Source organism: Mytilus galloprovincialis, chromosome 7 (genome assembly GCF_965363235.1).
Source record: "Mytilus galloprovincialis chromosome 7, xbMytGall1.hap1.1, whole genome shotgun sequence".
Lineage (NCBI taxonomy): Eukaryota > Metazoa > Mollusca > Bivalvia > Mytilida > Mytilidae > Mytilus > Mytilus galloprovincialis.
This window is the reverse complement of record NC_134844.1, coordinates 41,353,792-41,565,415: the sequence shown is the minus strand read 5'-3', so window position 1 is coordinate 41,565,415 and position 211,624 is coordinate 41,353,792. Positions and strand designations below refer to the sequence as shown.

Sequence of the window (211,624 nt, the reverse complement as noted above, 5' to 3'; positions counted from 1 at the left end):
ACCCCGGACTCTAAAATATTGGATTCGAGTAACCTGCATGGTAAAGATAAATCCAAAAAAATGTAAAGCCTTTCTCACACACACAATTCATAATTCGTTATTTTTATGCCCCACCTACGATAGTAGAGGTGCATTATGTTTTCTGGTCTGTGCCTCCGTTCGTCCGTCCGTCCGTCTGTGACTCCGTTCGTCCGTCCGGTTAAAGTTTTTGGTCGAGGTAGTTTTTGATGAAACTGAAGTCCAATCAACTTGAAACTTAATACACATGTTCCCCATGATATGATCTTTCTAATTTTAATGCCAAATTATAGTTTTGACCCCAATTTCATGGTCCACTGAACATAGAAAATGATAGTGCAAAGTTCAGGTTAAAGTTTTTGATCAAGGTAGTTTTTGATGAAGTTAAAGTTACATCAACTTGAAACTTAGTACACATGTTCCCTATGATATGATCTTTCTAATTTTAATTCCAAATTAAAGTTTTGACCCCAATTTCACGGTCCACTGAACATAGAAAATGATAGTGGGAGTGGGGCATCCGTGTACTATGGACACATTCTTGTTTATTTTAGTATAGTACTGGATATACCCTGCATGCTTGTGTACTGATTGTCCCGGAAAAGTTATCCTTAGATTGAATAAACTTCGCTTGAAAAAAAAATATTTGAATAGCTTCAAGTACTCACATATACATTACCTATTGGCTTTACAATCATTTGGGTTCTGGCATTCCTTTTGATATCGACGGTTATTCTGAAAAGCGCTTTGGACGTAGCACCAAATCAATAAAGTGTTGTTTTTATATCGTACGAAGTAGCTGGCCGCGAAAGTTAACAAGATACATGAATATTTTTAACAAACTTTTTTTCTTTTAGTCTGTTATTCAAAGGCCGTGTAGTATGACGTATTTGGATCATAGAAAAAAGAAGACCGGCGGTGTATCAGTTTCGCAATTTCTATATTCGGATGAATAGCGGCAACTGTGTTTTTATATCTATTATACTAATGTTGCCGCTTCTATTGTATATCTATGTACTTATAGTCGCCAGACTGATTTTTCAGATAACATACACAAATGTAAAAAAAAGTATATACAAACTGAATGCCAAACGGTAAATTAAAAAAAAATCGATATTTTAATTATATGCTGGTGCCTTCGGAGAAACCAACTTTAAATTAACATTAAAACTTCATTGGATTCATTCCAGCTAATAGAAAAAGAAAAAGAAGAGGTAACGCTAGGGTCAATACCCCTAAAGCTTTTTATCTCTTTTTGATATTTCGAAATCTCGTTAATCCGACATACATACCTCTTCCCGTTAATCTGACACTTTATTTTGTTCTTGTTGATATTCGCCCTTTCAAAATATTCTTATAACACATACATTAATACAAATTCTTATCAATGACTATACGGATATAAGAAGATGTGGTATGAGTGCCAATGAGACAACTCTCCATCCAAGTCACAATTTATAGAAGTAAACTATACATGATTATGCATTTTTCTCCATTTGTTTCTTCACGTCTGTGAGTAGAATTATTTATATTTACCTTCATTTCAATAGGCCTGTAAAAATTCAAAGTGCCTATGCGCACTACATAAAAAGTTTAGATGGCTTTTTTTACATCGAACTTAAAATCAAGCATTTAGTGAATTGAAGTTACCTCCATTTGTTCATAATTGTAACATTGTAGTTTAACCAATGAACCATACAAAACTTTTTTTCTAATAAAACTGTTTTCTTGACTGGTTGTTCAAATACATATCATTTTGCAAACTTTCATATCTGAGTATAACATATCAATAAATTGCCAGTGGCGGATCCAGAAATTTTCATAAGTGGGGGCCCACTGACTGACCTAAGAGGGGGCCCGCTCCAGTCACGCTTCAGTGATTCCCTATATAAGCAACCAAATTTTTCCCCAAAAAGGGGAGGGGGGGCAGGGCCCCCTGCCCCCCCTAAATCCGCCTCTGATTGCATGAAATCATATCATTATTGCTTGGATATTTTTGAAGAATGGACGGTCACTTTACTGCTCTATATATATTACTCTAACTATATATCAAATGAAGTATAATAAACCCTGCAAGAAATCAAAATTTTGCAAGCCACATACGGGTTTAAATTGTAAACATACATGCGATCTTTACCCAAAACAAAATACAGAAACGAATTTACAACGTATGACCGAAACGACTATGTCCGAACTGGAAGTGTGGTTGAAACGTCTTGAATCAGGTTCATGTAGTGACCCCTAGCACTTGGCATATGTCTTGCAATTTATTTCCTTAAAACGTCATTCCCTTTTAAGTCATCAAAGATCAATTTGTTGTCATAGAAATATACATAAATATTCATAAGAAATGTGGGTACTTTAAATTTACAAAAATCTCTAGTCACAACTACTTGGAGCGCTCAGAGCTCTTTCATATTTCATTTCAAAATTTCTGCCTATAGATTTATTCTTATTCTTTTTCTTTTTTTTTCATTTCTCGTATGTCATTGAAATATTTGCAAATTGACTTTAAATTATCATGCGTTTAAAGTATCAATTACTCATCCCTTAAACTTAGTATACTTGTAGATGTGGTATCATTGCCACAAGGTTAGATATCCACCAAAGTTCAAACGAAGTGGCCGGTGCAAGTCATTATAAGTAATTACTTTGGCTGAGGTATAGGGGGAGGGTTGAGATCCGGGCTCAAAAACCTGTTTAACCCCGTCGTTTTTATGCACCTGTCTCAAGTCAGGAGCATCTGGCTTTTGTTAGTCTTGTATGATTTTTAATTTTAGTTTCTTGTGTATAATTCGGAGTTAAGTATGACGTCCATTGTCACTGAACTCGCATACATATTTGTTTAACTGGGGCCAGTTGCTCTATGGTCGGGTTGTCGTCTCTAAGACAAATTCCCCATTTCCATTCTCAATTTTATTAATTCGGTCTTCAACATTGAGAAAACTCGTAAACCCATAAAGTTTCACTTGGGATATGATTCAGTTATAGCTTTTTAAAAAATATATATGTTAGTGCGTCTCTTGTAACACTATGTATTTGGTAGTGTGAGTGTTTATTTTCAGTCACCTAAGCCGATCTCATTCATTAGTTCGTTCGTTCGTTCGTTCGTTCGTTCGTTCGTTTAGTCATTCATTCATTCATTCATTCATTCTTTCACGTTTAATTGATTGACTGATTGATTGGTTGACTAATTGATTGATTGATTAATTAATCAATTAATTGACTGATTGGCGATGATTCACCCTGTGGATAAGAAATTCGTTCATTCACTGAACTGTCTTTTACATATTTTTTTAATCATCGTGTTTCTATTTTACTGTAACATATTTTATTTCATCAATTTCGTTATTCATCTTTTCCGGATTTATATTGTTATACTCTATTGACTCTAAACTTAGTAACATCAACAACTGGTTCCTTGTCTCAAATCGCAGTTTGTCTCGTAGTAATAAAACTTAAAAAACCAGACACCGCAATGCATAAAAAAACCCAATATTCCTGCTAAAAGCAGAGCTTGAAGTCATACAGTTGGATTTACATTATATATACCGTTTCAAACAGTGATTTATTCATTTTTTTACCCGCAACTTTTGACAAATATAACAGTTTTGAAAAAACAGAAAAACAAAACAAACTCGGCTCTCTCTAGATCTTCTCAGTTTATAAAGTGAAAACCTTCGGAAGTTTGTTTATTCTGGAAGCATATTGCATGAATCACCAAAAATAGATTTCACATCAAAAGACAACAATAATATACACACAATAGCCACGCCTAATTTTCAGATCAAATGGAAAAGATGTATTATTTTTATTCAGGTATATGTAATGTCTGTTATTAATATTATTGTTTAAAAGTTGCTGTAATTATATATTAAAATGCAGACTGTCTGAATAGAAATTTATTCCAATTGGTACATGTTCAGTGGCGGATCGAGAGGAGGGTTCCGAGGAATCCCCCCTTTTTTGGACAATCAATGCATTTGAATGGGGACATATACTATAGTTGGAACCCCCCTTTATCCTGGGTTGGGAACCCCCCTTTTTAAAATGGCTGGATCCGCCCCTGATCAGTGATGTTCTTTTATATGATTGATTCTGCTTGTTTAACGTCCAGTAACAAATGACAATTCAAATCAAACAATGCATTGCCATGAACATGAGTTTATTGCAGATCATTACACAACTCCAAACTAATTTGCTAGTCTGGATCCCTGGAACGTACACATGCAACCATTGAAACATCGAATGTGCCAGGTTGTGAGAATGGTTTAGCACTCACAGACATGTTTTACCCAAACATGCTTTTAATATGCCTGTATGCACCCAGGAGTCTGTGATCTACTGGGTTTCGTCGGTTGCTGTATGAAGGTAGTTGTTCTTCTTAAATCTATTACTCATTTGAGTCATTTTTAGAATGGATGTTGAGTTTTGCTTTTGGATTGTTTCACATTCTTCCATTGGGAGGCCTTTCTTTAGTTTGCCATATGGTATGAGTGTTCCAAAAAGAACTATAAGGAATGTGAGAAATAAGAATTTGTAACACTTGAACTACAGTTTTTATTCAGGCCAACCTTAAAAATATGTTTGTTTGCAGTTTTCCGACTGTACCTTCAGACTGAAGGGTCGGTAGGTAGGAAAAATATTTTATTTTATCAGCCAAAATACAGTTTAAACAAGCAGCTACACTAAACCAAAATTCTTGTGAAGAAAAAAAAAAAAAATTTTAAAACAACAAACACTGGACATGCTGAAAACCAACATCAAATGAACAGGCATTTTCAGATAAAAAACTTTTTAACCAAAACTGAAACTTTAACATAGAGTCATTATCCAATTTATGACATAAAATATGGTATAATTATTAAATACTGGAACACTTATAAACAAGGAATGTCATTATGACTAGAACTGTTTTAAAGAAATATATTCAGACATGTATGCTTCTTGACTAGACTGTTTTCATGAGTAGAGTATTTTCATCAGAAAAATGTAGATATTAAAGATTTATAAGACAATGTATTAAAGAGTGTATTTTTAATAAAAAAAAAATAACCATTGAATCTTCCTCAATTGAAAAAAAGGCAACTTGAAAAACAGTATTAAGACATTCGACTGTTTTCATATTTCTAACAATATTTAATTATATGTGATAAGGTTATATTTTTGCCAGGCTTTAATGAAAACCAAAGAAATCTAAAGTTTGGGGTGAAATCCATAGCACCCCATTAAAAGTAAATGGTCTGTACTGAAATGTTTTTAATGCATAAAAAAAATTGGCAGCATAGCTCCTAAGGACATGTTTTAATTGAATCACACAGGCCACACAGTTTGGGTATATTTAATATTGTAAGAAAGAGAATAATTGCAATGAGTGTGGCAGCCCCCTTATCCTAAAGGAGCATACTCATTGCAATCGAAGATAGATTTAATATAGAGAGAGTATATTTATTTTTCAAGCTAACCATTCATTTTCTCTACATCTTTGTGTAGTTAGGGTTGCTTCTTATTGATTTGGCATGATCTATATCCATTAACATTTCAAATGAGCCCTTCCTCCGTACAGGCGTGTTTACAGATATCCATGAAGATTTAAGTCACGGAGGAGTGGTTTCATCTTTGTCGTCTTCACAACGATTTGTAGAAAATATGCCATACTTCAAGCTGCTGTCGAATTATTTAACCACTGAAATTGGTTCCATAAAGTCAGGCTCCACAGATTCTGTACCCGATTTATTTGAGACAGAATGGTTATCGTGTCAGTTATGAATATCCGCTGCATCATCGTCAATGATATCATCACACATCATTACATGTGCCTGAATCTGTATAAACAGTTTACTAACTTTTTTGTTTGTTATTTGTCTTAAAATTGACACGAGACGACAGCGTAAAGTACTCCTCCGTGACTTCATAGATACCTGTAAACAATTTCCATGTGCTTTATCATTAAATGGTCACATGAACGCTTGACGGGAAGCTAAGAAAAACCGAACTTGAAATGCGTAATTGACCCAGACTTTAAATCATTTCCGGAAAGGACACAAAGTTCCGGATCGCATCAATAGAAGTATTAAAAAAAATTTCTTCAAATTTAAAGCAATAAAATTTTCACAGTCGGGAGGATTTTCAAGGGTCGGTCGGTAAACTGCAAACAAACAATATTTTAATTTAAGCCTCATTTTTATGCCACCACAACTAAAAGTTGGGGGCATATTGTTTTACCCCTGTCCCTTCTTCTGTCCTTCCATCCATTAGTCTGTCCTTTCCATCCATCTGTTTGTCCTTCCGTTCATCCATCTGTCCCATTATAGGTATACAGTTTTCACTTTGATGGCTGTTTGTACATATTTTGAAGGTGTGCATGTGGTCAGGGTTTTGATTTTTATCAATATTTGATCTTTTGGGAGATACTCACTGTAGATCTTTGTCATTTATGGAGTATATACTTGAGTAAGAGGTCCTCCTACAGTGAAACATAATCCTATGTGCTCCCATGTTAAACTTTGTGTATTTTAAAATTAATCTTTGGATCTGTCAGAGCATCATTTGGGACTCCTGAGCGTTGGCTTTGTAAAATAGTTATCCAGTGAGTGTGGAGTCTATTCTCTTAAAATGTATATATGACATGAAATTTTACTATAAAGTCTAATGTCCAGTAATGGCAGACCAATATAAGATATGGTTTGTTTCAATGTAGTAGTTCACATTTTGTCATGTTGAAGTCTGTTATAGCTTGCTTGCTAGTCTATTAGTTTTGCTCATTGTCTAAATGTATTATGGTGATCAATATCATGATGTTTCAAATCAGTCCCTCTGATAATATTTTATACTACAAAATGTAATCATTTGCAGCTTATAATGATTACTGAATAGGATAATCATGATATTCCCATGCCAATCTTGGCCATCTATTTAATTTCGCATCCTCATGATCTTAAAATTCGTCAAAAGGATATATATTTTTTTTGGTTTGCAGTCATCTATTTCTCACCATCATTTTTTTCTCAATGAAAATTTAAATTTGATAAATCATAAATGCATTCTATTTATGATTAAGAATTAAAATTCAAAACTTCTTTGAAATCCATAATTGATCGACTTTTTTGTTTGCCTTATAGTAGTGTCAATAAAGGATACATGGTACTGTTTAAGACATGTTCTCATTTAAAATGTTTAATGCATGTTGCTAAATTTCACTAAAGAAAACATTTAAAATACATGAAATAAAAAAGAAGATGTGTTATGATTGCCAATGAGACAACTCCACAAGAGATCAAATAACACAGAAGTTTTAAACCGCTATAGGTCACCATACAGACTTCAACAATGAGCAAAGCCCATACAGCATAGTCAGATATAAAAGGCCCTGAAATCACAAATGTAAAACAATTCCAATGAGAAAACTAACAGCTTAATTAAATATTAATTTTCCGAAAAAATGAACAAAAAATAAATACATGCATGTACATGTATGTAACACAGCAAAAAACAACAACCACTAAATTACAGGCTCCTGACTAAAGACAGACACATACAAACAAAATGTGACAGGGTTAAACATGTTAGCAGGATCCAAACCCTCTAGATCTCCTAACCTGGGATAGTGGTGTAACCATAGAACATAATAATTAACTATAAAAATCAGTTAAAAAGGCTTAAATCATCTGATGGATACAAATAGAAATGCATATATTGTATAACAGAAACATGTGGATGTGACTGGGTTTATGATGTATATTTAACCATCTATTTCATATATATTTTTAATGATGTATAGCTATTTCTCAAGTTTATTGTAATTTATATATATGACCAAAAAAGTTCATAAAAAAGAATAATCATACATTTTCTCTGAATGAAAATATATTTATATTAGACTTGGAATGTGGTAAAAATGTGAAGATTGTTAATTTATGCTACATGTATATACATTTTACATGTACACAAACAGGTTATATTTGAGTGGTTGGTCATGCTCAGAACTATGTATATTGGGAGATAACAGTGAATTTTGGACTTTACCATCTTATAAATCAATTCTATTAGAACATGTTGTTTATATATAAAAAGTAAAAACACAAAAATACTGATCTCCGAGGAAAATTCAAAAAGGAAAGTCCCAAATCAAATGGCAAAATCAAAAGTTCAAACACATCAAACGAATGAATAACAACTGTCATATTCCTGACTTGGTACAGGCATTTTCTTATGTAGAAAATGGTGAATTGAACCTGGTTTTATAGCTAGCTAAACCTCTCACTTGTATGACAGTCACATCAAATTCCATTATAAATGTCTTTAAGTCTTTATACCATTAATGATTGATAAGTGTTGCTTACTAAACGTATAGTGGCAATTATTGCATGAATTTTCAGGACACTACAGTCAATGAATGGCAGCTGAGTATTTAACAAATGTTTGTACAACAATACCATTTTACTGTGCCAATAGCACTGAATAAATAGATCACTGAATAAATAGATGGGCAAAAGTTACTTCCCTTTGACCATTCTTTTTAAAAATTTGTAACTGTTAATCATGTGTTAATGTGGGCAATGAGTTTAAAAGTTGTTTAAAACATTCTGAATGGGCAACCCCATTCCTGAAAATATTAAGTTTTTTTAACAGATTAGAAAATTGTGGCATTATTGATTTGTGAAGGTCATTGTCTGTTATGTATTAATGATTTTAGTAACATCTCATTTTCAAATTAATACTTTTTGTGATCATAAAATATATCAGAATTTCATGCTCTGAATAACTATAATTAAAGCAGGCCAGACATTTCAGTACTAGAAGTCTTGTTATTTGCACAGTTTTATTCCAAATTATTTTTTTGATCATACAGTTTGAATATATATCCACTTATGCTTTGTATGTAAATATTAAAAGAATTTGAAAGTTTGATGGAAGTTTCAGTTGATATATACTTTTAAGTAACACATGTCCTACTGTTTTTCAGAAAGAAGAATGAGCTGACAAACTGAGAGGAGTGTAGTAGTATGGCCCTATCATATCATGACTATGAAAATGATTCTGCTTTGACCTTGACAGTCAGCCAATTCAGAAATCAAGGACAAACTGTGTGTCCCAACTGTGGGCAGTTCCATGAAGGGGATGGAAACCATTTATTTGACTACTATCAAGCTGTTGATGAAGATTTGATGTGTCACATCTGTCTTCAACCTCTTGTTAATCCTGTGGACACTAAATGTAGTCATACATTTTGCACAAGATGCCTAGAGAATTACCTGTGTATACAAAACCAGTGTCCAGTAGACAGACAGCTATTGACCAGAAATGATTATCAACAGTCCAGTGTACTAGTCAGAAGGTAGGTCCATTTATTTATCCACTGACCTATGAAAATGTTGATTCCTATTAGGATATATAGCCACTGACCAGATATGATTATCAACAGTCCAGTGTACTAGTCAGAAGGTAGGTCCATTTATTTGTCCACTGTACAGTAAAAAGTTCGATTCCTATCAGACAGTGACCGGTTATGATTACCAAAAGTACAGTGTGTTAAGATGTACTGGTCAAAAACATAAGGTATGTATACGGTCCTTGTAGACTGCCTCCATAGACATGATAGAGTTAACAAAATGTACAAAAGGAAAAATCTTGGAACAGCCAAGCACAATACATAATTTCAGATTTAAGACATCTAATAACTTCATGATTTACTTGTTATGAACAGTTCTATCAACGTCTTTCAAATTTTGTTGTTATTGAATTACAAAATTGAGGTCAAGATCAATTTTGACTATTTTTACTGTTCAGGAGTTATGGTCCTTGATAGATTTAAAAATTGCACTTTAAGGATGTACTTAGGTGAGGTAAGGTAAAAATTAAGAAATAAAGAAATTAAAATTGATACTTTAAGCTGGTAGAGCATCAATTAAGGATAAAGATAAGCTAAAAATATTGATAGGTCATGGACCTCCTTTTCGAGATATTTGAGATTTTAAATATGGCGGGAAAAGGCTGACTATTTGCATTAGTATTATTTGGGTCTCAAAACAAAAGAAAGAAAATCAAGACTATTTGGGTCTCAAAAGAAAAAAAATCAAAAATCTGCTTACAATTTTTGGTAAATGACCTTTCATGAGCTATTAAGTCTTATATGAAAAAATAAATGGGTGTTATGGGGCAAAATATTTTACATTGTATTGTATGGAAAAACACCAAGGAGTCCGAACATTTGTTACAAATTCCAAAACCTCACCTAAGTACATCCTTAAGTCTTTTCCATCTTATAATCTGTGAACTATTCAAATTCAAATTGATAATTTTGCTTGTGCCGTTCAGGATTTATATGGGCCTTGATAGATTGTAAAATAGCCACAAAGACTTTCAAAATGAAAAAAATAATTTGGTTTGCTCTCAACTTGACAGCTCATTTCTTTTCCCCCCATGAAAATTGGAAAAAATTGGGTCAGCTTGATCCATTAACCAACACATAAAACCATATTCATTGAAAGTACAAAAGTAGTCATATCCAGATTTAAGACATATATATGGGTCTTTGATATCTGAAAACATAAAACAATTATTTAGTGAAACCCCAGTAAAGTGTATCTTATTATGCAATGATTGAATGTCAGAAACTAATGAAATTTTATAACGTGATCCAATTTTTATAATTGATGCTTAATTGGAAATGGGAATCTGCAAGACTCTTATTCACTTTAGAGAACCTAGGATGTATCTGTTCTCTAATCTAATTTCTGTTCCTTAATATAATTAGATGTTTTCTTATAATCATACAATACACATGAAGTGCATTTCCTCAATTCTTCCAATTCTTAAAATATAAATTCCATTGAATGATAAAAACTACATTTTAGATGGAGTTCAGATATCAGTATAATTTTTCAAAAGATCAATTTTCAGACATCTACTTAGTGATTTTCTCTGAGATATATGTGATTAGGTAGATTGATACAGACTTCTAGATACAGTGAATAAATTATTATTACATGTAGTAGGATACAAATTTTAGTGAATTTCTTGGATTAAGATTAACCATTACTTTGAAAATATTCAGAGGTACACATTGTCAATAAGCTTGTATGCAGACTCTGATAAACAATGAAAACCCCCTAATCATTTCATGAGGTGTACTTTGTTTTTGCCATCTTTAGGCAATTAAAACTTGGTCTGACATAAGAACAGATATAGGCTAAATGTCTTGTAAACTATAAAGTTCACATATATTTTATCATGCTGTGAATAATTTTTAATAAAGATTGAAGATCTTTTAGAAATTTTATCTAGTGTGAAATAAATTTAGGTGTAATTGACCCTTCCTTGTTTTTTTAAACACTTGATTAATGCTTATGTGCTAGTCCAAATAATTATGACATCTTGAAAGGCTATTTTAATTATTTTCTATGATGCCTTCCTACAGTGTCACAGATTTTTTTTTTAAATAGCCTTTCAAGACGTCATAAATTAATTATTTGAACTACTTATTTGCTAACAAGTAACTGATATATCACTCAGTGCATCACCTTATGATACATGAATACATACCAGAGTTTCAGGATAGTTTTAGTTTCAATGTGGAGATTGAAAAACTTGTACCATGTGACAGTTTTCTATGCATCTGCCTACTGCTTTCGCTAGATAAAAAACTAAATTTGATAAATAAAAAAAATCAATATTAAAATTCAACCAATCTTATCTTTTTTTACCTCTATATCTATACCCTGGTGAAAACCTAACATAAGATGACTTAACCTATCATTTGCTGTTTTTGTTCAGATGATGTTGTATTGAATTGATTCCAACACCGCAAAGATTTCAGACAAAATCACATAACTTTTGTTTGTAAAATGAAACAGGACACCAAAAGCAGACTAAAATGAGCCATCTTATATTTGGTTTTCTAGCATATTGAGAAAATTCTATTAACTTCAATGATATTGGTCTTAAAAAAGACAGGTTTAATAGTTTGTTGAACGACCAGTTATAAATGTTACAAAAAATATCAATGTTGATAAAAATATTTTGGTGACAAACGTTATAAAACACCATATGAACACACATTGGCTTTGTCAATGTGTGCTAGTATATAATAATCAAATTATATATACAAACCATGATACGTTTGCTACTACTCACTGGTAGTTTTGTGTTGACTAGTTACCAAGAGTTATGTCCCTTACTACATATGCATATTCTTATATATATTTGATATTTGCTAATGGGCATTTAGTGACCATCAGTCTATCAATCTATTTCATATACATGTATAGCATACAAGAAATGTTATGTAATATTTTCAATGAGTTCAAAATTATAAAGCAATGCATATGTCTTCTTGATAAGAAATGAAATTTTGTAATCTATTCCAACATATCAACATGAAAAAAATAATAGTTAAATAGAAAAAGTTGAAAAAAGAATATAGAAACTTATCATTAACAGAACTTAGAATGTCAAACATATCTCAAATTTAAGACACATGCTCATCTATAAGCAGTTGATGGATGTGATTATTTCATGACATGCTAAAAATAGAATTTAATAAAATAAAACTGCTGCATGATAAAAAAACCTGTCTAATGATGGAATTAAAAGGATTTTCATGTAAATTGCACCTTAAAGCTATGTTTTTATTTCAGTTGCATGTAACAAGTTTTCTTGTCTGATAATATCCTAAAACAGGATATGATATTTACATAAAAAATTTGTGTCTCTTATAGCATGGTATCAATATATAACTAGTATTGTTGGTTTGAAAAAAAAAAATTTAGAGTAATGATGATGAGGTTTTGAAGATCAACTTAGCAGAAAATTGTTAATCAGTAATTGCAGTATAATTGCAGAAATTTCAGTGCAATACATGCATGCAGCCAATAACTGCATTAATAACAGACCATGTTCATGTCATGCATGTAATGCAAGATAAAACGTATGGCTTTGATAGGTTTCATAATTCTAATTCATCAAGATTGTTCTTCTATTACAGACATCTTGGATTGACAATAAAATATCAATCTTACAATTCTGTACTAAATCTATTAGCATGATAAATTCGGTTGCATTGCAATGGGAAATACTAATTTAATATATAAACCTTAAAAGTCATATCTTATAAATGTGTATGTCTTCATTAACAAGATCATACTACTCAATTTTACTTAAAACATGTATAAAATAACTTCAGACAGCTAATCTTACAAGGAGAAACAACATTAAAAATCAGCAGTACATTTATTCCTTTTGAACTGCAGAACAAAATAAGCAACATTTTATGGGGTGGAACAAACATTAAGCTAATAATTAACAATAAATACATACATTAATATAAATTAAGTACATATTTTGTCTTATAATTATTCTGACTTTAGTAGTTTAGTTTATAAAACACAAAGTCAAATAGGGATTCGATTGTATGATTGTTATGAATATTTAATGAAAATGTGCACATTTAATTCTTTTCCTAATATAAAAATATATATATATACTCTATAAATGTCATCCGGCAAAGTCATTTGGATTCAAAGAACACACAGAGCAGCCAGATAATGTACACTGTCACAGAAAACATAAAGTGTAGCAATCTAATAGATTTACACTGGTACAAATCAACTTTGAGACAGTCCTTTGGGATATAAACATTGTAATTACAAATGTCACTTAATGAATTGGACTTTTGACTTCATTTATTGTAAGTCTTCTGATTGTCCAGCTAACCTTATTAAGCTGGTGTATTGAACTCATAGCTGTCAAACTGAAGGCTGTGTGATCAATGGTCTAGTTTTAAGGCAAAAAAATATTTTTTGATGCTGTGAAAAATTATGCATATTTTCATACGACTCGTATATTGGTATGATGTTGGCGTCGTCGTTGTTGTCGTCGTCCGAAGACACATTGGTTTTCGCACTTTAACTTTAGTTTACATGGTTTAAGTAAATCGAAATCTATGAAATTTAAACACAAGGTTTATGACCACAAAAGGAAGGTTGGGATTGATTTTGGGAGTTTTGGTTCCAACAGTTTAGGAATTAGGGGCCAAAAAAGGGCCCAAATAAGCCTTTTTCTTGGTTTTCGCACAATAACTTTAGTATAAGTAAATAGAAATCTATGCAATTTAAACAAAAGGTTTATGAACACCAAAGGAAGGTTGGGATTGATTTTGAGAGGTTTGGTCCCAGCAGTTTAGGAATTAGGGACCAAAAAGGGGCCCAAATAAGCATTTTTCTTGGTTTTCGCACCATATTAAACTGTAGTATAAGTGAATAGAAATCTATGAAATTTAAACACAAGGTTTATGACCATAAAAGGAAGGTTGGGATTGATTTTGGGAGTTTTGGTCTCGACAGTTTAGGAATTAGGGGCACAAAGGGTCCAAAATTAAACTTTGTTTGATTTCATCAAAAATTGAATATATACCGAATCTAACTGTATATATGTAGATTCTTAATTTTTGGTCCCGTTTTCAAATTGGTCTACATTAAGGTCCAAAGGGTCCAAAATTAAACTTAGTTTGATTTTAAAAAAAAATTAAATCCTTGGGGTTCTTTGATATGCTGAATCTAAAAATGTACTTAGATTTTTTATTATTGGCCCAGTTTTCAAGTTGGTCCAAATCAGGGTCCAAAATTAAACTTTGTTTGATTTCATTAAAAATTGAATAATTGGGGTTCTTTGATATGCCAAATCTAACTGTGTATGTATAGATTCTTAATTTTTAGTCCCATTTTCAAATTTGTCTACATTAAATACCAAAGGGTCCAAAATATTAAACTAAGTTTGATTTTAATAAAAATTGAATTCTTTGGCTTTTTTGATATGCTGAATTTAATCATGTACTTAGATTTTTGATTATGGGCCCAGTTTTCGAGTTGGTTCAAATCAGGATCCAAAATTATTATATTAAGTATTGTGCAATAGCAAGAAATTTTCAATTGCACAGTATTCAGCAATAGCAAGAAATCTTCAATTGCACAGTATTGTGCAATAACAAGAAATTTTCAATTGCACAGTATTGCGCAATAGCAAGAAATATCTAATTGCACAATATTGTGCAATAGCAAGAAATTTTCAATTGATTGGAGTTATCTTTCTTTGTCCAGAATAGTAGTTGAATCAACTTAAATCATTGTTTTATACAATACACAATGTATATTCACTTTTACTACCAACTGATAAATTAAAACAATCTTTACCATTCAGTGATAACAAGCACTTTTTGTTACATTTTAATATTTTATTATGTATTTAAATGAGTAGTTATTGTTGCAAACTCCATTAGAAATTTGAATTGAGATCAGTTTTGAAAAAAGGGAAAGGGGGATGAGAAAAAATAATGGTGGGGGGGGGGTTAAATTTTTCTCCTTTCAGATTTCATAAATAAAAAGAAAATTCTTCAAACATTTTTTTGAGAGGATTAATATTCAACAGCATAGTGATTGCTCAAAGACAAAAAAATTATTTTAAGTTCATTAGACCACATTCATTCTGTGTCCAAAACCTATGCTGTGTCAACTATTTAATCACAATCCAAATTTAGAGCTGAATCCAGCTTGAATGTTGTGTCCATACTTGCCCCAACCGTTCAGGGTTCAACCTCTGCGGTCGTATAAAGCTGCGCCCTGTGGAGCATCTGGTTTTTTTTCATACCACAGAAATTCTATGATTGATAACAAAATGAAAGAAATGCTATTTCCCAAGCACTTTCTATTGAAGAGCTGTCGTAACGTTTTATGACATTCAAAGAAAAAAGAGAATAAAATCAGTTTTGTTAGATTAATTCTTGATTTTTTATCTGTATTCATATTACTTAATAAATATGAAAGTTGAAATTGGATTCATTTCTCTTCTGTACTGGTAATTGATTAACCTGATCCTTTGATCTACAAGTAAATAGATGACAAAAATTGATTCTATTTAGGGTTGCATTTCATTTGCAAAATAGTTTGTTCAGATTTGAAGAGTTTTATATCTGTAAAATTTTTGGAATGTTTTGTAATATTTTTCTTTGAAAATTTAGCTTATCAGATCAGAGTGTTGATTTACAGAAAGACTATCATAGTTTGTATAAATAGTCCATTCCTAGTGCAAACATGTACAGATTATTGTTTTATTGGCTACATTTTGATTGGAAACATGTTAATATTTATGTTTAATAATGAACAGACTTCAAAGTAAAATCAGAAGTCAAAAAGTGAAATACTAAACTTGCCATTTGTGACCAAGATCAAGTATTTATAAGCCCTACTTTCTTTTGGTGATCATGATGGTCATACACTGCATCATGAATTTCAACAGCTTTTTTTTTGTCTGAGTAGGTTTAGATTTCATAAATTTCTAGTTGTTTATTTTTAGTAAAAACACCTAGATTACATTTGTCAGTGGCAGATCTACAACTTTTTATAAGGGGGTCCACTGACTGCTATAAGAGGATTCCTGATACAGTCATGCTCCAGTGATTCCCTTTATAATCAGCATGTTTTTCCCCTTGATCTGCCTAAAAACCAATTGTCTAATTAAAACAGACAACACCTAGGAATCTGTCAAAGAGACACATTCAACAAAACACTACACAGAAAACTAAAGATTAAAGGGGCACTAGCTGTCAAATTCATGTTCACCGATTTGACTCAAATTCTCATATTTTATTTATAACAATGTAAAACATCTTCCCAAACTATCAAAAGTATAAAATAAACAATTTACAAGACATGGTCTCAATAAGATGTAGCTACGTTTCATGTGAATTTTAGCCAAGATGCCATCTAATTGACTATCGAGTTGACCTTCTATGACCATATAAGAGATGTAAACATAAACATAGATATAAATAGATAAAGCAACTCGTGCAATTGTATTATCATAGGTCTGTTAAATTTTGTATTAAAGATTAAAAATTTATGTTTATTGTCGTTTTTATACGACCGCAAAATTTGAAAATTTTTTGGTCGTATATTGGTATCACGTTGGCGTCGTCGTCTGCGTCGTCGTTGTTGTCGTCGTCGTCCGAATACTTTTAGTTTTCGCACTCTAACTTTAGTGAAAGTGAATGGAAATCTATGAAATTTTAACACAAGGTTTATGACCACAAAAGGAAGGTTGGGATTGATTTTGGGAGTTTTGGTCCCAAAATTTTAGGAATTAGGGGCCAAAAAGGGCCCAAATAAGCATTTTCTTGGTTTTCGCAATATAACTTTAGTTTAAGTAAATAGAAATCTATGAAATTTTGACACAAGGTTTATAACCACAAAAGGAAGGTTGGGATTGATTTTGGGAGTATTGGTTCCAACAGTTTAGGAATTAGGGGCCAAAAAAGGGCCAAAATAAGCATAATTCTTGGTTTTTCGCACAATAACTTTAGTTTAAGTAAATAGAAAAATAGAAATCAATGAAATTTAAACACAAGGTTTATGACCACATAAGGAAGGTTGGGATTGATTTTGGGAGTTGAGGTCGGAACAGTTTAGGAATTAGGGGCCAAAAAGGGCCCAAATAAGCATTTTTCTTGGTTTTCGCACCGTAACTTTAGTATAAGTAAATAGAAATCTATGAAATTTAAACACAAGGTTTATGACCATAAAAGGAAGGTTGGGATTGATTTTGGGAGTTTTGGTCCCAACAGTTTAGGAATAAGGGCCCAAAGGGTCCAAAATTAAACTTTGTTTGATTTCATCAAAAATTGAATAATTGGGGTTCTTTAATATGCCGAATTTAAAAATGTACTTAATTTTTTGATTTTTGGCCCAGTTTTCAAGTGGGTCCAAATCGGGGTCCAAAATTAAACTTTGTTTGATTTCATCAAAAATTGAATATGGGGTTCTTTCAACAGATATGCCAAATCTAACTGTGTATGTAGATTCTTAATTTTTGGTCCCGTTTTCAAATTGGTCTACATTAAGGTTCAAAGGGTCCAAAATTAAACTTAGTTCGATTTTAACAAAAATTGAATCTTTGGGGTTCATTGATATGCTGAATCTAAAAATGAACTTAGATTTTTGATTATTGGCCCAGTTTTCAAGTTGGTCCAAATCGGGGTCCAAAATTATTATATTAAGTATTGTGCAATAGCAAGAAATTTTCAATTGCACAGTTTTCAGCAATAGCAAGAAATCTTCAATTGCACAGTATTGCGCAATAGCAAGAAATCTTCAATTGCACGGTATTGTGCAATAGCAAGTATTTTCAATTGCACAGTTTTGCGCAATAGCAAGAAATATCTAATTGCACAATATTGCGCAATAACAAGAAATTTTCAATTGGAGTTATCTTTCTTTGTCCAGAATAGTAGTTGAATCAACTTAAATCATTGTTTTATACAATATACAATGTATATTCTTCACTTTTACTACCAACTGATAAATTAAAACAATCTTTACCATTCAGTGATAACAAGCACTTTTTTTACATTTTAATATTTTATGATGTATTTAAATGAGTAGTTATTGTTGTAAACTCCATTAGAAATTTGAAATGAGATCAATTTTGGAATAAGGGAAAGGGGGATGTGAAAAAAAAAAATTGGGGGGGGGGGTCAATTTTTCTCATTTCAGATTTCATAAATAAAAAGAAAATTTCTTCAAACAATTTTTTGAGAGGATTAATATTCAACAGCATAGTGAATTGCTCAAAGGCAAAACAAAAATTTTAAGTTCATTAGACCAAATTCATTCTGTGTCAGAAACCTATGCTGTGTCAACTATTTAATCACAATCCAAATTTAAAGCTGAATCCAGCTTGAATGTTGTGTCCATACTTGCCCCAACCGTTCAGGGTTCAACCTCTGCAGTCGTATAAAGCTGAGCCCTGCGGAGCATCTGGTTACCTTTATAAGAATGATTTTTTGTGGACCGAATAAGTCTTCACTTTCAATGTTGACATTCTTTTCCTTTAAATAACCATACACAGACTCTATTCTATCTCTTTCTATGGGGTTAAATTGGAGTTCACATGAATACGGATTTTATGAGGTCGAATTATTCACTTGCAAGTGAATAAATCATTATCAATGTTTATTAGCTTAATTTGACAAACTTGAACCATTTTAACTGCTAAAAGCAAATTATTATTTCACTTTTTCACTTTCATTAATGATTGAACAAAAAAAATCATACTTTAGATTTTTTATATATCTCGTAGCTAGTGCCCCTTTAAGGTTTCTTGTAGAATTAGATTTTCTGAAGAGGAAGCATATATGGTTAAAGACCATTAAGTCATACAAATTCTTTTACTCCCAATGGCTTATATATGGATTTGTAATACAGATTAGGCAAATAATTATTATTTCTCAAGCAGTAGAACAGATCTAATAATCTGCTGGAAAGCAACAATAAAAAAAATCTCAAAGGAGTCTAATAAAGATTGATGGTTACACCAATATCCCCCTACTCAGACAATTATAAACAATAAAACTATTCAGATTAACTAAAGATTCCAATAAATCAATGCCAATCACCACAGCTTGCCTTACACACCTGTGATTTTATTGGGGACTATGAATATTTATATGAAAAACTCTTATAGAACGTAACTTTGGCTGTCTGATTCTGCAGGCTTTGCATGTAAATGAATTTGTCTTCTGAATATTCCGCCTCTGTCTATTGTAATGTGACAAGGATGTTTAACATGTTTATGACAATGGCAGTAGAGAAGTAAGCATTCAGTATTAATGCTTATGTAATATTGCTTTAAAAAGTAAAGAATTGATCCAAGAACACTATTTGATTTGGTTTTAAAAAGCATTCACCGGAACTGAATGTTGACCTCTTTTTAAGTTTTATTTTTTATGTTGTTGGATTACTGTCTCACTGTTTACCACATTATGCGTATCCATTCCAATGCAATAAACAGTGCTTTGCAAAATACAAAGCCTTCTATTATTCAGATAAATACTGAAGTAGGCTATTTTCCCCTTCTATCAAACTTAATTAATGTGATGGTCAGGTCAAGATCACTGGTGGTCAGTAAGATTAATTATAGGTTCCTCAAATGTTAGTATCCTTCAAGACTTTGCCTAATTTGGTTTTTATAGGTAATGGACATCTGTAACTGATACACCTTGTGTTGATTAATCTAAGATCAATACACAGATTGATTGTAAACTTGTACAACATAATTGATTGACTTTTCCTACTAAAAATATACCTTGTAGTACTCCAAATAGTGATTTTTTGTTCTGGTTCAATCTTCGATCACAATTAAAAATTTGTTGACCGTTTTATGGATGTTAAGATTAAACTATGAGCTCGAAATAGAAAATGAAAGTTCTACTTGTTTAAGTTACAAAAAAAGGAAGTTTTGAATTATTATGTGTAAAAAATATTTAAATATGACATTGAATGACTGTTTTGTGACTGGACATAATTTCCAATGCAGATGTATCTATGGGATGATATGATATTGACTTATTTTTGATTGGATGTGTGCTAGGTGTTATTGTGTTATCATCTATATTTTGTAGCTGATGTCACAGGATGATTCTCTGATAACATGACTGTATCCTTTCTTTAATTATGATTCCGTTGAATTTGAAGCAATGTACTGTAAACTACTAGGAGTCAGTTCAATTTTTATTTCTTTTCTTTATCCATAATTTGAAATTGAGATTTTTTTAACTGGTAGGTAAGAGAAAGTTTGAATTTGACTTGATAATAAATGAATTTGAATAATAATTAAGCCATTATGTAAGGTAAGAATAAGACCTAATATAAATAGTGTTAAATAAGTTGTACATTTCCTTATTATTAAAACCTGACTTAATTATCATACAAATACTGTGTATTAACTTTCAGATACAACAAAAAAAATGCAAACAAATTCTTCCAGCATTGTTTGCTTAGTAAAACATTTCCTGTTGAGTTTTACGAATTGGGAGATTAAGAATATTTCATTAATGTTTTGAATTTTGTATAAGGAACTTTATATACTTAAAATTTTACAATCCTTAAACATAAATATCTATAAAAGTTCTAAAAGCATAAACAGCAGAATGCTGCCCATCTTTGTACGAGCCAATTTTCTTTTATTTCATCTTCTATAAATGTAATTGAACAATTAAACATTCTAAAAGTTAAAAATTAAATAAATCTTATGAAAAAGTTAAATAGATTACTGCCATTTATTAAATTCAATAAAACTAGAAACAGTGAAATAAAATTTCCACATCAACAAGTATGTTTTATCAAAGACACAAATGCAGTAAAATGCAACTTTGATAACTTTTATAGCTGTATAGCAATATTCCTAAGATATTTTAATCAAAAATTGAAAGCATATCAAAGTATAATCAAAGACATGTATGCAGTAAAATACCATTATGATAGCATTATTAGGGATATCCTATCTTAAATGAAAATTGTAATACTGTACATTATTATAGATTAGTTTATGCTAAAGGCAATTCAGATAAATATTTAATTAATCATTGTTTTAAAATAAACATGCCAAGGTTTAATGGTATCCATTTAGTTGATTGACCAGTAAAATTCAGAATTGAGCTATTTATAATAACTTTAGTTATTTTTTAATGCCCTTTTTCTGTGGGCAACAGGTTCATTAAGAGTTACCCTTGACCGTCAGTGTTCAAATTTGGGTATTGTCACTGAGTCACTTATCATTCTAGAGATATTCTAGTTTTTAACTTGGAAAATAGCAATTTTTTCAGTTTCTGCATTTTTATGTAAGTTTGTCTCATCCAACTTTTATTAAACTCATACCTAATGCTAAAAAGCACAATACACAAACAGAGTTTGAGTTTGGGTAGTGAGTAATTTACTGTTCTAGAGCTATGTCCCTTTTTAACTTGGAAAGTAGCAATAGCTTGAGCGGGGCATTGATGTCCACTAGACACATTCTTCTTTTATTTTTACATAAAATTATCTGAAAGCAACATAAAAATTTTGATTTTCATATAAGATACCTCTAAGAAAAGTATTTTTGTCAATTAGTTGTCAGAAGTCATTTAATGTTCTATTTGATACAATTTCTTTAAATTAAAGGAAGTTTACCAATCTGTATGTCAGATTCAGCAATAATTCTGCAACTGAAAGCAATATGCATAACAGACCCCTTTGTTAGAGTTTCTTGAAGGGGTGCAAATTTCTTAGGAGAGGGGTTTGCATAGGCTCATCAACTCAACAGCAAAATAGGTCCCTTATAATCCGTGTGAATGTAAATCTGACCTATTATAATTGTGCTTGCATAATGTCATAAAAATATAAGCAAATAGTTCTAACACTTAACCGTATTCTTGGTTTTATTCTTTCAAGCAGACTATATTTTAAATCAAACATTGTAGAACCATTTTTAATAACCAACCATTCCTGAAAAAAAAATTGATTATAGCTTATTCATAATGTAAATCCCATTTCCCAGAAATTTCTATATTAATGATGTTAATTTCCTGTAAGCTAAAATATGAGCATTAAATTTTCTACTTAATTAGGTTACTAAACAGTCCCAGCAGACCAACATAATACCCAGGTAAAATATTGTAATGATTTTAAAATGATCAATTTAAAATTCAAATAAAAAATGTCTCATCAGCAAAGTTTTGATTTAATGTGGGAGTATTGTTGTAAATGTAGGAATCATGTTTTTACTCTTGTTTTCATCAGCTTTTGATGTGAGCGTGTGATCAAATTTCAAAGACTGAACTATTAGAAATCTGTGAAATTGATGACGTTGGACTTTGATACTGTTTTATATAATATAAAAAAAAAATCATTGAAATGTTATTTTTTCATATTGGAAAAAGTTTAATTAATAAGTTTTGATGATTGTTTTTACCTGATGTTAATATTAGTGCAATCATGTAGAAATAATAATTATACCAATTTTAATGGAGTTTGTTGGTGTGTCCTCTAGGATGTCTAAAAGACACATTATAGGCAGCTCATTGATGAAACTTGGTTATGTTTTATGATTTAGGTAGTTCAATTGGGGTCACCATCAGTTAAACAAGGTTTTCAGTTGGAAAAAAACAAACTGGTCATTAAAATGGTTTGGCAGTCAGCTGGCAACAGTTTGTGTGCAATTACAAATTAACTGATCAACCAATACTTTTCAAATTAAAAAAATGGTGACCCACCGTGTTACTAAAAGGAAGGTCAAGGTTGATATTGAAGATTTTCACTATATTTACTGTTCAGGACCGGAGTTATAGTTCTTGACAGATTGGGAAATGGTATTTTATGTTTCATGCAATAACTTATGAACTGTTCTACGAGGTTTGTTCTATCAATGATTTTCAAATTTAATATATCATCTGATCACAAAATGGAGGTCAAGTTCAACATTAAGAATTTCCACTTTTGCATATTCCTTGATAGATTGGAAAATGGCACTTTGTGTTGCAACCTGCTTCATTGCAAATTGACTTATGAACTGTTCAGCTTAATTAATGCTTTTTCAATTTTTATCATTTTTTACTAATCATTAGTTAGATATTGACTATGTTCACTTTTACTGTTCAGGATAATTGTGATCCTTGATAGATTGTAAAATAGACACAGAACATGGCAGGTCAAACAAGCCTTACGTTCCAAACATTACTTTCATTCGTACTTAAAGCTGCGCCCTCTTACGTTCAACAATGGCTACTTCAGAAAACTTAGTTTGCTGTCGCTTTTATTAACTGCTCATGGTTTAATTAATACATATTTATTAGATTAACTTGAAAGAAATTTTGAAAACTTTCCGTATTATTTCATCTTTGCAGTTTAATCTTGTTAGCTCCTTTTAAAACAATGTTGGCATGTAAAAAATAGAACAATGACATCTTGATTAAATATATCTAGGTATTGGAATTCATTTAATTTCTTTAAATCCTTTTAAATTTAAGATAATTAAGTTTTTTTGGTTTGACATTGAGAAACAAGACTGGTTATTAACTCTGGAAATAAAGATGTACAATTCCTGGAGCTATCTAATTCTATTTCAGTTCAGTTCAATTTCATTAAAAAAGTCTTTGTGAAGGAATAATGAGTAAAATATACAACTGGGATGTCTGCACAGTATCTGACATTGATTTTAGTCTGTAGTTCCATGTATTTGATGTTAAAAAGGACGGGTTTTAATTTTAATTAATGTCGAAGATCCACAGACCTGTCTCAGTAGTTCAAGATTGTTCTGACTTCCCAGGCGTCCCTTTTAAATTCTTGTAGGAACTGTCCCATTGCCATTAAGCAGTTCATTACAAAGGCTTCAGATGTCTAAGCAATCTTCCAGACTAAGACATGTTGATAAGAAGTGTTCGTTACTATGATTTTAGGGTGTCTGAGGCTTTTCATTCTGCTTCAGAATTCGGTGTCTTAATAGGCTTTTCATTTATGGCTTCATAATTCAATGATCATTTTGGGATTCCAAAAGTTGGGGTCAAAATATTTTGAAAGGAATTAATTTGATATAAATTTATGAGATATATATATGCTTTCAATATGCTGCAGGCAAAATTTAAATTAACAAACACAGTAAATGACAAGTAATGTCATGGTCATATTGAACATGTTAAAATGTCAAATTCCATGAAAACATTTCAAAACAAGTTGTTGTTGTCATTAGAATAAGGTTTAGAAGATTTGTGTATAAATAAGGTCATTTATGCATTACTAAAAGCATAAAAAAAAATTGTCCATTTTACAAGCATCTAAAAGCATGTTTGTGTTATCAGTTTCTTACATTAATGCCAAATAAATTTAGGAAGTTAGAAGTGTTAATACTATAAATTCTTATATGATGCTCTTAAAGCTTACTTCTTATACGTTTATTGCACAACCATTTAAGTTGAGTTGCATAAGATATTTTCTATGTAAAACTTTACAATAAATCTCAATCAAAATCTTTGGTTACTGATTATATTATTAGTTAATACTGACAAGCTGATAGAATTCAATATTAGTCAGCTTTGGTGGAGATGCTTATTTTTTCATGTATTTCATTATTTGTAACCTTGACCAGTTGAAGATTGGATTTATTGATGGACAAGATTTCCCTTTTATCATGTCACAATTCCAGAGATTGGACATTTAGTGTTTTGTGACAACGCCACCTTTAACCAAATCAAATTTGGAAATTGCCTTAATCATTATAGATAGCAGGAGGTTGGAGAACTTCTGTATTTGTATAATTGTAGCCTTGATAAGAGAAGGCTGTAGCACCACAGGCAGATGTTTTAGTGGACTTGAGCAGGAAATATCCAGGAATCGTCATTAGGATCAAAGTAAAATGAAAGATGCTCATTTTCAGAATTTCAAAGTTAATTGCTTAAATTAACTCTATTAATGAGTTTTGTACACTATTGGAATTTTAAGTCGTAAAGCCATGTTAATTAGATAATTGGTAGAAAATTTCAGTTGGAAATTATCTGGAAAATTAACAACTATTCTGGAATATTGGTAGTTGCTTTTTTGTGCAACAGACTTTCATAACAGCTTCTCCGATTTCTTGCATGCTGCTTGATTATTTAAAGACAATAAGAAGATGATCAAAGTTCTGAAGTCTTGGGCACAATTAATATCATCTTTCTGTTAAATCTTGTAGAAGAAAAATCCTGATTCTGAATTTAGAGCTGATAAATACCAGAAAAAAATATTTGAAAAATACTAATAATACAAAAAAGAATAACAGAAGATGTGTTTAATTAAAAATTTGTGAAGAGTAGAAACAAATATTTTTAAGACTTAATGGATTGTAAATAATAAAAGAATTATAAAAGAATTTATATTCATTCATACAACCAGGAATTGCTCTCATGAAAACCCTATAAGCGTGTAAATATGGTATTAAAAATAGTGTTAATTTGTCAATTCTGTCTTTAGATGTGACAGGTTATGCCAGTAAAACCAAGAAATTAAATTTATCTTCATATGTCAGAGAATATTTTTGATGCATAAGGTGAAAAAAAGAGAATTTGTGTACCACCTTTGGTGTTGACTTTTTGCTTGATGGAGTTAAATACAAAACAACAAAGTTCGGAACATTTAGTTTCAATACTTGATAATGCCTGGAGGTTATATGTGTTAAATTACAGAAATGGACATCAAAGTATGGAAATAAGATCTAAACTCTGTCAGTTTTAATATTGCCTTGATATATTAATAAATCAATGCAAAATTATACTATTTGTTCCCGAATTATGGATATGTTTTGCATCGTTTCTTAATTAGTGAATATCACTTATTTGAAGAGCAGCCGAACTTCACCAATGTGAGATCCTCGTTAGAATATGTTGAAGAGCTATATTTATAAGACGTTAAAGCAACTTAAGAGAACAATTATTTTATAGTTGCTGTGATGTTGCAGTACTATATTTTAGGATGGAAAACTCAAAGCTGTATCAACTGATTATTTTTAAGTGATAAAAAAAACAATAACATATTGTATTCATATCTGACAAGTTACACGTTTTTAATTCTACTGCACAATATTTGATTAGACAATTAAAAAAAACTACTATGGATTTACAAAAAATTGGACTAGCATTTTAGGAATTAGGAAATTTTTTTGTGTGTCTATGTTTGTGACATTTTACAATGCTATTTGACATGGAATGTCGGACATCTATTGACCATAGTTTGGTTCTTTCACCTTACAGGTAAATATTATTAACTTTAACCTTACCACCATTTAACTTGTAAATTATTATGCTGGGGGAGTATGTTCTAATTATTACTAAGGTTTAGAAAGGATATTTTGAAAAAAATGGAAGTAAATAATGTCGAATTACCTGTCTAAAAATTTGATCAAGTGACAAGAAAACTGACTTTCAGGAATTTAAGCTTCCTGATTAAAGTTTTTGACATGAATACATGTACCACCTACAATCATATTGGAATTCATGTAACTATTGATTGACATTGCTTTTAAGAAAATATTTTACTTAATGAAATAGTTCTCATACTATAAGTTGACTTTGATGGATTTGGTTATTCTTTTAGGCACCAAATTGTGATCATATATAGCACTTCTATGTGTTAATTTAGGTACTAATTGTAGTAACTGTCGATTACTTGTAAAAATGTAATCAATTACAGATTATGATTACACCATCTCTAGGCCTGTAGGTAACTAAGTTTAAGACATGCTCAGCTTTCAATGTTTTTGGTATGGGCATTCCTGATTATTGTAAATTTATTCAGAAAAGACTGCTTTGAAAAGAATCATAATAATAATGACAGTTGATATCCATTTCTTTGATGTGATTTAGCTTTTGATTTTGCCATTAGATAAGTGACTTTCTGTTTTGAATTTTCCTCGGAGTTCGATATTTTAATTGTGATTTCAGTTCATTTTTGGACAAACATTGTTTTCATGAAAATGTCATCTGAAAATTGTTAACTTTATATTTTAATGTATGATATCTCCATGCTGGTACAAAATTTATCATCAGAACATCTGTTGCAAGATATTTTATATTTTGTTGTCATTTAATGATAACTAATATATTTATGACATTATTTGTAAAAGTAAGGTAATATTCCTAACATAGTCTGTGTTCAGTTCATCAAGTATAAAACTGGAATTGTTTAGAAGATGATGTGTATAAATATACTTTATTAGTCTCAGCAGGCAATGTCATAATTGAAACATCTGTATAAGGATGATACAAAAATCAGATATGGACGGTCAAGGGGTAAAACTTCCAATTACACATTAATTTTGGTCTCAGCAGTGACCAATAGATGATAACTATAGAATAGAGCATGGAAATAGGGAATCGATGTATTAAAGAGATCAACAACCAAACCACAGATTTAACAAATGCCCAAGGCCATGAAATGCGAAAAAATGTTATGTTTTGATTAAGAAAAGTTTGTTTTTCTATTACTTTAATTTGTAGTATAGTTTTTGAATTATTTTCAATTAGAGAATGAGTATATTATTTGCCTAAAATACTTAGCAAATACGTACAGCTGTTGCAAGCCTCTAGCTCTAAATTTCATAGACTTACCTCTACACTGGTTCCTTATTATATTAGATTTTTATGAAACTTATATCATAGGAGTAAATCAGCAATGTCAGAAAAGTTCAAAAATCAGTGCTGATCTATTATTTTCAAAAGAGTTATGCCCCTTGAAAAAATGAATCATATTGAGATTTGCAATCGTTGAAGTGCTCTCATATATATATGCCAGAATTTTATGAAACTTATATATTATATCATAGGTTTATATCAGATATATGTGACAGTGTTTGACATTTTTGAAAATAAATTCTGATTCAATATTTTTAACCAGTTATGCCCCTTTGATATATTAGTTATAATAGAAATCATTACAAAGACTACTCTTTATTCTTTATAAGAAAGAATTAAAAGAAGTCATTCATTCTTTGTGTCTGTAGAAAAAAAAGAAGAAATTCAGTGACAAATGCCTGTGTTTGTACTGAGCTAGTGTTTCTACAGGTTATTAAGCACCAGATAAAGAATTATTCCATCACTGTCAATGTGTATTTGCTACCAATTAACAGTAGAATCCTTAATGTCAAGTGCAATAGCCACAAGGTGTACAAATTACCAATCAATTTCATGTAAACATTGCAGCATTTATGTTTGATTAAGTTGGGCTGATTAAGTCTTTACTGCTAAGATGTCCACAAAAATAAACCACTACAAATTTAGTCTTGATACAAATTGTTATTTTGATGGAATCAAGTTTGGATCTGTTACGAAAATAAACCAGCTAATATCATCATGTACGATCTTGGTTTATCTAAACACATTTCTGATATTGACAATTATCAACTTATTTTTATCTCAATTAGACTGTCATTGCTTATCAGAGAAAATTTGTTTTTAGTTATTTTAAGACACTTTAAAATCTTTTTTCGCAACAATATATTTATTCAGTTTATCATTGGTATGTTTTTCTTCCGGTTGTACTGGTAATCGCGTCACTGTTGGCCCAAAAGTAAACAAAAAATGTTTTTGGTTATACCCATCCTTACATGATACGTTTGTTTTCGTTTGAGACAAAATTAAAAATGTCATGTTGTGACTTGTGATTTTGTTAAGTGAGAAAAAGAGGAAGGAATTGTAAGCAAAACCATTGGAACATATGCATAGTAATAATTCTGAGACAAAGATATTCCACAATAGTAAAACAAAATCATGATGGTTTCAGTTAAACTTTTGGAAAGAACTTAGATTTTACTGTTCAATAGTTTCCTTATAGTCAGTGGCAGCAATGTAGCAATAAATTATGAACAGAAACACAGCACTGGTTATATCAATTCACCTGGCACTGTGATAACCACAATCTCATCCTTGTTATTTTGGTTTTATGACATCACTGAATGCATGTGACTTATTACAGAACCTGCCATGAGCAACTGTGAACACCATTGCCACAAGGGGAGTATGAGGGTCTTACCCAGTTTCCTTAACAACTAGTTTTTGACAGAGCTTGTGTTATTAGATCTTCAGTTTTCTGTAAATTTATTTGTAGATTCTTGTTTGTGTTTTGTTGGTTTTTATAGGACCGCAAAAATTGAAAATTTTTTGGTCGTATATTGGTATCACGTTGGCGTCGTCCTCAGCGTCGTCGTCATCTTTGTCGTCGTCCTAATACTTTTAGTTTTCGCACTCTAACTTTAGTAAAAGTGAATGGAAATCTATGAAATTTTAACACAAGGTTTATGACCACAAAAGGAAGGTTGGGATTGATTTTGGGAGTTTTGGTCCCAACATTTTAGATATTAGGGGCCAAAAAGGGCCCAAATAAGCATTTTCTTGGTTTTCGCACTATAATTTTAGTTTAAGTAAATACAAATCTATGAAATTTTGACACAAGGTTTATAACCACAAAAGGAAGGTTGGGATTGATTTCTGGGAGTATTGGTTCCAACAGTTTAGGAATTAGGGGCCAAAAAAGGGCCCAAATAAGCATAATTCTTGGTTTTTTGCACAATAACTTTAGTATAAGTAAATAGAAAAATAGAAATCAATGAAATTTAAACACAAGGTTTATGACCACAAAAGGAAGGTTGGGATTTTTTGGGAGTTTTGGTCCCAACAGTTTAGGAATAAGGGCCCAAAGGGTCCAAAATTAAACTTTGTTTGATTTCATCAAAAATTGAATAATTGGGGTTCTTTAATATGCCGAATTTAAAAATGTACTTAATTTTTTGATTTTTGGCCCAGTTTTCAAGTTGGTCCAAATCGGGGTCCAAAATTAAACTTTGTTTGATTTCATCAAAAATTTAATAAATGGGGTTCTTTGATATGCCAAATCTAACTGTGTATGTAGATTCTTAATTTTTGGTCCCGTTTGCAAATTGATCTACATTAAGGTCCAAAGGGTCCAAAATTAAACTTAGTTCGATTTTAACAAAAATTGAATTATTGGGCTTCTTTGATATGCTGAATTTAAACATGTACTTAGATTTTTGATTATGGACCCAGTTTTCAATTTGGTCCAATTCAGGATCCAAAATTATTATATTAAGTATTGTGCAATAGCACGAAATTTTCAATAGCACAGTATTCAGCAATAGCAAGAAATCTTCAATTGCACAGTATTGCGCAATAGCAAGAAATCTTCAATTGCACAGTATTGTGCAATAGCAAGTATTTTCAATTGCACAGTATTGCGCAATAGCAAGAAATATCTAATTGCACAATATTGCGCAATAACAAGAAATTTTCAATTGGAGTTATCTTTCTTTGTCCAGAATAGTAGTTGAATCAACTTAAATCATTGTTTTATACAATATACAATGTATATTCACTTTTACTACCAACTGATAAATTAAAACAATCTTTACCATTCAGTGATAACAAGCACTTTTTTTACATTGTAATATTTTATGACGTATTTAAATGAGTAGTTATTGTTGCAAACTCCATTAGAAATTTGAATTGAGATCAGTTTTGGAAAAAGGGAAAGGGGGATGTGAAAAAAAAAATTGGGGGGGGGGGGTCAATTTTTCTCATTTCCGATTTCATAAATAAAAAGAAAATTTCTTCAAACATTTGTTTGAGAGGATTAATATTCGACAGCATAGTGAATTGCTCAAAGGCAAAAATTTTAAGTTCATTAGACCAAATTCATTCTGTGTCAGAAACCTATGCTGTGTCAACTATTTAATCACAATCCAAATTTAAAGCTGAATCCAGCTTGAATGTTGTGTCCATACTTGCCCCAACCGTTCAGGGTTCAACCTCTGCGGTCGTATAAAGCTGTACCCTGTGGAGCATCTGGTTTTTCACCATGGTATTAATGTTTATTTTGCTTTGACTTTTGATTGTCCCATTGACATCTTTTGCCTCTTTTTTATATGACTGCAAAAACAATTTGCAATCGTATATTGGTATGACATTGTCGTCATCGTTGTCGTCGTCGTCCAAGACACATTGGTTTTCACACTATTACCTTAGTTTAAGTAAATAGAAATCTATGAAATTTAAACACAAGGTTTATGACCACAAAAGGAAGGTTGGGATTGATTTTGGGAGTTTTGGTCCCAACAGTTTAGGAATAAAGGGCAAAAGAAGGGCCCAAATAAGCATTTTTCTTGGTTTTTGCACAATAACTTTGGTATAAGTAAATAGAAATCTATGAAATTTAAACACAAGGTTTATGACCATAAAAGGAAGGTTGGGATTGATTTTGGGAGTTTTGGTTCCCACAGTTTAGGAATTAGGAGCCCAAAGGGTCCAAAATTAAACTTTGTTTGATTTCATCAAAAATTTAATAATTGGAGTTCTTTGATATTCCGAATCTAGCTGTGTATGTAGATTCTTAATTTTTGGTCCCGTTTTCAAATTGGTCTACATAAAGGTCCAAAGGGTTCAAAATTATATAAACTTAGTTTGATTTTAACAAAAAATGAATTCTTGGGGTTCTTTGATATGCTGAATCTAAACATGTACTTAGATTTTTTATTATGGGCCCAGTTTTCAAGTTGGTCCAAATCGGGGTCCAAAATTAAACTTTGTTTGATTTCAACAAAAATTGAATTCTTGGGGTTCTTAGATATGCTGAATCTTAAAACATGTACTTAGATTTTTGATTATGAGCCCAGTTTTCAAGTTGGTCCAAATCGGGGTCCAAAATTAAACTTTGTTTGATATCAACAGAAATTTAATCCTTGGAGTTCTTTGATATGCTGAATCTTAAACATGTATTTACATTTTTGATTATAGGCCCAGTTTTCAAGCTGGTCCAAATCGGGGTCCAAAATTAAACTTTGTTTGATTTTCACAAAAATTGAATATATGGGATATATGCTGAATCTAACCATGTATTTAGATTTTTTAAATTTGTGCCCGGTTATCAAATTGGTCTACATTGAGGTCTAAAGGGTCCAAAATTGAACTTTATTTGATTTCATCAAAAATTGAATTCTTGGGGTTCTTTGATATGCTGAATCTAACCATGTATTTATATTTTGGATATTGGACCATAATAGGTAAATGTCCAATTTAAAATTTTTAAGTTTTTAAGTTTAAGTTTTTAGACCACATTCATTCTGTGTCAGAAACCTATGTTGCCTCAACTATTTAATCACAATCCAAATTCAGAGCTGTATCAAGCTTGAATGTTGTGTCCATACTTGCCTCAACTGTTCAGGGTTCTAACTCTGCGGTCGTATAAAACTGCACCCTACAGAGCATCTGGTTACTGTTTTGATCATGCAGACAATGACAGAAATTCACATTAAAGATTATTTGACTTATCATGTATTTGCCATCCAATCTTTAAATGTTGGAACCTATTTAGGATGATTACATATACCAAATGATGATTAAGTCTAGCAGCCATTTGTTCTGAAGAATATGCATATCTTTTAAGTCCCTCCTGTATAGGCATTACAAAACAAAATGTCCAAGAAGGCGTCATGTGAAGTCTATATGATCTCAAGCAGAAAATAACACCCATTCCATAACATGAAATAAACAAGTATTGGATCAAGTTATTTGTCCATGCAGAATTATAAAGGTGATTCAGTCGTCTTATAAATGGAAATCCTAATATTGTATATTCGTCTGTAATCGGCTGGAATAAAGGTTCTATTGTTGGTTAAAAGGAAGTGATAAAATCCAGAAATTTGACTCTAGAGATAAATTGACTGTAAGAGATTAATATCAATGTTTTTGTCTTCTAAGTGAACTTGTTTACATAAATTTTCTACTACAGTAAATACCAGACTATTACTTAACTTAGAATAGCTTCGTTTCCTTGTATATATATCTGTGAACTGATTTAAGGACTTTGTGACAAAATATAATTAACTTCAGCTATTTCAAAGTTCATGATTTAAGATCTGTACGTAAATTTTGGGACTCAGAGCCCTCAATCTATATATATAGGACTTGAGTCTGTAGTTACTGTTTACACAGTCAGAATCCTGTTATTCATTGCTTCCTAGTTGTTGTTGAATATCATGAAAGTTTTCTTGTTTGAATTTTTTGTTTTCAGTGTATGTTTTTTTTTACAGTTTGCTGTACAGTGTGGGTTTTGCTCATTGTTGAAGGCCATAAAGTGTCCTATAGTTGTTTACATCCTTCATCCTTTGGTCTCTGGTTGATTGGTGTCCCATTTGCAGTCATAACAGTTCTCTTTAATGTCTCATTATTAAATATTGAAAGTCTGTAATAATAATTGTCTTTTTCGAACAAGTCAGTAGTAGTGCGGTGACAGAAGTGTAAAAAGTCGTCTAGATCGCGAGTTTAATCTCCCCAAATAACACACGGCTAAAAATGGTCTTAACTTAAAGACAAATATGTCTTCTTTAGTTTTTGCCCTGTCGTCAGAATTTCGTACGGTCACATTTTTCTAAAAAGTCGTTTTAATGACTAGTAGTATATTGGAGAGTTTCAACCCCCCTTTTTCAAATTGAAAAAATGTGTATGTTTTCTCACATTTAATTGAAATAGTTTTTTCTGAAGCCATTTTTATATGTCAAAATATTCTATTTAGTATTTTATTTTCTTCTAATCTATAAAATTTGCGAAGTTTGGACTGTTTAAAATTAAGGTAATTTTAATTGCAAATTCAGACACAAACTTTGGTTTCTTCATCATAGCAGTAATAAAAATTATCCCATGGTATTTTAAGCATAAAGTATTTCATAAAACTAATAAGTGATAAAATTTTCGGAACCAAAATATGAAAAAAACCTTAAGAAATCAATGGAAAAAGAATGGACTAAAAACTTCAATTTCAACACGGAACTTAATCACTTGCCTTCCGTCACATTTTGTGTATTAGTCAATAATTTGCTCTCAACTGATAGATGGAATTACTACCTTTTTCGCTATTATATACACATATTTTCAATTAAAGTGCTCATATATGCCACATACTTTGTTTGTATATGTTTATATTCTATGTTTTTTGTTACAAAACATCAAATATACTTTGTCAGAAAAGTCTTATTGTAAAATCAAAATAATTGACGGATAGTTTCAGTAAATATTCCGTGATATGTGAAGTCCGTTTCAACTTGCTCCAATAAGTCCAAAAGAAAAGAATAAAGTCGTTCAATTTTATGCGGTGCTTGATATGCAAAAAAAAAAAAAAAACTCGACTGGAATTTTGAGTCAATATAACCATATAGGGAAGTCGATTTTTGTATCTGCATCGAATAAAAGATTGGATGAGGTGAACATGTTTCATGAAAAGGCACTTGTTTCTGTCAATATGGGTTTACTACCCATACCCGTACGAAAAATCACCCGTACGGGTATGGATAGCAAACCCCATATTGACAGAAACAAGTGCCTATGATTTCATGCGATAGCTGTTAATTCGAAGAACTCTGTGCAGGCAGTTTACCATCGTTCATGCTACAAAAGTTACACAAGTTAACATATTTGTGCCCCCTTTTAGAGCGAGGAAGCTTCATATCTTATATTTAATGACGACATACAATTATCGGACTGTTGTCCCATAGTTTCGAGTATTTTTATGCGTTCTAGAATGCAGTCGTTCAACTGGAGCGCTTGTACATTTTGTTGCAACAAAACATTTTAGAAATATCAAAAAAACTACGCAAGTTTGAATCAGATGAGCGTATGAAGAATGTTTTTTCCGTGTCAGACAAAGTTAAAATTGAAATAGTTTTTCCGTCCATCTTTTAATCTTCAAGCACTCTGTCATTTTGGTTGCATTACAAATCATTTGCTATAAACGAGAAAAGACCCAAAAAAATCCAAAACCGTGGAAGCAGATATCTCAGATCACGATACTGCTTTTACTAATTTTATTTTGGCTATTGACAACGATTTAATGGTCATTCCTCGTGACACCGTTACTTGATAAATACAGATCTACTCTAATTTAAAGTATTCTACTTTTAACATGCGGTCTAAACTTATTGATTTCTATAGAAATTCAGTTGTCAAACAGCAAGTTCAAGGCAAATATAACATAATATAGTAGCAAAATAACTATTTGAGATGCAATATCAGCTGATAGGCAATTGAAAACTGACCTCAAAATCTCAATGTCAACGGTAATAGACACACATAACGGACAGCTATTTCATTCCGCTGCAAGTATACTTAGAAAAGACATCGAAACTCTAAAGAAGAATACCCAACTTCGGATGAATTGTCTCTTCCTTCTTCAATTCAGTCAATGCCTTCGTATTTATTGCAATTCATTTTATAGTTACTCGATGAAACTGCATACAGCCAAGACTATTCTCAGGAAATGGCACCAGAGAAATTGCGTAAATGCTAAGAAATTGTTAAGTCAATCGTGTGTGTGGCCAATTTTGTTTTACTCTTTTTTTTATTTAGGATTGGCTTTACAAATGTACCATGAGTTTAGTTCAAACACCTTGTTGAAACATTGAATGCCAATGGACGTTATGCTTCTTAAAGTAAAGTGCGACGCTATCTAATGTATTGCAAACCATGAAATTGAGCGAATTCAAGATAGTGTGTTCATCTCGTATAATGTTTCCTCAGCATCTTTACAGACACGCATATGGATGTCATCACACCTTCCTAAACCCCCTTTTAGATCTCTGTTAAATCTTGGATGAATTGATAGGGATGGTTTGAAGCTGGTATTTTTTTTAGGAACAAATGTCTTCGGACTTCCTACAATACCTTGTCTATACTTGTAAAGAAAAACTGAAAATAACGTGTTTGCTGTGAGCAGAACCTTTCATGTGCAGACATGTGGCCATGAGTGAAATGAGTAGAAATATTAAAACATGTCTTGTGACGGTTGATGAAAATGAAGATGATGAAGATAGCGGTTGATTTGGTACAAAGCTTGTTGCACTGGTATACCCAGGTTAGGGGAGTGTTGGTGCGCCCTTAAAAAAGTTGAACCCGGCCACATTCTGTATGTGTCAGTTTCAAGTCACGAGATGGTAATGCAGTGTTTGTCGTTTGTTTCTATTTGTTTCTTATTCATTTTGTACATTAATCGGGCCGTTAGATTTTTCGTTTGTTTTACATTATTTGTTTCGGGAATTGAAGACTATGCAGTATGAATTTAATTTTTTACTCATTGTTGAAGCCCGTAATTTATGTCTCATTTGCAATCATATCACATCTTCTTTTTTTTATATGGAATACTTTTGAAGTTTGTGGTACGTTGCAAGGAAAAAAAGGGGGGATATATAGGTACAAAACCTATAATGTAATAGATTTTAACCAGAGTAAAATACACAACAACAGATGATACTATGGAAGCAGTAATAATTGTGAAAAAAACCCCAAAAGCAACGAGTAGTCTTTAAAAAAAAAAAGTATCCGCAAATTCAATTTGAGGTCATATTTGACTGTAGTGTTCTATTGCTTTGGTTTCATACCTCACCCAATATGATGGTTTAAAAAATAATTTTAAAGTATTGTCCTACATGACACTTGATGTTTACCTGAATTTGAAATTTGTCATAAGGTTAAGGTGCTCTAAACATTTTATAGGTTGAAAACTTGATTTTTGAAGTTTAATTTATAAAACGTCGTTTTATGAATTTTTTTGATAAAAAAATCTCAATGATTAAGGTTTATGTATAATAACAAACATTACTAAAGCCAAAACAGTATCATTTGTATTTAGGTAGAGTTTAGAAATATAAAAAAATGTCAAAATTGAAACCCTCCCAAATTTTCACAGATTTTTACATATGACCTTTGACCTCAATTTTAAAAAAATGTGACCATATCAAGTCTTGACGACAGGCATATTATTATAGTACACGATTTCCTCTTTCCAATGATATATTATATAGGTGTGTGTTCGGTGGGGAGATTAAATTCAAAAAAATCTGCCTTCAGTCACCGCACTATAGTAAGCAATATACTTGTTATATAATGCATATAATTGAGATCTCTTGACCATGTCAGTAGTTAGTATTTGTCCAATTTTTCTAGTGACATATAAAATTTTGTTCTAGCAATTTATTTAGTCTCAGTGGTGAAATTGAACCCAAGTTCTGGAATTACTGTGACTTAGTTTTATTATATTCTTTTCTAGATTATATTTATTTTTAGATATTTATTTTTAGATATTTATTTTTAGATATTTATTTTTAGATATTTATTATGTAACAAACTGGCTGAGATCTATAGTATTAAAACTGAGACTAGAAATGGGAAATGTGTCAAAGATACAAAAACCTAACAAAGAGCATAAAAAATTGTCTGTATTTATACTAAAACTGCTCTTTCTTCATGTTCTTTTAATTCAATATTTGTTTCAGATAAATAGCCATCTGTGACCTACTTTTGATGTTTCTATTTTCAGATTGTTAGATAAGTTATTAGTAGTGTGTCCTAATGTAGATTACTGTGAAGAAGTTTTACCCAGATCCGATTTAGAAGCTCATTTACTGCATAGGTATGTTAAAATTTAAGATATTATTGTGATTCATTTCTGTTGGTATGTTAAAACTTAAGTAAGAATTGTGATTCATTTTTATACGACCGCAAAATTTGAAAAAAATTTCGTCGTATATTGCTATCACATTGGCGTCGTCGTCGTCCGAATACTTTTAGTTTTCGCACTCTAAGTTTAGTAAAAGTGAATGGAAATCTATGAAGATTTAACACAAGGTTTATGACCACAAAAGGAAGGTTGGTATTGATTTTGGGAGTTTTGGTCCCAACATTTTAGGAATTAAGTTCCAAAAAGGGCCCAAATAAGCATTTTCTTGGTTTTCGCACTATAACTTTAGTTTAAGTTAATAGAAATCTATGAAATTTTGACACAAGGTTAATGACTACAAAAGGAAGGTTGGGATCGATTTTGGGAGTTTAGGTCCCAACAGTTTAGGAATTAGGGGCCAAAAAGGGACCCAAATAAGCATTTTTCTTGGTTTTCGCACCATAACGTTAGTATAAGTAAATAGAAATCTATGAAATTAAATCACAAGGTTTATGACCATAAAAGGAAGGTTGGTATTGATTTTGGGAGTTTTGGTCCCAACAGAATAAGGGGCCCAAAGGGTCCAAAATTAAAATTTGTTTGATTTCATCAAAATTGAATAATTGGGGTTCTTTGATATGCCGAATCTAACTGTCATGACTGTGCATGTAGATTCTTATCTTTTGGTGCCGTTTTCAAATTGGTCTACATTAAGGTCCAAAGGGTTCAAAATTAAACTTAGTTTGATTTTGACAAAAAATGAATCAGTTAGGTTCTTTGATATGCTGAATCTAAAAATGTACTTAGATTCTTTATTATTGGCCCAGTTTTCAAGTTGGTCCAAATCGGGGTCCAAAATTAAACTTTGTTTGATTTCATCAAAAATTGAATAAATGGGGTTCTTTGATATACCAAATCTAACTGTGTATGTAGATTCTTCATTTTTGGTCCTGTTTTCAAATTGGTCTACACTAAAGTCCAAAGGGTCCAAAATTAAACTTAGTCTGATTTTAACAAAAATTGAAATCTTGGGGTTCTTTGATATGCTGAATCCAAAAATGTACTTAGATTTTCTATTATGGGCCCAGTTTTCAAGTTGGTCCAAATCACAATCTAAAATTATTATATTAAGTATTGTGCAATAGCAAGTCTTTTCAATTGCACAGTATTGCGCAATGGCAAGAAATATCTAATTGCACAATATTGTGAAATAGCAAATTTTTTTTTAATTAGAGTTATCTTTCTTTGTCCAGAATAGTAAGCAAGAAATATCTAATTGCAAAATATTGTGCAATAGCAAGATTTTTTTTTAATTGGAGTTATCTTTCTTTGTCCAGAATCAACTTAAATCTTTGTTATATACAATATACAATGTATATTCACTTTTTACTACCAACTGATAAATTAAAATAATCTTTACCATTCAGTGATAACAAGCAGTTTTTTTACATCTTAATATTTTATGATGTATTTAAATGAGTAGTTATTGTTGCAAACTCCATTAGAAATTTTAATTGAGATTAATTTTGGAATAAGGGAAAGGGGGATGTGATTAAAAACATTGGGTTCAATTTTTCTCATTTGAAATTTCATAAATAAAAAGGAAAATTTCTTCAAACATTTTTTTGAGAGGATTAATATTCAACAGCATAGTGAATTGCTCTAAGAGAAAACAAAAATTTTAAGTTCATTAGAACACATTCATTCTGTGTCAGAAACCTATGCTGTGTCAACTATTTAATCACAATCCAAATTTAGAGCTGAATCCAGCTTGAATGTTTTGTCCATACTTGCCCCAACCGTTCAGGGTTCAACCTCTGCGGTCGTATAAAGCTACCCCCTGCGGAGCATCTGGTTGTTTCATATCTATAGGTATGTTGGATTCATATCTAAAGGTATGTTGAAACTTACAGTAATTAAAACTTAAGTTAGAAAGGATTTATATTTCCTTGAATGGTACTTTAAAACTAGGTTAGAATAGTGACGTTTTCACTGCTTAAAATATACTTATGCTTTGACTTTATAGTAAAAAAGCTGTCATAAATAAGCTAAGGCTTTGGTAAGAATAATGATTCACTGTCATAGATAAGTGTATATACTTCAGTTACAATTGAGATCCACTGTCATAGATAAGTGTAGACTTCAGTAACAATTGTGATTCACTGTCATAGATAAGTTTAGACTTCAGGAAAAATCTTATTCACTATCATAGATAAGTTTAGACTTCAGTTACAATTGTGATTCACTGTCATAGATAAGTTTAGACTTCAGTAACAATTGAGATTAACTGTCATAGATAAGTTAAGACTTCAGTTACAATTGAGATCCACTGTCATAGATAAGTGTAGACTTCAGTAACAATTGTGATTCACTGTCATAGATAAGTTTAGACTTCAGTAACAATCTTATTCACTATCATAGATAAGTTTAGACTTCAGTTACAATTGTTATTCACTGCCATAGATACGTTAAGACTTGAGTTACAATTGTGATTCACTGTCATATATAGATAAGTGTAGACTTCAGTTACAATTGTGATTCACTGTCATAGATAAGTTTAGACTTCAGTAACAATTGTGATTCACTGTCATAGATAAGTTAAGATTTCAGTTACAATTGTGATTCACTGTCATAGATAAGTTTAGACTTCAGTTACAATTGTGATTCACTGCCATAGATAAGTTTAGACTTCAGTAACAATTGTAATTCACTGCCATAGATAAGTTAAGACTTCAGTTACAATTGTGATTCACTGTCATAGATAAGTTTAGACTTCAGTTACAATTGTGATTCACTGTCATAGATAAGTTTAGACTTCAGTAACAATTGTGATTCACTCTCATAGATAAGTTAAGATTTCCGTTACAATAGTGATTTACTGTCATGGATAAGTTTAGCCTTCAGTTACAATTGTGATTCACTGTCATAGATAAGTTTAGACTTCAGTTACAATTGTGATTCACTGCCATAGATAAGTTTAGACTTCAGTAACAATTGTGATTCACTCTCATAGATAAGTTAAGATTTCAGTTACAATAGTGATTCACTGCCATAGATAAGTTTAGACTTCAGTTACAATTGTGATTCACTGTCATAGATAAGTTTAGACTTCAGTTACAATTGTGATTCACTGTCATAGATAAGTGTAGACCTCAGTAACAATTGTGATTCACTCTCATAGATAAGTTAAGATTTCAGTTACAATAGTGATTCACTGTCATAGATATGTTTAGACTTCAGTTACAATTGTGATTCACTGTTATAGATAAGTTTAGACTTCAGTTACAATTGTTATTCACTGTCATAGATAAGTGTAGACTTTAGTTACAATTGTGATTCACTGTCATAGATAAGTTTAGATTTCAGTTATAATTGGGATTAACTGTCAAAGATAAGTTTAGACTTCAGTTACAATTGTGATTCACTGTCATAGATAAGTTTAGACTTCAGTAACAATTGTGATTCACTCTCATAGATAAGTTAAGATTTCAGTTGCAATAGTGATTCACTGTCATAGATAAGTTTAGACTTCAGTTACAATTGTTATTCACTGTCATAGATAAGTGTAGACTTTAGTTACAATTGTGATTCACTGTCATAGATAAGTTTAGACTTCAGTTATAATTGGGATTAACTGTCAAAGATAAGTGTAGACTTCAGTTACAATTGTGATTCACTGTCATAGATAAGTTTAGACTTCAGTAACAATTGTGATTCACTCTCATAGATAAGTTAAGATTTCAGTTGCAATAGTGATTCACTGTCATAGATAAGTTTAGACTTCAGTTACAATTGTGATTCACTGCCATAGATAAGTTTAGACTTTAGTAATAATTGTGATTCACTGTCATAGATAAGTTAAGACTTTAGTTACAATTGTGATTCACTGTCATAGATAAGTGTAGACTTCAGTTACAATTGTGATTCACTGTTATAGATAAGTGTAGACTTCAGTTACAATTGTGATTCACTCTCATAGATAAGTTTAGACTTCAGTAACAATTGTGATTCACTGTCATAGACAAGTTAAGACTCCAGTTATGATTGTGATCCACTGTCATAAATAGTTAAAACTTAAAATCAAAATTGAGAATGTTTTTACCTTCAAAGATAGGTTATAGTTAAAAGACCATATTTTGATTGAATGAAATATGGAATACATGTGCAGCTTGCATTTTTGGGGAAAGTTAGAATAATAATTATATTAACGAATACAATGGCCATATTTCGCATATGAGCTATGATTTCACTCAGTTATTGGTTTCATAGTAGTGTCTGTCAGTGCCTGGTGTAGGATAGATTTTACAGAAATTTTAAACTTTCCAGTCATGTTATCCCTCAAAAATATTTAAATATTTGTGAAATAAGACAAAAAGATATTAAATAACTGTATTCTGAAGAAGAAAAATAGAATTATGTTCAGTAACATGTAAGTCCTTATGTCTTTACACAGACATCAATTTACATGCATTATATTGAGGATTACCATATTAAAGATAAAGACAACCTATTAGCTATGTTATGTCAGATTCTGGCTAATTTGATAAACATTTTACAGAACCACTATATTTAGCATAGTGTCTGAAAAACTATCTTGATAAAATGGAATCATTTAACAGACAGCCGAGTGCTTCCTCTTATAAATGTCAATTGTTTAATGTATCTAAGAGATGAAGTCTCAGTAAATATGGAAATATTTCCGATTTATTTAAAACCTGTCAATTTCACAGTTGCTTAGAATAATTTAGAGTTAAGAAGTCATTAAATGTAGTAAAAAAAAGTACAAGTTCCTTTTCTTTAGTTAAAAGCATATAAGAAAAGTAGATGGAGTGAAAAAATGAAATACAGAATTTGATTAGCAGTAGACACTGACGTGTAACTGTCATGTCCTGAACGGTCTGAAATTTGAAATAAGTTTCTGTTACACAGACAATTCAATTATAAGCGGATGTTTTTAAAAGATGTTTTTGAAATTGTTATTTTTCTTCGTTATATCAGTGCATTATGAACCGCACCACAAATTGAGCTGAGTTTACTAAGGGTTAAAAAAGGAATCATTTACCTTTATAGACATGACTCAGTACCATTGACTTAGTCAGTTTAGGAAGAACTTAAAGACTTAAATGCAAAATGGAAGTATCTGCATGCATATTTTTTTATTAGCTTTACATGTAACTTGTTTTAGCAAAAACAAAAGAAATATAGGAAGCTTGAGCTTTAAACAATTAAGGTGGTACCTAACACTACAGGGATATAACTCTGTAAAATCAGCTAACCGTTTTAATTACGTTGTGTTGTTAAGGGAATGTTAAGCTTCTCGATGATCAAAATTAGTGTTTGTCAAACTGCTATATAACCAGTGTAATTTTTCTGATAAATTGGTTGGTTCAAATATTTTGAATTTTTTATATTTTTGTCAAAGGGTCAAAGTAAATACTTTTTCAAAATTTTATGAAAATTAAACGAGCCAAATTAATTTTAGTGAAGGTGTTGGGTACCACCTTAAAAGCCAAGTTTAAATTTAGGCTGAATATTCAGAAAAGATACTACTGTAAGGTGTATTCATTTATTTTCGTGGTTACCAATTTTTGTGGGTTGAGGAAAACTTGCATTTTGGTGGATATTCAATTTCGTTGTTTTTGAAAAGTCTGCATTTAATCATACAACACAATTACAATTCATTGAACATTTAGATTCTTGGTTTCCATGTACCAACGAAATCCACGAAAATAATGGTATCCAACTAATAATAATGAATTCACAGTATTTGGATAGGAATTAAATGTGTGGTTTAATAGGTCGTAGGTCGATCCTATTTATTCCCAATAATGTCTTGTTGAAATAATCATTGCATTTTTAAATGTGAAATGTTCTCCAAAACATCAAACCTATCCATTTAAAGAAATAGATAAAAGTTAAGTAGAAAGGAATTTCTTGAAAAAAAGTCATTTAACTGTTTTAAGTGAAATCAATTTGCTGTTTCCAATTTCAGTCATAATGCTATTTTTGTATTGACATCCCCTACCTATAAACAAGCTAAATGGTTTAACGCTCTTCGGGGAAATGTTAGTATTGTACTTGTGATGGATTCACATCTGAAACTTTGTTCCAGTAGAGTAGTAAAAAGCTTGTGGTATAAAACTCTCAACCCAAAAGGTCTGTCAGCTTTCTCATAACTGTACAAAACTCATACATTAAGACATAAAGTCCGGACATAAAACCACAATTTATGTTGTTTAATGAAAAGCTTTGTGATAGATTTTATTATTTATCAATAAAATTTTCAAATGAAATCTGTTCTTTAATCAATACCATATTTTATTAAAATGACTGTATGACATGTATAAACTGTTTTCTATATTAAATATCAGAAATTGAATATTCATGCCAGATTCATTCGAAAGGAGAAATGCCTGTCAAATTATAATCTTGAAAATTTGTAATAAGCTTTTAATATTTCTTTCATTACATTTCAAAAATATGAAGAATTAAAATTTCACAATAGCAATCAAGTCAAACATTTTACATTTTGGAAATTTTTTAAAACTTATATGCAAATGGAGTCCTCACTTTTATAGATCCAACCTGACAAGGCTGATGTGGAAATACTTCTAATGAAAAAAAATAAGTGTTCTTTTTAGTTCATTTCACTAAAATGTTGGTAAAGATATCTTGTTTTATCTATTTAGATGCAATTTTCTGTTTTTTCTGCTCAAACCCTAATTGGTTCTAAACTTTTTGAATTAAGGCACAGAAAAAACACATATTTATGCTTTAAGTTATATTTAAATGAACATAAAAAGATGAGTCAAAAATTATGTAACCAGAAATCCTGAAGTTGAAAAAAACTTTTGAAATAATTCTTAAAAGGCTAGAATTACAATAAAATGAATTAGTTGCATTGCTTTTTGTAATTCAAATAGCATAAATACCATTAGATGAATTAAAATTACGGTTTTAAAGCATTATATCTGAGATGGAAAATCATTTATGCATGCCAATTGAAAAGCTATTAAGTATTATTATCAGAAATTTAAATTATTGTTTATGATGTAAAATCTATGAATTATTTGAAAATAAAAAATGTTCAATGCATTTTGAAGCAGTCTTTAAATAATTTTGTGTTGAATTTCAAATAAGCAAGAAAAAATAAGGAAACATATGACTCATTAAAGGTCTGTTTTCCAGAAAATATTTTTGGGGCAAATTGGTGTGCTTTTAATTTTCTGAAGTTTCTTTACAATAAACTCACTTTCCTTAAGGATACGGATTTCATTATCTTACCAGTATATATGAAAAAGTAGTAAGCAAAAGTTCTTTTTCACAGGTAAAACTGGACATCATGCTTCTTTTATCTTTAGAAGTTATTATTACCAGAGCATAACAGTCTTAATAAAATTTATAATATATGGGCGTTACTATACTAGTTGAGCTGCATTGAGTTCCTTGAGCTTGGAGCCTCTAGTTCTTAATACATCAATTGTTTGAAGCTCTCATGTATATCCTGTTCCCAGTGTTTCTTAAAGAATAAGTCCATGGTGTATTATAACGCCCAGACAATGTAACCAATTTGAAAGTTAAATAAGAACATAAATGCCATGATGTATAAGTCATGTTAGTTCTGATGGACAAAATGTTGGATTTTCACATGAATAATTGGAAGTTGCATGTAATAATTGGAACTATAAATTTGTGCTTTAGATTGGAGTTAATGAATTCAGATAGGTAGAAAATGTGATTCAGAATGAAGAAATTAGACTTCATCAATTCAAATAGGTGGAAAAAGTGGTTAGAATTCAATATAAATCACGTACCATTTTGATGTGTTGATTATTACACAGTGGCGCCATGGAAGTTCATATGGTGTGATGATTTAATGGCAGCAACTCAAAACATTTATACAGAGTACAGAAAGTTCTCTTATATATACTGTATGAATATCTTAAATCATCAATTGAAGTTCTCATGTGCCCTCTCAGGTGAACTGTGAATTAGACTTAAATCTGGGAGCTGCAAGATCAAAGATGTAGGTGTTTTATGGCCTTTTTATTACAAATTTTCTGAACTCTTGGTTTTTTTAAATCGACATTGCACGCTTAAACACTTTTGTAACTGTTAAATATTGGAATTTAAGCTCTAGATGACTTTCTTATTGTGTTTTGGGGTTTCTGTATATCACTTTATACTCAATTTCTACGGTTTTATTTATAAAATTATCTTTAACAGGTTCTTTTTTATGTCCCACGTATAATAGAAGAGGGGCATAATGTCTTCTATTCTGTGGGTCGTGTCGTTAGTCCGTTCGTCTGTCTGTCTGTCCGTCTGTCTCCCTTCAGGTTAAATGTTTTAGTCACAGTAGTTTTTGATGAAGTTGAAGTCCAATCAACTTGAAAATTAGTATACATACATGTACCCTATGATATGATCCTTTTAATTTAAATGCCAAATTAGATTTTTGACCCCTAAACATGGTAAATGATAGTTTGAGTGGGCCGGGGCATCTGTGTGCTAGGGATACATTCTTGTTTTATAGTAAATTATAGTCCAAGTAGGGCATAAATGTACTTTGAACACATTCTTGTTTTAAATCATATACTGCAGATGTTGATTGCTGTGTGTTGTTGGATTTTTAATATATTTATATGTGTCTAAAACCACTGTAAAATTGAACAGCATTAAAAATTTCTGACTAGCTACAACTTTCGGAACATGTCTTTGAGTATCTGTAACACACAACCAATTTCTGCAAAACAGTCAACACAGAGTTCACAGAGCAATCAATAATCAATCTATCAAAACAGTCAGCAAACTTATATGGCATCCATAAAAGTAAAAAATAATTCATACCAATTATATAACAGGAAAAATAAAGAAACTGAAGAAGGCCAACGGCCGAAACATCTTAAATAATGGTTGATTACTACACTATTATTATATAACAGTTGTTAGTTTTCCTACCAAAGGTCATGGTTTTCTTTGGTCACCAATAAAAACTGATCACCACACAATGATCAATAGTGCTGAAAGGGGTGTTAAACACCAATCAATAGTTAATATAATATCTCAGCTGAGCTTCTTGCATTTCAGGATTCTTCAAATAAGGAGTCAAGATATTTTCGTTCGCCTGACTTGGGAAATTTAATTAATTTTCTCTGTCTTATTTACATTCAATATCTCTTGTACTTTAAGATGGTAGTGACGTAGTTTGTAACTAAAGCTTATAATGTTATTAGACGATTCTTAGCTTGTTTAAACTGTAGATATTAGCTCCTATGTCCAAACCATGTATGAGGTATTTATAAATTGTTAATTTTGTTCTTTGAAAGCCCAGATGTGGTTTCTAACTGAACTGAATTACATAATAACTCACAACTAAGCTCTTCCAAAGCTCAGTAGATATTTCTGCAGAAGAAATCAATCTGATAGCATTAATTCCTTAGTTAACATATATAATCAGGGAGGTTTTTGAAGCTAAGAATTAATTGCTGCATGTTATATATATATATTGATGCAAGATGAAATAGTATTTAATGAAATGGTATTTAATTTGTAGTTATTTCTACAATTGTTTGCAACATTTTAACTTTCCTAAGATATTCTAACTATGAGAAAAATTAGTCAAATTATCAATGTTAATATTTAATAGGACAATTTTTTAGTAAAAAAAAAAAACCATATTTTTATGCCCCATTTATGGGCATTATGTGTTCTGGTCTGTGCATCCATCTGTCCATCTGTCCGTTTGTCCCACTCCAGGTTAACGTTTTTGGTCAAGGTAGTTTTTGATGAAGTTGAAGTCCAATCAACTTCAAACTTAGTACACATGTTACCAATGATATGATCTTTTTGATTTTAATGCCAAATTAGAGATTTTCCCCCTTTTCAACGGTCCACTGAAAAAGATAGTGCAGATGGGGCATCTGTGTACTATGGACACATTCTTGGTAAATTTTATATATATATTTTAGTCTTTGGTGGATTGTTTCCATATTTTGTTATTTTTATTTTGTGTCAGTTGGCACACAAGTGTAACATTCTCTTGGCTGATGTGCCAAGATATTTATTTGAACAGCAATATTAGATCATAGACAGATCAGCACTGTACATAGAGGAAGCTGTATGATCAAGATGATAACTGCTGGCTTTTTGCCTTGGAATTGCAAAAAAAGTTAATGTATTGTCTGTTTGTTTGTTAAAAAATCAAAAGTGTCGATATAATCTTTAACATGTTGAGATTGACGTCATACGTGACTCTTTTGCACATTGTTTTTTTTTTTTAAATTATAATAGTTAAAACTAGCTGCCAAGCCCTTTAACAAAAAGTTATTTTGTCAACGTTTGATTCTTTTTAAAAAATGTCATGTTATTATTATCTTTTTCTGAGACAGAACTAAAAATAATAGGCGAGTGTAATATTTGAAAAAGACGTCTAGTTAAGGACTTTAATGCACCCACCTAACACACGGCTAATTTCTTTTTTGAATGAAAGAATAATGATTTAACTTTGATTTTTGCCCAGTCGTCACAAAATCGTACGGTGCAGTTTTTGTAAAATTGACGTTTATTTCAGAAATTAGTTGAAAATTATAAAATTACGACATGTTTTTCAAGCAAAGAAAATTAGTCGTATCTCATCTTTTAAACAGAATAATTGAGTGAATTAGATTCTTAAAATAATGAAAAACAATATTTTCAACTGTAAGTCCGCATGCTTTTGCATTCCTTCTAAATATTTGACATTTTGTACGAAAATTTTCATAATCCTGACCTTTTCGGATCTACAATTATTTTTTTATTAAATGCTTTTGTACTCTATCCGTTTTAGAACACACCAAATTACTCATCAGTTATCGTTTTTTTATTCAAGATCAAGACTTTATCTCAACATTTCATAAAATCACGAATTTCTGTAATTTTATGTTGTTGGGTAAAATCACTATAGTTTCCGGAATCCCATTTCTATTTCGTTATCGTTTTTTACTGAAAATATTAGTCGATTTCCGTGTACTTAATAGTGATATTAGAGTACGATAAATCATATTTAAACGGTTCTATTTCTATCTTTAACTTCAGTGTAGCTTAAACAGATATAAAATCGTCCGAAATTAAGATCAAATCAAAGTAAAACATAGTTTTTGAGTTCTGCAGAATTCACCCCTTTCTAAATAAGGAGTTGTGTCAATTTTTCACAGTCCAGTTCACAATGAAACCATTCCTATGCTAAAAAGCAAAAACTATCCATTGATTGACACAGATATGCATAGTCTGTCATGTATTTACTACATAGAAACTATGTAGTTAAACACTTAAATGAAGATACGGTTGTATTGACACAGTGGGAAAACGAAAAGATGAAGTTTACAGAAGACTGGTCGATGAATATGAAAAAAATGAAAACATCCCATTTGAAAATACAAAATATCATAAGAGTTGCTATAAATATTTCAAAAGTAAGCACAACCTATCATCTTCTGTTTTGTCTGTACAAAGACTTTGTACTGCAATTACCAATTCTACCGACCAGTCTCTTTTCATATACATGTATCAACAAAGGCAGTATATCTACAACTCATTCTGATTTGTCTGTTTGTATATTTTGCAAATGTATAAAGCCTATAAGCAAGTTACACAACTTCATAAGGTATCCTCTGAGGAGCAAACTCAAGCTGTATTGAGTGTTACTACATACAATGTATACAATGTATCTCCTACAATAATCTGATTTACAAGATAACTCATGATAATTTTACTATGAAATCTTTATAGTTTACTATCGAGCTTGCATCGCTAAATATTTGCTATACAAAATTTGAAATCAGAAAGTAAAGAGCTATTTAATTCTGAACATAAAACAGCTTTTACTAACATTTTGACGATTAAAGATGACGTGCCTGTACACAAGGAAGTATTCTGCTTAACAACTTTAATTATTTGATCAGTTAACCGGGCTTAATTTCTACCCGAGGATCGCCGCCGGGAAAACTACACAACATATTATCAGCTTCAACAAAAACTAAAAATATATAGTCAATTTTTAGCTACATGTAGTACAGCATCAACAAGGCCAAGGTACATCCATTATTGTATACAGTAGCTCTATAATTTTGTCTTATGCCGTAATGACGGAAAATTACTCGTTTAAAATGACTGTGATATAAAGTCTGTAAAATTTAAAGATCTGAGCAATGACTGCAAAACTGGTTGCAAGTAATTTATGCAGCTACTAGTATTTTACGGAAGCAGATAAAGGGTAAAGTTGTAATCCAATCAGATGAATATCCATTATCTAAAAACATTTCACTTGATTATTCAATTGAAATTATGCCTCCTGCTTTAAAAACATTTCTGTATTGTCTTTTGGATGTTGGCGCATCTGCGGCAGTTATTAAAGCGTACGATATTCCTATTGACAAAGTTCTTAGATGTATGGCTTAAGTAGAATGTATATAATCTATAAATTTTTATGCCCAATCTACGATAGTAGAGGTGCATTATGTTTTCTTGTCTGTGCCTCATTCTGTTCGTTCGTTCGTCTGTCCGTCCGTTGGTTAAAGTTTTTGGTCAAGGTAGTTTTTGATGAAGTTGAAGTCCAATCAACTTGAAACTTAGTACACATGTTCCTTATGATATGATCTTTCTAATTTTAATGCCAAATTAAAGTTTTGACCCCAATTTCACGATCTACTGAACATGGAAAATGATAGTGCGAGTGGGGCAACCATGTACTATGGACACATTCTTGTTTTTTACTCTTTTTCATTTAGGTTTATTATTACTAATGCACCGTATTTATGGACACCCCTTTGGTAACTATTAACAAGTTTGACTACTCAGGAGATTAGAAAAATTGAAAATTGGGCACACATTCTACATGGCATTATTTTTCTTCTTGGGGTCAAAATTTTATCCAAGACAATGTCGACCTAACTACAGAAACAATAGAAGTTCTCCGTATGGCTTTGGTTGGCTAAAAGGCAACATCGGTCCGGTATGATGTCATCCAACTTTCTACAAGATTTGATCTGTTCACACATTGGTATAGGTATAGGGGGAGGGTTGAGATTTCCAAAAACATGTTTAACCCCGTCGCAATTTTGCGCCTGTCCCAAATCAGGAGCCTATGGCCTTCCTTAGTTTTGTATGATTTTTTATTTTATTTCTTGAGTATATTTTGAAGCTTAGTATGATGACGTCCATTATCATTTCAAACTAGTATATTTCTGTTTAGGGGTCAGCTGAAGAACGCCTCTGGGTTTGGGAGTTTCTTGCTGCATTGATGACCCATATGATTGGTGGTCTTCAGTCGTGGCCTGCTTTTTAAACGGGTTGATGTCTCTTTGACAAACCCCTCATGTCCATTCCCAATTTTTTATTCAATCTGTATATAGTAGATCGTGTGTCCGCTTTGAGCAAAACCTCTGCTGTACTGATATAGCCCATGCCAAGGAAGTTGTTTTTGTGTGGATATGTTAACCGATGTAAGAATGATGAAATTACAAGATAAAATGAACCTTTAATATTCCAATATCGCAATATTCCGAAACCTAAATGGTCCAACATCCCATTGGTTCGACGTTTCGATCATTTAGGTTATAAGCTAACGGGATATTAACATAAGAAAGCCAAATAAAAGGTTCAATATTAGGATAACATTGTCCTCCGTTTGAAGTGGTAAAACAAGATATAAAAAAGTAATACTTAGTGCCAAAGTAGCCGAATGTCATCACAAGCGTAATTTAAAAAAAAAGACAAACTACTTTGTCAAGTGTTGTTTGATTAATTAGATATCTCAAGATACACGGCGGCCGACTAAAGTAAAATCAAACACAGTTTGACGTATAATGAGTGATCATATTTTCCTTGTGATTTTTTATATTAAAATTGTCACAATTTTGTTGATAAAAAATATACTAATAGCACTATACTCATTTTACTTATGTTAGTTACAATGTAGTACTCTTATCATATCTGATTTTTTTTATGTAAATGAAATTGCGGTATGATCCTGCAAACTTAACATTTAAAAAAATCGCCCTATGGTTTTCTGATCTTGAAGCGGTTGGCAGGCTTTCAAACTAACAGGAGACCATACGTTTCCTCAATTTTAATGTACAGCTCATCATGGAACTTTCTTAAACAATTAAAAATACGTCATATGTTATATTTCCCCTTTGCTTCAAATATTTTGTTTCGGATTATTTATATCAAATTTGCATATATATGTTTGTAAATACGTGCAATCAAATTAATGATATGGAGGTATTATAAGATTTAGATAATGCAAGGGCGACTACAGATAAATTTGTGTGACTTATGGTTAAGTATCCGAGAGAAAACGTTTCGTAACATGCGTTACCGTTAAAATCAACCAAATTAATTAATACTATGATAGAAATATATTTTTTTCCAACAGTAATACAGCATTTCTGTATAATTGCTTCGTTTTTGCATTTGTTTTGACTCGATTTTTCTACTAGAAGTATCCGTGAATTGAAATTGCACCCATGACCTTTGACCTCGATTTAAAAAAAAATGCACCATAATTTCTTTTGACGACCGGGATATTTAGAAAGTACACATTCTTAGCTTTCCAATGATATATAATTTAGCCGTGTGTTAGGTAGGTGCATTAAAAATGTAAATTTGGCTCTCATATCACTCGCCTATAAGGCTCTTTTTGTAGAATTTGAGGTTTAAATTAAATGCAAGAATTTTGCAATGCTATGCTTTCACAAATTTTTAGGGCAAAATTTAAATGGATCATTTTACTGATATCCGATGACTTATGTCTTGTGGACATCTAGGCAAGGTTATAAATGACTCATCCATGTGCATTTATAATCTGTTAGGTTTCTGGACAGTGATGTTTGTCAGGAGAAATCATCAGATGGCATTAAAACTGCATCATTTTACCTGTAGCTTAAATTCAACTCTATGATTCATCAGCTCTAAATAGAATATTGCCATCAAATCTCATCATGCTCTTGGAGAACAAGATTCTGCTGTAACTGTAAATGAAGAATAAACTTTATCATATATATATTCAATAGAATTATCATTTTAAATTTAAGAATTCTAGTGGCCAAAATTGTAGCTTTTTCATGCTGTCTCCCTTCAATACAATGACTCACAATTTTTTAAATGTCTGTATTATTGAAAGCTTAATGAAAATATGAGGGAAGGTTAAGATATGATTGATCTTTGAAAAGGCCAGGACTAGCTGTGACTTGTTAATGGAAACTGAATAAATGTCCTAAACTATTGAGTCAATGGTACTTAACATTATATAGTTAATTGGCACTGCCAAGTTATATTGTTAGGATTATGGTAGATTTCTGAGACAATGTTGAAAATAATAGTTGATACTGTAAAACATTAGCCATCTGATTGACCATATACAGAAATTGTGTCTAGCTAAATGGCTATTAGTCACAGTCTACTAAGTGCCTTGGAATGGGTTGTCAATTGATATTTTTTCCTTAAAAAGCTGAGAAAAAAAATGTTTTAACGATAATGGTTTAGTATTCAAGACGTTAAAGAACTGAAAGAACCAACTGCCACACAATTTGGAAAAATACCTTGAAAATTTGTCATTTCTTTACTGACCTCAAAAGAGGGGTAGAATTTAGATTTTAAAGACAGCAATCAACAAACAACAAGTCAACAATCTGGGGAAAAAACAAACCATGACCAAAAACAAAATACCAAAAGGACAAATAATAGTCCAGTAAATGCCACACATAACTGTTTGATAATGCAAATGACTACAAAAACAAAGAGAATGAAGCTTAATTAAACTATATTAACATAAATTGAAGTTTCATTTTCAATTTAAGATAATGTGTCTCGGGAGTTACCATACTTATATAATTTGAAAATTTAAAATACAGTTTTGATTTACCATTTTTTAAAGCATCAATTATAGAAATCCAGGAAATTTGATTGAAATTTCTGTATAATTTTACTTTTAAAGTAGCAAAAATTCCATGCGGAAGAAATCTGAGTTAAGTGATTGGAAAAAAAGTTCAATTTCCGTTAATTATTTTAAGCTTTGTTTACCGTTATTGTGAAAAGTCAAGACATCATACTCTTAGAAATATCAATCTTATGTTGTTTAATACAATATTTTTTTAACCTCATGCATGAAATATTATACAGAAATGATTTAGCTCTGTAATTATCAAGCCCATACTGAGACATTGATGATAAACTCAGAAGGAGACTCAATTTTAAACCACTATTCTGTAGCTATTAGATTTTCAAAGTGAGGGACTTTGTAATCGTATTTGTTATACATCCTGTCTTAAGGGGGAAATCAAATTTTAAATGCTTCGTAAACATACATGAAAATAGAACCAATTTTGTTAAGGTGACCTTCAAATTTTCACATGAATAGAAAAGATAATTGATGTCAAATGAAATTGTGATACAATACACATATGCTAGTTGGCATCATTTCTGTAGTAACAAGAGCACTGATCTAATTTACTATACTATATAAGTTTTGCCTGGTACTTTCTGAAGTTCCAATTTTAATGTTTATTCACATGAAAAAAGAACCAATTCTGTTAAGGTGACCTTCAAAATTTCACATGAATACATTACATATTTGATGTCAGAGGAATGTGTTACCATATAAAACCATTGACAATTCTTTTGAACATTCATTATCGCTCAGGGTAAAATATTTATCATAAAGGGCCAACCCGTGGTAAAATCATGATATATGCAAGCCCCCATGAATTATTTCTTAAATATTGCATATATACCAAAAGTTTGAAAACTGTTTAACACATATATTTGATAGTTATGACCTCATTTAAATGTAGGGTTTATATGCACTAGTGCAATATGATATATTATTGCATGCCAATTCAAATTGCATTCTGTATGAAATATGTTGGAAAGCATCCACAAAACTAATTTGTTGAACATTTGTGATTGGCATATTTCAAGTCTTGTGTTTGCAATAACGTTTTTCATGTTATATAATGAGAATTTCTTGAAGCTGTTAAAATTGATTATAATTTATGGAATCTTTGATATATTTGACATTGTTTTGTAAGATGGTCTCCGTAAGGTATAGGTTTGAAGTATGTTACTTCTCTCTTGGTATGTTAAATGTCTTTCATCAGGATTGTTAATGTTTGTAATATATGTCATTCAAAATCTATAATGAAATTTTGAAAGTTTTTTTACAACTATTAACCATGAGTCTCCCATGTTAATCTAATATGATAATCCTCTTGAGAGCAATAATTCAAGGCATGAAGATGCTATGCTTATAAATTGACAGAACTGAAATTACAATTTCAAATTTCTATTGTGTGAAATGTAAACTGTCATTGTCTTTACCAAAACTTGTGTTTATGATCTTATACTCTTATTTGAAGTGATTAACCCCATGGGACCTTTAAGAACTATTGCTTTTGTACAAATTGAATAAAAGTACTGTATGCACTCGCTTATTTTGAAGACATGAACTGTGCTTGCATCATTTGACGACAAGACAAGTGCTACACTTGCACTATTTGAAGATGTGTTGCATGCAATTGCACAATTTGAAAACAAATGCTTCACTTGTACAATTTAAAGACAAGTTCTGCACTTGCATTATATGGACAAACAATTGTTGAAAAAATAGTATCAGTAATGGGTATTTTTCCTTCTGTATTTTCAGATGTCGTGGTGCTGTTACAAGGTGCATTAAGTCCAGTTTAGGTTGTACATTTCAAGGACCCAGGAGTGCCCTACAGAGCCATCTGTGGGAATGCCAGTTTAGAGATCAGGATGGGGGTAAGTCCAGAGATTTTTCAAGAACAGACAACCATTGATTCCTTTACTAACTTAGAGGTTGATTTATGGTGAAACTTATGAGTGGTGAGAACTTGTGGCTAGAACTGTTTCATATACTTTTGTATCTGACCCTAAATTGTACCAAAGTCAAGATTGTCTTTTTTTGATAACCCCTATTAGGTGTGTTTCTTAGTAACACACATGACTAGGTGTGTGTTTTTTTGTTTTTTTTAGTAAAAAAACATAACTGTACCATTGTCAAAGCCTCAAGGGTCTATTTTCTTGCTAAATGTAGGTATATTATTTGATATACTGGAAATGATAGCAGAGGGGGATTTTCAGAGGGGGTATGGGGCTGAACCTTTTTTTGAGTTTCATATATTGTAAATGCATAGACTTTTAATATGGCCCATTTCGTAATATTTTGCCTAGTTTGTGGCCCCATCTTTATCACAGGAGACCAAATGACACAGAAATTAACTATTACATATATAAAGTTTATAAACAACATTAAAATGCTTTGTAACAGTGACTGTTATTTAGTTTAAGTAACTATATTCTTCATTACATAAAAATTAGTCAGTAAGGACACTGTAAGGCTAAAGCAAACTGTGACTGATGAACTTCATTGATGAACTTTGTTAAATGATATACCAAAATGGTATAACTGCTTCATGAACTGTCCTTGGAATACTGTATTTTTAAAGTGTTAAAAAATGACATGCCAAAAAAGTCACATGCTTTAATTTTGTGGTTCATCAATCATTTATAAAAACCTAGATTCTAAAAATAGTTGTTTTTATATACAAATGATTTATCATAGTACTAATTGAGTATGCACTTTTTACAAAAATAAAAATCACATGGCTTAATTAAGTCACATGCTTTATTTTTTTTGTTTCCTCATAAACAAAAGTTAATTCTGAAAAAAAATGCACAATTTTGTTAATGATGCTCTCCTGTTTAACATATTACCATAAATTTAAGTCACAACAGCTAGGAAATAATGTTTATTGTGGTTTGTGTGCCATAAATGGTGTTTTTTGTTTTGGAGTGATATATGATAGAATTTAACATAAGTATCATATCATACACCTCATGGTTTTTACAGTGAGTCAAAAATAGCATGTTATTTAAGTCGCATGCTTTTTGTGTTTCATAGTTTAAAATTTTCTTTATTTAAAAAAAAAAACATGTGTTTTATACTTATCATCTCTTCGAATACATTATCAAAGTATTTAGGTATTATTTTCAAAGTGATAGATTATTCTTAGCAAACAGTATGTTGTGGTATGAGTTTCTTTTACAATGATGTAAAAATTTTGTTTATATTATTTCTAAGAAAGATGATTGAATGCCTTTAAATTGATGGATTATCAAGTAATTATCCAATAAAATGACATTGAGTGATTTAATTTTTTTTTTATAAAACCAAGGATTTGATAGTACACAATACAAATCCTTGATAAAAACTATGACATTGAAATTACATTTTCATAGCATTCATCTTAATTGACATGTAAAAATTTAATATATTTGTTGAGATGTATGATATATTCACTATTTCACTGCAAAACAGAGAGCTTAGGAACACATGACAATTAGCTTATGATACTATATGACTTTAAATAACATTCTTAAAAGATTTATTAATTCTATGAATTTAATTTTTGCAATTAAGGAATTTGAAAATCAAACAATTCAAAAAGGTATCATATCCTATCAAAATTAGTCAGCCAGATAATGACGAATGCCTATGATACATTTATTTAAAAACCAGAAGAACAGCACTAAGATTTTATTGTCTCCCACACAATGTGGTGAGGCAGACATAAATTACAGGGTGTTTTTCTTACTCTTGACTTTACCTTTTGTCCATCTTATCGTGTAAGCCATGTCACTTGTACAATACTCCCAGATTTTTATGATATTTATATCAAATAGATATAAGAAGATGTGCCAATGAGACAATTTTACTCTTCATCCAAGTCACAATTTGTAAAAATAAACCATTTTAGGTAAAAGTACAGTCTTCAAAACGGAGCCAAGGCTCACACCGAACGGCAAGCTATCATGAAAGGGCCCCAAAAATGACTAGTGTAAAACCAACTAGTGTAAAACCAATCAAACAGGAAAACCAACAGTTTAATTTGTATAGAAAAAATGACAAACTAGAAACACATATGAACCACATCAACAAATGACAACCACTGAACATCAGGTTCCCGACTTAGGGCAGGTGCAAACAAATGCAGCTAATTTAAACTTTTTAATAGGTATCAACCTTAACTCTTACCTGAAACAATAGTGTAACATCACAACATAGAAGGACACACTATAAAATATCAAATGGCTTAACTCAATCAAAAGATATATCAACACAAACTATAATTAGGGAACATACACTAAACGCATAATTTTAATCAATAAAATAAGGGGTGAGATATTAAACAATATCAGAAAGACAACCATAACCTTGGACAAAATAAATGCCAAATAAAATAAAGTGCACAGGTTAATGAAAATAATTTTGTTGTAAGGAATACAGTAATGGAATACCGAAATATTTATTACAAAATAAATAGTTTTATTGGTCATAGTACGAGAACAGAAGTAAAAATTTATAGTTATACCAAACACAATTATCAAAGCTGATGCATATTTAAGATAGAAGGATGCGATACATTAACACTTTAAAAATAAGTAAACATTAAAGAACAAAAAAGCAATACAAATTGTATCAACAGGTCAAATAATAAACCTAAAATTGAAACGTCATTCAGAAATGTCTTGAACGATCTAAAAAATGAGAGCTGATCAACAATATTTTAAGAAGAAGTACCCCTTGGAAATAATAAATTATATGTAAAATTGCATTGTAATTAAGTGGTCTCAAGCTTACATTTCTTGTAGTATTGTTATGAAGTTAATTTCAAAGGTTTAAATCTGGAATGTCATACATGTCATGGGCATGTTTCAATGTCAGGGTGGTTAATTTTGTTTGAAGGAGTAAATGTTTCCCTTGAAAATGTAAATTGTACTTGAAATCCATGCCTATCAACTACTTTTACATGAATAGTAGTCCCTTTTCAATATAAACCTTTTGAACGTTGCATTGTATGTGATTTATTTTTAAAGCAGTTAAAAGCCATAGAATAAAAATTATATTGAAAATCACATTGTTCACTATTTATATCTTACATTTCTTGATGGATATGTATGATAAAATTTAAAAGAACCAATTCAATTTTGTTTTTAAGTTATTGCCCTTGTTCTGATTTAAGGTGAGCTGCATGTCTTATTTGATTTGAAGAAAACTTGGAGAACAACTGAGATATTGGAGCATTTTCTGAGTATCTTGATCGTCAGTAAAATCAAATAATTATTTTTCAGGTAAAAATCCTGTTCTAGAGGGTGAGGTGTCGACAATAGAAATCCAAAGATCTCAAGCTGATCTAGGCATCAGTATAGTTGGAGGTTGTGATACTCCTTTAGTAAGTACAATAGAAATCCAAAGATCTCAAGCTGATCTAGGCATTAGTATAGTTGGAGGTTGTGATACTCCTTTAGTAAGTATAATAGAAATCCAAAGATCTCAAGCTGATCTAGGCATCAGTATAGTTGGAGGTTGTGATACTCCTTTAGTAAGTACAATAGAAATCCAAAGATCTCAAGCTGATCTAGGCATCAGTATAGTTGGAGGTTGTGATACTCCTTTAGTAAGTACAATAGAAATCCAAAGATCTCAAGCTGATCTAGGCATCAGTATAGTTGGAGGTTGTGATACTCCTTTAGTAAGTACAATAGAAATCCAAAGATCTCAAGCTGATCTAGGCATCAGTATAGTTGGAGGTTGTGATACTCCATTAGTAAGTACACCAGAATTATTTAGATTTGAAATAATATATTATATCATGTAAATCAAGAGTTTGAATGCCTTGCTTACAAACTTTGTTTGGTTGATTGCTCAGACATTATAATTAAGATTGACACCTATATTCAAAAGGTAGGCAAACTAATTGTTTAATTAAACTAAAGTGTTACTCTGCTTACTTGTGGTATAATTGTCAATAAGACAACTATTTACCAGAGACTACATGACATGGATGTTAACAATGAGCAAAACGGGAACTGTAAAGTCAGCTTTAACAGACCCTGACGTAAAAAAATATGTATGTAACTATTCATATAAGAAAACCAATGGCCTAATTATGCCAATTTTAACAATAAATTAAAATACAAATATTACAATAAGCAACCAACAAAAACAACCACTGACATACAGGCTTCTGACATGGGACAGAAACATAAAGAATGTGGCAGGTTTAAACATGTGAGTTCTCAAACGCCACAACCCCAGACATTGGTGCAACTGCAAAATATTAGAACAAAATAAAAACTGAGTTGAAATGGCTTGACTCTTCATACCGACCGTGCAAGGGCTTTATAGCCAGTCAAGGTCGTTAAAAACTTCAATTTGTTGTTGACTCTTCAGCTTGAAAACAAATTTTAAACAACAACTAACATAAAGACAAAAGACTCAAAATACTGATATAAGTTTACTCGTGGTTCCTGAAAGGCAGCTTCATCTAATAAATAAATCAGATTTCTATATTACTTCTATAAAAATACAGAGATGTGTAGCTTGAACAAGTAAATCAGGGTATTATTAAAGAAGTTGTTCAGAGATTTGAAATTAAGTTACATCTTTCCATTCAAATCTTTGGATATGATTTAAAGTGCTATTGTTGACATTTTATTTTAACTTATAAATTGATATTTTGCAGGTATGTATAGTTATACAAGAAGTCTTTCCAGAAGGTGTGGTAGCTAAAGATGGCCGATTGAAACCAGGAGACCAAATATTAGAGGTAAACATTATTTCAGGAGATAAATTTGTTTCATTGTCCACAAACATTTAATGAAAGGATCAGACACAAGTTTTGCAACTTACAACGTCTTCTCCAAAGATGATTCTACTGAGAGAAAATAGTTAGTACAGTTGTCAATCACACCTCAACATTTAGAAAAATTACAATTTCCACGATCTTTATTTTTATTTCCGAAAAACAAGCATTTTCAGTTTAATACTAATGTTGTTCCATACATGAGGTGTTTTTTATTGGCTTTTAAATGAAAACCATACAAGACTGTGTGAATACAATTAACTTTTCCTGTTAGAATTCATTATGGCAAGGAATTATGGTGTTATTTATAGTGGTTCTGTAATTGAGTATGATTAGAAAACGTTGGAAAATGGGAATGTTTTCTAAAGGCTGCATGGTGATATAAAGATGATTTTGTAGACTTTTTTTCTTTCTTAAAACATGTTGTTTGTAAGTTTTCAAGCTTGAACAAATTAATTTTTATCAATGTACATGCTTGGGTATAATTAAGTAATAACAGCTTTTCTACGAATTTGTTGATTATTAACTGTCCATTTGACATCTCTTATTATCATAACTCTCATAGAATGACACTTTGAATTATTGTGAGTTGAGAAACCCATAATTTGTTTAATTATAAATAATGACTGTGTCAATGATATAGTCAGGATGGCTTCTGATGACAATTAAGAAGTTTGTAACTTGTTTCAGATTGGCTAAAGGTGCATGGCTTTTATTGATATGTTGTTTCACGCAAATTTATAGTAAAATAATGTATTTGTTGCATGCAAATCTAAAGGGAATTCTTTTTTTAGTTTTATTCTCTGGAACATGATATTCCAACTTAAATGATTCATCTATGTGTTTACTTAAAACTGCAATTCTAGAATGATGGAGTGAAGTAAAAATAATTAATGTACTAGTCTGTGTTCCTTGTTCACTGTTCATGATGATTGATTGTTGGTGCTTGGTGCCACTTTCAGCACACTTTGCTAAGACACTGTCTCACTGTGGCCAGTTTTATTGTCAGAGGTAGTCAGAGAGCCTTGTGTGAACCACACTCCTTTCTGCAGGAGCTTGCCTTATTTTGTATTACTGAGAATAACTCCAGTTTAATGTTTTGTTTTATTGATATTGACATTTCTTAGGCAATAACATTACATCAGATGTTCATCCAGAATTTCAAGACTTATAAACATCTCCATATTAGTTTTGAAGACACCACTCAAGTGATAAAAAACATAGAAATGAATACAGGAAAAACCTTGCAACATTGACAAGCATTGCCGTAGTTCCTAGATATAGTATTATTATTTAGTGGAGACGGCACATATCAAATGTTTCACTGCTAAGATTTTATTAAAATTACTATAAAATCTGATGTCTGGGTTTTAGTGTCATATAAATATTGACACTGTCTGTGATGTTTACGCTTAAATCTACAAATGGGAAAATAGTAGTCTGTAACATAAAGGGCTAACTGTTCTAATTATTGATCTGCCTAATTTTATCTTAAAAAAAATATTGATTATTCTGACATGTGAATTCTTTTTAGAATATTGAAATGTTTTGTAGAATTCTGTATTTCAGAAAATAAATTATTGCATTCACTTTTTCCCGTTTTATCTATATCCTTAATCTAGATTTTGTCACCAATCTCTTCCTAGTTGCTTCAATTCTCAGCAAGAATTATTACATTCAATGTCCATACTTTAAATAAAGTTATTGTAAGCATCTACAGGTCACTTTACTGCCTTCAACAATGAGCAAATCTCACACTGCATAGTCAGCTGTGAAAGGTTTTGACACATGATAAATAACTTGAAACAATCCAAATGGTAAAAACCAGTAGGTGGATTTTCAAAGATAAAATAGAAATTTTATAGACAGCAACCTATGAAAACAACATAATTACAGGCTTTATATACAAATGATTCTGGTCAATGTTTTTACATATCAATATATTTCAACTGAAGCATTAAATTCTTAAATAATGTTTTTTGTTTGTGATTGATGAAGATTTGCCCCAGGCAGCTCTACACTATTAGACTGAGCAATAATGTCTTATTAGAACCTTATCTTTCAGGTAAATTGTGACTATCTTACCCAGAATACACACTACCATGCATTGCTCTGCAATCTTAACACATTATAATATTTTTATAGGTGAATGTTGAAAAATTGATCCATGCTGACTAATTTGAGGTCAAGCTATCATTTCACATTATAACCCTATTTTGTAGGTGAATGGCGAAGATCTGACTCAATCTACACACTACCATGCCCAGCAAGCTTTATCACAATATTATCCTGTCTGTAGGGTGACTGTTTATAGAGAGAAGGCAGAGGAAAACAGACCTATAGAAAAAGAAGGTACCCAAAGTTTAATGTTTTTTTCCCCCGCCTACAAGTAGAGGGGCATTTTGTTTTCTGGTCTGTGCGTCTGTTCGTTCGTCTGTTGGTCCGTACGTCAGTTTGTCTGTTCGTCCGTTTGTCCCTCTTCAGGTTAAAGTTTTTGGTCAAGGTAGTTTGTGATGAAGTTGAAGTCCAATCAACTTGAACCTTAGTACACATGTTCCTCATAATATGATCTTTTTGATTTTAATGCCAAATTAAAGTTTTGACCCCAATATCATGGTCGACTGAACATAGAAAATGATAGTGCAAAGTTCAGGTTAAAGTTTTTGACCAAGGTAGTTTTTGAAGAAGTTGAAGTCCAATCAACTTGAAACTAGTACACATAATCCCTATGATATGATCTTTCTAATTTAAATGCCAAATTAAAGTTTTGACCCCAATTTCACAGGCCATTGAACATGGAAAATGCAAGTGGGGCATCCATGTTCTATGGACACATTCTTGTTTTACAGCCAAATTAATCGATACATGATTGGTTTTATACGATCGCAAACAAAAATATTTTTGCGATCGTATATTGGTATCATGTCGTCTTCGTCATCCAAAGACATTTGGTTTTCTTATAATTTCTTCAGTATAAGCAAATAGAAATCTATGAAATTTAAACACAAGGTTTATGACCACAAAATTAAGTTTGGGTTTGATTTTGGAAGTTTTGGTCCCAACAGTTTAGGAATAGGGGGCCAAAAGGGTCCAAGATTAAACTTCGTTTGATTTCATTAAAAATTGAATTATTGGGGGTTTTTTTATATGCTCATCATCCTGTTTTCAAATTGGTCTATAGTCGCCGTCAGCTGAAATTCGTAGCGGTTATCGGTAAAAATAATCTAAACTATCAATCGCGTTCACTCAAGATATAGTTTTTCATATTCCATTCATAAATCGCATAAAGAAAAACCACTACTGACCTACCTTTTAAGTGATCACACTGTAATAATCCTGACCTTCACATTTTCCAGAATATTTTCCATTGTAATTCCGCCATCTTCGTTTCTATGAGGATCATTTGTTTACATATGACATTCGTCACTGTACGCAGATTCCTGAAATGTTCCTTTCATTGATGTGATAAGGTTTCCCGCGCTTTATGCAAATTTTATGAAATTGAACTCCACGGAAACACTTCCGGTAAAAACAATGGCTGATTCCACCATTCAAAATCGTCTATGAAAAAGTGAAGGTCAGGATTATTACAGTGTGATCACTTAAAAGGTAGGTCAGTAGTGGTTTTTCTTTATGCGATTTATGAATGGAATGTGAAAAACTATATCTCGAGTGAACGCGATTGATAGTTTAGATTATTTTTACCGATAACCGCTACGAATATCAGCTGACGGCGACTATACATTAAGGTCCAAAGGGTCCAAAATTAAACTTAGTTTGATTTTAACAAAAAGTGAATACTTGGGGTTCTTTGATATGCTGAATCTGAACATGTCCTTAGATTTTTGATTATGGGCCTAGTTTTCAAGTTAATCCAAATCGGGGTCAAAAGTTAAACTTTGTAAACTTGATTTCAATAAAAATTGAATATATGGGGATCTTTGATATACTGAATCTAACCATGTGTTTAGATTTTTGATATTTGGGCCCTTTATTAAACTGGTCCACATTGATGTCTAAAGGGTCCAAAATTGAACTTTATTTGATTTCATCAAAATTGAATTCTTGGGGTTCTTTGATATGCTGAATCTAACCTTGTATTTAGATTTTGGATATTAGACCATAAAAAATAAAAGTCCAATTCAAATTTTTCTTAGTTCTTAGACCACATTCATTTTGTGTCAGAAACTTATGCTGTGTCAACTATTTAATCACAATCCAAATTCAGAGCTGTATCAAGCTTGAATGTTGTGTCCATACTTGCCCCAACTGTTCAGGGTTCAACCTCTGCGGTCCTATCAAGCTGCTCCCTGTGGAGCATTTTATTCAAGGAGAAATTAAAAATCTCTTTAACAGGGAACAATAGCTATTTTATTTGTTCAATTGGCCAATTCATGTTGCAAAATAAAAAAATAAATACCCAATTGAACAAGTACTGATTCTAGTAAAAGGTTTTATATTTCCTTCACAATGAGTCTTACATTACAAAATGATATTTCAGGCTCATTATCATCAGTGAATTATGGGAAATAATTCTTTTATAATAGTTGATTCCATCAATCATATAACACCAAATCAAATTAATCAATTTAATCTGGAGGCTCACAATATATGTATGAAAATGGTTAACAAAATGTACCAAGGAGTTTGCAGAGTTATGTCTCTTACAGAAGTTTACCTTCTCAAATCTCTATGCATGTGAAGCTTTGTGTGTGTTAAAGTTTAGGTTTAAAGATGTCTAGCTGCTTCTGAAATGCAGCTTGCATTGGTGGTTTCAGACATAACATTTATATCTTGTAGCAGTTCATAGATTTTTCAAAGTTCATTCATTAGGAAAAGTTTTTAATATGGGCAAATAGAGATCCACATATTTCTAATTTACATTTGACCAAAGTTCAAAATGTAATGTTTATTTTTGAACTTTTGACAGATTTGCAATATGATTTCCTATAGTATGAAACTGAGGAGATGTGGTATGATTGCCAATGAGACTATCCACCAAAGCTAAAATGATGTTATTCTAAGCAATTATAGGCTTACGCCTTCAACAATAGATATACAATCTTATATGAATATTTTTGTTTTGGAACAATGGGGAAACAATTCAAAATTTGTATTTGTGAACATGTTTAATTCTGATATTGTGATATATTAAAGCATTTAAAAACGTCACAATATTCAAACGTCATGCCAAACCATTGCACTTCAGCGAAAAGACCATTGTACTTCGGTGTGGACCATCGCACTTCAGCATGACCATCATACTTCAGCGTCCCCATCACACTTCCGAGTCCTACATATATAGATAATAGCAACATATTGAAATCTATTTTATTGTCTTTCTTTAGAAATATTGAAGATAACTCTGACCAAAGAGAAAGGAAAACAGCTTGGTATTAAGCTAGTTGGAAAGAGGTAAGCTATAAAGTAAAAACAAAAATAAATGAAGAATTTGAACAGTGATAATTGATAATTTTTATACAAATTTGGGGGTGAAGATTGAATGAAAGGCATTTAAAACTTTTATATCTGGCTTTATAGCTATATCTGCCAGGCCTCATCACTTACTTTTGAGAGTTCACACAACATAGTACAGTAAGTTCAACATTCTTCAGATCTTATGCATTTGTTTGACGACATCAAAAACATACCACTATATTCAAATGACCAACATCAACAGGATATGGGTTATCATGTGACTAAAAAAGAAAGAATGAAAACAAAGAAATTAAAAAAAAAACTAGAAATCTACCAAATAATGAAAAAATACAGTATGTTTTTTTAATTTGCAGGAATGGTACAGGAGTTTATATTCTTAATCTAGTAAGTAAGGGTTAACGAAGTTTTTAGACGACCGCAAAATTTGAAAAAAAAGAAAGGTTGGGATTGATTTTGGGAGTTTTGGTTCCAACAGTTTAGGAATTAGGGGCCAAAAAAGGGCCCAAATAAGCATTATTCTTGGTTTTCGCACAATTTCTTTAGTATAAGTAAATAGAAATCAATGAAATTTAAACACAATGTTTATGACCACAAAAGGAAGGTTGGTATTGATTTTGGGAGTTTTGGTCCCAACAGTTTAGGAATAAAGGGCCCAAAGGGTCCAAAATTAAACTTTGTTTGATTTCATCAAAAATTGAATAATTGGGGTTCTTTGATATGCCGAATCTAACTGTGTATGTAGATTCTTAATTTTTGGTCCCGTTTTCAAATTGGTCTACATTAAGGTCCAAAGGGTCCAAAATTAAACTTAGTTTGATTTTAACAAAAATTGAATCCTTGGGGTTCTTTGATATGCTGAATCTAAAAATGTACTTAGATTTTTTATTATGGGCCCAGTTTTCAAGTTGGTCCAAATTGGGGTCCAAAATTAAACTTTGTTTGATTTCATCAAAAATTTAATAATTGAGGTTCTTTGATATGTCAAATCTAACTGTGTATGTAGATTCTTAATTTTTGGTCCCGTTTTAAAATTGGTCTACATTAAAGTCCAAAGGGTCCAAAATTAATGTAAGTTTGATTTTAATAAAAATTGAATTCTTGGGCCTCTTTGATATGCTGAATCTAACTGTGTACTTAGATTTTTGATTATGGGCCCAGTTTTCAAGTTGGTCCAAATCAGGATACAAAATTATTATATTAAGTATTGTGCAATAGCAATAAATTTTCAATTACACAGTATTCAGCAATAGCAAGAAATCTTCAATTGCACAGTATTGTGCAATAGCAAGAAATCTTCAATTGCACAGTATTGTGCAATAGCAAATATTTTCAATTGCACAGTATTGCACAATAGCAAGAAATATTTAATTGCACAATATTGTGCAATAGCAAGTAATTCCAATTGGATTTCAATTGGAGTTATCTTTCTTTGTCCAGAATAGTAGTTGAATCAACTTAAATCATTGTTTTATACAATATACAATGTATATTCACTTTTACTACCAACTGATAGATTAAAACAATCTTTACCATTTAGTGATAACAAGCACTTTTTTTACATTTTAATATTTTATGATGTATTTAAATGAGTAGTTATTGTTGTAAACTTCATTAGAAATTTGAATTGAGATCAGTTTTGAAATAAGGGAAAGGGGGATGTGAAAAAAAAATTGGGGGGTCAATTTTTTTCATTTCAGATTTCATAAATAAAAAGAAAATTTCTTCAAACATTTTTTTGAGAGGATAACTATTCAACGGCATAGTGAATTGCTCAAAGGCAAAAAAAAATTTTTAAGTTCATTAGACCACATTCATTCTGTGTCAGAAACCTATGCTGTGTCAACTATTTAATCACAATCCAAATTTAGAGCTGAATCCAGCTTGAATGTTGTGTCCATACTTGCCCCAACCGTTTAGGGTTCAACCTCTGCGGTCGTATAAAGCTGCGCCCTGCGGAGCATCTGGTTGTATAAATAAAATTGTTAATGGAAATGGGAAATGTGTCAAAGAGACATCAACCCGACCAAAGAGTCGAAAACAGCCAAAGATCACTAATGCATCGTCAATACACCAAGTAAATCTTGCAGCTGGAGGCGTTATACAGCTGGCCCTTAACAAAATTATGTACAAGTTCAGTGGTAATGAACTTCATACTAAATACCTGAATATATAAAATATAGATAGTTAAAAAGTAGACTATAAAATATTTAGAATAACCTAGATTATATAAATGAAGTGTATATGTTTAGTTTAAACATATTTATTTATAGTGGATTGGGAAACAAATTTGCAACTTATATTAATCCCTTTCCACTTTGCGGGTGCGAGTGCTGCCTTGTAGCGGCATTAGCCTGCTCTCGAAATCTACAAGGGTGTCTTTAACGTGCAAGAAATGGCTCTCTCTTAACACGGGTCAGTCATTTATCATCCCCTTCTGACGGACTATCATCATGTATGTTGCTGTGAAGTCAAAACAACTATGACATCTTTTTTATGACAAGTGTTCAAAGAAAATATTCATTCATAGAACAAAGATATTTGGTTAATATAAATGATCATTTTTAAAAGACTTTCAGACATTTCTATTTGATTTGTGATAAACTGAACCTTTATATCTTCTTACTTTATTTTAATAATATATACTGATATATTTCTAGGTCCCAGATAGTTTAGCAGCACAAGATGGTCGGTTAACACCAGACGATAGAGTGTTAGAGATTAACGGTAAAGATGTGTCGTATGGTTCTCAGGAAGAAGCTGCTCAAGTCATACAGGTTAGAATTTATCCCCTACTCAATGCCTTGATTGGGACATAGAAATGCTGGGTGCCCCTCTGTCCATTCAGTCTTGAGAGTGCTCTTACATTTACAATATCTTGGACTTGTTCGAATAATCAGTTCCGATCGAGAGTTATTCCCCATGGTAATATTATTTATGTTAAATATTGCATCGTTAGTGCTCTCACATGTACAATTCTTGACAGATTTTTATGAAATTTATATCATATGTTTATATCAGCTTGTCTTGAACATGTTTGAAAATCAGAACTGATCAACGTGTTTGAAATCAGAACTGATCAAATATTTTTATTGAGTAATGCCACTTGAAAATATTGATTATATTGGAAATTGCATGCATTTGCTCTAAAGCCCATCACTTTTCTAAGCTATTTATAAAAGGCTGGAAAGAACAACAAAAAGTGGATGTTTTAGTTATTGCCCTTATTCCTTGTATAGTTAGAATATGTGCAAGGCGGGTATTTTTCTACACTGTTCTCTTATCATTTTTGAGGTAAAAAATTTAAAAATTATAATTGAAATATGTAGTGAATAGTTAAGAAGAAGTTTATGACCAATCTCTTGACTAACCACTTATTATTATTCACTCATACACCATTTGTGAATCAATGTTTTGTTTGGTCACTCATTGGATATTGTATGATGATCGAGTTTTTTGGGATTAGTTATTTTAAAAATATCGAAATAATGACTTACCAACACATCAATCCACAAATGTGTGAAGGACATTCATGCAAATATCCTTGATATTTGATTATTATTTGCATATTTTTTTATACTTGAATTCTAGTATTTTTTCCTCTTATTACATTAAAGTAAATAGAAAATGCAACATACTAGGTCTTTTCCTGCAAATTTTGCCTCGTTTTGATGCAATTTCATTGACATCACTTATTGTTGTATGACATCAGGGGAGTGAAATAACAAGATGTAAACAGGACTGTATTCTATGTATTTATATATTGTAGATATGTGAAGATAAAGTGCAATTTGTGATATCAAGACGGAGTCGTCCACAGACGCCAGATCTGATACGTTCTACCTCATGTGAAAGTTCTGCTAGTACGGCTAATTCTGAATTTAGACCAGAAAAGTTTTTACAGTGTCATATGTGTAGAGAAAAACTTGTTACTGTCACAAAGGTCAGTGGTTTGACATGTTGGAGTATATCAGTCCATACCTGCCAACTTTTCAAAATGCCCATGGGGGTTTTGCGTGCAAGATGGCTGTCATAGTTCTAAAAAACCTTCAAGGGGGCCTTCAAATACATTTAAATGTTGTTTTTTGGCTTCTTCATACTTTTATAAGCCTCATGTCATTTTACAATTAACTTTTTGTTTAAAATTGTGGACATATTGCTCTTTCAAAATTTCAATTTGGGAGCCTCCATGGCGGAAATCCCCAACAAATATTGACAGTTGGCAGGTATGTATCACACCTCTGTGCAATTTGGAGGGGTGGGGGATGCATGGCGTCCAACTTTTCTCTTATGATGTTGTTGCTTAAAAGAAGACATAAAACAGTTATTTTTTCCCCAAATTACACTGATTGTAAACTTAATTCTACTTCTTTAAGTTGCTCTTACTTGACAGAACTCCAGAATGTACAAAGTCTTTCAGTAGAGAAGTTAATCTGTCAAAAGCTACATACTCTAGAGTCCAAAGTTAATGATATGAAACATTAATTGACAAATAAAAATGATTAATTATTATTGTGAAAGAACATTTATTGTTTATATAAGTTTCTTATTTAATGATTTTATGATAGCCTCGTGTGTTGGAACATTGGCTTTACACATAAATATATTAATATGCAGCGTTTCAGCTAAGGATATAAAGTTTTAAGAATGAAAAAGACTTTGATCATAATATGTGTTGGACGAGGGCAACATCACCTCTTGCATGGAACAACCACATTAATGATTTAACTCAATGTGTTGGTTCTTTGATAAATTTTCTAATAGGAACTTGAGCTTAGACTGTCAAATAATTAGAATTTTATTTAATAATTTAATTTACAGAATATGAAACTTTAGTTATGAAATAATTTTACAGTTAAAAAGTTTTTGAAAAATAAAAATAAAAAGAGATGTAAGGTAAACTTCAAAGAGAATGCAACCCAAGGCTTCAAACAGGACAAAAAACATCTACAGGTCAACATGCAGTCCTGAACAATAGCCAAGAGTGGAAAATATATTGATAAACTAAACAGAAATTATTAAAGAGAACAGTCATGAACACTAAATTGTATAAAGGCACAACAATATTTATATATAACCCAGGACAACATCTTTTGGCGTTCCTGGCTAGGGTCAGGTGCAATCCTATCAACAATATATTTGATTTGCCTTGCAGGATCCAACAGAAACTCTAGGTATAAGTGTAGCGGGAGGGTTAAGTAGTCCTAGAGGTGATACACCTATATATGTAACAAATATAAATCCAAATGGTTGTATGGGCAGATCTAAACAGGTCAAGGTACGTAGCACTTGTAACTAGCTTAATGATTTACCAGCCATAAAATGATAGCTATCTATGTTTACCTTACAAATATGAATATATAAAAAAGAAGATGTGGTATGATTGCCAATGAGACAACTATCCACAAAAGACCAAAATGACACAGACATTAACAACTATAGGTCACCGTACGGCCTTCAACAATGAGCAAAGCCCATACTGCATAGTCAGCTATAATAGGCCCCGATAAGACAATGTAAAACAATTCAAACGAGAAAACTAACGGCCTTATTTATGTAAAAAAATGAACGAAAAACAAATATGTAACACATAAACAAACGACAACCAATGATGCCTTTTTGTCGAGCCTTCAACTTTAGTCGAAAAAGCGAGACTAAGCGATCCTACATTCCGTCGGCGTCGGCGTCGTCGTCGTCGGCGGCGTCCACAAATATTCACTCTGTGGTTAAAGTTTTTGAAATTTTAATAACTTTCTTAAACTATACTGAATTTCTACCAAACTTGGACAGAAGCTTGTTTATGATCATAAGAAAGTATCTAGAAGTAAATTTTGTAAAAATAAAATTCCATTTTTTCCGTATTTTACTTATAAATGGACTTTGTTTTTCTGCGAGGAAACATTACATTCACTCTGTGGTTAAAGTTTTAAAATTTTTAATAACTTTCATAAACTATCCTTGATTTGTACCAAACTTGGACAGAAGCTTGTTTATAATCATAAGATAGTATCAAGAAGAAAATTTTGTAAAAATAAATTTCCACTTTTCCGTATTTTACTTATAAATGGACTTAGTTTTTTTTGCCAGAAACAAAACATTCACTCTGTGGTTAATTTTTTTAAAATTTTTATAATGTTCTTAAACTATCCTGGATTTCTACCAAACTTAGACAGAAGCTTGTTTCTGATCATAAGATATTATTCAGAAGTAAATTTTGTAAAAAAAAAATTCACTTTTTCCGTATTTTACTTATCAATGGACTTAGTTTTTCTTCCAGTTAACATTACATACAGTCTGCAGTTAAAGTTTATACAACATTTATTAGATTCATAAACTATCCTGGATTTTTTACCAAACTTGGAAGCTTCTTTCAATCAAAAGACAGTATCGAGAGGGAAATTTTTATTGATGTTTTTCCTCATTTTGTTGAGTCTGCGATTAACAGCAAAAGTAGGCGAGACACTGGGTTCCGCGGAACCCTTACGAATTTTTATACACATCCAATGAAATTTGGAGTATGAATGGTTCTATCAATGACTTATTTTCCATGTCCCTTGTTAGTGTTACTCCTTAATGGCTAAAACAACATTGATGAGATACATACAGAGGATGTGCACATATAAATATATTTCCAGTCCAACATATGTAAGGGGAGATAATTGAAATTACCTACTTCAAAGTTGCAAATTATGGTAATAAACTCTTTTAAGAACTTTTACTCCCACTGAAACACTCGATGGATAATGATTATACACAGTTGTAGAACACTACTTTAGGATATGTACATCTATCCTTGCATCTGAAGGGGAGATAATCAAATTTACTAAATGTAATATCGCAATAAGTGGTAATAGACTCTTTTTAACAGCTAGATTGATGCAACCTAACATTTTTGTAGAACAATAAACCAGGATGTGCTTAAAGGAATATAACTATAGTCCCACAAGTTAAAAAGGGTATAATAGAATTTTCAGCAGAGAGATGTAAAACCATAATTAAGGGAAAGATTGGCCAAATCATTTAAGCTCTACAGATATTATAGATAAAGATATGTGATAAAATTGACAATAAGGTATTATTAAAATGAGATATTTAGCAACTTTAAAAAATGTAGCTATGTATTAAAAATGATATTTCATTAATTTTCTTTATTTTCAGAAAGGAGACATACTTCTGTCTATAAATGGAGTTAGTTTATTGGCCTTGACTCACAATGAGGCTGTGACCCAAGTCAAGGCCAATGCAGAGTCCAAGGTAGTTTGTATTAAAATAATTGAAGGTCCAGAGACATCAAATGGCCCTGGAAACTTCACGCCAACATGGTTATTCTGGCAGCAAATGCCAAGGTAAGATCTTTAAAAGAATTAAATGAACTATAAACTTTTGCGATACATTTCTTTAATATGACTGCCACAATTTTATGAATCCTGCATCTTGTTATAGCTTGACATATTCAGCCATTGCTAACTTTTTGCATAGTTAATAATAAAAAAAAAACAGTAATATTTATAGTTGCAAATTTAATAATTAGTATAATTAAGATAAAATGCTGTTTTCAAATTGATTTCAGGGTTCTAATGAACTGTAAAATCTACAAAAAATGGTACCTCTGTGGTAATAAAAATATATGATAGAATATTACAGTATTTCCATTTGTTATTATTTCAGAAACTGTCAGAACATTAAGACTGTAACATTGTTACGTAGTCCGAGTGGAAGTCTAGGATTTTCTGTAGTTGGAGGATGTGACAGTGAAATCGTGACTTCGTATACACTTCCTGTTTATGTTAAGTCAGTTGTGCTAGATACACCCGCTTATAAAGATGGGCGTTTGAAGTAAGTTGTTACAAAAACATATGTGTATGTGCTTGAATGTGTGTGCATTTATTCTGATAAAGATAGTTTTATAAATGTTACAAAAACATATGTGTATTTGCCTACAGTGTGTGTGCATTTATTCTGTTAAATATAGTTTTATAAATTGCATTCCAATATTAAAAAAATAAATCTGTTTAAATCGAAAATGTAAGCACATGTGATGGTACTGATGTGTAATTTAACTTAATATAAGAAAGAAGATGTTGTATGATTGCTAATAATACAACCAAATGACACAGTAAGTAACAGCTGTAGGTCACTGTACAGCCTTCAACAATGAGCAAAGCCTTTACCACATAGTTAGTTATAAACTGCCCCTAAACCACAAATGTAAAACAATTCAAACTAGAATTTTTTGTGATATTCTATCAGTATGAAATTTGATTATTTGACAACATGCATGCAAGGGTTGTAAGGTGTACATTGCTGTCAGGCCGTATTCCCCTGTTAGTGGTTTAGTCCATTTCCCAGATGTTATAAGTTGTATGTCAAGAATGTTTTATACAATTTCATCTAATCATTGTAATAATGTATTGATAGTAAATATACTTGAACAATAAGTTGTTCACAAATTAGCAATTAGCATAAAAGTTTTTTTAACATACCCAAAACATTATGTCAAATTAAGATACAAATATAGCTCTACCGGTAAACAGCTCGATTCCTGGTATAATTATTAATATCTGTTTTTATTTTTCAGATGTGGTGATATTTTGCTTAGTGTTAATGAACATAGTTTACATAATGTTACACATTCAAAAGCTGTAGAACTACTCAAGATGGCTGATGGTGCTGTGACCTTGACAGTTGTTTCATGGCCAGGGACAATTGTATGAAGGTCATTGTTATTGATACTGTTGACAATCATGTGATCATTGGCTTTACTGAAGCATTTTGTTGGATCTGGAAGCAGTTATACAGGCTACAGTGACCTAATTCAAGCTCAAATGCGTTATGGAGCTCAACAAAGGTCATACTGAGAAATAATCAACATTATATTATTTATTAGGTTCCACAAGGAAATCTTCCAATGTGCTGTAGTTTCAGGCATCTTTCCAACACATAGAAAAGCATTGAAAATATGTAAAAATGTGATATATCCTGAGATGTGTGAAAAATGATGCATGAAAAGCTATTCTCATTGTGATTTAAGGGGTTACTGTGGAGTCATAGATTGTTGCATTATATTTTATCAGGTTGTGCTCTCTCACTAAAAGGTGCAATTTCATCTTAACATTTTATATTTATTTTGTATGCCAGTACCAAACATTGAAAATGATTTCAAACAAGATGAAAAGTAATTATATGAACATTGTAAGCTTTGGACTGTCAATTTCCCAATTGATAATGTTTTTTTTTTATATTTAATTGTGTTCAATTGAAAGAAATCATTATGCTAAATAATTTACTTTCATAGATCTCTTATGATTAAAGATTTTTAAAGTAAAGAATTGAAAGAAAATTTAAATATGTGCCATTTTGTCTGTTAGTTATGTCAATTATCATCACTTCTTTTTACTACATTTTTTCGATAAGAAGTATTGAAATTCTGAATGATCTATTCCAGAGAAATACATTTTATTTTTTTACCAAGTTTGTTTTACATTTGATATACTAGTTGTGGTTAAATTATTTGTGTCATCTATTTTTCTAATTTAACTATTTTGAATTGTTCAAACAACATTAAAAAAAAATGGAAGATTAATATTGTTTTCCTTTTAAGTTTTTGCTGACAAAATGTTCAAATAATTATTTTTAATCTTAATCAAATTGCAGCTTATTCTGAAACTATTTATTTAGTACCATAATTTTAGTGTCTGGTTGATAGTCCAGTATTTTTGGAATACAAAGCATTTTGAATAATGTTTATAATACAATTGGTACTATACAGTTTGTAACATATAACTTACACATACACAATATTAGCTAGTCTTTCATAAAGATGTGGCATTTATTATTTATTTATTTTAAACTCATATTTGGCATTATTTAAACATTCATGTAACTATAGACTTTTATATAGTTGGATATTATATAGTAACATTGTATTTTGAGAACCACCAGTTGTTACTTAAGGCTGTAATGGATATAAACCCAAAATAAAATGTGTAAATCATGTATCTTTAAAAGTTAAGATAAATTATATGTGGGTCAATTTTTGTTCCATAATCTTAAATATTGGTAATTTGATTAGGGTCAATTTTTTCTTTAGTATTCTTCAATATTTTGGCTTTATTCGTAATATGTTTGTGCATACACTGTGAGGCTTGTATCATTGAAAGGTACATGGACCTTGGGAATTATTTTTAAATCACAAGTATAGGCCGGTGTCAAACACTATTTTTGTACAGTAAAAATGAATTGCTTCCTTTGATGGATATGCAATTTTGAATTGCCTTCCCTCAACAAACGGCAAATCCAAAGCACTATACATAAAAAAAAATGGAAAACAACTGTCATATTCCTGACTTGGTAAAAAGCATTTCTTTTTGTAGAAAATGATATATTAAGCATAGTTTATTAGTAAGCTAAACCTCTCTCTTGTATGACAGTCATATAAAATCCATTATATTGACCACAATGTGTGAACAATACAATCAGACAAAGTGCCATAACTCTGACCTAAAAAGTTAAAACTGTATATGTTTGTCACTATGGTCGTTTTTCACTTTTCTAGATCTGCATCTAACTAAAAAAAAAATGAAACAAAAATGGAAAGTGGATGCATCTTAAAATTATTCAAAATTTGGGTAATGGAAGAGCAATAAAGATATGAAGTCATTTTGCATTTGATGCAGATAACAAATGAATAAACCTTTTTGCTATTTCTTTTTGAACTTAAGCAATTTAAGCTGGAATGCCTATATATTGAGTTTGAATGAATATTTTCCTAACTTTTTTCTCTGAAACCACTGAACAGAATGACTTCATGTGTGGTCAGCAGCTTGACAGTAATACAGTATAACTTGTCAGAGCTTTTTGTCTGACATCTTTTTCAAGTGTTCTGATACTTTGAATAACAAATGGAGGCATCCTATAAGCATGACAATGCATGCAACTTGTTTACTATTGTTGCTGAAGATCTGTGTATTTAAAGCTTGTTAGCAGTACATATTTAAAAATATGATGCAGTATGATAGTCTGTAAATATATAAAGTGATATTCCCATATGGGTAATCAATGCAAAATCCAAGTTTGCCAATTTTTTAGTGTTTCGCTGTTTTAAAGTTGTTTACAAGGATACTGTATTTTTTTGTATGAAAATTGAATTTTTGTGCAGCAAAATATGAGGATCGACTTGAAAATTTATATTAATTTAATATAATGTTTAACCTACATCTTTCTGAATATATAGAATGCAGACATATTTCAATTATTATTGACACAATTGCAAATTTTTATTTTGGTGCAAATGAAATATAGTTTGTACCTAAAATGAAAGATATTTTTTTCAAATCAAATGCAAATTATGTAGATTTCACACTGTATTTTCCTTGAGACATCAGTATTACACATGTACAGTGTGTTTGTTTTATTATAATTGGATGTATGGGTTATGTGTGTTATTGTGTAGTGTGTAGAACAGTTAATTACATTCCAAATACAATGTTAATTTTTAGCATTCATTCCAATTTTACAAGTGATCTATTTTTAATCTTCAAAGAGATGATAGTTTTAAACAGAATACTACACAAGCATGTTAAGCATTTTATTTTATTGTTTTAAAGGGTACTAAATCTGTGATCTCAATTATTACTTAGTTATTTTATTTTGGTGCTTATATTGTTAAGTGATTCTTGAAATAAGGAAGCAATTGCAAGGTTTCTACAAAGAAATTCAGTCAACCATTTAAGTGGTCATACAGAACACGAATCAACCATTTGATTGGTTCATTTAGACCACTCAGTATTTTCTTGGTCTGTCCCCTCTCTACCATGTAGTCTTAACGTTTCCTTAATGAGAAATATCTAAAATTTAGTTAACTTGATTTAAAATATATATATATTTTGTCAAAATGTTATTTATTATATGTGCTGCATTCAAGTTTTCATGTTATTCAGACATTGTACCAGGATTGATAATTATAAATCATTTTTTTAAATGAATAATTTCAAAGTTATATATTCATAATAGAAGAAAATGGTTTTAAAATTTTGAAATAGCTTCTTATGATGAAATTTTCTTAGAAACATGTATCTAGAAAAATTTATTGGTGTACATTTAAAAAGAAAAACAACCCAAAATATAAGTGAAATCACATAGCATTTGCTTATAAGTTATAACACTTTACATTGTTAATGTTTCATTCTGATGTAATGCTAAAGGCTTTATGAATGATTGATAAGAATACTCACTATTCCAAATTGGAATTGTAAATATTTTGCACGTAGATCTGTTATATAATTTTGTAGAATTTTGAAATTAACTTATTCATATCAAATTAATTTGATAACTTAAACATAGCATTATTTTTTTAAAGTTTGTTTTAAAGTAATTTACATAAATAGTAAAAGAGTAAAAATTATTAAGGAAAAAAGTGTTAAACATGCATATATATATATGAAAGTTTTTTCTCTTTTTACTCCAAAAACACAGCTCCAAAAATTTGATTATGTTTTGTTTTATATAGCAGATAGTTATTTTTATCCAGTCTCCTAATTTGATTGAGATAGGTTTTACTATTTTGTTTGTTTGTTTGTTTCACCAGTCCTGAATAAGATGAACTATTATTTAAATTGCTGCAATTTATGTTGTTTCTAAATCCATACATGTATGAGACAACCTATTATTAGTTGTATGCCAGAGACACAATTTATAAACATTATCTGCTACGTAAATGTCTTCCTAATAGAGCCTCATTCATGAAGGTTTCTCATGGTTCTCAACACATCAAATGCCATATTTTTACTAAATTAACAACCACTTACAAGAAACTTGATGTAAATTTATTCAATGTTTGAGATAATATATATACTATTTATGCAATAGAATGTGTACTCCAGATTTTTAAATCTTGTTTTTAGTTCATTTTCTTTACTTAAGACCTGCAACGATATCTGTAAATGGAAGGCTGAATTTTTTTCAACTTTTTATGTTTTTCATGAAAATCTGCATATAGTTGAAATTTGACAATTTTGTCCCATATTTTCTATTTCTATTTCTATTCCTGTTTCAAAACAAAGTTTTTTTTTCAAAGGTTGACATTCTCATGTGTATCTAGGAACAGAATATGTGTGTGTATACAGCAATATAAATTTATCCATATAAGCATTATAAATGAGTTGTTATTTATTAGAAGTCATTTACTGCATAATATGATTTTGAACACATTAGGGAATGTGTGCTATCCCAATAATATTAAGTACAAGGTATTGATCTCATTTAGAAATTACAAACTTGCTTTGTATGCATTTTCATCACAGTAAAAATAAAAATAAATTATTGTTTTCAATTTGTTTGTTTAATTCATAGTATTATTGACTGTTGAATTTTTTCTAAGAAAAATTGGGACCTTAGAGGCTAAGTGGTTATAGTAGTTCATCTTGTTGTGATCATTTGTCTGTCAACTGTCATTGTGAGTTCAAACATTGTTTGTGGTAGTTGTGCTTGAATCCAATCTTAATTGACTAGGATTGCAAGTTTTTCTGTCAGATTTTGTGTTTCTTTCCAGCTTCCTTATGGTAGATTCACTGTATACCACAATCTTTGATTGTACTATAGGCTGAATAGCAGTACATATTTGGTGAAATTTTTTGCCTAATTCTGCAAATTTTGAGACAGATTTGCAATTTGTGTGTAATACTATTGATTTGTGTACTGAAAAATAAGAGTTCGTCCATAAATATAAGGTTTAAACAAATACCAAATGTTTGGGTTTTTAGAATCAATTGTTCAACATGACCTTTCAAGGGGAGAGCTCTTAAAGTAAAAGTTTTATACGGTAATGATAGTGAAATATTCTTTTCTTGAATGGTTTTACATCTCATTCTGTAATAGAAAAAACATTCAGATGACAACAAATTAAAAAGGTCTATAGTCATCTGTGACCCACATGTTTCGTAATAGCCACACACATCTTGATGATGTAAATTTTCAGGAGAATAACTTCATCTTTACCATTTTGAACTTGAATAGCTTTCTTGTAAGAAGTTACCCTCTATCAAGGAAATTATCATAGGTAACCAGCAGGTTCAGAAATAACCTGTTCTCCACATGGTACATGCAGTTGTTGCTGAAATGTTGCTGTTATGAAAAGAGAAGTTCACAATAGGAAAATTTAAAAGTTTGGTTCACAACTAATCCTCATTATAAATTACTAGATATAGGTTAAGTTATGAAGCAGACTTAGTTGAAAGTGATATAATTATCATGTGTTTCAAGTTCAATGGTATAGATGCAGTCAACATAGACACCAGTTTGAATTATTAAGTGAATGAATAAACTCATCATAGATACCAGGACTAAATTTTGTATATACGCCAGACGCGCGTTTCGTCTTAATTTGATTACAGGACAACGTCGAAATAACAGGACAACGTCGAAATAACAGAGTGAAGTAAGAGTCGTATGACGAATATGAACGGCACAGTTGGTTCCTATAGGAATGTCTATGGTCTAAATTACCAACACGAAAATGTTGTAGATGTCACGGTGTTATATTTTGTCTATACTCCGAAATACGGCTGCTCACATTGTAGATGTCCTGTCCTCGACATCATTTCATGGATTAGTGATCAAGGTGAAAGTTACAAATGTACTAACATTGATGGATAAGCTGTGCTCGTGTGAATACTATACAAAAAACTTCCCTCTTTGAAGCACCCAAAACTTTACCCAATTTTCATGGATTGTTGATCAACTATCAATGTTTCATGATTGGGCTAGTAAACAAAGATGTGTATTTCAATAAGCAAGCAACAACAAAAGACCAACTTCTGTCTCCTAAACAAACATTGTCATAGTTTTTATTTTGTGTTCTACAAATGATACGTACAATGACGATTTTCATTATATTTCTATAAGAACTTTTTGTATTATTTGTCCCATTCTACTCTTGTGTTTTATGAATGCCATTTTCCTTCAATTGTTAATAGCTACAGTAAACACACTAGATAATTCAATTTTAATTTATTTCCTTCATTATATAATCAAACTATGTATGGCAAATGCGCACATATAACAAGTGACTTCCTCATCGGAAAATTTACTAATTCTAACTATCATCCTTACACTTGGGATTGTTTTAATTGTTGTCATCCGCTTATAAGTTTGACAATGCGCCATAAATTGATAATATTAACTTCGTCTTGTGTATGTCCATTCATAAATGTTTACATTTATTGACGTTATAACGTAGTCTTAAAAGAAAGAAATATCCAAGAAAAAAAATTCAAGTGACAGTTTGGACATCTTATTTCATGTGTATATACAGTACAGTTGTAATCACAAATCATGGATAATTCAACAACAATCACTGACTATAATTCAACCAACATAACAGATCTCGACTTAAACAAAACTTTACAGGATTACAATGATGAAGAAGCTTTACGAAGACTGGCACCAATGATCTATCTTGTACTTCTAATGTTAATTGGAATACCAGGCAATGTTTTGGTTCTGATTGTTTATCCCATCAGATTTCAGAAGAGTACTCACCGTACATTTATCATTGGTCTGGCACTTTCAGATTTATTTGTCTGTGCTGTAACTCTGCCTTTTGAGATAACAGAGATGCGATTTCAATATACGTTTTACAACATGTGGGCATGTAAATTTTTTCGCGCCTGTAACAACCTTTTTGCACTGTCGTCGATCTTCATTTTAATGGGACTATCAAGCGACCGATACCGACGTGTGTTTACGCCATTAAAACTTCAAATGACTTCTCACCATGCTACGATAATCATCTTTTTTAGTGTCTGTTTATCATTCATGTTCTCGTGGCCGAACTTCTTTATCAGTGGAATAAGACATGTAAAACTCGGAGAATTCAATATAACAGGATTTGATTGCTCGCTTTCGGATCAATTTGCAAAAACAATTTACCCAACTGTGTACGGTGGAACATTGTTTCTAATTTTTATTATCTGTATGGTATCGTTGATTGTAATATACTCGTTAATTGGACGAAAACTTTGCGCACACATCCAGTTTAGGCGGAAATTCTCTAATGTGTCATCGACTAAGTCAACGTCTGATACAACACTTTCCAATGAGCAACACCATTTAAATACTTCTCAGCAATACGAAAATGAGGTTTTCGAGGACAAAAAGGACAAAAAGGAACATAGTGAAAAGAAACTATTGAACAAGAAAAAGTCAACCATCAAAGATAGAAAAAAATCAACAAAAGAAGACATGGCATCGAAGAAACTAACTAAAATCGCATTTGCCGTCAGTCTCGCCTTCATTTTGAGCTACCTGCCGCATTTAACAATATCTTTATTGACGGCATTGAAAGGTAAATTCCTATTTGCGCCAGGTCCTATTGTGTCTGCTGTGTTTCCAATAGTATCCAGGTCATTCGCCATAAACAATGTAGTGAACCCTATCATATATGCATTTATTGACAGAAGATTTAGGGATGGCTATAGATATATCTTTAAGAAAATGATTTGTTTTAAAAAGAGTCATAGTTATAATCTGTGACGAATTTTTGAAGTGATGTTCTATAGTAATTATCCCTTTCCGTCATTTTTAAAGTGTTTTCCGAGTGTTACACCGATTAAAAACTTGTGATCAAATTATAGTTCAACTTCAAGTGAATGACTCTTCAAGCCGTTTATCTAATAGTGTCAATGAAGATTAATATTGATTCCATTATTGTAAAAGTTAGTATTTGTTTTGTAGCTCTCAAATACATTGTAACTAAAATAGAATTATTGTTTGTAACTACTAGTATTTTTTGGCATACACATGCTTCAGTTTCCAAAAGTCTTAACATTACTCCATATTTCCTTGTATATGGCCCGAGAACACAGTTATTTCGTAGTGCATTTCTTTTAGACAATAAATTCAAATTAAAAAAATCCCACCTGCTCTTTCTCAAATAGATTTTACAGTGTAGTATACTACTAGTGGGACAAATAATATCAAAATTATAGAAACTTCTACCAGCTTTAACTCAAAATATTGACAATTCTGTGTTAAGGGGGTGTAAAATTCAGTTTGACAGCTTCAGACGTAATAAAATATGACCTTTTTTTAACTGGACCAAATCACTAATTAACATAATGATTTAGCACCCACATTTTTTTAACATGTAATTTTATTCCCCTTCTTAATATTTTATGCATTAAATATTAAGAAATAAATTAGGAAAGTGTATCAAATAAAAAATGCAAGTTATGTACCATGTTCACACTAGGGACTGTATTCGTAAACAACGAAACCCAAAGGACGATAACTGTGTCCTTTGACCATATAATAGACTACCACCATATAAAGACTTTTCTTTTTTTTCTTTTCTTCAGAAAAAACTTACATTTTATATATATTTAAACAAAAATGAAATAAAACTGACCTCCATTTTGACTTTTTTTTTCTAAAATCAAAACTGTCAATGACAAGTTTGATAACTAAAACAGAATCAATGACAAACGCGACGATTTCAAGTCAACCATAATTGTCAATTCGCCATTCTTGAGTAGAAACATTTAATCTGCCGAGGCATATTCATTACACTTATGGTTTCCCAGTTTATACGAAAAGCCAAGCTTTCATATAGGGGAGGTAATGACGTTGCTAACGTAAATTGTTATTTTCGCGACGTCAAACGGTGACTTATCGGGAAAAATTGCAGTTTTCGGCTGATTTTTATCATTCAAATTGATTTAACTTGAAAATTAGTTCATGGACCCCTATTTTTTAAACTGACATTTGGTTTGATTACGTAAAAAGATTATGTGTACCAATTTTCATGAAAACGTAAATAGTGCAATTTTTTAAAATTTGATTAATATACAGCAAAAATTACTTTTTTTTCTACATTCATAATCATTTGTTAAACTTGAGTTATTTGTAAAAATAGAATGTACAAATTTATGCAATATTTATATTACACATCAATTACAAATAATTTAACAAAAAACAAAGATGCAGTTTTCGGCTGATTTTTATCATTCAAACTGATTTAACTTGAAAATGAGTTCATAAACACCTATTTTTTAAACTGACATTTGGTTTGTTTACGTAAAAAGATTATGTGTACCAATTTTCAAGAAAACGTAAATAGTTCAATTTTTTAAAATTTGATTAATATACAGCAAAAATTACGCTTTCTGCCTACATTTATAATCATTTGTTAAACTTGAGTTATTTGTAAAAATAGAATGTACAAATTTATGCAATATTTATATTACACATAAATTACAAATAATTTAACAAAAAACAGATCGTGTTTACCTTTTAAAACAAAAAAAGTAATGTATTTCTATCGAAAGGAAAAATGCGTCAACAAATCCGTATTTTTTTAGGAAATATCTGAAATTTGAAACTCAATTTACCCCAAAAGTAGCACATGACGGTGTATTTTTTATAACATATTTGATATATTCAGGTAAAAAATAGCCTACTTGCAAATTTTCATCAAAATTTAAATACGGGATCAAAACTGTATCGTATGCCCTTAAGACTTAGATGACTTGTAGGTTCACAACAAAGTGTGAGCATCTAGACGGAACATTAATGTTAATATATGTAAATCTAAAAGGGATATAAATTATATAGAAATAGCCTGACCAACAGATATCCCCTCACCATACTTGAAATCAAGCTCATGAATTGCAAGAACTTCCTGTTTCTTATAAAACAAACGGTACAAGAACCGTGCAAAATTAATGAACACTGTACCTAATTCCTAAATTGTAAGTGCATACTTTATCTTTTACACACATTTGACTCTTTCCTTATCTGAAATTTATCAACTGTTTTCAACAAATATTCTTTTTATTATACCATAATCAGACATAATGAAAATGTTTTTTTATTAAAAATAAAACAGCTTGAAAATTCTGACCTTTTCATATTAGAATAAATCTCATCATTATGAATTGATTCTGCCCTGTTTCAGAAAAAAGAAAGAAAAAGAACAAAAAGATATATGTTGCATACCGATTCCCTTTCCAATGTGCAATGTATTAATTTTGGTGTTGTACCAGCAATGACTATTTTAAGTGTCTTAAACACCAATAATAGCTCTATCATTTAAATTACGTACTCATTTGTTAATGTTAATTTGTATTCAATTTGCTCCTAAGAAATTCATTTATTATCATTGCATTATGAAACAAATGTTTAGTTTTATAGTCATGTAAACACTTCTACTTAGCAAATCTTAACTCGACATGAAAGGCACAAACGCAAAGTAACTAGAGAACTATACAAAAGCAAATATTCTTTTATAATTGAGGGAATGTCAAACACAGAATTATTGTAAGGAAATTATTCTCCCGCGTTTAAATACTTGACATTTATCAACGTTATTTAACTCTTTACCTGTCTTTAACTTAGGAGATAACTGTATTGTAATTTAAGCTCCGACGACATTCAGAGGGACAGGCAAACTCCTAGTTCGAAAAAAAAACCGACAATGTCATGGCAAAAGAAGACAAACAGACATACATTAGTATACAAGACATAACATAGAAAACTAAAGGTAGCAATACACAGTATAAAAATATATCAAAATTTGCCCTCATAAATTTTACCATCCCCTTTTCATTTGTGTCTGTAGGTAATCAGAATCGTCCATAGATTTTATATCCAGTATATAAAATGGTAAAATAAAGTTACTTTTGGATGTGTCCATGGCAACAATCTGCATTTATTTGCTATAAAATATTGAAAAAAAGGGAGGGGGGAGATGACACATACTTCCTCAAAATTTGGCTGACAGTAGAATTTCAATCGAAGTTGAAGTAATACGGTTTCTGAAGCTGTTTACTTGTATCTTTCAGTTAATCCAATGAAAATCCTATATCTTTCGTCTCATTTTTTTTTGTAAAATTGCGCCAAAAACTTCGCGTAGTAAAAAAAAAACATTACATAAATTTCTTGACCGATGGCTGGTCTAGCTATGAAAATACGGACAGTCAAACAGAAATAGCCAATAAATCATGTTAAAAATAATCTTGATGATCTTATAAACCATCTTTGAAGTCTAAGTTAGTACTCAGCTGTCTAAAAATGAATTTTATTACACAATAACTTTCATATTTGAAAAATCCACCGGAGCCAAAATGCGAAACTGAACTAACTGTATATTGCTACCAAAGACTAAGCAACACGAACCCCACCAAAACTGGTGGTGATCTCATGTGCCCCGAAAGAATAACCAGATCCTGCTTCACATGTGGCACCCGTCGTGTTGCTCACGTTATTACAAATTCGGTAAATAGTCAAATTTGGTAGGTCACATTCGTGAAAAGGGAACGGGATAGCAGATACGACAAGAGGAACATATCCTATTTCATCTGTGAAACGCATATTCAATAGACGGTAAAACGGATTCCGACAGTTTGGTAAAAAAAACCATGCATAATGTATTTATCTTTTCATTGAAAGGGTTATCAGATGTGTTTCGTTAAGACTTGGTATAGGTAACTGGAAAAGTTTACTTTTGATTGAATTATCAGGCTAGTCCTATCACTAACTGTACCCATAGTTATTCAGACTGGTAAAATCATCATATATTTAAGTCTTAAATATCGATCAGTACGCATCCAATATTCAATATAATACTGTATCAACATGAACATTTTTCATATCTAGTATATATAAAAAAAATAAGTTCCCTTTTTTGTAGAATATATTAGATGGCAGCTACCCAGGAACTTTGTGATATCTGTGAACAACGACATGTTAACAAATTATTCACTTTCTGGTGTCCCGAGTGTGAACAAGCATTTTATGATGATTGTAACGCTTACCACGGATGTTCAAAGTTGTCTAAACATCACGTGACTGTATCGATTCAGGATCATTTGGTCCTGTCTTCATCTATTTCACAAACCAGCAATACGTGCATGGACCACAATGAACAATACCAATTGGTTTGCCAAGCTCACGATGAACTTCTCTGTCTTAAATGTATTGAGAAACACGATGGATGCAATGGTATAATACCCATAAGTAAGGTAAAAAAAAATGTTAAAAGTCGTCACTTTTCCAAGAAACACAGCAGAGTTTGAACGATATTAATAGAAATATAGAAATGCTACAAAATGAAATAACGAAACAACAAGGTAATATAAAGCAGCAAGAAGACTATTTTGTCCCAGATCACCGACACCAGGAACAAAATAAATGATCACTTAGATTAATTGGAAAGGAAGATCAGAAATGAAGTCTCTGAAATTACAGCAAAATTAAATAATGATAAGACCAAAACACTACAGATACTAGAAAGTAAGAATGGTGATATAAACAATGCTGAACAACAATTAAAAGACCTTGACATGTACGCAACCGACATTCAAGCGTACTTAGGATTACGGAAGATCTCATCAGAAGCAACTACTTCCGAGGCGTACTTGCAGTCGTTCATTGGAGATAACATATTGAATGAAAGTAATTTACTTTTCCAAATTGATAGTACAATAGACAACGTAATCGATAGTACATGTAACATCACATTTGGGTCGGTTAAGGTACAACAGTCTCCTTTTCAACTTTCCCTTATTACACACAAAAACAAGCAAGCTCAATTAGTAGGAACCAGGCTAAAATGTATCACTAACATTAAATTAAGGTTAATAAAAACGACAGAAACAGGAATTTTAGACACCAAAGGACTTGCTGTTCTACCAAGTGGAAACATTGCTTTAACGGATTTTAACTACGAAAAAGATAATTTATGTATCTTCAATAACGACTGGAAAATGCTTAGTCAAGTCACATTAACGCCTGCCTTAGTGTTTGGTGTGACCTATATTGATAATGAAACTGTAGCTTGAACTTCGTATTCGTCGTCAACACGCAGAGGTTTAAGTATAATAGATATTGCTACAGGGAAAGTTATGAAGTTCATTCCTACCAATAGGCAATGCAATGGTATAAAACACTACAATGGCGCATTATTTGTATGTGTATCCAGCGAGGGTATTTTCAAACTAAACCCTTAAGACGGAGTTAGTACAGCTATCGTCAGGTCTGATTTACCTCTAATGTCATATATTGAAATCTTTGATAACAAAATTTATTATACAAACTATCAAACTAAAACATTGAATTGTTGTGACATAAACGGTAAGGCAATATGGACCTTTCGAGACAAGAATACGTTTGAAAATCCATTGGATATATCAGTAGATTACAACAGAAACGTATACGTTGCTTGTTCAAAATTACATCGAGTTATGGTAATATCACCGGATGGACAAAAATGCAGGCAGCTGTTGTCTCGGGATGATGGATTGGAAAGCCCTTATGCGATTCATTTCGACCATAAAAGCAAGTGTCTGTTGATTGTAAACGAAAGTCAAACAGTTTTTACATATGAAATAATCAATTAGAACTTTCTATTCGAAACATGTCTTAGTTTTATGGCAATTATCTTGAATATATAATAGATTGAATAAAAATTTAGAATTAAAAGATCAGATCTACAACAAATTGTCAATCAACTCCTTCAAGGAGATATTTTCTTTAAAAAATGAAGATTTTTGTCTATTTGTATAGTTTCTAGCTAACGTGACGGTACCCAAATTGCACCTATTTTGACAGTTTTTTCATCTACGTTTTTTTATGATAAAGACAAAAATGTCCATTTTGTGTTTATTTTGTAGCCGTATCCTTCTTTATTATAAAGGTACACCAATTTGATTTTTATTCTATATGGAATCATAGAATAAATAGTCTATACTGACCTCCAAACCATCAATGATTCTAAAATGAGCAGTACCCAAATTGCATCCATGCTTAAATTCACATCGTCAAAAGTCTAATAACAGAGCTTTTGTTTAATTTTTCAAATATTTTGAACAATTGGATATAAGTAAAATTGAGAAAGGAAATGGTGAATATGTCAAAGCGACAACCACCCGACCATAGAGCAAACAACAGCCGAAGGCAACCAATGGGTCTTCAATGTAGCGAGAATTCCCGCACCCGTAGGTGTCCTTCAGCTGGCCCCTAAAATATGCATAATAGTACAGTGATAATGGACGTCATACTAAACTCCGAATTATACACAAGAAACTAAAAATTAAAATCATACAAGACTAACAAAGGCCAGAGGCTCCTGACTTGGGACAGGCGCAAAATTGCGGCGGGGTTAAACATGTTTATGAGATCTCAACCCTCCCCCTATACCTCTAGCCAATGTAGAAAAGTAAAAGAATAACAATACGCACATTAAAATTCAGTTCAAGAGAAGTCCGAGTCTGATGTCAAAAGATGTAACAAAAGAAAATAAATAAAATGACAATAATACATAAATAACAATAGACTACTAGCAGTTAACTGACATGCCAGCTCCAGACCTCAATTAAACTGATTGAAAGATTATGTCTTCATCATATGAATATCAGGTACAATCCCTCCCGTTAGGGGTTTAGTATCATACTATCATAAAATATATGAGAAGAACATAACCCGTGTCATGCCAACAACTGTTTTTTTTTTTTTTTTTTTTTTTTTTTTTTTTTTTTTTTTTTTTTTTTTTTTTTTTTTTTTTAAGTCCATGCTTACTCTTCATTATTTTTTAAATGGATACTTGTAACATATTGTATTTGCTCATTTTAAAAAGATGACGTTTTGATGACGTCCCATGGCGACGTTTCAGTACATTTTTCTTTTTCAGTAAATACTTCATCTGTTGATATTTACTGTGAACGTTTTGTGCATATCTAAATAGTTTTACCTATGTTGAAAGATGTGCTTAGTATCAAATCATAAAAATACAAATTGTTTAGTCTCTAGGAAATCTTGTAAGATTTTCGCTGCTAGTTTTGCTAAATAGGTGCAATTTGGCTACTCGGTACAATTTGGGTACCGTTACGTTATTATTTACAAAAATACAAATAAATACACATCGACCCTTAACTAGACTGTAACTAAACAATAGGCGAACGATGCTGAGGTTACATTTTACCTCATAAGTCAAAATGGATCTGACAAAGTCAATGTAGAAAAAAGACAAAAGACTTTAACCACAACACGAAACATTTATACCAAATTAAAGATCAAAAACTTGGAATGATGCCTCGGGCGTTTGACCAATCTTTGCTTTACACGTGTCACCTATCTTGTTACTCATGATCAGTATACATTCCGTGATGGGTCTTTCGGTGATGTCTTAATCGATAAAATGAGGTTAAAACTATTAATGTTTTGGAAATTTTCATCCGTATCATAAATATTTTATAGAAGTCAACTAACTGTTAATCCACCCTCCAACTTAAAAATAAAGGACTCCAAACTAATTTCTAAGAACCCTTTACTTGAAAGATTCATTGTAAACATCAACCCTAAATTTGAAAAATATTATTAGAAGTAAGAAAAGGTCTAAAATATCGTCTCAGCTGGGAGACATATATTACATCTTTTATCATATATGTAATTTTCATGTACAAAATACATAAAACGAATGCACATAAATTTTAAAATATCTCTGATCATTGGCATATAATATTTTGACTATAGGAGAAAAATGAATTTTATTAAATTGGCATGCATTTGATATATTTTATTAACTGAAAACACTTTCAAACTGTTAAATGATGCACATTTTTTTAATTATAGATATACAATGACAACAATGTGCAATTGCACATATTTGACCTAGATACGACAATGTTCATGTTAGCTGTTTAAAGTCCCTCCCTCTGAAAAACAAAAATCGGGAGGTTCATGGAAGACCCTTAACAAACGCTCTACACTTATACACATCGGACATAGAAAATACCGTAATTGTCCTCATCAGAATCCAAATAATTAATGCAAGCTATACTTTATTGTAGATTTAAATTGGGTAGGCATTATATTCGTGGTATTTTAGTACTCTCTATCACTCGGGTAAAAATAATCACGAATATAATGCCTACCCATGTTAAAACTACAATAAAGAATAGCTTGCATCAATTATTTCTTAATTTAAAACTGACTTTAGAAATGCAACACTAGATAATTCTCTTTTTAATTCCTTTGTTGAAATATGCAAGTTATGTTCAACAAATGTATGCACATATGGAAGCTGCATTACTTACCTTATTTCTAATGTTCAAATTATGTGATATACACTGAATAAAATTGAGAAACCTGGTTACCCACTTTCCAATAAATGAGTCACAGTCAAATGCAATGATTGTCTGTAACCAACGAAAAAATTATTGTCAGAAAGGTCAGCTAATTCGTTTGGCATGTTTTGAGTTCTGATTTGCTATATTGCTTGCAAACCTCTTTATCCTCCCGCGTCAAACTATCTCATTTGTCATCCAATCTCTCCAACGGCGTAGATTCTTTGTCATCGTATACGAAACTACAAAATTAAGAGAGCTCGGAAAGAGACCCACATTAACCAATTATCTCAGCAATATTTCTATGAAAGATCTGTCTCTTACTGTCCATGTTCAGCTCATGTAAACGTGGTAGTTAAATTAGGAAAGATAGAATACTTTCGTAATATTTTTTTCCCGTTGTTTAACCAATTTTACTTAGTTGGTTGTTGCTGGTTTGGGTTGTTTTATGTAATGTTTCCGTTTTTATTTTGTAGTTAGTCACCACTTCGGTTTTGTCATGTATATCGATTGTAAAGTCATTTTATAAAAATCTACTGTTTGCAAAAGTATGAATTATTCTAAAAAATAAAGATGTTCTTGTCCAAGGCAGAAAACACTGGCCATGTTGGGCACAACCTTTTGGAGCTTTTGATCATCAGTGCTCATCAGCTTTGTACTTGTTTTGGCTTTCGAACTTTTCTGGGCGTCACCGATTGGTCTTGTGTGGACGAGGCGCGCGTCTGGCGTATTGGATTTTAAACCTTGTGTCTTTTGTTAGCTGTTATTCGTGTGTTTCTCTGTCCTATATGTTCTCCCATTTATTTTTATTGCAGTCCTGTCATAATGTTGTTATTTTAATGTTATATTAAACATTGCCATACATACAGGAGGTTTGGCATGCCACAAAACCAGGTTCAACCCACCATATTTTTCTTAAAATGTCCTGTACCAAGTCAGGAAAATGACCATTTTTATATTATAGTTCGTTTCTGTGTGTGTTATATTTTAATGTAGTGTTTCTGTTGTGTCGTAGTTCTCCTCTTATATTTGATGTCTTTCCCTCAGTTTTAGTTTGTAATCCGGATTTGTTTTTTTTCTCAATCGATTCATGAATTTCAAACAGCGGTATACTACTGTTGCCTTCATTTGTTGTATACTTTCTGATATATGACAAATATTTCCTTTGAATTGTATGCTATCTGCCTTCCGTGTTTATTCGTATACCATAACCATTAATTTGGAAATGCTGTACCATTTTCATCCTAATATTTTTAAATTCATTTGTGTTCTGCAGTCAGTACTAAATTCAGGTATGAAAAAAATATTTAAACATAGAGATATAAAATTATACATATTCTTTGCTACATAATCATCAGAAAACGATTGATTTTGTTAAGTTACAAAAAACTTGTACAGCTATTAACTTTCTTAAATATTTACATGATTATACTTATTTTCGGCAGTAATGTGCGTGTTTAAGATACTAGCAGGTACTAAGATAGTTATTATTGTTATTAACTATATAATTGTCAAATTGTAAAGGAGTTGGTACAAACGGTAAGGCCTTTTTACATTTTAATATTGTAGCAAGTTTTCATTATCTATTTGAATACATTTAAAATATGCCGCGTTTTAAACTTGGAGTTAATCAAAGTCAAGTAAATGTTTTGGTGACTTACTTCCTGGTCGAATACCTTATTATTGATATTAATTCAGAATACAGGTAAACATCTTATTTTCCTTAACATTTTCGACCAAGTTACGTCTATATAAGATGAGGGATCGTTCAATATTGATATATACAACCGGTGAATAGTTTAACTTTACGAATTTTAAAACTCCATGGGTATATATTCCGTGCATATTTTACACTGCACTAAACAAAACATTACGTACATACTTGTTTTCTTTGCAGGAAACAGAACATGACAGCGACTCAGCAATATTGCGATATATGTGAACTTCAACATATTTGTAAACCGTCCACTGTCTGGTGTCCAGAATGTGAACAAGCATTTTGTGACGATTGCAACAAATATCACGGATTTTCACGGTCGTCCAAACATCACGTGACTGTATCGATTCAGGACCATTTGACGCTGTCTTCATCTATTTCACAAACCAAAAATACCTGCATGGACCATAATGAACAATATCAAATGGTTTGCCAAGCTCATGATGAACTTCTCTGTCTTAAATGTATTGAGAAACATGATGGATGCAAAGGTATAGTACCCCTTAGTAAAGTGATAGAAAACGTTAAAAAGTCTTCACTTTTCCAAGAAACACAACAAAGTTTGAACGATATTAATAGAAATATAGAAATGCTACAAAATGAACTAAAGAAACAACAAGGAAGTATAAAGCAGCAAGAAGAGAATATTCTGTCCCAGATCACCGTCACCAGGACCAAAATTAATGTACACTTAGATAAATTGGAAGAGAAGATCAGAAATAAAGTCTCTGAAATTACAGCAAAATTAAATAATGATATGAACCAAGCCAAACAGATATTAGAAAGCAAGAATGTTAACACAAACGATGCTGAACAACAATTAAAAGACATTGACAGGTACGCGACCGACGTTCAAACGTACCTTGGATTACGGAAGATCTCAACAGAAGCAGCAACTACCGAGTCGTACCTGCAGTCGATCATTACAGATCATAGCTTGGATGAAATTGCTTTGCTCTTCAAAGTTGATGGCAAAATAAGCAACATTACAAATAACATCATAACATTTGGATCCGTTATGGTACAAAAAACTCCTTGTCAAATTTCTCTCGTCAGAGATAAAAACAAACAAGCCCAGCTAGTAGAACTGCCAAAGATAGAAACATCTATTGCTGATATCAAATTAAAACTTAAGAAAACCACAAAGACCGGAAGTTTAAATATAAGAGGAATAGTTGTTTTACCGAGTGGAAAGATTGCATTAAGTGACTACAACGGTGATATAGTTGTCTTCAGTACTGATTGGAAAAGACTAAGTGAAAACACTGCAAAATCGTCCAATACATTTGACGTAACGTATATAGATGATAAAACAATAGCTACAACGTCAATGTTGTGGCCGTGTTATTTCGTCGACATTATTGATATTGAAACAAAGAAAATAACAAAGCATATACCAATAAGCTATAAATCCTATGGAATAATACATCACAATGGTTCGTTGTATGTTTGTTCATCCATTGGTATTCTCAAACTCAACCCTCAGGACGAAAGTCAAACAGTTATTGTCAAGTCTAATTTATCTTCATGGTCATACATTGAAATCTTTGATAACAAAATCTATTTTACTAGCGATGAATCTAAATCTGTTACATGTTATGACATGCAAGGCAAACACATCTGGACATTTAAAGATGAGAACACACTGAAATATCCACATGGCTTAGCAGTAGATAGCAGCGGAAACGTGTACGTTACTTGTGCAGCATCAAATCGGGTTGTGGTGATATCTCCTGATGCACAACAATGCAGAGAGCTGTTGTCTCTGAATGATGGATTGGTAAACCCTAGTGCAATTCATTTTGATCGGGAAAGCAATTGTCTGTTGGTTGTAAACAAACAACAAACTGTTTTCACATATGAAACCATACATTAGTACTGTCTTTGCAAATCGTTGTAATTCATTTCACGATAAAAAAAAGTTTCAAAATCATTAGACTTATGTTTAATATATTGTATTTTTTTTTGAAGTAAAGATGAAACATGAAACAACTTGCTCCATTTTTGTAAATTGAAGAAATGGCATTTTTCGTAGTCTGCTGAAAGTTAACAAATGTCGGAAATTGATCATTATGTGTCTGTGTAAACCCGGGAACAAACTATTCATAATTGGCTTTTTACCACGGATCATCCTTTATGCTCAATTGTTGAATATAGTTCCTTTATCATATTTATAATTTTCGGGCAATTATCAGCATACCTACAATGTTGTCGTTCGTGTAGCACCTTCCATAGGTCCTAAACATATTGGTTATAATTCTTGAATGATTTTATTCGACAAGTTGTTAAAATGTCATCGAGGTGTTGTATTTAAACACGAAATAAGCGGTATAACGTATTACTTCTGTTGTTTATTACAATTTTTTTGGGGTAATAGACCATAATTTATTGTATTTCTTATAACCATTTAATGAACGATTTATTTTCATTTGCCGCTATCTAGACACAATTTTCGTTTTTCGATGTAGTTTTGTTTTGTATGTTTTTAGTGTTTCCAGGCTTTGATATGCACAGATGATAGCAGTAATACTCTTATGTATGTATGTCTAGTAAACGCGATTAAATGTCCCTTTTCATTTTCTCTTTTACCTGTAAATGTAAAAAAAATCCGTATTTGTTTTTGAAGATATGCTTTTAATATTACCACTTGAAACTCTCGGTTTAATAGCTTCCGCGTAAGCAGCAATCCTCTATCAAAAGCAATTGTGAAAGGAAATGCACGACAGTTGTAAGAATTAATTATGATCTTACTAAGATGAAAGCAGTATAACATAAGAAAGTAAATAGGAGACATACTTTATCTGGAATCCATCGAATTCCCAGTTTTGACGATGTAAGCATTGAAATGACAATCAATATCATATTTCTATGGAATATTAGTTTATATATAAAAGGAAAATAAGCTATGTTAAAAAGAATGCAGCTATGTTTTGATTTTCCTCCTGGGTAAAAGAAATTATTCAGATAATCCCTGAAACTCAAAGTAGTAGAACCAAACACTTTTTGTTGGTTTTCAGAGATTTAAGCATCATTCAAAAGTATCCTGTCAGGGTGTAAAAATAAAAAAAGAAGATTTGGTATGATTTCCAATGAGACAACTCTCCACAAAAGACCAAATGCCACAGAAATTATCAACTATAGGTCACCATACGGCCTTCCATTATAAGCAAAGCCCTTACCGCATAGTCAGCTATAAAAGGCCACGAAATGAGAAATGTAAAAAAGATCAAACGACAACCACTGAATTACAAAGTCCTAACTTGGTACAGGCACATACATACATAATGTGGCTTGGTTAATCATGTTTGCGTGCTCCCAACCCTCCCCCTAAACTGGGACAGTGGTGTTACAGTACAACAAAAGAACAAAATATAAAAATCAGTCGAAAAAGTCATCAGATGGATACAAATAGAAATACATCTAAAAAAACACAGATTGGTACTTCTATATTCCAACAACAATAAGACACTAAGTACTGATCTGAAAGTACACGCATGTTATAAATGCTCCTAATTGTTTGCAACTTTTCTGAAATCAGATTGTTCTTCAAAATTCATCTACCACAGATTCATCAGCAACCAACCTGATGTATCGTTCTTCGGACTGTTTTTTTATGTTTTGTATAACGCAGCACTTTTCAATTGCTAGGTTTTCAGTTTCTTTATGATCTTTTAAGACTTATTCTAGGAGATTAAAAAAAATATCGCTTGATCATAGACGATACATTAACAGCATTTGCGATTATTTACTTGTGTATTGTGTAATTTTTTTGTGTAAAAAGTAAAAAATTAACTCCGAGGAAAATTCAAAATGGAAAATCCCTTGTCAAATGCCAAAATCAAAAGGTCAAACACACCAAACGAATCGATAACAAGCGTCATATTCCTGACTTGGCACAGGAATTGTCGAAAATGGTGGATTAAACCTGGTTTTATAGATAGACGAAAACAAACAGACATACTAGTAATATAAATAAATGTCAAAAATAAGGGTACAGTGATCATCTTAATTGTATACTTATTATGGAACTATTGACACTCATAGTCGTTGAATCTCTTTTTATAACCACAAGTTTTGTTATTATGCTGTTACTAGAATTCAGGATTAGTAATATATGGCTAAGGTGGCATCATTCCGTTTTGATCGGTAAACAGTGTCCGAATATAAAATAAGCGATCCTTTTAATATGACGACAAGTGATATGTGGTGAACAGCGTTCAAAAAGAATTCCTGAATAATAAAAGTTAAAAACACACATATTATCATAATAAGTATCTTCTTTATATATATTTTAATACATACTTATATGCAGATAGATTCAAACATATTCTTTGCAAACTAATCAAATACAACAATAACTATTTATAAAAATTAAAGAAAGTTATATGCAGATAGAACTTTATCAAATATGCACGTTTTTTTAAAGGAATTTTAAGGGTTAAGTACAAGTATTTCAGGTAGTCAAGATAAAAATTGCTGTAAAAAACTATATGTTCTCCGCTGTCAGGGCAATTTTTGTCGAGCCTGCAACTTTTGTCCCGCGGCGGCGGCGGATGCGTTAGCTAACTTCTTAAAAGCTTTATATTTTAGAAGGTGGAAAACCTGGTCGCTTCATACTTTTATATAGATGCCTTCTGTTACGAGTTTTCGTCTGTCACATGACCAGTGTCCTTGACCGTATTTTCATGGTTCAGTGACAACTAGAAAAAAGTTTAGATTTTTTGTAATGTTAATTTCTCTCTTATTATAAGTAATAAAATAACTATATTCGGTATGTGCGTACCTTTTAAGGTCCTCATGCAAGTTTCACTTGACCGCGACCTCATTTCATAGAGCAGTGAACAAAGTTAAGATTTGGTGGTCAAGTCCATGTTTCTTATACTATAAAAGAGGGACGAAAGATACCAAAGGGACAGTCAAACTCATAAATCTAAAACAAACTGACAACGCCATGGCTAAAAATGAAAAAGACAAACAGAAAAACAATAGTACACATGGCACAACATAGATAACTAAAGAATAAACAACACGAACCCCACCAAAAACTAGGGGTGATCTCAGGTGCTCCGGAAGGGTAAGCAGATCCTGCTCCACATGCGGCACCCGTCGTGTTGCTTATGTGATAACAAATCCGGTAAATAGTCTAATTCGGTAGGTCACATTCAGGAAAGGGAAGGGGATTGTAGTTACGACGTAAGGAACATATCCGATATCATTTGTGATACGGTTATTCCATAACGGTCAACCAACTCGTTATGGCGTCCGTAAAATTTACGAAGGGATGATTTCAACTTCACCATTTGGAACTCTTGGTTTAATAGCTTCCGTGTGAGCAGCAACCCTCTATCAAGAAAATCATGATAGGAAATGCAAGCACGGGAATATCGTATCAATTGGGAGATATATACCCCGTATGCAGGTGCTGCTGGAATGTTGCTACTTAGAAATGGAAAGTTCACAATTGGAAAGCTGAAATCATCTCTTTTGTCGTAAAGTTTTGTTTTCAACCGACCCTCATTGTCAATTTCTAGATGTAAGTCAAGTTATGAGGCCGACTTAACTGTATCTGTAGTATCCTTTATCTCTAGCTCGATTGGATAGATGCGTTCCACATAGTCACCAAATTTTGAATTATTTAGTGAAAGAACATCATCTATATAGCGAAACGTAGAGTTAAAGGATAGTGCTAACTTCTTATCTTTCTTCCTAAGAAGTTCCTGCATGAAGTCAGCCTCATAATAATAAAGAAACAAGTCGGCAAGTAGAGGGGCACAGTTTGTTCCCATTGGAATGCCGACAGTCTGTTGAAAAACACGTCCTCCGAACGTAACAAATATGTTGTCAATCAAGAAATCAAGCATCCTGATAATATCAGTTTCAGAGAAGTTTTTGTTCGAATCAGAGTGAATCTTTACAAAGTATGATTTATCCCTCCTTAAGACAACATACTTGTATCTACGTTGGCCATAAGAGTCTAGTATATTTGGTGTATGGAAGGAATTGTAAGATGTACATGTCCAACAGGCAGGTGTCATCTGACCTGGACCTCATTGTCATGGTTCAGTGATAAGAGTTAAGATTTTTAATTCCATCTGCTAATAAAAGACTTGTTAAAAGTTTAAAAGGATCGAAAGATATGTATATTGTTTTAAATAAAAATGGAAATGTTCCCACTAGTCAGTTAAGATGGACTGAAATTTTTGGCTTTAATCAAAATCATTGGAAAAAATGATAAACTGACATTTGTTGTCACTAATAATAATAAGTTACAATGGCTACAGTATAGATTCAATCATCGAATCTTAGCTTCATACAAATTTCTTCATAAAATTAAGATTTTTGATAATCCAAATTGTACAGTTTGTTATAGAGAAATTGAAACAGAAGAACATTTCTTTTTGGGAATGTTAACATACACAGTTATTATTAGAACAGATTGAAAATTGGTTTCTGATCGATGGAATTAGTGTACTTTTTACAAAAGAAGTTTTATTTTTGTTTGGTAACATTGCAAAATATCAAAAGGCAAAAAATACTCTTTTTCTTACCATAAAGCAATATATCAATAATTCCAGATATTTAAAAAAAAAAAAAGAAAATCAGGAAAAGAAAAGATGAAAATGTGTATGCAATGAACACAAATATTGCTATAAAAAACAAATGTGAAAATCAGTTTCTCAGAGAATGGATTTTTTTTTATAGATTACTTAGTGATGTACAGAAATGTATATACTTTACACTTAATATTATACATGTTATAAATGAAAATGCTGTATTAACTATACTAAAATAGAATTCAATGTCTAGATGAATTATATTGAAAACTCACAACACTAGTTATCTCTGTCTCTGTCTCTCTCTCTCTCTCTCTCTCTCTCTCTCTCTCTCTCTCTCTCTCTCTCTCTCTCCGGTGTTCAAACTGCTTTACTCTTTATCTTATATTTGTATATGTAAAAATAAAAAAATGCTTCCTAATAGAAAAATGTATTGATTAGATAATATCTATAGATTTATATATTATATATTGATATTATATATGTGTATATTATGTTGTAAATTGGAAGTTATAAATAATGAAAAAAAAAAAAAAAAGGTTTTTGTGTTTTGGTCTGATGTTCTTATACTGTACTAGGTATACTGTATTTAGTGTATGGGATGATTGTAGGAGTACATGTCCAACTAACAGGTTTCATTTGACCTTGACCTCATTTTCATGGTTCATTAGTCAAAGTTTAGTTTTGACTTTTGGTCTTTTTTCTAATACTATATGCAATAGGTTTACTATTTTTGGTGTTAGGAAATATTGTTAGATGTATATGTCAGTCTCGAAGGTTTAATTTGACCTTGACCTCATTTTCACGGTTCATTGCTCAATGTTGAGTTTTTGTGTTTTTGTCTGTTTTTCTTTAACTATAATAGGTCAACTATATTTGATGTATGGAAGGATTGTAAGCAGAACATGTCTGCCTGGCAAGGTTTATCTGACCCTGACCTAATTTTCTTGGTTCATTGGTCAATGTTCAGTTTTTTAGAAACTAAAAGCAATAGGTCAACTATAGATAGTTTATTGAATGATTGTAAGGTGTACATGTATTTCCCCTTTCAATTGATACGATCGTGGCCTCATTTTCTTGGATCATGTTAAGTTTATTGGATAGTTGAAGTAAAGCTTTATATTTAGGACTATCAACAAAATATCAGTGGTTAGTAAAGAAGACGAGACATTTCAGCGTGTGCACTCTTGTTATAAGTGGCAATGTATTTTCCCCTTGTTTTCTTGAACATAATCTTCTTTGATTATCGGATTGAGGACATTCAACATCTGCTGCATTTTATTCTCGAGGTTTAATAACTTATTAATCATATTCACGTAACTGTTTACATATTGTGTACTTCCAGATCGAACAGATTTATTTTGATGTTGTTTTACATTGCAGGTAAACTTGTTTTTCTTAACATTTTTTCACTGTTTTATTATTTTTCATTTGACATTTTAAAACCGTTTGTCGTTTAAAGTTTATCTATATATTAACTTTTTATTAAAAATATCAATAGCTGCTTTATGAGGTCTCGTTTAATATGCTGCAGACAACCTTTGAATTATTTAAAACTTTTCGTTGTTTTGTATGGTTTATAGGTTAATCCAACCAAGAACATTGATTATCGGATTGAGGACATTCAACATCTGCTGCATTTTATTCTCGAGGTTTAATAACTTATTAATCATATTCACGTAACTGTTTACATATTGTGTACTTCCAGATCGAACAGATTTATTTTGATGTTGTTTTACATTGCAGGTAAACTTGTTTTTCTTAACATTTTTTCACTGTTTTATTATTTTTCATTTGACATTTTAAAACCGTTTGTCGTTTAAAGTTTATCTATATATTAACTTTTTATTAAAAATATCAATAGCTGCTTTATGAGGTCTCGTTTAATATGCTGCAGACAACCTTTGAATTATTTAAAACTTTTCGTTGTTTTGTATGGTTTATAGGTTAATCCAACCAAGAACATTGATTTCATACGTATTTTTGCCTGGTTCGAAACATAATTTACAGATTCTTTCACGTTTGAGGCTGTTATAAAGCTCTTATAAGAAAGTGTTGAACTACATGTTTAAGGTCATCATTATTGTATAAAATCAATATGCTTTCATTTATATACGCATGACTTTAAAGACAATATACCATTGTTCTTCCGTCGTCAACACTTCAGACTATAACACAAAAATGCTTTCACCAATTTTCATAAGGATTGTGTTAATTTTTTTTATATCCGTGACGTAAACTTGCTTTCAATTTTTATTTGTTTTAAAATTCTGTCTTTTCCGTGCTATGGGAATTTTTTCTCAGAAAATATGGAATTTTCAGTTTTCTGACTATAATTAATCAACTTTTAGGAAACCTTATTGAATTTTTTTTTATATATATTGACATGAATTTTCATATGATTCTTTAACAATTTCTTATTTACGTTTTGAAGTATTAGGAATGTATTCATACAGAGGGGAATTTTCCACTTTTTAGACAAATGATCAAAAACTGCTATATTGATGAAGTGGTTTTAGTATTTCTATTGGATCATATGAATTCATATAAAGCATGAAGATCAGCTTAAAGGTTGATGGGCGTATTTTTTGCTCAAGGCGTAGCTCTTTTAAAAATATTGAATAAGTTCGAGTAGACTCGGTACAGACAACAAGGGAACTTCCACTTTTAGCTATCTATGTTGTGGATTTATCCAAACAGGGAACATGTACATCTGATCGATTTTACGCATGATGAAAACCAATTATGCACTTTCTTTCTTATTTTAGAATACATTAAATGGCGGGATCTCAGCAACCTTGTGATATCTGTGATCATCGACATATTAAAAAACCGTCAATTGTCCGGTGTCCCGAATGCTAACAAGCATTTTGTGACGATTGCAAGAATTATCATGGATTGTCAAGGTTGTCCCAACATCACATGACTGTATCTATTCAGTCCTATTTGTCAATGCCTTTATCTATTTCACAAAACAGTATTATGTGCATGGAACATAATGAACAATACCAAATGGTTTGCCAAGCTCACGATAAACTTGTATGTCCTTCATGTATTTTGAATCATGATGATTGCAAAGGGATAGTTCCACTTAAAAAGGTTATAGAACATGTAAAAAAATCGTTACTTTTCCAAGAAACAGAACATAGCTTAAAAGATATTGACCAAAGAAGTTAAGACTTTTTCCAACTGAATTTTATAGTTTGTTTTTATGTTGTACTGTTACCCCACTGTTTCATGTTAGGTGAGGGTGGGCGCCTTCAAACTATAGTCTAATTGCACCACACTTTGTATTTGCCTTTCCAGGTCAGGAGCCTGTAGTTCAGTTGTTGCTGTGTTACAAATTTGTTTTTCGTTCATTATTTTTTTTTACATGAATTGGGCTAGCGCTGTTAGTCTTTTTGTTTGAATTATTTTACATATATCATCTCGGTGCATTTTATAGCTGACTATGCGGTATGAGGTTTATTCGTTGTAAAAGATCATACGGTGACCTATAATTATTGATAATTTCCGTATCATTTGGTCTCTCGTGTAGAGTTGTCTCATTGGCAATCATACTACATTTTGATATGTATAGTAACATAAACGGTACAAATTTCACTGCTCCAGATTTACATTTCGACTATAAATGTCTTCAATACGGAGGGGTTTGCGCAGAAATCGGCATTCTCCATGAGTACTTTTACCTTGTTTCTTTTAACGAGCTTAATCGTATTCACTATGTATGCTAGGCGAGCAATATGTATATAATTATTTGCAAAAATTGTACATACTACATTTGACCATGACCTTATTGTTTACTTTCAACATTCATAAATACAACGAAGTTCATTCCAACGTACCAGTCTCACACCTCTGGAATTTTCTGTCACTAGATTATTTCTGTTTTAATTCATCAACTTTGTACGATTTTAAAGAAATGTCACCACATTATTAAAGAAATTAACAAATTTAGACTGGAATAGGGTTGATATTTTCGTTATTTCATCTTCTTGGTATTTTCTGATAGAATCAATATGGTTCTTCACAAAACAATAATTCTCATAACCCGAAACAAGAAATATATATCCGTGATTCCAATTTATATAGAAAAAAGCTCTGTTTAATGAGATGGTGAAGCTGATACCTCAATTGAGCATTTGGAGTCGTACAGAAAGCAATTTCCTAATGCTGCTGCAAAATTGCATAAATTGTGATCAAAGATTTTGCAGAAGATTTTTAGAATTTTTAAGAATCCACATCTGTTTGACATCATTAGTTGAATTATACTATAGTTATTTTTTAGTACTAAGAGAATGGTTGAATTATCTTTAGCTACTGAAATTCGTTATTTTTATTGTGTTATCAAAGAGAAATGATAGAATAACAATCTTATCATTATACCAAGGATTGCAACAAAAAATAAGAACCTGTCATTGAATAATTTGTCAGACTTAAATTGTTATTCTTAATTTAAACGAATAAGATTAAATATGCATTGTTTTCCCGTTTAAATGGTTTTACGGTATTCATTTTGGAGCCCTTATAGCTTGCTGTTCAATGTGAGCCAAGGCTCCGTGTTGAAAACCGTACTTTGTCCTATAATGATTTCTCTTACAAATTGTGACTTGGATGGAGTGTTGTCTCATTGGCACTAATACCACATCTTCTTGTATCTATTGATTTTACATCGACAATGTTTGCAATAGATAATTATAATTTAACAAATGAAGATTGTACGAAGATCAGTCAATAAGTCAAATAATATGTGCAGACGACTCATTTTTAAAGCATTTGTAATTTGTGTATTTGGAAAGCTTCCATCATTTAATTTAGACTTTGAATTAAAAGATAACAGATTCTGAAGGAAGATGACATGTTCCTTCTTTTTATTCATTTGATTCTGATAACTAAACTAAACATTGCCAAAAGAAACCTTGTACTCCACATTGTCTTTAATGGTAAGATGATATGGCCACACACTTTAAATTCGCTTTCAAATTACTCTTTTGTAACTCGAAGCAGTAATCTTTTATATTATGTTTTAACTATTTATAGATTATTTTCCACAAAAAAAATGGGACTGCGTATTCAAATTCCTAGATAATTTTCAACATTCATAACCAGATAAGTTAAGCATATTGACATCTATATATACATCTGGTGATCCGTTTATTTGGCAATCGCAATGACCGACCAATAGACAGAAATCAACAGAAGGCCACCAATGGATCTTCAACACTTGCGTGAAATCTTACACCGGAGGCGGGCTTCAGTTGGCACCCTTGTCTTTGTCTGGTATATCTTCTCTTGATGAAAAATGCTTTCAAGAAATAATAATTTTGAATGTTTGCCTTATTACCATTGGTTCTTTATGAACGATTATCTTTGATTGAAGTGTAGTAATGCTGTCATTATTATCCTTTGTGTGTTTGATGCAAGTCAAAAAACACTTCATGCAGTTTCTAGTGCCACTGTGGTCATCATATTGTGGTGTAACTATGCTCTCTTTGTATTTCTCGTAAGGACGCCAAACCTCACGTTGTGTATCTTACTTTTTTTTGTATTTTGCCGCATCAGCAGGGCTTCCAATTTTTGTAGTCTTTTAAACCACCTATCTCGTTTTCGCATAAGTTGTTTCATGTTTGTATCAAGCAATGAACATTCATCTTTATTCCTTGCTGCTTTGTGAGGTATGTTATTCTTGATACTTTTCTATAACATTTTCTGGAATATATTCCACATATTCTCTACTAATCTTCCCTATCTTACCATATCTGGTAGTGACTTATTGATGATTATGATGTCTTTTTTTTACATTCTCCGAGTTTCCTTTGCCATATAATGGTGTCTGATGAGCTTTTTGATAATGTCTAGCTGGTATTATATTGATTCCAGATATGCTATATCGTGATATGATATACCTGGTATGATCTTAGTCCTACTGATACTAGATAGATGGCTTGTAAGATGTAATTGTCTTTCTCTCGACTAGTTGAGTAAAACCACAATCATGTAGTATGTAATTAAAGTTAAAGTGTATGGTTGGACACTGGGAATATGGTTTAGGGGTTCTTTTTTCATCCAATTCCATCCTGGCAGGTTGACACCTCCAGCAGACAATATAAATGCATTGTTTATTCTTGATGCTCTTCCTATGCACCTACCAAACTGAATTATGTTTTTTCCGTTTGATATCCAAGGGTTGTATAGGAGAATATGTAAATTGGTTTGTATCAAACTAGCTCTAATTTGCACCTTATTGTTTCGCCGTCAGTTTGCAATTCTGGAGCTGATGTAGTTATATATATATTCTTTACTGCTTTGAATATATCTCCTTCTGATAGGTTTCTGTCATTTCTAGATATATTTTATTTATTTGGGAAGATCCGAGAATCTTTTATGTCAATGACTATGTACCAATGATGCTATCCAGGGGTGTAGTATCAATAAGATAGTCAAGTTGAGGTTGCTTTCTTTTGAACAATTGGAAATCTCAAATGTTATTGTGATTAAGTCGTCTTGCTGCTGAATTTATTGGTTTAAATGCATGGATGGTTTGCATCTGGTTTGTTGTTTTCGGACTTGATATCAAAACTTTTTGAAGTGCAGAAAACCATAGAAAAATCCGAATGTTGAATAAATCGTAAAGTTATATGTAATACAAAAGACCATTTTCGAGTTTGTCTGTCACCGGAAAAAACTCGTTAACTATGCGCGCCTTTATGACGTCATTTATCAGATATTAACGTTCACCAAACGTCTTAGTGATCGTCATTGTGCAGGATAAACTAGAAATAATGTTTGTTCTGTAGGTACTTGATCATAATTCCCTAATGACACCAGTGCTGATTGTCAATTATGAGAATTGAATTTGCCAAAAAAGTCGTGCAATATAGCATATCATAGTTTTCTAGCCACTTGCCCAACATTGGAACGGAAGAGACGACACCCCTAAACGCACGAATGACTTACACTAAAAGTAAAGTTTTTGATGGAAATGCATCGAACTCGAAAGTTGTCTATTCAATGCAGCTGCAGAGTCATTGATAAAGGTACATACTTGGTGACATTGACTGACAACATGATACCATTGGTTACAAGTATATATATTGCATTCAATGCCTTTATCGTCCCATTTAGCAGGTTTATCACAGGTACCACTCGAATAGCTTGGTTCGGATTGAGATGGTCCAGGGTTCGTATTGGAATCATTTCATAAAGTGATGAGAATCATGGCAAAATATGCTTGTGTTGATACTGGTATGAAAAAGAGTTAAATAACACCTTGAAAATTGGTCCTATTTGTGATCTAATTGCTAATGAACGTGCTGGAATATTAATTATGGTTTGTTGTTTCCATTGTTTAGCCTTAGTCGTACCTAGAGTCGTACAGTTTCCGACCAGAGACCCATGTAAGAGTATTTACAGTAAGGTGAACAACGTGGATTATACTTACATGGTAACCATATTATTCGCAACCTTATCAAACTTAAACAATAGATATGTGTAAACAAAAAACCTGTAAACAGATAAAACTTTACCAAATATGTACGTGTTTTAATTATCTTTGGGGTTAAAATTTATAATAATTAATTTGTTCCACATAGTCATTGCTGTTATAAATTACAGAGAGTTCACTGGTATGAATGGCAAGGTATTTATTTTATTTCCTTGTTTCTGCAGCAGGAACGTATGATTTGATTATCCGATTAATGACATCAATGAATGAATTCAAAATCTGCCGCGTTTTAAGTTTAACAAATTTACCTGGTGTGTATTTCCTGGTCGTATACATTCATTTGGTGTTGTAACAGACTGCAGGTAAGCATGCTTTTTAAATGATTGTTTTCTGTTTTAATATTTATCCTTTCACATTTCTTCAAATTGTTCTTGATCAAGACGGCAGAGATTATTCATACACTTTAGTCAATATTCTTGTATAAAATGATCGATCTATATTTTAACCTTTTTTTGATAAATGAATCAAATAAATAAATTCGTGAGGTCTTATTTAATATGGTGCAGACAACCTCGGAAACGTTTACGTTTTTGTGTTTCCTGTTGACGTATTATGTTATACAGTTGTCCGCCCGTCTGTCTGTCGTCAAAACTTCAAACAATAATTCAAAAATGCTGTCACTAATTGTCATGCAATGTCTGCAATTTGGTTATTTGTGTTAATCCCATTTGATTACTATTTATTTTAAGTTTCAGATTTTATAGTGTCAAATTGTCCATGTTTTGTTTCAATAGGAACTACTGTGTGAGCATGTCTTTTTGGGGCATTGGGCGCTCGGTTTGGCTTACACTTGAGCAATGTTCACAATATTTCTTGATAATCAAATAAATTAATTCAAAACTTTAATTCGAGTTAAAGTGAGAAAGCGTATATGCGCCCTTGGTACAACTTTTTATATTGAATAAGTTTCTTTCAAATTCCGTACAGAAAACCTGCCGAAATTTTACATTTCGCTGCAAGGCTTTTTTTGAGATTGATCAAAACAAGGAGAATTAAAGTTTTTTTTCGATATAACGCTTGGTGATGAAAATATGCAGTGTCTTTTTTTTTCAGAATACTTTAAATGGCGGCATCTCACCAACTTTGTGATATCTGTGATCATCGACATATTACAAAACCATCCACAGTCTGGTGCCCCGAATGTGAACAAGCATTTTGTGACGACTGTACTGATTATCATGGCTTTTCAAGGTCGTCCAAACATCACGTTACTGTATCGATTCAGGATTACTCGGCAATGTTTTCGATTTTTCAAACGAGTAATATGTGCAATGAACATAATGAACAATACCAAATGATTTGCCAAGCTCACGATGAACTTCTCTGCCTGAAATGTATTGAGAATCATGATGAATGCAAAGGTATAGTACCCCTTAGTAAGGTATTAGAAAACGTTAAAAAGTCGTCACTATTCCAAGAAACAAAACAAAGCTTGAAAGATATTGATCAAAACATCAAAACTCTACAAAGTGAATTAAAGAAGCAACAAGAAAGTTTAGAGAAACAGGAAGAAAACATTTTAGCCCGGATCATAGAAACAAAGAAAAAGATTAATGACCAGTTCGATAAATTGGAAAAGAAGATAAGAAATGAAATCATCGAGATAACAAGTAAATCAAATCATAGTATAAAACAAACATTACAGATGCTAGAAAGCAGCAATACTAATACACATCATGCTGAAAAACAATTACATGACATAGACAGGTACGGTACTGACCTTCAAACGTACCTTGGATTGAGGAAGATCTCGTCAGAAGCAGCAACTACTGAGTCGTACCTGCAGTCGATCATTGAAGACCACAGCGTGGATGAAACCACTTTACTCCTTAACATTGATGACAAAATTGATACCATTTGTGATGATATTACAACTTTTGGGTCAGTGGAATTACAGAAAACTCCTTATAAACTTTCCCTTATTAGACACAAAAATAAAGAAGCTCAAATTATAGAGACTAGGATTAAATCCATTGGTGATATTAAGTTAAGGCTAGTGAAAACTATAAAACACGAGTTTTCAGACATTAAAGGCATTGTTGAACTACCTAGCGGAAATATTGCAATAAGTGGTCAGAGTACAGGAAATGTTACTATCTTCAGTACTAACAGGAAGATACCAAGCAAAGTCTCTGTAAAGCCTGCCAATGCATTTGATGTAACATATATAGACGATAAAACCGTGGCTACAACATCAGAAATTGGTTCGCGTAAAGGTGTCAATATAGTAGATATTTCTCTAGAAAAAGTAACAAAGTATATTCCAACAAAATATAAATGCTATGGAATAACACACCACAATGGGTCATTGTTCGTGTGTGTTTACACCGAGGGTATTTTCAAACTTAACCTCCTAGACGGCAGCAGTACACTTATCATCAGATCTGATTTACCTTCATGGTCTTATATTGAAATTTTTGATAACATCATTTATTATACTAACGATGGTACGAGAACTGTAACGTCTTGTGACATGAACGGGAAGGAAATCTGGACATTTAAAGATGAGAGGATATTGAAATATCCACATGGCATAGCAGTTGATAATAGTGGAAACGTATACGTTGCTTGTTCAAAATCACATCACGTTGTGGTGATATCACCTGATGGACAACATTGCAGAATACTTTTGTCGCAAGAGGATGCATTGCGAAATCCTTGTGCGATTCATTTCGATAGAAAAGGCAATCATCTATTGGTTGTTAATAACTATGCTGACTATTTTATATATGATGGTATCGATTAGAAATTTCTATATTCGCAACATGTATATTCAAGATGTAACAAGAACTAGCATCAATTTATGGAATTTTGTAGTTTCTTTTTTGCTGCTTCGTCCGTTATCTTTTTTTCCTGTAAGATTACATGTTCTCAAAAAATACTACTTAAATTTTATGATCATGTATAAGCAGTTAGTTACGTCGAAAAGATCGTAGAACAGTTATTTTTTACAAACATATTTTTTAAAGCATACAAACAATAATTGAATTACTACATTCAATATTTTACGTTCAACTTTCAACATTGAAGTTGTAGTTGTTGAAAATTAAAACAATACAGCATAATATCAAAAATTGACATGTATTATTTATTCAATTGAAATAGAATTAATACATATTACTTTTACGTAAATATTAAGAGTTTAAAGGTGTTTCACAAAAGCACAATCACAGAATGTTTCCAAAAAAGTATCATTTTAACCATTATAATGTAACAAAAAAAGATGTGGTATGATTGCCAATGAGACTATCCTTCACACGAGACAAAAGACAAAATGACACAGAAATAAACAACTCACCGGACGGCCCTCAACAATGAGCAAACTCAGTGCCCGACATGACAAATGTAAAATAATTCAAACTAGAAAACTAGTAGACTGTGTAATGTACAAAAGAATGAACGAAAAACAAATATGCAACACAGCAACAAACGACAACTACTGAATTACAGGCTCCTGACTTTGGACAGACACATACCTATAGAATGTAGCGGGATTAAACATATTAGCGGGATCACAACCCTCCCCTTCACCTGGGACAGTGGTGTAACAGTAAAACATAAAAACAAACTAAAACCATCAGCCATAAAAGGCTTAAGGCAGGAACGAACGATTCCAGAGGGACATTCAAACTTATATATCAAAAATAAACTGACAACGCCATGGCTAAAAAAAAAAAAGACAAACAGCAGGATTATAGTACACAAAACACAACATAGAAAAATAAAGACTAAGCAACACGAACCCCACCAAAACTGGGTTTGTTCTCAGGTGTTCTCATGTGCTGTGGAAGGGTAAGCAGATCCTGTTCCACATGTGGCACTCTTCGTGTTGCTCATGTTATTACAACCCCTGTAATTTGTCTTATTCGCAAGGTTACATTCGTCCAAAGAGAACGGGGTTGTAGTTACGACATTCGGAATATATCCAATATAATCTGTGAAACGGATATTCTGTAAAAGTCAACCAACTCGTGATGGTGTCAGTAAAAATAAAACGAGTCATTTCGAATATCGGTATGAAAATGAGACTGTTCTAAGACGGCTTTTATTTATTGAAGGCACTAATTTATAAAATACAAAATTATTGCATTTATTGGCTCTTAGTAATGTTCAATAGCGTATTTGAATAAAATTTCAAAGACTTAGATTTACTACAATACAAACAATTCTTAGCTCTATTTTAGAACATGTAATTTAAACTTGTTGAAATGAAGTTAGTTTGAAATTTGTCAAAGTAAGCTTTACGAATTCCTTTTCTAGCTCACCTGGTCTAAAAGGCCATGTGAGCTTTTCTCATCACTTGGCGTCCGTCGTCGTCGTCTGTCGTCGTTAACAATTTTTCAAACATCTTCTCCTCTGAAACTACTGAATGGATGTGAATGAAACTTAAAATGATTGTTCCTTAGATTATCCTGCACAAAGCGTGTGCTTCGATTTTTGATCCGTCAAAAAACATGGCCGCCGTTTCTTAAAATAGAACATAGGGGTCAAATGCAGTTTTTGGCTTATATCTCAAAAACGGAAGCATTTAAAGCAAATCTGACATGGGGTAAAAATGTTCATTAGGTCAAGATCTATCAGCTTAGAAATTTTCAGATGAATCAAACAAACCATTGTTGGGTTGCTGCCACTTAAGAGGGTAGACCTTGGTTCAGGGAGATAACTGTTTAAATCAGTCAAGCGTTTGTAAAATTCAAGTTCATCAATGTATGTTAAGCATTTACCTGAAACAGATTGAAAATAATCTATGTAACCTAGAAGCTTAGAATATGTTTTTGAAAATGGTTCTACACAAACGTACTGATGTTTTTAAGAGTTATTTCCCTTAACCTAGGTCTACCTCCTTAATTGGTAATTTTAAGGAAATTTTGCAGTTTTTGGTCATTATCTTGAATATCATTATAGATAAAGATAAACTGTAAACAGCAAAAATGATCAGCAAAGTAAGATCTACAAATAGGTTAATATGACCAAAATTGTCAATTGACCCGTTAAGGGGTAAATGTCCTTTAATGACAATTTTTCACAATTTGTTCATCATATTTGCTAACTTTAAAAAATCTTCTCCTCTGAAACTACTCAATGGATTTGGATGAAACTTAGCATGATAGTTCCTAAGATTATCCTGCACAAAGTGTGTGCTTCGATTTTTGATCCGTCAAAAAACATGGCCGCCCTTACTTTAAATAGAACATAGGGGTCAAATGCAGTTTTTGGCTTATATCTCAAAAACGAAAGCATTTAGAGCAAATCTGACATGGGGTAAAAATGTTCATTAGGTTAAGATCTATCAGCCCTGAAATTTTCAGACGAATCAAACAAACCATTGTTGGGTTGCTGCCACTTAATTTGTAATTTTAAGGAAATTTTGCAGTTTTTGGTCATTATCTTGAATATCATTATAGATAAAGATAAACTGTAAACAGCAAAAATGACCAGCAAAGTAAGATCTACAAATAAGTTAATATGACCAAAATTGTCAATTGACCCCTTAAGGGGTTATTGTCCTTTAATGACAATTTTTCACAATTTGTTCATCATATTTGCTAACTTTAAAAAACAATAATCAGAGACAGACTGTAAATTAGAACTAATTTGTACTGCAAGGTTTCCTCTTTAACTTTGGGGATGCAGCTGCTTTGTATCTGTATTTGACCGATTATACACAAATTCTTCACGTTAGCCTTTATATCATATTCCCCAAGTTTTGATTTTTTTTTTTTATTGATATAAAAAGAGGGATAACTCAATTTTAATTTCAAAAGTGTCAAACTGATGTTTATCCCCAGTTTTCCAAGTTGCAATGAGTTTGTTCACATTTTAATTGTTGTAAGATTATTCATGTTTAGTCAGTAATAAATAGTTTCATTTATCTTATTGTTGGTTTACTATTCGATCAAGGTATAAATCAATACAGAATGAATGTGGGAATACATCTATGAGAAACCAATATTTGAATAGAATATTCTTTAAAGAAGGTATCAGTATAGACTTGGCAACTGGTCTATTAAATACAGCAGAACCAGACACTGGAAGAGGTATTTCAAGGCTTCTTTTATGATTTAGTTTGGTAAAGTTTCAATGGCTAGTTTTCAATACATGTATGCATTTCTATTATTGCAGTTAATTTACATTATATAAATGTGTCTGTCATGTCTGTTGAGGTACATGTTTTGTATTTGTACATCTAAAACACTACAAGCTTATTATGTACATGTAATTGTACATAAAAAATATTGGTCTATAAATTTACAAATGAGAATTCCACAGGGGTCAGCTAATAATTCGAATAAGATGTGCAGCGCATGCTTAAAGTATTTATAATTTGTGGATTTTGAAAGCTCCCATGATTTGATTAGGCAAATTAAATAATTAAGATTCGGAAGCATGATAAAAGGCTCCTTTTTTTTAAATTTTTGTTTGATTCTGATGACTACACAGTCGCAGTAAACTAAAACATTGTCTTTTATGATAAAATGGTAACGTATTCATAATTCGCTTTCAAAACACTATTCTAGGGTGGCAGCGATTTTTATATTCGTTTTTAACTATTTGTCGAACTATTTCCAGTTCATGAGAATGAGTATTCAAATTCTCAGATCATTTTCAATTGTTGTCACAAAAAAGATATTCGCACACTGTTACAATCAAAACGTATTTACTGAATGATAAACAAACACAAATAAATCGTTAAACTTTGATTTTCTGTACCATTTTTTTTAAAACGTGTGGAGGGATATAAAGGAAAAGTATTATTGTTATTTCTAATCGCGTGCAATTTCTCGAGCTAGCATTAGAGTTCTACAATAACAGGTAGGTCAGAATAGGGTTGACATCACTATCTACCTGCAATAAATATATACTAAAATGTATAAAACGCATGTATTATGTAGTTTGCATTCATCTATCTTTCACTTTAACCTTTACCGGATATACTAGAGGTGTACTACATGTGTTTCAGATAGTCAAGATAATCATTGCTGATATAACAAAATTGACATCAAAAACTCGATTTGTTCTTTTTTAAATTAACCGAATGCGTTTTGATTATATTGGTAATACAATTTTAGATTTTGAAATAAGGGCTTAGGTGGCATCACATCGTTAGGCGGTTTGCATGTTGTGTCGACTATAATATAATAAGTCTTTATGCTTCTCTGTGATGAGTGTTTTTGTGTGTTTGTGCTGTATTTCTGTCACGTAGTGTTGTCACGTTAGCCACATTTTTTTAACATTGTCATATAGGCCATAAAACCATGTACAAACCACCATATTTTCTTAAAATGTTCTGTACGAAGTCAGGAATATGGCAGATGTTATCAAAAAGTTCGTTTCTGTGTATATTGGCATTTATTTTTGTTGCACTTCAGTGTTCCATTTGTTCCTTTGTTTTCATCCTATAGTTGAAGTGTTTCCCTCAGTTTTAGATTGTAGCCCGTATTTGTGACTTTTGAACATCGGTATACTACTGTTGCCTTTATTTGGTTGATAAACAAGTGAACATAATGACATACAATATGTTCTAAATACGTCGATTATTAATACGTTGTGATCTGCATTCAACACAAAATTCCTGCATAGAGTAAACCTACAAAATATATATGTTAGACTCAGATCGACGTCCGGCCTCTAATCAGCGTCCGTTCCTCAAATCGACGTCCAAATCGGATTTCACATTCACAAATTGACGTCCAAATCGGATTTCACATTCACAAATCGACGTCCAATATTTTGATACTCTAATAAGGCGTCATGTAGTGCCAAAACGACGTCCGATTGATTGTACATAGTCGTCTTTAATCCATGTTCAATATCAAGATATGATAAATAAACTCATCATAGATACCAGGACTAAATTTAGTATATACGATAGACGCGCGTTTCGTCTACAAAAGACTCATCAGTGACGGTCGCATTTATTACTGGACTTAATTTACACTTATACATATACATTTTTTCAACCAGAAATAGGTAACATGAATATTAATGTTTATCTTGATAAAAAGTTAATTCAATTGTTCTGCATAATATTGTGTCATTCCTGTTTATAATAAAAATGACATACATGTAAGTGTACGTCAATGAGAAAGCAACTCAACAACAAAGTAAACCAAACGACATCTAGGAGCATTAGTCAGTCTTCAACAATAGATAAGTTTTACACCTGGAAACGTATACGTAAGAAATATACATTATGTTTTTATGTTGTGCTGTTACACCACTGTTATGGGCTCAGTGCTCACAAACATGTTTAACCCAATATTCTTTATGGACCTGTGTTTTTCAATGGTTATGTCTGTCATATTTGTTTTTTTATAATAAGGCCGTTAATTTTCTTATTTGAATTGTTTACATTATTCATGTCGTTGACTTTTATAGCCCATGTTTGAGGTATGAATTTTTATCATTGTTAAAAGCCGTATGGTTTATATAAAACCAGGTTCAATCCACCATTTTCTACATTTGAAAATGTCTGAACCAAGTCAGGAATATGACTGTTGTTCATTCGGTTGATGTGTTTTATAATTTGATTTGGCCATTGATTCCGGACTTTCCGTTTTGAAATCAAAATTTTCCCCGGAGTCCATTATTTTTGTGATGTTACTTTTTATTATTGCTCGCATCCACTTTATTTGAACTGTGGTTTATATATTTTTTGTCTCATTGGAAATTACACCACATCTATTTTTTTTTTTTTTATTTATTCAAAAATTTATATCACAACCTGTTTACATAATTAGTCTAGTATGTAATAAATTAAAAAAAAAGAATTTTATTTTTTAAATAGATCTTATTTGTCACACATATGGTTAAAGGTCTAAAGGTTTCAGCTTCCAGTCTATGGAAGAAGCGTATCGATAAAAACTTCTCTTATATCACATAGCGATATTGTCTAATATCAATTGTAAATATGCAGACATTCCATGCGGAAAATGTTATTTTCGGCAACGAAAAATTAAGAAAAAACTAACTTTAAAATTTATTGTTCAAATATAAACAACAATTGAATCTAAATATACATTCAGAAATTGTTTAGAAGCTAAAGTTTATGTCCATGTAAAATTTGAAGTGCTGTGTTTTTCTTATATACATAAATAAACAAATGCTATCAGTTCTTATATCAATGCGATACTATTAAAATATCATAGCGATACTTTTAAAATATCATAGCGGTGTTTTTGTTATATCAATATTATTACTAATTAGTATTAACATTAGACTGCTGTACCCATATTTTGACAATTTTACATATTATGTCTGTTTTGTTCACGCATCGTTGTAAATATGACAGAATTTGATGAGACTGTCATACACGTGATAGGTTATTAAGTGCTATAAAAACAGGTTCAATCCACCATTTTTAAAATTTGAAAAATGCCAGTACCGAGTCAGAAATATGACAGTTGTTATCCATTCGTTTGGTGTGTTTTATCATTTGATTTTGCCATTTGATAAGGGACTTTCTGTTTGGAATTTTCCTCGGAGTTCAGTATTTTTGTGATTTTACTTCTTAGTAGTATGTAAATAAGCAGTTTTATGACCATTGCTTAAATTTAAATTGTTTTTGGTAAAATCTTACAAATTTCTCAATTGGTTTTGGAAGAAAACTAATCAAATAAGGATTTAATAAACAATGTCGTAATTAAAGACAAAGATGAATCATACTGTCCTCGTTCAGATTGATTCGACAAAATCTGACCTGTACTTTTGAATCTCCTTTTTTTTTTTTATACAAATTAGACCGTTGGTTCTCCTGTTTGAATGGTTAAACACTAGCAATATTTTTCTTCCTATATAGCGTGGTGTTCGCTGTGAGCCAAGGCTCCGTGTTTAAGGCCCTACGTTGATCTATAATGGTTTACTTAAAACAAATTATTACTTTGATGGAAAGTTGTCTAATTCGAACTCATGCACCATCTTCTTATGGTCCGAGACCACAATTGTTGTCCCTTGATTTTCGTTGTATATATATAAAATATAGTCCCTAGTGTTGACAGTGGGTTACTTGGCAATATTTTTCATATCCCTTCCAAATTTATTTCTCCATGTTTGATGCCTCAAATTGGAAGTAGGGGGGTGAAATTACACTGTAAAAAAAATTGGGCCCAGAATTTTAAAGGAAAATAGTGATTTGGTCCAGCTGAAAAAGGTTAAAAAATAGCACTTCGGAAGCTGTCAATAGATTTCAAGACGCCCTGAACATAACATTGTCCATATTTTGAGTTAGAGGCGATGAAGTTTTCTATAATTTTGATATAATTTGTTTAAAAAGTAGTACAACACACTGTAAAAATTTCATTGAGAAAGGTGGGATATTTTTAATTTTCATTTATGTTCTAAAAGAAATGCACTACGAATTAATTGTGGTCTCGGACCTTATATCTATAAATCTTAAAAAATTCCCATTATGAATAAATGCTTTCCAGTCCTCCAACTGAGCGATCTAAATTTATAAATATAGAAAATATAAATACACATTTCTAACGTCAAAAGACATTTACATCTAATGTATGTGTGTCCTAAACATTTTTTTTAGTACTCATTAAAGAAATGAATTTATAACAAGCGATACGGATTGTTAGTTTGCACTAAGAAATTTTCGCGTATTTATACGATCGGTTACTAGTCAAAAACGAAAGTCAAATCTCTGTGGCAACAATACATCGGAATGCCCCCACGGACATCGCGATGTAAAAGAGTGTTCGCACGGCGAGCTGATTATGTTCATAGAGATATCGATTTATCAACGGGATATCCAAAAAGTACTGTTTTCCTTCTCAATATTTTTTTCCATGTTGATAATAAATACATTTTCTGTTTGACAATATTTTTTATTTTTTTTGTATCTGAAGTTGTCCAATTTATAGTCTGAGGCTACTCAGTTGGTATCTTCAAAGTTCGAGACTTCAGCATTTGTACATTTTAATTTGTTTGGATTATTTATTTTACCATTTGAATATTCATAGTAATTTGGAGCTGTATTGGATTGGATTGTATGAATGAATGTTTCTTTTTTAAAAGTAATGATATTTTTTGTCTATTTCAATATTACAAGGGCTGATAGGCTATAGCAGTGTGACCAGTATATTAGAATCTAATAGGTCGTTAGACTATTTGCAACCGCATTTAAATTCCGCCATTGCATCATCACTTCAAATAGAATTAGTTGGTTAAATCATGTGATTGAAAACAATAGACTAAACAGGTTGTTAACACTTTCAACTATCAATAGGGTAAAAGCAACATTTTCCAAATGATAAGTTCATGTAAACGTTAATTTTGTTACAGTTACGAAATTTTAGTGACATTGATTCTAAAACATTAAACCGGTCATGATCTAAGTTTGTGAATTATGTTTGCAGTTTTCTTGACATGCATTGTGACGTGTCATCGTATTCATTTTATATTAGAAAACTATAGCAGTTATATTATAAAGTATCGCATTCATATATTTTTGATATCCTATGATAAAAGACAAATATCGCATTGATATATTAAAATATAGCAGTATCTTTGACTCATAAATGATTTTGGCTTAGCCAACAATTGAATTCATCTCAATTGCATTCCACTGAATTTGCTACATGATATTTATAGAATGTGTACATCTACAAATAAATAATCGTGCATTTATGTTTCATTTATTCAGCAATTCAATTTTCTCGTTTAAATACACCTTGTTTGTTATTATATAAAGTAATTCATGGAAATTATACACCAGACGTATGTCGTGTTAAATGTCACCCGGTTTTAAAAAAAGAGCCATTTCTTTATACCGAGAAATCTGCCTTTCTTCGTACAAATGCTAACATTCGTCTGAAATTTGCCACGATGCAACTCGTTGATATAAGACAATATCGCTCGTTGATATAAGAAAAGTTTTTATCGAATCGCTTCTTCCATAGACTGGCTTCTATCGGTTCAGTTCAATTTTGTATTCTGTGTCCAAAACGGACGTTAAATAGAGAGGTTTAAAACAGGACGTCGATTAGATAATGCCAAAAAATGGACGTCGATTAGATAGGCCTAAATTTGGCCGTCGATTTGTGATGTTATTTTATTGTGACATTACATTTCGACGTCGATTTGAAGAACGGACGTCGATCTGAGTCTTAAATATATAGACTTCTTGGAGTTGATTATACTTACATCTTTAAGAATTATACATATTGTTGTAAACCTAATGAAAAACGTTGTATACAGACGAAACTTCAATTTAACATCATGAACATGGTTTAAAAAATTCATAAGGATATTATATAACATAAGGTACTTCCCATCATTTTATTTGGAAAATATCTGTACCCAGCCAGCACTTGTTCCTTTAGTTGATGACCATTGTTTTATGGACTTCCCCTTTTTAAAAAGACCTTTGATTTCGGTAATTTTGAGATACTGATACAGTGGCGGATCCAGGGGGGGGGGGGGTTCCGGGGGTGCACACCCCCCCTTTATTTTTGCCGATCAATGCATTTGTATCGGGACATATGTTTTGCACCCCCTGCACCCCCCCCCCCCCCTTTGCCCTGGGTTAGCACCCCCCCTTTCGAAAATTCCTGCATCCGCCCCTGTGATATACGTGATTAATGATTAAGGTATTGAAGATAATTTTATATTGTCATACACTATTTAGTAATCATTGATAATGCGATTAGTATGAATGGTAAGGTATATACGTTGTGTCCTTGTTTTCTAGAAAAGCACATTTTGATTTCATTTTACCAAATTAAGTACATTTAAAATTTGGCGGGTTTTATAACTTGAACAAGTCGATCAAATTCACTTAAATGTTTAGTGTTCAACTTCCTGGACGAATACATTGATTTGTGTTGTTTAAACTGCAGGTACATTTTTGATTTTGTAAATGTTTTTTAAGTCTTTCCACTTTTCTGTGGAAAGACTTATTGTTTTTCTTCTGATTATTAGGTCTTTCCACTTTTCTGTGGAAAGACATATTGTTTTTCTTCTGATTATTTTTTTTTTCTTCCGCCTAATTTTGTTCTTGCGATAAATATTTGTTCGCAATATGTCGCTTAGATATTTGGTATATGATATCGAACAGTTTATGCTCTTTTGAAATTTACCCTGCGTAACCGAATACTTTTCTTTGTAGGAGTTATCTCCCCAAACACTGTTTTCCTTGTGTCCACGACTCCTTCGCAACCGTAAAAGATTACGACAAATTTATTTTACAAAATTGCTCGTTATACCCTTCGCATGCTATGTCCAATTTCGACTAAAGCAATATGAACGCTCCATATGAGAGTTATCTCCCCTTTTGTATTTGAAATTTTGAAATGCATTTTAAACTGGAACACCATAAGTGATAGAGACCTAGGATCTTTTGATTTGAGGTCCTTGGTCCAAAAAAATGAAAATTAGGTCAAGGTAAAAGGTCAAGGTCATATTCTAATTTTTGAATTAGGCTTATTTCCACTCATTTCCAGAAACCGTATAAGATATCGACAAATTATTTTGACTCAATTGTTAGTTGCGACATGTCGTAACTTAATAATTTTAGTTAAAAGGGTGTGTAGACAATGAATGGGAGTTTTTGCCCCTATCATATCTAAAATTATTTGTAAAGTGATATAACTTATTACCCATACATATTAGAGACCTAGGGTCTTTTGATTTGAGATCCTCAGTTTGTGACCTTGAAATTGAGGTCAAGGTCATTGGTTAATTTGACGTTCTAGATTTTGACCTTTGCTTTAAATTCATATCTATACATCATAAAGCCATATGAACTGCCATTTTAGACTGATTTTTAATATTTTAATATCAAAATAGATATTAACTGGTGGAAAGACCTTCAATTGTTCTCTGAACAATTGGTTTTTAATTTTTTTTTTTCTTCCACCAAATTTTGTTCCTGTGATAAATGTTTGTTTCACAATATGTCGCTTAGATATTTCTCATATGGTATTGTATAGTTTATGCACTTTTAAATTTCACCCTGCTAAGGCAAACCATTTCCTTTGTAAGAGTTATCTCCCTATTCACTGTTTATCATGTGTGTGCATCTCCTTCGTAACAAATTGTTTGTTACATCCTCAGGAATTTTTGGCTAATTTGGATCGAAGAGATTCGATGATATTTTATAGGAGTTATCTACCCTTACACAATAAATTTGTCGATATGTGTTTTCAACTCATCAACCGTTAACCGTATCAGCCTGGGATATTTTTATTTGAGGCCCTATGTCCTAACTTAGAAATTGAGGTCAAGGTCAAAGGTCAAGGTCAAGTTCTCAATTGTGACTTTTGCTTGTTTTTGCATTTTCTCAGACACTTTGAAAGATACAATAGACAATAGACAATAGACAATATTTTATTCGCACAAACACATTTACATTAAATGGTTATGGCATACAAAATTAAAACAATAAACTGACAATAGTTAAATTGATTATAACTATATTAGAGTGACAGTGGTATTCACAGCGAAGAAGAAAAAGGCTATAAATATCAACAGTTTACACATTGTTAATGTTCATGAACAATTATAAAAAAGAACACAAACAAAAATGAGGTTGCATATTAAACAAAGTTACACAGATGTTCTTAATAAAAGACAATCATTAATATACTTTATGGTGATTTTTATAATGACTGGTAGACTGCTATTTAAAAGTACAGTCAAATGATTTAGTGTTATAGTGGACTGCAATTTAATAAAATTGAAATTAAGATTTTTATTAATATTTTGTATATAGGTATCCCTTAATGATTTATAGCATGGACAGATTGAGAAGAAATGGTATTCATCCTCAATTTCTTGTCTGTTACAGGATAAGCAAATGCGTTTATTTCTTTCAATGTTGGTATAACGCCCTCTTTCAATTGCTAGGGAATGTGCACTTAGTTTAAATTTACTGAAAACTGATCGGTCGGTTTTGAATTTACATATATCAATATATGGGGGCCTTTTTCTAATTCTTTTAGTATGACAAAAGAAATTTAATTTTTCACATTTATTGATAGAACAATTCATAATTTGATAAGCCTGGTCATAGATTCTTTGTTGGATACTATTTATGTGATATTTTAAATTAAAAGTATTAAAAGTGAGATGACCAAACCCTAATTTATTTAACCAGTCTTTTACAATGTTAACCCATTTACTTGTTTTCTCTACATTATTATATATTTTATGGACTAAAGTGTTAGGAGAGTTTACAATGTGGTTTAGAAATTTTATAGCTGAAAGGTGAATTTTAAAGTACAAAGGGATTCTGTTTGTCTCAGTTAAACAGGCTACATTTGTTGTTTTGCACTGTACTCCTAAAATTTCTTTAATAAATTTAATATGTAAATGTTCAAATGGATCTGAATCTTTGAACACTTGGCTTACACCCCAAACTTCACTTCCATAAAGAGTTATTGGAACAACTAAAGTATCAAATAATTTTTCAAGCATACTGCAGGAATTATCTAAAGAGACTGTTTTTTTAATTTTAAACCAAGCTTTTCTTCCTTTTTCCATAAGATTTTTTTTTGAATGATTTAAACTTCCTGAACAATTTATAGTTATTCCAAGGTAACAAATAGATTTAACAGTCTCAAGATGTTCTTTTTCTACTTTAAAATAATTACAATGAGATTTTCCATTAGAATTGAATATTATAATTTTTGATTTTTGTTTGTTAACATCAAGTTTCCATAGGGAACAAAATTTAGTTAACTCATTTAGTGCATTTTGTAGCCCTTCTTGGGTTTTAGACAATAAAATAATGTCATCTGCATATAATAATGATGTTAGTTTAACATCTATAATAATTGGTTGAGTGTTTGCATGATCAAGGTCATTTACAAGGCCATTTATATAAATATTAAACAAAGTGGGGCTAAGTACATCCCCTTGTTTTACTCCGCAATTTGATATAAATTCATGGCTAATACCATTTTGAAATTTAATTCTGCATTTGTTGTCATTATACATTGATTGGATGACGTTAAAAAGTTTGCCTGGAAGTCTGTTTTGGAGTAGAATGTAGAATAAACCCTCCCTCCAGACAGTATCAAAGGCTTTTCGCAGATCTATAAATGCTGCAAAAATTTTCTTTTTTTTAGTTTTATATTTGTCTACAATAGACTTTAATGAGAATATATGATCTGCTGTTCTAGCTTTTTCTTTGAAGCCAATCTGATTTTCACTTATCAAATTATTGGTGTTAATAAACTTCATAAGTCTAGTGTGTATAATTTTATTGAATAATTTTCCCAAATTAGAAGTCAATGAGATACCTCTATAATTAGAGGGGTCAGATTTGTTCCCCTTTTTATGAATTAAAGTAATCAGACTTTTGTTCCATAATTTTGGGAAGCTGCCTTTCATAAATACTAGGTTAAAAAGTTTTAATAGGGGTTCTAATAATACTGGCATACCGCATTTAATCATTTCGTAATACATATAAAAGAACAAGTGCAAAATGTCTGCCTTCTTGTAATGAAGATATGCTACATTTAGTCTTATACAATTTAATGGCATCTTATAGGAGTTTATGCCCCTGAAATGTACTGATACAAGGTTATTTGAATATAACCAACTAACTTCATTATAAAGCCATTTGACCTTGTACAAAGGTTAGGTGACATATGACCTTGAAAAATGACTACCGGAAGTGACCTTGAGAAAACCGGAAATAGCCTTTTTTGCAAATTTTTCATATAAAAGTACTCAGAATCCATATTTTTGTCATATAGATACATAAACTGATTACTAAAGACTAAAAAAAAGTTTGTTTCCAGTTTTTGGAGAAAAAAATAATTTGTTTCTGATCCTGAGAAAAAAAAATTGTTTGTTTCACCCTCAGCTGCCACTATATGTAATGGTAAAATTGAAAGAAAAAAATTGTTTTCGACTTCTGGCCCCAAAAAAAGTTTGTACAGAAAAAAAATCCATAGCCCCCCCCCCCCCCCCCCCGAAAATCAAATGGTTGCTGCCTAATTGTTTACATTTTATGTTAAACAAACCAAGTTAATTGGATTATATCTATGCAGGTTTTTTAACATGGTGCAAAACCAATATGCTTATACTTTTATTTGTAGGAAAGATAAAATGACATCAATTCAGCAACATTGCGATATATGTGACCATCGACATATTACAAAACCGCCCACTGTCTGGTGTTCTGAATGTCAACAAGCATTTTGTGAAGATTGCAATGATTATCATGGATTTTCAAAGTCGTCCGAAAATCACGTAACTGTATCGATTCAGGACTACTTGTCGATGTCTTCATCTATTTCACAAACCAGTAATATATGCATGGAACATACGGAACAATATCAAATGGTTTGCCAAGCTCACGATAAACTTATTTGCCCCTCATGTATTGAGAATCACGAAGGATGCAAAGGTATAGTATCCCTTCGTAAAATGATAGAAAACGTTAAAAAGTCGTCATTTTTCCAGGAAACACTACTAAGTTTGAAAGATATTGATAAAAACATAAAAACTCTACAGATTGAACTAAATGAACAACAGGGAAGAATAAAGCAGCAAGAAGAGAAAATATTGTCCCAGGTTACTGACACAAGGAAGAAGATTGATGACCACTTTGATAAATTGGAAAAGAAGATCAAAAACGAAATTGTCGAGATAACAAGTGAATCGAAAGATAGCATTAAAAATACACTACAGATCCTAGAAAATAAGACTGATAGAACAAACAAAGCTGAACAACAGTTACAAGATATGGACAGGTACGCGACCGACCTTCAAACGTACTTTGGATTACAGAAAATCTCATTAGAAGCAGCTACTACTGAGTCGTACCTGCAGTCGATCATTGGAGACAACATATTGGATGCACCTACTATACTATTCAATATTGATGACAAAATCGACAACCTTTCATCAAGTATTCAATCATTCGGTTCACTTGAGGTACAGAAGACTCATTGCAAACTGTCCCTCGTAACACACAAAACAAAACAAGCACAATTAGTAGAGACAAAGATTAGATCAATTGCTGATATCAAATTAAGTCTAGTGAAAACCGTAAAACCAGAGGTTAAAGACATTAGAGGTATTGTCGTTCTTCCAAATGGAAACATTGCCTTAAGTGACTATAGTACCCAAAATGTACTTGTCATCAGTACCGACTGGCAAATACTGAGTAAAATCTCAGTCAAACCCGCCAATGCATTTGATGTAACGTATATAGGTGATCAAACTGTAGCTACAACGTCAAACATAGGACAGTATAACGGAGTCAGTATACTAGACATCGATACAGAAAAGGTTACACAGTATATTCCAACGAAGTATCAGTGCTATGGGATTAAACATCATAATGGGTCATTGTTCATTTCCGCAAAAGGAGATGGTGTCTGTAAACTTAACCCTCAGGACGGAAGAAGTACTGCTATATGGAAGTATGATTTGCCCCCTTTTTCATATATTGAGGTTTTTAATGACAAAATTTATTGTACTTACGATGGACCTAAAAGTATTGTATGTTGTGATATGACCGGCGTGGCAATATGGACATTTAAAGATGAGAACATATTAGAAATACCACGTGGAATAGCGCTAGATAACTACGGAAACATTTATGTAGCTTGTCTTGCTTTACACAGAATAGTGGTTTTATCCCCTGATGGACAACAGAACAGACAACTTCTTTCAAGTGTGGATGGATTGTTTCAACCTTATGGAATACATTACGACAGAAAAAACAATCGTGTTTTGATGGGAAATTAAAGCAAAAAACATGTTTGTGTATTTGAAGTTATAAATTAGAACCATTTGCTAGTAGCATAGATATAAAACAAAAATATCATACAAAAACATATATGTACAATGTTTTCTCCTTCGGTTTCCGTCAAACCAGTAAACACCAAGTTATTCTTCATTGATCTGCATTGAAGGTCAATACCGGTGCTCTGTAGATTTTCATTTTCTTGTTTTGCGTGATTGACTACTGTTTTAATTTTATTTCTCAGCTCCAAAGTGTTATCTGCAAGATCATTTGCTACTTTACTAATGGATGATTTAATCGATCTTACATCTTTTACGTTGTTTTCGTGATTTACCTTGAAATCGTCCATGAAATCTCTAATTCCCTGTAGGTTATTACTAGCATCGTTTGATTTTTTTTTCATATTTTTAACTTCTTTATTTAGTTCAGTGTGATCATGTTTTATAATTGTCTCATTGGTATTCATACCGCATCTTCTTATTTGTATAATGTTGACCTTTTGGTACTTTTATTCTCAATCTTTGTTTTAGTCTACAGTATGACCTCTTAATCATCTTGAGGTCTATAAAAAAGACAATGCAATTATCATGAAACATATGAAAGAAAACCAGATGTACCACTTTTCCATCAAGTATTTATAAAGATAAAGATACTACAAATCAACCCCAAATGTATTTATAACGTACACACGACTGTTCGAGTGGTCCCAGTCAATACAAAAATTGCCATTTATTGTATCATAATGATTATTAACTTGCTTGCGTAGCACGTATTTGCATGAAAGAATATAACTACTCGATGTTTCAGGTTGCTTTAAAAATTATGTAACAGTTTGTGTTGTTGTATCATCTTACAAAGGTATGATGGGCTGTTATTTTCCTTCGCTGTCATGGAAGCCACGCTGTCTGGTGTTATCCACGACTTTTAAGTCGTCACAAAAAAAATATAAATAGATTTAAACAACAATCGATACACTCGGGCTTTTCAATACTATTATCGTAATATAATATCTTCCGAAGTTAATAACCAACTTCTCGGTTATTCGTCTTGGACAATATCTTTAAAAACAAGTTAAAAAATCCGAAACTATTCCGAATGTCATAAATTACCATTTTATATCACTTGTCATCAAGACGCTATACTTTAAAAAAAATAAAGCGGCTGGATGATCGACACTAACAATAACCACTCAAAAATGATTTCATCAATTTTTATGAAATTTGGTGCTTTGTTTTTATCCATTGATGTACGATTGTTTTTTTATTTTTATTCATTTAAAATCCTCAAAAGGAGTTTGAGGGACGATTGACGTGTCATGCGCTATTGGTGCAGCTCTTGATATTGAATAAGTAAGTGGGCTTTCGTTCAGACTCCGTTCAGACAACCTAGGATAATTCTGTTTTTACTAGCTGCTGGATTTGTTGTGGATTTATCAAAACAAGGAAATTTGATTCTTATCGATTTATCGATTGCTTGGGAAAATATGTTGTGTCTTTTTTATTTTTCAGAATACATTAAATGGCGGTAACTCAACAACTTTGCGATATTTCCGTACTTGTTTACATTTTGGGTTAAACAAACCAAGAAAATTGCTTCAATACAGATTGTTTGCATGGTGCATAACAATTATGCAGACACCTTTTCTTTGCAGGAAACATTAAATGGCATCAATTCAGTAACATTGTGATATCTGTGACCATCGACATATAACAAAGCCGTCCACTGTCTGGACTTCTTGTCGATGTCGGCATGTATTTCACAAACCAGTAATATGTGCATGGAACATAATAAACAATATCAAATGGTTTGCCAAGGTCATGATACAATTATCTGTCCTAAATGCATTCAAAATCATGATGGATGCAAGGGGATAATTCCCCTAAGTAAGGTGATAGAAAACGTTAAAAACTCAATACTTTTCCATGAAACACAACAAAGTTTGAAAGATAATAATGAAAACATCAAAACTCTACAGAACGAATTTAAGAAACAACAAGGAAGTATAAAGCAGCAAGAAGAAACTATGTTGTCCCAGATCAGCGACGCAAGGAAAAAGATTAATGACCACTTTGACAAATTAGAAAGGAAGATCAGAAATGATATCTCTGAGATTACAGAAAAAATAAATAAATATTGATATGAACCACACCCTACAGATCCTCGAAAGGAAGACTGATACCACAAACAAAGCTGAACAACAATTACAAATATAAAACAACACGTTCAATAATTTATTGCGTCCGAAGCGCTTTTCTTGATTTACCTTCATCAGGAACGCTCAAAGCCAAACATTTGAAATCCGAAGATGTATACAAGATATGGACAGGTACGCGACCGACCTTCAAACATACCTTGGATTACGAAAGATCTCATCAGAGTTAGGTAGTATAGAGTCCTACATACAGTCGCTCATCGGAGACCACAGTGTGGATGAAATTACTTTACTCTTTGACATCAATGACAAAATAGACAACATTACCAATACTATCGAAACGTTTGGTTCAGTAAAAGTACAGACAGGTTCTTGTGAACTATCCCTGGTCACACACAAAAATAAACAAGCTCAATCAAATCTTAAAGGATCGGGAATTAAATTAATCACTGATGTTAAATTCAGACTTGCTAAAGAAGTCGAAACTGATCTTAAGGTTATTAGGGGAATCGTTGCTCTACCGAACGGAAATTATGCTCTAAGTGACTATGCCTCATTTAGCGAAAATGTATGTGTCTTCGGTACTGAATGGGAAAGACTTGGTAAAATCTCAGTCAAACCTTCCTATGCAGTTGATATTACTTTCGTAGATGATAAAACAGTAGTTGTAGCGTCAAACAGCAATGCAAAGAAAGGGGTCAATTTTATAGAATGATATAGATACGAAAACAATTAATTATATTCCTACAGACTACGCGTGCTATGGATTAATATCCTACAATGGATCACTGTTTATATGTGCACCCTCAAAGGGTATATTCAAATTAAACCCACAAGATGGAAGTAGTACAGCTATAGTACAGTTAAGTTTATCTTCAAGGTCATACATTGAGATGCTCGATAACAATCTTTATTATACTAACGCTAAAACTGTCAGTTGTTGTAACATGAACGGCAAAGCAGTCTGGACATTCAAAAATGAGAATATTTTGATGAACCCTTGTGGCATAGCAGTAGATAACAGCGGAAACGTGTACGTGGCTTGTTCAAAATTACATCGAGTTGTATTTATTGTCTCCTGATGGACAACCAAACAGACAACTCTTATCTCAGGATGATGGATTGGAAAGTCCTGTTGCGATACATTTCGACAGAAAAAGAAATCAGCTTTTGATTGCAAATGAAAAACAAACCGTGTTTGTCTATGAAGTAATAAATTAGAACATTTTATTCGTAGCATGAAAGTTTAAACAATATCAGGCACATGCGAAATAGTTAAGTTTAGTTATGTACAGTTTTGTTTGCTACATGCATCTGTTTTGTATATTTTACATTGTGATTAAAGACACTAAAAACACAATACTTTGTATGCTCAGGTTCTTTACTTAGTTTCTTATTAAAATAGAATGCAAGAAATGTAACAAATATTTTGCATCATAATTAAAATTCGACGTAGGAGACGTCGTCCAACATATTTCTGTATACATGTACCTTTGTTTCTTTTTTTTAACAACACAATTCAACCAAAAACAAAGGCATTTCAAAGTCTGAAACAAACAACAAGCGGTCACCAGCCCAGTAGTCAGCACTTCTGAGTTGACTTGAGTTATCATTGATATGTTCATAATGATAAATTAACTGTTTACAAAACTTTGAATTTTTTAAATAATATGGCTTTTCTACCTCAGGAATAGATTACCTTAACTGTATTTGTCAAAACATTTAGGATTTTTGGTCCTCAATGCTCTTCAACTTCGTACTTTATTTGGCCTTTCAAACATTTTATTCAGGCGTCACTGATGAGTCTTTTGTAGACGAAACGCGCGCTTGGCGTTAGTGTAAAATTTTAGTCCCGGTATCTATGATGAGTTTATTCACACTAAGCTATACAATTCTTCGAATCAAGACAAACCTATTGATGAAGTTATGGTAAATTGTCTGCTAACAACATCAGGAGACAGCAACAAATACATATAGGTTCCTAAATTTTGATAAGCATCTTAGGGAGGGTCTCAAGTCAGGAGAATCTGACCTTTTTAAGTCTTGAATGTTTTTTTATTCTATTTTCATATTTTGATGTGACGTCCATTTACATTGAACTAGTACCCCTGTTTTTGGGCCAGCGGGTTTGTGATTTTCATGCTGTGTTAAATACCCATTCTTGGCCTTCGGCTGATTTCTGTTCTTGGGTTGGGTTATTGTCGTTTTGACAAATTCATCATTTCTATTCTTAATTTTATCTAAACTTATAGGGCGGGTTATTCTTGAAGACCTCAACCCCCTGATAATTATCAAACAAATCAAAACTATATGAATATCCAACAAGCTATGTATATTCCCACCATGGAACAGATCACACATACAACTCTTCAAGCGAACAGCCTCTTTTTGACAAACATGTTGAAGCATTTCTGGATGTAATATAACCAGTAAAAAATAAATATGCATTCATTTTTGTCCTATATGAAAACTGGTTTTAAACAGATTAAGCGTGAACTGGAAATACTAATCGATTATGTACAATTAAATTCCAACTGTATTTGTTTTTACAGCAACAACGAAGTAATGAATGATGAGCTTCATTAACTAGTACAAGACGGTAAACATCAAAATGTGTACACTTCATTCGAAGATCATTGATGTATACGAGAGTAAGTTAAACCATAATATATAACACATATTTTCTTGTTACTTTCAGTGTTAACATGACTACTGGGGCTGTTAAAATTTGACCGTGTCGAAAGTCAAAGACTTCTCTTTGACCAGTATATATAATTCAACGAGATAAGAAACACCTGATCTTTCCAAAAGAAGCGCATGGAAAGACATGTGCTTTTATGAAACTTGTTATCTATAAATAATCGTCATATTCCAAGTCCTCAACATTTGAATACTTTTAGTTAATAGGTTCTGTTTCTAGAGATGAATTGTAAATTCGTCACTTTATTGTTTGCATTAAATATCGCAAACTTGAAATGTTTTGATATACCACGGAAAATTGGACAAATCAGTGTAAAGAATGCAGCTTTCCTAAACTTTAGAACAAACACAGCAAACTCGAACAAATATGATTTGTTAATTTCGACATTTACTGGTTCGCCATTCTCTGGTGGTAATGTAGAAATGATATCAAATGTGGGAGACCATTATGATAACTTTGGACAGACACGGACAGTTAAATTGGCCGGAGGATTGGCTTGGCCTAACGAAGTTGCAGGTGTACCCGGTAAGTGGTCAGTATGGAATCTTTCGGGTAACTTTGTTTTGACCGAATAGAATTATTTTCATATAAGTGTTGCACTTTCTTGTCATTCAATTGATTTAGCATTGAACGGGAAGCGAAAAAGATTATTAAAAGACTATTGAAATCCTATTTCTATTGAAATATTTAAAATTGGGGAAAACGGATTTAACTGAGGAGGACAAATGAGACCGGTACACATGAGATGTTATAAAAAAATATACCCTAAAATATATACTAATAAAAGTAATAAACAATGCATTTTTTTTATTGCTGTTTCCTCATATTCATTATACCTTCAATTCTATACAGATGCCACTGTTAAAGTATTGATAAGAATTTTTACAATTTTGATGAAAGTATGTTTTGAAAACGGTACGAGATTAGGCAGCAACCATTTGATTTTCTGGGGGGGGGGGGGCTATGGTTTTTTTTGGAAAAAAAAGTTTGTTTCAAGTTTTTGGAGAAAAAAATAATTTGTTTTTGATTCTGAGAAAAAAAAATTGTTTGTTTCACCCTCAGCTGCCACTATATGTAATGCTAAAATTGAAAGAAAAAAATTGTTTTCGACTTGTCGCGAAAAAAATAGATTGTTTTTCGCCGCAGGCGAAAAAAAAAATTTGTCCAGAAAAAAAAACCATAGCCCCCCCCAGAAAATCAAATGGTTGCTGCCTTAGATATTTAAAAGAGACAGAAGATATCACAACAATATGTTTTAAAATGAAACTACATCAACGGAAAAAACTTGCAATTATAGTTGTTCCACATTTTGACTTGTACCATTAGCCACAAAACAGTGCATGGTACAGAAACATATCAGGGCTTCAGTGTTGAGTGCTTTGGTTTTTTACTAAGAGTTATCGCATAGATTTATCTCGTTGTTGTTTTTTGTCTTCCATTTTCATGATTTTATATCTTGATTGACTAACTGATTTAAATCTAGAGAAATTATGATGCTTCGATAAGACATTCGTTTTCATATTTTCTAAGATACTTATCTTACTAACTATTTAATTACATCCTTTCAGATTCAGTGTTTGGAAAATCAATGGTGGTCATACCTGATGGGTTTTTGGTACCATTTCATACAAAAGGTGCCATTTATTTGGTAGACATTTCTACTGGTAGTCCACAAGGTCCATACAAAATAACCGGAACCAAGGAAGGAAACTGGTTTTATCACAGAGTTTTGTTCAAGGACATGGATGGGGATGGTGACCTTGACATAGTCACATGCAGAGCCAGAGAACCTATTTTTACAATATTCTGTAAGTATTGTTCGTTAAAACACATCATTAATGAAAATATTTTAATATAGAATATTTGTAAATCAGTGTTTAGATTTAATTCAACGTTTATTTCGCAGCGTTTTTTAATGTTCTGTGCTCATAATGAAAGACTGTAAGGAGAGTTGAAATAAACTTCACCATAGGGGTAACTGATATCATGGATTGTTGTAAGAATTAAACAGAACGTTTTAAGGGCATACGATACAGTTTTGAACCTGTATTTACAAGTTGATGAAAATTTGCATATAGGCTATTTTTTACCTCATTAAATCAAATATGTAATAAAAAATATACCTTCATGTGCTACTTTTTGAGTAAAATGAGTTCGAAATTTTGTATATTTGCTCAAAATTCAGATTTGTGTCCGTATTTTCTTTTTCGAAAGAAAGACATAACTTTTTTGTTTTAAAAGATAAACACAAAATGGTTTTTGTTAAATAATCGGTAATTTCTGTATTTTATAAGTATCATTAAAAATTATGCAATTTTTATTCCGAAATAACTTTATATTTATCAAACGTTCATGAATAGAGGAAAAAACGTCATTTTTTGCTGCATGTTTATCAAAATTAAAAAAATTGCGCTATTTACAGTTTTATAAAATTTGGGTCACATAATCTCCTTGCAAAATGAAACAAATTGCTGTTTTAAAAAATAGGGGTCCATGCACTCGTTTTCAAATTAAATCAGTTTGAATGATAAAAATCAGTCGAAAAATGCATCTTTTCCCGATTTGTCAGAGTTTGACGTCGCGAAAATAACATTTTACGTTAGCAACGTCATTACCTTCCCTGTAACTGTATCGTATGCCCTTAAAGCAACGTTTTATAAAATCACTATGATTGAATTTAGATTGCCCGAGTATGGTTTCTTCAGTAGGCGACGTACGTTCTCAACACGTTGTTTGTACAGAAACTATTTAGCTTGAAGCCTCTCACTTACGTCTTTTCTGCTATATATTGTAGCCTCAAAGGACAGCGAGTTGTTGTGGTTGGAGAATCCTGACAACCACCAATACACAACCGTATGGCAAGAACACGTGATCACACATGGTCCTGATGTGTACTTTAGAAATTTGAAAATAGCAACGCCAGATGGAACACTTGATGTTATAGCAACAACAGAGTTTTTCACACGTAAACTATCCATTCATTGGACGACCGACAGCCAGAACAGATGGACAGATAAGTCCGAAGTAAACACATTTGATATAAAACTTACTTGTTTTTAACATAATGATTTTTTATAAGGTTTTTAAATCCATTTTTTAGTTCTTTTTTGTGCGACTGTGGTAGTTTTTAACTTTTTTTTAATAATCACGTTAGTAATGATTTTATTACCCATTTGAAAGTTTTAGTCGCAACATATTTTAACGCTTTGCGCTATAAAAGAAGACCACAAGAAGAGTTGAAATTACTATCAACATAGGAGTAACTGATATCATGGGATTGTTCTAAGATTTAACAGAACGTATTTAAGCAATCAATTATAAAATCACCATGAAGTGATATTTCCAAAGTATGGTGTCTACTGTAGGCGGCGTTCTCTACAAGTTGTTAATAGACCACCTTGATATAACTTCCTTCTTCCGGACTCTTGGTTTCTTTTTCAAGAATCAACGCTTATACCTTGTTTCTTTAATACTTATTAAACCGTATTTTTCAGATCCATTCTCGTGTTGTTGATAGTAATGCAGGAGCCTTATTTGATATAGAAGTGAGAGATCTTAATCTGGACGGTAAACAAGATTTACTTGTAGTATCCAATGGCAACAATGGTTCCGTATTGGCATATGAAATACCAGACGATTTTAGGTAAAACGTAATTTTAGTTTTATAGCTGTTGGCATGCCACTCTGTATGTATGTGTTTGGTGCACGGTTGTCTTGTGTTTTAATTCTGATAATTTATCTTATCCATTCAGTTAAGTATAATGCGTTGATATATACATGTTAAATTGTTTACATGAATTGTAGGAAAATAGACGAGCATAGTTCCTTTTGGGATCAAAAACCCAATACAGCCTTCTATGTAAATCTGTATAATTATAGAACATAATTATATTGGCTGAGAATAATTTAATCATAACTGGTCTCTTTTCTTTAAAGGGTTGGTAAATTCGAACGTCACACCTTAGCTACAGGATTTACACCAGCTACTTCAGGGACAGGAAAAGGTGCTCCTGGTTCAGCTTTTGGGTTCTACCCAATGAAACAAAACACAACGTACGTATACTATTTTGACTTCCAACGCATATGAAGAAACGAAAGTATATTTTAAATTTCCTGACATAGTTACCTGGCAACACAATCCTCAAACAAGAATGTGTCCATAGTACACGGATGTCAATCTCGCACTATCATTTTCTTTGTTCAATGGACCATAAAATTGTGGTCAAAACTCTAATTTGGCATTAAAATTAGAAAGATCATATCATAGGTAACATGTGAACTAAGTTTGAAGTTGATTTGGTTTCAAGTTTTTTTTTAAATTGCCTGGACCAAAACAATTTACCTGGAGCGGGACAGACGGATGGAGGAACGAACGAACGGACAGACGAACGGACGCACAGACCATAAAACATAATGCCCCATTTACTATCGTACGTGGGACATACAAACTATTATTTGCATATGATGTTTTTTCAATTAAAATAAACTGCAAGTCAATTTAATAAGATTTTTGGCAATCCAGTGTACCCATCAAACGAACTGTAGTAGCTTCTCCACTGCTTGTGGAGATTTATTTCCCCGAGGGTATCACCAGCCCAGTAGACATGAATTATCATTGATATGGTTATATTGATAAATTTTAAACTGTTTACTAAAAAACTAAGGCTTTTCTACCTCAGTCATAGATTACCTTAGCTGTATTGTGCAAAACTTTTAGCAATTTTGGTCCGTAATGCTCTTCAACTTCGTACTTTATTTGGCCTTTTTAACTTTTGGGGATTCGAGCGTCACTGATGAGTCTTTTGTAGACGAAACGCGCGTCAGGCGTTTATACAAAATTTAGTCCTGGTATCTATGATGAGTTTATTTCCTATCATGTTGAGAGCTGTTATTTTACTATGATCAATGTTTAAGGAATACATGATTTCCCGGTTGTTAATAAGAAAGATGAAAAAAGAGTTGTTTCAAATATTATGACCAAGTCAAACTTACTAGTAAACTGAAATCGCAAAGCCAAAAATAAAAACAAACAATTAAGTCTAAAACTCTTTGTGCTAAAAGTAATATACTCAAAACGTACTATGCATTCCTTTTGAATGATGCCATTTTCTCACTATATTTTTGGAAAACGTGTTAAATCGTTCGCAACGTAAGCATTGAAACAGCAGTCTTCTAAAATGGTTTAATTATAGTGAAATGCTATAGAAAACGCACTTTGAGTGAACACTACAATGCAATATTTTTTTCTTTCTGCAGAGATAAGAAACCTTACATACTGGTATCTGGGGATGATGATGGCAAGGGGTATATATTGGAACCATCCAGTTCTCGTACAGACGACTGGTCCTACCTATCACATAAGTTTGTAGACGTTGGTAAGGGAACAGTTGGACAATTTGCTTTTGCTGATGTCAACGCTGACGGCTATACAGACATAGTTGTACCCGCATATAACGATGGAACAGTTTCTTTATATACATTTGCACCTTCAATGTCAGATTCTGCTACCACCTTTGGTTGATTAAAATGTATTCAGTAATGATGATACAGTACTGTCATAAACAGCTTCAGTTGCAACAAGAATTTGTTATTTTTTTTAATAAATATATTATATATTAAAATAAAGCCTGTATTATGTGACCTTTAATGCCAAAATACGTTCATAATCTACCAGTGGAAACCTCTCTAATCAATTGCCACAAAAAAGTCGCCGTCTTATTAGTAAAGTTGAAGCGAAGAACGTGTCATCTTTTTGAAATGTTTTAAAAGCCTAAGTCTACCAGTATCCAAATGATACTGTTATAATCACAAATACCTATAACTTTCTAATGTTGATTTAATTTATTTTTGTGTAAGGCTGGGGTAATCAAATTTCACAAATACCCTTAATTGAACTGACGAATCAATTTAAAGAAATTTACATTATATTTTTATATCATGTTTTCGTGCAGTGGGTCTTATGTATTTTGGTTTTATACAAACTCGAAGATGATATGACGATGCTGTCCCGTCAACAAACACTATAAACATTATACCCTCCGCATGTTTGGTGCATGGGCTACAATAGCAAAACGTTAACTAGAGTTCAAAATATAATATTATATATCTCTGTTTATGTTAATACAATTAAAATATTGTTTATTATGCGTTATTTTATTACAGATGTGAATAAGTCAGTAATTAATGGTAAAGGGGGCATATGACAGTTGAGACTTCATGTACTATGTTATTATAGTACATTATACCTGCCAACCTCTGAAACTTTCAAAGAGGATATCCCACTCAGCTATGACAGCTGACAGCTGAGGGGAGGGGGGTTTGCGCGAACGACATTTTCAAGTGAAATGTATGACCTCTCTATTTATTTATCTACAAAACACATATATGTGTTACTAAATATACTTAATTTCTTTAATATGGAGATGTTGGTTCCTTTCTTAAAAATGTTCTTTCACATTTTTATCACAAATATACAGATTTACAGGAGCAGTTTTTCTGTTTCAACTATTTATCCATGCCGGTAAATAAAATATGGTGCATTTGAAGTATGCAACTCAATCTTTTCTGTTCAATACCTTTCTTATAAATTTCAATTCAAACCTTCAACTACACTCCCACGCGGGAGGGTACCGGCAAGCGGCAGATTTCCCGATATTCGCCTTTTAAACGGGAGGGTTGGCAGGTATATAGTACATTGTAGTATCAGATGAAATATAGTGGCTATTTTGCCAGAACATTAACAATAGACTGGGAATGGTACAAAAAGGAGCAACGATATTCGTTACTACTCATAACACACTTTAATAGATAACCCCAAAATATCGACTGAGACTGATACTGACGATGATGTACACACTCGCCAACTTAATTGTTGGCAGTTTAAACATTCTGAAACCGCCATAAAGACACAAAACAAAACACAAAACAGATTCCAAGTAGACCAACTTCGCTAGATATAGAATGTACAGCATTAACTAACCTTTTTCTTTTTGGAATTATTTGCGCATCTTAGAGTGACAAGATGATAAAACCAGATGCTCCGCAGGGCACAGCTTTATACGGCCACAGAGGTTGAATCCTGAACTGTTGGGGCAAGTATGGACACAACATTCGAGCTGAATTAAGCTCTAAATTTGGATTGTGATTAAATAGTTGACACAGCATAGGTTTCTGACACAGAAATGAATGTGGTCTAATAAACTTAAAATTTGTTTTTTGCCTTTGAGCAATTCACTATGATATTGAATATTAATTATTAATCCTCTCAGAAAAATGTTCGAAGAATTTTTTTTTTTATTTATGAAATCTGAAATGAGAAAAATTGACCCCCCCCCCCCCCCAATTTTTTTTTCACATCGTCTTTCCCTTATTCCAAAACTGATCTCAATTCAAATTACAAATGGAGTTTGCAACAATAACTACTCATTTAAATACATCATAAAATATTAAAATGTAAGAAAATGCTTGTTATCACTGAATGGTAAAGATTTGTTTTAATTTATCAGTTGGTAGTAAAAGTGAATATACATTGTATATTGTATAAAACAATGATTCAACTACTATTCTGGACAAAGAAAGATAACTCCAATTGAAAATTTCTTGCTATTGCACAATATTGTGCAATTAGATATTTCTTGCTATTGCGCAATACTGTGCAATTGAAGATTTCTTCCTATTGCTGAATACTTGTGCAATTGAAAATTTCTTGCTATTGCACAATACTTAATATAATAATTTTGGATCCTGATTTGGACCAACTTGAAAACTGCGCCCATAATCAAAAATCGAAGTACATGTTTAGATTCAGCATATCAAAGAAGCCCAAGAATTCAATTTTTGTTAAAATCAAACTTAGTTTAATTTTGGACCCTTTGGACTTTAATGTAGACCAATTTGAAAACGGGACCAAAAATTAAGAATCTACATACACAGTTAGATTTCGCATATAATAGAACCCCAATTATTCAATTTTTGATGAAATCAAACAAAGTTTAATTTTGGACCCCGATTTGGATCAACTTGAAAATTGGGCCAATAATAAAAAATCTAAGTACATTTTTAGATTCAGCATATTAAAGAACCCCAAGGATTCAATTTTTGTTAAAATCAAACTTAGTTTATTTTTGGACCCTTTGGACCTTAATGTAGACCAATTTGAAAAAGGGACCAAAAATTAAGAATCTACATACACAGTTAGATTCGGCATATCAAAGAACCCAAATTATTCAATTTTTGATGAAATCGAAAAAAGTATAATTTTGGACCCTTTGGGCCCCTTATTCATAAACTGTTGGGACCAAAACTCCAAAAATCAATCCCAACCTTCCTTTTATGGTCAAAAACCTTGTGTTTAAATTTCATAGATTTCTATTTACTTATACTAAAGTTATGGTGCGAAAACCAAGAAAAATGCTTATTTGGACCCCTTTTTGGTCCCTAATTCCTAATCTTTTGGGACCTCATATCCCAAAATCAGTCCCAACCTCCCTTTTGTGGTCATATACCTTGTGTTTAAATTTCATTGATTTCTATATACTTATACTAAAGTTATTGTGCGAAAACCAAGAAAAATGCTTATTTGGGCCCTTTTTGGCCCCTAATTCCTAAACAGTTGAAACCAAAACTCCCAAAATCAATCCCAACCTTCCTTTTGTGGTCATAAACCTTGTGTCAAAATTTCATAGATTTCTGTTTACTTAAACTTAAGTTATAGTGCGAAAACAAAAATATTCGGACGACGACAACGCTGACGCCTACGTGATACCAATATACGACCAAAAAATTTTCAATTTTTGCGGTCGTATAAAAATTATCATAACCTCGTAATGGTAAAATGATAAAAAAAAACATAAGTGATATTAAAGACAAGACTAGATATATTCGGGTATTCTATACTCATTGTCGTTACCTCTATGAAATTATGACCTCAGACAACCGATATCTCTGTGTGTGACCAAATATGGTTTTTGGTGTCAATATCTCCATTTTTTGCTCTTTCGTCCTATTTCTAGCAACTATTATGACCGGAGACATCTTGTATTATATGTCTCTGGTCTGACCATTAAATTAGAAGCAATGATCTCAAAATCAAAAGAGACCTCCCTCTTATTATTTACAATCACGTTTGAATGTTTTGTTGAAATTTCATGTAAGGTTCTGGAGATTTTTTCTGGAAACTCCTTTTCTGTCTCATATTATATTTTAGTAACTATGACTTTGACCTTGACCGGTGATCTCAAAATGAATAAGTGCCTCACTCATTGCAACTTCTCTTTTTGTTCAGACGTTTTGTCTAGTAAAATGATTGGTTCATAACCATATTACGTCATGAAATATATGCCACTGGACATACAACACTGGCAATTAGTCAATCTACCTATCAATTAGTCACAATAACTCGAGATTTTTGTTTGTTTAAAGGGACTTCACAGGAGACCTTTTGGTTGAAAAGTTCAATTGAAAGATTTACAACAAAATCCTATAAACTACAATGTCAAAGCATATGTAAATTTCCGTTTGAAAGTCAAACAAATTGCACCAACTTTTCTTTAGAAACATTAAACAAGAGGCTGTCACAACGACAGCAAACCGGATTTATTAACATTTATTTGTGTCCTGGTAATATCACAAGAACCATAACTGATGAATACTGAAAGTGAAAATTGTCAATATCAAATTTGACCTCCATTTTGTAGTCAGTATCAACATATTAAAATTTGAAAAGCTTAGATTGAATGGTTCATGAGTAAATGCAACAACGTGAATGGAAACGCCATTTTACGATCTTTCGAGAACCATAACTCCTGAACGGTAAAAGTCAAAATCGTCATTATTGAACTTGACCTCTATTTTGTCATCAGTAACAACATATAAAAATTTCAAAAGCTTTGGTTGAATGGTTTATGAGAAAATGCACGGACACGACTGGAAACACCATTTTTCAATCTTTCAAGAACCATAACTCTTGAACGGTAAAAGTCAAAATCGTCATTACTAAACTTGACCTCTATTTTGTCATCAGTAACAACATATAAAAATTTCAAAAGTTTTGGTTGAATGGTTTATGAGAAAATGCACGGACACAACTGGAAACACCATTTTTCAATCTTTCAAGAACCATAACTCCTGAACGGTAAGAGTCAAAATCGTCATTATTGAACTTGACCTCCATTTTGTCATCAGTAACAATATATTAAAATTTGGGAAGCTTTGGTAGAACAGTTCATGCGTAAATGCACGGACACGACTGGAAACTGCATTTTTCAATCTTTCAAGAACCATAACTCCTGAACGGTAAAAGTCAAAATCGCCATTATTGAACTTGACCTTCATTTAGTTGTCAGTAACAACATATTAAAATTTTAAAAACTTTGGTTGAACGGTTCATGAGTTAATGCACGGACAACATTTGATTGCCGCCCGCCCGCCCGCCCGCCCGCCCGCCGTACATCCCCAAATCAATAACCGACATTTTTGTCACAAAAATCCGGTTAAAAATGCCAAAGATTTTGTGTTGGAAATTTACATGGTAAAAAGTTCAAAGGGGCACAATTCTGAATGACACAAAACCTGCAATAGTTTTCTTTGCAACTGATGAATAAGTTATACCAGAAGGGGGACATATATTATATGAAAAGAACTAAATAAAACGAATGTTGATTGATTGGTTGGTGTTTAATGTCACTTTCAGCATTTTTAGCTATTTTGTGGCATTCAGTTTTATTGGTGAAGGAAACTGGTATGCCCTATGAGAGAACCCCCAACATTGGGTAGGGATATTGACAAACCTACTGAATTGCAATTGGAGTTGAACACACCTGCACCATGCAGGTATCAAACTCACAACCTCAGTGTTGACATGCTAGTGATACAGTATTTAGACTACTTAGTCCACTCAGCCACTGAGGCCCAACTGAATTTTGAACACTACTGTAATAGGCATGAATAGAAACTCTTTTTTTTTGGCAAAGAATATTCATATTTTTCAATCATGACCTCTTAATGGTAAAATGATACTGACGAAAGACATACTGGAAATAAGATTGGGAAACCCCCACTCTGCACTCATTGCAGTTAGGTTTTAGTACGATGACCTCAGCATCTAGAGATCTCTTTGTATGCCACCATAGATGGTTGCTGGTGTTAATATTTAGAACCTCATTTTTTTGCAATATCATCCTATTAGGTAACTAAGACCTTAAATTAGAAGCAATGATCCCAAGATAAAGAGAATTCCATCTTATTATATTAATCCATCTCATGATATTAATCAAGTATCTTGTTGAAAGTTAGATTCTAGATATGTTTTTCCCCTGGAAACACCTTTTCTGCAATGATTGATTGATTGTTATTTAATGCCATTTTCAGCATATTTGGCTGTTTTGCGGTTGGATGAAACTGGTGTGCATGAAGAGAACCACCAACAGTCAGTAGGAAAATTGACAATCCTGTTCAATTAAGATTAGAGTCGAGCACAACTGCCACATTTTATGATTTGAACTCATAAACCCATTGTTGGCAGGCTACCACTCAGCCCCAACTGAAAAAGGCATGAATTGAAACTCTTTGTTTGGCAAGGAATGAGATTTATTGCAAATGATAACAGATTTAATCAGGCTTACAACTAAATAAATATCTCTGACACAACAACATTCTATATCTAAATACAAACAACTATGTTCTGACTGACCTCAATGTTTTCATCTGATTGGTTAATTATTAATGCTGAAATGTTCTCCCAACTGTCAACAGAGACAAAAGACGGGAAAAAGGGGAGATAAGGAGAAATTTATTCCTAGTCTCAATGAATTTTTGGTAACATGAGGTAAATATAACAGAAAAAATAAAATAAGAAAATTTACAAAAACAAGACAAAAACAAAACTGAACAATCAGAAAAATTGAATTTAAATTTTTAAAATTTCTTAATGATTGACTCTGATTTGAGATGCCAGTAAGATTTCAGATCTATTATACCCTGAAAGAGATTTGTGAATAACTGACCTATAAATACAAATACATTTTTTTTTGTATATAACTGTAAATACTATATTCCTAATTTGTAAAAATAAAGTTTTGAATATCACAACATTACATGGCTATAATATTATTTGGATAAAATCTCAATATATTGTCAAGCACCTTATAATAATATAGATACATTGTCTTTCCCGAAACGTTACAATGAACACAATATAATTATCGTTTTAACTGCCAGTAAATTTATAATGTAAAGGCTATCGTCACACTACAATAAATAATATCACTATATTGTTCACAACATTACATTCTGTCAAAAAAATATTCACATTCAGTAAAAAATAAAAACATGGAGATATAATTACAGCTTCATCAGCATTTAACCTGCACAAATATAAGTAAAAGAAGATACAGACACGAAAGTTACAAGTAAAATTGTCATCTTTTACGATACAAAAAATGCACACTTTTATTCAATGATAGTTCTGTATGGCAAATGGTTGTCTGATGGTGGAGGTTATTTTTTCAAGGTCATTACAACACAACCTTGGATCTGTTGATATCAGATGTTGCCTTTCCTGTATTAAGGATGATGGGATTGAGGTCAAAGTTCAAATTCCATTTGCTGCTGTATCATCTGTTGTCTGTATATCTTCTTTATAAAAGGGTGATTATTTCTACAAAGAAAAATACAATGTTATTAGTTATTACTTTGTATGATTTGATTTAAATTTAATGAGACAAGCGTATGAACCACATCAACAAACGACAACTACTGAACATCAGATTCCTGACTTAGGACTGGTGCAAAAAAATGCAGTGAGTTTAAACATTTTGATAAGTACCAACCTTTACACACTTATCTGAAACAATATTCGCCCTTATCTAAAACTCAATGCTTGTAATTGTATAAAATATTTGATTCTGAAACAGCTGATTGCATATAAACTACTGCTATTCAAATACAATACAACAATGTATAATAAAACACTTCAATTATTTATTCACTACTGAGGGTATATATTAAAAGTAAGGAGATAAAACATCGTCATGCAACTAAAAATACCTTTACACTGATAGATTTTATGGTAGGAAGAAAGTTTGAACAAAGCTGAGAAAGGTTTAAGAAACAAAATGGGTTCTGTGAATTCAGAAACTTTTGCGCGCATCTATAATTGTGATTCAGTGAATTAAATAAAACAAAATGGTCATTTTATAATTTTTTCAAATAACATTCCAGGTACATTTTTGAAATAATAAACACATTAAAAACTCCTAAATTTAGAGTATTTGGTTTACAAATCAAATGACACAGCCGCCAATTATGTTGTATAACATTTTTTATGAATTACCGGTATATTACTTTGCTAGGTAAGCTTTTAGGAGTAAGTAACCATGAGTTAAAACTAAAATAGCTAAAACAAATTAAAATTAAAATCCAGCTTAGGTGCTAAAAAACAAAAAGAAGCATCATAACCCTGTAGGAAAGAAATATAAATTAAAGCACTGTTATGATCTATGGTAATGAAGACTGTATTCCAGGATAGTAAATAGCTGTAAGGTCTGGTAGGGTGCTAGAATACTAACTGCTATGTGCTTAGTAGGATAGTGCTATAGTGTGCTAGGTAAATTCTATGGTGCAGTGTTCTAGGATAATGAAGAGCTGTAAGGTCTGCTAAGGTGCTAAAATGCTAACTGCTATGTGTTAAGTAGGATAGCGCTAGAGTGCAATAGGTAAATGCTATGATCTATTAATGAAATGATGCACTGTGTTCTAGGATAGTAAAGAACTGTAAGGTCTGGTAAGGTGCTAGAATGCTAAATGATCTTGCTATGTGCTAATTTGGATAGAGCTAGAGTGTGCTAGGTGTAAAGAGCTGTAAGGTAAGGTGCTAGAATGCTAAATGATCTTGCTATGTGCTAATTGGGATAGCGCTAGAGTGTGCTAGGTGTAAAGAGCTGTAAGGTAAGGTGCTAGAATGCTAAATGATCTTGCTATGTGCTAATTGGGATAGCGCTAGAGTGCCCTAGGTGAAGCTATAATTTATTAATGAAATGATGCACTGTGTTCTAGTAAAGCTAAGAGCTGTAGGTCTGGTAAAGTGCTAGAATGCTAAGAAATATCTTATTTTGTGCTAATAAGGATAGCGCTAGAGTGTGCTAGGTAAATGCTATGATCTAACAATGAAATGATTCAATGTGTTCTAGGAAAATAAAGAGCTGTAAGGTCTGGTAAGGTGCTAGAATGTTGGATGATCTTGATATGTTCTAGTTAAGATAGTGCTAGAGTGTGCTAAGTAAATGCTATGATCTATTAATTAGATGATGCACTGTGTTCTTGGAATGTAAAGGGCTGTAATATCTGGTGAGGTGCTAGAATGCTAAATTATATTGCTATGTGCTAGTTAGGATAGTGCTAGAGTGTGCTAAGTATGCTAGGTAAATGCTATGATCTATTAATGAAATGATGCCGTGTTCTAGAAAAGTAAAGGGCTGTAATATCTGGTGAGATGCTAGAATGCTAAATTATATTGCTATGTGCTAGTTAGGATAGCGCTAGAGTGTGCTAAGTATGCTAGGTAAATGCTATAATCTATTAATGAAATAATGCGACATACCTTTGGTGAAAATGATGACAGGTCAAAGTTATTCAGCCTGAAAAATCATATCAATTTCACTCGTAGAATAATAGTAAATAATTCTTAATTTAAGTTTAATATTTATCTTTTGTTGGCATTTCAAAACATTTCTTTGCAACTCGTACAGTTTATATTGTTATAAAAACAATTTGTTTATAGATGTTAATTTTTCGACTTAACAAAAGTTATTTATGAATATTTATTTATGAATTATATTGTATCAAAGATTTACAACAGAATTAAAACATTCTTAGTTTTTAATGAGTTCAACATTATGAAAGCATAAAGTTTTCTTTTAAGAAGGTCATCAAATTAAGAACTCTTCCAAATAAAGTAAGAGGATGAGGTTATTTCAATTCTTTAAAGAAAACAAATTGATGCATTAGCAAGTGAAGAAGTGAAAAAGACTAATTTCTGTCAATTTCTTTTTATATAAAACTTGAAATTTACACTCTAAATAGGCAAAAAACTGTGATTAAATTTATATTTTACAATTCAACGACATTAAGGCCTAGTAAAATCTATTAAATATGATATATTGTTGTGATGGCTATCAAATTTTAACATTTTAGCTAGAAATAGCTGCCATGTAGTTTTTTGAACCTATTCCTTTTATGGAATAGAGATTTTAATGCTATAAAACCATTATCAAAAATAACATTCTAGATGTTTATTGGAAAAACATCTCATTGTGTACAAATATATGATTATTTATTAAAATTCAAACCTATGGGAGTGATATTTTTAATTTTATATTTTAATAACGGTATGACCCTATGTAAAAGAATAGAATTTTCCTATAAAATATCTACTCAATTCTTACCTTCTCTTCTTCATCTATTGCAAATTTACTTTGTCCTGTGGATTTCAGGTTATCTCGGAAATCTGCTTTATCTTTTGATGTTTTACTAGTTAGTTTTTTAAATCTGAAATTGCAAATGGTTAATTATAATACAACTTATGTGATGACCGAGACAACTTTTTACCAGAGTCTAAATGACTTAAATGTAATAAGGAATATAGTTTATCACTTTTATCAATATAAATGGTTTTCCTAGCTTGTGACACTATGAAATGGTTAAAGTTATTTTTTTCTTAAAAAAAAAAAAGATTTTGAAGGAAATGATATTACAAAAATACTTTTACTTACTTGCTTTCTGTTTTGTTGACTTTCTTTAAGACTGGTTTGGCGCTGGAAAGAAAATATTATGTTTTTTATTAGCAGGAAACATACTCTTAAATATAAGACACTAATGTCATTGTGAAACATGGTTGTGATTCAAGAAAATGAAGGTAATTTTTGGAAGTAGCTCACAAGTTCCCCAGTCATGACTGTTGTAAGAAGCAAGTTCTTAAGATAATTGTTGCAGACTATTAAAATGAACAATAACAATAAAAAGACTGTGTATCAGATATACAGTGAAACCTGTTGCAAAGGTTGACTCTATTAAGTGAAAAATTTTAATGTCAGGTTACCGGTATGACATTAGTTGTATGAATATTGCCATTTTCTCCCAACAGAAGCAGGATGTCTGGAGATGATATTTATATATTGAGGGAATATTCCTAAAGTGTATTTGAACACCTGTTTTTGTACATGTATTGTAAAATGGCAGTGTGCAGGATAAAAGTTTGTTTATCATTACTAATAAGATACTTACAATTTTCCCTTAGAATCATTTACTTTTAATGTTAATGTGATAATCTGCAATAAAAAAAGATTTATAAAAGCGCATTGAAATATAAACATTTTGTTATAAAAAGGCTAAAAGAAGACAGTAAGTTTAATAGCAGTTAAAGATATCACTGGATTGTCTTGGATATAACACAGAATAAAATAAATTGTCTTTTTTCATTTGTGTAATTGCCTTACTGCCTAACTGAGGTTAACTCCAAATCTACTTTTATTATCAACAAAAATGATAGTCTACCTTGCTGAGAGAAACATATATCATTAGCGTATTATCATAATTTTTTTCTGACCTTTGTGGAATATTTCAAAACTGTCAAAGTTTGCTTTTCTAAATGGATGTAACTATAACTTTCTCCATTTGCTCTTGACCGAAAAATGTCACTTCATTAATGTAACCATAAGATGAATTAAAATAATCATGAATAAGTCAGAAAAAGTGTGGCATTATGCAAATGTCACTCTTTGGAAGTCCTGATTGGTCCAAATTTATTTCTTTTACTTTAAAAACTGCACACTGATTCAGTTGAATTTCCTATTTGGTCATTCAGTAAAAAGTCAGTGGAATTCCTGACTGGTCCACTCCATTAAAAAGTCAGTGGAATTCCTGACTGGTCCACTCCATTAAAAAGTCAGTGGAATTCCTGACTGGTCCACTCCATTAAAACAACTAGTCAGGTGAATATTAGAAACTGGTCATTTCCATTAAATTGACCAGCCTCCAAATTAAACTTTCCCAAAGGTTTTAATTGTAACTAACCTCTTGATCTTGTTTTCTGATTTTCACCTCCCAGTCATACACTTCCTCCTCTAGTTTAGATAATTGTTGATGTAATTGTTTACACAGTTTTACCAAATCACCTAAAATAGAAAACATAAACATGTGAATTATCTAAATCTAAAAATATATTGTTACATGATATATGATTTGAATAAACTGTTTAATAGAAAAAGAAGATGTGGTATGATTTCTAACGACAACTCTCCACAAGAGAACAAATGACACAGTAATTAAAAGATTAAGTATATGATAACATGTGATACTGATTACTACTTGGTGCAATTTTCAATAGGCTTTCAAAAACAAACACTGCCCGATTAAAACCCATTTTGAATCTTAATTCTAATGAAGTTTCTTGTTGTGATTGAAATTTAGTAAATTTTTCTGTGTTCATAAATCCAAGTAGTTTCAGTTGAAAATGTTTTTGAAAAGTTAACAGATGAGGACAGACACTGACTGACAACCTAAAAATGATTTTACTAATATTATCTTGTAATTATCAGATGACGCTAAAAAGTCACAGTAGAACAAAGTAGGAAATTGTATATTATATTTAGTTAACAAAACAATTAAGAAAACAAAAGCACACAGAATAATTAGAACAGAAAAGATGTTAGAAAAAAAACAGACATTAACACAAAATATTTGTATGATTAATGAAAACTTTCTTGATTTACAGGGGGTTTCCCACTATCAAGATGTTGACCTATATAAGCGATAAAAGACATTCAAAGGAGTTCATTTAACACAAACTTACTTATCTAAAACCACAGAATAAATAAATGGGGAATGATGATGCTCCTGCTTGCATATAATATTATAAAGGGACATAACTCATTAATGGTATAAGTGACTCTACCCAAATTCATGCTTGACCTGAGTTTTATGGTAATAAGCATTATGTGTAAGATTCTTAACAATTGGGTGAGACAAACTTAAGAACAGAAATGAAAATCTCAGCAAAAAAGGGGCATAACTCTCAGATGGTAATAGTGACACCATAAAATTCAAACCTGATCAATAGTTTGTGGTAAGAAGTATTGTGCATAAAATTGGTAAAATTTGGTTGAGACAAACTTACGAAATGGAATGGTAATGAAAAATTCAGTAAATTTTCCTTTTGTAAAGGGGCATAACTCTAGAAAGGTAAAAAATAACCCCATCAAAATTCAAACTTGATCTGTGGTAACATAAACATGATAAAGGACTATAATCTCCAAGATGATGATTAAATGCTAGACAAAATTCCTTCAGAGACTAAAATATTAAACAAGGATAATTTTAATTCATTGCAAAATATAAGAATTCAAACAGCTTCTGTAAACAAAGCAAAAGTAGGAATGAAGTATAACAGCTTGTAAAACGAAAGGGAAATCTAGGTCATGCAGCACAACAATGTACCTTCAGCTTTTCCTTCAAGACTTAAAGGACCGACACGCTCATTAATATAACGTTCCTTTTCTTCTGCTTTAGCTTTAGCCTCATTACGAAGATCTTCTGCAGCTTTTTGCATAATAAGTTTCTAAAAATAAATGGCAAATTTTCCAAAATTTACTTTAAAGACTTCTCTGGTTCATGCTAATCTGTCATGGTTGTTAACCATCTTTTTCACTCATTTCCAAACTACATGCTCCATCAAACACAAGACATTGTACAAGGAAAATGATTATGAATAATCTAGGTCAAACTGGTGTTGATTTTAAATTTTGTTTTTTTTCAAGGAAAAACATGCAATGCTTGTTAAAAATTGTAAAATGTAAAACAGGTTTTATCCAGAAAATAGACACTGTTGGAAGACCCTCAAATAAACAATAACTCATGTATCAAACTATCCCCTTAAAACAACTGAATTCAAAGGCATTACTATCTTTTCCCTCAATCTTTCACATGATATGCAACAAGCTTCTTTATGATTTGTATGTTCATCATTGAAGAAAAATGAACAAGCAATTCACATTTAACCTGAAGTTTTGAACATGAACCTCATCCTTTCCACACTGGAATATGTTTTTGAAGTATGATGAAGATTGACCTAATATTCAAATTATGTGGTAGTGACAAGGTATTGACCTGAAGGGTTAGCTTAGAGAATTAAAAAAATCATTAACCTATTATCTTAGCTTTGTTTTTTACCCCTCACCTCAAAGACATTAGGATTAATCTGTCAATAATTTTCAAGTATTAAGTTTCAAGTATACAGAATCTAACCTATCCCCGTTATAATTTCAACCTGAACATTTGATCTCAGTTTAACCTTCAAACTCTGACACTGAAAATCAAAAAAACCTTGGTTTCCTCATAGGGATTATGTATTGGGAAGTAAAATGAAGACTGAGTGAAATCAATCCTAAGGGGCAGATAAAATGAACTAATATTGAGGAAAGTTGCTTGTTTGGTGGATGTTTGGAACATTCAACAATGACACCTCATTATTATCCTTAACTGTCCTCCTCTATCACTGAATGTAATCAAAATGTTTAATTTTTAAACTTATTCAGGTTTCAAACCAACTCTTGGATATTTGAATTTTTAAAATAATTCATTACAGGTCAATCTAAATATCTCAATTTATGAGGTCAGAATTTTCTATTCCAGGAACATTTTTAGAATGAAAATTGATTAACAGTTACATTAAAATCAACACATTCTCTGCCATTTTGGAAAATTTAAAAACACAAGGATAATAACTTGTTGCTCTTGGAATGTACAAATACAATATGGCTACCTTTATCCATGCTCTCAAGGTCATGCAAATGGGTAATTCTTTGTTCTAAAACTCTTTTCTTTTCAGCATTCCAAAACTTTGATCCTTCTTCAATAAAAGTATAGTATGGATCATCGTCATCATCACTTGATGAATATTCATTGTCCTAAATAACATGCAAAATTATGCAAATGATTATGCATTCTCAAGGACACATGCAAATACAAAATACTTATTTTTATTAATGTTGAATATCTTCATGAAAATAGTTATAAACATGCAAAACAATAAGAATAGCCTAAATGTGCGAGGTTAAATTTGTGGAATTCATACATGTTAAATTCATTTTTGTGGTTTAACTATATGAATCATAACAAACATGCATTTTATCATGCAATAAATGTTTGTGGTATGTTCAAATACAATTGATATTACTAAATCAATTAAATAAAAGTATTCAGATAATTTAAGATTACTACAAAGTATTGTCAAAATCTTTATGGATAATTATTACACATTAAAACAAGTTTTATTGCAAGAAATATTTGAAAATCTTCATGTAAGAAAACATAATTCTAAATTAAGCATATTTAGAGAGCCCTTCACTTAGACTATGTATAGAACCTGAAATAACATAAATGAGCATTTTATTCTTTATATCTTTACATTTATGAATCACAAGAGCCTGTAACATTTTTAACATAAATGAGCATTACTTTTCCTTATAACTATTCATTTATGAATGACAATTGCCTGTAAGTGAACCTACTTTTAACATCTTTTTCTTCTCTGGAGAGAGACCTCCCAGTCCCTTCCTCTTTCCCTTCTTCTTCTTTTGTTGTTCCTCCATTTGTCTGGCTGCCTGGGAACAAAAGGGGCCATAATTTTTCATATAAATTTTTTTTGAATGGTATGCAGATATTCTATATCAAGTTTGATCCCCTTGTTCTTGCAAATGTTACAAAATATAAATTCAAACATGGAAATTCAAAATTGATATTTTTGACAAATATGATATTCTTTTCTAAAGAGAGTTGTCTATCCTTTACACTGTTGATAAACAGCCTTTCTCTAGCTCTAAGAAGCAAAAACAGATATAACTCAAAAGATCTTGCCTTCGTATTTGTGACTTTTTATTGTTTCTTAATTACCAATATAAATCAGTTAAATCTTTTCTCACTAAAAACTAGACTTTAAAATAATATTTGAATCAAACTTGACAAAAAGTCATCATCTCAGAAAAGTTGTGTATGAATAAAATTGTTTGTTTAATATTTTAGTAAATAAAGCTATGCCAATTACTATGAAATTTTACTGAAATAAATTTTTCAACTTAACCGGACATTCAGAAAGTTAAAGCAAGTCTGAGATGACAACAAGACAATGGCTTTTCATATACTATCACATAATCAAAATTTACAAATATGATTAGCCATTGTTCCAAAAAAATATCTGCATGTTATTTCATATAAAGAGGCAATGTTTATATCTTTATACAGTATATCTAATATCTAGAAACCACACAGGATTCAAAACAAGCATGAATTTACTCATTGTACTACATGTATAGAAAACACACATTCAGCGAGATTTCTAGGAAAAGTTCATGGTTACTTTGAATAAATAGTGGTGTGCTGCCATGCCAAATTTACAGGTATATCTATAAGTTTATCCATGGCATTTAATTTTTTTTACAAAATAATTCTTTGCTACCATGATATAAATGTATGTGTTGAAAGTTGTACTTTGACCTACTATTTTAAATTTTTTACACATTTTGACTTGGACTCATTAACACCCATACCACATCTTCTTATTTTATATATATATTAAGCACAGGAGTGCACACGCTGAAATGTCTCGCAATCTTTTCTAATCATTGATATTATGTTGATAGTCCTAAATATAAAGCTTTATTACAACTGTCACATAAACTTAACATTAACCAAGGAAACTAAACATTGACCAATAAACCATGAAAATGAAGTCAAGGTCAGATGAACTATACCAGGCAGACATGTACAGCTAACAATTCTTCCATAAAACAATTATAGTTGACCTATTGCTTATAGTTTAAGAAAAACAGACCAAAACACAAAATCTTAACACTGAGCAATGAACCATGAAAATGAGGTCAAGGTAAAAAAAAACGCCACCGGATCACTATCCCTCTGTCCAGCTTTCTGTGACAAATGTCGCAGGCCCAACAAAAAGTATTCTTTTATCCATTAATATCAATTTATCTGCACAATAGAGCTCATCTTCTTAAGCTTTATACAATGTCTACAAAGTCAAACTTATTACTGTAAGAATTTTTTTTTAGGTTAACAATATGCGATCATCTTTAAAATGTCTTTATAAAAGTGACTTATATACATTTAACAGTAAAACTCAAGTGTAACAGACCGTGGAAAAAAAATCAATGATGTTTTTCACAAAAAAAATACTTTGACCAGTGGAATACAGTCATGATATTTAACAACAAACAAATATCCAGACACAGTACACACACATTTTTTATCACATTGATACACAACATGTATGAAAGGTAATAAGCTGTCTACTAAACATTTATCTAAACTGGTCCTACAACAAATGCTGGACCTTGGGGTAACAGATTTGAGATAAGAAAACACTGTTCATTCGGATTCTATTTCACAACTCTATTCTACACATCAAACAGAATCTGAATAAACATTGCCGCTTTTTTTTGTAGTTGCATTATTGTTGCTGTATTTTGGGTATGAGAAAATTTTCAAACGCTAACACAAAGAATTATCGATACAGAAAAACAATACCAGTACTCTTTGTTTATTTCAAAGGTTAAAAGATGACAGGAATGAAAGGGTCTTTCATATCCCACATACAAAATAGGTTTTAAAGTCCCCAATCTACTAGTCATAGACATGACTTAAAATGCACACTTTTTGTGTTTGACATTTCACTAAGTTAAGATAGATCATAGGATTTCTGACATACCTCCTCACGTTCTCTTTCCTCTGCCTCTTGTCTTTCTTTCTCTAATCTCTCCTCCTCTTCCTGAAATAGTCAATTAAAAAAATATGCATCCCACTCTTTCAACTTTGCAAATAGCAATTGAGGAAGAAATAATTTTCTCTAGCATGATTATCATATTTCAAAATGTTTTACATGTTATTCATTTATGGACATCCAAAACATCAAAATTGAGTTTACTTTCAAGAATAAACACTCCAACGTTTCTTAGTGATGAAGTATAAATTCATATCACCAGTGCCACTATTGGAGCAGGAGCTGCTTACACTCCCAGGCAACTAGGTTAAAATTGAAAATGGAAATGGGGAATGTGTCAAAGAGACAACCTGTTTTGATCATGTTTATATTGCTCAATTTTTAGTACTTCGTTAACTGTTTTTTAGTCTTTTAATCTTTTTTTATTGTCATTTGGCAAATGGTTTTGTTTGTTTTTCCTTCACATATGGTTTTTGCATTGCCCTTTGGTATCTCTCCCCTTTTTTGACAAACATAGCTTGTAAATTTTGTTTTGTCTGTAAGTAAATTAGCTAGAAGATTAATTACAAATATTTTTGACCAACTGTGTTAAAGGTCCTTTTCTTTGAATAGTCTTTTTTCAATTTCAAAGAAGTTCTCAGTATTATCACAAACTTTAATCAAATATTGTCATTAGCACATAAGCAAATAGCAAACAAGTTACTCAAAACCTACTGTAATTCTGATTGGCTAATGATATATATTGAAGTAAATAATTACCAATTACCTAGACAACTCAGGCCCAGATAAATGACTTCATAATGCTGTATCAACTTACCTTACAAGTCACATATAACCTCTTTAGAAGTAATACACATAACCGCTAAATAAATTTAAAATTAAAACATCTTTTCACTTTTTCAGATTGTCATTTAACCTTACCGCTTTTGCAGAACTTCTCCGTCGCCAATTGTCTGGCCGAGGTTGAGGATCTGACTGATTCTCCTAAGAACAATTACATGCACATGCTTTTATTATATAATGAAAACATTCATTCAAATTACAGAAACAAATTGTTTTTTCAGAATCAGAATGTTATTACCAAAGTGAAGATTATCAATCTCTGTGTTCTAAATGAGAAATTCACACTGGGTGTAAATAGGATTTGCATGCCATTACAGAAGTCAGGATGCAAACATAATAGTTTAAACAGAAAATAATATTCATGCCATTTTATTACCCATACAAATGCACCTGAAATGAATAACATGACTTCTAATTTTCTATGGAGTATGATTTCTATTAACAGATAATTATTTTAGCCTACAATAAAATGAAAGTGTCAAAATTTTAAGTCTTTTCTTAATGGCACATATCTTTTTTAATATAATTCAAATTTGCCAGATCAGCCTTCAATTAAATACAGCACTTAAATCAAATCAGTTCTCTTATATTTAAGACTTTTTATGTCAAATATTAAAATCCAATTTCAAATTCTATCTAAAAAGAATCGTTCTTACTTTGTTGCTCTCAACAGATGATGTAGACAATGGTCTTGTCCTAGATTCTGGCACCACAGGAAGTGCAGATACTGTTTCCACAGAAGATTGTGATTTACGTAGCCATCGGTCTGTAACTTTAGGAACTGAATGTCTATTTGTTGTTCTTTGTTCTGGAATATCACTTGTATTGACCGATTCTTCTGTATTTGCTGACCATTGACGTTTCAGTGAGGACATATCTTTATTTGTTTGGATGGGTAATGTAGCACTTTTAATAATTTTATCCGGCTTTTCGTTTCTATTATGGTCAAACTTAGATGTCAATCGTTCAATCTTATCTCTCTTTTTATTAAGATCATACTCAACACTTGCACTCATAGACTTTGATAACCATGACTGAGTTTTTGATGGAGTTTTTTTAGTTTCTACTGCTGAATTCCAGCGATCTAAGATATGTTTCTTGCTGTCTTTCTCCGAGATAGGCTTTTCCTAAACAGTGTATAAATAGCCCAAAATTAAAACAGACAATCAATAATTTTTCAAATGTTTTTAACCTATTAAATTCAAGATCTATTTTTTTTAATGTGTATTTTTTCTGAAGAAATGTGATGATTTCACACTCATAAATTTTACAAATTTTTCAAAAAACTAATGTTGCAACTCCTTAAGGAAATGTGAGTTTTTATAAGATTATGTTGATTTAAATTTACTCCCTTATCCACCATACAGAGTCCAAAAAATTGACTGATTTTATTATTTTATTATGCCTTTTACTTTAGTAATCAAACTTTTAGCTCTGAGCATTCCTGATGAAGTATAATCTAGACGGACACAAAGCTGGTACTTCAATATTGTATTTAGTATTAGTTTATCACAGATAAAGAACTAATGTTCATAATATAATTAGAGTATCAGGTCTTACATTTAAATGACTTTCACTGGCACTGAGTCTTCCTAGGGAACTCCTAGAATTTTCTGTGTTTGTTTTATCTTCAAACTGAAAACACAACAGATTTTTTGGTCTGACCAACGAAAATATATTTCAAAATATTGCTAAGAAATATATATACTTAATTGAAACTGCTTTCTACATATTTTTTTTACAAAGGCTTTGTATAATATTTTTATAGATTTGTACTATAAAATCATTGAAAAATATCTATTTAAAAAGATGCTAAATTCTTTACGTTGAAATTACATTTTATTTATTTAAAACTTGTATGTTAATGAAACTACATTTTGTTTTAATTACTTTATTCTTGTAAAAATCCCCTTTCTTTACAACAATACCTTTGTTGTCACCCTCCCCCTTATAAAAAAATGTAAGTGATAGTGAATCTGCTTACTTTCTTTTGGATATCTTTGAGTCTAGAAGCACCAGGGGAGATAACTTTGGCTTGGTAAGCAGCCAAATCTTTTTTAGTTTCCTGGAATATTACCATTATATGTTTAATGACATAAAAAGTGTAGTGCTAGAATAAAGTGACAGAAAAGTCTATTCATACTATTTTGAAATATTAAAATTAACCTTTTCAAAAATAGGAATTCAAATAATCAAATTGGGCTCAAACTTTACAAAACTGTAAACAATTTAGATTTTAGAATAAATTTTCAAAATAACTTTTATGGAAATGTTTAAACTTCTTCCTGAAAACTTGACATCTTAAAATAAAATATCCTAATATGTCTTTTCAAATTTCTTTTGTAATTTAAATATACCTGTTGTAAGTCTTTTGTTTGTTGTTTTATTTCAAATTTCTTCCATTTTTCATGCACTGGGGATTTGTCTTCTACAGGTGTATGTACTGTCTATATCAAACAATAAAAAATCCCCTTATAATGAATATCTTTTTTCCCCGCACTCTCTAGACCATAATTCAGTGTAAAAATAAAAAGCAAAGACTATAGAATAAAAGGTAATTCTTTTTCTTTTTTTTTTCTTAGTTTCATTTCCAACATTTTTCATGAACTTTTAAATTTATGGATCTATAAAGAAACTGGTGCCTTGACACAAATAATGTTTATTGATATTAATTCTATTATAGCTTCTCTCATATAAATAACTTACTGATTTTTTACTAAAGTTCAAACTCCTTGACAATTCATTATGATCCCCATTTACATGACCTTCAACCTTTTCTTCAAAAAATGATTTTAATTTGCCACATTTGCCATCTTCTGCTGTTCTTAACGAGTATTCCGTAAGTGAACGCCTAACTGGTTCCTTAGGTGATAAGATTTTTCCTCTTTCATCAGACTTCTTACGAACAGAAGTCATGCCATTAGAAGTCCCATTCCAGCCTTCTTCCTCTAGTAACAAATCATTTTCATTTTCTAAACTTTTAAGTCTTTTTAGTTGTTCATCAATCTTTCTCTCATGATCGTCATGGTCCTTTTGTTGGGCACGAGCTCTCTTATCATCTTCATCCATATCAGATTCAGAATCTGTTTCTTCACTGCTCTCTTCTTCCTTTTTTCAACACATGCAAAAATCAACAAACCATGCAAAATCAACACACAACACTATTAAGAAAATGTTCATGCAATAAATTCAAGGAGATATTTTTTTCTTTTTTTTATACTTAATATTTTTTTCATAACTAAGATCATACACTGTCATTGAAATATAATGCACTATTGACAATAAAAAAAACATGCTATCGATCAAAGATTGCATTAAATGCTACCTACCTCATCCAGCACATTCATCATTTTAGATTTCTATTGTTACCTCCCTTGTCTAAAGCATACATTTGTTTTGCCTTGTTATCTCCCTTGTCTTAGTATATGCTGTTATCATCTTGTACCATCATTGTCTTCATTACTGGATTCACTTTATAAATTAACCCAGGCAATTTATCTTTGTTCCTTTCCCCAACCCTTTAACATACCCTTTTCCTTTGTTCCTCTTCTTCCCTTTGTCTTCTTTCTTCGTCCTCTCTTCGTCTTCTATCTTCCTCCTCTTGTTGCCTACGTCTTGTCTCTTCTGCTGCCTGTCTTTGTCTCTCAGCTTCTTCCTCTTCTTCCCGTCTTCGACTTTCTTCCTCTTCTGCGTTGTTGTTTACCTGTGGTTGTGATTCTGGTTCTGGAACTGAGACTGGTGCACTGTCAGTTTCCTGTTTTAAAAAAAACCTCAACATTTATTATAATTCAATAATTCACTTTTACCTTATCTATGATTAAAAGAAATAACTCATATGAATCTAAATTTTAGGTTTTCAGACCTTAAGAGAAATAAATGGCAGGTGAGACAGGCTACAGCCATGTAAGAAAGAAACTCATCATTTTACTGCAAGTCTAGCGCAATGTCAATCCTTACTTTATAATGTGTGAACCTCTGAATATATAACTTTACAATAGAGAGTTAAAATAATTACTCTGTAAAATATTTGAATAATATGATTTCTTGATACATGCATCCTTAATAAAATAGTGGTCCATCTTGACCAATAATCTTTTTAGTTTTTACAATTAGTTTAGAAATTAAAGAACCTTAGTGAGCGCGCTCACATACCCCACGTCCCCACATTGTCATTGGAGAAATGAAATAAGTGTACGAAAAGAAAATTGCATAAGAAAAAAAAATTGAATCATAATTTTCTGTCAATATGCACATCTACATAGTATGTCCTTATTATCTACAAAGTTTCATGAAATTCTGTTGTGTGGTTTCAGAGGAGTTGCGATGACAAACTGTAGCAGAAGTACATTGAAGCAAATAAGTTCAAAGGAGCATAACTCCTAGAAAGAAAAAAAAAATCGTAATTTCCTGTCGATATGCACATCTACGTAGTATGTGCTTATTATCAACAAAGTTTCATGAAATTCTGTTGTATGGTTTCAGAGAAGTTGCGTTGACGATCTGTTGCAGTAGTACATTAAAGCAAACAAGTTCAAAGGGGACGTAACTCCTGGAAAAAAAATTGAATCGTAATTTCCTGTCGATATGCACATCTACGTAGTATGTCCTTATTATCTACAAAGTTTCATGAAATTCTGTTGTGTGGTTTCAGAGGAGTTGCGATGACAAACTGTTGCAGTAGTACATTAAAGCAAATAAGTTCAAAGGTGCACAACTCCTACAAAAAAAATTGAATCGTAATTTCCTGTCGATATGCACATCTACATATTATGTCCTTATTATCTAAAAAGTTTTCGTGAAATTCTGTTGTGTGGTTTGAGAGGAGTTGCGATGACAAATTGTTGCAGTAGTACATTAAAGTAAATAAGTTCAAAGGGGCGTAACTCCTAGAAAAAAATTTAATCGCAATTTCCCGTTGATATGCACAACTAAATAGTATGTCCTTATTATCTGAAAAGGTTTCGTGAAATTCTGTTGTGTGGTTTGAGAGGAGTTGCGATGACAAACTGTTGCAGTAGTACATTAAAGTAAATAAGTTCAAAGGGGCATAACTCCTAGAAAAAAAATTGAATCGCAATTTCCCGTCGATATGCACAACTACATAGTATGTCCTTATTATCTGAAAAGGTTTCGTGAAATTCTGTTGTGTGGTTTGAGAGGAGTTGCGATGACAAGAAACAGGACTGACGGACGGACTGACGGAAGGACGGGTCAAAAACATTATACCCTCCGCAACCCGTTGCGGGGGGTACAATAAAAGTGCGATGTAATTGCTCTGTGGACAGCAATATAACCCTAACCGATTGATATTTCCAATGAAAACTTTAAGTTTTAACTTGCATTGACTTTTGATAAAAGTATTGAGTAAAATAATTTTACATTGAAGCATTCAAAGAAGCAGACTGAAGCATTTCCCTATTCAAACATTGCATATCTAACACTAAAGTGCCATGTAAATTAACTATGCAGAATGCAGCAACTACATTTACATGCATTTTTTTCTGAATGATTATTATAATATGTATGCTAAAGCATTTGATATACGAAACCATCGCATCTGTGAATGAATAAGTTTGCATTATAAGGCCTAAGAGTAAGAACTTAGAAACATGGACATCTAACTTACACTAATAAGAACTGGAAATGTGCTTCCCATTTAATAAATATTTAACTATTTTCTACTTGACATAATCAATTAACTAAGTTCATCACATGCAGTTGACAAAATATGGGAATTTTAGAGAAAAACTTAGGTAATATTTAGAATTACACCTAATGAATCAAGACTGAAGTACCTAAATTACAATTACAATTTTTTATTGGGGGTCACAGTGAATTAAAAAAGAACACAAGTGAACATGAAAGAGAGAAAGAATTGACTTGACAGAAAGTGAATTTGGAACATGAAGATGAAAAGTGTGGGATAGTTTCGATTTGGACATTTGAAAACATAATTTGGAAGGAATGGACTTGGTCAATATTGACTGTAAGACATTGAAGAATTGATCATTACTGATGATCATCTGGCTGTAAGGTCAAGGTTAGAAGAACATATATGTTAAGACATGTATCCATGGCAACAGGCTCTATCTAAATGTTTACCTCCTCTTCACCCCGTCGTCTACGTGAGCGTGTACTTGTTACTTCCTGTTAATGAACACACATGAAGACACACAATGAACATGAATATGAAACAAACAATAAATGAACCAGTTTTTACGTTTTAGCAAATATTGGGCTGTTCCATTTAAACATTTTTATTTAGCTGGGACTAGATGGCAAAAGCCTCCTTTGCCAAAACCACTTTTGAATCACAAAAGAATTTTTCTGATGGGGCAGTATCCAAACAAAACACTGCACAAAAACAGAAAAACATAAAAAAGAGAAAAAAAATTTGCTTTAAAAGGGGAGATAACTTAGATATTTTGTAATGAGTAGTAAACTTATCAAGATTAACTGTTTTGTAATGGTGTATAGCAGGAAAAATGAGAAATGAATTAAAAAATCTCTTCATCACTTAACTTTCTGAAAACATTTGATACAAACTACTTGCTCAAACTTTTCAAAACTTTATCATTTTTTTGCAATTTTAAAACTGTTTCATCCTCACAAATATGGGTATTTGCACAACCTGTAGCTTGACAAAAATCAAAGTCCCCTATACTTTTTTATATATGTTTTCAAGAGAGTACAACATAACAACAATTTCACAATAGTATGGAAAGAAAGAACAATCATTTTATTTCATACAGTCCTATACTACCTAAACATTTGATCAAAATAAACTTATATCAATTTAAAACTTTTTCAAAAGTAAAATGAAATGTCAATTATGATGATGACGTGGAATAATATATTTTGACACCTAATATTTAATCTGATTTGCTATAGTTTAAACATATTTTATTGTTCAAAAAAGACAAATGGATTAGACACAAGTTTTTCAACTTAGTAACGTCTTCTCCAATGCTTTGTAATGTTTGTGTTTTATATTGACTTCAACCTGTTCCTGACAATATACTACTTGAACTTGTATTATTTTATATTAGATAAATAAAGGGACCATAAAAAGGTCTGCAAGTTTACAATGATATCTTACTTCTGTGGCTGATGTGTCGATGTCGTCCTCTGTGCCACGCCTTCTTCGGCTTCGGCGTGAGGAAGTGTCTTCTGCTGGCGTTTCTGTCTCACCAGATCTAAAAAAAAACATGAAGGTTATAAAATTAAACTTTTGTTAAGAATTTCATTCCAATCATTAAGTGATATTATTTATTTGTTTCAATTCACAGCAAACAATTTGTTATTTCTTTATGTACCGGGTAAACATGCGAAAGATGGTCCAATATTCAGTCACTGCATTTTTTTTTAAATCTCACTATCAAAAATCAAATTAAAATTCAATTTTGTATGCTTTAGTCAGCTATTAATCTAGTAGTTAATTTTCTTAATTTTAAAAATAGACAGATCTATATGTCTCAATTGACACAAACAAAATGGTCAAATAGATTTCGCCAACTATAACAAATAGTATATGACAGCACTGCAAGTCACTTAGTCTATTTGCATAAAGTGGTGATTTTATAATATAATCATCAGCTGGAAAATGTTTTACTGATTGAAATGACTAAAACGTACATAATTGTCCAAGAGGATGCTATTTTAAACAAGGGGAAAATAAAACTGTAGTAAGACTGATGGTTGGAAGTCTGATGCATGAAAAACTAGAATGTCATAAAACATGCAATGATTACATAACAATTCACACATTGTGTAGGTGTAATCTTTTTCATTCTGATCGATTCTCCTCTCTGTAATACACTAAATGCCACATGTTTTCATTTGTAAAATTGGTAGAGTTTTCTACTTTTGTTTCCTGTGATATATCTTACCCTTTACAAGTGTACACATAGTCTCAGAAAACATATAATAACAATGTATTAATACACTACAACATCAAGTCTTGCCTTAATCTTTGTTCTCGACGTTCCTTGCGACGACGTTCTAATTCATCTTCTCCATTTATTGTACTAAAACCGGCAGCTCTGAATTAGTGGTGAAAAAAGACACACTGTTAAATCAAAACTCAAACAAGACATTCTAAAGGAATGGAAATTATAATCAAATCAAATCATGGAAGCTACAAGCTAACAAACTTAATGTTAGAAGGGAGATAACTCTAACTTATTTACAGAAATTTAGGTAAACTTGTAGTTTCCATATAAATCATATCTTATAAATTTCAGTTGTGAATTCAAGTCATGAGAATTTTCACTTTTTTTAATATAATTTCTAAATGCATATTTCTTAATTATTGCATCATTTCTTGAACACAATATAATCCTATATGACTTTTTATTCACAACTGAAATACTGTAAACAGAAATTTTGTAATTAATCCACTCTAGAAAATTTCCATGCAAAAAGAAAAAGGCTGTAATTCAAACCTTATCATACACCATTTAGTTTCTTTTCAATCGGTTTAGTATGAGATCAAATAACACACATAAAAATAAAAGATATAAATAATATAACAATTTACAGTCACATTATAATATTTGCAAATGATAATGATTATTATATTTAGTTGTCTTATGTTCTTTTGTTGGGTTTGTTTTTGTTTGTTTTTTTTGGGGGGGGAGGGGGAGGGTAGTACATATTAATGGTATTCCTTTCAACTATAAGTAAATAATCTGACATTTTTGGGGTCATAACATTTCAATTAATTTGCAGGATATCTATTAATACTGAAAAATATTTCCCCACATTTATTTGTTATTATCTACATTATTGTTTTGTAATTCTTAAATGATATGATCTTGATAGAATATTGGTAGGGGATTAAATGATTCTTACTATCTGACACAAATGTCTGACATGTTATATATATACTTTAACTGCAGAATAAATTTTGTGGTTTAGTGTTGAAATGGTAAATGAATACAAACAAGGATTTATGTTGGCATGTTCGAAACATGTACCACCTGTTTTAATTATAGGGCAGAATATTCTACAAAACACACTCAATCTTAAATCAAAAATTTGTGTGTAGGAGGACACTCACAATTTTAACAATGTTATGTGTAAATATTTGCTATCTTAATTCAAAACTTGTGATATACTATATACTATGCTATCATTAGTTTGTTTATTCTCTAGTTTTTGCCACAATCACTACACACACATTAACTGATGGTATTTTATCAAACAGAATGCATGATCAGCAGAATAATCTTGTCTAGAATATTGGCATGAGTCCAAGCCTGTTTGTCTGCTCACGATTTCTCCATGATGATTCTATTTGCATCATTGCTATATTACATCCCAATAACACTATTCTCAGGTCCTCAGTACTAATAACAATATATCAGATCATATTTCTGGGCAAATTAGCTATCACTGCATATGTTTCTCGTTTCCATGGTAACAAAAATTCCACACTTATAAATAGACACAGGTTATATCCTTTTTTGTCACAAATCAATGGTATACACATAATATCTCCTGGAGTAAACAACATGGTTATGATGAATTGATGTTGTCATAACATGCCAATTATACAAGGCAAATTTTTAATAAATCCTGCAGCATAGTAAATATCCACAAGTTTTTAAAATTATCATTTATATCTTATATTTTCTGATTAAGAAAGAGATAATTCTGTTAATGATAGCATAGTATATAACAAGTTTATTATGTTTCGAAGAATCGCTGATACTTAAAACATGACATAAACCTATGAAACTTGACTGAAAAAAAAATATTATCGACCTTATTACTTGGAATATTTGCATAAAATCAATTTCAAATGTCTACTGTTTCCTCTAAATTTATTTTAATGAAAATTTTACCATTCCTACTGAGCTTATAATCAATTTAATCATTAAAACATGCATGCAGATTTTAAATATCTTATACAAGTAGTAACTACATAAGAAAACAAACAAACCACTGATAACAAAAAATAATAATACATAAATAAAAACCTACCATAACTTGCAAAAAGTATTATAAAATAGAATATTTAAAAAAAAACATAAAACATTTAATATGAACAAGACCCTTGACAAATGTGTTGTGAAAGTAGGGCTGGTCTTAAGTCACCCAAAGAGACAACAATAAAGAAGACAAAACAAAGCACCATTGAAGCATTATCATGCTAATAAGATTCTATAGCTTTATTAAATCAGACCAAAGTAAGAAATGAAACTAGACCTGACCAAAGGAATGTTAGTCTGTTGTATTTAAATTTGAAAGTCATACCCTTGGTCAACAGCATGACTGAATATAAACATAAAATACTGTCTACACAGGGTCCAATGCCTTCTCATTCATTTCACAGAAAATAATAGAAATATAAGACTGTGATGTATTGACTTAATATACTGTCAAATATTACATTTATATCAAATAAAAGGATGGGGTGTGAGGAGTAATATACATGACGATAGCATGTCTATCAAATACAACATTTGTGTCAGTTTCTTTCCATTTAAAATGTTTAAAACCATTAAAAGTGTTAAAAATGTTATTTAAAAGAAATTAAATAACAAAATAAGTAAGACTGCAATTCTGATGACAGCTAAAGTTATGTGGACAGGTAGTATTTATAGTGCCCCTATTATAAGTTAACTTTCATTCACTGAGTGAGTCCAACCGCCAATATTTTACAAATAGAAACATGGAAAGAAAAATCTATGAAAAAAAAAGAAATTTAGAGCTAATGACAAAGTCATCTACTAAGTTTCATTTAGAATTACTATAGCTATTAAAGTTTCTATTTAGATATCAGTAGGAATAATGAACTCTTATATACCTCAAACTTAAATGTAGTCCATAATATTCTTCAGCCTGGACTATTCTAATATAAAATATGGAACTAAAACGGAATTATAACTAAAGTGAACATCAACATAGAGACATGCAATGGATAGGTCATAGTTCAAGTTATACCATGATCAATTGTGTGGTCATGATTGTCCAGAAACTGCAATTTATCATTGTGAGCTGGTTAAGATAAGCCTGCTTCTTTTAACAGCTGTACAACATTTTTCATATCTTCAGTATATTCACACAGCAAAATCACTTTTATCATACTGAAAAATGCTTAAAGTCTTGCAAAAATGAGGTACCGTTGGGACAATCTTGTAAGAATTTTTCTTTTTTTTAAATGAAAAAGACATGTCTAGTGTTCATTTTTCAAATCATCAGGCAATTCTGTCTAATTTGTTTATCATATGCCATTATGAAAACCCGTAAAATGATTTATGAAAGTGCATTAAGAGTGTTTTTAGTGGCAGCTTAGAATTGAAAGAAAACATGAAAGACAAGTAAAGAAGTTTGTTGTAAACCTAATTTCAGTTAATCAAAAAGATTTATTTCTTTGCACTTCAAATTACGTAACCCAGAAGCCAGAGAAGGAGAGATTTCTAGGTTTGAAGTGGACGGGAAGAGATCAACTTCCTGTACATCTAGGAAAATTAATTTATAAATTACTGTCATGATCAAGTTTCTGTGTATGCATCTCCTTAATGTAGGGTGCACCAAGGCCAAATTACTAGATTAACACAGGTGTAAACTTTACCATAGAACTACAGACTATCTTATAACAAACATGCATTATGAACATGATGAATATAACCAACTGCATATGTTTTAAGATTCAAAAGAGAGTAATGCATGGGAACACCCTTCTGCCTAATCATTAATTGTACTTTTGTTATAGAGGGAAATCCTATTTTACTATCCTCCTACATATCACGACCTTGAAAATCATCTTGCTTAAAAATAACTTTCTAATATTCGTTAAACCAATAAATAGGTATAATATGCAGTTCAATATTGACAAATATAAAATTTGTACTTTTGTTATGCAAGATGCAAATCTTTTATTAAATTGAGATGGATTAGTAATCTGTTGCTGTTTCGTCTTAAATAATCAAAACTTTGAGTTTCTAGCTATGATAGAATAATGATGGAATAAAAATTGAAGAAACAGTGATTATATACACTCTGAATTTAAATTGGAAGATGAATTTTTTTTTAAAGAGAAGCTCATTCATTATTTGTAAAAATGAAATTGATGATGGATGTCATTTCTTTCTGACCTGTTATTTAACTTAGAATATCCCAGAACTGCTATCTTAATATTCTATTACTGTTTTTAATAATTTTAACAACTTTACAAATATAAACTTTTATTAGTTTAAATATTTCTAAATGTTTTAAATACATTATAGCTGTAAATTATCATGACCTACATTCTCTGAAGGCGGTCCTCTCGCTCCTTCTGTTTCTTTTCGTTCAAAGGATCATCTAAACCAGGGGAGGTAAGTGAACTTTTTACATCTAGCCTGCACATGCAAAAAACATAACCATGCAAAAACAACAGGATAAACAAAGGAAATCATGCAAAATCATAAAACTACATGAGTTATTATATCTATAACATATTACAGATCAATATACAGATTCACTTTAACGTACATTTAGGGTTGAGCAAATTGTATCTAGGGTTATGTTTTTATGTTTTTCATCATATTTCGCGTTGTTCTATAAACATACCAAGTTTTTTTTATCTGAATATGTCAACTGAAGCCTGTTTCTGTCTTTTAAAAGTACATTAGTTTTTAATATTTATCTGTCTTTTAAAAGTACATTAGTTTTTAATATTTATGTATTGACTTACAGGGTTATATGAATATATATATATATATATATAACTCGTCTAAACATCAACCCAACAATGTTAGATCTGTAAATTTGCTTTCGCAAATTTTTGGTTCTTCCCTCGCCGGGATTCGAACCCATGCTACTGTGATATCGTGACACCAAATCGCCTGCACTGCAGCCGTCCCGCTAGACCACACGACCACCTGGGCTCTCAATAAAAAGAGCTTTCGCTGGCCGTGTGTTACCTTTCCTCGTCAGTTTTAATCTAGCGGCGTACATGTAGCCAATGGAAAAAAATATTTCAAGGTAAGGAATAATCTGAGCCCAATGCATTGTTTTCCATGACACCTAAATTTAGTCCTGTTTAACTCTGTAATTCACTTTAGAATAATTTTTGTCTCATGGATTGATCTTAGGTTCTATAATAACATAGGCGGATCCAGGGGGGGCCCTGGCCCCCCTTTCGTGGGAAAAATTTGGTTGATTATATAGGGAATCACTGATGCATGACTGGAGTGGGGCCCCCCTTAGGAAAAGTTCTGGATCCGCCACTGAATAACATAGATGTAAAACATAAACATTCAAATCTATTGGTCCTAGCATAGATGTTGTAAACTTTTGCTGAAGTTGTTAACACAATTTCATTTACTTGGATTATTTACACTATATATGCAACTCTTCACTTTTCTACAATTTTAACCCTCTTAATAAATTGCCATTTGACATGTTTGTTATTTATATTCTTCAGATAGTAACATGTACATGCCTGTCTGGCAGGGTTCATCTGACCTTGACAATATTTTAATTGTTGGTCAATGTTAAGTTTTTGTGGGTAGTCTGTTTCTCATATTTTTTTCAGTTGTTTTAAGTTCTTAAAACAAAATGGTTTATATCTCAGATACCCAATACGTTAACCTTCAACATCATTGAAAAGATGTGCACCAGAATGGTGCATTAAACCTGCTATTGATTCAGATCATTAATATTCACTAGTCTTAAAACAAAGCAAAAGATAACAAGCAACAGGGATCAATGGTTTTATGCAAGAAAACTTGATGTTTGTGCAATTCAGGCATTATAAATTTTTTAATTATTATGTTTCTAACATTGTCTAATGATCATTATTTCTTTATCCTATAGGGTTCTCAAACATTCAATTACTGCAGGTATTTAACAGTGGTGAATTGAGGGGAGAAGGAGGTGGGGTTAAAAGGAAGTAGCCCACTTTGATTGGAAAATACATAATTTCTAGCATCAAATTGATCAATTTGGAATTTAGAACTTTCTTTGCTATTGCATGTGCATGATTTAGTATTGTACTTTTAAGCACAATATAAAATTGAGGCTTAAGACTTTTTTCTTATACTAAATTAATGGGCAAATTTCAATGAAGTTACTTGTTTATGGTGGTACTACATTGTATAAACAAACATGGACAGAAGATGCTGAGAGGAGTATACACCAGAAAGTTATAAATATAACATATCAAACTGACACATACAAAATCAGCAGGAAGATGCCTTATAAATGTGTATTGCTCTATCGACATGATCAATCAAAGGAATACACTAATACAGCAAGAATGTTATGCAATTCAAAAGTCAAGGTTATTTGAAAATAGAAACAAATTCTAAATTTGAAATTTACCAGATTAAAAAAGTGATGATAAAAGAGTTCTTAATTTTAGAATGGGAATCAAAAAATAGAAACTTTTGTAGTAAAGCAAGCTTTCTTTTAAGATGTCTGCAAGACACAAAGTACTTAATTTGCTTTCAATAATAATAAAAGAAGTTTTCAATAGTAATTAAGGATGGCTTAAAATAAGTAAAAGAGTCTCTGAGTGTAAAACAATTAATTTTTATATAGTTTTAATGCATGTATCTGAAATCCAAACAAACTTTTGATCAAGCCGATATCTTTAATGCAAAATTGCTCATAAAGCATATTTAATAATTTTTATATCTTACTGAATTATACTTTAGTTTAAACATTTTTTTTTTTTCAGTACCAGTAATTATAATGCAAAATAAAGCCTACCTTAATCCAGATCGGATGCGAAACTGAGAAACAACAATATCTTACTTACTGTTCATTTCTTCCCCCTTTAACTAATTAATAATGACAACAAACACAACAAATAAATCTCAGAAAGGGGGAGAGACAAGGGGAAAAACTTATATCCGCGGGCGTATAACTTCAATTATCATTTAAATTTATCGAAGACATGGATTTATCATATTTTTGGTTGCAGTAAATTTACTACAAGTTTTAATGATATTTTTTTCTGTTTTATTATTAATTTTTTGGTGAAAATTTCCCTTTGGAACCCCTGAGATACAAAATGGAAATTGTGCATTTCCTATTACAGGTATCAAACTTGTCAAAAGGTATTGTTTCTAGAGTTTTGATTGGCTAATCTTTCTGTTGACAAGGATACAAGATCTGTCAAGGCAGCAATGTTTGAGACTACTGATTGGCTGTTTCATGAAAAGACAAGGCTATAGCTAACTCAAAACATATCGTGTATATTTTTTACGTCAAAAACGTGCCAAAGCATTTGCATTTAGCATTATAGTGTTTTGTCTGACAACAGAAATTTCTACACGCTGCATTCATTTTTGTGTTTGACACAAGTTCAAGTTCATTTATATCTACGCACAAACCCCAAAATCTATAAGTGCAAGTCATTTAAGTCTACATGCATATACCCTATCAAACTGAACCTTAACATTTAAGCTTGAACAAAATGATCATTTTTGCAATTACTATAAAACACAAAGTCATATTCATGTTATTGGCAAGTTGACAAAAAAATGTCTTATCGATAAAATGATTCGACTTTTGTACATTCTTATCATCTAATGATCTTTTTGAAGGGTGAAGGTAGGGCAATGGGACACTGGGGAAAGGTAGACAGTAGAACAGAGAAAGTTGTGGCAGAAAGGAACAAATAAAGAAAGAACAGAAAGAGAAGACTAAAGACAAAAAGGTTTTTTTTGCATTGTCAAATTCCCTATTCTAAAATTCATGTTTGCATGGTTTTTATGTAATGCTTTCAAGCTTTGAAACTGATAAAGACTTGATTATAAACTATTCACAATACTCTTTTATTAAATAATTGTGTGTTATAAACTCTGGGGTTAAAAATACCATGGTGAAAGAAATTTGTAACTTTATAGCTCTGAGTGGCTTAAAACGTTTCTAGGGGTAAGAAGGTTTATTGCATTTATTTTACATTCACAATTATATCAAACTAAAATTTTGCAACTTCGTCTTGGACAATAAATATGAACCATAGGCAGATCCAGGGGGGGGGGGCCTGGGGGCCCAGCCCCCGTTTTGTGGGAGAAATTTGGTTGATTATATAGGGAATCATTGAAGCATGACTGGAGCGGGCCCCCCCTTAGGTCAGTCAGCGGACCCCCTCTTAGGAAAAGTTCTGGATCCGCCACTGTATTTATCACCTGATTATTTTAAACATCAATCACCTCCTAAGGATATATGCATCTGGAAGTAAACATGCTAAATGGTGTATGAATGGACCAAAAGTGTTTGCAATAACCTTATATCTTTTGCACGTTAGAAATATTTACCTACTTTTTTAAAAAAAATTTTGGTTTTTATTCTTATGGATATTACATTTTGAAGAAATTCTAAATTTTGCTTTTTTCTAATTATAGCGATCAATGCTTTTTATAAAATGATACTGCTATTGGTTTAAGAACTTACCAAGAAGTCTTTTATTTCCAAACTATTCACCTCAAGGTAAGTAAACTTACTATTGTCTACAGTTGTTAAAAGTCAGGTGGAAACATGCAAATTAACATAATTCTGACAAATGACAATGTTTCCCATGGACAGGTATAACAAATTTACAAGTCTCGTTAAATTACTAAATTAGTTTAACATGGAGACATACATCAGATTTAATATTTTAACAAATCTTCTACATTTAATCATATATGGAAGAATTTTTAAAAGTAGTTAAAATAAATGGGAATGTGTCCATTGGACACAGATTATGCTCGGCTTGCATATAAAGTTATAAAGAGACATAGTTTAATAAGATGGTAAAAGGGATGCTACCCAAATTCGAATTTGACTTTTATTTTGTAGTTAAGTTTCAGAACATTTGGTCAAAAGTTAGAGAATAGAAACCAATTTAAGGACATACAGATGGACAAGGGTAAAACTTAATGCCCACTCTGTTATGGCAGGGGCATAAAAATTAAGGTCTTAAAAGTCAACAAATACAAACATCATGGCTGTAATTTCTAGAGACAGGCAAAATGAAATATAATGACTGTTGATATTGTTTCTTCTGTCTTATGTGTGTTGACAGAATAGGTATAAACAGTCATAATTTCCCCTTTGATTGTCACATTTTTAAAGTTTTTTAAATATCAGTGTTCTACTTGCAAAGAAGTTTATCAAACTGTATCATACAAAACAGGCTTCTGCTGACAATGACATTAACACATTCAAAACAAACTATTCAAATATTTTTCTCATTATTTTCTGAAAGCAAGATTTCAAATGAGTTAAACCCTTTCATGCTCCATGTGATATATTTTTTAATGTTTGTTTGAAATCTGTGAAACCAAATCAACAAGAGACAAAGTCATACTGAGCATTAAAGTCAAGTTTAAGAATGTAAGGGTAGACATGGTAGACAGTTGCTATATCTGGTGACATTTGGTTTTAAAACCTACATGTAAACTATTATGAGCTATGAATTTTTCAGCTTTTATCTGAACACAGTAAATATATAGAAACACTTTATAAAAAAACTTCACTAATTTTGAAATTTGTATCTATGACAGAAGAGTCCATTTCTTTTAAGTGTCTGCCTTTTCAAGATACATAACACAACAATTGTTAGTGGGTCATAAATTATATTGAAACAAACTACAGGAGTAGGAAAAGGGGGGACTACAGCATACAACAACAAGTTCATCTGACTTACTCTTCTTCTTGTTGACGCCTACGACGACGGGCCTCACGTCTTTCTTCTAAAGAGCTCATGATGATATGTATGCGATAAAACTATAATCCACTAAAAACGAAAAAGTTCCTGCAAGAAAAAAATGATGGAATTAATCACAAATATTGAAACAACAAGCCATAGATGTTTGAGGCTCCCGCAGGGTCAAAAATGACCTGCGACCTCTGGGCTTTTTAGAGGAGACTTCCGACTTTTGAAGGCCTTCTAAAAACGACCTGCGACCTGTAAAATTTGGAAAAAACGACCTCCGACCGACTTCCGTCCTCTGTGTTGGGAAAAAACGACCTGCGACCTGTACATTTCCCTTAATAACGACCTCTCGACGAATTTAAAAGCAACCTTGCGACCTGAGAGGGTACCCTGTGGGAGCCTCATGTTTATTTTCAGGACCTATTGTGGATTCATTATCTTTCATAGGATACCAATTATCCAAAATTTTCTGTATACAGCTGAACCAAGAATTCAAAATTTTAAGGTACAAAGTACAAACTTTTGTAAAACCATGAAATAAAATATCCACAAAATGTATTTTTCTGTAATCCACAACAAAATTGGTACAAAAAAAAACAACAAATGAATCCACGGTAATCTTTAACTTGATAAGCATCCACACAATAAAACATAAACAAAACAATAATAAATCCTGCTGAATTGACCAAATTGACCAATAGCTTTAATCATGTTAAGTAATAAGATGAAAGTCTAATATGACCATTTTATCAATCTTGCTACAAGTTTACAAATGACAAAATGGCCCTCTTTTTTAGGACTTGAAGTCTTTCATGTCTTTGGTTTAGTAGTTTGCAGTTGTTTTATGTGATTCTGAACATTTCTGTTATTAAGAATTTATTGAATATATAAATGCACATTTTTACCCATATGGGTTGAAGGCATACATACATGTAAATCAACATAATAATTTTACAATATATCATCACAAGAACAAAACATTATATACATATATGTATCTATCATGCAGTTGTTGAGTCCACCCTCCTCAGTGACCATGACTTTTTAACAAATGATAGTATACTGCATAATTGATGGACAAGAAAGACATAAAACCAATTTATCCAAATTATCAATATTATCTATATTGGAATAGATATTTCTAACTTTCTGCAAAAATTAAGAGAATTGGGTTTGATCTTTTATTGTTTCTATTATTATCTATGCAAAACATTTATAGACTGGAATTAAGCTGCATTTTTATGCACCTGTACGAAGTCAGGAGCCTGTTCATTACCTGTCGTTTTATATATTGATTAGATCATAGGTTTTTCAGTTAGAATTGTTTTACACTGGTAACATTGGGGCCCAATTTATAGCTTGCTGTTTTGTGCGGCCAAGTCGATGTGTTGAAGGTTGTTCTTTGACCTATTTTAACATGTTAAATTGTTAACTTTTTATATATTGAGACTTGGATGGAACTCATACCACATGTTTTTTTTATTTATATGGGAAAGTTTAAGATCTTTCTGTCTGATTGAGGAATACATATTTTATTCCTAATTACCTCAATGTGACAGGAACACTAATGTAAATGTCATGTGTGTCATGCATTTTGCATAATCAAATTTATTAATATATATATCTATTTTTGGCAAGCAGGTTGTAGATATGTGACCTGTCTAAAAGTGTCACATAGTAGTTGCGTCAAACATGCTAAACACGTCTCAGAGCATAAACAGCTCTGTTCTAATTATATTGCTGTTTGTTGTTGTGATAAAAAAAAATGCATGACAACAAAATGTTATGATCAAATTGAAAGAGGAATTGTTGTAAACTCTCAGGGGTGAGCGCTATACCTCCCCCCCCCCCCCCCCCCCCCCCCAACTTTAGAAAAAAAACTTGCAACAAAAGCATATTTTTCAATTGGTAGAAATACTTTATCCCCATACACCATACAAAGTTGTGCAAACAACCCAAAAATACTTGTAGTAGTACAAATGTAATAATAATCCCCTAATAGTCAAACAATACTTTTAACAAATGATTGGCAGGGTATATGGATTGTTTTTGGAATATATGTTGAGATTAGGTCTTTTTTGTTACCTTTCTTTGGCATGTATTCCATTGATTGTAATCATGGGTAATATAATGTAACTTTTTTATATCAAGGAGTTTTTGATACTGAATCACTAGTTGTCATAGTCATTAAACAAATTTGTAAGAATAGTTGTTGACTGACATCTAGCTGTTACACATATTGTTCAGGCAAATAAAAATGATAAGACTTAACAGATGAGATATCAGTCAAAGTATTTATCAAAGCAGTGCAGATTTTATGTCTTGTCAGTTCTAAAAGAGAATATTCCTACTTATTTACATTATTACTATAGAATACTTAATTATTCCTGGAGAGTAGTGATCTCTAATAAACAAGGGAGATAATTGAACAAGCACACTCTTTAACATTATATTATCTAAATGCCTGGCTGATTATAAGTTGAACAAGCACACTCTGTAACATTATACTATCTAAATGCCTGGCTGATTATAAGTTGAACAAGCACACTCTGTAACATTATACTATCTAAATGCCTGGCTGATTATAAGTTGAACAAGCACACTCTTTAACATTATACTATCTAAATGCCTGGCTGATCATAAGTTGAACAAGCACACTCTTTAACATTATACTATCTAAATGCCTGGCTGATCATAAGTTGAACAAGCACACTCTTTAACATTATACTATCTAAATGCCTGGCTGATTATAAGTTGAACAAGCACACTCTGTAACATTATACTATCTAAATGCCTGGCTGATCATAAGTTGAAGAAGCACACTCTTTAACATTATACTATCTTAATGCCTGGCTGATCATAAGTTGAACAAGCACACTCTTTAACATATATTATCTAAATGCCTGGCTGATCATAGGTTGAACAAGCACACTCTTTAACATATATTATCTAAATGCCTGGTTGATCATAAGTTGAACAAGCACACTCTTTAACATATACTATCTAAATGCCTGGCTGATCATAAGTTGAAGAAGCACACTCTTTCATATTATACTATCTAAATGCCTGGCTGATCATAAGTTGAACAAGCACACTCTTTAACATTATACTATCTAAATGCCTGGCTGATCATAAGTTGAACAAGCACACTCTTTAACATTATACTATCTAAATGCCTGGCTGCTCATAAGTTGAACAAGCACACTCTTTAACATATACTATCTAAATGCCTGGCTGATCATAAGTTGAACAAGCACACTCTTTAACATATACTATCTAAATGCCTGGCTGATCATAAGTTGAACAAGCACACTCTTTAACATATACTATCTAAATGCCTGGCTGATCATAAGTTGAACAAGCACACTCTTTAACATATACTATCTAAATGCCTGGCTGATTATAAGTTGAAGAAGCACACTCTTTAACATTATACTATCTTAATGCCTGGCTGATTATAAGTTGAAGAAGCACACTCTGTAACATTATACTATCTAAATGCCTGGCTGATTATAAGTTGAAGAAGCACACTCTTTAACATTATACTATCTTAATGCCTGGCTAATTATAAGTTGAAGAAGCACACTCTGTAACATTATACTATCTTAATGCCTGGCTGATTATAAGTTGAACAAGCACACTCTGTAACATTATACTATCTAAATGCCTGGCTGATTATAAGTTGAACAAGCACACTCTGTAACATTATACTATCTAAATGCCTGGCTGATTATAAGTTGAACAAGCACACTCTTTAACATTATACTATCTAAATGCCTGGCTGATCATAAGTTGAACAAGCACACTCTTTAACATTATACTATCTAAATGCCTGGCTGATCATAAGTTGAACAAGCACACTCTTTAACATTATACTATCTAAATGCCTGGCTGATTATAAGTTGAACAAGCACACTCTGTAACATTATACTATCTAAATGCCTGGCTGATCATAAGTTGAAGAAGCACACTCTTTAACATTATACTATCTTAATGCCTGGCTGATCATAAGTTGAACAAGCACACTCTTTAACATATATTATCTAAATGCCTGGCTGATCATAGGTTGAACAAGCACACTCTTTAACATATATTATCTAAATGCCTGGTTGATCATAAGTTGAACAAGCACACTCTTTAACATATACTATCTAAATGCCTGGCTGATTATAAGTTGAACAAGCACACTCTTTCATATTATACTATCTAAATGCCTGGCTGATCATAAGTTGAACAAGCACACTCTTTAACATTATACTATCTAAATGCCTGGCTGCTCATAAGTTGAACAAGCACACTCTTTAACATATACTATCTAAATGCCTGGCTGATCATAAGTTGAACAAGCACACTCTTTAACATATACTATCTAAATGCCTGGCTGATCATAAGTTGAACAAGCACACTCTTTAACATATACTATCTAAATGCCTGGCTGATCATAAGTTGAAGAAGCACACTCTTTCATATTATACTATCTAAATGCCTGGCTGATCATAAGTTGAACAAGCACACTCTTTAACATATACTATCTAAATGCCTGGCTGATCATAAGTTGTATATTCTTTATCACTCATCAAAGAAATCTATGAAGATATAGTTTAATCTTAGTCTGAGGGTGGGGAATCTTAATGTTTCCCCTTAAGAATTTCATCAAGTAGCTTTTTATAAGTTTGCTCCTTGAGCTGAAAATAAACATCGTTGAAACCATTTATACTCAATAAATGTTTTTTTTTTTTTTAAAGATTAAGGCTAACATAGACACCATACATTGCCATGTGATAGCCATATAAAATGGTTGTCCTAGCTATACAAAATTTGGACAACCTTGTATCTGGACCCTTTTTTCTCTGAGATCACCTCTTAATATACTTACAGAATTCAAGTATCTTTCACTCTCAAGAGGAACAACCCCAGTAATAATTTTCTGATTTCCTATTTTCATTTTTTTTTATTTTTAAGCTTGGTATTTTAAAAGAGGCAGATTTAGGGAGGGGCTTCATACATGATTAATGCAGACTTTTTTACAAGTAAAACTCAAAACACTGGCTTGCCAGGGGTCCCCCCATAGGCGGATCCAGGGGGGGGGGGCCCTGGGGGGCCCGCCCCCCCCCTTTTGTGGGAAAAATTTGGTTGATTATATAGGGAATCATTGAAGCATGACTGGAGCGGGCCCCCCCTTAGGTCAGTCAGCGGGCCCCCCCTTAGGAAAAGTTCTGGATCCGCCACTGGGTCCCCCTTTTTTAAAAATAATCCTAGATCAGCACCTGGATACAATTATAAAAATGATAAAAAAGTCACATTATGTAATTAACCAGTGGTGAAAAAACAGACAGACTTATCTAACCACATAAGTAAATAAAGATCAGAAACTAACAATGTGTCATAATTATTACTCAGAACTTCATTAATTGGGAATGTCTGTTAATTAGATACAGATGGTAATAATATCTAATAAACCACTGCTCCTAGTGTGATATTACTGGTGCCCTGCTGGTTTTGATTATCTACTGATTACCAATACAAATCACATATGTAAATAAACCTGAAGATGAGGTTACCCTGGTTTTTACTATTTTCCATTGAGACACATAAACACACATGTCTGGGTATGATAATGCCTTAAAAAATCCATTCACACTTTCAGTTTTATTTTTCTATTAATTTTTTCCTTATTGAAAGGGAGATAACTAAGTTTTGTTGCATTAATTTGTCTTTTATGAATAGTCTGATAATTTTAAAATATGAAAAGCACTAATTTGCTCCAGTTTGATTTTGATCCCAATTTTTTTGCAAATTCTTGTTCATATGGTAGTGCTGTTAAAATCCAAAGCTATTACCCATAGAAAAACAAGATTCTTAAAGAATATAAAGCTAAGAATGAACTTATCATAACAATTGTTTTTTTTTATCATATAGTAATTTCTCTATTGCATATTTGCTGTAAATTGCTAACAAAGTTTACAGCTTGACTTACAATGTAGTATCCCGTTGGTTTATGTACGAAAATGTTAAGGGAAGAAATATCTACAAACATATAACCTGATTCATTGTAAAAGTATTTATAAATAATTTTTATGACTCAATTGCACCAATGTTCTTAACTTACGATTGTGAATCCACATAGATTGCTTTTAACAATAAATTTTATTGAAATAAACTCTCAAAATCCATGTACATTGTGTTCTTTTTGAATTTTACCATAAATTTTGAGTGATTCATTCATATCAATAATATATTGTCCCTCTGGTTTGTCTAGTTTAAAGTGACCACAATGGGTACAAATGCCTTACCCTTTAGGAGAAAATTAGACAGCAATCCCTTAACACTATTATTATTATTGTGTTTAGTTGTATTGTTTTGTATGTATGAAATAAATGTAAAATCTAATAGCATGAAATATGTATATTTTAGTTCAAAGACTCCTTAACATTTCATGTAAAAAAAAACAAAGGTAATCTCTTCTAAAAGAAAAATAAAGGTTACCTTAATTCATCATTTTTCCCAAGTGATGACAACAACAGCTAAATACCAAATGATATATTTCAAAACATTATGTAACTTACAATTAAATCTTGTTTTATCTAATGCCAAGAAAAAAAACTCTCTAAAGACATGTTATTCAGACAATAAACAAAAAATACTATACATAACTTCCGCTGAGATGAGTAGTGCATCAAATATGTCGGAATGTAAATTTTACCGGCCGGCATCTTAAAATCACACAATCAGAGAGTGTTAACTATATTTTTTTCCAATTAGTAGAAAGTTATTTATCAATTTCATAAATCAGTTTACTAAAATTTAAATAATTCTAATAACTATCCCACTTACCTGCAAGGCAGGATTGACTATATATCCTAAACTTTTTTTACAAAAATTTCAAGAGGAGAAACGTTGACCTTCAAAGAGAGGCTACAGTCTGTTCCAGATGTGTAAATGCACTCCACACTAGTGATAGAGAAAAGATTGTATTTAATGCTTTACTGTTTGATTAACCAATAGATTCCATATGTGGGGGTCACCATGGGGTACAATTTATGGCATTTTAAACATGAATGATGATTTTATGTGAATTTTTCTGAATTGTAAGCTAATGAAAATATCAAATAAATCTTTTTATATTTCAAAAATTAAAATCTTTTTAGTTTTCCAAAAAATCATCAATTGATAAAATAACAAATGAAAGGATTTAATTTCTTGTCTACTTTTGAATTTTATGTGATTCTGACCCCTTTACATGAGACCCCTTCTTGATAATGAAACTGGATATAGTCTAAGAGATCCTTATCTTGTAGTAATATTATGTAAACTCCCCCTCAATGTCCATAATTGGATCCAAATCAAAAACCTATCAGTAAAAAATACTTATTCCTGTATATCAATATTACATAAAACCTATCTAGTTAAAATCATTATGTCTCTCTTCTTAAGGGCCATTAAATAAATGTAAAGTTTATATATAATAGAAATTATGGGAAAATAGATAATAAATATCTTTAATGTTTAAAATAAATGATGTATAATGGTTATAAATGAAACTATTTTAAGTTATTTTAATTCTTAGAACAAATATTCAAGGTTTATTGTGATTTTCAAAGTCATTGTACAAATCTGTGCTATAATTAAACGTAACACATCTTCAGAACTTTTCAATTGTTCTAGCTTTATAAGTTAAGTCTGGTAGTTTAAATCAAATCCTGCATATTCAAAATTGCCATTAAACTCCCTTTAAGGCTTTGCCAGTATTTGAAAGACTTGGACTCCTTTTTTATATGTACTTATTTGAACGTTTTTTTCCTTTCACAATAATATTTTGCCAAATTGATTGAATTCACTTCTTCAAACTAATCAACAGGTAATTATTCTAGTCCATTCTTTAGTGAAGGGTTATTAGTATGCTCAAAGCAAGTACAGTGCCGTAAAGATATATTCTTATCATCAGATTCCAGTGAGACAAAACTTTTCAAATATTAAAGCTCAAAAATATATATATTGTAATGTTTGGCAGGTTACTGTACTATTGTCATTTACTAAACTTTTATATAGGAAAAATTGGTAGAAATAAGGAAAATTTAGAAGAAAATTGACTGGTTTTCACAAGGTACATTAATTAGATGTATATTAAGCTACAGCCCTTAATATGCACAAACCAGAAAAAGAAAAAAAAATAACTGAAAAGGCTCGTAATGCACCAATACCAACAAAAGTGTAAAGATCTTAGTAGTTTGAATCAAGCATACTTATAGTGATTGTGTGACATACAAACAAGTTCCTTCATCTAAAGGTTTAAGTCCCATAACATGATAAAATTGAAATGTGTTCAAATTCCAAGGATATCTAGCATTTATGTAAAGTTTTAGTAAATCAATCCAAGCGTACTCAAGTTATTGTACAACATGTGAACAATTTACTGAAATATAACCATTTTTAAAAGTCCTCTAACTCTGAAATGACAAACCAAAAGATTTTCAAAATTTTACAAGAGCTTCCTTTTTCAATCCCCATACTAGTGAAAAAATAGCCTTAAATTTGATGGTTAAGGTCCTCTTACAATGGATGACACAACCAGGGAGCTCCCAAGACTTTGATATTTCCAAAGGCATCTATACAAAATGTTTTTCATGATTTCAAAAAGCCTACAACATATTAGTCACACAAAAAGGGCAACTGAAATTGGTTTCATAAAATAAATTAAGACCATTAAAGCTGTCAAAACGTTTTTGTAAGTATGTATTAGAAGAAAAACAAAATTGGAGTCCTCATATTCAGCCTCCATTCCTGGGATATTACTCTGATAATACTGCATATCAACATATTTTTCTTATTTGCAGCAAAATTAAAAATTATCTTAAGACACAGAATTTGAGACAGACAAACGACTCACAATTCGGTCAAACAACATAATCCAGAACATAATAATGCAACCCCGAAACATTTTGCTTCAAATTTCTTCTTCTTCATCATTAATTAGGGATGACAAAGTCAAATTAAGATTACATAACTTTTAAACTAAAGTCTAACATAATATCGTAAAAAGTGTTTTAAGATATCAAAAAACTTTTACTCCAGAATTAATCGGCAGATAAATTTGCAGCCTAATGAATTATTTACAGCTGCTGGATAATTAACTCATTTATTCAATATCTTTCTAGTTGAATGCAACAATATTTGATGTTTCCTTCATAAATCTCATTAAATATAGTCTAAGTTTTATAAAATTTCTGTTGCATATCTGGTACATAAAACTTTAATCCCTGAAAAGCATTAAAAAATCAAAACAACACTTTATAAATTATAGATCATTATATGAAATCAAAGCGCTTTTCTGGAATTACTTTCATCAGGAACTTTCAGAGCAGAATATATAAAAGCCAAGGGTATATCAGAACAGAAACAGTAGAACAGAAACAATACAACAAAAAATGACTTAGTCATGGAACAACTAAATGCCTTACATGTAATATTTTGATTTATGTTTTATCGAGATGGTACTGCACAAAAAAGCTTGTATCATGCATTCATACATTTAAGCTCTTGGGTCAGACAGGTTTTGTCTGGTCTTAGCATGAAACAATATTTCACTTGAATTGTTCTACAAGACATACTAATTTTTCTTGCTTAATGTCCAGTGGCAAATATATATCATACATATCGAGAGGAAAACTTTAAAAATCAACAACCAATTGAAGTGGTTTGTCACTTGTATAAAACAAACTAGAGGCTCTAAAGAGCCTGTGTCGCTCACCTTGGTCAACAAAGGACACAGATGGATTCATGACAAAATTGTGTTTTGGTAATGGTGATGTGTTTTTAGATTTTACTTTACTTAACATTCTTGCTGCTTACAATTATCTCTATCTATAATGAACTTGGCTCAGTAGTTTCAGTGGAAATAGTTTGTGAAAATCTACAAATTTTATGAAAATTGTTAAAAAATTTGACTATGAAGGGCAATAACTCCTTAGGGGGTCAATTGACCATTTTGGTTGTGTTGACTTATTTTTAGGTCTTACTTTGCTAAACATTATTGCTGTTTACAGTTTATCTCAATCTATTATAGTATTCAAGGTAATAACCAAAAACAGAAAAAAAAAAATTACCAATTCAGGTTGTCAGATTCATCTGAAATTTTCAGGGCTGATAGATCTTGACCTGATAAACAATTTTACCCATGATCAGATTTGCTCTAAATGCGTTGGTTTTTGAGTTATAAGCCAAAAACTGCATTTTACCCCTATGTTCTATTTTTAGCCATGGTGGCCATCTTTGTTGGTTGGCCGAGTTACCGGACACATTTTTAAAACTAGATACCCCAATGATTATTATGGCCAAGATGGCCAAGTTTGGTTTAATTTGGCCCAGTAGTTTCAGAGGAAAAGATTTTTCTAAAAGATTATCAAGATTTACGAAAAATGGTTAAAAATTGACTATAAAGGGCAATAACTCCTAAAGGGGTCAACTGACCATTTCGGTCCTGTTGACTTATTTGTAAATCTTACTTTGCTGAACATTATTGCTGTTAAGAGTTTATCTCTTTCTATAATAAAATTCAAGATAATAATCAAAAACAGCGAATTTCCTTAAAATTACCAATTCAGGGGCAGCAACCCAACAACGGGTTGCCCAATTCATCTGAAAATTTAAGGACAGATAGATCTTGACCTGATAAACAATTTTACCCATGTCAGATTTGCTCTAAACGCTTTGGTTTTTGAGTTATAAGCCAGTGATATTGTTGTCTTTTTTCAAAACTACCTCTACCGTTTTTTATTGGGAAAAATGCATATTTTTTATTGAAATTGGGAAATATTATTCTAAACACATCTCCGATTTTATGCTGTCTTTTTTGCACTGTTTTTTTCATTTTTATTTTGGTTGTCAGACATTTTTAACCTTAAGGTACTTTTCAGAGAGGGGAAAGAAACAGAAGCAATGATGGTACTTAATGCATTAAAAACCACTTGTGTTACAAACACCATGATGATTCTGATCAGAAAACCGGATCTCTAAAGTGCTTTATAATATCAAAATAATAACATGAATACGATATTTACAAACATTACTACCAATGCCATCACTGTTTGGGGGAAAATGTAGACCCTTTTGGGAGGAATTTTAAGCCATTTTTTTTAGTAATTGGGAATTTTCTCTAGGGGAAAAGGCCAAATTTCGGCTGTTATTTGAGGCAAACAATATCACTGTAAGCCATAAACTGCATTTTACCCCTATGTTCTATTTTTAGCCATGGCGGCCATCTAGGTTGGTTGGCCGGGTCACCGGACACATTTTTTTAAACTAGATACCCCAATGATGATTGTGGCCAAGTTTGGTTAAATTTGGCCCAGTAATTTCAGAGGATAAGATTTTTGTAAAAGTTAACAACGACGACGGACGACGGACGCAAAGTGATGGGAAAAGCTCACTTGGCCCTTCGGGCCAGGTGAGCTAAGTACCAGCCTTCTTTTCACAAAAAAAAATCTTAAGACAAAATTTACCTTTAAGTCTTGAACAGCTCATATAAAAAAGAAGATGTGGTATGAGACAATTCTCCACAAGAGACCAAATGACACAGAAAGTAACCACTATAGATCACTTCAACAATGAGCAAAGCCCATATACTTGTGATAAATTTGAGAGAATTTTTTTGTGAAATGCAGGCCAGAAGGTAAAGATGTGACAATTGATACAAGATATAATAGCTTCAAATAAATTGAAAACCTCAACAAAAAACATAATATATTATTACAAGCATCTGTTTTGCCTAGATAACATTGATGCAAGGTTTCTGAGGAAATACAGATTAGAGGTATTATGCACAAACAGACAAATGTTTTGATAATTGAACTTTTATCATGCATTCTATAAACCTTAGTTCCCTTACCTCAATTAGCTATAAATTATATGTAACAAATAACTAATTGGTAAAATCAAAGTTTTTGCAATTCTGTTAAATCAGGTGCCATAAAAGACAAACCGGTTTTGTTACAACCATTGTAATTAAGTTACCACAAGTATGCATATGCCAGTCATATATTTTAAATATCTTACATAAATTTCTGCAGTGTTTGAAAACTGATACACTGATAGTATCTACATTACTTGAAAATGAAACCAACCATAAATGGCTCTGATTCACTAACCCTTTCATTTAAATTTCTATTGTCACCATAAACTATTAAAAGCTTATCCCTATTTTCTATCACATTAGATATATACTGTGAATCCATTATGTCTTATATCTTACTTACTTTTCTTACATGTTTGGAGATCGTGTATAAAATACAATAATAGTACGAATAACCTTTTTGAAAAACGATACAAATTTTTAACTAAGATATGAACTTCTGTTATCCAATACTGAGAAAATCTACCATTAAATTCAATGAAGATTGAAATACAGAGCATCAGGGATTTGTGGCATAGCAAATTATGCACCTGCTAAAATCTACATAATCACAAATCAAATATTCATGAAAATACAATATTTGCCTCAATGAACAAAACTCTCCAAACACACCACCATAATTTTTTTGTCTGACAGTGGTAAAAATTCAAACATGCCACCTTCAATTTTGAGTCTAAAAGTGGCAGAGCTTTAAACATAACACCATCAGTTTTGTCTGAAAGTGGCAGAGCTTTAAACATAACACAATCAGTTTTGTCTGAAAGTGGCAGCTCTTTAAACATAACACTATCAGATTTGTCTGTAAGTGGCAGCTCTTTAAACATAACACCATCAGTTTTGTTTGAAAGTGGCAGCTCTTTAAACATAACACCATCAGATTTGTCTGAAAGTGGCAGCTCTTTAAACATAACACCATAAGTTTTGTCTGAAAGTGGCAACTCTTCAAATAAGCCACCATCAATTTGTGTCTGACAGTGGCAGCTCTTTAAACAAACTAACATCAATTTGTGTCTGATATTGGCAACTCTTCAAATATGCCACCATCAATTTGTGTCTGACAGTGGCAGCATCATCAATTTTTATCTGATGATGCCAACTCTTCAAACATGCTAACATCAATTGTGTCTGACGGTGGCAAAGCTTCAAACATTCCACCAAGTATTTGAGTCTGACAATTGCAACTCTTCAAACACAATACTGTTTTTCCTTCAATGATAAAGATGTCTTGTGTGAGTATTAAGTAGTGATGGTAGGTTGCTATCTCATTGCAATATTTACCTTACATTTTTTTTTCAATGCAACTAGCCAACATTGTGACTGAAAGTAGATCTAAATGAAACCATTTTTAGCTAAAACAGCTAAAATAGCATGAGTAAACAATGCTTTAGACATTTTCTAATATCTGCCATTTCACATCAGCACAATACTGTTTATTCTAAATACCATTCCAAGCAAAATTTCAAAAGGTCATTGTATCCTTAAATAGCCAACAATAACAACATCGTAATGTTATTTCAGGAGACTTTTTAAACTGAAAAGATCTGTTGATAACTTATTACTCTTGAGTAGGACTCTTTTTGGCACTTCATGAACTAGAGAAGCTACTAAAATGATGATGAACTGCAGATAAACAAAACATTACTTGACAAACAATATTATTCTTGATGGAGTTATGTCTGTATGATATATGACATTATTATCACCTATAAACCTTCCATAATACCTGAAGATGTCAATGACATTGTAAAATAGATGAAACCCAGGAATGATGGCTATAGTTTCTACTATTTTGATCCTGAAATTTCTTGTTATGTATTTGGATTTAGAGAGACACTAGAGTACTAGTACCTGTTCCTTTAAAAAAAAATACAAAACACAAATTTTCTCATTAAATATCAAATCAAACTATCATTTATGTTCATTCATTTGTATGAAACATGTGCGACTTTTGTTTCTTCCACCAAAATATAAAATATACACCTATTAAAAATGGATTTTCAGCAAAGACAAAACTTTCTACTTAAGAAATAGAAAAAGAACCAAAACCTTTTATTATAGCATACTTTATGAGTCAAACTCAACATACATCATTTGTAGGAAACATCCGTTAATTAGCCTTCAGGGTGTTCCTGGTGAACACCTGTAACATCAAAGACATTTTTACCTGTCAAAGGTAAACAATTATAGCTGTTTTATCATCTAAACTTCAAGGTTAGCAATACTGTGGAGTATTACAAACACCAAAAACTGACATTTATGTAGATTTCAAATTACAAAAAAAAGTGGAGGTTATAGACCTTAATTTTCTTATATATATTACTGAAATGTTGAAATGTAGGTCACAGATACCCATTTTTTATCCAAGCTTTCTCATGTTCCTTAAAAAAAGATTTTGTATCATATTCTATACTAAAAAGGGTCAAATTCCTGAAAGAAACACCTACTTAGAAAACTAAGCAGTGACCTATGAACCATGAAAATGAGGTCAGAGTCAGATGAATCATGCCAGCCAGACATGTACAGCTTACCACCCTTCCATACAAGAAATATAGTTGATCTATTATTTATAGTTAAAGAAAAACAGACACATAAACTTATAATAATTGTAACAAAAAATTTTATGACTGCATGGACTGATGGCTAATTAGTCAGACCAATGACCGACTGATTTTCAGAAATTCATCCAATCCACCTTTCAGAATTATAGCATGAATGAAGTATGTACGCCTTAAAATGACAGCAATCCCAGGACATCAACACAGCAATGTACTATTATAAAAGCTTTTAATTATACTATCTTTACACAATATCATGTATATGATCTGAAAATAATGCGGTTATTTCCAAAAACTTGTGACAGAATCTTGCCAACATCTGATTATAGTTAACACAGAATGCAGTTGAATATGCCATGTACTTGATGCTTCTCCTTAGAATGTTATATAATTATTATTCTTAGATAACTACTACGCTATAGACATATCTTTTAGTACCAGAGATGATTTTTGTCACGTTTCATGATTATGTAAGGGAGATAACCTAATATTTTGTGAGTAGTATCTGTCATGTCTGTAGGCATCTGGTACTTATGACAATCACTAGTTTGAGCTTATTACATTCTGTGTAGACCCTTATTTTTACATGTATTTCTGTTTTATACTGTGTTAACAGCATTCACTATAAAAAGGCTTTTTAGGTTTGCATAAAGAGGCTGAAATTGTTTATAAACTATTTCCCATTTTTAACTCAAGTTAACAATAAGAAATAAATTTGAAAATTACAACAACTTTTTAATACTAGCCTTTGATACAAAAAATAAGATGAAGAATGATTGCCATGAAACAAACGTCCATCAAAAACCAAAAAGTACAGAAGAGCAACATTATATTTTTAAACTCCATGGAAGAAAATACCAGAACTGTTGATAATTTTTACCCACTGTCAATTTTGCATTTTCTGTTATACATTTTGTATATCAGTCAAAAAACTGTAAAATATGCAAAAAATTTATATTACAACTTAACAAGGGCAATAATTCAAAAACAAATTGTCCCATTTTCTGAGATTTCCATAGGAAGAATACCTTCAGCTGTTGATAATTTATATCCTTTTAGAGATATTAGTTAAAAAATGCATGTTTCTCCTATGTTCTATTTTTAGCAACAACAGCAAAAGACACATGTTTGATGATGGATCAAATCCTAAGAATTTTGATCTAAGTTTTAATCTAGACTCCCTAAATAACATTCCCTTGATAGGTAAATTTTGTGAATATTTGACCCATTAATTGTTTCATAGGAGAGGATTTAAGAAACAATTTTGACCAAGGATAGATGGATGGACAATGGAAAAGTATGCCAAGTGATGGCAAAATCTCACCACCTTTAATATCATATATTTTTACTTAAATATACAGATTAAGTACATGAACATACCTCCTTAAGATGCACCAGCTAACAACTCCCTTCAAATTGTGTGGCCCTTGTTCTCAGGTGTCTGTAATTATAAAAAAATGTCATAAAAAATTTACACATTTCAACAAAAATGAGGTTGAGATTCAACACAATCAGACAGAAGTGTAATGTTATATAATTTTGGAATAAAATAACATCAACTTACAAAATTGAAGTAAAAGATTCTGTTAAATATGATAGTTTCTATAAAACTATTGTATAATTACCTCATAAAAGCCTGAATGTGGAGGTGTTAATATTACATACTAATTATTTGTTATCACAGTCCATCAAAGTTACTAATGAACTCAGACATACAGATGAAATTCAGGATTTCTCACATATTTGTACTTATAGTACTTATAATGGCCTGGATTTGGTCCAGATTTTAAAAAGTCTACAAAAATTATAGACATTTATTAACTATATGTTTTATCTACATGCCAGTTTTCTAACTGCATTCTTTGATGATCTATTTAAAATATTACAGAGAATTATTTCAAATATAAATACTATAAGTCTTTCCTAGGTTTTGCTCATGGATTTTGAAATCGTTTTTATACTTTGATTGAGCATACTTCAAGAGTTATGCATTATTTATAAAGTTCAATTATGACTTTTTTGAGGCAATCACTTCAAAATATTCTACTAACATTTTTTTCAAAATTATTTATAAGTAGATCTTGACTTGCTGTTTATTTAATAGATTTTAAGATAATACAGGCAAAGGCACTAAAAATTTGAAAATTCTTCTTTTTTTACAAGAGCAATAACTCCAATGAAGAATCACCTAAAGATTTTGGCACCAGATCTTGTTCGGCTGATCATTTTGACTTTTTAGAGTTTCATTTTATCTGTTTTAGTTAAATGTAAGATAAAAAATAATATTGAAACATGGGAAAAAATGTTATTAAAGGGCAATAACTCCTATAACAAGATGTTGGACAGTTTGAAGTAAAAGGACAGTATGTTTATCTCAATGCTCTGAACATTTCCGCCCTGTATAAACAACAGACAGAAGATGGTCAATGGAGGGGAAATGATCATTTAGGCCAGATGAACTAAAAGGGCATGCATTGCAGAAATATATCTACTTTAACCTGATGTTCTGTGGTTATGTGTTGATGTGGTTCATACATGTTGCTCGTTTCTTGTTTTTTTTTATATAGATTAGACTGTTGGCTTTCCTGTTTGAATTGTTTTACACTAGTCATTTTTGGAGTCCTTTATAGCTTGATGTTCTATGTGAGCAAAGGTTCCATGTTGAAGACCTTACTTTGACCTTTAATAGTTTACTTTTACAAATTGTGACTCAGATGGAGAGTTGTCTCATTGGACTCATACCACATCTTCTTATTTCTATATTTTGGTTGGTTGGGTTGAAGGCTTTGCATTCATACATGTAAATCAAGGATGCAATAAGTCCAGTAAGTTTTCAAACAAGCAAAAATACAAGTCATCTACTTGAAGTGTTTCAAAAAGAAATCAGCAATTTAATGGCTACTTTTAATTTGAGAACCATGTTAAGTAAAACAAGAGTGCACACGCTGAAATGTCTCGCCTTCTATACTAATCATTGATATTATGTTGATAGTCCTAAGTATAAAGCTAAGCTTTATAACAACTGTCACATAAACTTAACATTAACCAAGATAACTTAACATAGACCAATGAACCTTGAAAATGAGGTCAAGGTCAGATGAACCATGCCAGGCAGACATGTACAGCTAACAATGCTTCTATACAACATATATAGTTGACCTATTACTTATAGTTTAAGATAAATAGACCAAAACACAAAAACTTAACACTGTGCAATGAACCGTGAAAATGAGGTCACAGTCAAATAAAACCTGTGCAACTGACATAAAGATCATAAAATATTTCCATACACCAAATATAGTTGACCTATGGCATATAGTATTAGATAAAAAGACCAAAACTCAAAAACTTAACTTTGACCACTGAACCATGAAAATGAGGTCAAGGTCACATGACATCTGCCCGTTAGACATGTACACCTTACAATCGTTCCATACAACAAATATAGTAGACCTATTGCATATAGTATGAGAAAAACAGACCAAAACACAAAAATTTAACTATAACCACTGAACCATGAAAATGAGGTCAAGATCAGATGACACCTGCCAGTTGGACATGTACACCTTACAGTCCTTCCATACACTGAATATACTAGCCCTATTGCTTATAGTATCTGAGATATGGACTTGACCACCAAAACTTAACCTTGTTCACTGATCCATGAAATGAGGTCGAGGTCAAGTGAAAACTATCTGACAGACATGAGGACCTTGCAAGGTACGCACATATCAAATATAGTTATCCTATTACTTATAATAAGAGAGAATTCAACATTACAAAAAATTTGAACTTTTTTTTCAAGTGGTCACTGAACCATGAAAATGAGGTCAAGGACATTGGACATGTGACTGACGGAAACTTCGTAACATGAGGCATCTATCTATATACAAAGTATGAAGCATCCAGGTCTTCCACCTTCTAAAATATAAAGCTTTTAAGAAGTTAGCTAACACCGCCGCCGCCGCCGGATCACTATCCCTATGTCGAGCTTTCTGCAACAAAAGTTGCAGGCTCGACAAAAAAGTACCCCTACTTTTTGACATTTTGATTGGACTGTCACCTTCCATAGATTACTCTGGCAAGGAAATATGTTCCAACGATATTACTTTGTAGATAAAGTTGCAGTACTAGTACAAGGACCATTCTCTGGGCAGGACACAAAAAACCACCCCTTCAAACGACTTTTTGGCCTGAGGGTCAAATAAGAGGTTTAAAATTGGCAAAAAACAGCATTTTTCTAAGGGGTGTTCACCCTTTTCAGATGTGAGTTGTTTGAATTTTTTCTTTAAAAATATATAATTTTTATGAAACATAGCAGTATAAAGATGAAAAATATATCATTGACAATGTATTTTTTTTTTATTATACTGATAGCAATTAATTCCCCGTGAATTGGATGGAACACTCTTTTCAGGGTATCTCTTTATCTTTCCAAATTGGTGCAAAATCCTACATTATGATTTAAAGAAAGGATCACAATCAACCCCTGAAACCTCAAGAAAGCATGAATAAGAAAATTAATCACTCATTAACTGGTCTTTCAATCAAGGTCTGCGACTAAGTCAACAGTGGCGATATCATCACACCTATTGTTTGTTATAATGATTAAATGCTATATTTAAACTGAGTGTAATTCTCTATCCTCCCCTGAAGCATCAGTAAAACATGACAGTAAAATATCAGATAATAGGTTATCATTGTGTTACATCACTACAAAAGGTTGTAAACAATCATAGAACATATTAGTATCATTAAATCTACTGTATTAATAAATTATTCATCAATGTTAAATATAAATACAAGATTTGATTCTTAAATATTTGTCTCATAATCTTGTAGCTATGTTTTTATACCAAACAGGCCATATTTTTGAGATACTTAACCGGTAATTATGGAAAACTTGACCATTACTGATCAGACAACAAGTCACTTAGGGTGCATTTTGGATATTTCCATCATGACTTAAGAAGTTTGACGGGATAATCTGTAATGTCCAGTAATAGTAGAAACGTTTATGTAAAGATTTTTATTTTTTTTTAAATTCTATTTTAATGCAGGCATAACCCAGTGTGGTTTATTGTTGGTTTTTAAAGCTACCTTCAGTATCAAGGCCATGACATTTTGAGATTTTTGGCCTTCAGCCATATAAATATTTTAAAAATACCAATCCATTTTTTGGGAAAGTGGGGGAAGCCAAAGCCGCAATGACCTAATGTCAAATCACCTTCATACAATGCAACTCAAGTTTTAGGTACAAAATTTATGACAATTTATTACAAACACATTTCAGACAAGATTTTCAGACAGTATTTTACTATCTTATGGGTAAAAGGTCAAAGTCAAGGTCAGCTAGAGTGATCTGACTTAGGTTGATGACACACCCCACAAAATTCATGGATTGTGAGAAACATAAGAAGGTCATAAAGTATCAAGTTGAGAGTAAGAAATGATATAGGTTGCTGTCTCATTGGTCCACACATATCAAAAATAAGAGATGTGTTGAAATTTAATTTATTAATTCAAAAGACAAAATAGCATTTTAAAATATATGTGAATTTTATGCAAAAAGTTACTGTGTACTTTGTGTAGTTATTCATCCAATTACACAAAAGGCCATGTTAAAATATGTGAATTATATGCAAAAAGTTACTGTGCACTTTGTGTACTTGTTACCTATTGAAACATTGACAGAATATTACAACTGTTTAATGGGAATATAGTATGCAAATTAATTAGTTATTATAGACCAACCAATCAAAACATGACAATTACTAGTCTTTTATAACACCTAATTGTCAATTCTGTCTGACTTGTCAATACTTTTAAGAATGATCGATACGAAAAGTGTGCTACATTAGGCCACAAAAACATTAAAAGCAATAATACCACATCTCCTTATTTTTATATTGAGCCAACCCCTCCTGCTTTAAATAATTTACTGTATGGTGATCTGCAGTTGTAAATTTCTGTGTCTTTTTTTTTCTTAACAATCAAGGCATTTTCCATTCAAATGCCTTGATTGTTAAAATAGAAGGGGGGTTCCAACCCCCCTCCCCCTCTGGATCCACCAATGATATGAGAATAAAATACAGCTGACTTTTAAAGTTTTTCTTGGAATCAACTACCTTATTAAACACTTTTTTTTAGGTGAATCTTTTTTTGTATAAGACTATATCAGCCAAGTAGAGTTATTTAAGTGTTTACGGTCTTTTTTTTTTTATGGAATTGGGCGTTTCTGATACAATCCTGAAGTTTTAAAAGAGTTTTTTCAGTGAAAATATAAAATTGCAATATCTTACGATCATTTCAGTCCATTGTCAATGTTCTGAAAGTCCCTGTAAAATTGAAATAGCATTCTAACCTATAAATTCTGCTGGTTATGTCTCCAGCTCCGAGTGGACTGTAAGTTGTTGCTGTGACTTGAATTTAGTGTTTGGCTAAGAGCCCCAGGTTTCAGGAGTCTAAAGGACCATTAATATATATCTGGAATACAAAAAGAAAATTTTTAGAATTATCACAAGAGTATGTACAAGTTGAAGTTAAAGTCAAGGGTCAAATTCATACAATAGATATAAGAAGATGTGGTATGATTTTTAACTGAAAAGTTCGATTGTACACATTTTTTTTCAATTGATGCATAATTGTTATTCTCATTTTTTCAATCACAATGTTAAATCACAGATTTTTAAAATACATAACAAAACATATAGAAAACTAAATTACTTCACAATTCTTTACTGTATCTTTTTTATTACTTTACCACAACAAAATTCCACTAAATACCAGAGATTTTTGGTAAAGTTATTTTGGTAGACAGAAGTAAATTATAGTAACATATAACTTTAACTGATGAATAATTCAGATTAACACACTGACAATGATTGTAACTACATTCTTACCAAACTGCCAGGTTACATCAATAATTGGTTTTCAATCAAGTCTAGAGCAATCTAAAATCTCAGTTCAATGAACAGAAGCAACTGAGGTTAAACTAGTGCAAAAAAGTTCCATCATCAACTTTATTGTAGAAATTAGGGAAATGATATGTGGGATCTATGTACTGGGGATTTATCATTATTCCTTGGGAACTATAAAATTACATGGATTTTGGAGAACTTATGTCAAAACCACAAAATAGAATCAAACAAAGTGCAATCCTTTTCTAAATCCACAAATTTGGAAACCACAAAATGCAATAAAGACAGCATTCCTTATACACTATAAAGACATATAAACCATACACCAAATACACATGTAACATGTACTTGTACATGTGCACTTCATATCAAACAGGACTTTCAAATTGTCTTCAAGGTTTTTTTTCAAAAATAAAATAAATAACTATTGAGGCCTTCTTTAACATACTGTCATAAATAATTTTACCAATATGTGTTTATTGTTTCAATACGCTAAGTTACATTTTATTTCTTAGAATACTTCAACTTACTAACAAGTATGGTACCAACAAAGTCAGCATGTTGAACTTTATTGTAAAGGATTGACTATAACCAGTATATTTTAGATACAAGAATGTTAAAATGTGGAATTCAAAGATTTGTTATAATTTAGTATTAGTTAAGATATTTAGCACTAGCTTAAGAAATAATTTACTTGATAAATAGTTAATATAAATCTTCACAATTTTAGATAAGTGTAAAGCAAATTATTATGTAATCCTCTGAGGGCTAAATTGACAATAGAGAATTAAGGATTAAAGAAGTGTTATACATACAAAGGGATTTCTTACTTTTAAGATTTTAGGTTATGTCACAAAGACCTGATATTTGGGAAAATAGATAAAATAGCATTATTATGTAAATTAGATAAATGAGTATTAATGTTATGTAAATTGAATTATAAAATATACAATATATATTAGTTGACCATGCAGTTTGGCAGATTTGCCTTATAGTCACGTATACTTGTGTTATAGACTTGGATTTATATTAGACATACTGTTTTATTATGTCTCATGAACTTATGTGATTATTGTGATTATTGTGATTGATAAACTATCATACTGAATGCTGATTTAATAAACATTATATATTGAACTTTGAATCTGTGTTACGTTAACATGTATTCATATGAAAGCTACCAGCTAGTTCCCCCAACCTAGCAAGATGAGTAACCAGGTCAGGAACGAGCATAGTACTGGCCTTGGTTAAACGTGGCGGAGTGACCCAGCTTTCCGGTACTGAGGAGGGATACATGTAGGATGTGAACCTGAAACCAAGACAAGAGTCAGCATATCTCCATATAGGAAACAGTGAATTTTCCTGAGTATGCAGAGGTGAGTCAACCTTTTATTTATGATCTTATATGACACCAAATCTTTAAATTTTACTTATTTTGTAATTAAAGTTGTCAAGATCTTTTAATAGGATTTTCCCTCTAGAAAGACTCAATATGTCTAATTCAGTTCATCCTAATCCCTCCTTAGCTCTGATAGCCCCCTTACGGAAAACATTATAATAGCCCCCCCCCCCCTTTTGGAAAATAGTATCCATTTGAAATTAGGTAATTATAGAGATAAAGTTAGATATAGAAAAATGAATTATCAGCAGTGCTTAAGAATGTGAATGATAGTATAATATTTTTGGATTGACTATCTTAAAGCTTATAAAGCACATAGATTTTGAAAAAGATATGTATAAGTAAATGAAATGTATTCAATGTACCCTTAAATAATACAGAGAGTATAAATTAAAATGGATATACTTTGTACAGATATTAATATTCTGCTAGATTAAGTAAAAAAAAAAAAAATAAATAAAAAGGAATAAGTATTTTGTTTCACCTTAAATGAAAATGAGTCAATGCAATGAGACGAATGCTTACTCTTTTGTGTTATTGAAAAGGGGTTATTTTGTTCTAAATTACGGGTTACAATACAACCATATCAGTAGTTATACTGTGTCTGTCAGTTAATTCCTGCTGGACAAATGTATTCATTGGTAGTTATAACTATTAGATCCTTAAATATTGCAGGCAGGACGGCACAACTACTGATGTACGTTTTAAAAACCAATTTTAATTCAGATTATATAAAATGATTGCTAGTTAATGTACAAAAATGAAAAGGCTGCGTACAAAATATTAAATTTAAACTGGACTAAGAAACTAAGTATAGAAATAAAAAAAAAAAAAAAAAAAAAAAAAAAAAAAAGGATGTTATAACTTAAGATATTCAAGCAGTATTATAAGCATACATAAATGCATTGTGACAATATTCTTTTGTATCGTTGAAAAATGTTATTTTTGTTCTGAATTTCTGGTTAAAGTACACAATATTCAGAAGTTATAGTGTCTGTTAATTTAATCCTGCTGGACAAATGTATTCATTACATTAGTAGTTCTTACTATTAGATCCTTAAATATTGCAGGTAAACGGCACATCTACTGATGTACTTTTAAACCAATTTTACTTCAGATTATACAAAATGTACTTTATCAATGATACAAATAGAACTATCAAGTGTTCCCTAGTATACATACATTGTATATAGGCATCACTATTTTTGAGCTGTGTTTTTTATTATTATGACTTAAAGATTTTTTACTAAAGAGATAAAATAATTAAGGAATACTAAATAAGAAAGTACAAAATAAACTGGCGTACAGTTGCTAAATAAATAGAAATAAGACGAGAAAGTATAGGAAATTAAGATAAAATATAAAAGGAAGAGAATTAGAAATTCTTACATGTAGTATGTTATTTATTGTAATGTTTATGAATAGGTAGTTCAGTTACTGACCTAAAATTGTAGTATTCTAGTGAATATTTAAGAGATAAATAAATAAAAATTCCCCAATTCAAATGAATTAATTATGATAAGAGATAAATTAGGGTTAATTGGTGTCATGTATGATTATGATATTGGTTGCACTTACATTCACGAAGTAACCTACCAATGGTGGACCCACAGATGAAGAAATGGTGGACCCACAAAATGAAGAAATGGTGGACCCACAAAATGAAGAAATGGTGGACACACAGATAAAGAAATGGTGGACCCATAGAAGTGACCAAATTGTGCATTTAAAATTAAAGAAAGACAAACAATGATGAACATATCATATTACCTAGTGAAAATTTATTTGATATTATAAAACTTATTAGCAGAGATTTGTGACCTGAAGTGACATTTTATTAACCTAACATGAATATTGATGAAGAGTAAAAGACAATGTGATATGAAATTTTATAATAATATCTGGAAAATTACTATGACGATCAAACAAAAGAAGAAACCAGGTGGACATGTATCATGATGTATAAACAATATCGTTGAAAACTAGTAACTTTTATTTCACTACCAATGGTGAAAAATGTGAAGATTGTACTGTTGAACATTAATTGTCTATATTGAATATGTGTACAGAAGACACTTATATTTGCTTATTTAAATGCTTGCTTGTTTTGATAGAGATCATTACTATTGCTTTATTGTTGTTTTAATTATATATTTTCTTTCCAGATTATTCACAGATTAATCATATAAAAATGTATATGTCTAAATATGTCTTATGGTCATTATATAAGAAGATGATATAATTTGAATAATTATGTGTTTAACTTGCAGATGATGACCGATATGAATAATATATTAATAATCTTATATTTCAGCTATATATTGCTATTTTTATGCCCCTTTATGCACCTAGAAATACTTCATGAAGTATGCAATGAGCTCATTGTCATTAATTATGTGAGAGTTAGACTTGTCAATATTAGTGAACTTCAGAGAACTTCCCTGATATGGACAACCTAAACTTGACCATTCCCCCTCCATGTACATGTATATATATTTAGTAATGTTTTATTACAGGAATCAGTGAATTTATTAATATTTTCACACTATTTTTTTTTATATGTAATATCTTATTGGCAGGAATCAGTGATTTAATTGTTTCACAAAATATTGTTATATTTTATTGACAGGAATCAGTAATTCAATTGTTGCTATATAATTTATGTGTAAAATATTATATTTTTTTTTATTATGCATTTTGTATTTTAATTGAAGATTGCAGGAGCAATCTTGGCGACGAAGGGAAGGGTATAACCAGTATATTTTAGATACAAGAATGTTAAAATGTGGAATTCAAAGATTTGTTATAATTTAGTATTAGTTAAGATATTTAGCACTAGCTTAAGAAATAATTTACTTGATAAATAGTTAATATAAATCTTCACAATTTTAGATAAGTGTAAAGCAAATTATTATGTAATCCTCTGAGGGCTAAATTGACAATAGAGAATTAAGGATTAAAGAAGTGTTATACATACAAAGGGATTTCTTACTTTTAAGATTTTAGGTTATGTCACAAAGACCTGATATTTGGGAAAATAGATAAAATAGCATTATTATGTAAATTAGATAAATGAGTATTAATGTTATGTAAATTGAATTATAAAATATACAATATATATTAGTTGACCATGCAGTTTGGCAGATTTGCCTTATAGTCACGTATACTTGTGTTATAGACTTGGATTTATATTAGACATACTGTTTTATTATGTCTCATGAACTTATGTGATTATTGTGATTATTGTGATTGATAAACTATCATACTGAATGCTGATTTAATAAACATTATATATTGAACTTTGAATCTGTGTTACGTTAACATGTATTCATATGAAAGCTACCAGCTAGTTCCCCCAACCTAGCAAGATGAGTAACCAGGTCAGGAACGAGCATAGTACTGGCCTTGGTTATATGACTCTGACATCAATTGCTTAACCTCTAAAACAAGTATATTGAGAAGAGTCTATGAATGTTAAATAATTAATAGGGCCAGATGATTGACAGAATGATTGATTGATGTTTAATGCCACATTCCAGAACTATTGTGATTTTTTTTAGTAGCAATCAGTTTTTATTGGAGGAAGAAGCAGGAAGTTAAGGTGAAAACCACAGACCTTTTGTAAGAAAACTGTAAATCCTAGTAGTCAATTAGATCGGACTCAAGCATACCTGCCATTTGCTGGATTGGAACTCAAAACCTCAGTGATGACATTGGCTTATGATACAGTACGTTCAACTACTATGATCACATGGCTAGAAAGGCCTCTAGGACGTGATGACTAACCTTTATTGAGTGAAAGTACATTAATGTATATTATAGTAAAATGGTTATTTGATTTTTGTTTTGTATCAATGTCTGAATACTTAGTCATTTCTTTTGCAGGATTTAACATTTTATACTGAGGACCTGTATTAAGCCTGGCTTACCGTAGTTGATGGTTGTTTATTCAATGCTGTGTAGTAGAACTACAAATTCTTATTTTTTTATATCTGATAGTTGTCTCATTTGAAAACGTATCACATCTAATTCATAGTATCATTTATCCCTTTAAATACCAAAGTGTTCTGAAAGTGGCCCTAACCACCAATAATCAATCAATTAAGCTCAACTTATTTAAAAAAGTCTGAAAGCCTTTAGGATGAAACAAATAAATATCTAACAGCCTTAGACAGGAGTAGAACATTTTCATACTCTCATTCATCTTATATAAAAACAATTATATATGATATGATTTTTCGTCTAAGCTTTATGGAAACTGATCAGTTTCCAAATATAAATCAACCTGAACCCTCAGGGGCGGATCCAGCCATTTCAAAAAGGGGGAATCCTAACCCAGGATAAAGGGGGGGGTTCCAACCACATGTCCCCATTCAAATGCATTGATGGTCCAAAAAAAAAGGGGGTTCCAACTCCTGACCCCCCCCTGGATCTGCCACTGAACCTATACAAGGTACTGAACACAGAAGTACTCTTCTGGGACGTAAGAATTGTGTCTTTACTTTTATGGGAATTTAATTGATAATTTTTTCCTAGATCTGTAAAAGAATGTTTTACTTTGGGAATACAGGATTCAGCACTTATTTATCCGGGAATTTAAGATGACACTCTCTCCAACCCCCTCCCTATACAATTGATTTGTCTTCATGGTTAACCAATCTAGTACATTTGTAACTATTTACAAATTTAAAACATCAATCTAAGGACTAAATGTGTCTCCAGAAATGTGTCTTTCAATGAAATGAAATAAAATAACAATGAATATATAAACATATCAAAATAAGATGTGATTTGATTACCAATGAGATCTCTATCCACTAGAAACCGAAATGACGTGGATTGAGGCAATTATACAACATATGCATGTACAGGGTCAAGATGCACTAAAATTTCCCATGTTGTTGTAGTTTATAATAGTGCCATTACATGGTGGTGTAAACATTTGAAAAGGTTTAATGCAAAAATAAGTTTCGATAAACAAAAAAAATATTAGTGAAAATATTAAAATTTATGCATATGGTACAAAAATTATAATCTTAAATTTTGTGATTTTTGAAAATCTTAAGCAAAAAAATTGCACATACCTTTGAAATATCACACAATATAAAGTTCCCGAAGGTGTGTATGAATGACAGGCACTACAAATAGGTTAAAAAGTGATTTTTACTAAAAGACAATTACACCTGTAACACTCCAGTGTACAGGTATTTAACATTAGGCCAAGGTAAAGGTAAAATATGTTATGTAATTGGTACATGTACTTGTTTAACATAACTGTAAAGTTTGGTAACAAACTTATGTAAATAAATATAAAAGGTTATGTCATTACTACATTAAGAATGTAAGAAACACGATACATCCTGTATTTTTTCTTTATGCTTAATTAAAAAGACTATAGGGCTTCCTTTTTCTTGTAGATGAAAAGCATTTAAATGATCCATAAAGTAGAAAGAAGTGAAAAGATGAAAACTAGAGGCTCATTTGTGCTTGAAGCTCTCAATCGATCTAAGCCCCTTAAAAAATAAAATATAACATATTCAAAACTTTCTCCAATTTGTAAAATTAAATCTTGAATATATATTCTTAATAAAAGCTGGGACTAATACATCAATCTTTTAGTCTCAGATTAGATTATTTTTGCATTAAATCTTTTTTAAAATCAGACCCATCATCATGTAAAGACACTAACCACAACAACATGGGAATTCATAATAGATCTTGAACTTTTCATCCACATACTGAGACCTAATAATCATCCAAATTATATATCTGCTGGCAGGCAACTGTTTTAAATGCTTGTTGACTTAATCTCTTTGAAAGGTCATTACTGTCAATTTCAAAATATATATTGATGTTTTTATTACTAGTTGCTACACTCCCACAAATATAATACAACATGTAACCTTAAATACATTAATAGGTTTGTGATATTTCAGATTATTTAGTTAAAGAGTTCTGACTTCAGACAAAAACTTAATTCTAATCATAAAAATACAAAATGATCTGGGTATGTCAAAAGTTTCTATTTTTTTTTTGGGGGGGGGGCGGGGGGGGGGGGTGCTACTATATCTACTACACCCCTCGATACATCCTTGCAAAATTAAGGTTAAAGGGGGGTTCCAACCATATGTCCCTATTCAAATGTATTGATTGTCAAAAAAAAAAGGGGGGTCCAACCCCTTCCCCTCTTCTGGATCCGCCACTGGGTAAGTCTCTAAATGATGCAGCTTCACCAAAATGAATGGCTGTAGACTAACTAACTGGCTAAAGATGCATACACAATTCACCAAATAGCAGGCCTGTAGCCAGGAATTTCCAAGGGGGAGTATTTGGACCCATGAACTCAACTTTAACAGTCACATTGTCACAATTTGAACAGAACGTTGACTTTAACAGTGCTTGTTTGGTTTCAAGGGGCCCTGAACCCCCCTGGCTACAGGTATGAATAGACTCTTTGAATGTTGGGACATTATAATCCTACTATTTTGCAATGATGATATAGATAGTGGCAAACATTAATTTTATTGTAAGCTAATATCTCCTACTGTAGCAGATTTTTTGTCATGTTATCATGTCTTAACTGAAATTTACAAAAAAAGAAATCATTTTTATATGTTAAACCAGACACAGCAGCTGGTTATGTTTACAAAGTGATAACAAAAACATCAGCAGATCGGTGGATACAACTTTTAGAAATTTACTACAGAATATTATGATCATAACTCAGATAGTATATCACTTTTTAAAATACAATACATTTGTCCAATGCCTGAATAATTCTATTTTGTCAAGTGACTGACACTAAACAAATGGTTATGGATTATACATGTATATTTCACCCTTATAATCTGACACCTTACACTTATGATCCCAATCCTAAATTTTGAATGAAAATTTGAAAAATTCCATTATTTTTTTTATAAATTATCTGAAAGTCCAAAAAGTAAATGATTGTTATGATTTTTTTTATACTACATCATTCCATCAAATTTGCAAACAAATCAAAAACTACACGTACTTGGCATATTCCCCAAAAATGTTCTGAAAATTCCTGTTTTTTATATTTTATGTATATTTAGGAAAATATACAGTACAATTACTTCTCTGTCATGTCTGTATATATTTTTCATAATATACATGAAATATTAGCCACTGGATGTAAATAAGTAGATTTGGTATCACTATGATTGCAAATGAGACAACTATCCACAAGTGACCAAATGACATGAAATTAACAACTATAGATCAATGTACGGCCTTCAACTATGAGCAACGCCTTTACAATATAGTCAGCTATGATAAAAGGCCCCTAAATGACAAATGTAAAACAATCTAAACAAGACATTAACGGCATAATCCATGTACTAAAAATGAAGGAAAAACAAATACTTGAATGTTTAGCAAACGAAAATCAACTAATCATGTACTGTACATTATGACCATGCAACACATGTCGATAATACAAATTGTAGAACAAATACCTGTGATAACTTTAGACAATATAAACATACAAAACTGGGATTTGTATTCCCCTACCTCCAGCAATACATACACAGTGTAACACAACAAATATACCTACTATCAGTATACAGGTATCATCCCCATCACATATATCATTTAATTCATTCAATTACCAAAAAATTGGTAAATTGCTATTTACTTGCCTCAATTCACCTCTTTAAACTGGAAAATTGTAAATTATACCAAAACTGTAATTTGCACAACCTACCTTTTTTGTCCTAATTGGTTTACAGGTGAAATTCGTTGAGGCGAAGAGCCGTAAAATCTGTGATGTATCGAGATAATCTGATGATTACAAGTATCTGTACATTTCATCGGGTCAACCAAGGTCAAGTCTTCCTGTCAAAATCAAAAGTATTTAAATTAAAGTTTACTCAACAAAAGATTACTTCGTAGAATGAACTTCCAAATCTCTGTCAGTTTATGTAAAGTAAATTATAAATAAACTTGGTTTTAAGGGAGAATTTATCAGTCTAGTCATTCTTCTGTTAAGTTACCACTTCATCAAGATGCATGAGCATTTCAACTACTAGTATTTAATATAAACCTTTCCTTAATCTCAAACATATCAGAGGCCTTGTGTACCCTCAAAAACTTATAATGTAAGTTTCAAATAGTTTATCAAAGAAAGAGAAAAACCTGCTACTGAGGGATGAAAGATACCTACCACAAATACAGTCTGACAAAAAGGATATGGTGTTTTAACTCATCACTCAAAATTCTTACAGACTTTTGACTAAAACCAACCTAAAAGAACAATTTCATTGATGTTCTTCATCTCAATGTCATAGTGTGGCCTTTCAACACTGAGCAAAAGCCCACACCTCAATGCCACATTTCTACAGGCCCCAGTAGTTATATTATTTGAGCAGCATCTGGCCTAGCAGCCTTAAATTTCAAGGTTTGAAAAAAATGAATCTTTGTGTCAGGTACTGTACCACTTAATGTAAACATAAAGTTCAACTTTGATGGCTTTTGAAACTAAAATTTCCATCTGACAAAAATAGATCATTGATATTGGCATGACAGATGAATATTTCTACATTGCAAAAGGGTTTTTGGTTGAATGGGGTAACATCTGCACACAACTATATCTAATAACCCAAATAATTTAACAAACTTCAATGCAATGCAGTTTTTACTCAAATGTAATGATGTCACCAGATTATGCATGTAACAGTGCCTAAAATTAAATAATTTGACTACCATCTTTCATTCTTCATAATGTTCTACAATATTCAAACTTTGAGCTGAATCGCTACAGTGTACCTCTTCATAATTATACTCCTGCTGAAAAAAAAAAAATAGTAGCTGAAAAGAAAACAAATTAAGGTATATAATAACCTTACCTTCAGTTAATCAAATATATGCATCCATTGGTCAATTCAAATTAAAATTTGTTAAGCAAAAGAAAGATCATAAAGTTCTAAACTGTTCTGATCGGGTCAGATGGAATATTATATCAGATACTGTGTCATTAAGGTCAAGTCATTTTTCAATAAAATCCAAGTTTTAAGATAATATCTGAATAGCTTTGTTTACCTCTAACATTACACTTGGGTAGTTTGTAATGTATAAGTAAACTTTCTTATCTGTGTCCTTTCATATAAGGGTAGTATTATCAATTTCACACTTTAATACAATTTGTGAAGGACCCATTTGTCTTATTAAATACCCTGCTTTCTGCCATTACAATACTTGATCCTTTAATAGTACCCCTGCTGTTCATTTTACACATCCAAAAACATAATTAAATTACTTGAACACCCTAAGCAGGTATTTTGAAAATTTCAGCAATTTAGGAAAATATCTGATTTTAGGCTTGTACTTTGAAGATGCTCAACTTTACCCATAAAATTTACATGCTCATTAAGTTTCATGCATCTTTGAATATTTAATGAAACTAACGACCTTTTAATTCATTCATTTTACACTTCTAAAAACATAATTAAATTACTTGAACACTCTAAGGAGGTATTTTTTTAAATTTCAGCAATTTTGGAAATGATCTGACTTCGGCTTGTACTTTGAAGATGCTCAACTTTTGTTATAAAATTTACATGCTCATTAAGTTTCATGCATCTTTGAATATTTAATTGAAGTAATAACCTTTTAATTTGTCTTTTACACTAAAATCGTTGAAATTAGGATATAATTGAAACTATGACATCAAATCTGTCACTGGACAATACTTCAGTTTATGTGTTCATGTAATCAAATCCTGTTCTTAAGTTTCTGTCATTGCTGGATGTGCTATCATCTTCAAAATCGGTTTTGCTCTGTTAAGTGAACTAACTTTTTTAAAATGACCATTTCCTAAGTTATTTTTATTAGTATTTATTAGTTTTCAATTGTTTATCTTTCTTAACCGTTTTCTGTTGTTTTTAAGAGGACTTTTCACAGGAGGTTTTTAAAAGGGGTTCATATGCATCAATTTAGCTAATTAAAAATTGTATTATGTAAATCTTTAGAAAGTATAATTTCACAATTTTAGTACATGTATCTGTCTTTACAAAAGCATACAGATTCACCATCTAGAATTGTTCCTTTAATGTTTTACATTTACACTTTTATACCATAAATATTTTGAAATTATTCTGGCTCGTTGCAATTGTGAGGATAGCAAAAACATAGATTACTGATGCCACAACATAAAATCAATCTGTAAAGTAATGTATACATTTGAACTGAAAGACCATTACATCTAGACTTCTCCTTTTTCTTCCATACATGTATAAGAGTTGGGTTCGTAAATGAAACATTTAAAATCTACATGATTAAGCATGGTGACATTACAAATCTTGACTTTTGGGTAGAAATATCGTAGGTTTCCAGTTGTTGTCAAAAATGACTCTCTGGGGTAATGCTTGACATGATATTTGAATACTTTGAATGAATTATCTATAATTACCTCCATAATTTTTTCTGGGGTCCATTTAAGAGCAGTAAAAGAACTATTCAAATACATTTGTGTGTACCTCAGTTTTACCACTTTTCCTGCAAAACAAGTAATTCATATTTTCAGTCAAGAATGTAAGCTACAATGTTATCTTAAAAATAGTGTTTTCTAAAAAAAAACTTAAAAGTTTTTCCAAGTATATGAACTCTAAATATTCTCTTTTTGTTGTATTTCTAGGTTGCTATCTAACTGTCTGCAAACTTTATAATATATTTTTTTTCAACCCAAACGATATTTTTTGATCAGAAAGATGCTGACACACTGTGAAGGTTTCTTCTAATTGATTGTGATAAGGGAGATAATCCAATCTGATTTTTCTTCTTCTTAATTTCAATAAAATTTCATATACAAGTTTGGTTAGTTCTTTTAAAACTTAACAATTACTTTATATAATTTCAGTTCACAAACTTCGCATTTGTGATGTTTATGTAAATCTGCTATGCACTCTGTCACTCAAATGGATCTTAGGTTTGGTGAGTAAAATGATGTGAATTTCTAGTTTAAAATGATGTATCAATTTAGCTAATTAAAAATTGTATTAGGTTAATCTTTAGAAAGTATAATTTCACAATTTTAAATTACTGTCTTTATAAACAACATACAGATTCAAGATCTAGTATTGTTCCTGAAAATTTTACATTTACACTCTTGTACCATATTTATTTTGAAATTATTTGGACACATAGAAATAATGATAATAGCAGCAAAAATAGATTACTGATGCTACAACACAAAATCAATCTGTGAAGTGCTGTAGGCGAATCTAATACTTTTTGGAAGAAATATCATAGATCTCCAGTTTTTGTCAAAAATTACTTTCTGAGGTAATGCTTGACATGAGAATTGGATTCTTGGAATTAGTTTTAAATGATATAGAATATTACCTTCTTAATCTCTTCTGTGATCTGTTTTAAGAGCAGTCAAACAACTATTCAAATTCATGTGTTTAACTCAGTTTTACCACTTTTCCTGCAAAACAATAAATTCATATTTTCAATCCAGAATGTAAGCTACAATAGAATCTTTAAAACAGTGTTATCTAAAAAAACAAAACATCTAGGGTTTCTCAAAGTAAAATGTATGAAATATATCTGTTTTGTTCCAGGCAAAGTGTCCTTATTGTTGTTTAATATGTGAGCTCTAAAAATCTTCTTTTTAACGTATTGCTAGGTTGCTGTCAAAGTGTATGCAAACCTCTTATTTTTTATTACCCAATGAAATGATATTTCTTGATCAAACAGATGCTGACACACTGTAAATGTATATTCTGAATGATTGTGATATTTTAGGGAGATAATTCAATATGATTTCTTTGTATTTCTTTATTTTATGAAAAATTCAACACACAAGTTTGGTTTATTCAAAAAAAAACTTAACAATTACTTTTAACTAAAAGTCATTTCAGTCTACAAGCTAAATATTTATGAAGTTAATGTATTCTATTATGTACTCTGTCATTCATATGGATTTTATGTTTGATTAGTAAAATGATGTGATTTCAACTTAAAATGAGCAAGTGAATCATTATACACTGAGGTGGGTATTATTTAAAGTAGAGCATACATAGTCAGTTCATTCCTTCTTATACAAACTAAGATTCAGAAAATATTTTGTTCAAAGGAAACTTCTCTTCTGAATATATAATCACTGATTATGTAAGTGAAACATTCACAAATCAGTTATATTAGTGATTGTAGTATTCTGAAAGGTAAACAGACAGAAAGTCACAGGACATAAAGTCACAAATTTTATAGGACAAAAAGTCACAGGACAAAAAGTTAAAAATAGTTTGTTGACAATTGTTTGAATATATAAAAGAAAAATCTTGAAAGATTTACTTATTTATACATATATTCATATTAAGGTTTAGGAAATGTGTCATTATACTTGAAAAATGAAGATTTATTTAATTTTAATCATGCACAGGATATATTTCTTGGCTCCATGAAGCCTTTAAAGTGGCAAGCCACTTTGACATTTTGGGGTTTTTTTTAACAATTATTTGATCATCTTTGAAATTTTGTTGATAAATTTTGTTTACAAAGTTGGTTTAAAGTCATAAGAAATGAGTGACTGGTGAAAAAATAATGTTCATCCAATTCTTGAACCAATGCATGTATATATCATAAACTTAGTCCCCTGTGCATGATTTTATCATTTTATACGCAAATATATCGTATAATCGACAATTTTTTTTCTATCGGTCTGTTATGATTTCACAAATATGGCTACTCATTAAATGCCGTGTTTTGAAGCCGAAGTTTACCGATTGTCACCTTATAGTAAATAATCAACAAAAAACATGGGTATTTAGCACGTGTTTAACATATACAATCAGGTAATTGTCTATTTTAATGACAGATTCATGCGTATTGCTATCACCGGATTTTTACGAGGAGGGTCACGCTTAGGTCACTATGCATACGGAAAATATGTCCATGAATTGCTTCCTGGCAGCAAGCAATTAAAAATAAGTAAACTTCCTCTAAATGTGGACAAATTAAAGAATTTTCCTCAGAAAAAAGTATAGGTACATAAGTTGTATAATGAAAACTATCCATTTAGTTTTAAAAAACATATGCATTTTTTTTTTTTAATTTGAGGTTTCATATGACTTTAAATACATGTACAATAATTCAAGAAAAATACAAAAAATGTTTCTGTAAAAATAAAATTCAAAGAAAATAATCAGGAAAATGAATTGTGACTTTTTGTCTGTGACTTTTTGTCTGTAACTTTTTGTCCTGTGACTTTCTGTCCTACATTTTTTAAATAGACTCAAGTCTCAAGGCTGATTTAAATTTCTTTTCAAGAGGACACACGCACAATATAATCATATTATAACAAGATGATGATGAGATAATTGATATAATCTATATAAGAGTAATATGAGAGAGACAAACAAGAAAGATTAAAAAAAAAACACACAAACACAAATGATAATTTCCACTGAATTCACATAGAATGTAATCAGACTCATTTTTTTTATATAGTTTTTTTGATCTTTGGGCAGTTTGTTATCCCTTTGTATTTTCTGCTCTTTGCTTCATTAAACTTGATGTAAAACAGAACAAAAATCAATTTATGAATATATGAAATTAGCATTGCAATAATAACAAACAAACTGGACAAACATGATTTCCCATGCTGCTAACACAATTAATCAATTAGTTAACACTAGGCAACAATTAAACCTGGTGGGAGATGTTGTTTAAATGAAAGCAGGTCTGAACTGCATGCTGGGAGAATTGGATTTCATGTTTTAGGGATAATCAGTCCCTGCAGTTTTCTTGCATCATGACTATTTCAGTTTTTCAAAATACTAGGGTTTTTTTGCCTTCAAATTGTTTTAAAGAAAAACTCAATTGAAACCCATTTTATATATTTTCTAAAGATTAAGCCTAGCACCACAACATTTTTATAAATAGCAAAAAAACCTCAAAAACAATACTTTAAAAACAAATAATTGTTATATAATCAGCTGAGTTTAGTAAGTTCTTAATGTACTTAAATACTAGCATGATTTATACCTTTCTGAAATTGTCCCTTTATAAATAAAGAAATTATCCCCAGGAAATTATTAAAAGTTTAGAATCCCTCAAGCAGAGTTGACATAGATGGATTTTGCTACTATAATTGGGTATTTTTTTGGTAATATAGTTTTTTAGCTGTTTTAGTTCTTATACATCCTTTGCCTTCAAATAATTGGCTTTGAGTGTTCCTATCAAAAGAGCACTCTGGACTTATAAAATTTATAAATTTTAATTTCATTTTTTTGTTATATAAATTCATATTTTTCAAACATTTAATTTTAAACAATCAATACTTCTTGTCTTCTTCACACACATATGGTAATTTTAGATGAGAAATAAGAAGACTGATGATGATGAAAATTGGAATGCAAAAAAAAATTAGTTTTCTCAAAAACAAACTCATGGACATCTTTTTATTTTCTTATCATTTTATACACTAGATTTTATGACATTACCCTATATCTAGAAAAAGTAAACAATTTATTTCCTACATTGAAATTTTCAGAACAAAAACCTATATGAAAAAGTTGATTTCATAACTTTCTTGGTTTTTTCAAAATGTGAAATACCTGCAGGAGCTTATTGAGTAAGATTTTGAAATTCAAAGATAAGAGTAATACCTTTTTTTTTTCGGTTAAAAGTAACTTTTATTTTAATTTTTGTAATTTTTCTTTAAAAAGTTAAACTTAAAAAGAACAAAATAAATTCAGTTATATAATCAAATAAAGATTCACTTTAATTTTTTTTTTTACCTTAAAATGTTTTTTTTTATTCTGTTTTCAATAATATTCAGTATAATCAGGCAATTTACAGGTACACTTGAAGTCCTTTTTGCATGTCCCAAATATTTGACAGGTCTTATTACAAATTTGTGCATTTTCTAAATGATCAATTTACAAATGAAAATTTTGAATCAAATATTAGTTTTTGTTCTTTTAAATAAAAAACATTCTACAAAAAAATCCCATTTTCATAATTAAGATTAAAGAATTTTAAAAAATAAAAATACAGCTTTTTTCCTAAAAATTTATGGAAGTCATGCACATAATATTAAAAGATGGTTTATCCAAAACAAACTTCTAATCTGGATCAATAATTATGCAATATTTGCTCAGTTGGATACTGCTGAGAAAACCAATTTGTAAATTAAAGGGTCACCTAGAGGGAGGTCCCCATTTGATGTCACATCCACCAGATGGGATCAAAAGATAACATATACATCAAAGCAAAGATTACACAACACTGGATTATAAATAAGGGTATGTCTAAAGTCTTTGCTATCAGTACAAGTTGAGATATTACAGCTTCAACATGTTTAAAAAAGGTCATATCCCATATAGCAAAGGCAAGAGAAGGTCCAAGAAAGACAACTCTCCAAGAAATCCTAATTGGTTCCAACCTGGAACCAGTGGTAGAAGTAGAATCCTGAAGTCTGTAGAGATTCCTGATACATCTGTGGCAAGTACGTCCTACACAAGGCAATCATTGCAAACTCCTCATACAGGTGGAATGACTGACCGTGTTTGTAGACTCCGACCAAAAAAAGCTGCTGACTGGGAAAAAGAAGAAACTAGAATAGCGCTTCCTAAATGGATATGGGTGGACAAGGATTTTTTTATGAACTTTTTTCCGAACTTGATAAACACAAGTTGTAATGAACACAAAACTCTCTCACCATCCTGTCCTAAATTTCAAGTTAAATATTGTGACCCGGAAAATTTAGGACCTTGCTTGCATGTTAAACTGAAATGCATAACCTGTGGTTATATTGTTAATGGAATGAAGCTCAGCAAAGAGATACCTACTGGCAGTTAGGTTCCAAGTCAACAACAGCACATCTTCATGACAATTACAGAAAAAGAACAACATTAGAACAACAAGTCATGAAGATCAATCAAAATACATTTACGGTCCTTTTCAGGACCACCCATATCTTACAAAAAGAGTCTTTGATTTGTTGTATGTCAGTTCTAAAATTTCTTTTCTTCTTTCTCATCTTTTTTTTGGACTTTCATTCTGATTGCCCTCTCTCCAATTGATAGAAATAAAAGCACTTTTGCAAATGATGTTTTATTAATTGTTTTAAGGTTAATAAAACTCCACTCTGCAAGGATCTAGGGAATCTAGGACACCCCAACTAGAATTGGTTGAAATAAATGGCTGCAACAGCAATAACTATGAAATTGTTGCACTACCATGTGCAAAGGCCCAAATGAAAATATATTGATAAACCATATAACCAAGTGACCAAGTCTGTTAACATATACAAGGTACTTGCCTATGATAGTTCGGTGCACAATTGGCAATTTCAAATTTCTATTGATAAATATATTTGACTACAAAACATCCACTTTGAAGGTGCTTACATTTATCGATATATTAGGAAGTTATTAAGACTAAGGAACTTATTCAAAAATATAAACAATTTCATAAAAGTGATAAAAATGACGAAACTGTTTTCAATCCGTGGAAATGGGAAAAGGTTTTTAACACTTTCACAGATTTTTTAAGCCATAATAAATTATTATGAGACAATTGCCTGACCGGCATTAATTTGGCAGATGCCCCACAAAAACACAACTAGATAAAAAATTAAACAAAATTTAAAAAGTTTTTATGAATGTAAATTTCAAAAACTCTGAACAACAAGGAAAATTCAACTTTCATATTGCTGTAGTCTGACTTCAAGTTCCTAAATAGTTAGCAAGTTGTCTATAAAAGCTTAATGATTGCAATAAATAAAAAAATCCTTCCACATTTCCATTTTCAATTTCATCTAATAAAATTTATCAAAATCGAACTTTCCCGTTGAATATGTTTAATTTTTAAAATTTTTAGTTTTTAACTGAAACTATTACATTTTTAACTGCAAACTATTACATTTTTAACTGCAAACTATTACATTTTTAACTATACTAATCTTCAATTGACAATAAAAATAAGAAAATGTGGTACATTGTATGATTGTCATTGAGACAACTCCCTACGAGCTAAAAGAGACCAAATGACACAAAAATTTACAACTTTGCAGTAAAACACACTTTTATACTCTAGACAAAAGTCCTGCCTGTACCGCTACTCATACACAAATGTAGGTATAACTTGAGCAGTGGCGGATCCAGGA

The 211,624-nt window shown here is 31.4% G+C and overlaps 6 protein-coding genes and 1 long non-coding RNA gene across 21 annotated transcripts; 6 read left to right on the top strand and 1 right to left on the bottom strand.

Moving 5' to 3' along the window:
• The first annotated feature begins 3,452 nt into the window (after positions 1–3,452).
• On the top strand, positions 3,453–79,307 carry LOC143083012 (ligand of Numb protein X 2-like). 2 transcript variants are annotated; one of them, XM_076259120.1, is made up of 15 exons: positions 3,453–3,837; positions 8,984–9,355; positions 37,719–37,811; positions 55,519–55,634; positions 59,028–59,128; positions 60,422–60,505; positions 62,764–62,893; positions 65,890–65,956; positions 66,334–66,364; positions 68,638–68,754; positions 69,747–69,920; positions 71,133–71,255; positions 73,136–73,323; positions 73,646–73,813; positions 74,556–79,307. In XM_076259120.1, the coding sequence occupies exons 2-15, from the start codon at positions 9,024–9,026 to the stop codon at positions 74,689–74,691; spliced, it is 1,860 nt and encodes a 619-aa protein (XP_076115235.1). In that variant the 5' UTR covers positions 3,453–3,837; positions 8,984–9,023; the 3' UTR covers positions 74,692–79,307. The 2 variants fall into 2 exon arrangements, with proteins under 2 accessions (XP_076115235.1, XP_076115236.1); XM_076259121.1 differs by lacking the exons at positions 3,453–3,837; positions 8,984–9,355 and adding an exon at positions 25,744–26,599.
• A 1,808-nt stretch (positions 79,308–81,115) lies between these two features.
• LOC143083011 (rhodopsin, GQ-coupled-like) lies at positions 81,116–82,734 on the top strand. Its single transcript, XM_076259119.1, has one exon. The coding sequence runs from the start codon at positions 81,308–81,310 to the stop codon at positions 82,505–82,507; it is 1,200 nt and encodes a 399-aa protein (XP_076115234.1). The 5' UTR covers positions 81,116–81,307; the 3' UTR covers positions 82,508–82,734.
• Positions 82,735–92,769: 10,035 nt separating this feature from the next.
• Positions 92,770–94,745, top strand: LOC143083010 (uncharacterized). The gene is made up of 2 exons (XR_012980528.1): positions 92,770–92,800; positions 92,993–94,745. It is a non-coding gene; the product is annotated as an uncharacterized LOC143083010 (long non-coding RNA).
• Positions 94,746–106,725: 11,980 nt separating this feature from the next.
• On the top strand, positions 106,726–109,821 carry LOC143081700 (uncharacterized). Of its 2 annotated transcripts, none has more exons than XM_076257443.1 (2): positions 106,726–106,810; positions 107,924–109,821. In XM_076257443.1, exon 2 carries the CDS (start codon positions 107,934–107,936, stop codon positions 109,614–109,616), a length of 1,683 nt encoding a protein of 560 aa, XP_076113558.1. In that variant the 5' UTR covers positions 106,726–106,810; positions 107,924–107,933; the 3' UTR covers positions 109,617–109,821. The 2 variants fall into 2 exon arrangements, with proteins under 2 accessions (XP_076113558.1, XP_076113557.1); XM_076257442.1 differs by lacking the exon at positions 106,726–106,810 and adding an exon at positions 107,118–107,172.
• A 9,850-nt stretch (positions 109,822–119,671) lies between these two features.
• Positions 119,672–125,675, top strand: LOC143083009 (uncharacterized). The gene is made up of 2 exons (XM_076259118.1): positions 119,672–119,715; positions 123,925–125,675. The coding sequence occupies exon 2, from the start codon at positions 123,935–123,937 to the stop codon at positions 125,582–125,584; it is 1,650 nt and encodes a 549-aa protein (XP_076115233.1). The 5' UTR covers positions 119,672–119,715; positions 123,925–123,934; the 3' UTR covers positions 125,585–125,675.
• Positions 125,676–130,587: 4,912 nt separating this feature from the next.
• On the top strand, positions 130,588–136,060 carry LOC143083008 (uncharacterized). Its single transcript, XM_076259117.1, has 6 exons — positions 130,588–130,960; positions 132,004–132,243; positions 133,230–133,459; positions 133,930–134,078; positions 134,372–134,488; positions 135,692–136,060. Exons 1-6 carry the CDS (start codon positions 130,657–130,659, stop codon positions 135,954–135,956), a joined length of 1,305 nt encoding a protein of 434 aa, XP_076115232.1. The 5' UTR covers positions 130,588–130,656; the 3' UTR covers positions 135,957–136,060.
• Positions 136,061–145,031: 8,971 nt separating this feature from the next.
• LOC143083006 (uncharacterized) lies at positions 145,032–203,373 on the bottom strand. Of its 13 annotated transcripts, none has more exons than XM_076259103.1 (24): positions 202,217–202,347; positions 192,533–192,654; positions 187,549–187,609; positions 178,540–178,656; positions 171,697–171,804; positions 166,319–166,411; positions 162,026–162,103; positions 161,161–161,257; positions 160,164–160,208; positions 157,591–157,815; positions 156,768–157,169; positions 156,419–156,508; positions 156,046–156,126; positions 155,622–155,696; positions 154,718–155,188; positions 154,140–154,202; positions 153,207–153,266; positions 150,997–151,089; positions 150,249–150,393; positions 147,503–147,603; positions 146,714–146,757; positions 146,203–146,244; positions 145,876–145,978; positions 145,032–145,068 (listed from the first exon to the last, which is right to left on the bottom strand). In XM_076259103.1, the coding sequence occupies exons 5-24, from the start codon at positions 171,753–171,755 to the stop codon at positions 145,060–145,062; spliced, it is 2,376 nt and encodes a 791-aa protein (XP_076115218.1). In that variant the 5' UTR covers positions 171,756–171,804; positions 178,540–178,656; positions 187,549–187,609; positions 192,533–192,654; positions 202,217–202,347; the 3' UTR covers positions 145,032–145,059. The 13 variants fall into 13 exon arrangements, with proteins under 13 accessions (XP_076115218.1, XP_076115222.1, XP_076115219.1 ...); XM_076259107.1 differs by lacking the exon at positions 150,249–150,393 and adding an exon at positions 148,925–149,045; XM_076259104.1 differs by lacking the exon at positions 202,217–202,347 and adding an exon at positions 199,572–199,634.
• Positions 203,374–211,624: the final 8,251 nt, after the last annotated feature.

Bases quoted from the DNA above. Each gene is read 5' to 3' on its own strand.
- LOC143083011 (XM_076259119.1), top strand. From the start codon at position 81,308: ATGGATAATTCAACAACAATCACTGACTATAATTCAACCAACATAACA.
- LOC143083009 (XM_076259118.1), top strand. From the start codon at position 123,935: ATGACATCAATTCAGCAACATTGCGATATATGTGACCATCGACATATT.
- LOC143081700 (XM_076257443.1), top strand. From the start codon at position 107,934: ATGGCGGCATCTCACCAACTTTGTGATATCTGTGATCATCGACATATT.
- LOC143083008 (XM_076259117.1), top strand. From the start codon at position 130,657: ATGAATTGTAAATTCGTCACTTTATTGTTTGCATTAAATATCGCAAAC. The intron at 130,961-132,003 runs GTAAGTGGTCAG...ACATCCTTTCAG, and splicing joins CGAAGTTGCAGGTGTACCCG to ATTCAGTGTTTGGAAAATCA. The intron at 132,244-133,229 runs GTAAGTATTGTT...TATATATTGTAG, and splicing joins ACCTATTTTTACAATATTCT to CCTCAAAGGACAGCGAGTTG.
- LOC143083012 (XM_076259120.1), top strand. From the start codon at position 9,024: ATGGCCCTATCATATCATGACTATGAAAATGATTCTGCTTTGACCTTG. The intron at 69,921-71,132 runs GTCAGTGGTTTG...TTTGCCTTGCAG, and splicing joins AACTTGTTACTGTCACAAAG to GATCCAACAGAAACTCTAGG. The intron at 71,256-73,135 runs GTACGTAGCACT...CTTTATTTTCAG, and splicing joins GCAGATCTAAACAGGTCAAG to AAAGGAGACATACTTCTGTC.
- LOC143083006 (XM_076259103.1), bottom strand. From the start codon at position 171,755: ATGAGCTCTTTAGAAGAAAGACGTGAGGCCCGTCGTCGTAGGCGTCAA. The intron at 156,509-156,767 runs GTAAGTTATTTA...TGTTTGATATAG, and splicing joins TGAACTTTAGTAAAAAATCA to ACAGTACATACACCTGTAGA. The intron at 146,758-147,502 runs GTTAGTTACAAT...TTTTTATTGCAG, and splicing joins TCAGAAAACAAGATCAAGAG to ATTATCACATTAACATTAAA.